Source organism: Panthera uncia, chromosome D1, assembly GCF_023721935.1.
Source record: "Panthera uncia isolate 11264 chromosome D1, Puncia_PCG_1.0, whole genome shotgun sequence".
NCBI classification, from domain to species: Eukaryota; Metazoa; Chordata; class Mammalia; order Carnivora; family Felidae; genus Panthera; species Panthera uncia.
The window spans coordinates 22,908,374-23,196,731 of NC_064808.1; positions in this window are offsets into that span (position 1 = coordinate 22,908,374).

The window sequence follows — 288,358 nt, forward strand, 5'->3', positions numbered from 1 at the left end:
GTCATTCACTGGATAACATGTTCACAGATCATACAAACATTTCTATAAAAATTAAATGGAAAACAAAATAATTCTCTATATAAATTCATTATTGACTTACTACTTTCTATTTCTGTTTCAATATTGAACAGTATAATTTATCCCCCTTAGGGAGTGTGTATATATTTTAAGACCTCTACACATACTACTACTACTGTTAAGAGAACAGGAATTTATACCTACACACAATTAATCATAGCTTCCTGGAAATGCTTTACAGACCCAATCATCCTACAGCTATTTATCTATTTCCTTGTAAATTTATCTATTTCCTTGTATTTATCTATTTCCTTGTAAATTTCCTTCTTATAAAGTTTAACTGTTTGAAACCTGACTTTTCTATCTCATATTTATTTTGTAACTACAGTAAAATCCTTCCATAAATCACAAAGTATGACCTCAAAACTCAAGTCTACAAAGTTCTATGGGAGCAAAAAAAGAAGCACCTGGTTGGTAGAGATCCTAGTCTGGGGTACAGGATTTAAATCGTGTTAAGATTCAGCTGACTTTTGGAGCCATTAAGTGAGAGTTGATAACTTAAATAACCACAGTGATAATTCTAGGTCCCATGGTTAGACGGGCTCACCTGGAAAGTTATCTTTTTAATTGGTTCCATCCCAGGAGAATTCACTGGGAAAACAGAGGGCCATTAGGACCCACACCTAACCTCTGTGCTCACCTAAGTGGGGTTACTTTCGTGTTTGTTTCCATCTGGACTTGCCATCCTCTCCCCCTCTTATCCCACTATCCTCCACAAATATTTATACACCTTGGTTAAGGAGGATGAGAAACAATCACCAAACTGTACCTTAATTTATATTAAATAGGCTTTTGCTCAAATCTGTTAGTCTCACAAATGTTTTCCAAGGTAGGATTAGAATTTGTGGAATGTAAATAAATTACATACCTGTCATTTTACCTCCCACTCCAAGTGCACTGTCACCAAATGGAGATAGACACCAATTAAAAACAAAATTAAACAAACAACAAAAAGCCCTCACAAAAATATAAAAATGCTCTTAGTAGTATCTTTGAAGGCCTCTACTTCTTTACCAGCTGCATCTGGACTGGGGGGCCCAGCAGGCTGTGTCCTCTTGGCCATCTTTTAAGAATATATCCTCATCATGCTCCTTGCCCACCACCTGGTGGAAATATTCATCTACACCCCCAACCATTTCCTTCTCCTTCTCCTCTTCCTCCCCTTGCTGCTGCTGCCAAGTCTCCTCTGCTTCCTGAGCGGGCCCCTAGGGTCCTGGGTATCACTGTCCCACTGGCCTCTCTGCCCATGCCCTCTTCATGCCCACCAGGCTCTTCCTCATGAAGGCCTCTCACCCATTCCTGCTTGCACTGGATGTTTTGGGCCTGCTGGGCCTGCCTCTGGCCTTGAGCAGCAGCTTCTCTTCCTCAACTGTGAGGGTGACCTGGTGCTCCTCCAACCTCTTGTGCAGAAGCTGACACTGGGTGTTAAATGTAGGGGATGAATCACTGGATTCTACTCCTGAAATCATTATGCACTATATGCTAACTTGGATGTAAATTTAAAAAATAAATAAAAAGAATTAAGTTAATTTAAACAAAACAAAACAACAACAACAAAAACAGAAAGAAAGAAACTGACACCCTTCTGGATCTTGATAAGCAGCAACCCCATCGGAGACCAGACCTCAGTGAGCCACACTCAGCCACTACCATGGCCGCTTGGGGCAGCTCAGTCATGATATATGCTTACCTTGGGGCTCTGCCTCACTCTCTGGAAGCCCCGCGCCTGTGGCCAGCAGATCACCCATGTCCTGCGGGTGGCTCATGCTGGGGACCCTTCATAACCATCCCACGACTTGTACCCACAGGAAGGACTTTGACGCTATGAAGGTGGAAATCCAGCTCCCGGGAGTGGAGTTGCAGGTGATGAGAAGGCGGTGCTTCATGGTGTTGTAGTTCCCCTAGTACACGCTCATGCAGGGGAACCGACTCTGGCACATGGTGGCCATGAGCTTCAGGCGCATGCCCTGGAGGCCAAAACTGTCGACCACCAGGAGGGACAGGCGGGCAAACAGCTGCTCATGCATGCGGTGCCACTGCGGCGGCGAGGAGACATCACCAACCTTGTTGTGATTCGGAAAGTCAAGGTGAGGCTTTGTGGAAGCTGCATGGGCTTAAAGTAAATATTGCTCCCAGTCTAACTCAAGATTAGTAAGTGCGTGACTCTGAGGGGCCCAACTACTACCACAAAATTATTCAGAGAGTTTTTCTTTGGAACCTATAGACAGGCCGCGGTGAGCGGCTCAGCGACTCACCGGGCAGAACAGACACACTCCCCAAACTACTGCGCGCCAAAGGAACATGAAGGACTGCGGCTGCGCGGCCCAGACCTCCAGGGGGCGGAGCTGCACGTAGGCGCGCACTGCTGGTATAGACACGCCCATTCAGGGTACAGCCCTCTAAGTCAAGAGGGCTCCTGTGCCGCTGCTGCCTGAGCTGGGCTGCTCTCTTCTGGTGCCAGTAACGAGCAGGGGGCAGCCTGCTGTTACATACACATACGACTTTAAAAATCTCAGGAAACAGACATTTGTTTCCTGAGTGGTGCACAGGATGGGGTATGTTGGGGGAGACAGGTAAAAGCGGAGTCAAGTTCTTGTTAAACAAGGCATTGTGAAGCGCCTGGGTGGCTCAGTCAGTTAAGCATCTGACTCTTAATTTAGGCTCAGGTCATGATCTCATAATTTCATGAGTTGGAGCCCCACATTGGGCTCTGTGCTGACAGTGCAGAACCTGCTTGGGATTCTTTCTCCATCTCTGCTCCTCCCCTGCTCATGCTGTCTCTCTCAAAATAAATAAATAAACTTTAAAAATTAAAAAAAAAAAAAAAAAGGCATTTCTTATGGGAGGCTTGATAATACCTTCCCCTGGCATTCGAGCGGAATGCTTTCCTTCCTGATTACCTTCGCATGTTAGTCAGAATCAACACATCTCCACCTTGCCCCATACAGCTGATGATACAGTGCTGCATGCTAGCAAGGATTTTCCTTAGATTGCCACCCCTGCAAACCCTGACCTTTAGCAGCTTATCCACTCAGGATCTGTGTCTTCCTGTCCCATCATGCATCTATGTGTTCTCTTGGTCAGTATTTTAAATGACTTCAGTTGGCTCTTTCTCCAAGTCACACACATCTGGTACTGGTGAAACATTTCCACTCCTTGTCCCTGGCCCCACTCATCACTTTAAGTATCTCTCTCTCTCTCTCTCTCTCTCTCTCTATCTCAAGCTGACAGCTACAACCTCTTGCCTTTATATTCCTTAGTAAGACTCGACTGTGTTACTCCCCTACTATTATAAGAAACGTATATCAAGCACTCCTAAGGGTCCCATAGAAGCCCTTTTCAGTAGAATTGAGGTTGGGGACAGGCACCTTCTGCTTTGCAGTGGCAGAGACTCACAGCACACACACAACTCTCCCCAAAGAAAAAGTCCCCAGGTATCCTCTCTGCATCCTCTCTCTCTCTCTCAATGTATTTATGTTCTTGGTGACTTTCTAGAACTCTGAACTTGTTTTTAATATTTCCCTTGAAAACTTCCCATTGCTCTGGCATACCACTTCAGAATTTTATGTTTGATATGATTTGGTCTTGGTTTAACACTGACCTGCTATTATATTCACATAATTGAAAAGTGGTGGATCTAGGATTTAAACCTAGATATGACTCAAAAGTCCCCTGCTCTTGTAAATGTCCCCAAACACAAGTACACTGTCTCACACCCTTTCCCACCTCCATCTCCACGTCTTGCCTTTGACATTTTTAAGTGCTCTGAGAAAGTGCTGGTCTTGCCTCACTCTCTTGGAATGGTTTAGTTTGAACTCTGAAGGAGAATTTATTCCAGCTCTTACCCATTAACTTTAAAGAACCCATTAACATTGTGTCTCCTCTTTCCTTTCATGGTCTTTATCTGGTAAATTTCTTTGTGGGGACATCTATGTGGCAACTTATCTACCCACACTCCATCTTGGAAAATGACATCAGTTGTTTTCCTTCTCAAACAGAACTGGCATAATCAGAAATTGGGTTAATATCAGAAGTGTTCACCTGATCGCTGTATATACCATTTTTTCAATAAATATATTTGGCAGCTGAGTAACATAATTTGTTCTCTTTTCCCTTTGAAGTATTTTTAATCACAAACTAGGGGGTTGAATGGGCCTATATTTACAGATCATTTGATAATTCCAATGATTCTACCACATTTGATTATATTTTTTAGAAGCAAAGGATTGATAATTTAGTGTCTGCAAGAAATTTTAACTGGGAGTCAGAAGACTAACAATACCTGCCCAGACACCCACGTAAGATGGTTGGTAAATGTATATAATAGCATTTTATAAAACATGAAGGGAATTTAATGCCTTTACCCACCTCCACACCTTGCTTCATAATGCACAGAAAAGCACTGGTTACATTCATCAAGAAAATGTATATAATCCAAAGGTATATAGCTGAAACGATATTTTATTATTAAAAGTTCTATAAGTGCTGAAGTTTCCTTTTATGAAGTTAGTGATACTATCTTAGAGAGGAACATTTCTTTTATTCTGATTCGCTCAATTATTCGTAAACTACTGAATAGTTTGAACATATTCTTCAATACATTTGTAACATATTAGAAACATGATAGGTTTTGAGAAAGCAAAAGATGCAAACATCACCTTTGTATTTGAATTATGTATGCAATTTTACTTCTTTTGCACTTCCCCATATTTCATTTGATGTGTTCTATTCAAAAAGTGATGGGGGGTGGGAGGGAGGGGAGGGTGGGTGATGGGTATGGAAGAGGGCATCTTTTGGGATGAGCACTGGGTGCTGTATGGAAACCAATTTGACAATAAATTTCATATATTAAAAAATAATAAAATAATCTGCAAAGGTCAAATTAAAAAATCACAGGAGAAAAATAAATAAATAAATAAATAAATAAATAACAGATCTTGAGGGGCGCCTGGGTGACTCAGTTGGTTAAGCATCTGACCTTGGCTCAGGTCATGATCTCACAGCTTGTGAGTTCGAGCCCCACGTCGGGCTCTGTGCTGACAGCTCAGAACCTGGAGCCTGCTTTGGATTCTGTGTCTCCCTCTCTCTCTCTGCCCCTCCCCCACTCACACTCTGTCTCTCTCTCTCTCTCAAAAAGATAAACATTAAAAAAAATTTTAATAAACAAATAACAGATCTTGAATTTTAGTATATTAAAAGGAACCTTAAATACAAAGATTGTTGCCCTTTAAAACACGTATCCTTCATAAAACTTGCATCTTTAAATCATTCCTTTGATAGTAATTGAATAAAACACGATTTCCAATCACACAAAAAAGAAATCACATAAGTGCAGGTTAAGTCAATAATAGATTCAATTAAAAGTGGGCACAGGTAGAAATAGCCATTTTTGGTTGGGGAAAGGGGCTGGAGAGAGTGGTCATTTCTTATAGCAAAGAAGTTAAATGGACAAAAGAAAGGACATTAATTAAAAAAAAAACCTAAGGGGGTGCCTGGGTGGCTCAGTAAATTAAACATCAGACTCTTGATTTTGGCTCAGGTCATGATCTCAGGGTACTTAAGTTTGAGCCCAACATCGGGCTTTGCACTGATAGCATGGACTCTGTTTAGGATTCTCTCTCTCCCTCTTTCTGCCCCTCCCCTGCTTGTGCTCTCTCTCTCTCTCTCTCTCTCTCTCTGTCTTGCTCTCTCTCAAAATGAATAAATAAATGACTTAAAAAAATTTTTTAAATAAAAATAAACTTTAAAAAAACCTAAGCAAGCTATAAATAGATAAACATCTAATTTAAGACAATTTAAAAGCTAAATCTTTTTCCTATAATCTCATATTATTCACATTTTCCAAAGATTAATTCTGCATCCTCTGAATGCATGAATTTCATAGACCTTGTCAAAAGTCAACTGGTAAAATGATAGTCAGGGGACTCAACACCAACCTAAAACCAAGCAAAGTATGTAGTTGACATGAACTATGTTAACTCCATATTTATTTTTAATTCAAACATATCATGGCAGAACCACTAGTTATATATCTATGTGCTTTTTCTGAATGCTGTTAAAGAAACTCCCTTTTGGTTGTGATTCATAGCACCTGCAGACATAAATCCATTGCTATCCTCATGTATCCTATATGTGATAAATAGACATAAAAATACAAAAAGACAAAAAGAATTATTGATTTGGTTTTTACCCTCATCTTCCCTATTGGACTATAAACTCTTTGAGGACAAAGAGAGTGAGTTATCAACCTGTGTATACCAAGTTATATATAATAAACATTGTGAACATTCTATAAATGTAGAATAAATATAAAATAGTTTAATAAACTAAGTATATTAATTTGAGAAACCTAATTGTTTAAATATTAGATCCATTTTGAGTTAACTTTCACACATGATATAAAGATTCAACTTCATTTTCTGTATATTGATATCCAGTGTTCCCAGCACTGTTTGTTGAAAAGACTGTCCTTTCCACATTGAATGGTCATGGCCCCCTTGTCAAAAATCATTTGACCTTATATATGAGGGTTTATTTCTGGGATTTCTCTTCTATTTCATTTATCTATATGTCTTTGTGCCAGTACCGCACTGTTTTGATTATCATAGCTTTGTAGTAAATTTGAAATCATGAAGTGTGAGACCTCCAATTTGTTTCTATTTTAAGGTTATTTTGCTATTTGGAGTCCCTTGAGATGCCATATGAATTTTAGGGTGGATCACAAAAATACATACATTCATACACTTACAAAAATTGGTAAGTCAAATGTGGTCACTGTAGCACTCTGTAATAAAAAAAAAATTTGGTGGCACCCTTAATGTCTATCTTAAGGACATGGGTAAATAAATATTTTAGATATATACTATGGAATACCTTATGGCAAGAAACAACCAGTTAGATAATTGGCAACATGAAGAGATCACAAAGCAATATTTTTTTTTTGAGTTAGAGAGGCATCTTACTTTTTTAACTCGAATATTATTTTAAGATCTATGTTGCCACTTACATAATTTATTACTGGTTGTCTCTTGCTACTGTAAGTTATTTTATAGTGTGGCTAACATATGCATCTATATATATTATATATAATATAAAGAGATATATATGTGTGTGTGCACATGTGTGTTCATACAGAAAGAGATTCAGGAGGATGAAAAACAGAAAAACTAGCAAGAGAAGAGGTTCTCCTACATTATTCTATTATCATGTAGTTGTAACTTTCACATTTAGGCCTTTAAATAAACTGAAGTCTATTTTTGTAAGTAGTATAGAGGGTAAGGCAATTTTTCTAACATCACTTCATAGGACCCATTTTTAAACACCATATGTGTAATACACTTTATATAGATAATGCATCATATACCATGTCTGCTTATTTATGTACTGCATGTGTGTGTATATATAACATTTAGAAAGGAAGTGCTAAAGTTATATACAATTAAATAATATAATGTTTGCCTGGCTAAATGAATTCAAGCTGAGATTCTTTCACTTGAGTCTGAAAAGTCTTGAACAGAGATTCTTTCACTTGAGTCTGAAACAGTCTTGAACAACAGAGATGTTATGAAATATTCCTGAGATGATACCATGATACAGATTTGTCTGTCATTGTTTCATCAGAATGATTTGAAAGAAGAAACTAGAAAAATAATTTAATGCCTATAGTAAAAGTCTTACATTGTGGTGAAATAAACCTCATGGAAGGACTTGGCTGTTGCCATATCTATTTCATAGAGAGGAAAACTGAGCCTATTTGTGCTAAGTAGCTTTCTCTGAAATCCCAGCTGGTGAAGAGAGTATCTAAGATTTGTATCCAGCTCCACTAGCATACTCTTACACTCAGGCTTCATCCACTAAACCAGGGGTCAGGAGACTTTTTCTAGAAAGGGCCAAATATTAAATATTTTAAGCTTTGCAGCCCACATTCTCTCTGATGCAACTGTTCAGCTCTGTCATCATAGGACCCAAGGAGCCATAGACAACATGCAAACAAATAAGCATGGCTGTATTCCAAAAAAAAAACAACAAAAAAAACAAAAAACCATTATTTGTAGACATAATTTTAATTTCATAAAATTTCACATGTCATGATATATTATTCTTCCCTCAATTTTTTTCCAGCTATTTGAAATATAACAAATATCCTTTGCTTATATGCTATACAAAAACAGGTGGCAGGCTGGGTTTGGCCCAGGGGCTGTAATTTTTCAACCTCTACACTAAACTGTGTGAAACAAGCAGTCAGAAAGGAAACTTGTATTTCAGTAGCAAGATCCTGCAATGAAATCATTTTACTTTATGAATGTACACTGAAGTTATTTTATGGCATCAAAAATAGTTGCCCAGCAGAGAGATAGAAATGCAAAACCAGAGTTCAAGATTTAATAATGGTAAATATTTTTTGAGAGTCATTTCCATGATGCTATAACTCAGACTGAGCTAGTAGTTGAAAATGTGAGTTTAGGGGCGCCTGGGTGGCTCAGTCGGTTAGGCATCCAACTTCAGCTCGGGTCACGATCTCGCGGTCCATGAGTTGGAGCCCCGTGTCAGGCTCTGGGCTGCTGGCTCGGAGCCTGGAGCCTGCTTCCGATTCTGTGTCTCCTTCTCTCTCTGCCCCTCCCCCGTTCATGCTCTGTCTCTCTCTGTCTCAAAAATAAATAAACGTCAAAAAAAAAATTAAAAAAAAAAAAAAGAAAATGTGAGTTTGGAAACAGCCAGAACTATGCAGTGGAAGGGGAGAAAGGAGCAAGACAAAGTGACTTGTGTATGGAGATAGTAGTGAAAAGGATAGAACCAAGATGAGCAAAGTGATAGGAAATAGGGAAGGAGTTAGTTTCATGAAAGAGAAGGAGCAGAGCTAATAACAAATCCAAGAGGACAAGGAAAATCCATGTCTCCCTTTAGCAACTAAGTACGTCAACAATGAGTTTTGAAAAGAAGAATCACCACAGAAAGGTTAGTATGAAAAGCAAGTTACAGGTGCTTAAGTAGGAGGCAGAATAGAAGCTCTGGCTTCCTTTTAGAAATGAACTTTTGGGGGGCACCTGGGTGGCTCAGATGGTTAAGTGTCCTACTTCCGGTCAGGTCATGATCTCACGGTTGGTGGGTTCCAGCCCCACATCAGGCTGTGTGCTGACAGCTCAGAGCCTGGAGTCTGCTTTGGTTTCTGTGTGTGTCTCTCTCTGCCCCTCCTCCACTTGGGCTCTGTCTCTCTCTGTTTCTCAAAAATAAATAAAATGTTAAAAACAAATTTAGAAATGAACTTTTTGAAAGGAGACCCCATATTTATCTAAAATTTAATGCTTAGTAAATACCTAATTCAGTGAAACCTTTATATTTCATAGGTAAGCATTGACAAGAATAAGTAACTGAGAGACAATAGTGTTTATGCTCAGATCTGCAATCTTTGCAAAGATTAAGAAACTGCTGACATTCAGCTGTCATATTCTGGAGCTTCCATGAGCTATTACCTTCTCATTAGAAATTTTCTCATGTAACTACAACTTTTATTCCAGTGTGTTTCAATATTTGAGATATATTGCTAATTTGGAAACTGTACTGAATCTACCAGTCTTCCAACTTTAAATGACTCACTGATTCAAATTCTGGCCCGTAGGTCTATCTGCATAGGAGATGAAACTGTATAAAAACTAGCTCCCATGTTGGTATTTACAAGGAAAGAGAAATTGGAAATAAAACATGGAATGTGGAAATATACCCCCTCCAGGGTGGAGAAAGTTTTCAACAAGAAATACAATCTATGAAAGTAAGGTAAAATTGGTTTCTGATTTAGGATCTCGGAAGGATATACAAGGGAAATAATTGGAAAGACATTAACTTACAGAATAATTACAAAGGTATGGAGAAGATTAAGAGAACACACAAGGCATGGTTAGCCAAAAGCAAGAAGCTGCTTTTATGCTGAGGACTGAAAGGGAGGGTGGACAAAATAGTTTCTATAATTCAATGAGGCTGAGACTATGGAGGAAGCTCAGGGTCCAGAAGTTCTACTTATGGAGGGATACAGCAACTGCTAGTGATTCAACCTTCTAGAAAAAGCGTGGCAATCTGATAAGACTTAACTATTCTTTAGGCATTTAAAAAAATGGCTATAAACAAGATCTTTGCCTGTAAAAAAAAAATAAATAAATAAGAAAGAAAAAAAAACTGATGCTACATTTTTAGTCATCTGACAATATTTTAATATTTTAACCAAATGGCCTACATCATTTGATTAGAGTACATTTGAACATATTGTGATAAATACATATTGTTTGCTATATTCTGCACCAAAATACATCGTGGATTTGTTATTTCATAAAATACTAATTTCTTCTGTAATCTTCAACCAGGACTCTCTGCCACCTGTGTCACATATTTGGAAATAATTTTAATATCTTAATATACTCAATTTAAAAATATCTACCCCAACATTTTTCACATTGTTTGGGGGGAGAAAACTATACTCTATCAAACTCATTTATATTTTTCTTCTTTTATATTGTCTTCATTTAGCTTCCTTGGATAAGATTAATTCATTGACACACTGTAGTATTTTTCCTGGGCATCAGGAAGAATAATAATTAGAAAACAATATTCCTGGTTTACAGGGAATAAGGCAATTTATAAATAAATGTATTGGAATTCGCAAGAGAGAAAGACTGGAGGAAAAGAGATAAAGTGACAACTTCATAAAGGATGTAATATCTGAGCTCAGCATTTAAGAATGAGTGACAGGATATTTTCCAATTACAGATAACAAAGAGAATGCCTCCCCTCCTACTCTGACAAGTGAAAATAAGCAGGCCCTGGGTACAAACAACACCACCATAAATGGAAATAAATCAGCAATGATGCAATCCTTGGGATGGATTGCTCTATGGGGAAATACCATTCTATCTACTAGATTCTATAATAACGGGCAAAGTGACTACATCAAACTTTTACTAATGCTGAGTAAGCACTTTGCCCTAATATGCTGTGAGTCCAGAATTTATGGCAAAACATAATACACACTATGTGATCATCTCCCTAGTAAATCCTTTCCAAACTGTTTGAACTCAACACATTTTTATCTAGTTTGGAAGAGTAATGGTATGTTTTATTCTCCTGGAAGCTTGATAAAATAGAACAAGAAAATTTACATTGAAAATGAAGATTGCACATTCTCATAAACAGCTGCAAACTTATGTGTCACTAGTCAGTTCTTAACTAACTACAAAGAGGACTGATATCTGAGAAAAGAAATAGACTTTTGGAAAAAATACATATATTACAAGGCTGGTGAAATGATGCTTAGTCCTTAACAGTTAATTATCTTTTTACAAATATGGAAGTAAAGGTTTTTTTTTTTTAATTGTAGTTACAAATATCTACTATTTATTAGCTCTAGTTCATATTATTTTATTTTGTATTTATTACTCTGACAACTTCTTCAATGTTTGTTTGGCAACAATGTGGACCTGGTATGATATCATGCCATCACAGGCAAATTCTGAGTATCTGTTCCTGTTTTAGAGCTCCCCATGCAATTGACTTGGGTCTCTGTTGAAGAAGTATCATGGGTGAATGTATTTCATTGTTCAGACCTGCTTCTCTATCCCTGAAGAACTGTTATTCTCAAGAGGACTCACTAATATCCTCATGGGTGCAAATATCAGTGTCAGGGCCCAATATCACAGAGAATCCAACCTAAGACAGATGTCCATATTCTCTAAGTTGATCTGTAGATTCAATAAAATTCTAATACAATCCAAATTGATTCTTGATGAAATTGACGAGTTGACTCTAAAAATTTGTATGAAAAGGCATATGATTTAGAATGGCCAGGGGTGCCTGGCTGGCTCAGTCGGTTGAGTGTCTGACTTAGGCTCAGGTCATTATCTCACGGTTTGTGAGTTTGAGCCCTTCGTCGGGCTCTGTGCTAACAGCTCGGAGCCTGGAGCCTGCTTCGGATTGTGTGTGTGTCTCTCTCTGCTCGTCCCCCACTCATGCTCTGTCTCTGTCTCTCAAAAATAAACAAACATTAAAATTTTTTTTTTAGAATGGCCAATTTGGGGAAGAAAAAGTTGGAGAACTTACACTACTTGATTTCAGGTTTTACTCCATAAGCCAGCAATCAAGATATGGTGGTACTGTTATAAGGATAGACACATGGGCCAGTTGAATGGATTGCAGAGATGAGAAAGAGACCACACATGACTTTTAACCAAAGCAATTCAGAGGAAAGGAAAATCTCCCCAACAGAGACAATCTAAATGCATTAAAGCTGCATTTGTGGAAGCATGAAGTACAAATTCACTAAACACTGAGAAAGATGACAAATGGGGCTACTACCACTTCATACTTTGGTAATTATACCCATGGATTATACTTATTTGGGAAACACCATATAAGACCACAGAATTAAGGTATACACTGCATCATGGCTGGATGGAGCACCATTCTGGTAGCATAAAATCTCAAAGCGGGAACCTCACCTGTGCCTACAAAAGACCATTCCATCCATCACTCTACTGCTGTGGACCTATATTTCTATAGAATATTGTAAGTGACAGACCAATGGCTCCCATGGTCATGTGGCAACTTCATCACCATATTGGCTCCTATATGAAGGCCAACTTCCAAAAGGGTGCCTATTCATTTTTATTTCCATGTGCACATCCTTTTGTGCAGTCTTCTGTCACACCAAATGTGGCTAATTTCTATAAACAATAGGATATTGCAGAAGCGATGTTGTATGACTTTCAGAGCTATTCCACATAACATACATCAGCCACCTTGTTCCCCACGAGACCATTTGCTTCAGGGGAAGCATTTGTTAAGTTCTAAGAAAGCGCCAGCAGGCTTATATAGGCTCCAAGTGACAAGGAATTGGAATCCCCTACAAAGAACCAACACTTACTTGCCAGGTCTGTGAGTGAGAGAAATTGGCAATGGATATCCAGAAGCAATCAATCCTTCAGGTGACTATAGCCCCAGCTGACATGTTGAGTATAACTGTAGCTTGTATAACTATCCAGCTAAGTCACTCCCAGATTCTTGACCCGAAGAAATTGTATAATAAATATTTATTGTCTTAAGCTTTGTATGTTCTTTCTGTAGTTCCTTTAGGTGTGAACTTAAATTGAGAGTTTTCTTGTTTCTTGAGATAGGCCTGTATTGCTATGAACTTTCCTCTTGAAACCACTTTTGCTGCATCCTATAGGTTTCGGTATGTTGTATTTCTGCTTTCATTTATCACTAGATATTTTAATTTGGGGGCATTTTTATTCAACAATAGATAATTCATAAAGCTGTAAGGCAGGTACATTAGACTAATACAATTTTATGTGTAATCTCATGTGTGAACCAACCATAAATCCTCAGAAAATGGAGCTAGGGAAAACTCCATGAGAAAAAAAGAAAAACCTAATCCTAGAATATGTGTTGATTCTAATCAAGATGAATCACTATCCTCTCCAAAGGAATCAAGTGACCATCCCTTAAAGGGTGGTATCATATTGGAAGCTAAATGCAAGTTTCTCTTAATGGCAGTTAGACATTTAGCAGCAGCAATAGCTAACTCAGGCTTGAAGCCCATGCTACTGGGCCTTCTATAGCATCCATTCCTGCCATCATGACTGTTTCTTTCATATACCCATTGTGGTAGCACTGAGGCGATCAATGAAAGAAACTAGCTGACATCAACTGGGTAGCTCATTTTGCTTACTTGTAAATTTAGCTCCAACTCTGTAGGCCAGTGAAAGGTATCCCTTTACTTTGAAGGAGACATCCTAATATGTCCCATACCACTGGGCCTCTAGAAAAATTGACTTATGTGTAAGTTATTGAATCTTCATGGTTTATTTTCTATTCCTTTTTTTTAAAAAAAAATTTTTTTGAGAGACAGAGAGTGACTGGGGGAGGGGCAGAGAAAGAGAAAGTGACTAGGGGAGGGGCAGAGAGAGAGAGAGAAAGAGAAAGAGAGAGATACAGAATATAAAGCAGGCTCCAGGCTCTGAGCTGTCAGCACAGAGCCTGAAGCAGGGCTTGAACCCATGAACCATGAGATCATGACCTGAGCTGAAGTCAGACGTTTAACAAACTGAGCCACCCAGGCACCCCTATATTCTATTCTAAAGATTATACATGTCTTATCAAGACCTAGCACACTTGCCATATTTTTCTCAGTCTGATTGACCTGATATATTTATAGCGGACTAATGTTTTGTTCACAGAAATATCTAGGCAGACTAGATAACTTTGGACTATACTTTGACTCATGTTATGGTCCACTGTGTGGTCCATCCTGCTGTTTTGCATTTATACTTGAAAAGTACATGTGTTTTATAATTATTGAGCTTAATTTTGTATAAGTAAACTGAACCAAGTTATGTAATTTCATGTTCAATTTGTCTATGTCACTATGTCTCACTATATCTTCTATATACATATCACTACTGATATTTTTATCTATGTTCTCTATTAATTACTAATTAAAGGGTGTTAAAATCGGCATTGGTTTTATTATCCATCTAGTTGTGTCCAGATATATCTTATAGTATATAATGTATATTACAGTTCTGTTATTAGATTTATAGACATTTAGGATCTACATATTTCCTGAAGAATTAACTATTTTATGATCCTGATAGGTTCCTATTTATCTCTTGCTACACTCTCCAAGTCAGCTTTGTCTGATACTAATACAACCATATCATATTCTTATGCTTAGTATGTAGCTCCGTCCTTTTATATTCAAGCTAGTTGTGTCTTTGTGTATAAAGTATATACTAACTCTTGAGACCACAAGATAGTTAGGTCTTGCTTTTTGTTATCTAGTCTAACCATCTCTGCCTTTTACTTAGAATGGTTAGTCTGTTCGTATTTAATGTTGTTATTTATATGGTTTGGTTTAATTCAACTACTTGCAATGTGTCCTATAGTGGTACTACATGTTTTTCTTGTTCCCTTTCTCCTTTCCTGAATTCTTTAGAGTTAATAAAAGAAGTTTTATTATTTAACCTTCTTGGTAGATTTTGTCGCTGTATCCCTTTATACTATTCTTTAGTAGTTTGTCTAGAGGTTATGATATGTATCTTAACTTACCAAGTTTTCCTAGATTTGGTATTGTGAAATTACGAGTAAAATGTTAGAATCATAGTGAAATCTCATTAAACTCCCATTCTTGGTGCTATGGTTTTAATATGCTTTACATCTTCTTCTAAGATAAATCTTGTAATATAAGGTTACACTTTTGATTATATAGTTTTCTACATAAAAATTAAAAAGAAAAAATGTATTTTATACCTATATGCATATTTATCATCTTGTGTCCTTCTTTCCTTCCGGAAGATCTAAGTTTCCATTTGCTATTATTTCTCTTCAGTCTCAAAAACTTCCTCATTTTCTGAAAAGCAGGTATGCTAATGACATTTTTTTCTCAGCTGTCATTGATCTGAAATGTCTTTCTCAATTTTTATGGAGTATCTTCATTGCTTGTAGAATAGTAGGTTGACTGTTGATTTACATTCAGCACTTTAAAGATGTTGGTTCATTGGCTTCTACTTCCTTTGTTTCCAAAGCGAAGTCAGTAATCCTTCAGAATATTGTTCTTTTCTATATATGTTTCTTTTTCTCTGCTTTTAAGATTTTCTATTTTCAGTTTTCAGCAGTTTAAGTATGGTGTTCTATGACATGATTTTCTTTTTATTTACCCTTCTTGGGATTAGGAATCAATAGGTCTTCATATATAACTTGATGTTTCTTATGAATTTGGGAAAATTCAGCATTAGACTTTCAAATGTTTTCACAGGCATTCTCTTTCTCATCTCTTTCTGGTACTTAAAATACACTAGCTTACATTGTTTGAGATTGACTACAAGTTAGTGAGTCAATGTTCGGTTGGTTTATTTTTTTTTCTAACATTTTCTGCAGTATTCTTCAGATTGAATAATTTGTATTGAATCTGTCTCAAGTTTAATATCCCTTTCTATTCCTGATTCTGGTTCTAATAAGTTCATCATTTAATTTTTTTTTCCAGATATATTTTCACTTCTAAAATTTCTATTTGGTTCTTTATTATCTTCTATTACTATTCAAACCCTTGCCATCTGTTCACTCTTTGTGACCAATTACTTTTTATTTCAGGTTTTTAAATATATTAATAATAACTGCTTTAAAGTCTTTGTATGCTAATTCTATAATTCATGTTTATTACCTTTTTTAAAAATTGGCAAAGGGTTACATTTCCCTACCTCTTTGGTTACACACTAATTTTTAAAATTTTTATGCTTCATATCATGTCATATATTGAAGGGAGCCTCACTTATGCCACCTTTTAAAAAGTATTTAGATTCTCTGCACAGGCAGTTAAACTTGCTAGGCTTGGTTATATTCTGTTAGGAGATATCTCCTGCCATTTAGAACTTGGCCTTAAAGAATTCCCTTACTGTAGAAAGGGATCCTCACTACTAAGCACCTTTCTAAGACCTACATTGTATGTCCAAGGTGCTCAGTGAGGTTTTTCCATTCTGGTTGGGCTGGAATTCCAATGTCTTTTAGAACTGTACATCTAGTCCCAGCCTTGCAAGATCTTTGGTGTCATAATTCAACTTTCAGTCTCATAGCAGGAGATCTCTACTGGCCTGCAGCCTGAAGGAAATCTTACCTTGTGCATGTGTAGCTTAGCTCATGGCCAAGATCCACAATGAATGACCTTACAGACTTCTGAAGTACTCACTCTTTTTAAGAGTGCTCACTCTTGAAGTGCTCTTTTTCAATGTATGCCCTGCAAATGCCAAGTACTTAAACAGTCCACGATTCCAATGTTTTATCCTCAGCTTGGGAAAACAAGGTTTCTTAGCCTTTATCTCACTGTTCTGTAGCAGGAAAATGTTACTAGTTGATCCTTCACTTTTAAGAAATCAACATATTTGTCAAGGCTTAGTTTAAATGCTACAAAACTTTTATCACCAGCACCCACCCAGATTTTTTTTCCCTAAATCTCAATACCCTTTGGTTAGTAGCTTGCCATGGCTGTGTGTTCTTGCTTAATATTCCTCATTTAAAGCAAGTTCCTCAAGGGCAGGTGTATTTGTGATTGTGAAATGGAGGGAACATGGGATTAAGTTTTGGGAGCTCATGACACTTAGTATTAGAAATAGCTGGGGCACCTGGGTGGCTCAGTCCATTAAGCATCTAACTCTTGATTTCAGCTCAGGTCATGATCTCACGATTGTGAGATAGATCAAGCCCCATGTCAGGCTCCACGATAAGCGTGGAGCCTTCTTGGGATTCTCTCCCCACCTCTCCCTTTGCCCCTCTCCTATTCTCTCTCTCTCTCTCTCTCTCTCTCTCTCTCTCTCTCTCTCAAAACAAATACACATTTTTAAAAAAAAAGAAATAGCTCTATTATTTTCGAGCTACATATAGCTTACATATTTCCTACTTACATATAGCTTACATGTTTTTTAGAAATTTATCTAACCTGGGGTGCCTGGGTGCCTCAGTCAGTTAAGCATCCAACTCTTGATTTCAGCTCAGATTATGGTCTCACAGTTATGGGATCAAGCCCCACATCAGGCTCTGTGCTGACATGGAGTCTGCTTAAGATTCTCTCTCCCTCTCTTTCTGCTCCTCTCCCCAGCTCATGCTCGCTCTCTCCCTCTCTCTCTCTCTCAAAATAAATAAGCATTAAAAAAAATAAACCTTTAGAAATTTATCTAATCTTTCATCAAATCTCAAATGTATAATAGGTACCTAAGACTAACTACTTCTATATATCAAGTTCCCATGGGGGTAAAGTGAGATAATATACATGAATGAAATTTTAATGAATAAAAGGTCCATAAAAGTATCAGTTAAAGTACTGCGGGTGAATCAACATCATCTTTGTAATTATAATCATCCTAATTCCTCATAAGATAACATTTTAAGGTTTTTTAAAAATGGCAATAAAATTTTTATCCTTGGAATATTTAAATGCACAAAAAATTCATGACACTAAAGGATAATGGTTACTACTAAAATAAATTCCACTTTGCTTTTCATGTTATAAAAAATTGAACCTTCAAATAGAAAACAGAAATGTTGAATAATCTGTTTTCCCTGAATGAATGAAGAAGCAAATATATCAACTGATAAAAGGCTACATTCTATAATGCTGCTCACATACAAGAATAATATACAGTAGTAAATATTTTTGTAACCTTTGTCATAAAATAGATTCTTCTGTTGTTGTTAATATACCCCTTCCTACACAGCTTTATATGTTTAAGACTACACTACAGTATATCTGTAATCTCTGGGGGCTCACAGCAATATAATTCCAGCAAAAATGGCAAAACTTGTACAAGTGAAGGTGAAGAAAAGAAACGAAACTTGGTGTTGTCAGAAAATTTAATCATTTCTTAATATACTATAGAAAAAGAGTTCTTCTTCACTTCCTTAATAGAGGAATTTTTAGAAGATTTGCTTCACACAGTGAATAAAACCATTTAAAATTTCACATATTTTAGTTTCAAAGGTGGCTCTTATAAGGCTATATTTATAAAATGAGTTTTTATCATAACAGCATGACAATAGAGCATAGCTCTATTGGAGAAGAAAACTGGTTGCAATTCAATGCTATATGGCAAAAACATTTTAAAAAGTAAATAAGGATGTCTAACACGTTTAATAAACATACCAAACTTGGTAGGATACAGAGAATAAACAGAGAATACTATTTTTTTCCACCAGGACCTTCAAATATGCCCTGAGGTCTTCATTATCTCTCTTGGATATCTTTGACAGATAGATTGTTTTTCTGATGACTTGTGGGTGTCAGAAGAGCATTACTTTTCAGCATTTAAAAAGTCTAGTTGAATCTGAATCAAAACTAAACCTCTCACACAATTCAAATATTTTTCCCCCACCCCCATTCAAGATTGACCAAATGTTTGGGAACCGGCAAAGAGAAAGAAAGATTTTGGCATGGTGTCTCTCCACTCGACAGATTTTGTGAAGTAGACAAGAGGAGAGAAAGGGATGAGAAGGAAATGAACAAAACCTTTCTACTTAGTTAATACCGGTTGTAGTCCTTTGGTGACTGCAGAGCCAGAGATCCCAATGTTGGCTTTTCTGTAAATGTGCATTGGAGGATTCTTGGAGACTTTTCACTGGAGCCTTCACTCTGCACCATTCTGATATGGGTGATGCACTATATGGCTGACTTCATTCAAAATCCCCAGTCTCTTCCCCCGTGTTATCCTCACCTCAACACTCAGAGTCTTTTCAATATGGCAAACCCATCACCTGAGCTTACAGGAGAAACACACACCCATCCTCCACCTTGCCAAAATCTCAAAGGGCAGACCGTTTCCAGTACAGCTTTCTCTCCTTCCCTGCCATCACCAGTTGTGTCAACTAGCTTTAATGGCTTTAGGCTTTTTCATGCAAGGAGAAAGCATTCTTTTGCATACTCTCAAGAATTTTCTGGCACTTAACTCTAGTAGAAGTCTTGGTAATTTTGCCAGTGTGGCCATGATGTGAGTCGCTAGTCTCCCCGCTTGTAGACAATCCAATATCTATGAATGTTTATCACTTGGCTCTAATCGCTTGGCCTGAAACAAAAGGAAACACAGCCGTTCACTAATAGGAATGGGAAGCAAATGTACAAAACTCCTGTCTCATGTATCCTTTTCAAGGAAATTTATTTGGAAAACTCCTCCATTTTACTCATATGTAGAAGGCAGATGTTTTCTATATGATAAATTTAGTTTCCTCTTCAATTAGCCCAACAGAGATTTTTGTAGTCTCTCTTGTTAAAATGTATAAATACTTTCAATTTATCCAATTTGGGGGACAGAACCTAAAACCCCAGGACAACTACAAGGATCTCACCTTTTATTCCATTACTCATGTGTATGCAAATAAATATTTTTGCTTCTAGTTTGCTAGAATAAGAGACAAATTTATAATAAAGTTAATGATGCTTAAGATTCATGTCTGTTTAGTTGCATGGGTGCCTTTCAAATCCTATACCTATGTGCAAATTTAAATTTTATTTTATTTTGAAAAATGGCTCCCATATTGTATAAGATTGAGAGACATATTTGTAAAGTGTTTAAAGCAAAGACTAAAATGACTTAATTTATTCAAGGGTGGATACCAATCTTTATCTTTCTCTTACCAACTCCTCCCTCCAAATTCCTACCTATTTGTGCACATCTAACTCTTCCTGGACTCTGGAACATGATATAATGTAATAATCAATTGTGAGACTTGATTTAACCATATGATAATTTGCGGTGCCTAGGTGGTTCAGTTGGTTAAGCATCTGACTTGATCTCAGCTCAGATACTTTTTTTATTGTTTTTCATGTTTATTTATTTATTTTGAGAGAGAGAGAGAGACAAAGACTGCAGAGGAGGAAGGGGCAGAGAGAAAAGGAGAGAGAATCCCAAGCAGACTCCACGCTGTCAGTAGAAATCCCTACGTGGGGCTCAATCTCACAAACTGTGAGATCATGACCTGAGCTGAAATTAAGAGTGAAGCCTACTTAAAACACACACACACACACACACACACACACACACACACACACACAGAGTAATTTACTCAGGTACAAATTTACATCGATGTGCCAGCACATCATAATCCTGGTGACTTGAGAGGTTTTGCATATTAAGATGGCTTTTTTCTGCCACAGCTACCTCTAGATTCAGTCTGAAAGCATGCTACAGTCACTCAGTGAGGCCACCATAGGTACTGCAATGAAAAGCAATATTTATTCAATGTATCCTCATTCATGTATGAGGATAAGCAGATTCTCTGCCTGGCAACTAATCTTAACATTACATTGTCCTCCATCAATACATCAAGATACACCCTACAGTCAGTAATGGCAATTTTATGAATACATTCTGTATAATAATCTGAAAGAAATACAAAATATCTACGTTTTGTGTATTCATTTTAAAATGTGTGCAATACTCAGCAGAACATCATAGCGAGCCATGATTGGAATGGAAATAAGTGAAGAGGGCCTTTTCTTTCCCCATTTCTAATTCTTCTGCCTCAGTGTATAAAATGTAATAATACCATGTATTATTTATCAACAGAAGTTCAGTACTGCCACACAAATGTCACTCAGCGAGATTACCATATATATCTGGCTGTACATCAAAACGTTTTTATGTGGTTTGCAATTATCGAACATTATGGAAATGTGACTAACACGAGTTAAAGCGAATAAGAAATTTTCAGCCCAGTGGTGAAAAGGGAGGAGAGACTTTCCCGAGAGCAACACTGTTAGAAGAACCCAGGTGAGGAGAAAAGACTTCTTCTAGCTGCCACGCCAAAGCTGACAGAGACCGTGGCAATCCAAGTTGGTTGACATGTATCTGAGCCAAGCTCCACAGACACCACCACCTCTTTTCTGGCATCAGCCATGACGACTTGTATAGCTGCCTCATGATAAAGCCAGGGACTTGACAGACTCATAAAATAAACTCCTGAGATAAGAGAGAGAGAGGTGTTTTCCCTTTTTTAGTTAACAGGAGTTTCTTTGCCTTCATTTAGTACTTCAGTATTTAAAGTCCTTGAGAGGGATGGAAGAAACTAATGTATTTAAGACCAACTATGTTTCAGGCAGTGGGATCAATACTTTATACATATTAATATATTTAACCATATATCTGTATACATTTAATTTTATGATATCAAATTATAATTTTTTTAATTTTTTTAACATTTTATTTATTTTTGAGACAGGGAGAGACAGAGCATGAACAGGGGAGGGTCAGAGAAAGGGAGACACAGAATCTGAAACAGGCCCCAGGCTCTGAGCTGTCAGCACAGAGCCCGACGCGGGGCTCGAACTCACAGACTGTGAGATCATGACCTGAGCCGAAGTCGGCCACTTAACCAACTGAGCCACCCAGGCACCCCTCAAATTATAATTTAAAGTATACACAGTGATACATGTAATCATATCTGAATATATATATATATATATATATATATATATATATATATACCTCCATATGTTATAGACAAACTACAGATCAGAAAGCTGAGGTAATTTACCTGAGGTAATTTACCCAGAATTTGAACCTACAACTATTTAGCATTAATTTGTTTTTTCTATTATATTAGTCTATCTCATGATTTAAAAATTGCACTTTCCCAATTATTTGTCTTTTTGTTTGTTTTATCTCCCTGAATCTTCTCAGCTATCTTCTTCCTACCACTTCTTAGAAGGTGAAACTGATTTCTCACCATGTTTTGGAAACTTGACATACTTACAAAGAAATATAAAGTAAGAAATTTTCTGTAATTTGGCCATATTTCACAATCAATATTTTCCAAAGGTTTTCCTCTTGTTGCTTTTAAGTTAAGCAGCTATAATGACATTTAGAAACTGGGTGATCTCCATGCTCACCTAAGGCTTTATTCCTCATGTTCTAGAAGAGCAGCAGAACGTCAGGATCATTCTCTGTAGGTATCTCAGGAGTACTAACCCTAGAAATCCCACGTCCCCTTGTAGATGTTTAACATCAATAACAGCTTTTGTTATGGTAGGAAACTCCTTCTACTCAATTTGTTGCTTTCCATTTCCAAGGGCTGACCTACTAAGATGTTATCTTAGTTGTGACCATAGTCTTAACCTTTCATATTTCCCCCGTCTTCATTTCTCCACTCCTGCACAGTGAATCACTATGTCACATAGAGGCAGTCATACCTATAGGCTCCTTTATGGCATCAGATACAGACCTAACTCCATTTGTAGTAGAGATCACAAATACACTGTTTTAATAAAAATAGCCTGTAACTATTGAGTATTTACTTGGTGCCAATCATTAAGTATTCTCCATAGATAGAATCATTTAATCCTCGAAACAGCACTGTAATACAGATATTAAGATCCTGCATTTCAGCAAGCCGTGGTTCATAGCTTGCAAAGTTATCTATGCAAGGTTACATAGCTCGCTCAAGGTCTGACCTTCTATTAAGTAGCAGAGCTACGTGTGAATCCAGTCATTCTGACTATAAGCCTTGGATGCTTAACCATTACAATGATAGCCTGCATTGCCTAGTAACCACTTCACCTGAATTATCTAATAAACTATCATACCTCCTGTGAATTAAGTACAACTACTGGCTGTATCTTCTATATTATTCACATAAAGAATCTGAGGCTCAACTTTTATCTAAAAGTTATTTAGTAGAATGAAGATTTAGACTAGATTCGTTTTCACTTCTGATCATGCTAACACCCTAGCAGCATGTGTCATGCATTATATATAAAGCTCTTTTCAAAAAACCAGCAATATGATCTCAAAGGAAAATGTTCATAACTATTACATGGTAGTAAATATTTTGAATCAACCCATAATTCCAGAGCTCCAAATAGCTGGTTTTAAAGACAGATCTTCTAAATTCAAAACAAACAAACAAACAAAATAGTGCTTTGTAATTATTTGTCATTTAAAAGAATAAAAGAAAAAGAAAAGAACTTTTAAGCTGCCTAAGTATTAAATCTTCAGGTATTCATATTCCTCACAGGAAGACAAAGTAAAACAACATGAGGGAACATGTTGGCAGGAACAACATGAGGTTCAGGAACTGTCATTGTAGGTCTCTAAATTGTCTTTATATACTTGTTAAATGGTTTTACTTTTTAGACATCTTCTTTAATTAGAAACCTCACATTACAAAATATTCTTTATTGTCTAACAAGATCCTTACTGTACCATTCCTACGTACATGAAGTTTGTCAACTCTCAGCTCCCCCAAATGACCTTGAATTATTCATTTTAGTGCATCATCATCTATATGGAATAGGATTTTTCCTGCATAGTAAGGTGGCAATGAAAATGGGATATGGTGTCATGCAGACTTATGTTTCTATCACTTATAGACATTTGGTCTTAAGCGAGTTACATAATCTCCATCCCAATTTTCTCACCACTAAAATGTGAATAATAATACCTATAATTCATGGCTGTTTGGGAGTTAAATGAAGTGCTTAACAGGTATTAGTTTCCTGCTCTTTTTCCTACCTCAGTGCCTTAGTCACGGTGATTTGATGACAAAGTACAGAAACTCACTTCAAACTAGTTTAAGCAAGAAATGGAAGTTACTGGAAAAACATTCTACAAACAACCCAAGTAAAAGATAATAAACCAGGTCTCAAGACAAGTGGGAAGAGTAAACAGTAGGCTACCCGGAACCTAAGCAGATACTTTTAAATTGTCTCTCTCTGATGGATGCCAAGTAGGTTCTCAAACTGCTTCTGTCTACCTCGTTTTTCTTTTATCTGTGTAGTTCATCTATCCGCCTTTCCATACATACCTTACTCGGAACAACAAGGATTTGCACTACATGGGTCCACTTAAACACTATAAATGTATTTTCTCTCCCTTATGATTTTCTTACTAACATTTTTCTCTGGATTACTGTATTATAAGAATAGTAAAAAATACATGTGTCATCCAAAATATGTGTTAATTGACTATTATCAGTAAGGTTTGTAGTTAACAAGTTTTTGTTTTGTTTTGTTTTGTTTTTCTTTCTTTTTTTTTTTTTTGAGGGAGAGAGAGAGCATGGGGGAGGGAAAGGGGGAGAGGGAGAGAGAGAATTCTAAGCAGGCTCCATGCTCAGCTCAGAGCCTGACGTGGGGCTCAATCTCACAACCATGAGATCATGACCTGAGCTAAAATCAGGAGTCAGATGCTGAACTGACTGAGCCACCGAGTTGCCCCAATAGTTACATTTTTGAGGAATCAAAAATTATGTGCAGATTTTCAACTGCACAGGGGTTGGTTCGTGGTGCAAGGGTCAATTGTATGTGACTGGCCCAAATTTTTACACTGATACTTTCTCAAAATCCATACAGAGTCTGATTCCAAATTCTAGGGGAGAGGATCTGACACCCGTTGTACCTGTTGCCTGGCACTGATTCAACTGTCCAACTGTGAAGTATCAGAAGCACCAGAATCCACCCCTGTGCTTAATACAAATTGATGGGTGTAAAGCAAGAACTGTATTTGATGTTATGTTTTACAAAGAAGCGCTCATCATTTTTATATTCTCTATTTCACCTAGCACAGAACCGTATACATAATGATCGCTTTTTTTTCCTAACCCTGCTGGCAGAAATAGAAGTACATCAATATGTATTGGGCACCTACTAGGAAATTCACACATTGTTATTTAATCCACAGAAAAAACTCATGGGGCAAATATTATCGTCCTAAAATTCTTGCATATTTATATACTGAGTCACAGAAATATCAAGTAACTTGCCCACAGTCACACTATTAATAGATAAGAGGGCCTCCTGTCTTACTCTAAAAGCATATACAGTCACCTCCAACTATCACCCATTGCCTGTACCTCCACCAACCCACTGAAGGTGGGTTGAAAAAGATGTGGGATAGATTTAAGAAACCCTATGATTCTCTTCAGCTGTATATTTAGAGCAGCGGCTATGGGCACAGAATCCACAGTACTGCTGATAGTGTGATTCTGGATCAGTGACATCTCTCTGTGTTTCAATTTCCTCATCTGTAAGAGAGAGATAATAGTTTCTATATTATACAGTTGTGTGCATTTAATGATATGTTCGAGTGTCTGGCACATAGTAATGACAACATCTATTACTGACCATCTGCCCTGGGACAGGTATGTTCTAATTGCTTTTCTTGGTTAACACTTTTAATACAGTGACCCTGTGATACCCATTTTATACATGAGGAAAGCAAAGCAGAGAAGTTCCTTGGTCAGTTTCACATAGCTACAAAGTTACAGGGCCAGCATGCAAACCTGGGAAATCAGGTTCCCCAACACCAGGGCTTTCAGTGATTGCATTATGCTGCCAGCCTTTAAATAGTAAGGCCTTCGTGATACTAGTTGGTATTCTGACTTGTCCTGTAGTTATTCATATCATATAATGCATCCCTATAATGATCTTTCTTTAATTATCTTATTTAACTTGGTACTAACATTGCTAATCTTAAGATTGTTAATAATTACCTCTTGTATGGCATTTGTCAGAATCTTTGCATTTTTCTTCTTTTATTTTTTAAAGTTTTATTTTATTCATTTTGAGAGAGAGACAGAGAGACAGAGAGAGAGAGAGAGAGAGCACACAAGCAGGGGGAAGGGCAGTGAGAGGAAAAGAGAGAGAGAATCCCAAGCAGGCTCCCCACCACAAGCACAGAGCTGGATACAGGGCTCGAACTCACGGACTGTGAGATCATGACTTGAGCCAAAATCAAGAGTAGGGTGCTTAATCAACTGAGCCAGCCAGGTGACCACAGTGCAGATCAGCTACTTTGGAATCTTTCAGGTTCCATGAAAGGCTGTGCAAGCACAATGCATTGTCATGCATTTGGAATGTCTTTGGGCATGGCAGCCCCTTCAGTATTTTCTCAATCAACTGACAGTGAGGAAACTTGGACTAGGGGATGTTGAAGAGTGCTTCTAAGCCAGCCACGACGTTTGCCGTTTTAATTCGATGTGATTTATAAATTGCTGTTATTGTGTTGTTGCTAGTGAACCCCGCTGCTATAGAAGGCAGCTGCCTTCTGTAGTTGAGGTATGCCTGCATCCATTAATGGATGTCTCGGTCACAGCTACAATGTTATAACAGATGTCATTTACCTAGACTGACATCCCATATGAAATCCCTGCTGTTTCCCTTTTGCACACCAGTGAGAGGAAGCTGTTTTCTTGCTGCATTCAAAGCTGTATTGCTGTCGGCTAATGATTCAGAACACAACAGCTACCTTTTACAAAAAATCCCACCAAGAGACATTTCTTAGTATGGCAAAAATAACCATCTCTGCATCACATTTCTCGTGAAGCAAAGAAACTTAGCCTAATATGAGAGGGAACAATAATCAAACACAAAGAGTTATCCAACCCAAGTCCAAATTCTGTATGGGCTGACCATTTCCTAAAAAGCATTGTGGTGAAAGCTCTTTCATTTTTGATATGACACTTCATTTATTTTTTCAACTAGCCTTTTTTTTCTTAAGAACACCAAAAATTTTAAGATACATAATTTATTAGCAGCTTTTCGGGAACAAAAAATTTTTAAATGGAAAAAAGGCATGTCATATTTACATTCAATAGGCCATAAAATACAGTACAGACTAAGAAATGTTAAAATTACAAAGAGCCTTAAATCAAGTAAATATGGTCCATTCATTCTGATATTCTTTAGACTGTCTAAACAATGTCTTCAGGTGCCAAGAATCAATTTATAATTGTGTTAATAGGCCTGGGGTTAATTCTTCCAATCAGAAATTACATTTGATCTGCCTGAGCTCCAATTTGACATGCTGTGTGTAATGTGTTCTATTTTTCCTCTTTAAGGAACAACAACAAAAAAAACTTGTAAAAAAAATTAGGGCTGCTTATTATTACCATTAATAGCCAACACTTACTAGGTGACTAGGACTTTCTAAGCACCATCTCATTAAATATACAAAATAACCCTATAGAATAGATACTATCATTATTCCCTGGAGTATTAATTAGTGCTATTCACCAAATGTTTCTTGTTAGCCACCTTCTGGGCAATTGGTATGATTCCACTCCCCAAATTCCCTGCCTCCTATGAGACAGGCGTGTTGATCAGCCTGAATCTTGAGTGACCATAATGAGCAGAGCACCCTGACAATCTACCTGGGACATGTGAAAATCTTTTATTTTGTTAAAACACCGAGATACAGGGGTTGTACCTCAATATTCCCATCTTCAAAACATGGCTTATCGAATACTAAAAGGGTTTTTGTGATGAGAGTTTATGATTACAGAGTCCCTGAAATGCCAAGTAAGTACTATATAAATGTTAGGTAATGCTATTTTTATTAGACAGACTAGTACCTTAATGAATTCTTTAATTTAGTGCTGTTTGAGGCCTGCAAGGGATCTTTAAAAACTGTCCAACTGACTCAATAAAATGAAACCAAATGTACAGTTTGGTCTGCATATGAATGTACCACAAACTGTTATACGATGCAGTCACATACAGTCTTGCAGTCAGGATGGTCAAAGGAAAACCTGTGGTCTCCTTTGAGTTTTTCTTCCAGGTGCTGATCTGCTGTGTCCCACACTAGAATAGTCCTACAGCTATACATGGTCCTAGTCCATTATTTTTTTCATAGTATCCATGCCGGGTTGTACCCTTTCTTATTTCAGAGTGATATTCTATTTGCGGAAAATCTTATTTTTACACTAGCCATGACTCAAAGGTTACTTTAAGTGCTAGTTTAATCAATTTCTTTTATCTCTCTGAGATACTCTCCTCAGTTGTCTTCACTTTGTAACTTAAGAACAACCATGTTCAATTTGTGTGGACTTAAATTTCTTGCCAATATTTATGCTTAACCTCAAAGCCCCCCTTTTCCACCTCAATCAACACTATTTTACATGCAGAAGATTATAATCCATACCATTTCTTGTGTCACATTTATCTCTCTGTGGGGGCTCACCCCCCCCTTAAAAAAGATAAGAATATTGGGGGGAAAAAAGCATGGAAGCCATTACATAATACCTGAGTATATAACTAAACCCGTTTAGCTGCTGCCACTGGGATTTTTATTTATCTCTACCATTTCTTATCTGATTACACTATGAGAACTTTCTGTCTCTAAACTTTGTTTCCTTCCATCATATAAAATGTGGCTGAACGTAGTCAAAGATTCTGATCCATGGTTTAAGTAATGGCTCATAACTTATGATGACCATGAAAGTATTCAGAAGGCAAATAATATCTTAGAGAAGAGTGTTTCTGGGGGTACATCTTCCATTGGTATCCATATAGCAGTATACACATTGAAGATAGAGTGTGGTCCTTTGTGGATGTAAGGACAAAATTTTCCTCAGTGATTGGGGAATGGGGAGAAGGAAAATAAATAAATAAATAAATAAATAAATAAATAAATAAATAAATAAAGTAAAATTAGACCTAAGGTAGGGGGAATAACTTGCTGGTCAACACAGAGAATTTCTAGAATTACAAAAGCAATCTTGTAGAATTTGGAGAAATTATACAGTAAAAAATAATCAAAAGCCCTCAATCTAGGGATGGTAAAACTACTAAGTATCCATTTTAAGCCTCTTGTTACATTTTGCTCTGGATCAGCTGCCAGGCTGATTTTTGGCATTAACTTCTATACCTTCAGCTTTTGATAGACTAATGAGATAAGCTTCTTCCCACCAAGTAGGAGAAATACTTTGTTTCTCTACATTCAGTAAGAATAAATTAGTTCATTAAGGGGAGAATAAATTACAAATTACTTCCTAAGGAAAGATCTGGAAAAATATTACTATATCTTTTCCGAATAAATGTGTTGTTTGTCTACCACCTTTTGTTGTTGTTGTTGTTGTTGTTGTTGTTGTTGTTAACTCAAGGAGACATTCCACACTATCCTTCTAAAGTTAACATATCCTTCTTAATTTTTTCAACCATATTTCTGTCATTTTCTAAGGCCCACATCCACATAGCTCTATTTTCCATTTCTGGTCTTCCTCTATTCTCTCCTTCACTCTGCCACAGACGGACTCAGTGACTGACACTTTTGATGAAGTTTTTACTGCACAAAAATGTCTTTGCACCATTGTTTTCAATGGCTTTTATAACTCAAACCATCTGCTCTTCCCCCACCCTATTCTCGTTGTGTAAAACATTTTTGAAATACAGTGCAGAAAAGAAATGCGATCTTGAACTGCCTGGTTGTGCTGCACATTAATTTTCAAGCTGCTTTGCTCTGCAGCATTCATTTCTCCAGTAAAATGGCAAAGCGTTGATGCCTTGAGGGCCTGACTTTGCTTTTTTCTTAATCATAAGTAATTAGAGAAACTGCCACATGTTGTTTTGGATAGTGTTTAAGTTCAGAAATGCTTTGAAAGGGGGATATATACACCCAGATTAAAGATATGCAAAGGAAAATTAGTATCTTCAAAAGCTCAAATGGGTTGATTTGTTACTTCACCCCACTCTACAACACCTGGCTCTGCATAAAATTGAAGACTCAGCCTAAGAGAAAAATATGTAAGGAGGCACCAAGAGGAAGTCATGGTTCAGCCTCACTCTCTCCTGTACAATTAACCTTCTAGACAGGAAGATGACTGTGTGTGGGATGAGGCATGCCGTTAAGGTCCCTCCATAAAATCTCTTTCTCCCACCTGCACAGTCCCTAAGTGCCCCTCCAGGAATTATTCCAAAACCCCACTTTTAAATTATAAGTGTCCTTAGATGATACTTCTGCAGGGTTAAATTTCATTTAATTGTCTCAACATGTCGGCTGGCTTGGACGGAAACTGTTGAAACATAGGTTTAAATAGGTTTCTAGGTTGGGGGAATAGGAGCCCAAGATAAATAAACAGAGCTGAGAGGCTAACAGTGAGTCACCAAAAACCCAAGGTAAATTCTTAGGATCTCACTGAGGGGTAGAAATTAAAGACAATCTCAAAACCACTTTTATTCCTTATCCATGCAACAGATGTCTACCTAGCTTACAGTTTTTCCTAATGCAATTAATTACAATGAATATGCTGAAAGTTGTCTTTTTTTTTCCTGCCTACCAGTAACCACTATTAAATTCAATGTGTCTAACAGGAGAAGCCCTTTAAGATTTGCATGGGCATAAGAATGTTTCCACTACCCTCCCAGTTAAGCACCAGAACACTCCCGGGGAGTTGTAGTCATAGTCCCATTTGGGCAACATGGTTAGAAGGAGGAGAATCAAAAAAATATAGAGGAGACTGATAGCTTTCAGGGCATACTACCTTCAAATATTGGCACATTGAATACTTTGAAGGAGTCTGAGAAAATGGCAAAAGCAGGGAGACAACTCTGGCCTCCTTCCCACAAGGCCGTTCTTCCCTGAAACAGGTCATAAAGTCCTCATGTGAAAGGCACCTCCCTATATGAGAAGGAGAAGCACAGGGACACCAAGACAAATTTTAACAAATAGGCCTTTCTAAGTCTCTCGCCGTTTACTATAGATTACTTCATGCTTCTCAACCTATCACATTCTTCCACAACTATCCACTCTTCATCAAACTTGCATAAACACACACAGATTCGTCTCTCTGGGTCTTCCTTTCCTTATGAAGTTTCTCACGTCACATAAAACTTACATTAAATAAATTTGCATGCTTTTCTCCTATTAAGCCATCTTTGTCAGCTTAATTGTCAGACCCAGCCAGGATCTAACAGGTCACCAAGATGGTGACATAAATTGTTCCTCACTTTGCATGTCATCACAAGAATAACGAACAACTCCTCAATACAAGACAGCCCCTGCATCACAGAGACCAAGACAGACTCATTAGAAAGGGTAAGAGAGGCACCCCCGCCTTGACCACATTGCCTCTCCCCAAGGCCAGTGCAGCACTACATTCAGAGCTCTCTCCTGAGCCTCCAGAGCCTCCAGTGAGAAAAGAGGGGATATCTAGCTCACCGCCAGTGCCATGGGTTCCTTTGGAGGAGCCCCTACGCTAATCCCGCACCAGAGATTACAAGGGAATCTGCAGGTCTCAACTACTGGGAATCTGACTGATGGAAAAGTGGGGAGGCTTGCAACAACCCACACACTGATCTTGGCAGACCTAGTTGATATCTGCAGTGCCCAAGTAGGAATCTCAACCAGCGGTTCTGCTCATTTGCAGAACCATGTCAAAAGTACACTCTGACCAGTGATCCTGGCGGGATGCACATCCGCCTGATTCAGATCCTTAAACGAGTAGTTTTGTTTTGACATCCAAAGTGTGGTAGGGTCCCCTCCCAAAGGAAAGAAAAAAAAAAACGCCTCAGGGCAACTTGGCTATACAAGTACCTGACAACATCCCTCACGACCTTGTAACATGAGACCACTTAATCAGACTACTTGTTTGTGTGTTACCATATATGGGAGACAAAGAAGTAGAAAATATATAAAAAACTACACCACATGGCATTTGGGTCTCGGTTCTTCAGGTACAAACCCAACTGAGCAGTGCAGGCATGAATAAAGTTGCTTCCTGGAAGGAAAAGCCTTGGGGTCCCGACTCTCCTGCTACTAAAGGACCTGGTTTGCTCATGTTCAGGCAAGGAGCTAAATCATAGCCCTACCTGCTGTGGAGTTTTCTACTACAAAAGAAAACTATAGACCGATATCTCTGATAAATGCAGATGTAAAAATTCTCAATAAAAAACCAGTAAACCGAATTCAGCAGCACACTAAAAAGAACATTCACATGATCAAGTGAAATTTATCCTTGGGATGCAAGATGGTTCAACATACACATTAACAGAAGAAAAGAATCATATAATCATCTCAATAGATGCAGAAAAAGCATTACACAAAATTCAATATGCGTTCATGATAAAAAAAAAAACTCTTAATAAATTAGGTATAGAAGGAACCTATCTCAACATAATAAAGGCTATATATGACAAGTCTACAGCTATCACATACCTAATGGTGAAAGACTGAAAGCTTTTCATCTAAGATCAGGAACAAGACGAGTGTCCACTCTCACCACTCTACTCAACATACTACTATAATAGCTAGAGCATTCAGGCAAGAAAAAGCAATAAAAGGTATCTGAATCAGAAAGGAAGAAGTAAAATTGTTTCTGTTTGCATATGACATGACTTTCTATACAGAAAATCCTAAAGACTCAACCAAATATCTGTTAGATCTAATCAATAAATTAGTAAAGTTGCAGGACACAAAATTAACACACAAAAATCAGTAGCATTTCTACACAGTGATGAATTTTCTGCAAAAGAGGTAAAGATTTACAATGGCATCAAAAACTATAAAATACTTAGGAATAAATTTAAGGGGGTGAAATATTTCTACTCTGAAAACTAGAAGACACTGATGAAAAAAACCAAAGACACAAATACATGAAAAGGCATCCCACATTCATAGAGCAGAAGAATATTATTAAATTGTTGTAGTACCAAAACCATTTATAAACTCAATACAATCCCTATCTAGAGTCAAATGTCATTTTAAAAAATAGAAGTAGAAAAAAACCTATATAATTGATATGGAAACACAAAGACTCTGAATTAAAAAATCCTAAGAAACAAGAATAAAGCAAGAGGCACCATACTTCCTGATTCCAAAGCATATTATAAAGCTATTGTCATTAAACAGTATGGTCCTGGCAAAACAAACAACCAAATCATCAAACAGATCAATGGAACAGAATTAAGAGCCCAGAAATAAATCCAAGCACATACCATCAACTAATATTTGACAAAGGAGTTGAGAATACTCAATGGAGAAAAGACAGTCTTTTTAATAAATGGTGCTGGGATAACTGGATATTCACATGTAAAAGAATGAAACTGGACCCATATCTTACACCACTCACAAAAATTAACTCAAAATGGATTAAAGACTTAAGGGTAAAACCTGAAGCTATGAAACCTCTGAAGTAAAAAAGGAATACAGCTCCTGGATGAGAGTCTTGGTGATGGCTTTTGGGATATGCCACCTAAAGCACAAGCTACAAAATGAAATGACCAATAAGTGGGACTACATCCAACTAAAAGCTTCTGCAAAGCCAAAAAACCCAACAAAGTATAAAGACAACCTACAGAATGGGAAAAACTACATGTTTTGCACCATGTATCTGATAAGGGATTAGTGTACAAAATATATAAGGAACTCCTACAACTAAATAGCAAAAAATAAAAAATAAAATAAAATAAAATAAAATAAAATAAAATAAAATAAAACCCAATTTTAAAATGAGCAAAAGGACCTAAATAGACATTTCTCCAAAGAAGATATACAAAAGGCCTACAGGTACATGAAAAGTACTCAACATCACTAGTCCTTAGGGGAGAGCAAATGAAAACCACAATGAGATAGATATCACTTCAAACCTCTTAGAATAGCCATCACCAAAAAGATAAGAGATAACAAATGCTGACATGGATGTGGAGGAAAAGGAACCCTTGGGCACTGTTGTTTGGACTGTAAATCAGTACAGCCACTAAGGAAAACACTATGGTGGACTCTCAAACAATTAAAAATAGAACTACCATATGATCCAGAATTTCTACTTTTGGGAATACAGCCAGAGGAAGTGAAAACACTAACACTTTTGCACCTCCATGATTTACAATAGCCAAGACATGGAAACGATCTTAAGTGTCCCCTGATTGATGAATGGATAAAGAAGTTGTGGTATATATATATATATATATATATATATATATATATATATATATATATGAATCATTCAGCCACCAAGAGGAGGAAATACTGCCATTTGCCATTTGCAACAACATGGATAGACCTTGAAGGCATTATGCTAAGTGAAGTAGGTCAGAGAAAGATAAATACTGTATGATCTCATTTATATGTAGAATCTAAAACAAACAAAAACAATAAAGTACAAAACTCACTGAAGAAGAAAAAGAGACCACACTTGGGGTTACAAGAGGATGGAGGGAGGGGAATTTAGAAGAAGGTGGTCAAAAGGTACAAAGTTCCAGCTATAAAATAAATAATATTAGGGATTCAATGTACAACATGATGACTACAGCTAACACTGTTGTGTGACATAGAGGAAAGTGGTTAAGAGAGTGAATGCTAAGAGTTCTCATAATAGGGAAAATCTACCCATTTTTTCATTTTTTATTTTTCCTTTTTAAAGAAAAATGTGATAAGATGGATGTTAGTTGAACCTATTGTGGTGATCATTTCATAATATATATAAATACATGTATGTATGTATATATATATATATATATTTCATAATATATATAAAGCAAACCATCATACTGTATGCCTTAAATTTATACAGTGACATATGTCAATTATTTCTCAATAAAACTGGGAAAAAGGTATATATTCAAGAAATAGATAGGTGTGCTATATATAAGTATATTTTGTGTGTGTGTGTGTGTGTGTGTGTGTGTGTGTGTGTAAATAAAACAGACCAGCCAAGGACACTAACAGGATCAAGAAAAAACCTTCTCCTGCAAGACTGAAGCAAAAGCCAGCAAGATCAGGGATCTTCCCATTTTTTTCAGTCTCCCATACATTCCACGTCTCTCATTCAAATCAATGTAGGATTCTGTAGCTTGCAATGCCAATGATTATAGACAATGCCAATCTATGGATCATCTGTGGGTTAGGTGTGCATGAAGAAAACCGCATGACTGTCTGATCTTTAGAGAATTTAACATGCTTATAAAGATACATCATAGTGCAATGTAGCATTTGCTTTGGATATAAATAGGATATTACTGTGTACGTCATTCTGAAAGGAGTTGTGAAAATCCAAATCTCTCCTCAACTGTACAATTCCAACCTCTAAATCTTAAAAAGAATTAAATGCCAAGACCCTTCATGACTCTGAAAACTCTGTCACAGCCACTATTCCCCCAAATAAGAACAACAACAACAATACATATAATAATGGTCGAGAATGTCTAGAGCTTGGGGCACCTGGGTTGCTCAGTCAGTTAAGCTTCCGACTTTGGCCCAGGTCATGATCTCCCAGTTTGTGAGTTTGATTCCCACGTCAGGCTCTGTGTTGACAGCTCAGAGCCTGGAGCCTGCTTCAGATTCTGTGTCTCCCTCTCTCTCTTTCTCTGCCTCTCCCCGCTTGTGTGCTCTCTCTCAAAAATAAATAAATAAAGTTTAAAAAATAAAAATAAAAAAGAATGTCCAGAGATTGCAACAGCCAGTGGTCTGCCAATGTTCTTGCCTAGGAATGCTGATTTCCCAAAAGGACTTTTAATTTAATGGAAAACTGAGAATATCTGCAGGAAAAGCAGATTGTGAAGGTGTGAAGTGAACCAGGAGAAAATATCTTGGGGCCTTTTCCAGTCACCAATCTATAGCTGAGGGCTGGGGAGCACAAAGCCCAGGAACGGATTACTATATCATCTTGCCCAAGTCATTCATGAACTTTAATCCTAAGTGTCTTCAGTTGTAAAAACTAGAAGATGGACTCAACAAAAGCCTTCAAATTCTGTTTGTGGAGCCCTCTAGTTCCTGTAAAGTCATCTTAAGGGTCACTGCAGGGCTGTGGAGAAGGAGCCATTGGGTGAGGCCCCAGTCACCGTCCTGTCCCTTGTCTCGCCCACCCCACCCCCTCCCCACCCCACTATCCTTCCCAGGGAAAGGGCCTCTTCAGATGCAGGAACAATCTCTCCAAAGCACAGCTTTCATTATCAACAGCCTTCACAAAATGGACCCACACTCTTCTTTTTTTTTTAATGTTTTTATTTTATTTTATTCACTTAGAGAGAGAGAGAGAGAGAGAGAGAGAGCACATAGGGGAGAGGCAGAGAGGGAGGGAGACAGAGAATCCCAAGCAGTGCAGAGCCCCATGCAGGGCTCAGGCTCACTAACAGTGAAATCATGACCCGAGCTAAGGTCGGACACTTAACCAACTGAGCCATATAGGCGCCCCTGGACCCACACTCTTCTTAAAATAAGGTGGGACTTGAGGCCTGTATATCATGGCCCAGACTTCTCAAGTGTTTTAAGCCTCTGCCTTAGCTCATATTATAATTGTGTCAAGAATAACTTATTTGATAATTTCTGACTTTGAACATTTTCTCCATCCCCCAAGTAAGCCCCAGGTCAAAAAATATTTGTTCCAATGAAACATTCCCCTTTCCCATTTTCCTACATGCTCCCATTCTTTCCCAGCCTTGCCCCTCTGTCCATTGTATCATGTCCTCCTATTTATAAATTTGTGGAACATTGTGGTGTGCAAGAGTGAAAGAGTAGAGAGAGATCCCTCTAGTAAACAGAAACATTTCTGAGACAAGCACTCTATCTTACTGATGTTTGTATTTATACATGCAGGTATGCTCAGTAAATGTATGTTGAATAGAAAAGCATTTTTAATGTTTATTTTTTTAGAAAGGGAGAGAGAGCAGGGCAGGGGCAGAGAGAGAGGAGGACAGAGGATCCAAAGTGGTCCCTGTGCTAATAGCAGCAAGCCCGATATGGGGCTCAAACTCATGCTTTGAGATCATGACCTGAGCCAAAGTTGGATGTTTAACCATCTGAGCCACGCAGGTGCCCCTAGAAAAGCTTTTTTGACAAAAAGTTCTATAGCCCAAATATATGTGAAAATATTTGGATTATTTTACCAAAAGTCTCTTTCTTAGTTCTCAAGCTTTGTAGTTCAGACAAAATGTTAATTCTGTATAAACCTATGCACATTTATGCACCTGTGCCTGTAATGCTACATCAGAATGCAATGTTCTTGTAGGGACTAACATGACACTTATTGGTAATGATTTTTGTGATGACCTTTGGGCAAAATAAGTAACAGAAAATTAGTTCTTGTCACTAGAGTTAACTTCTATGAGGTTATACAGCTAGACAGACATCTCAGATTGCCCTGGTTCAGCCCTGGATCTCATTTTCTCACCCAAAATGCCAGACTCTGCAGTCTCAGCTCTCTAATATTTCCCATAGGCCCCAGGGGACATTGTACATTCGGCCATGATGGATCTATGCCATCTGGGTACTATGTTGTCCTGCCACATCTCCACTGGAGATCTGCTGTCCCCATTGGGTAGTACAGTGCTCCTAGACTAGCTGCAGTTACCTGCAAAGGTTCTGCTGCATTGGTCACCCTAATTACCTAGAAAAGCAATGCTCTGCCTGGGGTGATGAGTGTTGGTGTTTTCCAGGCACCAAAGCCAGCACTCATTTTCTTTGAGTTCTCACAAAGTCCTTTATGAGACCCATTTCTTTACTTTCTGACTCTACCCTTCTTCTTGGAAGGACTGAGCAATAATTCCTGGGTCCACGAAAGAGGAACAAGTCTCTCTGTCTCATGCATAATTCCCTGTCCAATAGAAAAAATATATATCTTCCCTTTGATGAAAAAAAAAAATAAACTACACAGTAATAGTAGCCACAAACACAACAAAGCCAGAAAAGAAACAAAAAAATTCATGGTTACCTACCTATGTTAGGAGATACACAGCTGCCTCAAAAGGTCAACACTCAAAAGGAAACCCAAGTTCTGAATTCCAGCTTTGACTTAGCAGGAACTCCTATCTACAGAATCCACCTCTGTCATGAAGAACTCTTCATTTTACAAAGACACTCAAGCTTCCTCTGAGTTCGTTTTACTGCTATGAATTTAACAATTATTTTGTTTCATATGCCTTACATTTAACACTCAAAATAACCCTGTGAGCTTGATGTTAGTATCTTTACACACTTGTCATTCAAACTCTGCATAACTTTAGTTTGATTTTGCCTATTTTAGTAGCAAACAAGTAGATTCCAAAAATTCATATGCAGAAGTCAGATACTTCCATGTAAATACATTTTCACGCGAGTTTACACTGCACTGTAACATCCAAATCCACAATAAGAAGAATGAAGATGTGGGGCACCTGGGTGGCTCAGTGGATTAAGCATCTGACTCTTGATTTCAGCTCAGGTCATGATCTCACAGTTCTTGATTTTGAGCCCCATGTCAGACTCTGCACTGACAGCACGGAGCCTGCTCGGGGTTCTCTCTCTCCCTCTCTCTGTCCTTCCCCTGCGCTCTCTCTCTCTCTCTCTCTCTCTCTCTCTCTCTCTCTCAAAAACAAAAAAAATAAAACTTTAAAGAATTTTTACAAAAGAATGAAGATGTATATATTGATGTTTTCCACATTTGTTCATATTGTTCAACTTGACCTGATTTTGACTTTAGCCGGAGGAAAGGCATTAGTTGTGCACATGATGAATAATGTAAGTAATGCAAACAGAATTAGAAAAGGAGTGACTGATTAAACTATTGATTACCTCCACTGCTTAAACTAACACGTCGGATAGTCCAAACCCCAGAAGCCACATTCTGGCAATTAGGTAGAGAATGTGATCTATACCCAGAGGAACATAAGAATATAAAGAAAGTGCTAGAATCCACTGCAGCAGCCTGCACACGGAAGGTTACCCAATCTGATAAAATTGAAGCTAGCTAAAGAATAAGAGTACAGACAAGGCCAGGTATATTCGTATTACACAGGTGTCCTTTTCTGAGTTAATTCCTAAGTTGGTATGAGTATGTTTTATTGGAAGAAATTATGGGGATAGAAGAATTCTATTAAAACCCCCAGACACTGGTCCCCAATTCTAGGTCAGAGAAGAGAAGATAAAGTTGATTCCATCCCATCGGTGGTAATAAACTAGGTATCTGCTGAGGGCAAAAGTAGTAGCTGGAATGAAAAGTGAGCCGGTCTTAACTGCAGAATGGGGTAGAGCTTAAAAGGAAAAGAGGATTGGTTACAGAAGGAGAGAAGATATGAACAGACCCAATTGACTAGGGTATGTGACTGCCAACTTTGGAATTTCTGTCTAGATGCTCAGACGGAGGAAATCACAGTTCTTTACTCTCACTGTCCCCTATAGTATTTGCTGCTCAATTCTTGCTCCGGTTTCCCCTGTTTCACACTATTAATTAGATCCTTTTTAAAAACACCTTTACCCTTTTCTCCCATTCCTCTGACACTCACCATGTAACCCCAGATAACCCTTACCTTTTCTTTTCATCCCTCCTGTGATTTCTCTGCTGGTAAAATCCCTTTTCAAAGTTAAATGTCAAATCAAATAACTTTTGAGATCTCGTAGCCTTTCTTGTTTCAGATAAATATGAAAATCCCCTTCTGACAGCCCACAACCACCATTTGGGGATTTTCCCTCTCATGAATGCTTCATGTTGAAAATAAATCCATATTGGTCACCTGACTGGCTCAGTCAGTTGAGCATCCAAGTATTGATTTCGGCTAACGTCATGATCTCATGGTTTGCGGGCTCAAGCCCCACAAGGGGCTCTTTACTGACAGCACGGGAGCCTGCTTGAGGTTCCCTCCCTGTCTGTCTGTCCCTTCCCTGCTCATGTTCAGTCTCAAGTAAACAACCATGAATTTTTTAAAAAATAAATCCATATCTATTCATCAAAAAAGCAGAGCATTTCCCCTCATTGGGATGCTTTAAATTTGTCCCTCCAGTTTAAAAGTAAATATAAGTATCAGGTACTATTCTGCTCTTGGTGACACTGCCCAAAACAAAGGAACTAAAATTCTTCTAGTACCCATAATTGTGACGATTTAAAAAAATGAGGTCCAGAAAAATGGTGAGCTCCCGAAGTTTGATATTAACAAAACAACTTTGAATACTCCAGAAGCCTTAGTGCAATGTCTTTGATAACAAACGTTGGGAGGAGGAGTTTAGGGCAACAAATTTTCTTCTGATTATTTTCTGGCAGAAGTTCTTTTTTAGAGAAAGAGGTTAAATGATATATGAAAGTGTGTCATTCAAAAGTGTTGCATTTGTCTGCGTAACTCCAACAACCATGTTCTCCAGGGCAGGCTGCTGTTTCCCTAGGGCTGGCTGGCTGTCAGGAGAGCAGTGACACTCATCCTGTTTTTATTATTCCAGTCGTGCAGAGAAACTTATTTACCAGACAATGAGGTAAAATGGAAGCAAGCAACTAGTAAGAGTATTACTCATCCTGGATTGTGCTTTTAGGCACAGCCTACTGTGCATACTGGTTTTTCAGGTAAGTACTATCAGCATAAACAAGGACTTGTAGAACTCTGAAGATGATACATTTACTGACACTCAGCCAGCACATTGCTCCTGCCAGCAAACAGCTTCGCCTAAAGAAGAATCAAATCCACATTTCACTCAACCTGCCCTGTCCTCGTGCTTCCTCATTACTAGTGTGGTAGAAAGGATATTCTCTCACATTTATAAAGAGCTGTTAGAGCCCTTCAACAGACATCATCTTCCTCCTTCTGCTCCTCTATTTCTATTTCTACGATTCCTCTTGGTCCCAGTAGTTCATTATGTTCCTGCTTCTACCACCCAAATGCCACTGGAATTTATACTTTTATCTCTAGCACTGTCACCCCCATGATTCAAGTTTTCAAACTTCACTATGGAATTAATGCAATTGTTTCCCAAATAGTCTTTCACCATATACCAGCACACCACCTGTCCTGGAGCTAGAATGGTCTTTTTTAACTGACAAAACCAGTTTTGTCCAAAGACCAAAGACCAAAGTCCAAAGACCTTAATATAGAAAATTGACCCTGATATAGCCCTGGGTCAGGCTCCGTGCTCACAGCACTGAGCCTGCTTAGGATTCTCTCTCTTCCTTTCTGTCTGCCCCTCCCCCATGTTTTCTCTCTCTCTCTCTGTCTCCCTCTCTCTCTCTCTCTCTCTCTCAAAATAAATAAATAAACTTTAAAAAATGTATATTAAGTCAAATGTGGATGTGATAAAGTACCTGCAATTCCTCAAAACCACTGCTCTTTATCTTGTGTGCAGACATTTGCACATTTGCACTCTTTACCTGGAAATCCAGCTCTTCTTCTGCATACCCCAGGCCTACATAGTGAACACCCTCCACATCAAATCATGTCTAAAATGTAAGTACATCTCTAAAGTGTTTTGTAGCAGCGAGCTTATCTGTGTATTGCTGCTGTAACGAACCCAGATTAGGGTTTTATAGCAAAACTTTATTTTGTGCTCATGTTTGTGTCCATCGTAGGTTGACTGTGGGTTCACTATGGCTCAGCTTCATAGTCTAAGACCAATACCAAAGGAATACCTCTTACCTGGTTCATGACGATCTCATGAAAGTGTTAAAAGAGAGATGGCAGAACCATATAATGGCCCCTAAGGCTTTTGCTGAGAAGTGTAACATATGACTTTCACTCATATTTCCCTCTACAAAGTAAGTCATGTGGCCAAGAATGACATCAGTAGGGAAAGAAGTATAATTCCCCTTCATGGAAGGGCTGGTAGAAAAGAACTGGTGAGAAGATAAATATTTTAGGAAATATCTCCCAAACCCCACTATGGAGTGCCATCTTTTCCTTATGTTTTTCCATAACATATTTTATATCATAGCACAGTGGCTAGCTCTAGAAAACAGTGATGGTGATTACAAGTGTGTGTGTGTGTGTGTGTGTGTGTGTGTGTAAGTAATTTTCTACACCTGGAATGTTGTATACATGAAGGAACATGATGCAGGGATAAGAATCACCACTGCATAAAGCAGGTGTTCCAAAGGTTTCTTCCATCAATGTAAAGCTAAAAGATGTGAGGTTTAAAGACATTTAATGACTTGCCAAAGGGCACAGGACTTAGTAAATTCAAAGCTCTGCATGAGAATTTCAATTTCTTAATACCTAGTCCATTTTTATGTGTGTGTAGTGGAAAAATATTTTTTTTTAATTTTTTTTAACGTTTTTTATTTATTTTTGAGACAGAGAGAGACAGAGCATGAACGGGGGAGGAGCACAGAGAGAGGGAGACACAGAATTGGAAGCAGGCTCCAGGCTCTGAGCCATCAGCCAAGAGCCCGACGCGGGGCTCGAACTCACGGACCGCGAGATCGTGACCTGAGCTGAAGTCGGCCGCTTAACCGACTGAGCCACCCAGGCGCCCGGAAAAATACATTTTTTACCAAAGTTCACAATAAGTGTGATACCACACTACAGGCCGGTATTAGACTATCAGCAATTTGAAAAGTTATAGATATTCTTATTATACAATAGTAACATGATATATAATTTAAAATAGTAAAAGTACTATTATATAATAATTAAACCGCAAAACACACTCTCATATATTTGAGAAATAGCCTATATTATCTGGGCTTCTGTATCTATTGGTGTATTGTTGCACCTTCTTGGTTTTCTTAATGGGAAGTAAAATGTAATCTCCATTAGAATAAGGACTCAGTTCCTCCTATATTCTCAGTGTCTAGAATAGTAATTATAGTAGGTGTTAAATATTGTTCAATATGTTTAAGGAAACTCCATAAATAGCTTCATAACAAAAGTGTTATTTATTCAAACAAGTTTTGAAAACAGTATCTAAATTATTGCTCTTATAGAATCCAATACAAATTTGAGTTTTAAAAAAATTTAAGAAGTGGTGTAATGGAAAAACCTATTTAAATGTGCTATGGCTTTTCTTAAGCCTGTGTGTTATAGAATCCCTCTCATAGATTATACCTGGTAATAGCTCCTATAAACAGCTTCAAATGGAATATTCCTTGGGAAACACTGCTGATGGTCCAAAACTAGTTTGGTAAAAGGAATACTTTTTTTTTCTATTGATCATTTCTGTGTGGTTAAACCTATTAAAACACAGTTCCACAAAGCTGTGTTTTTGTGTGTAAATCCTCATTTCTCTTTCTAGATAACATTAGCAAGAGACAATTTCTCTACTGTCAGAGACTTTTTTCTATTCCAGTCTCCATGTGTACTGTCACTGATAGACCCAGACAGGAATTTTTAAATGACTGGTACAATTGCACTTTGTGTATTGCATTTATTTAATAAATTCTTACCAAACAACTACTATATATCAGGACTCATTTTATCTGCTGGGAATGGAACAGTTCAAACAACAACAACAACAACAACAACAGAAGGGCACCTGGGTGGCTCAATTAGTTGAGTGTCTGACTTTTGATTCCGGCTCAGGTCATGATCCAAGGGTCATGGGATCAAGTCCTGCATCAGGCTCTGTGCTGTGTGTGAAGCATGCTTAAGATTCTCTCTCTCTCTGTCTCTATCCCTCTGACCCTCTCCCCCTCTCCCCTGTTTGCACTCTCTCTCTAAGAAAATAATTAATTAATTAATTAATTAATTTTTAAAAATTTAAAACAAAGATACCTGACTTACCTATTACAAATTCCAGTAGAAGGGAGACCAACAATCTAAAATATATATGGAATATGAGATAGTGAACTGATAGAGTATAATAAAAATTAAAATATGGAAAGGAGATAGAAAATGATATGGGAAGAGGAATGCAAGTGTAAATATGCTGTTCAGGAAATGCTTCCCTAATGTGAAAATATTTGAACAAATACCTAAAGGAGACGAGGGATAAAGCCCTGAGATTATATGGAAAAAAAAAAATCATTTTAAGCCAAGGAACAGCAGGTGGAAAGGCCCTAAAGTAAAACAAAACAAAACAAAACAAAACACTTGCCCATTTGAAGAGCATCAGGGATTGTGGCTGGTGTGGACTGATCCAGGAGGAGTGTGGAATGAGGGGAGGTCAGAGAGGTAGCCTAGGGCCTGGTCATGCAGAGCTCAGTAGGCCATGGAAGGATATTATTTTATTTACTGAATGATACATGAAACCAAGAAAAAAAGTTTTAAGCATGGAAATACACTGAGCTTAAATTTTACAAATAGTATCTTGGCTGATTGGTGGACTGGGGAAGGGAAATGGCAGCATCAGGCAAGCCAGCTGGGGGCTACTACGTTAATCTAATACAGAGATAGTGGTGGCTGAGACAAGAATATTAGTGGAGGAGACATTAAGGGAGAAGGTAAAGGATACATTTTTATGGTGGATAAAGGAAGACCTACGGGTTGCTTTCAGAGTAGAGTTTTACAGATTTCAGATGCTACTTCAAAGTCTTTGGCCTGCGTTATTAGACAGTCGGCAGTGCCATTTACTGAGATGGGTGAGGGATTAGAAATCTGGTTTTAAATATGTCAAGTATGAAAGGGCAGTGAGATGGACCCACACCTGGGAATTTCATTGTTCAAATCTAGAGTTGAGTGTAGGTGCTCAAACTGCAAACATTGATTTCAGAAATAAAAGCAATCACAGTTAAAGTCGTAGGACTATAGGAAATGGAGCAACCCATCACTACTAGCATAGAATCGTGATGAGGATCTAGCAATGGAAGCCAAAGGCATGGCCAGATGGAAGCCAGAACCAAAAAAAATTAGGATATCCCCGAACCTATATGAGGAAGGCTTTTCGAGTGGGAGCAGGGAATGATTAAGTGTCAAATGCTGATAAATCTGAGAATTGGTCCTCGGATTCAGTAACTGAAAATTCACTGCTTATATTCACAAGGGGCATTTCAGTGGGACGGTAGTGGCAAAAAACCTGACTGGAGTAGGTTCAAGAGAGAAAGAGGATAGGAATTGGAAATAATAATTATATTCATCTCTATGTCATTTTGTTCTAAAAGAGAACCAAGATGTGGAGTGGTACCTGGAATGCAATGTATGGTCAAGATATTTTAGGGTTTTCATTTGATTTTGTGATGGAAATTAACAGCTTATTTAGAAAGTGTAATCCTATTTTCCAGTTGAAAGAGGAAATTGATCACACAAGGAACAGATTTACTGTTGGATCTATGGCCATGAGTAGTTGAAAAAGGAAAGAAAGAAATGTTCAAGTAAAGAGGCTTCCTTAGGAGTACAGAGTCCGTTTCTAGTAATGAGAAAGAAGACACAAATGCAGAAAGGAACATAGATGTGACAGTGGGAGCAGAAGGAAGGGCTTAAATGTTTCTTTTTCCCCTCAGTATAATAGAAAAACAAACTCTTAGAAGGATTAGAGTGTAGGAAGATTTGGAAGTTTGAGGAGAGAGGAGAAAGTATAAAACAGTTATTTAAGATAATGGAAAAGTGAATGAAGTAGGAAATTTTAACGGAATTATGGGGCTCATGAACGGACAATTTCTGGTTAGTGTCATAAATCTAAACCTGTCAGCACATTTGTGACTTCTTCCTCTCCAACAATCAGCCACTTGAAACAGGTGCATGTAAGTAGGGATTTTCATTAGGGTTGGAATTTTGCAGGTGAGTATATGATGAATGACAAGAGGGACAAGTGTGTGATGCTGGAGCATGGATCTAAACTGGTTTAAAAATTAGGATGTTGTGGAAAGAAACATGAAAGGTAGATAGCAATAATGAATTGTAAACCCTGGTTCTGATAAAGAAATGTTAGAATTAGATTTCCTGAAGGAGTAGAGAGTCAGGAAGTAGTAATTTGAAATTGAGTGAGGTGAAATTGAGATTGGAATTAAGATTGCAGAGGAATTGAAGTTTTGTCAATGGTAAGTCTAGTTTATCACCATGGAAATGAATGGTTAAAAGTAAGGTGGGGATAGCAAAGATAATCAAAGGAAAGAAAGATAAAGACGTGGTAAACCATGGTATTGGAAGGGCCATCTACATATGTATTGAAATCACCTAAATCAATATTGGAATGGTATTGGAGAGGGTGACTGTGAGCCTGGAACTAAAATCTCTAAGGAGCGAAGCTAGGTAATCCAAGGATCTAAAGGTGACTGCAGTGAGGAAGGAAGTTGCTAGAAATCTCTGAGGGCACAAGATTATGAGATTAAAAACTAGAGATCTGGGAAGGAAGGAGAAACAGCAATGAGACACTTACTTTAATTCCAGGTATAAGGAGTATGTCAGATCAATAGTCACACCTTGAGAGAGCTACAAGGGAAACCATAACCTTGGAAAAGAGTCAGAATCCCCTTAGAGCAAGAAGGTGCAGGAAACAGGAGGCTGGTGATACAAAGGATTTTGCTATGGAGTCATAACAGGAAGTGTACAGAATATGAAAATCTGGGGGTGTGCATGACATTGGTGTCTTAGATTGATGTAGAAAAGGTTGAAGGGCATGATGGGATTGGTGCCCATATGGTCAAGTCAGATGGTCTGATGATGCTCTAAAAGCCAGGGGGAAGAGGGAGGTGAGCCCACCCAGGAACACAGAGCTCTGAGCCTTCTAAATCCACACAGACCTGAGCTTTAAATCTAGTATATGTATGCAGTGAACTTAAATCTCTGGGTTATTTGTAGAGCAACAGTCAATTGCATGTTTTGTAGTGTTTCTTGTCTTCCATCTTTCAAAGACGTATATTCCAGTTTGACAATCTCTCACTAGGATTTTGACATCTGACTCTAGAATAGCTTTCTTCTCATACCCGTTTCAAGTTCTTCCACTTTCTTATAAAAAAGTATTTCATCATTTTACACCAATTTTTGGAATGCAAAGAACAGTAACTGGTCAGAGAGTGGTTATAAAAAAATGTTCCTTTGTAGAAAAGTGTTCATTTCTATTTTATTTTAAAGTAATACAGTGGGGTCACTGAAAGTGTGTGCTTAGAATAAAGACAGGTCTAGATCTGAATTCAGGCTGAGACATGCACCACCTTTGTGACCTTGGATGAGTTATGTAACTATGTGCAAATTAGCATCATGGGGGACATTGTGAAGGCCAAATGAGGCAATGATTATAAAGCACTGAAACAGTGTCAGGCACATATTAAACATAATAACTATCTGATATATATGTACAGCTAAATTTTAGCATTTATTTTTACCATGAGTATTAATCACTCTTAAAATGTATAGTACCTTGAATAGGGATGAACTACTAAAAGCATATTTTTCTTAAAAAACTGAGTTGTTAACATTGCTATTAACTTAGTGCACCTGTATGAAATGTGTATGTTCCACAACACTGAGTATAAATCACTACAAAATGGAGGATCTTGTTCTATTTCTGCAATAAGCAAGCTGCACAATTTCATGAACAAAATTAAAATTTAGTCCCTGGAACAGTGATCGTCCCTTGGTAGGCATGCAAAATATTTTAAAAAATTATTGAAATGCAGGGGCTCCTGGGCAGCTCAGTTGGTTAAACATCTGAGTCTTGGGCGCCTGGGTGGCTCAGTCGGTTGGGCGTCTGACTTCGGCTCAGGTCATGATCTCGCGGTCCGTGAGTTCCAGCCCCGCGTCGGGCTCTGTGCTGACAGCTCAGAGCCTGGAGCCTGTTTCAGATTCTGTGTCTCCCTCTCTCTCTGACCCTCCCCCATTCATGCTCTGTCTATCTCTGTCTCAAAAATGAATAAACGTTAAAAAAACTAAAAAAAAAATCTGAGTCTTGATTTCAGCTCAGATCATGATCTGGAGATTCGTGAGTTCTAGCCCAGCATTGATCAGGCTCTACTCTGACAGTAAGGAGCCTGCTTGGGATTCTCTCTCTCTCCCTCTCTCAGTTCCTCCCCTGCCTGTGCTTTCTCTCTCTCTCTCTTTCAAAGTAAATAAATAAGCTTTAAAAAAATTACTGAAATGTATTATTCTTTCAATATCAGAACCTTAAAAAATGTAGCAAGTAACATTTTTGTTGAATTTCTGAAATAACATATATAGTAAAATAGAATGTCTTGGGAAATTAATATAAAGGAAGGGGAATTGTTCTACCAACCAAATAAAAAAAACTGCTTAGTATTTACAGCCTCACTTTCTATAAAATACATTAAAAATACAAAAAAAAAAAAAAACCATTTGAGCTTGCACATTTCCCCTTGCACTTAGAGTTTTAAAGCTTTCTTATATACCTTCTTTTTTAACTTTCATCCACACTGCCAATATGGTGGCTGCCCCTACAGTTTTGTACCTTCATACATTATGCTGCTGTCATGAAATATATCTTACTAAATGACACAAAGGTTTGGTCTTCTGTGAAATGTAGCTAATTAGCTGAGATTCCATCAGGGCTCCAAAGGCAGGTAGAGACCTTCCAGGTGTAAATGACCCTTATCTCATTGAATATGCTTTTTAATTAATGTCCCATTAACTAGCTGACAATAGCTCCTAAGCTAAGTGAACAGATCTGAATGTAATTAAACATTTATTAAGTGGCCTGCATCCCTGTTACAGCTGCGGCCTCCCTTCCTTTCACACAGGTCAGGGTGGGAATGAGAGAGGGAAAAAGAACACAAAGACAGTTACTTCCATCATCCACCTCTCATTTCCCTCCAATAGCGCTTACTTGAATTAACAGAGAGTTAAAATAGTGCAAAGTCAGCCTATTGGATTTTTCAAGCACAGGGTCTTGAGACTGCTTGTTCGTTATAATGACACTTATTAAACTGTATTAACTACTTTTCACTTTTGGTAGCAAAAGACTCAGCAGAAGACTGAATCAGGTGCAGCCCCAGTGAACCAAGGGGCAAGCAGCATTTCATAGCAGAGAAGGAAAATCAGGTCAGGCAATCAACCTGATAAGATTTGGCATGCTAAGTTTTGGATTAAGATTCTTCTGATTTTTTTCATTACATTGTTTCAAAACAACAGAAACGTCTCCTTATTTTTCACTTTACTGATTGAGACTTATTTGGGAATCATCATTATACCCGGTGACATTAATGACAGAGAAGTCTGGGGTTTGAAGCACGGCCCCATTATAAAATAATCTTAAAGAGTCAGAATAAAAGAACGTTCATTCAACTACATGGTATCGCAATTTTTTGTTCTCAGCTATTACTGCTTCTATTGGTACAAGCCTTAATTTTCTGGCTCTTCTTTCTCTTCTTTTGGGGGAGAGGGCTGCTGAAAGTGACAAACATGCTTGCATGTAACTATGGAGTTCTAGATTCTTCTTCAGACCTTGAGGATATGACTGCACCAGTAGTGATAGAATTCCAAGTTGTACATTCTGAAATTTCTCTGCTCCCAGGGTTAGAGGCATATTCTACTTCTTAAATATTGTTGTGAAAAATGACCTACCGTCTGCTCAGAATCACTTTGGCAGTTCTCACTAGTGAGGGTCTGAATATAAGGAGGTACAGAATGATGTATTTTAAGTCCTCTTCAGAATCAATAGAGGAGTTTTTTGTTTTATTCATTTTAACAAATTAAGGCATTGATTTTATTTGAGAATATGGCTCTTTATGATGGAACTGATCTCCGAAAAAGCTTTAAATTATAAAAGAAGAGTTTATACAAACTTTGACTTTCCATTTAAAAGAACAAAAGGCATGAGAAATAACTCGAGCACTGTTAGAAAAATCTTAATAAATCAGACAATAGTTCCAGCCTAACATTTATCTGAGTAACTTGCCAAGTCTGTCCCATATCCATTTCTTCATAAGTCAGGGAATGTTCACTGGATATAGTTATGAGCCCTCTTGTTTCCTTTCCATTTAAATGTTAAACATAACAGAAAAATTCAGAAATCATGTGAAGAAGGTAGAGTTGCAGAACCTGAATAGAGAAGGCTGGAAACTCAATTAGTAGGGTCAAAATCAGTAAACACAGTGCACCTGGGTGGCTCAGTCAGTTGAGCGTCCGAGTCTTGATTTCAGCTCAGGTTATGATTCATGGCTCCCAAGTTCAAGCTCCATGTCCAGCTCTGTGCTGAAGCACAGAGCCTGCTTGGGAGAGAGGGAGAAAGAGTATGGAGCCTGAAGCAGGGCTCGAGCTTACCCAATGCTGGGCTCAAACTCACGAACTGTGATTTCACAACCTGAGCTGAAGTCGGAGGCTTAACCAACTGAGGCACCCAGATGCCCCAACCTAAGGCAATTTGAAAAGGTTAAAATAAACTGAGCAATATCAATGTCTACAAATTTAAAAAACTAAATGGGTAAAGGATGTCCATTTCCCAAAATTGATTAACAGAATCAAAGCAATGTCAATCAAAATATGGCCACACTTTTCATGGAAATTGCCAATCTGAACTAAACTAGCAAAGGCCTATAAATAGTCTAGGTAATACTGAAGTAGAACAATGAAGTCAGAGGACATGCATTCGCAGATATCAATCTATATTGTAAGTTAAAAGAATTAAAACTGGGATATTGATGCAAAGGTAGACAAATAGGTCAATAAAATAAATTATAGAAAGAGACCTTTTTAGCTATAAGTAAGAGGAAAAGGGTCATGTACACATATTGGAATACTCTCAATCAATGAAAATATGTGAATACATACAAAATACTGATCAAAAGAAGTAATCCATAAAAATGAAAAAAAAAAAGGATGGCACTATATTATGTACAAGTAAAAATTTTAAAAATTATGTAGGGGTACATAAAGAGATTATAAAAATATATTTTAAAGTCTGGAATATAATTACCGTAATAGCCAGTGTTACCTCTAGAAAGGACAGAGACGGCTGTAATCAAAGAGGTAAACTGCCTTGAAATAGACACAAAATTATCGAACATAAAGGCAAAGATAAACTCATTTTCTTTAAAATTAATTTTTCGATTAATAGTAACAAGTCAGTTCATACAGTGGGACAAGTATGTTAAAACACATACCTGAAAACAATTTACCTCCAAAGAATATAATGTACTCCTATGAATCAATTACGAAAATACAAAGAATCCAATCTAAAAAAGGTCAAAAGACTTAAATAGGAATTTGACTTAAAAACATTTCTAGGGGAGGATCCTGGGTGGCTCAGTCAGTTAAGCATCTGACTTCGGCTCAGGTCATGATCTCCCAGCTGGTCAGTTCGAGCCCCACGTCGAGCTCTGTGCTGACAGCTCAGAGCCTAGAGCCTGCTTTGGATTCTGTGTCTCCCTCTCTCTCTCTGCCCCTTCCCCTCTTGTACTCTCTCTCTCTCTCTCAAAAATAAATAATCATGAAAAAATTAAATAAAAACATTTCTAGGGGTGCCTGGGTGACTCAGTCGGTTAAGCATCTGACTCTTGATTTTGCCTCAGTTTATGATCTCAGGATTCATGAGATCGAACCCAACATCAGGGTCTATGCTGGGCATGGAGCCTAACTGTGATTGTCTCTCTCTCCCTCTCTCTGTTCCTCAGAGCAAGGGGATAATATAATCAAGATAGTATTTACCTTTGGTAAGGATGAAGGAGATAACGATTCTGCAGGACCATGGGGGGCTTCTAAAATATCTCATTGTTACTATTTCTTAACCTTAGTGGTGTTTGCCCAGGTATTCTTACTATTAAACCATTTATTTTATGCTCTTCTATAACTGCATACTATATTTCAAATATAAAAATATAAAAAGTTCCACACTCCTTTGGAATGATCTAACTAGACAAGATTAGTCCCATTTTTACATTCTAGTGGTCAAAATGAGGGGTGAGAATTTCCTAGCCTTTGCAGACACAATGACAATTCCTCAACATTGCAAATAGGGTCTTGAAATGCTAGGACATCAATAATGAAATGGGTCACAAACATAGAAAAATAGACAAAAACAGTCTTGGGTGAGGAGAGTACTACCAATCGAGTTTGCATTCATCTTGGCTAGTACCTTTTAATTCATTTTCTTTAAACAGAATATAAACCATTCAATTTCCTGACAGTAGGTTCTGTAACAGGTATATGATATCATTATTTTAATTGAAATTCTTTTTAGAAGTATTGTGATAAGATGTGAGAAGGGGGGAATCACTACTACTAGGAAGAACATGAAACTTGGAGACTATATGCTTGTTAATAATTATCCTTTCTATAATTCTCTAAGCTTGAAAGTTTTCAAAAGCCATATGGAAGGAAGTTGACAATTTTTTTTTCTTTTGTAACTTTAAAAAAAAATTTAACATTTATTTTTGAGAGACAGAGAAAGAGCACAAGTGGGGGAGGGGCAGAGAGAGAATGAGATACAGAATCCAAAGCAGGCTCCAGGCTCTAAGCTGACAGCTCAGAAGCTTTGAGAGCTTGACCCAGGTCAAAGTCGGATGCTTAACGTCGCGACCGAGCCACCCAGGCACCCCAGGAGTTCAGAATTTGTAACATATAAAGATAGGCAAGGATCTTGAGGATGACGTGCATATAGCATATAACAGTGTTTCTGCCAACTAATTTAAAATCAACAATGGCACAGAGTAAAACGTATAGCACCCAGAATAGTCGATGGAATTTGTAACAGTGTTGTAGGGTGACAGGTGGTAGCCACACTTGTGAACACAGTGTAACACATAATGCTTTTGAATCACTATGTTGTACTCATGAAACTAATATAATATTGCATGTCAACTATCCTTCCATTTAAAAAAAAAACACTAAATATTTCTCATAGGATATTAAGAAATATACAAAATAAAGTAAAATCAGATAAAGCGTGAAAGTTTGAAAAGTGAATTCACAAGTTATGAGAAATTACCATTCCAACATGAATTCTGGCCTAAAGGTTCAGTGAGTTTTGAAACATTCCACATGAAATTGAACTCTGGAGTTGGACTGTGAGGTAAAACAAAACAAAAACAAACAAACAAACAAAAAACCTTAAACCAAAGGCAACTCGCTTCACTGGTGATGATGATTTTTGGTGTCATAAAATTACAGAGCTTGTACAAATGATATGGTGCTTTTTGATAGCTGGAAATCATGACAGTAACTGCAAGGAAACATAAGTGGGAGCTGGAAACTTTTCCTTACCTGTAACCTACTTAAATAAAACAGGGGCTCATCTAAATAGTGAAGTGTTTTCCTTAGAAGCTAAGCTACCTTAAGTTTTAAACAAAGACAAACTCCCTAGCTCTTCTTGAGAAGAGTTATCTTATCTCCTATGCCAGGTTCATATGAAAATGTTGCCAAAAATGACACAATCATGTTCAAGAGACCATCAGGAAGCAGGAGAGAGAAGAGCCCTTCCAGAATTTCCAGGATAGCAGTCAACCACTCACTAGTGAATACCCAAAGTGATTGTGCTCGATGGCATGGACTAAAGACCACGCTTTACTATGTTAGCTCCGTGAGGTTACACAAAACACCACCCTCAGAGAGTCTCTCTCTCTGACTCTCCCCACTCTCCTCTTCTTTTCTTTTCTTCCTTCCTTTATTAATTTAACAGAAAAGCTGTTCAAGTGACCCTTCCACCTCTTCTAAAATTTTGAGTTGGCAGCAGAATGTTTATCCTCAGGCCAAAACACGAAAGCTGCTCCCTAGAGAAATGGAAAAAAGCTGTCTTAGAAGAACTAGAACTGTCAGTGTGGATCTTGTCACAGAATAATGCCCTCTTTAATTATAGTGTGAGTGTCATTTATACGCAATTCTATTTTCAAATTCCCGCCTAGATACCATCAGGGAAATGCAGCCATCACACTCAAAAGACCCAGGGAAAAAACAGGTATGAACCAGCAACAACTCTTAACAGCCATTTATATCAAGTACACTATTGTTTTTAATATGAGCCTGACTTCTGAAAAAAATGAAACAAAACAGGAGGAAGATTAAAATAAACATTGTGCATGAATTTGGAGGTTACAAAGAAACAAAAAATTAGTATTTTAAGAAAGTTGAGAAGAGAATAGATACATTTTATACAAGTAAGAAGCATACAGAGTTTTACTTCGGAAACAAGGAAATTACTGGTGGGAATTTGACCTCTCGCCATAAATAACCAGAACACTGGGTAAAATATGTGAAATAACAATTTTCAATCTTTTGGACATTAAGGAGCATGACTGTGCTCCCTACAAATAATATCAACAAAACCAAAACAAAATGAAAACAAACAAACAAACATTTGAGACTTCCGACCACCTAACCTTTCTCCCTGAAGACAATATCTTGACCAAGGTATAGGCAAAGCAAGATAGGTGCTCTCGCTGAGTTAGGGACACAGAGCTCAAAGTCCAGGATGGATAAGAATGGCTAGAATTTGAAGAGCAGGGTAGCAGAGCAAATGGAGATATATAGAGAAAAAACTACAGAGATCTGCACAAGCGTCACATTGAAACTTTACCTGAATTCTTGCCTGTGCATTAACAGGGAGTCTCTATAAAGCAAGGCCAAAAAGAATGGCCAGGAGCTGTAATCTGAACAAATGCCACACAGGTCTAGGAGATGTTTGGAAATCTGACCAAAATGGTATGGTCAACATTAAGACTGATACACATATGAAGCAGCCAGCATAATGCAACCCGTAGCACACGCCCAGGAAGAACACATCTGAGAATTTCCTGCCAAGATTCCCAAATTACAATCCCTACATATGTGTGTGTGTGTGAGAGAGAGAGAGAGAGAGAGAGAAACAGAGAGAGACAGAGACAGAGAGAAACAGAGACAGAAATATGCTGCACTACGTACACATATAATGGGTGTATTCATATATACATAGTTACATAAGCAGCCCTGCTATACATTTAGAAATTCTATTTAAGGAATTAATTTTTTAGGACTTGATTTAGTGATGCCAGCTTAATAAATGAAGAGTACAAAAAAACGTAATAGATACTATCAGACACTCATACCTGGTGTTGCAGAGAAAAAATATTCCCATCTTACTGTGGCATATTTTATTTTTCTTCCAGTTGGTTTTGGGCTATTTAACGAGAGTTTTTAACAGACTTAGTGATCACAAACTCAGATATATTCCACTGGAGCTTATTTTGTATCAGTGCTTTTACCTTTTTTCTGTTCCTATTTCATAGTTGGGCATTTTTCCCTGAGCCATTTTACCACCATTGATGGCGTCCAGGAGGCTCTTTATCTTACAGTCACATAAGATGAGAACTCAGGCAGAAGAGTGGGAAGCAGGAACACATAAGCCATTATTTCACTCTTCCATTGTTCAGTTTAAAGTGAGCATTTTTGAGTAAATAACACGTTGCGTTTTGCTTCCATTACTGCACATTTGAGAGTGACTGATGACTTCACAAGCTGGTTTGTGTTCAGCAGCCCACAGAGTGACACGCACTGTGTTTTCAGTGACTAGTCTACTGGGATAGAATTCATTTCACTGAGAATAGTTTGTGACCAGTTGTCCTGTAAGTTTTGTCCATGGCACTTCTTTTCTGACTTCTCCTCCCTAAACTGCTTTACACCTTGTTTGCCTAATTCACAGCCAGCCATCCTCTATTAGCTTCCTAAGTCTGCTCCAACAAAGAACCACTAACCAGCAAAGGTTAAAACAGCAGAAATTTAATATCTGACAGTTCTGGAGGCTCGAAGTCCAAAACCAAGGTGCTCATGGGGCCATGTTTTCTATGAAGGGTCTAGGGTCTTTGCTTTTTTTCTTAGATTCTGGATTTTCAGGCAATCCTTGACATTCATTGGCTTAGAGATTCATCACTCCAGTCTCTATCTCCAACATCACATTCTCATCTTCTGCTTTGTGTCTCTTTGTATCTATCTTCCTCTTCTAAGAGTAATGGTCATATTGGATTAAAGGCACACCATACTCCTGTATGGCATCCTATTAACTAATTATATCTGCAACAATACTATTTCCAGATAGGCTTACGTGCTGAGGTCCTGGGAGTTAGAACTTTAACATCTTTTGGGGATATTCAATTCAGCTTACAAACCTAGAAGGAACATATCTGAGCATTTCCTACCAAGATTCTTGAATTTAAATTTCTACTTCTCTATATTTGTCTTGAAGTCATCAAAATAACCTTCACTTTATATATCTGTTGACCAATAAAGACCATGCAAGTATATCCACCAGGGTTTGAAGAATTATCATTGACCCTTCTTCTTTGTACCTGTTCTACATTTGATATGATTCTCATTTTATTCTTGGCTCTGTGTTGTGTTTATACATACCAATTAAATCTAGGTCACAGCATTTTGTGGTTACGAGGTTAGAGAGATTATTGAATAGACTTTGCTTATTTCCCCCATATTTCCTACCTCATGATGCTTCCACTCCAAAGTCTCTCCACTCACATGTAGGAGGTCCTTAAGAGGACTCCAGCATGCTCAACACAATAAGTCACATGACTATCCTATGGTCATCTCAATAAATGCAGAAAAAGCATTTGACAAAATTCAACATCCTTTCATGATAAAAACTCAACAAATTGGGTATTAAAAGGACATAACATAATAAAGGCCATCTATGACAAGCCACAGCTAACATTATACTAAGTGGAAAAAAAAAAAAAGAAAGGTTTTTCTCTCACATCAAGAACATGGCAGGGATACTCTTACCACTTCTGCTTAACATAGTATGAGACATCCTAGCTAGAGCAATTAGGCAAGAAAAATAATAAAAGGCATCCAAATAGGAAAGGAAGAAGTGAAATGATTTCTGTTCACAGATGACATGATTCCATGAAGAAAACCCTGGTGATTCCATACAAAAACGTTCGTACTAAACAAATTCAACAAATCTCAGAATGCAAAATGAACATACGAAAATCGGTTGCATTTTTATGAACTAATAAGAAACAATACCTGGAAAGGCAATTAAGGAAACAATCCCACTTACATTAGCATCCAAACCAAAATAAACACAAAAACAAAAATAGAAAAAACTAAGGACTAAACTTATACAAGAAATCAGAAGATTTGTATACTAAAAACTGTAAAACATCACTGAAAGAAATTAAAGATGCCAAAAATAAATGGGAAAATATTTGGTGTTCATGGATAGGAAGGCATAATATTGTTAAAATGCCTAATATATCCAGAGCAATCTACAGATTCAGTGTAATCCCTATCAACATCCCAACGGCATTTTTTGAAGAAATAGACAAAACAATTTTAAAATTCATATGGAACCACAAAGGACCCCAAATGGCCAAAACAATCTTGAGAAAAAAGAACAAAGTCGGAGGCCTAACACATCCTGACCTCGGAATACATTACAAAGCTACGGTAATTAAATCAGTATGGAACTGGCCTAAAGACAGAGTTATAGACCAGTGGAATAGAATAGAGAGCTCCAAAATAAATGCATATAAGGTCAACTGATCTTCCACAAGGATGTCAAGGATACACAATGAGAAAAAGATAGTCTCATCAATAAAGCATGTTAGGAAAATTAGATATCCACATGTAAAAGAATGGAATTGGACCCTTATCTTACACCATACATAAAAAACAAATTCAAAATACATTAAAGACTTATGCTTAAGACTCAGTGCTATAAACCTCCTCAAAGAAAACACAGAGAAAAGCTTCATAATATTAGTCTTTAATAATTTCTTGGTTACAACACCAAAAACACAGGTAACAAAAGTCAAAACAACCAAGTGGGACTGTATCAAACTAACATGCTCCCAGCAAGGAAAATGAATAGCAGAGTGGAAAGGCAGCCTATGGAATTGCAGAGAATATTTGAAAATCATATGTCTGATAAAGAGTTAATTTATGATATATAGAAGACACTCCCACTACAACTCAATAGAAAAAAAACATATCCCAATTAAAAACTTGCCTAAAGACTTCAATAGACATTTCTCCAAAGAAGACATACAAATGGCCACAGAAAGCAAGATTTTTTAAATGAGCTCAAGATCACTGTTTAACAAGAAAATCCAAATCCAAACCACAATGAGATATCATCTCACACCTATTATGATGGCCACGATCAACAAAACAAAAAATAACAAGTTTTGGTGAAGATGTAAAGAAATTGAAATGCTTGTACACTTTTGGTGGGAATGTAAAATGGCATAGCTACTATGGAAACTAGTTTGGAAGTTCGTCAAAAAAATTAAAAACAGAACTACCATATGATCCGATAATTCCTCTGCTGGGTATTTATCCAAAAGATTTCAAAACAGTATTTTGAAGAGATATTTACACTTCCATGTTTATTACATCATTATTCACAATAGTAAAGAGGTGGAAACGACCTAAATGTTCATAGACGAGAAGATAAAGAAAATGTGGTAAATACACATAAAGGCATATCATTCAGCTTTAATATACAACGGAATATTACTTACCCATAAAAAAGAATGAAATCTAGCTATATGTGACAACATGGATAGATGTAGAGGGTATTATGCTAAGTTAATTAAGTCAGAAAGATAAATACTGTGCTATTTAACTCACATGTGGAATATAAAATGCCAACCAAATGAAAAAACCAAACTAGACACATAGATACAGAGAACATGGTGGTTGCCAGAGGAGAGGAATGGCGAGGAAATGGTAAAAATAGGGGAATAGGATTTAAAAGATACAGAATTCCAGTTTTAAAATAAGTCACAGGGATGTAATATACAGCATAGGGAATATAGTTAATATTGTAACACCTTTGTATAATGATAGATGATAACAAACTATATTGTGGTGATCATTTCATAACGTATATAACTGTTGAAGCACTATGTTGTACACCTGAAACTAATACTGTATATCAACTACATTTCAAATTTTTACAAAGGATATTCTGTTATATACTACAACATGGATGAATCTTGAAGGGACATTTACTATGGGAAATAATTAGTTACAGAAGGACTAATACTGCATGATGCCAGTTATATGAGACATCTAAATCAGTCAGTGTCCAAAACAGAAAGTGGAATGTTGGTTGCAAGTGGTTAGGGGGAGAAGAAAATGGGAAGTTGCTGTTGGGTGGGTATAGAGTTTTACTCATAGAGGATAAAAAAATTCTAGAGATCTGCTTATGATAACATGCATATAGTTAATGCCATACTGTACATTTAAACATATATTAAGAGAATAGAAAGAGAATAGATTTCCTATTATGTTTTTTTTTTTTTTTTTTTACAATGAAAACATATCCTACTTGGGTATCACCAGTACAACTCCATATAATGTTAGCCAGCATGCCCTGAAATATTATTCTGTTTGTAGTTCTTTTTACATGGGCATTTGTATCTGGTCTTTATTACTCTGGATTCTCAGCTCTACCTCAAGAATTCTAGCTCAAGTCAACCACTAGTAAAACCCCACTGAATAACTGGCTCAATGAGCCACCCAGAACCCCACACACTAGCTCCTGGCAGACTGACTTGAACCCTGCCATGTTCATCATGTCACCTCAATGTCCTTGTATTTTAATCTATATTTGCCAAATTGCTAAATTGGACCCATTAACCACCAGTCAAGTGAGATATAATAAATCAGATATGGGGGCACCTGGGTGGCTCAGTCAGTTAAGATTCCAACTCTTGATTTTGGCTCAGGTCATTATCTCATGGTTTGTGGGATTGAGCCCCGCATGGGACTCTGCACTGACAGTGAGGAGCCTGCTTGTGATTCTCTCTCTTCCTCTGTCTCTGGCCCTCTCGGGCACACTCTTGCACTCTAAACATACAAAGAAACAAACAAACAAACATTTAGAAAAAAATAAATCAGATACGGATTTTTTTAAATGTTTATTTACTTTTGAGACAGAGAGAGACAGAGCGTGAACAGGGAAGGGCCAGAGAGGGAGACACAGAATCTGAAGCAGGCTCCATGCTCCAAGCTGTCAACACAGAGCCCGAAGTGGGGCTTAAACTCATGAACCATGAGATCATGTCCTGAGCCGAGGTCGGATGCTTAACTGACTGAGTCACCCAGGTGCCCCATATGGATTTTTTTTTTTAGCAAGTCACTATTTAGTGAAACCTGACATCTATTACTCAATTTCAAGAAATTCTCATTGGATTAGAAGAGGTGCCAGAGGATTAAGCAGTGTTAATAGAAGACACAGTTGATTTCAAGTAATAAAATCTCATTCAAACCGCCTCAAGACAGAATTTTATTACAGATATCATGAAATTCAAGATGAAACTGAAGAAATGGGCTTTAGGGAAAAGCAAGTGGTAGAATGGTTCCAGAATCTTCAGCAGAACTTTCCACATCTGCACTTTATCATTTTGCCAAAAATCTGACTCAGCTCTGTGCTTCCAGGCTTACGTCTTTATCCATTTCTCTTGATGTTTTTACTTTAAAACCTAAGAGTGAAAATAGACTGGTTCAGCTTGAGTTTCGTGTGTAACTCTAGTCCAAATCATTTGTGACTTGAAAGATCACACCCTTTACAGTTCTGGTTTCTTGGGCTGTAAGTGCAGAGCGACCCCGAAAAGAGTATTGTTACCGGCTGGATAGACTTGCTTAATACATACCATAAGCCAATTCTGTGTCGTGGTTGTAAAGTCTCAATGTTGACAATCTGTATTATTTGCCATTTCTTTATGCACTCAAGCATTGGCTTGAGCACCTCCTTCATGCACATTACTGAACTGGGTACTTTGAGGGATAAATTTATGAACAATTTATAATTTAGTGGAAAACACAAGCATTTATAAAGCAAAGCTAAACATGGTGGTTGTAAAATAAAGTGTTCTGGGAAGAAACACCCCCCCCCAAAAAAAAGGCAAAATTCAGGGGGAAAGACTTCAGGGAAATAATAATATTTGAACTGATCAATGAAAGTAGATAAGGACTTCCTCAAGCATAGGAGACTGACAGGGCATTCTAAGCAGAAATAGTATGAGCATTGCTACAAAAGCATGGATACGTAAGGCAGGTCTAGGCAACTTCTAGTGTTCTGTTACCATTGCATTTTGGGCAATTTTTTAATGTTTATTTATTTTTGAGAGAGAGAGAGAGTGTGAGTGTGTGTGTGTGTGAGTTGGAGAGGGGCAAAGAGAGACGGAGACACAGAACGTGAAGCAGGCTCCAGGCTCTGAGCTGTCAGCACAGAGCCCGATGAGGGGCTCAAACTCATGGACTGCAAGATCATGACCTGAGCCGAAGTTGGATGCTTAACGGACTGAGCCATCCAGGCATCCCTGAATTTGAATTTTTGAAGGATTCTTAGAACTGGAAGAAACTTCAGATATTTACATCAGCTTCTTCATTTTGTAGAAAAATAATCTGATGTCTGGAAAGGATGAGGTCTTACCAACTTGCCCACAAATAGTTAACAGTAGGTCTAGATTGTAACCAGGTATCTAAGTTCTCTGTTCAGTTCCAGTCATCACAGAAATTAGCCCAATGTCTAAACTGCAATGCAAGGCAACTGATTCCACCCTAAGCTCTGTTTGCAGTCTTTTCTCTGGCATTCTTCTTCACGTGCTCTGTGCTCTGGCCAAACTGAACCGCTTGCATAAGTCTATATGTGTGCAATGACTTCCTGCATTAAGACCTTTGTTTGTATTACTCTCATCAGGAGTTCTGTGTCTTTTCCATGACTGCTTGCCTGTGGTATTGTCTATTCTTCAAAGCACAACCCTAGTGCTGCCTTCTCTAAGAATTCACCTCAATTTCCCCCACCGAGTCAGAAGTAATTTCTCTCTTCTGAATTCCTTCAAGAATCTAACTCCCTTGACATGTATTCTATTACATATCACATTGAAGTTACAGAAATATATTCCATCATATAGTAAACTAAGAGGCTCTCAAGTGAAGCCAACATAGTATATTTGCATTCTTTATAGCCCATAGCATCAGCCCCAAACTTGTCAAATGACTAGATGATGAGGAATATTACTATAATACATAAACACTTTGGCTGAAAGTGGAGGGGGAGACTCTTTGCTTTTGGTCATGTGAACATTTCTTCAGTTTGGACATAATTAACATGTAAATAACTCAATTTTCTCTACTCTGCTATTTTAATCAGAGTGGTGGTTTTTATATTGAACATAAATACCTCTTTTGGGATGCAACTCCTCATTTCAGAAACACATTGCAAAAGTAGATTTATCACAAAAGGTTTACTATACCAGTCCTCATCCTTTTCAAATTTTTATCACCAAGCGATTTCTTTTCTTGACATGCCTACAGAAGAAGCCATAATATGTCTCCTAGGCAACCATCCATTTACATCGCTGAGATTATTAAAATAAACCTAAAGTTTATCCTATGTAGAAAGAGTGAGTTTAAATTACCCTGAGATCGATATAATCTCCTGGATAGTAGATAGGTCTTTATTTCTACAATGATTTTCCCTACCTGCTTATTCTGACTTGGAATTCTTGGAGCTGACGATCCATTTATTTCACAGCTGGAAAGGAGGCTAAAAATGCTTCAGCTAGTCATTTCTCTGACATGATCAAAATAAATCCAGAATTTATCTTATGTATAAAAAATAGGTTTAAATTATTATTTGATAAGTATAATATCACATAAAACAGATGGGTTACTATTCCTACGATGATCTTGCCTACCTGCTTATGCTTGCTTGAAATCTGAGTGAGGACAGAAGCAGAGACTTTAATTGTATAGTCAGAAATGAGGTAACTTCATCAGCATGTCTCATGGACTCAAACTCACTTTATGGTATAAGTGATTTGTGTTAGATACTTTCTTGCAGCAGACTTTGAGAGCAGAAGGGGCTTTAGGGGACTTAAAAGAAAAATAGTTTCTATGAGTAGGGGTAAAGAAGATATCTCTAGTAACTAAACAAACTTTCTTCAAGAACCCTGGAGACCAACAACATAAGTAGCTTCTTCATGGTGTGCTTGGGTGGCTCAGCTGGTTAAGCATCCTGACTCTTGGTTTTGGCTCAGGTCATGATCTCACAACTCATGAGTTCAAGCCCCGCATGGGGCTCTGCACTGACAGCACAGAGCCTGCTTGGGATTCTCTGTCTCCCTCTCTCTTTGCACCTTTCCTACTTATGCTCTCTCTCTGTCTCTCTGTCTCCAAAATAAATTCTTCATTATAAGTATTTTTAGATTAATCTACGGATTTGAATTATTCAGAGAATTGTTCCTCAGAATACAAAGGGTCAGTCTGGATGTACATGGTTAAAATTAAACACTCAAAATTAATTCATGATTTCCCCCTTAAAATCGGCTCCTCTTCTATTCCTTTTTCTCAAGAAAATAGCACCATCATTAATTCAGTTGCACAATGTAGGAATCTAAATGGCATCCTTAACATTGAACTCTTCCTTCTCACCTACCAAATGCTATTATTATATAAATTATTATATATTATTATGTAAGTACCTATTAAAAGTATCTACTTCCCTCCCTCCATTACCATTACTACCCTAGTTCAAGCTACCATCATGCATCAATAACTTTCCAACCTGAGCTACAACAATTTTAGAATCATATCAATCCATTCTTCATACTGTATTCACTTTGTCATTTATCCATCTATCCACTCAACAGGTATGTGGTGAGCACCTACCTAGGGCCAAGCAATCTTCTAGACACTAGGAAAACATCAGGGAATAAAACGAAGTACCTGCTGCTCTCATGAAGCTAAACATTTTAGTAGCAGGAAATGGGCAATAAATACAGTTGTACAAAGTTATAGAAACAAAGAATTATACAGACAAAGGACAGGGTGGTAAGGGCTATAGAAAAAGTAAATCAGGGGAAGGAAACAGAACAATATGGAAGAAAGTATTTTTGATAATCAGGAAAAGTTTCTCTAAAATGGTATTTGAGCAGAGACAAAATTGATGGAACAAGATTTATAGATACCTAGGGGAACAGCATTCCATGGAAAGGCAAGAGTAAATGCAAAAACTCTAAATACGTTTATTATGTTGAGGAACAGAGAAAAAACTAGCGTGCTGGGATATCTCAGCATGAGTGATTAGACAGAGTGGTAAGACATTAAGTCAGAAAGGTAATGTGTAAAACTTTATAGGCCTCATTATCAATCATAGGAATCTATTTTGGTGAGATGGGAATCCTTTACAGGAAGCTGAGCAGAAAAGTTACTTAACCTCTTTAAATTTTTGGAAGGTCACTCTGGTTGTTTCATGGCACAGACTCTGTAGGGGGAATTCAGGGTGAAAGAAAACAGACCATTTGTGGATCTATTAAAATAGTCCAGAAAAGAAGATGGTAGAGACTAGAGTGCTCATGGTGGAGAGGTCAAGAACAGATTTTTTATCTATCTTGAAGATGGAGCAGGCAGCATGTGCTATGGTAAGACATGTACAGTGTTAGGGTAATAGAGGGATCAGAAGTAACCACCAGATATTTGGACTTAGCAACTGAAGGAAGACACTATCGGTCAATAACACTGTATGAGACGGGGGGAGGATCAGAGTTGTTGTTGTTGTTGTTGTTGTTGTTGTTGTGTTGTTATTGTTCCTTGTTTTTGGAGGTACTATGGGAGGAAAGGAGGGAAAACAATCAAAGGTTCTGTTGTGGTATATGCTAGTTTTAAGTAATAATTAGTCTGTCGCGAAAAATGTTCAAGGAACTGACTGGATGTAGAAGTTTGGAATTTAGAGGAAGATTTGGAACTACAGATATATAGATGGTCAGTCTACAGATGATGAGATTGGAGAGGATGCCCTCAAGCATAAGTGTTTCTAAAGAAGATAACGATCTGAGGCCTAAAATGTAGGACACTATAATAGTGGGAGGTTAGGAGTATGAGGAAAAAATTAATGAAGAGAATTAAGGAGGAATAATTAACAAGGTAGGGGAAAATTAAGAGAGTGGTGATCTCCACTTACTTGAAGTGTGATCACAATCCCTTTTTGCCCAACACTGCCCACTGATTGATACAGGGTGACATTATGTTGAACGTTATGTTGTACTTTAATTTTATATTCTCTCTTCTATATCTTTTGCATCGCCAGGGCTAAACACCTACAAGCTATATGCCAAACTCCCTAGTCATCTAGGTTTTTGTTGGATTCTTCTAATGAGATGCACTGAATGACTAGAAGGTGATAGAAAAGGAAGAGCCATTTTATTCTGATTCTGGGGGCAATTAAAACAGCAGCTGCAGTTATCAGTAAAGAAATTGTGTACAATAGCACAGAACGGTCTCCGCTGTGTCTATGGAAGTTTCAAAAAGTTCGGTAGGAGAACATACTTCTGCATTCCTCCTCAGCAGCAACATCAAGCTTCCTAGCCACATCAGTTGTGCATATTTTTCTAAAAGTACCCCTTAATGGTTTTCTTATCAAGGACAGTTGCAATTTTTTGATCTTTGGGGAATAATATTCTTCTCCAATTTATTGCTTTCTGAACACTAAGTTTCAGAAATACCTTTCTGAACACTAAGTTTACTCTCCTTCAGTTTGAAATATACAAAATGGTTTACCTCTTCCTGACAGCACTATGACCAATATAATACTTGGTACAATGAGATTTTCCTCAAAAGTGGAAATCTGGAATGAAATATCAAACTTGGCTATGCTTAAGCACAGTGGTTACCTCAGTGTGAATGAAAACAGAATGTTGGTAGTCTATGGGTAGCAGTTTATGGTATGATTGGAGGGCTAGGCATTTGAAAATGACAAGATTAGAAAACTGGAGGTCTAGGGAATAAGAATGTATTAAGAATGGGCACTATGTGAGGGTATTAACATCCAATACAAATATTCTTCTGAGGTCTCATGCTGTAAAGATGGACTTCAATAATCTGGCAGAAAAGAATGCAAATCAATTTTGTGGATATCTTCTCTTCATCACCTAAGGCTTGTTCAGTGAGCTTGTATTCAAACTATCCAGAGCATTAAGTATGAAGGTAATACATAAGCTTGACCTAACCAAGGATAAGCTAGCCAACAAGATGGCAGTGATAATATTGATTACCCTATCCAAAATTCTTTAATAGTTTTCCATTGCTCTTAGGATAAAGATAACAGTAATTAAAAAAAAAATTTTTTTACATATATTTATTTTTGAGAGACAAAGTGAGACAAAGTGAGAGTGGGGAGGGGCAGAGACAGAGAGAGACACAGGATCGGAAGCAGGCTCCAGGCTCTGAGCTGTCAGCACAGAGCCCTACACAGGGCTCGAACTCATGAACCATGAGATCATGACCTGAGCCAAAGTCGGAGGCTCAACCAACTGAGCCACCCAGGTGCCCCAAGATAACAGTAATTAATATTGATTAAAATGTTCTACATAATGTAGCCCTATATCAATCAGAGTAATCTAGTTAACACTGAAGTATCAAGCATCCCATCAATCTCCTCTTAGGCTTAAAATAAAAAATGCTTTCTTTCTCCCTCATGATACAGGTTCACTGAGGGCTGGCTCAGGTTCCACATAATCTGATTTGAAGGACCTCGGCTGATGGATCAGCAACCATCTGGTTGCTTCAAAGGAAGAGTACAGTGAATCACTCCCAATTCATTAATCAAGGTACACCACATGGTCAGACCTAATTTCACAAAGAAATATAATCACACCATGTGACCAAGAGAACTGGAAATACTTAATGGATAGCACTAACAATTACTACAGTACACTGTTTTAATCATCAGATATTCAATTCATTCTCTTTCCTGCATCTGTATAAACCCACTTCCCAGAGAATATAATCCAAGAATCCCGTACAATCACTGCCTCCAGTTCAGACTCAAATACCTTGCACTCTTGTCCAGTATTCTCTCATTATGTTTGGACATGGGTCCTTTTAGTCCAAAGACCTATGAACTGAAAAGCTATTTGACCTACACAAACCTAAAACGCAATGGCAAGACAGACAAAATAATCACAGTAAACAGTCCCATTTAGAAGGTAGAAGAATGCGAGTTATGTGGAAATCACTGGTTCGCAGCAATTCTGAAATCTGCTGCTGAGAAAATGCAAGGAATTTTATCCTGGTGATAGAAATATTCCTTGATTAAACACAAAGAGAAACTATTCAGCACACAATTATTTATTGCCTTGGCCCTGACTATTGGAACTCTCTTTTTCCATTGTTTCACACTCAAAGGAATTGGATAAACTCATGTTAGCCATGGAATTGTTTTCCTAGCACATTTCCTTCCACAAAATTTAGGACCAACAGTAACAGGCTATTTGCTTTTGTTTTGTTGTTGTTGCTCTTGGTGTTCAGATTCATGATTTCTTTGGCAGTCACACTCTCAAAATCTTTTTATTTCTTTAATTCCAATAAATTCCGTAGTTCTTTCTCCACAAACCTATTATATTTTCTAAATATTCTGTAAGTCTTCTGTTTTCTCAGCTCTGCCTATTCCTCCTCCTCTCTCACTCCCTCTTTTACACACCCTGTTTTAATTTAGTTGTAATTGCTTTTGCAACTATCAGGATTTAGCTGGAAGAACAACATCCTTGGTTCCTTTGCTCTGAGCCATTTTTAATCCAAGTGGAAGAATTTGCTAGGGCTCACACTCTCAGTTAAACTTTTAGTCAGAGAAATTGCAATCTTTTTGGAAGTTTTAACGAGAGGTATAATGGCTTGATTTGATCTTTGCCACAATGCTGACTTCTAGCCTCATTTTCTTTTAAGAATTCCTCAATCTTTTCTGGTACGATTTTTATTTATAAAGCAGTTATCACACCACACTGAAGGAAAGCAGGGGAAATTATACATGGTAAGTTGAAGAACTGGGATGTATTTGAGTATTAATGACTACCAAGAGCTTCTACCTACCATTTCTTCCTACCCGTGCCTATACACTGCTGTTGTTTTCTCTGCCCATTCTCTTGGTTCCACATGTCATCCTTTCTCCTGATATGGGACCTTCTCCCAGTCTAAAACAGCCTTCCTCTTATTCACCAAGTTAACTCTTCATCGTATTTAAGACCTCAGCTCATGATTACTTATTTGAAGAAAACCTTCCTTTATTGCATGAGTTAGTTTCATATCTCCATCACAGACTCTTAGTCCTGTGTAGTCTGTGTCCCTCTACCTAAGTTGCCATCATCATATGAGCAAGGTCTTATTTTTTCATCATTGTAACCTCAGCACTGCCCTGTGCCAGAGACTTACTGCTTAAATAAGTGAATGGATGTAGCAGAAAAAGACCAACTCTTTCCTCTTCATTGCCTCTTATATTCAATTAAGAGTAGTCAAGCCCTATCAATATGAAATGTTCTTTCTCTCCATCTGTCTTTTCCTCTTTGTTACCACTGTCATCACCTGAACTCTTATAGTCCACATCATTACAACAACCTCAACGTTCTCTGCCACATATAACACATTGTGCACCTACAGCCATCTTGTTCAAAGACCTCCAAGGGTGACTAAAAATTAGCTACAGATATTTTATTTCTTTTTTTAAATGTTTATTTCTGAGACAGAGAGACAGAGAGAGAGAGAGACAGAGAGAGAGAGAGAGAGAAAGAGAGAGAGAGAGAGCGGGACAGAGGCAGAGAGTGAGGCAGAATTCAAAGGAGGCAGGCTCCAGGCTCCAAGCTGTCAGAACAGAGCCTGAACCAGGTCTCGAACCTGTGAACTGTGAGATCATGACCTGAGCTGAAGTTGGATGCTTAACCAACTGAGCCACCCAGGTGCCCAAGATATTTTATTTCTTAAAATCACTCCATTGCAAATTTTAAATTACCAGTATTTATAAATTCCCCAAATGCTGATGTCAGGAACACGCAGAGCAGATTATCTTAAATCAATGAAGGTAGAATCCCAAACAAAATTGTCTGCAGAACCAGTCTTACTTGACATTCATAAAACACCTGCATTTTCATTCCCCTGCTCAAAATGCAATTGTCTTTCCCATGCCACGTGAATGAAGGAAGGACTGCTCAATTCTTCCCTGGGTGGATTAGCCTAAACCAACCCAGAACAGACTTTTTCTTCGTGAAGGCTTCCATTACTTCTTAATTGCTTGATTCCACTGAGAGACTGCTGATTTTTCTCTCCAAATAAATAGCTCTCTTTAGTTAGCCTCTGTGGTATATATGAAAAGGCTTGAATGCCAAACATAAAGCAGACTGAAAGAGTCAGAAACTGAGAACATGCAGATCACCTCCCCAGAATTCCCTAATGCAGTGAAATGATTCCACTGCTTTGTTATGCTACCAGAATGCATTTCTAATTCCTCTTCTCTTCATTCATGAGTGTTTAAACATTTTAATGAATATGTTATTTACTGTAATAAAGTCAGAGTCTGCTGTTAAATTAATAGAGCAGTGTAACCAAGAATCCCATAACAGCAATTTATCCCTGCTCTGTATTACTGAATTCTAAACACAAGATTCCTTTACATTTGAATTCTCTGCTAGTCTATAGATATTGCATACTCTTTAGCTGCAAATGATAATCAAATTCAAGTGTGTGCATGTGTGCATATACAAGTATGTTTGTATATATCATGCTTCAACATGGTTGTTAAAATCAGTGAGTCATGGAGAGATACACAGGTTAGATTCAAATCTTGGCTCCACTAGCTGGGTATATTTAGAAGAGTTAACATTCTTTCTAAGCCATAGTTTTCTCACTTGTAAAATGTCTCCCTCATTAGGTGGTTCAGATAAAATGAGATATTATGCACAAACTATGATGCTGGACACATGTTAAGGCTATAAATATTAGCTATCAACATTATCAAATATAAGAGCTGATCACTGTTTTATCACTAATCCATTCACAGCTTTTTGAAAATTAGCAAAAGGCACCCTTTGTTGCAGAAGAAGCAATCCTGTTACAAAATGTAGAACTCTATGAACTCTCTATATTGCATGAACTGTAATTCAGCACGCAGGCATCCTCTTAATTGACAATGCTTGTACAGGGTAAAACTTGTCTAACCAAATGCTTTAGACCTGGAGTTGATCTTGTGTTCTTCCTCTCTACCCCAGATTGCATTTTTTTTTTCTTTTTTCCTTCCTTCATCACTTTAAAAATTTTGGAATGAGCTGGGTTTCACCAGATCAATTGAAAATGATCTCTAGAAGAGAAAATTTTCTGCATCTTCTTTGAAGTAGGGGTCCCAAGGTAAGATTTTTGTCTTTTTATCTGATTCCAGAGCACCTAGCCTATAAGGTAAAGGTAAGTTCAATAAATGTTTGTTGAATAAATGAAAATAAGAATTAAGAAGAAAGACTGTGTGCCACTTTGACTTAAAATTTAAGATAGGCTTAAACTGACAAATCTTGTTAGCAAGAATTTCACTTTAAACATCTCTAATACTATGACAATATAAATATTTTAAATAGATCCATAGAATCATGCTATATCCTAAAAATCATCATAAGCACATGTAATTGGGGAGGAGGAACTGAATGATATGGAAAATTAAGTTCTTAATCAGACATAGACATCAAGCCAATAGTTGATCTTAATTAAATAATTAATTAGCTCCATCTTAAAAGTTTCTGTGGAGCAGTCTTACTATTTCTTATCCAGGCTTGAATTCTTGACTATACAGCTAATGTAGGGTAAGAAAAGATTCTGAAATGTCCAGACAACTGACTTCCTTTCTGCTGCTATTTCACTGAATTAGCCAATTTTAAAAAATAATGTTTACTTATTTATTTTAAGAGAGAGAGAGAGCAAGGAAGGGGCAGAGAGGGAGAAAGAGAGACAATCCCAAGCAGGCTCTGAGCCATCAGTGCAGAACCCCATGCAGGGCTCAATCTCATGACTATGAGATCATGACCTGAACTGAAATCAAGAGTTGGATATTTAACTGACTGAGACACCCAAGTGCCCCTGAATTAGCCAATTGTTTAAAAAATCTGGTTGTCTGCTTACTCAGGTAACCCAGTGGATATAAAAACAAAATTTTTCCCCTCTACAAAGACATGGAAAGTGTATTTTTCTAAATCATCTCACATTCAAACAATGTGACAAGAGTCAAACACAAACACAGAATCGTAACACTGGCTCAGTGAATGAAACATAGCAATACTGAATCCAACAGAACCCTGAGCATAAAGCAATGGTCACAGTTACAGTCATGCTTACATAAAAGCTTGATACACAGGCAGAGTTTGTATCATATAAGGATAACAAAATGTATTTCCATTAGTTCAGAGTCACAGCCTTAAAGAAAACCCAAGTATCTGAAGCAAAGACATCTTTTCAAATAATAATCTCATCACTGAAGACAGCCCTGACTGCTTTATTTAAAATCAAAGATAAATTCCACATTCTACCCCTGGTATTCCAGAATTTACGTGGCCCTGAATTTCATTTTATTAGTAGAATTTGTTGTTTTTTTGATACATCATAAAAATTATTTATTATGCCTACCGTTTGTTGTCTGTCTTCACCCCTCATACACAAACTAAGATATAAGCTTATTTCCAACACAAGCTAGAATATATGTTTTATCTCACTAATGTATGCCAAGGACCTAGGACCTTACCGGGCATATATTAAGAGTTTCAGTAAATATTTGTGAATCAAAATACAAAAAGAACATTTATATTATGGTAATTTTCATGCAATAAATAAAAGGATACAAGGAAAAAAATATTTGTGAATTAATTAATGTCACTCCTTTGGTTAAAATACCTTATTGGCTTCCATGACATAAATTAAAATCTAAATGCCTGGCCAAGGCTGTGTATCCTTCCTCCTTCGCACTTCATCTTGTATCTCTCTCTTGCCTACATCACTACAAACCTGTGGACTCTTGCCATGTGACAAATATGCCAAACTCTTTCCTATATCAGGGCCTTCTCACATGTTGTTCCCTCTTCCTGGAACATTCTCCTACCTACATCCTCTTCCTACCAGTTTCCTTGTCTTTTATTAGCTAAGTTCTTAATCTTTAAGTATCTTTTTAAAGGTAATTTTTCTAGAGGTGTCTTCCCTCATTACCCTAAGTAAGCATCTCCCTGCCCTCCACATACGCACACTTTTTTACTACATCATGGTACTAAACAATTTACAACTGCATGTATGTTTACTTGTTTCCCTCCCCTGCCTCTGGCCCTCCATTAAACTCTGGGTCATAAGAATAAACACTTCCTATTTCCCTAGCTGTTGGTTTCCTAGGTTTAGCACATAACAGACAGTAGATAAATGGTAGACCAGTACATGAGTAGACAACTCAGTCCTCTTGGAACAAAGCTCTTGATTCCTTTCCCAGGGAATTTCTTTATCCTGAGTCTGCTTGGCCCCCTATTACCTGGATTCAGACTTCTAATTCTAATTCAAAGTCAAAATTAATTAAGTATTCTGATCATTCTTCATTAAGCTGACTGAGCATGGCCATACAATGCTACACCTGTAGCTATTCAGATGTATGCAGATGTCTAGTGTCATGGCTAAGACTAACAAAATGTTTGAGCATTTTTTTCACTATATTCTTTGTGAATATGCATTTGAAAGAAAAGACTCATTGGAAATGATTTACACTAGCTAATTACTGATGTGTCCATACACATATATTTTACTATCATCTGAATCAATATGCAATTCAGATTGGCCCTAAATCCTCTCCACTTTTATTTCATATAAATTTATTACTCCTTACTCAGTGCTGTAAAGTTTAATTAAAGTCAGTGACTGCATCTTGATTACTCTAATTACTTGACACATAGCTTCTGAGCACTTACAATGCTAAGTACTAAGCAGGGATCAGTTCCTCCTATTTTATTAAACTTTTTTTCCTGACTACCATCTATAGAAAAGACATTTTACTCGTCACTGAAGAGAGAATGACCTACAGCCTCTGGCTTCAGTTACTATGTAATTGGACATGCCATAACTTTTCATTTAGTTGTTGTGTTTGTTATTGTTATTGTTAGCTGTTAGTTTCAGGGAATCTAGAAACTTACCATCAACAAAATATTTGTCACTAAATGTGCACAATAAAGCTGCAAATGTTTGGGGCGCCTGGGTGGCTCGGTCGGTTGAGCATCCCACTTTGGCTCAGGTCATGATCTCCCGGCTGGTCAGTTCGAGCCCCACGTCGGGCTCTGTGCTGACAGCTCAGAGCCTGGAGCCTGCTTCCAATTTTGTGTCTCCCTCTCTCTCTGCCCCTAACCCACTTGCATTCTGTCTCTGTCTCTCTCAAAAATAAATAAACATTAAAAAAAATTAAAACTGCAAATGTTTATTTAAAAATAACTATTCCACTAGCCCACCTTACTCCCATCCCTACACCTTGTTCTTATCACCTGATGATCTGAACTTTCTTCCCAGGCCTTTTCTCCATACCTCTTAAAGGTATGTCTTAAATCTTTACCTTTCCTTAAGGGTGAACATGACTACTACAAACTCCTTACATAACAACTTTTTGACTTTTACAAAACTTTCATCATTTCATTCATTTATATATTGCCTAACATTATTTTTCAGAAGTTTCATGGATTCATACATGTGATAAATTCTTGGTTGGACAGCTGTAATTGACTCTGTGATGGTCTACCCAATCTCTCCCTTCAGTGTCATGGATGTCATTCCTGGATGCATGGAATATCGGCTGCTCACAACCCAAATGAGTGCCGCCCCAGGATTTGTGTTCAGGTGAAGAAAGCTATCATACCCCAGTTTTCATTCACCCAGCTTGGGGCAGCCTACATCCATGACTGCCCAATGTGAAAGCACATCTACCAATTTCCCTTTTCTCATTGGAGGTCAACTTTGAAGGACTGTCTCAGTGCCAGACCTCCTCAGGTATTCACCTGAAGCAAGGGGCACCTGCATCTCAATGCAAATCCTCCTTCTGTCCACTCATGCAGTCCTTACTCTCTCACAGGTGTTACTGAAAGCACTCCATAGTAAACTTTCTCCATGCAAATTTCCATTTCAGGGTCTGTTTCCTCAGAAAAAATTACCTCAGCAGGTAATTTATAATAGTGATGCAAATTGTAATTATAGGGAGCATTTTTTTAGCATTCACTTATGAACCAACACCATGTTATTTATTCCTTACATCACCCTTGCGAAGTGTTATTGTAATCCCTTTTCAGATGAAAACACTAAAGGTCAGAAAGTTTAAGTACCTTGCACAAGGACCTACAGCAAGAACATGACTAGTCACAAAATGTGAATCCTTAATTAATATACAATGTAATGATTACACGAGTTTAACTCTTCTTAAAACATTTCATCACCAACCTCTTGAGTAAAGCTTTACCTCCCCTTTCTGGAAGTGCTGTGTTAGGAAGCAAGGACTCTGCAACAAGAAACCTCCTTTGAGGAGATTCATATTTTAGGGGAATAGAAATGAGAAAAGTTTGAATCCAGGTAATAGTGCAGATAACACCTATTGATATGAGCTAAAAAATGCAGTAGCACTCCTCTGGTTCAGGTTAATCAGATTTTCTTTGGAGAAAACTCATAGAACTTGGAAGACTATTGCAGAACCATGATCAACAGCCAAAGTAAAACCAATTAACACAGCTTCCAGTAACATGATGTTTCCCAGCCAGGTAAAGATTCCAGTTTACAAAGACAAAAGTCTTGTTGGCATTTCTAAAGAACTTGCATTTCTTTCCAGTGATTAGCATCTGTTTCCCAAAATGGGGATGGGAAAGAAAGGAGGGAAAAGAGAAAACAAGAGGGACAAGAGCAAGGAAGGAGAATGAAAAAGGAAGGGCAGGGGTTCTTTAGGAGTAGATGAGATATATAGCAAATTCTATTTCTACTACAGTTGTATTTACATGAATTATGAGGTCAATCATGACATTAATAACATTGATTAAGATCTGTAACAAATCCACTCTGTCACTGCTTATGGATCTTGTTTAAAGTTTTGTTTCTACTGGTCTAATGGAAGCAATTTATTGCCAGGATGACAAAAAAAAAAAAAAAAAGAAAAGAAAAAGAAAAGAAAGAAAAAAGAGAAGGTAAAGTCTTCTCTAGCTGTTTTAATTCCTCCCTCACATTTAGTATTCTGTAAAGAAATGTGTTAAAAGGATAAGAAAATCTGGCAACATATTTTCTGGAGTTCAGTTTTTAAATGTTGAGTCAGCAAGTTCTTTCCAACATATTTGAATTGCAATAGGGCTACAGCTGGAAAATAAAGAATAGGTAGAGGAGGGGTACCTGGGTGGCTCAGTCAGTTACGCATCTGACTCTTAATTTCAGCTCAGGTCATGATCTCTCAGTTCCTGAGACTGACCCTGTGTCAGGATTGTCTTGAGGGTTCTCTCTATTCGTCTCTTTCTCCTTCTTTCTCTCCCTCTCTCTCCCTCATATGCCTTTTCTCTCTCTTTCAAAATATATAAATAAACTTAAAATAAAAGAATAGGCAGAGGGGACATCTCCCTTATATATTAATTCAGAGAACTACACAGTTTGTAGACTTAAACTGCTTATTTGTGTGACTTACAAAAACTTGAAAATCTCTCTGCACCTTTGATTGTGAAAATAGACCCAAAAGAAAAAGAAAGGGAATAATTTTTGAGGATCTTTGACTCTGGTTTTGGAGCTCAAAGAGAATAATTCTTTGTAATTATAGAAGGTGACAAGAGACTGAAGGAAAGTTGATTAGTCCCCATGCAAATGAAATTATAACATTTTAGAGCTGGAAATACTTTTATGAACTCTCTTGAAGAACACAGTCAAACTTCTGGCCATGTTGAAAGGTAAGCATAAAATATTTTATCTATTACAACTGGAAGCCCTTTATTCAGTCATTGTCAAATATCTAACGGAAAGAAGGTTCATGCTGAGATACAAAACATAAGTCAGGATATTAATAATGCAACAAACCCTGGCTTCCCATTCAATAAACAAACTGATCACATCAGGAATTTACAAGAAGAAATTTACCTCCTAATGGCCCCCTGCCTGTCTAATTACTGCTTGGTTATAGAGTCTGGAAATTAGCATGGATATGGGTCATACCTCAAGGTGGAAATATTGTACCCGATCAAATATTCTTCATATAGATATAAATATCAAAGTAGATTTACCATGCTGGGCTGTCTTTTAGTTCTAGAAATTATATTAAAAAAATCTAACTTAGACTTTATGTAAGCCAGAAAGCATGGTTTATTTGATTAATTGATTATTTTGATTTCTTTGACCTGGGTCAAAGACACTTGTCTCAGTTCATGAATGAAACATTTACTGAACACTAGATGCAAAGCACTGTATTAAGTATTATGAAGAATGCAAAGATGAATAATATTTCATTCTGCAGTTAATAAGCTTACAGTACAGTTCAGTGATTTATGAAAATATATTCAGCTGAACTCTTAAGTTTTCATAAATGGGGGACCATCTTCTGAGTTGTCACACTAGGAATAGAGGGGGGGAGGGGAGAGGAGCCAGTTAAAGAAGCTCATGTTTTCTCAAAATTATTTTCCTCTCATCCATATTTACATATTCCTTTTTTAAATGTTTTAAAGTTTCTGAGGAAGTTTTCAGTCTGATCAAAAGTTTCTTTGTTTTTGTTTTGCTTTAAAAAAAAGTTTAAAAAACAGTGGACAAGTTGGAAAAAAGTTGGCTAAATTTCTACGGTTTACTCATTTATTCAACTTTCAATGAATATTTACTTCTACGGATTCTATAACCATTAAAAGAATATAAAAGAATATTGTGAACTTCATACCAATACATTTTACAACTTTCATGGAAATGTACAAATTCTTTGAAAAAGACATTACCAAAACTGACACAAGAAGAAGTAGAAAATCCAAAGAATTTGAATTTTTAATTAAAAATTTTCAGGGGCGCCTGGGTGGCGCAGTCGGTTAAGCGTCCGACTTCAGCCAAGTCACGATCTCACGGTCCGTGAGTTCGAGCCCCGCGTCAGGCTCTGGGCTGATGGCTCAGAGCCTGGAGCCTGTTTCCGATTCTGTGTCTCCCTCTCTCTCTGTCCCTCCCCCGTTCATGCTCTGTCTCTCTCTGTCCCAAAAATAAATAAACGTTGAAAAAAAAAAATTTTAAAAATTTTCATGCAAAAAATCTCCAGGCCTAGATATCTTTAGCAGTGAATTTCACCCTATGTTTAAGGAGGAAATAACATCTATCTTATAAAAACTCTCAGAAAAGAGAGGATAGCTTATCCCTAAATCTCTGATATCAAAACTTGGCAATTTCATAAATATATTATAAGAAAGTTACATTCCAATATACCTCATGAACATATGCACAAAACCCTTAATGAAATGTAGCAAATGAATCTGGCAATTTGTACAAAGACATAACCATTTGGAAGCTTATTCCAGCAATACAAGATTTGTCTATAAGTTGAAAATCACTCAATGTCATTTCCATATTAATAGAGTAAGGCAGAAAAGCCATATGATCTTTTCAATAGCTATAGTAAAGTATTTGAAATAATTCAACATTTATTCATAAAAACAATTCTCAACACACTAGCAATAGAAGAAAATGTCCTTCACTGATCATGGACATCTATGAAAAACCTAATATTAATATTAGGTTGAAGGATTGAAAGCTTTTGCCCAAAGGCAAGTAATTCTACTCTTTTGACTATTCAACATTGTACTAGGTATTGGGAAAGCAGCAGTAAATAGCATTGAACAAGACCTGTCTCTCAAAAAATTTAGATGCTTTGATATAATGAGTAATAAAATAGGACTTTCATTAGAAGTACTAGAACTTAACTAATCACTGTAGTTAAGGTGATGCCTGGATAGATTACTTCTTATCATTTGACATAAATGCAAATATGTCACCAACTAAAACAACATGTTGATTTCCTGGCCACATCATTACAAGTGGGAACTGAAAAATATTCAATAGTTATGATCTATGCCATGATCACAAGCCTTCTACATCACCAATTTGTCCTACATATGCAATTGAATTTCTGAAAAATCTTTTTCTAAACTTACTTCTCTTCGAAACAACATATTTCACATCTAAAAATAAAGTACATGTATATACCAACTCTAAAGGAAAAGTTCCATTCAAACTAAGTTTTTAGAAAATATGCACACCACAGCGAGGCTGTGTGAGGTGCAAAGCTCCAATTACTGTATAGTACAATCAAGCCTGTACTTTGTTTATACCTCTCTCAGGCTGCACACGAAGCATTTTTGGAGTCTAATAGGCATGGAAGGCAGGATGAACTATGCACAACAAATTGGGTGTGAAACAATGTTCATTTAGATCATCCCCACTCCACAAAAGTGCTATTTGGGAAGTTTTTTGAAAACACCTAGGGGTTTGAAGGTTTTCTTAAATTGACACTGTGCAGTCTCTTGACTGACTTCTGTTAAGAGTTGTTTGGTTGTGATTTGATCCTTTTACTTAGAATGCTTTCATATCCCGAGAGGATGGCATTATAGTCAAGGCTGCACAGGAAGATGATGAATTAGTCTTTTGCAAGCTGAGGTCATTCAAATCAGATTATTTCATTAAACTTGGATACAAATTACAATGGGAGATCAGCAGATGCGTTGAAGCAAAACCTATATTAGCTACGTTCCATTTATACAGACACACTACAGAAAGAAATCTGGTTTGATAGATGATCAATAGCAATTCTCATCTAGTGTTAAATATTATTGTTTAAAAAGTAATAGCCTCCAGGAACAAATTCTGTAGTCTTTAGACTTGTTTTTCCTCCTCTGGCTTTCAGACCACAAATTACTTATTTCAATTGTTTGTTTCATTCTTGTTCTTGAATGTCAAAAGCTCTTTAAGGAAATGGTATAGCTATCCTTTTATGCACTAGTCCTTAGTAAATGTCCTGCCTCATGGTATGTACTCGATACATTATTACAGAAGGAAGGAGGGATAGAAGAAAGGAAGATAGGATGGAAAAGGAGAAAATTGGAAAATCAAGGTTTAACCCGCCTAATTTGATAATACAAATGTTTAGTTCAAGAAAGAATCTAATACAGGGGCGCCTAGGTGGCTCAGTCAGTTAAGCATGCGACTTTGGCTCAGGTCATGATCTCGCAGTTCGTGGGTTTGAGACCTGCGTCCGGCTCTGTGCTGATAGCTTAGAGCCTGGACCCTGTTTCTGATTCTGTGTCTCCCTCTCTCTCTGCCCCTTCCCCACTTGTGCTCTGTCTGTCTGTCTGTCTCTCTCTCTCTCTCAAAAATAAACATTAAAACTTAAAAAAAAAAAAGAAAGAATCTAATACAATTTTTCTAAACTTGCCCCCTCAGGGTAACCACTTTGGGGTGATAATTTAAAACAAGTGTCATATTTATGAGATCATTTCCATCACCATATAAGCATGTTGTTATAGCTCTCATATTAAAGAGAAAACTCTCTTCCTCCCTCTCCTCTGTCTTAAAAGATTAAAGAAGTTACAAGACTTCCCAAGGCCACACAAAGATTAAGGTGAAGTCTAAACACCAGAACTGGGTCTCTTTGTCCTGGAGTTCTTTTTTTAACTCTAAAAATAAAACAACACAACAGGACAGGACTACCTGATAAAATCACCTCTTCTACTCATCCTCACTCCTTCTTGCAAAGCCTATTCTCTTTCTTGACCAGATTATAAATGCCAAAGTACTCCATTTTTTAATTCTATTTGTGCATTCCTGGCTTCCATGTGATGAGATTTTCTGATTCAACTATTAGATTCCTCTAAAAACAGAGGCCAGCCTCTCACTCAGCCAGGATGTGTCCAGTATGCAGATTTGGGAGTAAGGGGCTTTGTTCTCTATGAGTAGAGAACTGGGCATCTGTTTCTGAGCTTGACACTGGAAACTCCTCTTAGCCAGGTACAAAGCTACGGCTCTCCCAAACCAAAACTGTGTGTCTTCCTTTTCTTTGAGAAACAACTCCTTCATTGACTTATCCACTTAAACACACTCCCATCTCCAGGCCTCAGTCCTCATTGTCTTGACACTGGCATGTATCCATAAAGGTCACCCCAAACCTCCATAGGAACCTAAGCTGTGCTTATGCCTACATTCCCATTCCTTTCTACCACTCATCTCCTCTAATCCCTGAGAGACTGCACATTCAACTACCCCTCAATGATACACCTCTATCTTGAGCTTCACTGTGCAAAAGGGAGGAGGTGTCTCAGGAGGAATAAATGTGTCCATATTGTCTCTGTATTCTTGAAAGCATCTAGCAAAGAGGTCATCACTTAACTCACCATTTATTACTCCATATATTCACCAAACACTAGCTAGTGTAGCCAGATACTACAACTGCCTTCTTATAATACCACCAACTACAGCCTCATTTCCTTTTTTTGTAATCAACATCCTCAAATAAGTTGGCAAGACTCTCTCCCTTCTTGCTTACATTCTTTTTTAAGACCAATTTGTTCTGGCTTCCCCTACTACTTGACATTGCTTTTTCAAGGTCCCTAATGACTTTCATGTTAATTCCCAGTCTTTTTCCATTTTCCTTTATCTATCCAGTTCAAGTGATCCAGCTGATAACTCCATCTCTCTCAATATATTTTATTTATTTTGTTTCCTGGACAGGGTACCCTCTTCTTGGTTTCCTTCCTACCTCATTGATCATTCCTTCCAGGATTCCTCTGAAGTTCTACCTATCTGCCTGATTCCTTAAGGTTGAAATACTTCCTACGCCAGTCCTTGTCTCCATTCTTATTCCCTATTTCATGGATGTAATCCAGTCTTATGACATGAAATGCTGATTGCTAGCAGCCCCCAGACTTTTCTCCCTCCCTGAAGATGATGTCTGCACTGTAACCATACCAACTCAGGTATTACTATTTTAGGACATTCAACTGCCTAAGAACTTCAATGGCCAAAATCTGCATTTGTTCACCAAAGGAAGTTCTCTGGCCTCTGATCCTATTCTGCCGGCACATATAGCAGGCCAGAGTTGCCTAAGAATAAATGTTTCCTGAAAGCCAGTCTCAACAAATTACTCCCAGGAATTAATATAGGAATATCTGTCTCATTCTTCTGGTTGGGTATTTGATTTACAGAGGTTCCCATTGTTCCCTAGTCGCATTTAGTCCTAATTCCCCACCATCATTAATTTCCTTGATGACTTATACTTTATTGGCAATCTTTCCTTTTCAGTCTCACTTCCCCACTTCTTTTCCAATGCTTCCTGGATTCACTTCCGAAAATAAATCAAATACACTTGGGGTTTATTTCTGGGATAAAAACAAAGACACTCATCTACAATCTCATATGCCCAATTGGTGACCTTCTCTCCATTTTGATTTCTGATGGACATGTAAAATATAAAATGCCTAATGCTGAACTTTAACCTTCTCTCTCCTATTGCTGTAGCCTTCCTCCTCTCTGCTGATGCAAACTATCTGTGTAGTTGTGCCACCTCTAGTCCCTAAATCATTGTTGACTCATCTCCATTTCTCACAGTTCAAAGCTTCCTACCTCATCTTGTTCTACATTTTATATTGTTCTATATTACCTCTGTGTAATACATATGCAAATTATATTATAATTTTGTTATTTTCTGTTCCACCTTGCTAGAACATCAGCTCCATGAAAAAACTGGAGCTTTGTCATATTTGTTGGACATGATCTTATCTTCTATATGCTCTTAATCTGACTTGTATCCAATTGTTTTGAGAAGGCTCATATTTTTGGGAAGTGTGTGTTTATGTAATTATTTCTACATAAATAGTTGTGAATTTAAATTGAAAGTAGATACAAAACAAATAATCTTTTGTGACTAGGATCTATAAGGATCACACAAATAACTTTATGGTAGTTAAGTCCAGACATATGGAAAGCCTATATATATATATAATACACAGAAGATACTCAAAATATATCTCTTCCCTTTATTAAGTTACAATGATGAATAGTTGGGTACTCTTTGTAAAAAGCTTAAGGTCCAGTTTGAAATAGCCCATAATCAACAAAGTCATTTATTTAAATTTTCAAGAGAAAAATTCTCAACAATCACAATTAGTTCAAAGAAAGAGTAACAGATTTCACTTGTAATTTTTATTAAGATTAGCCAAAGAACATCTTTGGCATACATGACTAAAATTGTGTCTATTTTTTATATGCACTTAGGTCCATTTCCCTATTTAATGGAAATATTTGAAATGCTAAATTGGTATCTAGTGTTTACTTTTCTTTGCTTGTTTTGCTTATTGGTGATGTTTTGTTTTTAGGGAAAAGTATTGCTTAATTTATAGTAGAAAAACAGATTTTACAATGAATTGGCATGTTGGCTTAGTAAGAAACTTAAAATATACAGATCAAGTAAAGTATTACCATTGTGTATCATAGAAGCAACAATGGTACAATTCAAATAAGATCCAATTATAAGATAGGCTGACAAATTAGGTACCTTCTTGGTGTTTTAAGTGACATCCAATAACCCATTTACCCTCATAGATCTCTCTAGTTGCCTTTTACTTCCCTTTACTTGCTACCCTCATCTGTACAAGATGGAATCATCTTTCCAACTTCACAATCTGATTCTTCTCTGCACACAACAGCTGCCTCCCCAGCCCTATGAGAGCTTATCTAGTGACTCAAGGATGCACTTTTCTTGAAACAAGTGCAAGTGGTATGATAAAAAGAATTTGTTTGTTTCATTTTGTTTTCCACCATACTGGGTCTCTAAACACAGAGATCATTGTGAACTTTGGAAGACAGTGGGAGGACACACACACACATATACACACACACACACACACATACAAAACAAAACAAAAAAAAAACCTCACTAGCTGAAAAGTCAACCTCTGTGAACCTTGCTTTCTGCAACCATAAAGGCAAAATTGTTCCATGTAGGGTGTCAGTAAGAATGTAATATGTGTTACATATGCCTGACCCAGAGAAGATATCCAATAAGTGGTAAATACAATTAATGCTCATTTCTACATCTCTATCTCTACTTGTTGTATAACTAACAGCATGTTCCTTTTTATTACTTACTAAGCCCTAGACAACAGTGCTGCTTGTTAGAAGCCTATTTCATACTTCAGAAAAGCATTTATCTTTATTATACAACCATTGTGTTTTTGCTTACAATTTATTCTACAACTCATCACAGTTTATGAATCTCCTTGAACTACCAAAGTCAATAAAGGTGTTAAGGTCAATCAGTAGCAGTTATATACTCCTGTGGTCACAGCATCTGGTTTTTTGTATTTAAACTACAATGCTAGCAAAACTCTTTGTTGCCAGCGTTTTCTTCTTTTCTTTTCTTTTTTCTTTTCTCTTTTCTTTTCTTTTCTTTCCTTCTTTTCTTTTCTTTTTTTCTTTTCTTCTTTTCCTTTCCTTTTTTGTCAACCATCTCAAACACTATTTAGGAATGTTAGGTTATAATAGATGACAGTAAAATTTTACATAGTCTCCCAAAAAGTGAAGAATAATCACTTTGGATTCAAAAAAATAATTAAGTCCTGTTTTATATGAGGTTTACCTTTGCATTCTCCTTAACAAAGGCTTTTAGCGAGCAAAATAAAAGGGTAAAAGTGATCAGGAGATAGGTTATTTATCTCTAACTTTCTTGTCTTTCATAAGTATTTCATATGTTAGCTACAAATGTTTCATTTGATTAAAGCAGGATCTCTAGAAGACACATACTTGATATTTTGTTAGTCTATTTTGAGTTATTGTATACTACTAGAATACTACAAGATTGTTTTCTTAGTTTCATACCAGTCGGTTTTATTTTCACAAATTTATTGCCTGCTTGGTGCAAATTAATGAGATATTTAGTCAGATGCAATGACTGAATTAAGAGAATTTTTTTCTATAGGCCTCCAGGAAAACGCTGGCTCTTACGCAAATTACCAAATGTTATTTTCACAGTTCTATTTAACTGCACTTTAGTTTGTATAGCACTTATTAACAGCCTGAAGACTTGCTTCCCTGTCAGGTGAAAACTAAATTCCCTTCATCCATCATTAAAGATTGTTTATCAAGATGCTGCAGGTGAATTAGTGTGAGCCTTATCATCCAATGTAGCCCAGCTGGATACCTTAGCTGGAATGAGTTCTTGAAATTAAGAAGCTTAGTGATAAGAAATGTACATTATTTTTCCCTTAGATATAAAAAAATCCACCAAAAAAGAAAGGAAGAAAGAAAGAAAAAGTCCTGAGGAACAAACATGCAGGATGGAAATTCTTAAACTGCATTTAGTGCCGTGATTAACAACCACAGGAACAGTAACTATCATACCTGACCCTAAATGATACACCTCACTTTTTTCATGGCTTGGTGCATGCTAGGATGAAATACATTTCTTCAATTCTTTTGGAATGTTTAACATTTGGCAGTATCACTTTGAGTATTGGCAGTCCTTCTGAAAACACCATCACGAAGAAATCTCTTTAGGTAGGCATTTCTTCCTTATTAATTATCAAATCATGTTCAAAGCAACTATAAAATACAAAGCTTAATTTCCCAGCAGTCTCAAGCTGGAACTTATTTTGTTTACAAAGAGGGGAATAAATATCCATGATACTAATATGACTTCAAAAGGGTTAATAGACTTGTGAGGAGATCAACTTCCCACCTATGTGTGCACTAGGAGTTATGCCCAACTTGGTCAAAACTAGAATGCAAGATTCAGAATAAGAGAGAAAGAATTTCAGGACAGAAAAAGTTGTCTGTGAAGCATTTCTTTTTGAGCAGAGAACAAGGGGTTCATAATCATAATATTTTTCAGCTTAATTCATTGGAGAAAAAAGCAAAACACATCTGTGTTTGCTTTGTTATTCTCTTTACCTGAAATATTAATTACATTTGATGTTCTGATTTTATTGTTCTGATACTAACCTACATTTGCTACCTGCAGTGACTCACAGGTTACTCATGCATGGTAATACTAATCAATTCTCTCATTCCTATTTTCAGAAGAAGCATTTTCAGAACACAACAAGATGTGGAATTCTGGCATGTTTTATTATAATTATACTCTATACTGAATTTAAGAAGGAAGATCCAAATTAATATTTTTATACACTTCCTTTAGGATGTTCCTAAAAATATATCTAGTAGTTACTACTTCATACCGTATCATGTTTAGTTCAGAAGGTCTTGGCAAATGAGAGGAAATAGGTAGCTAGATGCTCCAGTTCTCAGTGTCCAATAAAATAACTTCTATATATTCTTCTGGCACTGAAATATAAACTTATTCTTTATATCAGACTTTGAGTACCACGGTGAATGATTTATTAAGTCCAAACATTTGTATTAAAGAGTATAAGTCCTGTTTTCTTTTCCTACTTCATTTGTGCACTTTATTTCTTTCTTATTTCCAGCTTTATGATGTATCAGTGACAAATAAAAGTAGTATATATTTAAAGGTGTATAGCATGATAATTATAGGTGTATGTTGTCAGGTGATTACCATAATCAAGCTAATTAACATATCTATCACCTCTCATAGTTACCTTTTCTGTGTGTGGTAAGAACATTTACCGTCTCGGGGTGCCTGGGTGGCTCAGTCCGTTAAGCAGCCGACTTCAGCTCAGGTCATGATCTGGTGGTCCCTGAGTTCGAGCCCCGCATTGGGCTCTGTGCTGACAGCTCAGAGCCTGGAGCCTGTTTCAGATTCTGTGTCTCCCTCTTTCTGACCCTCCCCCGTTCATGCTCTGTCTCTCTCTGTCTCAAAAATAAATAAACGTTAACAAAAATTTAAAAAAAAAAACATTTACCGTCTCCCTTTCCAAATTGCAAGCATGCAATACAGTATTAACTATTGTCACCATGCTAAACATTACATCTCCCGGAACTTACTCAGCTTATAACTGAAAGTTTGCAAATCTGACCAACATCTCTCCATTTTCCATATTCCTCAGCCCCTGGCTGTTTCACTCTCTGGTTCTATGAGTTCTGCTTTTTTAGTTCCCACGTATGAGATCATACAGTATTTGTTCTTCTGTGTCTGACTTATTTCACTTAGCACAAGGCCCTCTAAATTCATCTATGTATAATTTCTGTTCTGGTCATTAAAGTACAAATTACATTGTTCCCATGGAACTAGGAATCTAAGGGGGAAGGCAAACACCATGTTACAACAAGAAAAGCATGAGAAAGATATGCACAGGGCATCATGCGGGCAGAAGACAGGGGAGTAAGAAGCTTCATGAAGTGGTGTCTGAAAGAAATCAAAAAGATGTAGTTAAGGATAGTACGAATTGGTTGCAGGTGTCAGAGCAAGGACAGGGGACAAGCTGGGACATGGACATTGAGGCCAAGGGAAGAGACTACACAAGTCAGGACTATAAAGAAAGCACATTGTTTTAACCACTTGTATTTCCCCCTCTCTGAATATTTTTGCCCTCATGTCTTCCAATTGTCTTAATTTGTATTGAATCGTTGGCAGTCTTTTCCTGGAAAACAGCATACTCCATATGAAACTTACAAAATTTCTTTCATACTGAAATTTTAATTTTGATACGAATTTATCAATCTTTTTATTTATGACTTTCTTCTTATTCAAAAGAAAATTCATTTTCCCCAAACAATAACCATAATGTCATCATGCTTTATATTTATTTTTATTTTTAGTCATTTAAAGAATTCATAACAAAGTATGAGAAAAAATTTTGAAGGAGACTATCATGGATTGAATTGTGTCCCCCAAGAAAAGGTATGTTGAAATCCTAAATTTAAATATCTCTGAATATAAACTTATTTAGGAATAAAACCTTTACACATATAATTACTTAAGAAGAGATCACACTGGATAGGGTAGGCCCTTAATCCAACAGAATTGGTGTTGTTATGAAAAGAATACTATGTAAAGAGATGAGCACATAGGAAGCATAGAAGCGATGCATCTATAAGCCAAGGAGTGCCAAACAGTGCCAGAAAATGACCAGAAAGCATCAAGAGGCAAGAGAGGTTTCGCCCATCGGTTTTAGAGGAAGCATGGTCCTAGTGACACCTTGATTTTGTACTGCAAGCCTCCAAACACGGGAGACAAAAAGATTTTATTGTTTTAAGTCAGCCTTTTTTTTTTTTTTTTTTTTTTTTTTGGTATAGCAGCCCTGGGAAACAAAAATGTGTAGCAAATTGATAATAGTAGTTAGAGCTGCAAGGGGCAGGGTGGGGAGACTAGAACTACGGGAGGGGATCAGAGGAGGCAGTTAGAGAGGTCATCCTGCACTGTGGCATGTGGTGGAGAGTGGGAATCCCATATAGCCCAGGACTGCTAAGCCATAAAGTATAAGTCATACACTATTAAACATTGAGCCATAAAAGAAAAAAGAGTACACAGAATGGGTAGTAGTGTACATGGTGCATTAAAGAACGTAATAGGGAAGGCAATGTTTCTTGAAAGTGTCAGCCTCTGTATCACAACAGCAGGGAAGTGTTAAAACATAAGGGTGGGCTTCTTTTTTAAATTTATGGGTATCAGGGCATCTGGGTGGCTCGGCTGAGTGTCCAGCTTTGGCTTAGGTTATGATCTTGTGGTTCGTGAATTGGAGCCCCATGTCAGACTCTGTGCTGACAGCTCAGAGCCTGGAGCCTGCCTGCTTGGGATTCTGTGTCTCCTCTCTCTGTCCCTCCCAGGCTTATGCTCTGTTTCTCTCTGTCTCTCAAAAATAAAATAAATGCTAAAAAATTTTTTTTTAATTTATGGGTATCACCAACAGGACAGGTTTAAAATGCAGGCATCTAGGTCTCATCCACAAAGATTCTGACAGGTTCTACAGTCCTGACAATGAGGACAATGTCCATAGCATATATATTTACAGCTTAACATGTGTCTCAGATAATTCTGATGCAGATGGTCTTTGTACCTCACTTTGAGAAACATCACATTACAGGGTCTGGCAGAAAAATCCAAATATATTCATGGTGAATATATTTCTTGAAGTTTGATGTATCCTGCTTTGTATTAATTTTTATTATTATCATCTTAAAATATAATGCTAATTTCATTGTCAATTCAAAAATATCTGCATTTCCTATTTTAAAGTGTTTAATTTATCAAAATGTTCCATGTATGTATATACACATGCTATTTACAGACACAGCAATTTTTCAATTCTATGGCAAAGATGTCCTGTTCAATACTGTATCAGACAGATAACTATGGCCAAAAGTAATGGCTCATGATCCCTGTTATTCAAAACAAATAATTCATGATGAATTATATGCCAAAATACCTAAGGTTAATTAGAAAAACTTGTTGAAAATTTGTGGAAAACAGGACTATACGTATCTTTGTGACTTTGGGGTAGGCAAAGATTTTATAATTGGAATATAATAAAGGAAAAGATTGAAAAATTTTACTTCATTATAATTAAGAACCTATGTTTATTAAAAGGCAATTAGAGAATGGGCAGTACACAAACTGGATGAATACATTTGCAATACAGCAGAATTATGCATGTGTATGTAGGTAGGTATCATACAAATCAAAAAATTAAAAGCATGACAAATGGTCAACAGATATATAAAAGGGTCTCAACATTAGTTTCTCAACTCAGAAAAAAGGTAAATGAAAACCACAGTGAAATATCATTAAACTGCCGCTGCAATGACTGAAATTAAAAGATAAATAATATAGAGTGCTGGAAAAAATGGGGAATAACAGCATGTCAGCAATGTATGAGAGTATGGAGAGTCCCAAGTCCCTAACAGGGACTAGGGTAGAGTACAAAAATGTCCACAAAGTCTTCCCACCCAGTAGAGGTGCCCTTTTGCAATGTTACCTTGAAGCTCTTCCCATCAAAAGTTGGAGTCTCTCCACTCCTTGACTTGCTTTGTCAAATTTGACATTTAAGAAAAAGGGTCTAAGGCACAGGCTTGAAAACAATTACACATGAGGGCTATTATTGTTTTGCTCCTCTAAAGGAACTTTGTAACATCTACTGTGTAATGAAGCCTGGATTAGGCAAAAACAGGATGTTGAACCACTGATAGCACTATGGCCAACAACTAGCATTAACTAGCAGCCAGCATCCACCCCAGGCATGTGAGTGAGGCCATCCAAGATTAACCTACCTCCTCCCAGACTGCCAGCAGACTGAAGCCACAGGAGTAGGCAAGGCAAAAAAGACCAGCAAAAGAATGGTCCTGATCAAATTGCTGACTCAATGAATCAAGAGCAGATAGTCGTTATTTAAAGTCCTATGTTCTTGATACAGTTTATGTAGAAAAGGTTAATTTATACAGGATATTTGAATCAGTCTCTTCTTTTATCAAGAATTGTGCAATTACCATACCACCCTCTACAGCAAGACTATTAAATAATGTACCTAAGCATCTGTCTTGATTTCAGTCCTCAAAGCTCATTTGTACTGCAAGGGTCTTGTCATATGCTATAAAATGTTCAGTTTGAGCTTGCAGTTACTGATTAAAGGAAACTACTATTAAAAAAGAACACACTGAATAGGTTAATTTATGAGTTATACTTTTCATTAGGAAGAGAAGAAGAAGTGCATTCAACTCATCCAAATTTCACTTTCTGTCATGAAACAATGAAAATTCTACCTTAAATTTTAAAACCAGCTAGAACCTACCCAACCAGCCAGGTCAGGCTTTAAAGTTATATGGCATTTAATTTTAATATATCTATCAACACAAGTATTTAAATCTGTTTCTTTACAAAATGTACTTTAACCACCCAAACAGAACTCGTTCCTGATAACGAGATCAGGAAGATCAAAAGACAAGTTATTTGAGATGATGTATTTTCAGTGAATGAGACAGCAGCTGCTAGAGCATTCTGGAACCCCCAAGCCTGGATTCTGCTGGCCTTTCCTTCCTGTATTTTTCCATGTCAGAGACTTGGACCCATCGTTGCACATGTACTTATTTTTCCTTACCAAATCAACTATAGCCATCTTTATTTTTTTTTATTTTTTTAGAACATTTATTTATTTTTGAGACAGAGAGAGACAGAGCATGAACAGGGGAGGGTCAGAGAGAGAGGGAGACACAGAATCTGAAACAGGCTCCAGGCTCTGAGCTGTCAGCACAGAGCCCAACGCGGGGCTGAACTCATGGACCATGAGATCATGACCTGAGCTGAAGTCGGACGCTTAACCGACTGAACCACCCAGGTGCCCCAACTATAGCCATCTTTAAAAAGATTCTCATATTGGGGTGCCTGGGTGGCTCAGTCGGTTAAGCGTCCGACCTCATCTTAGGTCATGATCTCACAGCTTCTGTGTTCAAGCCCCACATTTGGCTCTGACGCTGATAGTGTGGAGCCTGGAGCCCACTTTGAGTTCTGTGTCTCCCTCTCTCTCTGCCTCTCCCCCCCTCACACTCTGTCTCTCTCTCTCTCAAAAATAAATAAACATTAAAAACATGTTTTTAAAAGATTCTCATACCTTGTTGAAAACCTTCATAAATTAACATGAAGAGACATTTTTTTTCAAATAAAATAAACAGAGACCAATGGGAAAGATAATAATTCCTCTAAATGTAAGTTACATAACTGAATAAACCTCTCTATCAAACCAGTTGCTCAAATATATCTTTTGAGCATATTTAAAAGCCCTGTTAGATTGGATCACTAGGTAATGACCCCTTTTGTCTTTCTCTGGTTACATCTTTTTGACGGAAAATGTATCTGGTCTTGTCTATAGTTCAGAACTCTGCCATATAGGAAATCCAGATTTTATTCTGACAAGGACAATTAAGCTTAAAGAAGTTTTATTTTTTCATTTTAGTGTATTTATTATGACATTATTCCTAGATTTCTTTCAGAAGATATTGTGATTCCTACAAAATTTCTATGATTGACATTTACGATTAACAGTCAATTGTAATACTTTGTTCAGAATTTTTATATTGGAGACATCAAGGATTAGGTCCATTGGAATAACTAAAATAAAAATTTTAAATTAGCAAAGAGTAATAACCTCTGGCTCTTTGACAGATTTGGTAGAAAGTAACAATCAGTTGTACTAGGGTTATGTTATTATCACCTTTTTAAAGTTCATTTTAGGAGTCCAAATGACAATGTTGCCCTAAGAAAAATACTTACCAGTTTAAGGTTTTTCTGAATACCACTCAGAAACACCTTAGTAAGTTATGAATAGCTCATGTGTTTTTACTGGCTGCAGATTTATTGTGATGGTTAATCTGGTTTTCTAAACAGAGATACCACTTTTACATTTAATGTTATTAAAATATAAAATGGTAATTGAAAATGGCACTAAAATTGTAAAACAACCAGGAATGGAAACTTATTTTAAGTGGGAATTTATGTTAGGTAGACTTTAGAACCATTCTGAAGATTACCAAATCTTAGCAGTCACAGAGAAGAGTGAGAGACAAACCAACACATAGGAGAGCACTTAGGAAAAAATAATCCCTATAGCAATTGGCTTAGAAAGGGAGAAGGCCTGAATCTCATGACTTCTAGTGACCAGTGGGGCTTTAAAGCCCAGAGTTCTAAAGGTCAGCTGGCTTGGCCTGGAGAAAGCCTGGAGGGCACTTGGGCTGCTCTTGGAGAGAAGCCAGGGCCAACAGCCTACAGACATATAGCATGGAAACAGTGATCTGAAGAACACCTGAGGCACACAGTGGGGAAGTTATTTGCTCATCTCAGAGCATATCCCAGAGATGCAGTGTTCACGGAGAAACCCCTCCAGGAATAAAGGAATCCGCATGCACCATTTCCTTCCCCTCACCCCTCAGCATAACCACAGGGCCATCTGTGGGAACCAGTGTAGGGCCTACATTCACTATCTAATTTGCTTACACCAACCCCCCCCCCCCCTCCCCCCCAGCTCCTGCCATCTAGTGGATCCACCCTACCCAGTCATGTTTGCCTCAGTCCCAGTGCAATGGGCTCCCTTCTCCAGAAGAACCTGCCCACATTGCATCTCCCAACCAGAGAGTTTTGCAGGGCCTCAGTTGCTGTGGCAGTGATGACAGGTCCCATCTCATAAGCAGACTAGAGCTCACTTAGTTAAAATTCACAACATTCAGGCCAGGGACCAAGCACCTCCCACAACAGGCAAAGAGAGCTTCTGCAGATGACTGGCCTGAAGGATGAAGTGGCCAGGACACAACAGGAGAACATACACAGCACACATTGGAGACATTCCCTAAAGTGCCAGGCCTTGGGGAATAAGGGGCACTACATACTACAAGGCACTACAGGACATCTTTTTCATAAGGCATTATCCTCAAAAACAATCTAACTTTCTGAACACAGAGAAGCAGGCAGTGACTAGACAAAATGAGAAGACAGAGGAATTGGTCCCAAATAAAAGGACAAGCTCTCAGCCAGAAATCTAAGTGAAACAGAAATAAGTAACATGCTTGATACACAATTTAAAGTAATTGTCATAAAGATACTCACTGAACTTGAAAAGAGTAGAAGACAGGGGTGAGGACCATAAGAGAGATGATAGAAATAACATAGCAGAGATAAAGGACTTAATAAACAAAATGAGAAACACACTTGATAAAATGAATAGACTGAAAGAAACAGAGGAACAAATTAATGACCTAGAGACAAAGTAAAGGAAAGTAATCAAGCTAAACAAAAGAGAGAAAAAAGAATTACACAAAATGAGAAATGATTTAGGGAACTAAGTGACTCCAGCAAATTTAATAAAAATTCACATTTTAGGAGTCCCAGAAGAAGAGACAAAAGGGGCAGAAAATTTATTAGAAGAGATTGTAGCTAAAAACTTTCCAAAGTGGGGAAGGAAACAAATATCCAGATCTAGGATTCACAGAGAACCCCTGACAAAAATCACCAAAGACAGACCCATACCAAGACATATTATAATTAAAATGGCAAACTACAGTGATAAAGAAAAAAATTTTAAAGCAGCAAGACAAAAAAGAAAAGATAGGTACATACAAAGGAAACCCCATAAAACTATCAGGGGATTTTTTTTAGCAGAAACTTTCCAAGTCAGAAGGGACTGCATGATATATTCAAAGTACTGAATGGGAAAAATCTGCAGCCAAGAATACTCTATCTCTCATTCTATTATGAATGATAGCCTTCCTGGATAAATAGCTTCCCAGACAAACAAAAACAGAATGAGTTCATGACCACTAAACCAGCCCTGCAAGAAATATCAAACAGCACTCTGAGTGGAAAGGAAAGACCAAAAGTGACAGTATAAAGGTAGAAAACACAAAAGCAGTGAAAATGAATATTTTTATAAAATATCAATCAAGGAACTCACACAATAAAAGTATGTAAAATATGATACCATATACCTAAAACATGAGGGGAAGAGGAGTAAAGAATGGGTTCAAACCTAAAACAACCATCAATTTAATATAGACTGCTATAAGCAGAAGAAACCTAATGGTAACCACAAATCAAAAACCACTAATAAATATGCAAAGAAGAAAGAGAAAGAAATCTAAATATACCATTAAAGAAAACCAGCAAACCATGAAAGGGAGAAAGACAAGAAAGGATCAGAGAAATCTTCAGAAACAACCACAAAACAAGTAATACAACAGCAATAAATACATATCTATAAATAATTAGTTTAAATGTAGGTGGAGTAAACACTCCAATTAAAAAACATAGGGTGGCAGTATGGAGGGAAAAAAACAAGATCCATCTTATGCTGCCTATAAGAGACTATTTTTAGACCTAAGACACCTGCAGATTGAAAATGAAAGATAGAGAAACATTTATCATGCAAATGGATGTTAAAAGAAAGGTGGAGTAGCAATATTTATATCATACAAACCAGACTTTAAAACAAAGACTGTGGGGTGCGTGGGTGGCTCAGTCAGTTGAGCAGCCGGCTTCAGCTCAGGTCATGATCTTACAGTTTGTGAGTTCGAGCCCCAAGTCAGGCTCTGTGCTGACAGCTCAGAGCCTGGAGCCTGTTTTGGATTCTGTGTATCTCTCTCTCTCTGCTCCTTCCCCACTCGTGCTCTGTCTCTCTCTGTCTCTCTCAAAACTAAATAAACATTAAAAAAAATTTCTAAAACAAAGACTATAACAAGAGACAAAGACACTATATAATAAAGGGACAATCCAACAAGAACTAACAATTGTAAATATTTATGCAGTCAACATGAGAGCACCCAAATACATAAAACAGTTAATAACAAAGGAACTATTTGATAATAATAAAACAATAATAAGGGGACTTTAACACCCCACTTATATTGATAGATCATATAAACAGAAAGTCAAGAAGGAAACAATGGCTTTGAATGACACACTGGACCAGATGGACTTAACAGTTATATTCAGAACAGTCCATCCTAAAACAGCAGAATACACATTATTTCAAGTGTACATGGATCATTCTTCAGAATATATCACATATTAGGCCACAAAACAAGCCTCAAAAAAGATTGAAATCATACTATGCATTTTTTTCTGATCACAGTGCTATGTATGAGACTAGAAGTCAATCACAAGAAAAAGTCTGGAAAGACCACAAATACATGGAGGTTAAATAACATGCTACTAAAAAATGAATAAATGGGTCAACCAGGAAATAAAAGAATAAAAAAAGTACATAAAACAAAGGAAAATGAAAACACAAGAGTTCCAAACCTTTGGGATGCAGCAAAAGTGGTTCTAAGAGAGAAGTTTATAGCAATATAGGCCTATCTCAAGAAGCAAGAAAAATCTCAAACAACTTAACCTTAAACCTAAAGGAGCTATAAAAAACAATCTCCAAACCTAAAACCAGCAGAAGGAAGGAAATAATAAAGATTAGAACAAAAATAAATGATGTAGAAACTAAAAAAAAAATCAATGAAACCAGGAGCTGTTTCTTAAAAATAAAAAGAATCAGTAAAATTTATAAACTTCTAGCCAGACATATCAAGAAAAAAAGATAAAGGACTCAAATAAATAAAATTACAAATGAGAGAGGAAAAATAACAACCAACATCACAGAAATACAAACAATTATAAAAAAAAATGGAGAGAATACATAACAGACATTTATTCAAAGAAGATGTACAGATGGCCAAGAGACACATGTAGATGCTCATCATCACTCTTCAGGGAAATGCACATCAAAACCACAGTGAGATGTCACCTCATACCTATCAGATGGCTAAAATCAACAACACAAGAAACAACAGGTATTAGCAAGGATATGAAGAAAAGGTAACATTCACGTACTCTTGGTGGGAATGTAAACTGGTATAGCCACAGTATGAAGGTTCCTCTAGAAGTTAAAAATAGAACTACCCTACAATCCAGCAACTGCACTACTGGGTATTTACCCAAAGACTACACAAACACTAATTCAAAGGGATACATGCAGCCCTATGTTTATAGCAGCATTATTTACAGTAGCCTTACTTTACAGTAAGGCTTATTTTACTTTATTCTACTTATTATTTATAGTAGCATTATTTACAGTAGATGGAAACAGCTCAAGTGTCCATCGATTGGTGAGTGGACGAAAAAGAGCTGATATATATACATAATGGAACATTACCCAGCCGTGAAAAAGAATGAAATCTTTCCATTTGCAACCACATGGATGGGCCCAGAAAGTATAATGCTAAGTGAAATAAGTCAAAGACAAATACCATATTATTTCATTTATATGTGCAATTGAAGAAAGAAAACAAATGAACAAAGGGGAAAAAAGAGGCAAAGAAACAGATTGTTAACTATAGAGGTTACCAGACTAGAGCTGGGGGATGTGAAATACCTGATAGGGATTAAGGAGTACACTTGTGAACATTGGGTGAGGGAATTAAAAACAAAACTTAAAAATAAACAAAGCTTATATCTACCCACCCTTTCTCATACCCCCATATACTTCTATCATCCCCACATGGGTAAATCACATTACCATTACCCAGTTGCTGGTATTAGGAATCTGGGAGCCTTCTTTAACTCTACCTTTCTTCCCTCTTACCCCTGCATGAAATCAGTCACTAAGTGCTCCCCATTCTGTCTCCCGAAGGACTCTTTGATTCATTCACTCTCTCTGTCTGCAGCATCTATTCTCCTCCAGGGTAATCATTCTCTTCTTGGATAAATGTGCATCAACTGATTTCCTTTTCTTAACTTGCTGTCCTCCAATCTGCCATACCCAGAACATGGTTTCCAAAACCCAGTTGATTGTGTAACCCTCCTCCTCCAGCACTTTCAGGTAATCGTCAGGGCCACTGCTTTTTGGATTTAACTACAAATGACTTAAAACCTTTGGGATTTTTGCCTCTGTCTCTCCCCATGTTCTCATTTTGTAGTCCTCCCCATTCACTTTTTATAGTTTTTGCTGAATTTCTCTTCGTTTCTGACCATATCATACTCCATCATGTATCAAGGTCTTCTCGTGAGTTTCTTTTTATGGACACTTTCTTCCTGTCTCATTAATTTGCCTGACTTCTATAAATTCCATGACTATCCCTTACACAAAATACATACACATACACCCACACTTCCACTTCCTGTTCTGAGCTCCTGTAGCAGCTTCTATTAGCTCTAGCATAGAATTTACCACGCTGTGTTTTATTTCTTCCAACAGACCAAAAGTTCCCCAAAGTTAGAAATTGTGTTTTATTTTCCGTTATCTACTGAATTCCTGTCAGAGTGCCTGCTCCATGGTAGGTATTCAAAAGATACAAAATGAAAGAACAGAGAGGAGGTACATTATTAACCCCTATAGCCACTTTCAAATTATTGATGGTGTGTGTATGGTTTCAAAAACTGTGGATAATGCATAGATAGCTTTACATCCAAAACCCTATACATTTTATGTTCCATAATTCTAGTTTCCTAAAGAGATCAGGTTCTATATTGCTAATCAAAAAGCACCTCATACTTTAGATACCACATTTAGTATTGGTAGAATTCTATCTAGTTGTGAAACTTTGCCCTTCTATATAGCAATCCTACTTGCTCATGGCTGCAGGTTACCAGGGTACCTATGAATAATGCTAATATCTTATTTTCACATTCAAGAGCTCTGAATTTCCTCTAATATCTTGGCAAATATTCATCTTGAGATGATGTATTCATATGCCATAATGTGAAGAAAATATAATTTGTTCCTAATTTAAGACCTGCTATCAAAAAGCCAATTTGTATATGGGTGAAAGAGAATTTGATTCCTCTAGGATGTGTGAATTTGAGAACCATGTTTATTTATGGGCCTAACTGATGTTCAAAGATTATTGTAAACTCTTTGAAGAAAGAGATAATGCTTTAATTATGGTCTCTTGGAAACAGCAGGAAATCAATCAACATTTAGCTAACAAAATAAGAAATAACAGCAATATAGAAACAAACACATATATGACAACTAAATCAGACATCATGATCTTTCAAGTCAAAGCTAACATATTAAGAGTTGGTAGCACTGATTTCTATTTTTGGTCATCTACACTACTAGAATTCACCTATGTTAATATACTTTGAACTTATAAGAAAACCAAAAGTTTCAGACAGACTCTTTGATAAGCAGCGTTTTATTGTATGGAAATGCGATCAAGACTCCATAGAGTTCACCTCTTCTGAGCACATAGAAGATTATACTTCCCTGAACCCATGCATTTAGATGGGGCCGTATATCTATTTCTAGGCAATGGCTTGTAAACAATGTGTGTCGCTCTCAGGTCAGAAATTTTTAGTGATCCTCAAATGTTTTCCCCACCGTCCCTGCTATACCAAGGATTTCCCTTGTTCTAGATGGTACAGCTACTTGATAGGAGAGATTGTGTTCATCTGTACTGCTAAGCAATGTCATGGAGGCCGCTAAAAAGAAATAAACCTTTTGTTGTTTTAAGTCGGAGATTTAGGCATCCTTTTTATTTTTTTTATCCCGACATAGCCTTAACTGTCCAGGTCTTCTGTATCAAGACAAATTTTCCATTATCGAAGGTATTTAAGTTTAATAATGCATTTGGATAATTTTATAAGGCAGAAAGTTTTCAGAAATCTGAATGTATTGTAGTTTCACCTTTCTGAGACTATGCTGTTTGATGTTTCTTGGTCTAAAAAAAAGTCTCTTGAGAATAAAGTGACTCAGTGTCTATACAAGTCTTTAATTACTTTGATATTTAGCAGATGCAGTAGAGAAGTTAATATAGACAATGAATGTAGTCTTAAGCATCTACCCCAGGGAGGTACAAAAATTGGTTCCTAGTAGAGGTGACTAACAGAAGAGTGGAATAGCACTGGTCACCTTAGGGATTTAATATGGTTGTTTAAGAAAAGAGATTGCCTGTTGAAGGTGGTCTTTAGCAGCTATTGCTGTTATGCTGTCAGCAATTCAGCCAACACTGTGACTTTATGTTCCAAAAAAGCAGACTGAGATAAAATGTATTGTATTTTTTACTAAAGAAAATTAGGAAGTATTATTATTGGTAGTTTAAAACCATCAAACTAAAAGGCATCTTAACTATATTTTTCCCAGACTAGAAAGCTTCCATCCAAGAGCACCTTTGTAATGGTAGATCCAAGATTACAAACTCCAAGGCCTGTATACTCCTATAAGTAGTTAAGAAAGAATGACTGAGATTTACAAATTTTGATTTTTAAAACTTGTGAGTCATAAAAATTGGGACTTTTTTTTTCTTTTTGATTCAGATGGAGATGAAACTGACCTGGCAATACACATCTGTATCCCTCTTTCACCAACACCCTAACCAAGACTGAAAAAGCTGCATTATCTCTTGGTATTAACACAGAAGGCTGATAAATCTTAAGGAATTAACAGTATTAGGCCCAAAGGGGAATAGCAAATGAAAATGCAAGTCTGAAGTTGCTTACCTAACACACCCCCATCCTTCAGATCTCCAGTAAAATTACACTCCTTAACAAATCCTTCCCTTGTCCTCCATAGTATGCAAAACTGTTTTCAAGGGCATGTGGCCTCTGCAGAGTCCTGTGCTTGCTCTGCTGTCATAACCTTCAAAGTCTTAATTTGAAGTTGCCCTGCATTTTCATTTTGTAAGGGACCCTGCAAATTATACAGCTGGTCCTGATACTATGCTAATTCTCTCTGGTGCATCTACTCCTTATATCCTGTATTTCTTCTTTGTAGCATGGCTGCATATAATTATTGACTATCTCTTTTCAGTCTTAACAGTGTAAGCTGCACAGAAATAAAAAAGCAGGTTTTATCTTTTTTACCTTTTTTATCCAGAGTGCTTAGTAGAGTTGGATTAAATCAGATGCTTTGATGAATAAGTCCATACATTTTGAATAAGCAAACAAATACAAGAAACCTGGGGAAAACATTGGGTTTGAACAGAATGGTGGGTAGCCTAGTCTTTTTTTTGGGGGGGGGGTGGTGTACAGGAAAAAATTAAGGTCAATACATAGAGGAATAGGAGTAAAGTACAATGAGCTTTGAAACCCAAGCCAATAATTTGACACTTGGCACATGAGAAAATACAGAAGTTGACATTAGATTTTTGGGGGCACAAATTATAACATGTTTATAACACCCTGTGTTTCCAGGGTGAATTTTACATCCTTAGACACTGTATTCCCTCTGCTTCCTTAGTGGGAACACAATGTCATAGCATATTTTAATATATGGTAACAAATTCTTCACCATCAACTACATCACATATAGTGCTGCTATAAACATGGGGTGAATTCGTCCCTTTGAAACAGTACACCTGTACCCCGTGGATAAATGCCTAGTAGTGCAATTGCTGGGTCATAGGGTAGTTCTATTTTTAGTTTTTCCAGGTACCTCCATACTGTTTCCAGAGTGGTTGCACCAGCTTGCCTTGCCACCAACAATGCGAAAGAGATCCTCTTTCACCGCATCCTTGCCAACATCTGTTGTTGCCTGAGTTGTTAATGTTAGCCATTCTGACAGGTGGAAGGTGGTATTTCATTGTGGTTTTGATTTGTATTTCCCTGATGAAGAGTGATGTTGAGCATTTTTTCATGTGTTGGTTGGCCATCTGAAAGTCTTCTTTGGAGAAGTGTCTATTCATATCTTTCACCCATTTCTTCACTGGATTATTTGTTTTTTGGGTGTTGAGTTTGATAAGTTCTTTATAGATTTTGGATACTAACCCTTTATCTGATATGTCATTTACAAATATCTTCTCCCTTTCTGTCAGTTGCCTTTTAGTTTTGCTGATTGTTTCCTTTGCTGTGCAGAAGCTTTTTATTTTGATGAGGTCCCAGTAGTTCATTTTTGCTTTTGTTTCCCTTGCTTCTGGAGATGTGTTGAGTAAGAAGTTGCTGCGGGCAAGATCAAAGAGGTTTTTGCCTGCTTTTCCTCGAGGACTTTGATGGCTTTCTGTCCTACATTGAGGTCTTTCATCCATTTTGAGTTTATTTTTGTGTATGGTGTAAGAAAGTGGTCCAAGTTCATTCTTCTGCATGTTGCTGTCCAGTTTTCCCAGCACCACTTGCTGAAGAGACTGTCTTTATTCCATTGGATATTCTTTCCTGCTTTGTCAAAGATTAGTTGGCCATATATTTGTGGGTCCATTTCTGGGTTCTCTATTCTGTTCCATTGATCTGAGTGTCTGTTCTTATGCCACTACCATACTGTCTTGATGATTACAGATTTGTAGTATAGCTTGAAGTCTGGGATTGTGATGCCTCCTGCTTTGGTTTTCTTTTTCTAGATTGCTTTGGCTATTCGGGGTCTTTTCTGGTTCCATACAAATTTTAGGATTATTTGTTCTAGCTGTGTGAAGAATGCTGGTGTTGCTTTGATAGGGATTGTGTTGAATATGCAGATTGCTTTGGGTAATATTGACATTTTAACAATATTTGTTCTTCCTATCCAGAAGCACAGAATCTTTTTCCATTTTTTCTGTGTCTTATTCAATTTCTTTCATAAGTTTTCTATAGTTTTCACTATAGATTTTTCACTTCTTTGGTTAGATTTATTCCTAGGTATTTTATGGTTTTTTGTGCAACTGTAAATGGGATCGATTCCTTGATTTCTCTTTCTGTCGCTTCATTGTTGGTGTATAGGAATGCAAACGATTTCTGTGCATTGATTTTATATCCTGCAACTTTGCTGAATTCATCAATGAATTCTAGCATTTTTTTGGTGGAATCTTTTGGGTTTTCCATATAGAGTATCATGTCATGTGTGAAGAGTGAAAGTTTGACCTCCTCCTGGCCGATTTAGATGCCTTTTATTTCTTTGTGTTGTCTGATTGCAGAGGCTAAGACCTCCAATACTATGCTGAATAACAGTGGCAAGAGTGGACATCCCTGTCTTGTTCCTGACCTTAGGGGGAAAGCTCTCAGTTTTTCCCCATTGAGGATGATATGAGCATTGGGTCGTTCATATATGGCTTTTATGATCTCGAGGTATGCTCCTTCTATTCCTACTTTCTTGAGGGTTTTTTATCAAGAAAGGATGCTGTATTTTGTGAAATGCTTTCTTTGCATCTGTTGAGAGGATCATATGGTTCTTGTCCTTTCTTTTATTGATATGATGAATCATCTTAATTGTTTTGCGGATGTTGAACCAGCCTTGCATCCCAGGTATAAATCCCGCTTGGTCGTGGTGAATAATTTTTTCAATGTATTGTTGGAGCCAGTTGGCTAATATCTTGTTGAGGATTTTTGCATCCATATTCATCAGGGAAATTGGTCTATAGTTCTCCTTTTTAGTGTAGTCTCTGTCTGGTTTTGGAATCAAGGTAATGCTGGCTTCATAGAAAGAGTTTGGAAGTTTTTCTTCCATTTCTATTTTTTGGAACAGCTTCAAGAGAATAGGTGTTAACTCTTCCTTAAATGTTTGGTAGAATTCCCCTGGAAAGCCATCTGGCCCTGGACTCTTGGTTTTTTGGCAGATTTTTTATTACTAATTCGGTTTCGTTACTGGTTATGGGTCTGTTCAAATTTTCTATTTCTTCCTGTTTCAGTTTTGGTAGTGTATATGTTTCTAGGAATTTTTCCATTTCTTCCAGATTGTCCATTTTATTGGCATATAATTGCTCATAATATTCTCTTATTATTGTTTTTATTTCTGCTGTGTTGGTTGTGATCTCTCCTCTTTCATTCTTGACTTTACTTACCTGGGTCCTTTCCTTTTTCTTCTTGATCAAACTGGCTAGTGGCTTATCAATTTTGTTAATTCTTTCAAAGAACCAGCTTCTGGTTTCATTGATCTGTTCTACTGTTTTTTTTTTTTTGTTTTTGTTTTTGTTTTTGTTTTTTTTGGTTTCGATAGCATTAATTTCTGCTCTAATCTTTATTATTTCCTGTCTTCTGTTGGTTTTGGGTTTTATTTCACCAGCTACATGTTCTTAAAACATTTTCTAGATAAACTAAATCTCAAAGAGCTTGAAGACTGTCGTTAGAAATGTTTACTTTCCATCAGATCTTGGAAGAAAATGAGATTCGTTTTTTACACAAAGATATTCCAATTTATAAGTATAATAACTTTTTTTCAGAGAAAATGGAGGGGAAATGTCAGAGCAGTAGTGCAGACCTTATCTTTTCTAAATATTGCAATATTGAAAGAAAATTGACCCCCAATTAATTTAAAAATAACAATTTGACTATAATTTAATCTGGTTGAATCGATTAATAAGATGTACAGATCTTATTACCTTGCGATAGCTCTTAGCAACAGAAACATAGCCACTGAGTAAATGTATATGCTTACTTTCCTCTAAAAGCCTACTGCTATTATGGATATTGTTTTATATCACTATTATCACTACAATCAATCTTTAACTGAATTTTTATTATGCTATTTTCTCTCAGTTTAGATACTAGTTTTAGTCCTGCTACATAGATGTCAAAGAAGAAAGTCACCTGGAGTCCTCAGCAGGTATGAAATTAATGTGATATAAAATTTGGATGATGAATCTAGTTCCCTTATCTGAAGAATATAAAGTCTCCTTATTTCACTCCATACATCAAAATAAATCTAGCCTTAGTAGAGGGCTAAATATAACTCTCTATAAAGTGTGAAATTATTAGGTTAGGGGTATAAATTTGAAGATCAGAAAATTTGGGATTTCACTTTGGCTCCACTGCTTATCACTATGTGAGGTTGAGCAACATAATTTACCTCTACCTCAATCTCTGAATCTGTAAACTGAGAGTTTTATAAAGTTGTCATGAGGGATTAAATGAGATAACTCATTTAACATTACTAGTACTTTCCATAGTAAGGCCAGAGTAATGTTATAATTACTATTATGCCAACCAATATGAATCTCCCTACATAGCTCACTTTGTCAGTTATAACATAGTGCTTGACTGGAATTATTAAACAAGGAAAATACCATTGCGTTTGAATGTGAAGGTTGAAAACATCTTAATAAACCAAGCCAATTCTCTACCTGACAACGTATGCATGCATGCGCTTTTGTTTTACCCCACTGTGATAAAATGTGTATACATATGACAATCAGATATTACGTTCACAATTTGATTGAGTGTTGACAAACACATAACCATAATACTGCAGTGAAGATATAGAATATTTTTCCATCATCCCAGAAAGTTTCTTCATAGCCCTCTCCCATCAATCTCCACCCTACAAAGATAATCATTATTTTGATACCTATCACAATGGCTTAGTTTCCCTGTCCGTGAATTTAATATAAATGAGTTCATACATTATGTACTCCTTTTTAAATGATTTATTCCTGTCAACATGGTCTTGAGACTTACTAATGGTGTCATGCCTATCAATAGTTTATCCTTTTTGTTACAGGTAGTAGTATTTCATTATATTAATATACCACAACTTGTTTATTCATTCCCCTATTGATGGACACTTTTTCTAGTTTCTTCTCCCTGAATTCCTTAAACATACTTACAATGTTTTAAATTCCTAGTCTTCTAATTTCACCAGCTGGTCTATTTATATTGATGATGATTTTTCTTGTCTCATATTTTGTGTTCTGTTTTCCTGCTTCACATTCTTAATTTTTAGAGTATACTTAAATAATACGAATAATACATTGGGGGCATCTGGATTATACCGTCTTCATTTAAAGGATATTGTATTTTAGTCTGATACAGTTATAGTATCAACAAATCTTTCCTATTCTTTCAACATTGTTTTCGGTTTTCCTCAGCATTTTATGATGGGAATTTTCAAACATAAAGCTTGAAAGAACTGTACAATGAAAATCCATAAGCCACCGCCTATGTTCATAATTGTCAGCACTCTGCTATATTCATTTGATTATATATTATGTATATATATTATATTCATCTGTCCATCCATCTTACATGTTGATGCTGTTCAAAATGAGTGGCAAATACCACTACCCTTCACACCTACAAAGTTTTAGCATGTCAGGCATTTTTATTCTTTATTAAATGGATCCATATTGATTTTGTCCCTTTATCATGAAAGCATAGACCCTACTCTAGGCAGTCATCCTTATTCTCAAAGTGGGGAATTTTTACAGCCTGAATTGAATGCCTGAGGTTCTCAGCAAGATCACTCTGGCTGAGACATAGCTCTAAGGTCACCCAGCATTGTAGGAATCTGTAGTCTCTGTTCAGATCACAGACTGATCACTCTGGCTGAGACATAGCAAGATCACTCTGGCTGAGACATAGCTCTAAGGTCACCCAGCATTGTAGGAATCTGTAGTCTCTGTTCAGATCACAGACACACACCACTCTTTATGGCATCTTGCACAATCTACATTCCCCACAGCTCATTACTCAAGCAGTTCTCTCCCCTGCAGAGGTCTTAGGATCCTTCTCTACACAGTTCTCTTCTCTCTGTACAAGGCCCCACAAATGCCAGCTGCTTCTCTACTCTAGAACTCTTCACCTTTGACCTTTCCTCCAAGTGCACCCTGTGCTCTGCTTAGACTCCAACTCCCTGTACCAGTGGCTAGAAAAGCACTGCCAGAAAGAACTTTGTGATGTTATTCAATATGGAAGCCACTAGCCATATGTGACTATTGAGCACTAGGACTGTGTGTGACTTGTTTGACTGCAGAACTGGATTCATGTTTTTAATTTTCTTTAATCATCACAGGTGGCTGGTGGGTACCACATTGGACAGCACAGGTCTAGTGCTGCCCCCAAGCAGAGCACAAGCAAATGTTATGTTATTTAACATTTGCCTTCCCTCAAAGATCACATTTCCTTGTGTCCTACTGACCAATGCTTAATATGAATTACCTTACAGCTTCTTAGATATGCGTCTTTATTCCCATGATGCTTGCAGTATGTCTTAGTTGTTTGATTATAATATAGCTAGACATTTCAAAATCACCCACCATGTTGTAGCTACTTGTAACTGCACATTCCAATGGTTACTTTAACTTTGGGATAAAGTCTACTCTTGTATGTTAAACTTCAAGAAAAAAAAAAAAACAACCATCCTTCTTAAAAAAAAGAATTACCTTATATTCTCTCTCATTTGCAGTTTCTTTTTTACTGGAAAAACAAGGCAAATCTAATACGGTTATTCAATTATGCTTAGGATTAAACTAGCTTCTATTTAACTGAAAAAATATGAACTCAGTTAAATATGCCATTCTGATTGCTTGTAAAATAAGTAGAAAAAAGAATGGAACATCTGCATCAGCACTGAGCCAGGGCAGGTATCTTCACACGCATTGCTGACTTATAATATTGGACTTCTCATATTGTGCATTTTATCTGTCTAGAGTATGCAGTCTTACACTCCCTGGTGACTTCAATTTAGCCTTGAAGAGGCTATTCCACAAAAATGGGGTTAAACTAAGTTTTATTCAAGAAACAAGAGTAGAAAAATAAAGTCAAATTACTGCATAATCATTTGGCCTCGACTAAGCAGACCAGAGCAGCAGTCCAGGTTGAAGCTGGTTCCATGAGGTTCCTTTGCACTCTTGTAGGCCTTAAGTTTGCCTCTGTCACACAATTTGCAATCCAGAATTTAGGTATCCTTACAGACTGTGAGCAACTGGAGAGCAAATCTTCATGTGTGTGCCCCTAGTCCCCAGCACAGTACTTAGTACATAGTAGATGTCAATAAGCATATGTGAAATAAACAAGTCAAAGAAATACTCATTCCATTTGTGCCTTTAAGAAAATAGACTGGTTAAAAAGCCTCATTTTGGGGGCACCTGGGTGGCTCAGTTGGTTAAGTGTCCGACTTCGGCTCAGATCATGATCTCGTGGTCTGTGGGTTTGAGCCCCATGTCGGGCTCAGTGCTGACAGCACAGAACCTAGAGCCTGCTTTGGATTCTGTGTCTCCCTCTCTCTTTGCCCCTCCCCTGCTCACATTCTGTGTTTCTCTCTCTCCAAAATAAATAAACATTTTTAAAAATAATAAAAAATAAACAAATAAAAACTGCACTTCATTTTTAGGTTTGTAAGAATTAAAGAAAGTTGCACAACACCTTACCACTGAAGGCAGATCACAGCAATCACAAGAAAGGGACTGTTCAAGACTGACTGCTCAAACTTAGGCTATAGAGTCCAGTCTTGACCCCCAACAGACTCCTAGAATTCCATGCACAGAATGTGATATCTTATGCGCTAAATGATCCAGATGTTGCTTTCACTTGAAGATCCAGCCTTCCCTAGAAAATTTTACTTTTTAGCCCAAAGGCATGGATGTGTACCAAAGAAAGCTGTGTTCAAGCAATCAATTATTCTGTTTTCCCATACTTATGATGTCTTGCTCCATAAGTGTGTCATTTATAAAGTGACCTCAACCCAGAGTGTATGCACAGCATTAATAAAATATTCTATCCATTTTCGGTTTAATTCTTCTCATTTTCTTGCCACTGCATATTTTGCTTAATTTAATTAGATGAATGGTTTCTTCTTCAGCTCTCCATAAAATGACTGAGAGCCCCTCTGCAATTATAAGTAATCCTACTAAGTAATGAAGAAAGATTCAGTTTTGGAGTGTGTTAAATGGAAGATGCACTGTGGCTGGGAATACACTCTACCAGTTCAGTGCAGTACGAGGGATGATCAGTACTCAGTATGAATTAGATTTCAACAGGCTCTCATAGAGTGAATGTGGAGAAGTTTCCCCTATTTCCAAATGCAACAAGAGATCTTAAAATGTGTTTTTATTAAAAAAAATTTCTGATGATAAAATTGCTTCTTTTCCAAAAAAAAAATCTGCTGCTCTATTTGACAAGCTGCTTTAGTGCACGTAATCTCTTTTTAGATTTATTGTCATTTATTAATTTCACTAATAAAGCAGTGAACATGAACATAATTGTGCCATTTTCCTTTCTACCAAAAATTTTTGGGATTACTTCCATGATAGCTCTGTGTGTCGAAAGGCCATTTTAAAATTCCAAGCACAAGAGCGCTTCCTCTAGGAATGAGAAAAGAGATTCCACAAATATCACACATTATTTAATTTTTAGATTTAGTTTTCTTTTCCAACCTTCACACTCAGATTTTTCTTTACTGTTACTTAACTTCCTCTTTTACATTAAGGTCTACTGAGTTTTCTCCTTAAATCTGACTATAGCTAGAATAGACTTTTTTCAAGCACATCTGATAAATAGTTTGCTGATGTACGCATTTTACTGTTAAGAGACTATCTCTGTAAATACAGTAAATTCTGTAATGCCTAAATATTTGGCAAAAGGTATTTCTGTGATGATTTAGAAAAGTAACAGAAAATAGATCATTGTGACAACTAATCATTTAGCTCTTTGGGAGGGGAAAGGCAAAGCAATAGCATCAAATCAGCAGCACTGATTGTGCCAGAACTAATAGCCTAGCGAAGCAAACTGACTTTTGAGTCTACAAAATGGAAGGGATTATATTTGACATCTAAATACGTAGTTAACTTTATGAAGAAGGGGTCAAGCGGCTTGTAAATGGTTATTACTAATTCAAATACACTCTCTTGACATCCCTGCTCCCTGAGGAATACAAGTGCATAATTAATGTGATAGCAACACATTTTGTTTAGATGTGTGTAAGAAAGCATGGTTTTTACATCTCATCTTATTATCTACCAGCCACACTAAGTTGATTAACTCCTTGACAAAAATTGTTCATACTTTTCTAGCTTGATTGCCCTTAAGACTGTTCCTGGTTTTGCCTTGAACTTATCTTCAGCTTGGAGAGAAACACACACAATATTTGAGGAAAGTAGGTCAACTGCCAAATAGCAAAAGTAGTGTTAGCTATGTGGAATCCAATAAGGGTTTTCTTCACCTCTTTTGTGTGAAAAGGAGACAGGAACAGACGCAGCGCTCAAAGGGCCAAAGACAAATTGATCCTTAAAAAAGTTTTAAAAAAAGCATTTAAGGAAAATTTAGTCAGACTGTCAGGTAAAACTGAGGATCTGGAGATGTTCTTGGTAAAGTTTGATAAGATATAATATGACAACCACACAAGATCTAATCGTAGAGATGAAAAATAAGGTTTGGTTGGGGTTGGTGAGGGAGGGAGGGAGGGAGGAAAATAGGAGAAATATAAGAAAATAAGAATGAGGAGAAGTAGAGAAAAGGGAGATAAGGAAAGGGAGAAGGAAGAGAAATATTAAGTGCAAAAAATACAGATGGAAAGCTCAATTTGGAGGAAAGATATAGCCCAAGAAAAAGAAACATATTTCAGTAAGGGTTTAAAATTCTAGAACTTTAAAAAAAATAAGATTTCAAAAACAGGTTTATGAAATTTAAGAAGACAAAGGTGACTTATGACGGAATTACACTAAACAGATAGCAAAGCTAAGGAAATGTTCAGAGTAACTCCATTACGGAATAAATCAGAAAAAAATGTTTTTAAGATCAGCAAGTATGAAAACATAATCATTGTTATGGATAAAAGGCTGCGATGAACATAGTATATGAAGAGAAAAAAGACAAAGTTGAAAGCAATTAAAGAGAATGTAAATGGGGAGAAAAGACCTAGGTTTGTACATTTTACAGGAAAATATCCCTAAAATGAAGACTGTAGTAAACACATCAAAAGAGTATGTGATACAACAGAAAATATACATATGTATATAAATATATGTATGTATGTATATGTATATGTATATGTATATGTATATGATACGCACACACAGGTAATGAGCAACACAGGTATGTACAGGTAAGTTTTCCAACTTCATGAATAAAGGACAAGATTCTTTCACTGTACAAGCAAGGAAAGCAAATCACTAGCAAGAAGGGAAATCAGTCTCAGATTTTTCTACAACCACATTCAAGAACAGAACATAAGGAAGTTATGGACATAAACTTCTCCAAGGAGAAAACAGTCTCACCCAGGAATATTCTACCCATTCAACTTGACAAATACAGTGATAGCAGAAAGACGCATCAAACACTCTAGAATTCCAAAATACAGTATCCATGAATTCTAGGGGAAAAAGCTTGATAAAATGCAGCAAACCAGGCGATCTATAATGAAGACAAAGGGGTCAGTATAGGACTAGCAGTGGACATTAAATCTACTAACTGCTTGGCTATGACTGAACATCTGGGGAATGTTGTTTGCAGAAGAGATGGTACATTTTATAGTAACAGTTTAAAATATTCTAAGTAACAAATACTGAAAGATACAGGGTGGGGAAGTAAGGAAAGGTTAAGAATGCTAATCACTTTTCCTTCAGGCTCAGGAATATACTGATGCTAGCTAAAACTGAAAGATGTATTTTAAAAAATCACAGTGATAGTAACCACTTCATATTCTTTTCTTATTCATTTAGGAAACTTACAGTAATCTTTTTTTTTAATGTTCATTTATTTTTGAGAGAGACAGAGACAGAGTGTGAGCGGGGGAGGGGCAAAGAGAGAGGGAGACACAGAATCTGAAGCAGGTTCAAGGCTCTGAGTTGTTAGCACTGAGACCGACGAGGGGCTTGAATCCAAGAACTGGGAGATCATGACCTGAGCCAAAATCTGAGGCTTAACCAGTTGAGCCACCCAGGCACCCCTAAAGTAACCTTTTCTTGAAGGAAAACATATGTAAGTTTTATTAATTTTTCCATTTCAAATGCTACTTTTTCCTTTGCAAAATTCAAGTAAACAAATACAATTAAAGTTTATTTATCTATCTCTATACATTTCTATGTTTTTATACAAATACATACAAAGATATGTCTGGAAGGATATGGAACAAATATTAATACCTGTGGGATTTTGGATAATTTGTTAATTTATAATTTTGTATAGGGCCTGAATTTTCTTTATGATAACCCTATGTCACTTTGATAGGTAAAATTTATAGTGACCTATGAAGTTAGTTTGTTACATTGATAAAAATATTTCTCATGGTTTCCTTTACCCAGGTACTATGGAAAGATTCTGGTAGAAAATGATAACATTTGTTTCACTAAAGGAAATATTTTGTTCTTATTATAGCATCCTCACTAGAGCAAATGAAAGGTAGTGTGGAATGGTGACAAACAGTACTGAAGTGACAGCTTTGAAAGAGAGAGATCCTTAATCTAAACTGACCAGTAAACTACCTGGCCACTCTTAACCTTCCTATTCATACTTTGGAGCCCGGAGATCATGGTTTTGGACACATAGTTGTTGCTGAATACCCATTGAGTTGTTCTGCACAATTCTAAGGCTTTTCCTTACAGACAGGTTATTGGGCAACAGTCCACTAAATTCAATAGAAATTAGGAGTTGAACTCCATTCTAGGTGTTTTTTCATGAAAATGCACAAATCAAAAGTACAAATGTCTAAAAAAACTGCATGGTTAGAGGTAGGTAGGAAGGACTCTGTGCCACAGAGATCTATCATTTTGGGCACAGTCTCTCATGATAGATAGCCAACATTTCAAATACCTTCTTCAGTTTTATGTGTCTTCATAACAGAATAAGGTTGAGGCTAAAATCCACCACGTTCATCATTCCACAGGTCTTCCTTCTGTATTTCAATCGTACTTCATCAATATTACCTACTAGATTATCATTTCCATTTTCCTCTCACTTTCATAAAACAAAGTCAAGATGCAATAATCAATAAAATCTAACCAACACCACCAAAACTAAAAAATTGATACCATAGTTATTGCCATCTTGCATGAGACAGTATGAAGTCAAACTGGAACCAAAAGAAGTTTCAGTTAAGAGTAGCAAGTGTGCAAAAGTCAAATGTACAACATTCAAGGAAACCGATAACTTGAAGAACATCAGTAAACATCCTTTAAATCTGTTGAAATAGGAACTTGGGGAATGTTATCAGAGGGAAAAGTGAAATTGGCTATGAATCATTACATTTGTGGAGATGGAGACTATTGCCCAGACACACAAACACAATCAACAAGCTACAAGGTAGTGAATCATTTGAGAAAACACGCACTCTAAACTCAATCTGTAAGAAAGGAAACATAGGGTTCTTCCTGTGTCTGAAACCTAGAAAAATTTCAATACCTTACATACTGGAAAACATGCCTATAACAATTACAATAGCACTTTAGCTAAAAAAAAAAAAAAAAAAAAAAAAAAAAAAGATAAAGCCTTCCTCCCACTGTCCACACAACTATCCCTTCTTTAAATATTAGGATAAAAGATTACAGAGAAACTTTATCTTGCAATAAATAATATAAAAATATAAATGTTTATTGCATGGTTATCTACTTGAAGAAATAGGCCTCGGTTTGAAATCTCAGAGCTGTAGAAATCATGTCCTCAGAAGAGAAAGTAAGAAACATGCAGCTCAAATGAAATCTTACTTTCATGTAAATATCCCAAATATAACACTTATCCTTTAAATTATTTGGGGACGCATCTACTATAAATATAGTTTAATAAAAACAGAATGTGAACATAATAAAAACTCAACTTCTTATTCACCAAGAAAATATGAAAGGACTGCTAATTCATGCCTCCATATATAATATGGCTTTTTCAAACTTTTAAAAATGATAGAACCAACCCATTTATCTTAGGAACCAAAAAATTGGTACAAGTCCAAATAAAAGTAATAAATCTATACATCATTTCCATACTAATTTCACTATTTATGGTAACATTACCAATTATAATAACCACCTTTAACATGTACAAAAGTGATCTATATCCACACTGTGTAAAAAATATTCTCTCCTATGCCTTCATCCCCAGTCTAATCCCAACAATATTAATTTATTCAGACCAAGAGAATTGTTTTAAACTGATACTTAATTACCACTCAAATCTTAAAACTTTCCCTTAGCTTTAGATTTGACTATTTCTCAATAATATTTTTACCAGTAGCACATTTCATTACATGGTCAATTACTGAATTCTCAGTATGATATATATACTTAGATCCCAACAGTAACCAATTTTTCAAATATTTATATTCCTTATTACTATGCTAATTTTAGTTATCACCAACAACCTTCTTCAACTTGGATGAGAGGGAATGGGAATTACATCATTCCTACCTTTTGGGTGAAGACACAGACAAGCAGATTTAACATTGCCACCCTCCAAGTAATTCTACAAACCACACAGGAGGGAGTAGAGTCACTGTATTAATAGCAAGCTTCCTATTTACCATAAACTCTTGAGATTCTCAAATTTTTATACTCAACCTCAATCATAATCCTTTTTTTTTTTAACGTTTATTTATTTTTGAGACAGAGAGAGACAGAGCACGAACGGGGGAGGGGCAGAGAGAGAGGGAGACACAGAATCGGAAACAGGCTCCAGGCTCCGAGCCATCAGCCCAGAGCCCGACGCGGGGCTCGAACTCACGGACCGCGAGATCGTGACCTGGCTGAAGCCGGACGCTCAACCGACTGCGCCACCCAGGCGCCCCAATCATAATCCTTCTTTAATCAGACTTCTTTTAGACTCATTTGGCAAATTTGCCCATATGACCTTCACCCGTGACTTCCCTAGGCATAGAAAGCCCGACCCCAGTCTCAGCCCTACTTCATTCAAGTACCATAGTTGTAGCAGGTGTCTTCCTACTAACACATTTTCACTCACTGATAGAAAATAAAACCAAACATTAACAACTTTTGCCAGGAGTTATCACTACATTATACACGACAATCTTTGCTCTTACCCAAAATGATATTTTAAAAATTATTCCTTTCTCCACTTCAGAGCAATTAGACATAATAGTAACTATTGGTATTAGTCAACCACATTTAATATTTCTCCACATCTGCATTCTTCAAAGCCAAACTGTCTAGATTATAAATAATGGATCTGGAACATATAAACAATGAACAAGACATCTGAAAATAGAAGGACAATTTAAAACACCAACTTTCACCACGACCTCACTCATCATTGAAAGCTAAGCATTAACAGGACTACCCTTCCTCACGGGATTTTATTCCCAAGACTTAATTATCAAACCGTCGACACACTGTATACCAATGCGCCTGAGCCCTACTAATTACTCATTGCCACTTCCCTAATAGCTGTCTATAGCACCCAAATTATTTTCTTCACACTCCTAGGACAGTCCCATTATTCTACTTTAATTGTAATTAGTGAAAACAACCCCTTCCTAATCAATTCTATTAAATATCTTTTAATCAGGAGTATCTTGGCAAGATTCTTAATTTCCAAGAATACTCCAACTATCCCACAAATAATCCTGCCTTACTTACTATCTAAAATTAACAGTCCTTGCCATGACTATCTTAAGTTTTATTCTGACACTTTAACTGAACTTTACAACATAAATTCTAAACTTTGATCATCCTTCATACATACCCCAATTCCCAAATCTTCTCAACTATTTTCCAACTGGTATATGCTGCTTCTCACCATTCACGAAATTTATTGGCAAGTCAAAAAATCCAATATCATTACTACTAGACTTGACTACAAAATGTATTACCAAAATCCATTTCCCATTTGCAAACAAAGATTTCCACACCAATTAGACCTTTTTGGTCAGAAACTAAATTATATGTTTCTCATCACATTAGTCTTAAACCTATCCCTACTTAAATTTCCATGAGTAACTTCTAGAACAGCCAGAACACCAATCACCAATTAGCAACAATCAACCAATCACAACTACTAGTCAAGTACCACAACTGTATAATGCAATGATCTCTATAGCCTCTTCACTAAAAATAAATAAAAATAAACACACCCAGAATCCCCAGTGACACAGATCACTCAGTCCCCTAACCAATAAACTAAAACAAAACATACACCTCATTTTTTAAGACCTGAAACTACCATAACTTTTCCCAACAACCCTGAAAGAAACATCCCCAAGACAATTATAATACAAACCCAAACCTCAGGGCATTGCTCAGTGGCCATAGCCTTCTATAATAAAAAACCCACCAATATCTCCCCCAATTAAATGAAAACACAAACAAAAATTAAGTCTAAAAAAGATCCACCAAAATGTGTTACAATACCACAACCAATCTACCATTTAAACAATTAACCCTAACCCACCATACATAGGTGAAGGTTTTAAAGAAAAACCTATAAAACTAATCACAAAAGTAGTTCTTAAAATACAATATAGGTCATTATTATTCTCACATGGATTTTTAACCATGACCACTGAATTAAAAATCACCACTGTATTTCAACTCTAAGAACATTAAATGACCAACATCCAACAATCCTACCCACTAATCCAGATTATTAAATTATCTCATTTACCATCCCTAAGCATCTCATCATGATGATATTTTGGCACCCTTTTAGGAACCTGCTTAATTTTATGAATGCCAACAGACTATTCCTAACTACACATTTATATATCAGGCATAATAACTGCCTTTTATCTAAAACTTATATCTGCAAAGATGTAAATTATGGATGAATTATCTAGTATCTCCACACCAATAGAGCTACTATATTTTTTTTATCTGTTTATTCATTCGTGTAGAATGTGGCCTATACTTTGGAGCTTATATCTTCCTAGAAACATGAATTATGAGAATCATTCTATTATTCATGGCAATAGCCACAGCTTTCATAGGATTTGTCCTATCATGAGGCCAAATATCCTTCTGAGGCTCAACAGTCCTTTTAAATCTTTCAGCTATGGCTCTCATCAGCACTAGCCTGGTGGAATGAATGTGAAGGGGACTTTCAGTTCACAATGGCTATTTGTCAGATTCTTTACCTTTTAGGACTTTATCCTCCCATTCATTATCTCAGCCCTAGTGATTATTCATCTATTATTTCTTCATGAAACAGGATCCAATAATCCATCAGGACTCTCATCTGACATGGATAAATTTCTAATCCTCCTGTACCACACAGTGAAAGATATCCTAGGACCCTCATTCCTAATTTTAGTGCCATCAATTTTAGTCCTATTTGCATCCAACCTTCTGGAAGATCCAGACAATGTACCTCAGCCAACCCCCTCAATGCTCCCTAATCCCCACATTAAGCCAGAATGGTAGTTCTTTTTTATTTTTCTAATTTTTTTCAATATATGAAGTTTATTGTCAAATTGATTTCCATACAACACCCAGTGCTCATCCCAAAAGGTGCCCTCCTCAATACCCATCACCCACCCTCCCCTCCCTCCCACCCCCCATCAACCCTCAGTTTGTTCTCAGTTTTTAAGAGTCTCCTATGCTTTGGCTCTCTTCCACTCTAACCTCTTTTTTTTTTCCTTCCCCTCCCCCATGGGTCTCTGTTAAGTTTCTCAGTATCCACATAAGCGTGAAACCATATGGTATCTGTCTTTCTCTGTATGGCTTATTTCACTTAGCATAACACTCTCCAGTTCCATCCATGTTGCTACAAAGGGCCATATTTCATTCTTTCTCATTGCCACGTAGTACTCCATTCTGTATATAAACCACAATTTTTTTATCCATTCATCAGTTGATGGACATCTAGGATCCTTCCATAATTTGGCTATTGTTGAGAGTGCTGCTATAAACATTGGGGTACAAGTGCCCCTATGCATCAGTACTCCTGTATCCCTTGGGTAAATTCCTAGCAGTGCTACTGCTGGGCCATAGGGTAGGTCTATTTCTAATTTTTTGTGGAACCTCCACACTGTCTCCAAGAGTGGCGGCACCAATTTGCATTCCCACCAACAGTGCAAGAGGGTTCCTGTTTCTCCACATCCTCTACAGCATCTATAGTCTCCTGATTTGTTCATTTTGGCCACTCTGACTGGCATGAGGTGAAATCTGAGTGTGGTTTTGATTTGTATTTCCCTGATGAGGAGCAACGTTGAGCATCTTTTCATGTGCCTATTGGCCATCCGGATGTCTTCTTTAGAGAAGTGTCTATTCATGTTTTCTGCCCATTTCTTCACTGGGCTATTTGTTTTTCGGGTGTGGAGTTTGGTGAGCTCTTTATAGATTTTGGATACTAGCTCTTTGTCCAATACGTCATTTGCAAATATCTTTTCCCATTCCGTTGGTTGCCTTTTAGACATGATGTCTGCCTCCAGCCCACTGCTGGGGCCACACTCAGACTGGTGTGTACCTTCTCTTGCCCTCTCCTAGGTGCGGGATTCACTGTGGGGTGGCGTGGCCCGTCTGGGCTACTTGCACACTGCCAGGCTTGTGGTGCTGGGGATCTGGCGTATTAGCTGGGGTGGATTGGCAAGGTGCACGGGGGCAGGAGGGGCAGGCTCAGCTTGCTTTTCTTTGGGAGATCTGCTTCGGGAGGGGCCCTGCAGCACCAGGAGGGAGTCAGACCTGCCGGAGTGATGGATCTGCAGAAGCACAGCTTTGGGTGTTTATGGGGAGCAAGCAAGTTTTCTGGCAGGAACTGGTTCCCTTTGGGATTCTGGCTGGGGGATGGGCGAGGGAGAGGGCGCTGGCGAGCGCCTTTGTTCCCTGCCAAGCTGAGCTCTGTCGTCCAGGGCTCAACAAATCTCCCTCCCGTTGTCCTCCAGCTCTCCCGTTCTCTGAGCAGAGCTGTTAGCTTATAACCTCCCAGATGTCATATCCCGCTTGCTGTCGGAACACACTCCATCCAGCCCCTCCGCTTTTGCAAGCCAGACTCGGGGGCTCTGCTTGACCGGTGGTCCGCCCCTCTGCCCCGGCTCCCTCCCGCCAGTCCGTGGAGCGCGCACTGCCTCTCCGCCCTTCCTACCCTCTTCTGTGGGCCTCTCGTGTACGCTTGGCTCTGGAGAATCCATTCTGCTAGTCTTCTGTCAGTTTTCTGGGTTATTTAGGCAGGTGTAGGTGAAATCTAAGTGATTAGCAGGACGAGCGGTGAGCCCAGCATCCTCCTATGCCGCCATCTTCCCAGGATCTGGTAGTTCTTTTTCATCCACACAATTCTAGGTCCATTCATAAAAAATTAAGCAGTGTATTATCTCTAATTTTCCATTCTAATTCTGGCAATCATTTCAATTCCTCACACAACAACAATAATAAAAGATAATATTCCAACCCTTAGTCAATGCTTCTTCTGATTACTAATAGCAGATCTAATACTAACATGCATTGTAGGACAACCGTTGAACATCCATTCACCTTTGTTGGTCAGCTACCATCAATTTTACATTTTTTCCTCATTCTTGTACTGAACCACTCACAAGAATTACTGAAAATAGTCTTCTAAAATAAAGAATGTTTGTAATATATTACTCTGTTCTTTTATTTATTTTTTTTATTATGAAATTTATTGTCAAATTGGTTTCCATACAACACCCAGTGCTCATCCCAACAGGTGCCCTCCTCAATACCCATCATCCACCCACCCCTCCCCCACCCCCCATAAACCTTCAGTTTGTTCTCAGTTTTTAGGAGTCTCTTATGTTTTGGCTCCCTCCCTAACCATACTCTGTTCTTATAAACCAGAAAAATAATACTTCTCCCTAGTATTCAAAGAAGCTCCAGCTCCACCACCGGCACCCAAAGCTGAAACTCTACATAAACTACCCTTTGAAAATTCATACACAGTGAAACATTGTCATGTACTGTTAGTATGAAAAATTTCTAAGTTACCCCATTGCTATGTATTTTGTGCATTCAGCCTACTACATATTTTGGTAAATATGCTATCATAATGCACACTATGTATAATCATCCATTAATGATTTATCCCATATATAACCATGTATATTAAACTGATATTTCATAATATATGATGTGATTTTTTTGTACATATGAATACTATACCCCATAAATATCTATGATAGAATATACATGATTAATATTACTTAGGACATATTGATCAGACATACCCCATTAAATCAAATCATTTCTGGTCAACATGTTTATTATAACCAAAAAGAGTACTGATCATCAAGCTTTGAGAAATCAGTGACCCATCCATAAATGTGCCCCTCTTCTCTCTGTGGTCATACTGTGTGCGTTTCTAAAAATGCTGTGGTATCTGGTTCTTACTTCAGGGCCATTTCACCTAAACCTGCCCACTCCTCCCTCTTAAAGAATTATCTCAGTGGTCTAATGACTAATCAGCTCATACTCACAGCTCATATATTTGGTTTTTAATTTCAGTGGGGGTAGTTGGGGGGAAGGATATGGTGACTCAGCTATGGCTTTAACATAGTCAAGCACTTGTACCTGAAGTTACATTGAACATTATTTACATCATCAACCATAAGGTATTACTCAGTCAGTGGTTATAGGACAAGGAAATATTATACATGTGCATAAGTATCCACCGATTAGCTTGGCAAACTCCTTACTCCCAATTAAATCTTACACTGTATGCAATTTTGCCAAACTCCCAAAACAATATTAAACATATCAACCCTAATTTCTTATCTCATAAGTACTTTGATTATGACTAAACACTCACCTGACCAAAACTACAGGTAAACATTCCTATTCTCAGCCCTCATAGATTAGAAAAAAAGAAAAAAAAACTATTCAATTTTCATTTTATTTTCCCCATGGATACTAGTATGCTACTTAAATTCACAAAATTTCCATAGAGAAGACTCTCCCTAGATTGGGAATTTCTTTGATTATAATTAAAGCATATTTAACTAAGCCCTAAATTAAAAATACCCATGACTCTTAACCTTAAGAAACTAGACAAAAATCACCCAATTTTAAAAATCATTCAACTAATACCATCATATCATTTAAATCCATAAATTCCTCATGGCCATATCCAATTTGTTGATGTAGCTTAATTAGAATAAGGCACTGAAAATGCCTAGGAGTTTACTAACTAAACACATAGGTTTGGTCCCAGCCTTTCTGCTAATTTTTAATAAAATTGCACATGGAAGTATCTCCATCCCAGTGAGAAAACCCTCTAAATCACCAATAATCAAAAGGAGCAGGCATCAAGCCAACTAAAAAGTAGTTCATGATGCCTTGCTTTACCACACCCCCACAGAAAACAGCAATGATAAGAATTAAGCCATAAAGAAAAGTTTGACGAAGTTATTAGGGTCAGTAGATTTTGTGCTAGCCACTGCAGTCATAGGACTAATCCAAATTAATATAGCATTGGTATAAAGCATGTTAAAGATCCCCTTACAATAAGGTTACATTTGAATTAGGCTATAAGAAGCTACAGCTAAAAGAACAAACAAACCATGAAACTGACTAATATTCTTGACTACAGGATAGCTAAGACCCAAACTGGGATTAGATACTTTACTATGCTTAGCCTCAAACCCAAATAATTATAAATAAAAGTATTCACCAGAGTACTACTATTAGTACATTAGGCTACTACTATTAGCCTAAAACTCAAAAGACTTGGTAGGGCTGTACATCCTGCTAGAGAAGCTTGTTCTATAATCAATAAACCTTACCAACTCTTGCTAATAACAACCTATGTACTGCCATCTTCAGCAAACCCTAAAAAAGAGTTATAGTAAGAACAAATATAAAACATAAAAACGTTAGGTCAAAGTGTAGCTTATAGGATGGAAAGAAATGGGCTACATTTTCTACTCTAAGAACATTAAGTCTATAGCAAAGTTTTAATGAAACTAAAATCTAAAGGACGATTTAGTAGTAAGTTAGCAGAGAGCTTAATTGAATTAGATCAAGAAGCATCCACTCTGCCCATCACCTTTCTAAAATATCAAAAGATATCTAGTAATTATTAATAAGTTATATGTAAGAGGAAACAAGTCATAACAAGATAAGAATACTGGAAAGTATGCTTGGATAAATCAATCAAAGTGTAGCTTAAATAAAATACCTGGTTTACACCCAGTAGATTTCATATTAAATGACCACTTTGAAGCAAAGCTAGCTCAAACTTACCAAACTCAATTATAAGTAAGTTAAACAAAAACATTTACTTCAAATTAAAAGCACATGCGGTAGAAATTTTAATTGGTGTTACAGAGAAAGTACTGTGAGGGCATGATGAAAGAAATATTAAAGTACTAAATAGCAGTTTACCCTTTTTGCCTTTTACATAGTGATTTTAGTAGAACATTTTAACAGAGAACTTAAATAAATCCGCTGAAACCAGATGAGCTATCTATGAACAGTTTTAAAGAACAAACTCATCTATGTGGCAAGATAGTGAGAAGATTTACAGGGAGAGGTGAAAAGCCTATTGTGCCCAGTGATAGCTGGCTATCCAGAACAAAATTTTAGTTTAAAATTAAAAAATAATTTAACCTAAACTTAAATTCTAGTCTAAAATGGCACAGCCTTTTACATACAGCATACAGTCTTCAAGAGTAAGTATGAAGACCACCACAGCTGGCCTGAAAGCAGCCACCAATTAAGGTTTCAAGCTCAACAATATACTGTATTTATCTTAGTTCCACCAAAAACCAACTCTTAACCTAATGCTGGATTAATCTGTTCATTAATAGAAACAACACTACTAATATGAGCAGGAAGAATTATTTCTCCTTGCATAAGCTTATATCAGAATGGAACCACTGATAGTTAACAAAATAAATCCAAGCCAATAATTATTAAATCCACTGTTAACCCAACACCGGTATACATTTAAGATTAAGAAAAAAGTTAAAGGAAGCTGGCAAACAAAGCCTCCCGTTTACCAAAAACATCACCTCTCGTAAATTCTAGTATTGGAGGCACTGTCTGTCCAGTGACATCCTGTTTAAAAGCCTTGATATCCTAACTATGCAAAATCAGCATAATAATCATTTCTCCATAAATAAGAACTTGTATGAATGGCTGCATGAAGATTTCAGTGCCTCTTAATCAGGGAAATTGATCTGCCCATGAAGAGGTGGGAATGACATAAAATGAGCAGACCCTGTGGAGTTAATTAACTAGTTAACAAAGCAAATAATTTTAACCAAATTTAAGGAATAACAAAACCGTAGATGGACTTACAATTTTGGTTGGGATATAATTTATAATTAGATGGGCTTATAACTTTGGTTGAGAAAAAAAAAACCCAGAAACCTCTGAGTGATTAAAATTTACACCAACTAATCAAAATATTTTATCACTTATTGACCCAAAATATTGATCAACAGAACACATTACCCTAGAGATAACAGTGCAATCCATATTGATGATAGGGCTCAAGACCTATTGGTTGGGTCAGGACACCCCAATGGTATAAGTGCTGTTAATAATTTGCTTGTTCAACAGTTAAGTCCTACATGATCTCAGTTCAGACCAGAGAAATCCAGGTCTGTTTTTATTCTACATTTCTTCCAGTGTGAAAGGACAACAGAAATAAGGCCTACTTTACAAAAGTGCCTTCAAACTAATAGATGATGTAATCTGATTCTAATTAATTTATACCTAGCCCTGCCCAAGAAAAGGGTTCGTTAGGGTGGCAAAGCCCAGTAATCGTATAAAACTTAAACCTTAAGAGGCTGAATTCCTCTTCCTAACAGTATGTTCATAAACAATATCCTTTTATTAGTTATCCCTATTCCATTTGTCATAGCATTCGTCTGAGAGTAGAGTGAGAAGTATTAGGTTATATGCAACTTCATAGAGGACTATGGGCCTATTACAACCTATCAAACTACTCATGAAAGAACCACTCATTAAATGACTCATTAAATGAGTCAAACTACTCATTAAAGAACCACTACAACAACTATCATCAGTATCCACCTTTATTATTGCACCAATCCTAGTCCTCACCCTGGCCCTAACAATATGAATTCCACTACCCATCCATATCCATTAATATAAATGCAGGCATCCTGTTCATACCAGTCATATCGAGCTTAGTTGTCAACTTCATTCTCTGATCAGGCCGAGCTTCAAACTCAAAATATTCATTTACCAGAGGCCTGCAAGCAGTAGCACAATTCTATATGCGGTCACATCAGCAATCATCCTACTATCAGTCCTGTTAATAAATGGGACCATTTACACTTTGAACATTACCCAAGAAAACCTAGGACTAATTTTTCCACCTTGACCACTACCATAATATGATTCATCTCAACCCTAGCAGAAACCAGCGAAGCTCCATTTGACCTAACAGAAAGAGAATCAGAACTCTTTTCTGGTTTCAACAATGAATATGCAGCAGGTCCATTCACCCTATTCTTTTTAGCAACTTATGCTATTATACTTTTACAAAAATTATATTTTTAGGAGCATTTCACAATCCCCACATACCAGAATTGTATACAATCGACTTTACTTTCAAAACCTTTCTATCTTTTTTATGAATCTGAGCATTTTATCCATGATTCTGATTATCTTCAACTCACTAACACTAGTCCTTTGCATATGACATGTATCATTCACTACCTATTATGTTAAGCATTCCACCACAAATATCTGATAAAAGAATTACTTTGATAGAGTAATAGAGGTTTAAATCCTCTCATTTCTAGGATTATAGAAATTGAACCTACTCCTAAGCATTCAGAGATCTCCATGCTACCATGTTACATGATATGACATAGAAAGATCAGCTAAATAATCTATTAGGCTCATACCCCAAAAATGTTGGTTTGTAAGTCAAGTCCTTATACACAGATTTGCTAATTACTTGGAACAATTGAGAGCTGTTTTCATATTAAATCTTTTATTGTATTTGAAATTTTAACTAACACTTATCTGAACACCTTGCAATTTGCAATTTGACTTATGGCTTTTTTTTTTTTAATGTGCTTGAATTCAGACTACCTGAGGTCTAATGTTTGTGAAATCCTTGGGAAATTTAGACCTTTGGAAAAGTACCTAAACCTCTGTGCTTCTGTTTCCTCATTTATAAAGTGAAAATAACAGTATTTCCTTAATATGATGGTGAAGTTTAAATTAAACATTTAGAATTATGCTCAGCACATATGCTTAATAAAGATTCACTATGATTACTATTGATCCCTTATCTGCCAAATAGTTGGGACCAAGAGTTATGTAGCACTTATGAGCTAGACAAAGGTCTAAGTGCTTTACATACACAAGTGGTTCCCGACTTCTGATGGTTTGACATACAATTTTTTGACTTTATATTGGTGTGAAAATGATATGCATTCAGTAGAAACTGTACTTTGAATCTTGATCTTTTCCTGGGCTGGAAACATGCTGATAGGATCCTTTCTCATGATGTTTGGGCAGCAGCAGGCAGCCACAACTCCCATTCAGCCACATGATCGTAAGGCCATTCTGTTTTTCACTCTGAGTACAGTATTCAATAAATTACATGAGACAACCAACACTTTATTATAAAACAGACTTTATGTTAGGAGGATTTTGCCCAAATGTAGGCTAATGTAAGTGTTCTGAGCACATTCAAAGTGAACCAGGCTAAACTATGATGTTGGGTAGGTTATGTATGTTAAATGCACTTTCAGCTTAATATTTTCAACTTAGATGGATTTATCGGGACATGACCCCATTTTAAGTTGAGGAAGATCTGTATTAACTCATTCAATCTGCTCATAGCCTATGAGATGGACTCATGATCATTTTTCTGGAAGAAGAAGTTGGGGAATAGAAGGGTTAAGTGGGTTTCCAAGAACCTGTGTTCTAAGTCATCTAGAGATTCTCAATGTTAGCTGTGATTAGAATCACCTGAGGAGCTGATAGTACCCTAACCCAATCAGAATCTCTAGAAATGGGCCTCAGTAGTTTGTAAAACCCCCAAATCATAACATTAGGCTGCCCTGCATAACACATGCATTGCAGAGTGAAAATAAAGACAAAAACTGAGACAGGAAATCCTGCAGGCTCAGTGCACAGCCGTGCCCCATTCTTGTTATGACTGTAGCCCCAAAAGTCCAATGTGTCTCATTATACATGAAGAAAATAAGGCCAGGCAGCAATTGTTTGCTAAAGTAATGGAAGACAGTACACTTACCTTTGTTATGACTAATGGCTTCAATAGAAAAGAACAATTAGCAATTCCATAAGACACTGTTCTTTTCATTCTTGCTCTAGAGAGAACCATAAGGTAGCTAAGGAAATAATAAAGTATTCTTGTCAGCTGTAATCTTGATTTCTTGTTATGTGAGAAAAGATCATTTGGTATGAGAAGTTATATTTATTCACAGCCACATGTAATTAATCAAGGCAGAACACATTTAAATGAACAGCACTATAAAAGGAAAACAGTCTGATCCCTGGTTAATAAAACTACTAATTTTCTCTCTGCTTATATTCCCATTCATTTATTCAGCATTTATTGAGCATCTATTTTGTATCAGACGCTCAGCTAGCAACTCACATTGATAAATTTAAACATGTTCAACACCTCTAGATCATGCAATCTATTATTAACCAAGAAAGCAGAATTTTATAAAGCTAATGACTAGTAACTAGTCTTGATTTTTTAAAATTCCCATTCAATACAGCACCTGTTTATCAGAGGTTCAAATATCAAGTGATAAACTGTAGTTAAACATGGAAGCCAAGTAGACAGAGGTGGTTCTAATGCCTTAGCAGTTAAGCTAAGCAAACTAAAACCTAGTCTGTAAAATGCCTCACTGTGAAGAAATCAAAACCTAAGGACAATCACCAACAGCCAGCCAGGCTTTAAGCTATAGCCAATCAAATAATTTCCTTTCTTTGCTTCCGTATTTTCTCTATGCAAGTGTCTTTCCTACCTGCAGTCTACAGAGTACTCCTAGCTACTTCTGGCATGGTGCAGCCCACTTAGAATAGTTTCTGTTCAAATAAACTCTTCATTTCTAATATGCCTCGGTTTATCTTTCAATAAAATTTTCTAAACCTTCTTTCTAGCTTGAAGACACAGTTAAAATCTAAGTAAGTATCTATCATACCCTAAAAATGGTATAAATATGGAAGGTTAAAAAAAAACTTTGCCTCATTAAAATACTAAGAATATCTGATGAAATTTGGGATGTGGGTTTGTGAGAACAAATAAGTTCCTCGAATTAAAAAACAAAACAAAACAGGGGAGACTGGGTGGCTCAGTCAGTTAAGCATCTAACTCTTGATCTTAGTTCAGGTCATGATCTCACGGTTTGTGAATTCAAGCCCCACATCAGGCTCTGCACTGACAGGGTGGAGCCTGCTTGGGATTCTCTCTCTCTCTCTCTCTCTCTCTCTCTCTCTCTCTTTCTGTCCTTCCCCACCACCCTGCTCTCTCTGTCTCTCTCAAAATAAACAACTAAAACAAAAACAAATAAAACAAGGGCACCTGGGTGTCTCAGTCTGTTAAGCATCTGACTCTTGATTTCTGCTCAGGTCATGATCCCAGGGTTGTGGGATTGAGTGCCACATTGAGCTCTGTTCTGAGCATGGAGCCTACTTGGGATTCTCTCACTTCCTCTCCCCCTCCCCAGCTCATATGGGCTAGCTCACACGTTCTCTCTCTCTCTCTCCCCATCTCTCTCTCTCTCTCTCTCCCAAAAAAACAAAACCAAAAAACACATATCCTACTTGCAGGATTATATTACTCATGAAAGATCAGACCCAAAGCAGATACTAAATGATATATATAAATTATTCTCAGGGATAGGAACAATACTCTACCTTCTCAAGAGAAAACTTCTTACTTAAAACATGACCCACAATACTGTCAGTAATTTGATGGTTTTTACAATGATTTACAATTCAAATTTTAACCTTTTAATAATTTTTCAACAAAATATTTCTCAACAAGTCCATTTATCTCATTTAACTTTGACTTTTATAAAATGAAGATAAACACGGCCTTCAAAACAGCCTGTGATAATTCAGTCAGGTAACAGGAAAAATGGAAGCTCTTTTCCCTTTTCCCTTGACTCTTACCAAGGTAGGTAAGGTTAAAGTCAACTACTATAATTCCAACAACTTGTCCTTGCCTTTCACATCTGTGTACTTCCACAAATATGCTACAGCATTATGGATATGCTGCTAGGAAGAGGGAGCATTCTGTGAAAAAATATTAGTTTTCATTGTAAACAAAAAATCTTTTCTATAATGAGGATGTGAGGGTAAGAATATGTATTGTTTGGTAATTATTGCCAAAGCTCCTCCTAAGTTAAGGGAAAAGCAATGATGAATAAGCCACATTCAAAAAGGAAAAATATTTCTTTCAAATTAAAGTTTATATCCAAATGTCTCTTCCTACTCCTTCTTGCCTCAGACCTTCCTTAATACCCAAGAACCCCAGCAGTTAGGAGGAATCTTCATACAAACTTAAATTGTAGATGCAATAATCCTGGGTTAGATCTACTTAATTTCATAAATTCCAACACTGAAAGACATGGATAGCTGGAGATAGAAAAGATATAAGGTACAGCTGCAAGTGTCTATTTAGTACCACCTGGTTTTCATTCCAAATTTGTCAATTATCTAGTCCCTGACACCTGCTACCCTTCCTTCAAATCTCATGAATCTACCCTTAAAGTTAACAGAGAAAATGGCATTTTCTGCAATCCTTCCCCTGGTGCCTTCTCTCCCTAAAGTTACTTCCCACACAGTGTCTTTGACACTTCATAATGCCTAACTTTTGGAATTCTTTTTTCTTTTTACTAAGTTCCATTCCCTGAAATATTTTATAGTCCTCCTAGGAGGGTATGCCTTTATGAGCTGCTCATAACTGAAGGTCACTGAAGGGATCAGCAGAAAGAAATCTTTTCTGATCTTCCCTTATCTGACTAAATCGGAACATCCTAAAAATAAAGCCAAAAATACAGCTGCCATTAACCCCTCTCTGAGGGAGTTTCCTATTTGGAAGATTGATCCTTAGCAGAGAGGGGATAGATTCAGCTACCATAAACCCCCTCCATTCTAGGAGATCTCCAATCCAGAAAGGAAACTGTTCATTGTCAGAATGAAAAGGCCCAATAGAACCTTCCATACTTTCCTATTGAAGTTCTAACCATCACTACCCCCTTTTGTTAAGCTGAGGTTAGCCCTTCCTGCTGTGTATTCTGAGTTACTCACTACTGAGTATTTCCACATGAGTAATAACTTTTCTCCTGTTAATATATTGCCAGTCAATTCAGACTCCCAAACACTGCACCTAAATTGGGAAAGGTTTTCCTGCCAACATAAAAACCCCACATGTTATTTTTGATACCAGGGCTATTTTTCTCCTGGAAGAAAAGAAAGAAGTCAAGAACTGGTAAATTAACTTTTTCAGATTTTTCTAAACACTGTACGGAGCTTATGAGCTCTCCCAAATATGTGAATTCTCTGTATTGTGGAAATAAAGGCCATAACACAGATCGTGATATTTAGATGTGGCAAATCCTAGTAGGAGATTTTTCCACTGCCTCAATGACAGTTTTAACCACAAATCAAGTTGCAAAGAACTAGAGGAGAGGGAGAAGAGGAAATTGTTTTCAAACCCATTTGCTGCCTTGAGAGAGTAGAAACATGTTCCTTAAAATTGCATGTTTCACACATGACTGCCAACTGGTAACATACTTAAAAGAGCCCAAATTCTAGCTTTGGCTGAATAAACATACCTGAGTCACACAAAATGACTCATTTTGTCTAACAAAATCATTCATTTCAACTAATTGTTATACAAATATGATCCTTAATCCAAATTATATAATTTGTCCCAATTATTGCCTAGGATCTAATACTGAAAAAAAAATATTTATCTGAAATTCAAATTTATCATTTAATTTTTCTATCAGCTCTATTTTTTGAGTTCTCTGGAGGATTATAAACGTGGAGATAGGATGAAAAGTCACTACAACACAGTAAGTATCTACACTCATTTATAACATCCTTTTTCCCCTTGTTGTGTTTCTCAGATTATTCCTTTGGGGAACAAGAGTAAATAACAGAGCACGAGCAAATTTTAAGTAACAACCCTTTGTGGAGCAAAAATAGAAGTCTCTGTATCTATAACTATATCCTAAGTCATTAACACATATAATAAAGGAAATTTCTAGGACTCAAAGCATTATTTGAGCTGAAGCACAGTCCCATCCCTAATGCCTAAATAACAACTACTCATTTAGCAAGACTCTGATGGAGTGGGTGATGGAGCTTGGGGGACTAACTGAAAAAGGCGGGGTAAGGAAATGCTGGACCTTGCTAGCCAAAGTGTGGTGCATGGAACAGCATAACCAGCATCACCTGGTAGCTTGTCAGAAATGCAGACTCTCAGGACACTCTCAGACCACTGAATCAGAATTGTCGCTTTAATAAGATCTCGAAGAGATTCATATACCCAGTAAAGTTTGGGAGGAACCTCTCTAAATAATGAGATTCTAAGAAGGGCAAATATGGGCACCCAAGGTCACTAAAAAGAGGGAAGAAGACACTAAATACAGTAGTAAACCTGTCAAATGCAGACGTTCCCACCCTGGCCAGTTTCTATAAGCAACAAGTAGCTCCTAGTTCCTGTGAACGAAGAAAAAGTTACTCAAGAGAAAGATGTAGTCTGTTCAAGCCTCTATAACAAAAATACAACAAATACTTAGTTCTCACAGTTTTGGAGGCTGGGCATTCCAACGTGACAGCCGACTAGGTATCTTCTGAGGTCTGTGTCCTGAGTTCAAAGATGCTGTCGTCTCACTGTTTCATCATAGGGTGGAAGACGTGAGGGAATGCACCAGCACCCCTTTTATAAGGGCACACTGATCCCTATCACGACGCGTCCGCCCGCTTGACCTACTCACCTCCTACTGTCCCCACCTGCAAATACCATGACTTCAGGGATTCAGTTTCATCATATGAACTTTGGGGGGACAAAAGCATTTAGTCCCTTGACCCTCCAGAATCAACAAGCCTAAGTAGATGGGTTAACTGGAGCCAGCTCACTGCCATTTATACACTACTCCTCTGAAAGAACCTGGGATATAACCCAGCACATATGAAAAAGGAACGTCAGGCACTTTCTAATCAAATTTAAACCTTGTATAAATAAGCAGATGTAATTATTCCAGATACATCAGCAAAGTCTGCAGTCAGGATGCCAAGTCAATCTTGTTTCAAGTATATAGGTATTGATGAAAATCTGATCTTAACTACATTTATTTGAAAAATATATCTATTGTAATATATGATAGCCATAAGAATAAGGGCAGGTACATATTTAATAAGGTTTGTAATCTCATCCACTTAAAATTACCTTGAGGAACATTGCCATTTTTCCCACCAAGGACAAGAAATATCAATATGTATAATAGAATCGACTCATATTTTATTTAGATATATTCTTGTCCAGTATTTTGAAAGTGTTAGCACAGTCTTTCCTAAGCAATTCGGACAACTTTTAAGATGCATCTGTTATGAACCCTGCCTAGCAAAGAAGGTAAACTGATGGGGGGGAGCAAATTTAATTAAGTCAATATATTTCAATAACTGTCCCATTTATTAGAGGTGGGTGGAGCATATGGGGAAATTGTTTAGGTTGGAAGCAAAATAGCATCTGATAATTAATTGATTTATGATCATTAATCTGGCTAAACCTCTTCCCTCATTACTGTCAATCCAGGCAAGAGGGGCAAGTTAGAATGTGATTGGATTAAAGCAATATATGCTCTGGAAGGATTGTACTCCCATGCTCTGGGACAATACAAGTGTGTAACAAAACTGTCACGAAAAGCATGCTTCCCCTCTTCAATTTCAGCAGCAAGTGATAGGCATTTATCAAAGGAAATTGAACAGGCTGTTGCAGCAGAATCAGAGAGAAATTAGATTCAGATGATCTCTACCAAGTAGGCCAAAACCCTCTGATAAAAAAAATCTATTATCTGTACCTTCCCTTGTTCTTTGCAGGTAGAACTAGTTCTTTAAGAGCAAGCAGTTCCTTTCTATATGGCCCCTGATCAGAGAAGCTTCTCCTCAGCTTAGGAAGTCAATGTCCATATGTCTATGCCAATCAAGATAATTTATTTTCCTTTGCCACTGATTGGTTTAGAAATAGGTACATGATAGCATTCTGAATAATGAATATGGTTCTGCAGGGAAGCTATAGGTTTCTTTGCTTTTATTTTATTTTATTTTATTTTATTTTTTATTTTTTTTTACATTTATTTATTTTTGAGAGATAGAGAGAGACAGCATGAGCAGGGGAGGGGCAGAGAGAGAGGGAGAGACAGAATCAGAAGCAGAGTCCAGGCTCCAAGCTGTCAGCACAGAGCCCGATGTGGGGCTCAAACCCACGAACCGTGAGATCGTGACCTGAGCCGAAGTCGGACGCTTAACTGACTGAGCCACCCAGGCACCCCATCTTTGCTTTTAAATGGAGATAGATAAAGAGAGACTTCGATTCCTATCTCTGGATGAAATTATCTGCACAAGATATTTGGAATCGCCATAAGCCCTCTTAGGGCCTGAAAGAAGCTAACCTAAGAAAACAAATCAACATTGTTAAAGTTGGCAGAAAGAAAAAAATGAGAAGAACAGGGTCCCTGATCATATAATCAAGCAATCAATAAATCAAATCTGGAATCACCTAATTTGTTATATAACATAATAAATCTATTTTGAGTTTGGTTTCTTTTACTTGTATCCAAACTTACTAATGCACTAAAAAGACATTAGCCAGAAATTCTAATATTCATATTCCATCTATTCCAAAGAGACCATCAGGTGAAAACTCACACCAGCCATTACACAAAAGTGTGACTACTCACAAAACGTGTCTATACTCCAAGGGAAGAATGTTCTGCAAACTAAGGCAATACGTTCTTACGTACAATGTCAGAGTAGACCACTAGTGTTTCCTTCTATAATGTGAAGGCATCTACACACCATGCTACTTCACCTTATATACTTGTGAGTTAATCAATCAAAATTTAAAATATCGAGATGGTTTTCACCTAGTATATGATCTTCACTTAGGTGGCCTCTCCCTATTAAGTGGTTTCCCGCACATGGTTTATGGTATTCCTTCAGATTGCCTAAAACTATCACAAAGACCTCGGTTGCAAGTAAGTTTCAACTCAAATTAGCTAGAAAAATAAAGAGAATTTACAGGCTCCTGGGTGGCTCAGTTGATTAAGCGTCCAACTTTGGCTTAAGTTATGATCTCATGGTTTGTGAGTTCGAGACCGGCATCGAGCTCTGTGCTGACAGTACAGAGCCTGCTTGGGATTCTCTCTCTCTCCCCCTCTCTCCCTGCCCCTCCCACAGTTGTGCTCCCTGGCTCTCAAAATAAATAAATAAACTGGAATAGAAAAATAAAGATAATTTATTGGCTCACAAAATCCAGTTGCTCTAATTACATCAGTTAGGAGCTGGGTTTCTCTCTGATTCTCTATTCTGCCTTCTGAGGGCTTTGGCTTCATCCTCAGGCTCTACTAAACTTCTCTTTGAACCAATCCAGCATCAACACAGCCATACGCAATCTTGCTTCATGGTAGAAAAATGACCCTAGCAGTTCTCAATCTCAAATCCTAACCTCACAGTCTCTAAAGGAAGAGAAAAAGCTCCTCTTTCTTGGAAGACTCAACAAACATCCCACACTCATTGACTCTAATTTATATATAACTATTGGCTAAGTTAAAGGATGGAATACATCAAATGGTGTAGGTTAATCAGTGTCAACACCTGGAATTGGGGTGGGGTTAATTCTACCTAAACAAATTGGTTGATGAAGAAAGGGGGATATCCAAAAGGAAAACTGTTGTCCTCTTGGTGAGATAAATAGGGAGGAATGGATGCTTGGGAGACAAAACAAATATCCATTACAGCATGGAGAAATTAGTATGCATTATTTAAAGAGACCATGCAGGCAAAGGAGTGAAACTTTATTTTATTTTATTATTCTTAAATCCTAATTAAAAAAAAAAAGTCTGACTTCTCCCTAATGAGTTTAGGTAGAAGGGTTTGATCCACATGATCAAACCCTTTGAATGGGTGTGATCCACGTGAAATAGACAAACAACACTATAGAAAAATTACACACACTACTGTACAAATCTTGAGTTCCAAGGCTTGTATTTGGCAGTTTGATTATTCATTGCATATTTTTTATTTTCCCTCTAACATTAAATTCCAACTGTCTCCACAACCCCCACAAATCTGTCACTTGTTTTACTTTGAAAGCTCCAAGAACATAAGCCACAAAGGAAATTAAAAAGAAAGTTTAAATGTACTTTTGTCTATCATTAAACCTGGTGCACATACCTGCCCCACCCCTTTTTGTTCCTCTCAATACCTCTACTTGGCTGACTTCTAGTTGGCTGGGGGTAGAAAAAGAGAAGGAATTTAAAATAAAAATATTAGTTTTTAATGCCCACAATTTCCACATAATAAATTTTCTTTTCACGTTAAATACTTGCAGAGTGTATTCAGCTATGCTCCATTAGCACCATGTTATACAATTTTTAGCTAATTGTACATTGTTTCCTATATAAGATTACCACTGTGTTATGTCATTCATCTTATTGTAAGCTTTCTGCTCTTTTGAACAATGCAGAGTACAAAACAGCATAGAAATGCAGGATATGACTCTCATTATCATTACCATACTTTAGTAGTTTTAATGAGGTAGGGCTTAGTAATTCATAATAAAGATTATGCAATTTTCAATATTGCAATTTTAAAAGTGGTTTAGTATCTGCTCAATTTACCGTTATTTCAAATATGCATCACATTATCACCTGCAGGTAAAAATTCTAGCTATTTATACTAATATCATGATGAAATCATCATCTGACACATTTATTCAAAATCATTAAGACCCAGTCAGCATATTGCAATGGAGTTATATTTCATTTATTTATCCATCCGTTCATTGACACATAAAAGCATTCAGCATTTAGCATTTATTTTCTAAGTCAGGTATTGTATATACAAACGTAATGACACGCAACTTGCTTCTTAAGAGTTCAGTATCTAACTTGTCCATGTGCTCAAGCAATTTATTAGCATAGGTGAGTTTCTCAACTTCTCTGTGCCTCAGTTTCCTCATCTTTCTAATGAAGATAATAATAGTACCTACTTTGTGGGCCTGCTGTGACAATGGAATAAGAAAATATGCATGAAGTGCTAAAAACAGTCTAGCAATCTAATTTGTACTCATTAAATATTAGCTATTATTGTTAGTATTACAAAAGAGAATAAAAATCACAAAAATAATAACTAGTTCTATTAATCTGTTCAATATATTCTGAGTGCTCACCATGTTCTGGTCTATGCAAGTCCCTAAGAAGATAGCAAAGAAGGACACAGATACATTATCTGCCCTCATGGGCATCTGATCTAACTCAGGAATGAGAAAATCATAATAATATTCTGGGGCGCCTGGGTGGCTCAGTCGGTTAAGCGTCTGACTTCGGCTCAGGTCATGATCTCACGGTCCGTGAGTTCGAGCCCCAAGTCGGGCTCTGTGCTGACAGCTCAGAGCCTGGAGCCTGCTTCAGATTCTGTGTCTTCCTCTCTCTCTGACCCTCCCCCGTTCATGCTCTGTCTCTCTCTGTCTCAAAAATAAATAAGCATTAGAAAAAAATTTTTTTAAAAAAAGAAAATCATAATATTCAAAGGGAGCATACGATATGAAGGAGACAATATAAAATATGTTGAATATCTAGTATGTTCCACATCTTATGCCAGAAACTTTAGAGAAATTATCTCATTTTATCATCCTATGAGGTAAAGCTCACACAGTGGCCCAAGGTCACACATTTCCTAGAATAGCTCTATACTATAGCTCAATACTATTAAGACCTCCTAAATCACAGAGCAATTAGGGTAGCTGAGGAAGTCTTCACCAAGAAAATGAAGAGCTTTGAAAGATACCACTTTGAGAAATAAATTGGAAGTAACTAGCAAATTAATATTTCCTAATGTGTGTTCTATGGAGCCCTATTTGCACAAGACATGGACAAAATCACTTAACGTGGAGAAGATAGCAGTGTTGGTATATTTTTTAATCTTCTTGAGTCTCATCACAAAGTCAGAGCAACTAGGAAAAAAAACCAAAAACCCACAAAAAAGAAGTTATAACAAAATCAAGGGGCAAAATAGCCCCGTGGCTCAATATTAGGGGGTGAAAACCACCACCAACTCTATACCTGCATGGTATCAGAATCCGTTATGGGAGGAAACAGAGTGAAGCAACTGATGAACCAGAGAACAGAGAAACCTGAAAACTGTCAAGAGGTTCTTAGCAGCAGCCAAGCTTCTCAACTAGGGAGGGGTTTTACACATTCATAGGTGATTGGAAGGAGTCAGTGGTAAAGTCTGAAGGACCGATGCAATCTGGGACTTATGTTATGCCCTTTCTAATCCATCTACCAAAGTCCCCCAGGACAAACAGCAGCCAAGGAGAAACTTCTGGAAATTGATTTGAAATTGTAAAAAATGGAGCTATTAAAGAAGAAAAATAGAATACCCAGATAAAAATTTGAGTGGGGAAAAGCAAGTCTGAGAACATGGTTGAGGAGTTCACAAAATAACAAAAAAGGTATTTATAGACCCAGGATGTTAAAAACAGCTATTATGACCAATTTTCCTTTCTTCGTTTCTTTTTATTTAAAAAGATGATCAACAGAAAAATTTCCGGTAAAATCCTATAAAAATAAATCATAACAAAGGAGAATAAGGATTAAAATAACATCCTTACAATTAAGTCATGTCCGCAAGATCTACCTAGAAACTGATGAAAAGTACAACTCAATATTTCCGATGACAGAAAAATGATATAAAATATAAAAGTACAATACAAATGAAAAATAGGAAACTCATAAATGGGTTTTAAAACTCAATAGAAAAACATGTCTTAAAACATTCTGGGCACAAATGAAGGCTAAACCAAACATAACATAAGAGCAAATGAACACACACACATACAACCATACTCACACAGCCTCAAAGAGAAATAGTAGCTGAAAAGAAATTAAAAAAAAGTAAAACTATAAAATAAATTTAAAATATTAAATACTTTGAGGAAAATATAAAATATAACAGGTTAAAAGAGAAAACTCAACATAACTATAATTGGTGCTCCCAAAGAAGAAAACCCAGGCAATGCATCTAAAACAATATTAAAAAACTATAAGTCCAGAAAACTTACCTGAAATATATAATAAAATCGCATATTGCAAAATATATATGTATAAAATACATATTGAAACATATGTATAATATATATTTATATTCAAATTTGTATACATAAATTTGTTTATATAAATACAATTATATTTCTATTTTGTGTGAATAAAAATATATCCATATATATGTGAAAATACATATATTTTCATATATATATGTGAAAATACATATTGAAAATGGTGAATTATGGCACCTGTCATAGTTTCAAATACTTACATTCAAAACATAAATTTCTGGGGTGCCTGGGTAGCTCAATCTGTTAAGCACCTGACTTCGGGTCAGGTCACAATCTCATGGTTTGTGGGTTCGGCCCTGTGTCACACCCTGTGCTGACAGCTCATAGCCTGGAGCCTGCTTCCGTTTCTGTGTTTCCCTCTCTCTGCCCCTCTTCCACTCCCGCTCTGTCTCTCAAAAATGAATAAACGTTAACAAAATTTTTAAAAAACGAACATAAATGTCTGATTCTACAACTATCCAGCAACCCTACAGCTAAAAAGCAACTCTCAAGGAATTTCAAAACAAACGTTCCTTTTACTTAATTATTTTAGAATACTATTACTCTTAAACGTGTAATTGTTCTTATAACTCTTTTAACATATGAACAAAAATGCTATTTTTTATTTCTTTAAAAGTCAAATGGATTCATTAATTTGTCTCTGAATCAGAGAACCTATAACAAATTCAGTATGTCTCTGGACTATATGCTGATAAAAAACATGTAACTAAGTTCTGATGGCCTTTAAAGTTATAAGTACAAATTAAAGTAGGATTAGGTTTCCATGTGTCTGATCTGACATTGCACAAATAACCCCCAAAACTGCCAACTTTCACAACACTGACACCTGAAACACTTAGGGTACAAAACTCTTCAATCCCTTCAAATCATTCTATGCAATGTTACCTAGCCATTCTGACCATTATTATTTCCCTCCCTCTTAACTTCCATGGAAATTATTTTCTCTTATTTGGCCCAATCCTTCCTACTGGATAAGATTTCTTTGAGCTGTTCCTACTAACTTTTTTCCTCATACATAAACTTACATTTGTAATCTGGTTCACTCCATTTCTGGCAACCCTACATAACACCGTTGTTTGTCCTATTCCTGAAGCACATGGGACCTTCATCATCATTAGTTCTCTGGGCTTATTCTTTCTTGAGCAGGATCTTCCATCAGGCCCAAGCAGTTCACCCAAGTGGGCAGACTGAATAGGAGTCAGCAATGCTCCATACTGCCACATCTTTCCAAAAGACCTAGGAGTACTAGAATTAAGAATCTGTCCTGTATGCAAAATAGATTAGTTTGGGATTGACATGCCATTTGCTGTCACTATTCATTATCCATGTCCTAAATTTTCTTTTTATTCCATTTAAGGCATAAATTTAATCTCAGAATCGTTCACTCATACTGAACACCATTATCTACATATGAAATCCATCATCTACAGAATTTATACCATTCAGCCATGTTTTTTTCCCCTTTCATGTCAAGTATATACATCAACAAAGCTTTTATTTGCACAAAGGTGTTCTGATAATTTTCTTTTAAATAATGTGATTTAGATCTTGCCATGCTGAAAGTACCATAAAAATGTTAAATTTTATTTGCCCTAAGGTTGTGCTGAGACTGATGAGAAGGCCTTGGGATAGTATAGACTGTGTGTTGACATCATACTTTTTGGAAAAAAAAAACTTTTTCACCTTTTTTATGGAATAGCTAATAATATAGAACACTGAATATTGATGAGGAGAGCCCAGGATTAAGCCTTTCAGTCACTAATTTCCTATTTTCAGCAGCTGCCTTAGAAATAGATGCCCACTTAAGTGATTTGATTAGTTGGACAAGTTACTTAATATTGCTTTTAAGAAGCCCAAATTACCAGATTAACAATTTTCAATAGTTTTTGCTGTTGTTGTTCTGATTCAATTTAAGTGAGATATATGGGAAAATAATTAGCTACAAATGATCAAGGTAATTTTCAAGAATGTTAAGACTTAATCATTACTTTAATTACCTTACTCTGATGTTTTTGAATGAGTATAATCTTTTTTTTTTTTTTTAAGAGTCTTTTAACCTGTTTGGGGAATGTCTAAATCCAAGACTGTGAGCAATGTGTCAAGTGAAAGAGAGAACTAACATCATATTACATCTAAAAACCTTTAGAGAGAGCAATTAGTACCAGAAGGGCAGAAAGGGAACCCCAAAATCCAACTTATCCTGGTCAGTCTGCTAAAACTCTGCAGGACCATTACACACAAGTCTGAATGACCTCTAATCCATGAGTTCAAGAAATTTAACAATTTTAATTAAGGTTACATCATTTGGTTCTGATTCTTTTAGTAACCCTATAGCAACAGTATGAGACAAAATTACTATTGAGTAAAGCTCTTTTTTTGACTACCTAAAATAATAATGGATAATACTTCATGAGTATTTATTATGTGTCAGGCACATTGCTAAGTAGTTTTGTACATGTGTGTGGCTAATTGATGTGCCAACTTTACTGGGCGTCAGTGCCCAGAACATTTGGTCAAAAAGTATTCTAGATGTATCTGTGAAGGTATTTTTTAAATGAAATTTAACATTTAAACCAGTAGACTTCAGGTAAAGTGGATTATTCTCTACAATGTGAGTGAGACTCATCTAATTAGTTGAAGATCTTAATAGAACCATGACTGACCTCCTTTGAGCAAGAATGAATTCTGCCAGCAAACTGCCATCTCTTTCCTGGATTTCCAAGCCTGTCAGCCTAGCCTACAGATTTTGTTCTTGCCAAGCCTCCACAGTCACAAGAGCCAATTCCTTAAAATGTCTCTCTTTCTCTCTCTCCACACACACACATCCTGTTGGTTCTGCTTCTGCTTCTCTGGAGAACCCTGACTAATACAATGTGTTATCTTAGTACTCTGACAACTCTATAAGGCAAATAGTATTGATATTCTGGAATTAGCAAGAGACTAACCAAATCAAGATCATAAGGTTTCAATTTAAGTCTGTCTACCTCCAAAGCCTAAGCTCTGGCTGCTATACGATAATGCAAATTAAGCAAGAAAATAAAGCTGCTATACTGGAATGCAAATTAATTAAAAGTAAGCAAGTATGTGAACATATGTGCACATGGGCATGCGTGTGCATGTGTGTTCACATGTGTTTAAAGGTGTGTGGGTGTGAGAGGAGTATGTATGTTGGGAGGGTGGTAGCCATAGAGCAATTTAGATGAAGGCAATTTTCCTCTGCATATTTGGAAACTCCTCCATTTAAAACAATCAGACATTTCTTAAGTGGTTGCATTATGTTTTTTAAATTAAATAAGCATTATTAGAAGCTTCATCTCCATATGAGTAAGTCCTGTCTTCTTGGATCTGGAGAGAAATTCTAGGTCACTCTCAAGCTAATGAAAAGAAAATTATTTTTAGAGGAATGCAGAGGATAAGTGTCAAGTTATTTGGATTTATATCCCACAGAGTAGGACTTAGTATCTAATTCCTTTAGCATATTGCTGACATGGAGGTGTTCTAATATCTACTACATCGTCTAATTGTGTACTTAAAATACTTCATATACATATAAATATATACATGATATGTTTATGTTTGATCTTGATATTCCCCCATGTTTATGTGTCAGACGGTGATTCATATACTTGTTAAGAAAGGAAGAATATATTTCTCTCCCATGTCCATTTATTCCCACAAAGTAAACCTGGGCTTGATCCAGGGGTATCAATGAGCTAATATACCTCCCAAAGTGTCCAACTCATGATTAACACAGTCAGGTCACAAAGGTACCACTTAGCAGTTCTGGAAGAAGGCCTAACTTACTGCCAGGCAGTAGTTCAGATGCCCCAGGAATTTGGCTCAACATCACATGCAGTAGCTCTGGGAAGCACGCTAAATCATACTCATCAAGATTTCTGCCAACAGTGGTGCTGAATGGGATCCACAATTATTCTAAAGCCATGCCAGAGACACCGCCTGTGGTAACAAACGCATTCTTCTGCTTTAGAATAGAATCAAGAAATGTCAGAGCAGCAAGATAATTTAGAGATCATAAATCAGCACCCTATTTTCCAGATATAAAAACTCAGTCTCAAAGAAGGGAGGGGACTTGTTCAAGTATACCAAGTTGCTGCTAGCATGGTCTATTGTCCCTTACATGGTTGATTTTGTGCTATTTCCACGGTCTCAGGCTCCTCCTAATAAGGTGTGCTTGCCAGAAAATTCAGACTATCATAATTCAATCAAAACTAGAGACTTTTGTCTTTTGTCTATTCCTTCATCACTTTTCCCGGTAACTTTCCACAGGAAATCATAATTGTTGTTTAGATCTTCAATGATGCTGCAAGCAGCCTTCCTTGAGTGATCCTGAGTTTATCAGTTTTATTCACAAGAGTGGAAACACTTTTCTCTGATGTGGAAGGCAGAAAGGCTACAGTCCCCATAGCAGAGCCCTGAGCCTGGCACCTCCACCTGGACAGGCAATTGTTTTCACCTCCCCATGCCCTTGCTACAAACTCTGCTGCTCATATTTTCCAAACATCAGGGGGCTCTGCAGTGTTTCTGCCACCAACAGCAAAACCCCAAATAGGCCACAAGAGTGAAACTCAGAAGCCTGGAGCAAAGCCAGACAGGCCAAGAGGATGCAGAAGAATCCCAGAGAGACATAGTTCTTGGTGAGGTCAGAATGGACATCTTTTCCTCAGGTTCAATATATTTTATACCATTTATAGGATGAAAATGGGAAAGGTAGCCAGAATTTACTGTTTCCTCTCTACTAGATATGGTTCTCAGTGTTTTACATATTATGTCCCCCATGGCGCTATGTATGAGTGCATATTACTTGTTGTTTACTGATGAAGAAGCTGAGACTGGACACCCAGGCAGCAATCGACAGAATTAGGAGCCTGACTCCAGAGTCCTTGTTCAACAGCCTGTGCTTAAACAGCAGGCACATTTCATGGGGATAGAAGAATGCTAATCACAGAAAGCAGTGAGGTCCTAAATGGTAAATAAAACCCACCTTGTTCCTCATAAGGACTGCAACCTAGGCTTTTCTAACTATTATTGATAAAATAGGAAACCAGACTTTTTAAATCCTAAACCTAAAATAGAACATCCAATCAATCCAGTCAACCAGTTAATTCAATTAATTCACTTTAAAAAAAAAATAAGCAAAATCTATTCATTTCACTAAAAAGGATTGGAAGTTTGCCTTGAATGATTAATCAGTTCCATCAAAACAGACAATTTGGTGGCTCAGTGTGGGCACTAGCACCCTCTTGGGAAAGATGGCAGAATAGTCTGATACAAACAGCGTGGGTTTTCATAGCTTCCATGGTAAAAAGAAGGGAGGCCAAAAGGATGCTAAAACATCTGAGCAAAAATCGTTACATGAATAAAATAGTAAATTAAAAGCTGGGATGATAAAAGCAAAAAACTCAGCAGAAACTGGCATGGACAAGAGTCTTGAGAGCATTTCTCTGAATAGGCAGGAACCTTGCAGTTTGAACTTGAAGGACCTACAGATGAAATTAACAGAAGTGAAATTTGAAAGGTCACCAGTGTGTAAATGAGATCTCTAGTCATAGCACAAACTGAAATGACACCAAGCAGGATTGCCATTAGTTATGTAAATGTGGGTGTCTATACTGACAGCCTGATTGATGTAGGTTCAAAAGGGTAAACAAGAACCAATTCAAACATTGCCAGCTCAGAAACAATACCAGGTCTCAGTGCAGGTAGCAAGGAGCATGGGACAAAGATGAATTATCTTGTGAGAAATTGAACTCAAGAAATCCTGGCTTTGCATGTGAGGCAACTCATCAGGAAATTAAGTTTCAGCAAGCAATAGTCAAAACATGGTGTCATGGTAGTCATTGTGAGAGCGAGTCAATATAACCTATAACCTGAAAAAAGGAATAACAATCTAGTATCAAGCTAAGTCTTCCAGTGTCAAGGGGCTACCAATCCCTGATGTAGGCTTTCTCAACTTCCTAGCAAAATATCAGTAAAAACATAAGATAAAAATTTCACAGAACAAGAAAACTGAGCTTCTCAAGGGAAGAATACTATGAAGAAATTTAGGTCCTGCTAGGCTGTGAGCAGGAAGAAGGGCAACTTAAACATCCTTTTATGATATGTCCAACAGCTCTGCCTAGTTCTTTCCTGGTTTCACAATCATAGAGAAATAAACAACATGGAACCTGTTCAAAACACTTATCAATACCCAAGAAATAGAATGTTGCCTGCAACAGAATGCAAAAAAGTGGCCACAATCCATGACTCATCTCTGTATCCACGTCCTTTGCAATGCGACTTTGCCTTTCTGCCATGAAAAGGTGGAATCTCCTTTCCTTCTCCTTGAATCTCAGCTGGACTTGTGACTTGCTCTGATCTTTGGTATACAGCAGAAGCAATGCTGTGCCAGTTCCAAGACTAAGACTCAAGAGTCCTTGCCCACTTCTGCTGTCTCCTGGAAACGCACTGCTGCCATGCGAACAAGCCCAAGCAAGCCTGAGGGTGGTAAGAGACCGTGTGCGCAGAGATGAGTCGTCTTCCATAAGACTGCGAGAGCAGCCAGCCCCTAGCTGACCTGGCACTGACTGAAATCCAATGAGCGAGCTCAGCCAGGCAAGAAGATTATTCAACTTGAACCCAACTCAAATTTCTGACCTGCAAAATAGCAAGCTTAATAAATGTTGTTTTAAGCCACTAAATTTTGGGGTGGTTTGTTTTACAGCCTATTTGATATATCACCCCAAAGATTCCTTACTGGGAGTACAGAACCCTAATAAGGATTTATTACCGGAATCAGAACCTAACATTAGCAGGTGTTTGGCAGGGCATTCTAAATCCAATACATCTACTTGTTTGTTTATTTGGGAGGAATGATGTCTTTATATTCTTTGCATTAAAACCACTATTTTTCTTAGTAGGTATTTGTTTCATATGCTATAGAAGCCATTTCTTCTTATAAAGCAAGTATGGGAGAAAATGGCAAGATGAGACTCAAAAAATTGCAATAAAACTAAAATTTTAATTAAAGTATATATTGGATGCTAAATAAAGCAGAACTGACCTTTGGAAAATGGATTCAATAAAATGAAAGGCAAAATTGAGATGTTCTACCAGGATGCAGAGGAAAATAACCAAAAAGAAAATAAAAAAATATTAAAGTATCAAGAATTTGTATAAAAATTCCAAGGCTATGATAATTAAAACTGTGAAAATAGTATAGGAATTTAGCCTAAGTGACAAAGTCGAGGTTTGGAGGAAGGAATTCAGTTATCAAAATAAATACAACCACCATAACTCCTATTATTTATGGAACACTTTTTTATAGATTTGATATGGTGGCCAGTGTGAATTGCTCAGCTAAGCAACACTTTTATCAACTGATACTTGGGCAAAGCTTATGCCTTCTTGAGTGGGACATCAACATCCCTGATAATTCTGAACAGCAAAATAAAGTTATCTATTTATTTATCAGCCAGTCGTGTGGTGGTATCAGGTGCTTTGGAAAGAAGGGGAAGTCGTTAGAGAACGTATGATAGAATCTCTCCAAAACACAATTGCCTTGTATGATGACAGTTGCCATTGAAGTTTCTCAAATCAGAAAGTAGGCATGTAATGAACAAGGTACAGGCAAGATCCCCACAACCTGGTAACCAGTCATAGGATCATCCAATACTAGAAAGGGTTTTTGCCTTCCTCCTCCTAAAGTTTTATATTCTACCAATACTAAACGCTTACCATTCTAAAAATTTTTTAATGTTTTATTTATTTTTAAGACAGAGAGAGACAGAGCATGAGTGGGGATAGGGCAGAGAGAGAGGGAGACACAGAATCTGAAGCAGGCTCCAGGCTCTTAGCTGTCAGCACAGGGCATGACGCAGGGCTCGAACTCACGCACTGTGAGATCATGACCTGAGCCGAAGTCGCACGCTCAACCGACTAAGCCACCCAGGCGCCCCAGAACGCTTATCATTCTAATTCCACACCCCATGGTGTTTCCTACCTTTGTGCCTTTGTCCATGCTTGCTTCCTCCTCATGTTTGCACATCTTTCTCTCACCCTCCCACCTGCCATTCCACCAGTGATACACCCTCCTTCTTTGTTCTTCCATGAGTAAACCTACTTATTATTCAAGGCTCAGCCTAAATGCCCTCTTCTCCAAAAGGCCTCAACATCCCTCCCACTGTTCTGGTACTCGCAAAGCATTCTCAGAGTTCTCTGGGCTGTTCTATTTCCAGGCAACGACCACGTGTATTGAAAAGATCTATTCACTCATCTGTTCCTCTCTTAAAGGAGAAATGCTAATGAATAAAATAATATTGAAGTAAATCAACTAAAAACAGGAAAGTTTATCACTTTCTATTTCAATAATTACACTCATAAAATAACGTGTAACAACATTAAAATTCTCTCAAAGTGTAATGTAAATAAAGTAATAATAATTGTGCAGTGGAGAGGTACTGTTTGTAATATCCTTGACATGGAAACCATAACATCAGTCAGTGCGTGTGTTACCTCCTGGCATCATCTGATTCATTAGGTCATTTAGAAATAAAAATAATAAAACATTCTTATGAGAATACTTGAATGAAATAAATATTATACTTCCCCAAACAAAGAAGCTTATTAAAGTAAAAAAATGAAGATCTAAATAATCTTTTGAGGGGCTCCTGTCTGGCTCTTGATCTCAGGGTTGTGGGTTTAAGCCTCATGTTGAGTATAGGGATTACTTAAAATAAAATCTTTAATATAAAACAATAGGGGTGCCTGGATAGCTCAGTCAGTTGAGCGTCTGACTTCAGCTCAGGTGATGATCTCACCATTCGTGAATTCAGTCCCAATCAGTCTTGCTGCTGTCAGCGCAGAGCCAGTTTTGGATCCTCTGTCCCCCTCTCACTCTCTCTCCAAACATTAAAAATAACAATAATAATCTTTTGAGTTAAAAAGCAACTATTCTTTTTGAAACGTGATTGTTGGGCTAATTATTTTTACTTTACTATTTATTTTTCCAATAGACATTTTTTCACACAAATCACTCACACTTGTTAGCTATCTATTCCTTAGGAAAGAGTAGACCTTCTTTATCAATGCATAGACTAGTTCTGTTTGTCAATTCAAAAAGTGCACCCAGCTAGTATCCTAGAAACAGCTTTAGTCTGATGACACATAGATGGTGAATCCTCAGCATGTACTTATTTCGTATACACCATGATACCTTACAGTGCTTTATGATTTACAATTACCTACATATATATTATCTCGTTCAAGCCTCACATCAATTCTAGGTGGTACGTATTAAGATTTTCTCCATTTCGCAGATGACAAAATTAAAGCAAGTAGCAGGTGTGGCCTCCAACTCAAGGCTTCTTACTCTGATTCCAATAATATTTCTATTATACTACAGCTATACCCAGCCCAACCTTGATAATCTATGTAATAAATTCATTTACAGTACACAACATAGTACAGTATTTTAAGTACACACACAGAATTCATGGTTTGTGGGTTGTTGTTCATTCATATAAAACAGTAACATTCACACATTCAATAAACATGTACAAAATCATTGTAGACATTGTAGAAACAAATTCATGTCTGGGGAAGGTTGAAGGAAATCGACAAAGACAATAATAATACACAGAATTTAAACTAATAATTTATTTTTTATCTATTTGATTATTTTCAATAATCTGGAAGCTATGCTAGTATTTACCTTATTAAATTTCACTTTTAAAAAAGCATTTGAGTAATTTAGCTTGTTTGATTTGAGTTTATTTACTAATAAATTCATTTACTAGGCTAAGCCATATGGAATTTCCAGCATTCAAATATTTTTGACCTAGAAAAACAGTAATTTCAGGTGATTCAATTTAATGTTTGTATAAAGTGGTATAGAACAACAATATTTTCTGTCTCCCCAGTCAGCAAACAGATTACATCAAATTTGATGAGATGCCATCCAGTCTAAGACAGACTGACAACTTCCTAAAATAGTCAGCATTTTCATGAGTAATAAATCTCATATTTAGCATTATTTAATGCACTTTTAAGGAAAATTTCTAAGGCTTTTTTGGCATGGCTTTATCTGTATTTACCACCATAGGAACATAGATATCATGACAGAGATAGAACCATGAGGGTGTCAAATCTGTTACAAAAGTAGCAATATTGGGGGGTATTTCAAATTATATCGGTCAATGGCAGTTGACTCGGTAAATCAATTGTTTTCAACTTTTTGTGTATTTTATAATGCCTGTGACAAATATAAAAATGAACACCTAAGGAAATTCTGTTTGGGTACATCGGGTTGAGATCCAGGCATGCACTTTGACAAACTTCTGAAATTATTGTGATACATGCCATAGGTTAGAAGCCACTGTAATAAATGCCATTTCAATAAGATAAATGTCGAAAGTAATTCATTCACATGGGCAACCCAGTCTGCTATCGTCTGTAACTATAATTTATTGAGGAAAGCTGAAGAGCAACCTGTCAGCATATACCACAGGATCCAAGTAAGAGGGCAATATTCAGATAGAAGCAGAAAATACCAGTGTCTTACAAAGCTGTTTTTTTTAAATATTCAGATTTGTAGTATTCCAAGCCAGAAACTGCAGGTAGGACACAATAAAGCCCTCACCATCACTCCCTTCTATTCTGAATGGACCATCTATTTATCCCTGCTGAGGTCAATGAGATTTCATCATCCTTCTTGAATTATTTACTTATTCTGCTGTAGCCAACTACCACAAACTCAATAACTTAAAGCAATACAAATGTATTTTTTTATAGTTCTGGTCAGATGTCAAAAATCAAACTGTTGGCAGGGCTGCATCCCTTCTAAAGCTTCAGAAAAGAATCTGTTTCCTTGCTTTTTTGAGCTTCTAGAACTGCTTTCCCTAAAATCTTTGGCTTATGGCCCCTTTCTCCACCTTGGAAGCCAGAAGTGTGGTCACATACCCATCTCTTCTGTAGTCAAATCTTGCTGTCTCTTAGAAGAATTACTCCCCACCCAGATAATTCAGGACAATCTCCCCATCTGAAGATCTTTAAATTAACCACATATGCAAAGTCCCTTTTGTCATATAAAATAATATTCACAGGTTTCCAATACTAGGTCATGGATATCTTTGATATCTACGGATAGACAGATTATCATGGATATCTGTTCAGCCTACTGCACTTGTTAACACAACTTTCCAGCTGAGTATTATCACTGAGTATTATCAGTGATAATAGATGGAGGCTGGCCTGTGCTATGAAACATCATTTCCTGAGATGAAATATCTTTGGATTCTGAGTATGCAATTTTAGAACTCTAAATTCTCTCATCCAAAATCCTCATTTTACAGATTGTAAAACTGAAATCTCCTAGGGGTTTGCATAAGGTGTCTTGGATGGCAGACCTTGCTGGTGACAAAGATATGGCTAAAGCCTACGCCTCCTAATAGCGACACCAATGCTCACTCTGTCACCATTCAATGACCTGATAAACAGATACTCAGAAAGCAGCGGGGTGCGGAGAGCTCTATTCACTGTGATGAGCTTACTCTTTGCCAAGCACTGAGAGACAGAAAGGGCCCTTGTTGCTTCCTCCAGGACTCAATGAAAATCCTGATGTCCTGGAATGGGTAAGGGTTTGTATGTGTTTTTAGAAAAGCCAATCAATTAACTAATTTCTTGGTTGCAGTAAAATTTGCTACTGTAAATTTAGTCAGAAAATGAGGCTAATGTCACAAAATATAGATATCTGTAGTTTTCTCACAAACTTATGTTGACTGTTTTCCATGCCCATCCTTGAAAAACGATTTGCTATAGCAAATAGAAAGAGGTGGGATAGAGAGAAAAAGGGAAGAAAGAGGTTTCCTTAGGTGGGCAATAGGAGGCCTGTCTAGACAACTCTCTCTTCTTCAAAAATATGGGGGCAGCATTTGTGATGCTATGGGATTGGTTATGGAAGCTGTCTGTACAACGTGCCCATCCAGTAGGGTATGACTATGACATGGACACTGACAGCCTGGTGTTGAATTTATGCCTCTTGTATTACTTGGTTACATACAAATGAAAATAACAGAATACCTCCCTGATAATAGCTTAACCCATAAGAATACTATTTGCTTATCTAACAAGACATCTGGAGGCAGAAATCCCAGGGTTGGTTCCAAACTTAGTAAGGTCATTAAGGAGCCAAGAACTTCCCATGTATCTGCACCACCACCTGCAGCATACAGGTTCCTATCCACAGTCTAACTGCCTCATAGACACCACATTGCTGCCAGAGGTTCAGTCACTGAGTCTTAACACAATAGCGCTAAGAACAAGAATGTTGTTGGATAAGGGATCCAAAGATAAAACAACATATCTTCTTGTGCCTCTCTCATTTAAGGAAAGAAAAACGTTGTTAGAAGTCACCAACAGACTTCTGACATCCTAGTGGCCATAAGTAGGGGAAAAGCTTTCTAAAGATCATTCACTAATATGGGTGAACTAAATTTCTATGATTGCCTAAAGCAATTATATTTCATCCCATGTGTCTAGTCCCACTGCTACATAAAGAGGCAAGGATGTTCTGTAATGAGAAAAAAACAAGGAAATATTGTTGGTCAGGCCAAAATAAAGTGGTTGCCACCACATCCACATGTATGTCACACAGGACCACTCACCTGTCTCTCCTTTACTCTAGGCCCCCTACATGGACAGGTAGCTTTCATTTACTATTCCAATTAATTTATTTATAAACAAGCGTCTTCCCCAACCAATATGTCTTTTAAATATTAAAAACAAGTTTTGGGGCACCTAAGCAGCTCAGTAGATTAAGCATCCAACTCTTGGTTTCGGCTCAGGTCATGATCTCATGGTTCATAGGATTAAGCCCTGCACATGGAGCCTGCTTAGGATTCTCTCTCTCCCTCTCTCTCTCTCTGCCTGTCCCCTGCTCTCTCTCTCTCTCTCTCTGTCTCAAAATAAATAAACTTAAAAATAATTTTAAAAAGATTTTTTAAAAAAGCCACACACACACACACACACACACACACACACACACACACACAGTGAGCAGAGGGCTCAAGCCTAAGCACACAGTCTTCAGTGACAGTAATTTTTACAAGCTGTTTTCTCACACATTAAGTACATATTACAAAAATCTATGGGCATGGAGGAAGCTACTATAAGGTTTAGAACACACACAATATGATATGGTAAAACCTAATTAGTGCAGTTAACACATATCATGCTTGGCCTGGGACAATTCTAGTGTAACCTGTTGCCCTGTGTAAGTATAAATAGTATCCAGTTTCACTTTCAAAAGTGTCCTGATTTGGAAAATAAATCATTTCATCTCTTTATCTAGTACATCTTTCATGGCACAGTATATTTACAACTTTTGACCACAAGTAATGAAATGCAACTCAAGCTAGCATAGTAAGAAAAGGGGAATTCATTGACTTATGTTAACTAAAACTTCCAAAAGTAACTGGCTTCAGGAATTATATCTTAGAGCATTGTGTCTTTTTCTATTGCTTAATGAATCTATCTTCAGGTAGCAAGGACAATCACCTTTGCAAGTGACAGTCCCTTTGTCACACCTTACCAACCTGGCAACAACCTGGTGAAAGACACCATTATGTTAAAGGTTCCCGCAAAAGATTCCGAGGGAGGAGTCTGGATAGCCTGAATTGAGCCACGTGCCCATTTCTAAATCCACCATTAGGTTCAGGAGAATAATGTACTTTTATAGCTCAAGCCTGGACCCTGTGTCCACCCCTGTGTTTGGGGCTGATTTTATGAAGTTAAAGGACTTATCTTTGCTAAAACATATGGAATAGCTTCCTCAGAGGAAAATCAGTTCTGTTATCAAAGAATTGGAAAGGGGGAAGCTAAATAAAACAGATGTTCATTACCCATAGGGACAATTTTTTGACTAAATCTTTCAGAAGATGCATGAGATGTTCTGCTTTTACTATTGCAACATAGCATTTGTCTTCCAGCTCAGCAATAGGCCTTCTATGTGTTAAACATTCATTATTTTCATAACAACAGAACAGAGAAGGAAGAAACAGGACTTGAACTGTTTAAATAGTTCTTTCCCACAGTAAAGCTTACTTGGTTCACAATTAGCCCACATGACTACAGCTTATAATAGTAAGAATCAAAAGTACATGGAAAGAATGAACCAGAATTCTAACACACACAATCGGTACAAATTATGTTTTAACAGGTTCTATTTCAAATGAACCTTTTCCCCCATTTTTTTCTGCCTGAGTATTATTAATGGCATGGCAGGGGTATGTGGCTAAGGAGCCTGTAGAATCTTGGCCACTTTGCATTGCCTCTGTTCTGTAGTTGCCCTGCCTACAGAAGGAGAAATTACTCCTACACCCAAAATCAATTCAAATATCAAGTCTAATGACATTACACATCACCAAGAGATTATAGAAAGGTTTATGACTCATATAATGGGATTTATTTTTCATAGAGCAGGATAGGCACCCAAGCTGGTTGGGAGCAGCTTGAAGAGAGGGAGAGACAAGTGGTTTGGGTATTTATTGTGGCTAAGAGGTAGGAACAGGGATGCTCTGCTCATGTCCTGAAGTTTTGTGATTTGAGTCTCCATTTATAATGCTCAGATGTAGGGCAAAAGGGAAAGGTGGAGGGTGGTGCCTCAAAGTTGTCAGTGGTCAAACATCAAAAATGGAGGCAGCTGACTTATTAAAGCCTTGTGTTAGAATCCCAGCTCCACCATTTACTAGCTACATGGCCTTAAGTGACATCAGGTTTCTGGATTTGTTTATATTATAAATGAAGACCATCATATGTACCTTATAGGGTTGTTGTAAGGATTGAATAAGTAATAGTAAACGGCTTAAAACTGTGCCTATTTCATAGTAAAAATGTAACAAATATGATTTCCCCCTCCTCCTGTGCACCTGTAATCTTCTTTATGCTCTAGGTGGTATAGTCTAGGAGGCCATTCTTGATCTTCTTTCACACAGGAAAAAAATGAATACATTTATTCATAAATATATATGATATATACACACAAATACACAAACACACATGCATACATGTAATCAAATGTATGTTTGTTTATAAGAGAATGCCAAAGTAAAAGTAAGGATTAACTCAAGACAATGAATGGTTAAAGAAGGGAATATAAGCCATCCAAAAGGCCACAGTGGACAAGTTAGTGGCTATAGCCTCAATTCAACCTCCATAGATATCAGCCTACTTCATATATGTTAAGTGTACCATATCACATCCAGAATGATGGCAAGGTAGATATTACTTTCTGTGAAGCAGCCTAAAGATGGACATAGGAAGCACCATCCAAGAATGTAACCAAGACAGTTTTAATCTTTCCTCCAGCCTAACCAAACTTTAAACAGGTTTCTTCCTATCTCTAAGCTCGTGACCTCCCTTTCCTTAGAGCACTTATTTGAGAAAACTTGTGAATTCCTTTTCCACTCCTTTGAAATGTATATAAATTTTCTCCAAGCTCTTGCCAGCTTTATTACCTGGGAAATGTCTTTCTTAAGAATGTGTACACCATCTCTTTAAAATATAATCATCAGTGAAGAGAGCATTCCTATCTCCCAATTTCCATAGGAGAATGAGACCCTTGCTCCAACTGGTAAAACTACTTCTTGTCATGAAGATATAAGAAAGCTTAGTTTTCCTATGGGTAAAGACAGTTAGCAAACATAGATGCCTTATGATCCCCTCCATCTCAGCTCCTACAAACTCTCCAGCACTCTGTTTCAGTGGACTTGAGCTCCTATGGGTTCTATCCTCTCTCTTACATTGCAACAGTCTTGAATAAAGTCTTCTTTACCTGTTTATCTTTGTCAGGAATCCATTTTCTTTTAACAGATACTTTCTTTGTATATCCAATCTTAACATTGTTTTACTTTGCAGAAAATGCTTTCATGCATGAGCTAGTAGGTTTTCTTTTCCTTCCTCTGTGTGTGTGTGTGTGTGTGTGTGTGTGTGTCCGGGGGCATATTTCGTGCTGTGCATTTACCCAGTAAAAGGGAGACTCCATTCAGGCAATAAGTACATGCTGAATGATACATGAGTCTCAATTGCTCGTGCTTCCTCAGTGACTTCCTGCATGAGATTTTCACACACTGTGGACAATGAGTTATCCCTCTTATATATCAAAAGTTGCAATGTCATTTACTTCAGCGTGAAGAGAAGAGTACTGTGTTCTAAGTGTGCTAACTTCAGGGAGGGTGGATGGCAGTATTCTTCAGACACAGGAAAGGACCTTCCCAGTGTCTCACTGAATTTCAATGCATTTTTAACAGCTGAAATTCCAGTCAGGGACAATAGCCCCCTTGGAGAAGCACCCTATTCCTTGTTTATTTTGACTTGCTGCTATCACAGTGGTGTGGAGATGACAACTGATAAGCTTAACCAAAAGGAACCAGAGTCTGGGAAATGAGTGAGAGAGTAAGAAAAAAATAGAGAAAAATGATAATGAGAATAGCAGATGGCTCACTTAAAAGAAAAAACAGTTGGGGCGCCTGGGTGGCGCAGTCGGTTAAGCGTCCGACTTCAGCCAGGTCACGATCTCGCGGTCCGTGAGTTCGAGCCCCGCGTCAGGCTCTGGGCTGATGGCTCGGAGCCTGGAGCCTGTTTCCGATTCTGTGTCTCCCTCTCTCTCTGCCCCTCCCCCCGTTCATGCTCTGTCTCTCTCTGTCCCAAAAATAAATAAAAAACGTTGAAAAAAAAAATTAAAAAAAAAAAAAGAAAAAGAAAAAACAGTCAAAATATAAGATGCAAGTTATTCCCAATAAAGTTATCTCTATTTACACTGTGGTTTTGTATATTTTACACAATACACTTCTATTCTCTGAAAATTTATGCTGTAATTCACTATGGAGTATTTTATATCTACTCATCACTGAATCTTATTCTCAGCGTTTCAAAATGTAGCATACCTACAAATAGATTAATAAGAGTATCAAAAATAGTTGTAGCCCTAAATTATCAGACTGTAAAATCTAGGTTAGGTAAAACAGGTTACCAGTTATGTCATATACTATTATGTGGGGCAGAAGGAAATAATAGGAATGAGGAGAGCTAGGCTTATGACTCCACTCCAAAGAGCGGAGGAATGCCAGAAAGAAAAACCGAAGGAGTATATTCTCAATAATACCAAGGAATAGAACTCTAGGGTAAAAGCTGCTTCAGAAAGATAACAGCAATAAGTAGAGAGAGGCCTCTCCCAAAACAAGGGGAAACATCCAAGTGATTTCAAAACATGTCTCCTTAATAATAAAGAATATATGAATTTCAATCCTAAGTTCAATATTAAAACCATCTGCATTTAAATTGTTGAGCAAATAGAAATCGAAAAAAAAATTTATTCAAGCTTTTAAAAGACATTTTCCCTTATAAGTTTTTCTTTTAATTCTTTGTCATCTTATTTTATGTGTTATTTTTAATATATAAGCAAACTTATTTATTATCATCTTAAATGATTTTTAAATTATTTTTATATAATTATACTAGGTCATCGCTTTTTTAATGCCAAAAGATTTTGGGGAATGAAACCATCTATTCCCACATACGACTTGGAAACTAAGGAGCAAAACTACCTCCTCTCACAGAGCTGTCTACATTAACATGACTTTATTATTCCCATGTCTTCATTAGCATAAATTTATTATTCTATAAGTCTCTTGCCCAGGCAAATAACTTGGCTGCTAATTACAGAAACTTCCTGAAATATCCATCTACTCTTCCATAGAATACATTAATAGACAGTTATGCCCTAAGAATCTTCTGAACCTCTTGCCTTTAAATCGTTCCCTTCAAGTTTCTACCAATTCCAAATTGTTATATCATGGTACTTACTCAGTTCTAATTAAGCCTTCCTCATCCCCCCCAATGCTAACATCGAAAGACACACCTTAGCCTCCAATTATCAATATATTCAACCCTTCATTCTCCCCTGAGACACTACCAAAGCTTTGGAAGTTTTGTTTCCTCTTACCAAGAACAGCAAAACTCAGTTTTGCCTTATCAACAGGCTGTGATTAATTATAAGATGACATTCAATGATACTTCGGCTTAAATGACTAGAATTCCCATGCTATGAATGAAAACTTGAGCTCCAGAGCAGAGATAGGCTGCATCTCAAGGGGTCAGGTTCCATCTGGCCACCAGATTGCTTCCAAAGGAGACATAAGTAGTGTTCCTGTCTAGCCACTGTTTTTGTCTCCCCAACAAATTCTTTCTTCCTCCCTTCTTCTCATAACAGAACACATTTTCTTATGAGAAACCCATCCCATAGAGTTTGGCTGAGACTCTCCCCTCTCTCATTACTGCATGTGTGGCCCATGATGCCAACCTAGATAATCAGAGCACTGCAAGCCACAACAGTCCCCAAAGGACTGAATCAGAGGCCTTCCCATGATCATCTATTTTGGAAAAGGGATGTTGTCTTCTCTGGAATGTCAAATTATGTGACTGATTTACATTTAGAGTTTTCAGGGGCCATCTTTCCTACCATATGGTGAGAACTTGTTTGAGAAGGAAACCAGCACAGGGATAAGAAGACCCAGGGGTTAGGGGTGGGGAACAGACATGATCTCTGATGACTTGAAAATTCCTGAATCTAGTCGTTACTGAAATATTGCCTTTGAATGTCTGTGTGAATAACTTCAGTTGTTAAAAAGTCAATAAATCCTTTTAGTTCAACTTAAGGAGGATGGGTTTCTGACATTTGTAACCAAAGTTCCTTCTGTAATGGAGAGAAGAACAATGCTAATGGACTGATCCCACTGAAACAAAAAGTATAATCCTAGATGAGGGCTATCCATGTTGCCATGAGTTATTATAAAGTTCACACGAGTTGCTCTGTGAGCACACCCACATGCTTCTACTAATGTTGGCCGAGCTTCAGTCATACCTGAAGCTCCTTGGACTTGACTATCAGTTAAGAGTCAAATGAAAATGTTTCTGTTTTTATGAACAGGAAAACCTCTTCTCACATCCTGCCACTGAAAGTTTTATTCACAGCTTACAGATATATATGCTCAGTGATCACCTCCTTTGTATAACTAGTAAGTAGCTTTTGATACTCATTCTTGGTATTTGTTCCCCTCACTTTGTCTAAGAACACTAGACCCACTATGCTGAAGAAATACATTTTGCTTTTCCTTCTTCCACCATACTTAAATAACTGTAACTTCTCTAAACCAGGATGTTCATAACATAAAATAAAATAAAAAGGAGTAACTGGAAAATTGTAAGGCAAAAAGTATCATTTAGTTTCAGGGAAAGAAAAGCTAATTTTGACTAAATTTTCAGATCTGAAAAAAGGAAAATATTTATTCTGGATTCCAAAAACATTTCACCCAATTTTGATTATGCATATTACTTTACGTACTCCCCCTAAAGATAACTTATTTAATTGGTATATAATAGTTACTGTCAGGTATCGTAGATTCTGGGTCTAGAGTTCTTTCTTGTCCAGCAAGAAAGCAGGATGCGGGATTAAAATGTCCAGGAGAAGACAAGAGCCCCGATTAAGGGTCCTTGCTCTGTTTTATTAGGATCAGAAGGCTTACAAAAATGGTGATGGACGTGCACAAAGAGACAATGAAGCTGTGAACATTAACTCATGGGCCTGAGGGAAAGGGGGTTTTGAAAATATGTGGTGTTAGGGGTTTGGATTAATACAAAACAAAATCTTGGTGCTGGCTGGAAGGTTGTTTACAGCAGGCATGAGGCCCCACCTCTGTTTACCTAAACTGGTCTAGGGGACAAGAAAGACAGAGCAACCCACCTCAGGGTCAACAAGGCACCTTTCTTTTGCTAATTAGCTCAGCTCTGGGCAAATTGGCCCCACAGGGGTCTACAGCCCTATATACTTGTTTACCTAATTTGGCCCTTCCTTCCTGTGAAAGTAGCCTTTTGCTGCAGTACTAAATTGGGGGGCGTTTCCACCCTAAAAACCTAATCTTGTTTACCTCATATACCTTTGTTCTATACGGGGGACTTTGCCCAGCCCTCTCTATACCTATTTACCTACTCTTGTTTACCCAAATTTGGGAGTGAACATTCTATGGCTTTCTAATTCTTTACGTCTTGTTAACCCATCAGTGCAGGGTCAGGGAATTCCTAAGCTTATTCCCCACAGTAGGGCACCTGGCTGGCTCAGTGGGTTAAGTGTCCAACTCTTGGTTTCAGCTCAGGTCATAATACCACCACTTGTGAGTTCAAGCCCTACATCAGGCTCTGCACTGACAGTGTGGAGCCTGCTTGGTGTTCTCTCTCTCCCTTTCCCTTTACCCCTCCCCAGCTCGCTCTCTCTCTCTCTCTCTCTCTCTGAAAATAAATAAACTTAAAAAAATAGTTTTTGTCAAATAAGTTTGCCTTTACTTCCCCTCAAATCTCCCTAAGTACAGTAAACAGCATAAGCTAGGTTATGCTGTGATAATAAATATCCCCAATTTCAGTAGCATACAACAAAGGCTTACTCTTTACTGAAACCTTCTTGGGGCATCTTAACTCTGGGACTGATACTGACAAACCAGCCTCTAGGTGGAACATTAAGGGTTATTGTGGCAGAACTTGGTAACACACACGCTGGGAATAAAAGCTGCCACTCCCATGTTGTTAACCAAGCCTAATATCAGTGTGGTAAGGACAGCATAATCCTTCCCCCACCCCCCAAAAGCAGCAAATATTCCATTACAGTAATCTTGTCTACTCTACACATACTGATAAATGGGAAACTGAATTTTTAAAAAATCAGAGATGTTGTTGGAAGTCCATCACCTAATCTGAAATGACTTTTAAAACTCAAGAAAAACATGCTTTAAGACATTGATTACAGATTTGATAAAAATTCATTAGGAATCTGTGACAAGCATTTTCATACCTATACTAGCTAAGGAGATATTTGCCCCCTGTTCTAGTAACTGAAAGATAGCAGAATATGCCACCACAAAATACACCTCTTTGGCATAAGAATTATTTTAAGCTGATAGTGACTGAGAAGAAGCAGATACAAGAAAAGCTCTCTGCTCTCCTCTTATTTGCCTAAAAGCAGAAGATAAATTTTCAGAAGTATCCCCACCCCCTCTCCACCAGGAGGAACAAAAGGTAGAAGACAAATTTTCAAAACTTTCCCTACTCCCCTCTCTACCAGGAGGAACAAAAGTTAATGACTAGACACAACTTTAGACCCTATCAGCTTGAAGAAGGCACTAAAGGAATCTATTTAACAAACTTTACTTAGAAGCCTAACCTGCTTTTCTTTGTTTTGTCATTTCTCTACAAATTTTATTGTTCTTAATCAAAGATACTCTATAATCTGGAGTTCTAAGCCACTGCTTTGAGTTATTCATTTACCCTGGATATCTCCCAAGTATACAAGAAGCTAATAAACTTCTATTTGTTTTTCTCATGTTAATCTGTCTATTACAGGATGTTCAGCCAAGTACTCAGAAGGGTAGAGCGAAAATTACTATTCCTCTCCCAAAAAATCAATAGGAAGCTAAGGGAAAAATAAACCCAACATTATCAGTTCAAGGAAGATCTAGCCTGGTAGCCAAGAAATTTTAATGAGCAATAAATTCTTCTATGTCCACCCTTACTTTGTTAAAGCACACAGCAACAAAGATTTATTGGTTAAAAAGACACCATCAGTAACGCATACAGAAAACTTCTGAATTACAAACAGCTCCACTGACATCCATGTAGCACTCCTCCTAGGACTTTTCTAATGCTGAGGAGTTGATGCTTGCAGATGATAAAAAGTTATTATTGTTTTGTGCATTATCAATATATGATAGAAAAGATGATTATCTTGTTCCTTAATATAATACTTTGTCTGAGGGAAATGGAGAAGAGAGAAAAATACCTCCTCTGTTGGTCAGTAGATTTTTTTTACAAGAAAAAATATCTAATAAAAACGAAATAATTGCATTCACCTTGTTTTGACATTTTTTTAAAAAGGTTAGTACAAATTTCTCAGTTTCCATTGTTTTGTTAATATGGAGAAAGCTTATAAAATAACAATGATCTTCCTTAGGAAAAATCAAATTACTTCAGTAATAAAGAGTTTCATTTATAAAACCCAAAGGAGGTAATAAAATATTAGAAAAGCACTTGATCCAGGGTTTTCGGTACTCTTAGTAGTTAGATTGATAACACGGTCAAACTAACCCCCTGGACAGAACCAGTCATTAAGATGCCAAAAACCACTGATTCAGGGACCATGAAAAAGTGACAGTACTGATAGGGAGTGTTATTAGGTTTCTTGGTATATTTTGCAGCCAATCTGTTCACACACAGATTTCTATATAGACTTATTCCATAAAACTCACATCAGAATTCTACTTGGCATATAGTCTATTCCTACTCTCAAACATGCCAGGTTTGTCTTTGGAAAATTCAAATAAAATGTCTTAGTGGGGGAAAAAAATAAAAGAATTTGCACTAAAGATCCTAATGCATTACTGGAGGAAAAAGAGGATCCCTGAGACACATTAGGGGCCATTAGTTTTACTTAGTGCAGAAGTACATTTTAGTTGTTCCCTTTGAAATGACTATAAATACAAGAATTTATTTGGAAAGGGTCAAATAAACTGAGATTGGACAAATAAAATTGATATGGTAATTACTCTTACACACGGCTCATCATACCGACAAACGTCATAAACACGGGTAGTGTGATGAATTACAAGTATTCAATCATAGGGAAGCTGGCTATATTAGCTTCATGGACTTATTTAGAATGTGTTGCACTAATAAAATGGAAAGGAATAAGTGAATAAAAATCCTCCCCAGAAGCCATCATAAATAATTCATGTAAAATATTTCTTAAATTGGTACAAATTTCAATGTAAACTGGGTACAAATTTTTCCCACTATACCTCCAATTATTTAGCCTCTATTGTGAGACCAGGACAGGTATCCTGAGGTCTAGAAGTCAGTAATACATTGCTATTTCTATTAACAAAAGGCATTCATTCATTCATTTATTCATTCATTCATCATGGAGAGTATTTCTTTTAGTTTCCAAAATTTAATATCAATATGGGTAGGAAGTCTTATTCTACTCCTTCATTGTTAAAATGGAAATAGTGCTCTACTGAGAAAGTCTCCTGATCCCAGCACATCCCACCATCGCACACCCCTAGTCCATTTCTGGATTGAAACCCTAGTTATGCCTGTCTAAAATTTAGAAGAACTCAGTGCACTTCTAATCCAGTCATGCACACTGAGTCAGTCACTTAAAACTGTCAGGGTCTCGCTTCCTTCACACAATAAGAGGAATGGTATCCTCAGTGCTGGCAAGCTACAATTAATATTGTAAATAAAATTCAGATATCTTTGCAGACATAGTGAAGATAATTTGTTGTAGACAGAATTATAATCCATTGAAGTTTCCCATTCCCATTCACCAAAGTGTCTAGACAACTCTGTTGGGAGGAAAAGCTTTTTCCTCTTTCAACCTAGGTCTAGAACTTGGGGGTCTACAGATTAACTGAAAATAGACACATAAACAAAAGGAAAAAATAGTTTTATGTACACACGCACAAGAGAGTTGCTCTGAAATAAATAATTTGTGAAATAGCTCTAAGTAAAAGTTTATATATATCGCCTTAACAAAAGAAGGGTTTTTAGGACTTCAAAAGGAGGTTATGGAAGATTCTATTGGGTTTTCTGGGTATTCATGGTAATGAGCAGTCTGAATTTTCAGGAAATTCCCTGGGATGGGGGATTAAGGGTAGTTGTATTTATGGAGGCTCTACTTCAGTCAGATAAGTGTTCTTCCTGAATATTCTGTAGTTCAAATGTTTCCACTTTAAAATAATCTTTATATATCAACTGCAGATTCCTAGGATTCAATCCTAGCTTCAGATTCCTAGGATCCAATCCTGTCTTTACTTTCTTTTCTAGAAAAATACTGACCATAAACAGGGTCTACTGATGGAAGAAAGATTTTAAAAATAAAAGGCCTTTTGCTTGGACTTTCATTTGCATTTGAAAGAGAGACCAACTAGGCTGTGCATGTGATTTGAAGATAATTACACAGCATGTGGCCACATTAAATTTTGAGGACTTGTTTTAAGTTACTTTTAGAAAAAGAAACAGTCTTGAGGCTTTCTTCTTTTTGTTTGTTTCTTATTAAAAGTTTTGTAGTCTTTATGTAATTATTTGTCTAGGAAAAAATTTAAATATATTTATAAATTGATTTTGCCTTTTTCATCATATTTAATTTTTCTCAGTAATATTTTAGGTTTTATCCCTATGTCTGAAAGCTTAGGGATCTTGCCAATTAGGGCTTATTCTTAGGTCACTCTATAACTTAAAGAGCATCAAAGCTTTTATGTTTTTCTTTTTCCCATTACATTTTTCATTCCTGTAGCCCATAGATGAAGTTTCTACAACTTTTAATACATAAGGCATTTGTTTTCATACGAATCAAAGCTACTACTATCTTTTTAATCAAATAGTTGATATATGAAGCCACTACAGTCTTGTGCAATGATGCAGGAATCTGAGTAACTGAAAGACAAAAATACAAAAAGCAGGATGCAAAACAAAAGGCAAATTAAAATAATGAGATTCTTAACTTTCAGGAATTTAGACCTTAAACGGATGCTAGTACTTAACTTTTTCTTGAAATCATGGAAAAGAGCTGATTTAAGCCTGAAGAGTAGCAGAATAGCTACCCTAAAATATGCCTCTTCGGTATAAGGATTATTTTGAGCTGTTTATTCTTAAGAAACTGCAGACACAGGAGGAGCTCTGAAAACATATTACTCTTTTGTAAGGGAAATATACATTTACAAAGGAAATCTCCATTTGTAAGGGTGTCTCCCAGCCTGTACCAGGAAGAGAAGGATGACTCTAAATCACAAGAAACTCTCATCAAAGGAGAAGGCACAGACTTGAATCTGCATAACAAACCTTACCATTATTTACAGCACTTTTGCTGATAATCTCCCATAACTACACTCCCACCCCCAATCCCCAACATTTATTTTCTCTTTAGCTAAAGCTGGTATTTAAGGCAGTGGTTTGGGCCAATCTTATAGGGAGTATTACTGTTCTCCTGGGTATCTCACCTGCATCCCAAGGTATATATATTATTGAGTTTCTGTTTTGTTGTTGTGGTTGTTTCTCATATTAATCTGTCTTTTATTACAGGGGGTTTCAACTACAGAAACTAGAATGGTGGAGCAAAAATTATTTTCTTCCTTTATAGTCTTCTGCTCAGATGGCTTCTTATTCAGAATTACTGCTAAGTTTTGGCCCTAAAGATTAAAAGAAATGTTTAATACAATATTCCAAACAATGGAACATTTTTTTATGAGGTCAATTCTCAAACAGGGGCAATTCTGGTCCCTGAACACAATTAACATCTGGAGAATTTTTGGTATTCTACTGAGATTTACCAACTGGTGAAGTTTTAGGTGATGATGAGGTGGTCCAGAGTCTATGGCCAAGAAAGAATTCTTGAAGACATCTTTGGTTCAAAAAGTTGATTTTATTAAAGCATGGGGACAGGACCTTTGGGTAGGAACAACTGTACTGGGGTCATAATAGGTAACTGATTATATGTCCTCAGGTTGGGAGGGGGTTAGGGATAGAGTAAGTCTCTAAGGAATTTTGGAAGCAAGGTATCCAGGACCTTGAGAGTTTAGGTGTTGTTAGGAAAATGCCATTTATTCCCGTTTACTAAAATCTCAGTTATGAAACCCTTCAGATGTATATCAGAGGGCAATAAGCCTAGAGTATAATTGCCAGCATGTATCTTGGGGCAGTGGAGATAAAGAAAGTTTCCAAAGTATTTTTATATGTTAGTGTAGACTTAGAGGATCCTCAAGGTTGCAATAATGTTAAGGTAAGATTCTGTTTTGCACCTAGCAAAGTGTCATCATCATGGAAGCAGCTGAGTTCCTAGAAGGGGTCACTCTGCTGTTTTCAAAGACTTGTCAATGGGCTGTAGGCAGTAAGAGAATTTAATTTTTCATTTGTCTTTGTTTCCCACATCATCATGGCAAACACTTAAACCCCTTTCCTTTGTTCTTGGGTAGCCAGGAGTGTCTGAGGAATATCACACATACTCCATTGGGGAAGGGGGTACTATTAGCCTGTGTTTTGCCCTCATCAGGGACCAGGGATGCTGTTCAACATCCTACAACACAGGACCTTCCCTACAACAAAGAACTAACTGGCTCAAGATGGTCTACCACAGGTTGAGAAACCCAGTGATACCTTGAGAATATAAGGCTTGCTCTACAGACCCACACAAAATGGATGCTATTTTGAACTCTAGGGGAAAAATGTGTTTTAGTAGATTCAAGTTATGAGGAATTTGGGATGTATAATTTTTGTTTTGTTTTTTATTGCTTTTTTCTTGGAAAGTATAAACAAAATCTTTTGAGATTAACCACATGGTTTCAGATCTGAATTCATCTACGTATTGGGCCAAATGCTTACTGCTCCCCAGCTGGTAATTTAAATCCTGGACCTCCCATCAGTGATAAAAAAAAAAGAAAACAATTAAAGCTGGCATCTTATCTTAATCTTGAAAAGTGAATTTTGAAAAATGTATTATGATTTCTATCCGTATGAAGCAAAATGATTCTTCAAGAGAAAAACACAGCTAACAGTGCCAAACTTACATCAAAGGGCACATGAGAAATTATGAACTTGATTATGCATCTGAAGATTCTAAAATCATAACTATAAATAAATAAATAATTGAGGGCATTAATTGAAGAACACCTCCGCCTAAACAAAATTTTATAGGTATAGTCACCTTCATAAGGAAAAGTATGAGGTACTATCTTCTTTTTTTTGTCTTAATTTTTTAAACTACTTTTTTTTTTTGAGAGAGAGAGCGCGCTCACTTTCATGGGGGAGTGGGAGAGAGAGAGGGAGAGAGAGAATCCCAAGCAGGCTCTGTGCTGTCAGCACAGAGCAGGATGCGAGGCTCTATCATGAACTAAGCCGAAATCAAGAGTCATACACCCCTAGATTTGTATTTTAGAAAGACAGTTCCTTAAAAAATAAATATAAATGTAAAAAAGAAAGGGATTCTCTCCTGGGGTTCTCCCTCTCCCTCTCTCTCTTTTTCCCTCCCCAACTTACACAGGAGTGCACGCTCTCCCTCAAAATAAAAAATAAATGTTAAAAAATTAAAAAATACAAATATAAAAAGGGTCATAGTGCCCTTTCTTAAGTGCCCTTAGCTCAACGTAACTTTTATGTCCAAGTGGCATATTTTGGGTGACATATTTTGTCATCGATTGTCTTATGCCTTGTCAATATTTCCTGCCTTTCCACATTTTGAACTAAATTTCTTCCTGTCCTGAGACAATTTTGGACTCTTTTTCTGCTCACACATCCTCAGCTTCAGCAAGTCTTCCAAAGCTAACTCTGCCATTTCCCTTCCCAATTGTACTGGGTCACGTTTTCTTTGAGTGTTTAAACCTGGTTCAGTTGGCTGTCATCACAAATTAGTATTGTAAGTATTTATAACTGTTTATGCACATATTCTTGACAGATCTATATGTAACTACTACATATAGTAGACACCAAATATGCTATATTTGCAAATACATGTATGTATGAAGAAACTAATTTTGTGACAAAAATTTCAATGACCTTCCTTAATCTGATCTTCCTTAAGGCATTTTATAAACATTTTATAAACACATGAAGGGGCTTATTACTTTGGGAGTGGGGGAATCATGAATATTTTAATTAATAAACATCTATTACATAAATATGAATATATGATCACTAATTACCACAGTGATATGCAATTAAGAATCTAAACATATTCAACACTTGGTAATTCTGAAGGTATAAAATATGACCTCTGGCTTTAAGAAGCATAGAGTCAAATTCAAAGACAAGGTAGATACAGGATGGAAAATACAATTAAATGAGACAACCCAAAGTGTTTTATCAGTTTTGGGCATGTATTAGTGCTCAATGAATATTATCTTGATAATAAAGATGATGGTGGCAATGATGCTAAGCATCAAATGAGTTGTAAAGACATTAAGACACTTATTGGCATTAAGATAAAAACATCCTGTGAGCAGAAACAATTTGGCAAGTCTTAATAATAAGAAAGATAGGAATTTGATCATTGGAAAATAAAAGAAATTATGTGCAGGTAGTTGGTACATGATCAGTGGCACATAAATAAGAAGATGCATTTGTATTAATTGAGCAAGAAAAAAAGAACATTGTCTAGAAAAGCAGCAGTTAAAAAAGGATATAGAGAGATAGATAAGGTCAAATTTGTAGGATATTTGGAATGTCTGGCTTCAAAATTGATGTTTACTCTGAACGTTACAGGGAATCATCAGAAGTTTATGAATGGGAAGGATGACATTTACAAAAGTAGCACTTAGAATGAGTTTCTTATTCAAAATTACTGCTAAGTTTCTCACGTTGCCAGAGAGGCAACATTGGTGTAGTGAGAGCATAGGGTCTTTTGAGTGGCAACTCATGCTCTTTCCCTCTCTCTCTCAAAAATATATAAACATTAAAAAAATTTTAAAGGGTATGCATAATAAGTGAAACAGTTCAGAGAAAAAGAACAAGGAAGTCATTAGGGAAGGCTTCAAGAAGGAAGTGACTTGAATTTGCTCTGGAATGATGAGTAAGATTTAAGTGGCCAAAAAGGATGGGAAAAAAAAAAAGACATTTTGATGGAGACATATCATAAGCAAAAATGTGGAGATGCGAACGTGTTTAGCATGTGCTTGAGACAAAAAGTGTAAAGAATGAGTAGTTAATGAATCTGTGCAGGGTTTGAGAAGGGTGGATAAATTAATAAGGTCTAATAGAAGCCTAAATGGAATCATAGATCAATATGTGTTTACTATCAAATTAACTACTTAATGCTAGGGATTACTCCAAAATTACAAATGTGTTTGTTTAACACTCATAACAACCCTGTGGAGTAGGTATAATCCCCAACCCAGAGATACAGAAACTGAGGCCTGAAAAGCTTAAGTAAGAAAACGGGACTTTGGTTAACATTTTTGAGCTCCCACTGTGTGTCCAAAGTGCCAAATCATCATATATATATATGATATGATTTTTAATATGATTTGATTTTGATATGATATGATATAATATATATATTGTATTATTATAGAGTCAATATTTGAATTTAAATCCATTTCACTCAAAAGACCCCATGCTCTCACTACCCCAATGTGGCCTCTGTCTATCTGGCAACATGAGTTCCAGCAGAGAATCTTGTATACGTGAGTGACAGGAAGACACTATGGTTGAAATTTTAAGTTCAGAGGAGTATCACATCAAGTTGCCTAACACGTGTTTTTCATCTTTTAGATAACATAGTCATCCCTTTTATTGCATCCTTTAAAAAAAGTATTTTTTAGCCATAAAAAGCAGTTTCTGAAACTAGAATTATAAATGGGGCCATAAGCCAGTACTTTGCAATTCAGATGAAATCATTAGAAGGCAGCACTGACATTCTGTCTTAGACTCCTCATGTGGAGGGCAGCTCTGACTCAACAGGATTCAAACCTGGGCTGAGACACATCAGAATGAGTGAGCTAGGGGGATACACTGTAGCGGTTTTAGGGAAAAAAACCACATAGCATCATGTCAGAGCTATCGGTAGAAAACCATAATGGGCTGAAATGAGATTTAAATTAAATGGATACATGCTTCCAGTGACCATTATAAAGACTTTCAAGCTAGCAAGAAAATCAGGCCAAAGAATAGCTATGTCTAAAACTTCCTACCAAAAAAACCGAAAAACAAAAAACAAAACAAAACAACTTGGCAAGAGAGAGAGGCTGAAGGGTGGCAAGAGTATACCACCCCAAAATATGCCACTTTGGTGTATTGATTATTTTGAACTGTAGGTACTGGAAAAACAGCAAATGCTGGAAGATGTTCTCTCTGAACTCTTATCTGCCTAAAGACAGGTCCTTCAAAAAACACTCAATTATCATAAATCCCTTCCCCAGGAGTTTCATCAATTGGGGTCGGGGGCGGGGGGAATCTGATTTTTATCACAGAAGGGTAGAGTTCCATAATCTGTCAAGAAAAATTTTGTCACGAACTATCTATCATACCTCCCATCTATTCTTCTAAAGCCTCATTCATCATTCCTAAAAATCATTTACTCTCCCCTAAGGGGCCTACATCCCCCTTCCTCTTTCCCTATTAAGATGGTATTTATGTCACCTTGGAGAATCACTCATTTTTCCCTGGTCATCTCCCACATTATATGAAGTACACATGTTAATCAACTCCTGTTTGTTTTTCTCTTGTTAATCTGTCTTTTATTACAGGGTCTCAGCTAAGAACTAAGAAAGTTAGACAGAAAATTAATTTTCCTCCCCTACAATATCTATGTCTATATCTAAACACACACGCGCACACACACACACACACACACACACTCTACACACAGTCACTTGCTGCTGGTTGGCTACAAAAATGATGCCTTCCAAAATGATTATTTTAAAATGCACATACTAATTTCAGCCAAGCCAAATATAGCCCAAAAAAGCTACTGATGCTAATATACAATATTATTATTGACTTATTAAATTGACTCTTAATGGGATGTTTGCCTTCAAAGTTCAAAGTTAAGCAACTTAATATAGTGGAAAGAGCATGGAAGCTGGAGTCTAAATGGTATTCAACAACCACTTACTACTTATGAATAATAGTAACTTTAACAAGTTACTTATTATCTCACTCTCACTATTATAATTTACAAAACGAGGTATGATTACTAGGTTGCATGGTTTTTGTGAGTAATAATTGAAATCAAGTGAAGTGATAGTCTGGAGTATGTCACATAGGATATTGAAGAAATACTAAGTCCATGTGTCCGGTTGCCTTGTTTGGGATGCCTGAGAAGCAGCTCTGAGACATGAATTGGAGTGTAAGTAATAATCTGGGAGGCGATGCCTGGAAATGTAGTCAGGAAAGGGGAGAAGAGAGGTGGGGAAAGAGGCCAATAAAGGAAGTGTTAGCAAACCATCAGGCTTTGGGTAAATGGAGCAAGATGCCACTGTAGAAATCTGGGAGGCAAAGTAGAATACACCTTAAAGTTACCAAAGTGAGGGGCAAGGAAGCTGGGATATTTATCCACTACTCTCCATCTGTCATGGTCTAAAGCATGCCTACATGGTCTAAAGTAATAACTGTCTGGCATTCCTGGCTTATCATATATACTGGACTATGGTTCTTCCCTTGACCAGAAAAGAGTTCTCAGGCACAGAGAATCACAGGTGTTTACAGAGTCGAACTCCTTTAGAGTAGAGAGAGGTGAGTGCCAAAAGCTTGTGCATCAACAACATCTACTAGATGGATATATAGAAAAGTATTTTAGGGGTGCCCTGGCTGACTCAGTCAGTAGAGCATGCAACTCTTGATCCTGGGGCTGTGAGTTCAAGACCCATGTTGGGTGTGGAGATTACTTAAAAATAAAATCTTAAATAAATACCACTCTTTCCAAGAATTTACCAAGATTCAGTCCTTATCACTTCAATTTGACTCCTCCAAATTCTATATGTACAGCAGCCATAATGGTCTTGTTTACTGATGTATCCCAAGCTCCCAGGAAACACTAGGCACTAAATAGGTATTTTTATTCATTTTATAATATGTAACATTTATTCTTCACTTATTAAGAACCAGGCATTCTGATAAGAGACATAGTTACATTATTGATATATTATTTCATTCAGTCTTCAGTATTTTCCTATTATCCTCATTAATAGAAGAGAAAAAAAGGAGAGGTTAGAAAATAAGCTTAAAGCCATACAATAGATCTGACTAAAAAACCTATATGCTTGATTTACATAACACTGCCTTCCTCCTGACACTCAGACCCTTGCAGACACATGTCCATTTTCATACATTGAGCAATCACCATCAGTGGGTGAGACCAAGACCTAATCTCTAGCCCTCCTTCTTTGGATATCACACCCATCCCTTAAATTAAATCTCTTTAAAGTGAAGCCCTGTTTTCCACCACAAATTTATTTTGCAGACAAACTGTGTGGAAGTTATCAGGCTCAAATCCCTGATGCTGCTCACTAAACCTAGCATAGCATCTGCAAGCATATTAGTTTATACCGATCCTAATACCAATCCTTTCATGGATCCTCTACTAGGTATTAACGGCTTAAGTGACTTGGGTCTTATGAAGAATCCTCTTATGAAGATTTGTGTAAGTCCAGATGCTAATTTGGGCATACACATCATGAAGGAGATAATAGTTAAGAACCATACACAAGGTAAAAAAGTAATGATGTGTGAAAAGGTGAGATGACAAGATTATAAAATTCTCTGCAGTCTTTTTCTGACACTTGCCTGCAAAAGGCCCACTATTTCAGGATAGGATTCCATCTTAAAGAAAATAGTCTTTTCTTTGCTCATCGTGGCTATTAACCATCCTTGTGGAATCACTGCAAGAATAAACTCTGTTTTGCAGTGAGTAGCAAGGGTAAATGGAGGTGAGGTTATTTCACTACTGCTTTAGGCCTGGCTAGAACTGCCCTGGTTCTCAGGAAAGTTTGAGACAAAGTCATTATTTTTTTGCCAGTCTCTTTTCAGGCTCAGGTGTTGGAGGAACATATTGATTCAAGCTTTGTGATAATTCAGTAATTGATAATTTTAGGTCCCAAAAGGCCTTTAAATCCTAAACATACTGAAATTTACAAAATAATTATTTATCTCTCAACTGGGGACAATGCCATCAAGGTGAGACACATGGCAGTAATACAATGTTGTGTTGGTTGAGGACTTATTTCCCCAAACAATAGTTATTTATTGTCTACTATGAGATGAGAATAGTCTAAGTGTGGTGGGTACAGAAGTAAACAAGATGTTGAGGCATGTCCCTGGAGGGGTGTGTGGGGGTAGTGGTTGCAGAGTGACTTAGTTTCCTTGCTGGAGGTTGAAGCCTAAATTAAAATTGTTCAAGGCCACTCTTGTCTTTCTTACCATTCAGAAGTCATAGAATTATCCAAGAGATCACTTAGAATCTGCTAAACAAAAGGAGGCCAGGAATCTACTGACCATTATAAAAGGCTCTGTCTAGAAATATATCAAAGATTCCAGTCTTAACATGCCTTGATATTAGGGGGAAAATGAAAGACAGCATAACCCAGGCATTCACTGAAGACAGATGCAAGACACGCCTCTAGGTTCCATGTGGTACTAGTCATTTCCATGCACTGCAAGTGAAATCATAAGGTGCTCATGTCTGTAAAGTAGTAAGCCTTACTGCAAAGCACTACAAGACAGCTTCATTCATATTCCTCGCCTTGGAATTCATTCCACACTTTACCTTCACTTTCAAACAGAAATCATTCCACGCCAACTGAACATTATAGAGACAAATAGAATATTTGCCTTGTACCCTCCAGCCAAAATTAGCAAAGGTTGACATTCTATTATGTTGGCTTCACATATTTTTAGGGAAATAAAATTATAAATTCAGCCAGAGTCTCTCTCATAGCTCTTCCAAATACAATTCCTTTGTTCCCTCTCTGGAAGTCCATGTGCATCCCTTCTATCTTTTTCTATGTATTTTTGTATCTATAGATAACTGTAATAATTTTGTTTACTTTTATGTCTTACTTAAAATGAACATCTGGAAAAAAACTCCAAACATATGAAAGTATCATTATACAGCTTGCTTTTTTCACTTAACTCCTTATTTTGAGATCTGTTCGTGTTGATACATTTGGATCTGATTTTCATTTTATCTGCTGTATGGTATTCCATCCAGTGGGTTTGTAGAATAAAAACAAAGCAAAAAAATCTATTACCATAGTGATATACATTACAATGTAGCCCCATATAATTTTCTGGCAAGATGCGGTGGCTCTTTTTTATTCTTATTGTTTTAACTAAGGTGGAAATTCTGTCTCCCATGCCATTTAGCATAGAAAATATTGTATGCTCACAGATAGCTACTAACTAGGAACTAGAAGTTGGACAGTCAAGTCCCAGATTTACCTGTAACCAATTATGTTACCATGAGCTTGTCACAGTCAGCTCTGGTTCACAGTTTTCTCACCTGTGTACTACTTGAAATGACTGAGTGTTGGAGGGGAAAACTACTGCATCCAGAACAATCACATTTCCCTTCCATTTCATACATCATTCTTCTGAGTTGGTAGATATGAAACTTCAGAACCAAAAAAACCCAAAACAAAACAGAGGAGAATAAAAATGAATGGCACTTTCAGATAGGATTTCCTTGCTCCATTTAGGGCTGGAAAACAAAGACCATGGTGGCTGTTATTTACACTTAATTACTAATATAGACAGTCAAACTGTATCATGCACGGATGGAAAGGCATGTGATTTGAAGGATGACAGGAAGCACCACACCCCCCACCTCATACAAACACAACACAATACCACCGCCTTACCTCCCCATCAGCTCACAAGAGATCTGAGTTTATCTTTCCCTAGAAATGTTCAGATAAGTCTTGGTGGCAAAATGGAGTGCAATGTGAAATTGATTAGATTGTAAAGACTTCACTATCTCAATAAAATATTCTTTGCTTTGATACCTCCCCTGCACATCTGTATGATTGGCCTCTTCTCTTCTGCAGCCTCATTGGTACCATATCCACTGCCACCCATTTTATGTCTTTTAGCACTTAAAACTTTGTTTTTCAATACACCAAGTTCCTTTTCAAGTCAAAGGCTTTGCTTATGGTATTCCTCTCAGCCTGGAACACATTTCCCCTGCTTTTCACTTGGCCAGTTACTACTAATCTTTCAAATTTTAACTTAAAAACTCAAACCAGGTTAGGCAACTAAGCTATATACTTTCAAAACATCCCATACTCTACAGTAGTACTAACTGCATTTGTAAGTAAATAGCTTTAGTGGAATACTTCAGTTGACACCTTTCTTTCCTAAGCAATTCTGAGCTCTGTCTCAAACCCAGAGTTTGTGATTCAGCATATTTGAAATGGTACCTGAGAATTTATATCTGATAAGTTCTTAGGATATGGTGATGGGGGTGGTCCATTTATGCACCTTGAAAACAGCTGCAGTAGATAGTTCACAGGTAAAGATGCTGTGAGAACAAATAAACTGTGTACAAGGGATTTATGATCTCAAAGAAAGTGTCTTTGCAAAATGACAGAGATGAGTGTTCTTGATGAAATGCTCAGTAGGATGGACAATTCTGGCAATGCTCCACTGAGGACTCAGGAAAATGTTTGTCTTCCTGTGCATCCCAGTAGATTGTACTTACTAGACCTTGCTTAAGAAAGCGTTTCTGCCATTGTTTCTCTATATTCCAGAATCCTTGGTATAGAAAGCAACTCTTCAGAAAACGTTTACATAATTTATTGAACTTACACTAGCCACAAGAAAATCCACATGAAAATTAAAGATGACAAAACAACAACATTTATGCATTACAAAGTTATAACAGGGTAGGATCTGGACCAATTGCACTTTTAATTTATTTAAATAATTATTATAAAATCTAAATTTACAATTTATTTCATATGATCTTATAAAAGCTTTTCTTTTGGAATGGTTTATCTACTTCTGAACTGGCGTGTCCCATTATAATGAAGCTAAGATCTTACAGTAATGTCATACAAAATCTACCTTTTGCTGAGAAGTATTCTCAATTATACTGGAAAGAAATTAAAATCTCAACTCAACACCCAAAAAAACAAACAATCCAGTGAAGAAATGGGCGAAAGACATCAGTAGACACTTCTCCAAGGAAGACATTCAGATGGCCAACCAACACATGAAAAAATGCTCAACATCACTCTTCATCGGGGAAATACAAATCAAAACCACAATGAAATACCACCTTCCACCTGTCAGAATGGCTAACATTAACAACTCAGGCAACAACAGATGTTGGCGAGGATGCGGTGAAAGAGGATCTCTTTCGCATTGTTGGTGGCAATGCAAGCTGGTGCAGCCACTCTGGAAAACAGTATGGAGGTTCCTGGAAAAACTAAAAATAGAACTACCCTATGACTCAGCAATTGCACTACTAGGCATTTATCCATGGGATACAGGTGTGCTGTTTTGAAGGGATGCATTCACCCCCATGTTTATAGCAGCACTATCAACAATAGCCAAAGTATGGAAAGAGCCCAAATGTCCATCGATGGGTGAATGGCTAAAGAAAATGTGGTACACACACACACACACACACACACACACACACACACGATGGAGTATTACTCGGCAATCAAAAAGAATGAAATCTTGCCATTTGCAACTACGTGGATGGAACTGGAGGGTATTATGCTAAGTGAAGTTGGTCAGTCAGAGAAAGAAAAACCATATGACTTCACTCATATGAAGACTTTAAGAGACAAAACAGATGAACATAAGGGAAGGGAAACAAAAATAATATAAAAATAGGGAGGGGGACAAAACAGAAGAGACTCATAAATATGGAGAACAAACTGAGGGTTGCTGGAGGGGTTGTGGGAGGGGGGATGGGCTAAATGGGTAAGGGGCATTAAGGAATCTACTGAAATCATTGTTTCACTATATGCTAACTAATTTGGATGTAAATTTAAAAACATAAAAAATAAAGAAAAGAAAGAAGCAATCATAATGTGGTAATCATTTCACAATACACATGTATTAAATCATCACGCTGTACGCCTTAAACTTACATGTTATAAGTCAATTGCATCTCCATAAAGCTGGGAAGGGGCAGACAAAAACTGCTGCTTTTTTTGGTAAAACTGTATTTTTACTGTATAAACTATGCAATATATTTTAATTATTTAAAACAAAAAAGAAACTAAAATCTGTAAGTTGACCAAAATTAAAAGAGGTAATAAAAGATGAAAGATGTTTTAATAAGGATTCGAGGCTTATGTTATGGGGGGGAGGGGGGTGGGGAACATGTCCTGTAACTCTACAGACTTGAGTTCAAACTCCAGTTCCCAGTTTATTAACTGTGTAACTGGAGCATGTGCTCGGCTCTCTGAATCAACTTACTTGTCATCACAGTGATTTATAGGAAACTTCTGATAAAATGACTTGCACACAGTATATGATCTATACTTTCCCCCTTATCCTCATGTTCTCACAACTCTGGTAAGCTAACTTGTGAGATGGAATGATGGGGGGAAATGCCCAGGGGTTCACCACATACTCTCTACAACGGAGTTCAGACCAAATTTTGTCTATTTCCACTAAAGATAATTTTTCAAACTCTAGCTATGATGAACATAAAATTGCATTCTTTCTGTTTCTTTAGCAGTAGGTGACTTTCCAATATCACTACTTTTTCTGAAAATAACTATTCTTGAGGAAGAATTTAAAAAATTTACAGCATTTAAAAGTAATTAGGGACAGAAGAAGTAAAAAAAATAAATAAAATGAAAAAGTCACTAATAACATTATATCAGATAGTGATTTGAAATTTCTTTGACTCTAATGGAGAAAAGTTCAGAGTAAATGAGAAGTTAAAATCTTATCTTTGTATCCTCCAGAGCGCTGAGAACTTGCACATAAATTCTCAATCAATATTCAATAGGAAAGAATAAAAGTAAATTATATTTTTCTTCCATCTAGAGATTTACACTGTTCATTTCTAAACTTCTAATCATGGTCCCAAAACAAGAATATTTTTTATTTTTTTGGAAGCTCAACTCATCAGCCACTCTAATAATCTTTTTCTTTTTAATATTTGATAGTGGAGATTTTAGAAAATAGAAGAAAAAAATGAGACTGTCTTATCGTTTCTTACTGTCCAAATCAGTCATCTTACTTATGACCTAGATGACTTCCAACAGTAATATCTCAGGATGCAATTCTACAAGCCTACCCAATCACTTTAATGAACTTCCACCATGTCTGAAAAGTAAAATGCCATTTATGACTAATTTAATGGTCAGAGATAAAGTTGTCTTGATTTCTCTCCTAAACTGCCTGGCCTAGCAGCCACAATCAGCTTCAACCCCCTTCATATAATGAGGAAAAAATTGAATTAAACTGGAGAGCCTTGAGCCATTATAATGGTTAAATCATATTTCTCTACATTTTATGCCATGTATCTATATTTCCGCTATATAATAGCAAAGGAACTTAGAAAAGGGACAGCTAATAAATGAAGGAATATTGTAAGATAATAACTACAATTCTCTTTAAAGGTCATCTATAGATGAGAAAGTATAATGCTCTATTAATACTGCTTGTCATTTTATGACTGGGCATCATTTCCTTATAGAAATGTACCCCAGATGTTACTTTTTCTCTCTCCCACACACACAAAAAACAGATTAACATCTGATAAAGTATTCATATTGAGAAATGCTTTGCCTTATAATGAACTTTAAAAATGAAAAAAAATGTATTCTGAATGAGGAAAAATGTTCTCTTGCAAGTTGCCAAGAATTATCTCATTTCTTTCTCTTTGGTTTTCTCTGGTCGTCCAATCTCTGAAAAATATTTGTCAGAGCTTTTCATCATAAAACAGTATCCAACAATATCTTGCCCTTGCTATTAGTATAAATGAGAGTCAAATTGATATATTAATTGAATAATATATAGAGAATATTATTAAACATTCTAAAAATATATATTTGTTGTCTGAGTATAAATGCATTGTTATTTGTACATTAACACAGCAATTAATGCATTTACATCTATGTACTAATTAATAAGTATTACAATTTATAGCTAATGTTTTATTACCATTAAACATTATATTATTTATTATTTTCTCTAGTATTGGATAGTTAATTATTTCTATGATGTAAAATAATGCTCTATGAACATTCTGGTAGGTAGAGTTTTATGGATATCAGTAGTTATGTCTTCTTGCAATCATACTTTGAATACTGCAATCTGGCTCAGAGTAGTTACCCAATAAACACATATACAGTCTTACTAAATTCAGGAAATAATGCATATTCTTGAGATAATAGGCAAAGAACTACCTTTGTCATATTTGATACAAAGACCACATATGACACAGACACTTCAAAGAACTATAAATCCTCACTGAGAACGCTTAGGTCGATCTGAAACTTAATAACGAGTGTGTTTCTTTCATGTGTTTAATCTTCCATGTTCTGGTTATTTCTTGGTATATTCAGATTGCTTCTTGGTTCCCATCGTCATGTGCCTCAGGCATATGTGCCTTCTAAAGAATCACACCGCTCTTAAGAAACTTCTTTTCTCCCTTTACTTATTTTTACCTTTCTAACACAATTATCTATTTTCATCAGGGACTGACTCTGCTTTATCAGCCAGAATACTTAAAATAAGTATTTAATTAAGATGTTACTATGTGACCAGCACTGTGATGTACACTATGGGAAAATACTGAATTAGCATAGTCCTGTTTCATTTTTGATATGGTGATTTCTGTCATTAAGTAACTGACACTGTGTTCCTCAAACAGGAAGAGCCCTAAAAACAGCTCAGAGTTCAGATTAAGAAACAGGATAACACAGTATAGGCTAAAGTAATTGGGAAACTTTCATGGAAGGATTGGGACTTGAAAAAACTGTGAAAAATTAGTGAAATTTGAAGGAAGAAAGGGAAGGTCATGTCTGGTCAAAGGAAGAACATAAGGAAAGGTATCACAAAACACCATCCATATAGATTTAAGGCATTCTGTTAGGGAGTAGTAAGGAAGTGTTAGTCAAAGTTTGAAAAGCCAAAAGTAAAAAATGGCACAGGACGAAGGGGTTATATGATGGAATATATTCCAATGACTCTAATATGCCAAGGTAGTGTTTCTCCAAAGTTTGCTTTTCATGGAACACACAGAAAATACCATTTATACAACAGAGTGGGAAATGTGATGAAGTTATAAATGGTTGAATCTGATTATCCTGGGGGTTGCAGCTACCCAGGTGCAGCCCTGCCTGCCTCAAAGACAGAAGGAATGAATCATCTCAGCAATCTAATCCTCAGATCAGGGGAAGTGTGTGTAAAAGGTCTGGATATGCTAAACAGCCTTAAGTCATGACTAACTTGTGTTCCTGTTCTCAAGGAACAAACTTTAATAAAACAGAGAACTGGTGAATATAATTGTAGTACCAAAGGATATCTCTGATAGCCAACCAATTTTTTGGTTGATTGAGATTTTAGCAACATTCAAATCAAACACTGGTCTTGTTCATTTAGCATAGCATTTAAAGACCTAACACCTTGTCCAAATAATTTGTTATAATCAAGTGGCTTTGTGTGTAAGTAGGCAATGATATAGGCATGGACAAATTGAATGACTGGATAAAGTGATCTAAAAAATTTGGAAGTAAAGTATGTGTTCATGTCAGGGTCATGACAAGGTCACCAGTAGCTCAATCAATAGAATAAAGTGTATTCTTCCATTATATAAAATCTAGCAAATTTTTTAGTTGTCTGTGTCAACACTATGTGAAGTTCCATAATAAAGTTAAATGGGAATATGCATAATCTTACATCTTAACCCCTCATTTAAATATGTATAAAGGAAAACCAGTGAAGGGAGGCAATCTATTTAAAGTACCTTAGGGAACTGAATATCCAAGACAGGGCTAGAACCCAAGTTTCGTTACACCTAGCCCAAGACTCTTGATAGGATACCACACTGACTCATTGGCAATTTTATGTGAATATTAGAATACAATCTAGTCAGTTCCCAAGAGTGCCAAGTCATTACATTTGGAAGATTCGGTTGGAGCCAGTGTCCCTACACTCCTCTATCAGATGCTATAAAAATGAAAGCAAAATGTATCAGCTATCACTGTGTAATAAACCAACCCAACATCAATAGTTAAAAGAACTATATACTTAGCTTATGATTTTGTGTATTGGCAACTTGGATAGAGCTCAGATGAGTGGTTCTGATCCTACTCACTCATGTGTCTATGATCTGGTACTGGAGGCTGGTTGGTCTAAGAGGACTTCAGCTGGGATGGCTCATGTCTGTTCCATATGGTCTTTCATCCTTTACTAGGCTAGACCGAATTTGATAACATAGTGACTAGACAGAATTCAAAGAGAGACAGCACAGAAGCATTTAAGGCCTCTTGTGGCCTATGCACATAATTAGGATAGTATCACTTCTACTACATTTTATTGACTATAGCAAGTCATAAACCTAGCCCACATTCAAAAGGCAGATAATAAAATCCACATCTTGATGAGAGGAGCTGCAAGTCAGCTTGAGGAAAAAACTAGGGCCTATTTGCAATCTACTGCAGACAGGAGGGACTTTCATCAGTATTCTTGCTGCATTTACAATATAAGAAATAACTGAATTGAATGGGGCACCTGGCTCCCTCAGTCAGAAGAGCACATGACTCTTGATCTCAGGGTTGTGAGTTGGAGCCCCATGTTGGATGTAGAGATGACTTAAAAAATAACTAAATAAATGAACTTTAAAAAAATAATTGAATTTTAAGTTAACTGAAGCTAAGTCAGTTCTCTGAGTTTATAGTAACCAAAGTCTTTTAGCAATAGAGTCCATATCCTTAAATGTGTACTTTTGGGAGGAAAAACAAACTGCAGAAAATCATTCTTGAAAAAAATGATTTAAAGAAATTAACAATATTAAGGATTGTGAATGAAAATCTAAACTAACAAATTGAGAATGTATTACTGCAAATAAAAACATGTGAGATCTTTCCTTCCTCCACCAGGCCTGCAAATAAATGTTGGGCTGCTACAGAATTCTGTCCTTGGAATTTTTCTTTTTTTTCTCCATATTTTCACATTAGACATCATCAGTCCTATCATCTTAAATATCACAAATATGTCAATGGCTGTCAAATTCTTTGGCCAACTCACAGCTTTTCTCTAAAACCAGATTTACAAGCAATAGCTTACTGTCCATAACAACTCAAACTGACCTTGCACTAAACTAATCTACAGAATTGATTCTGTAACAAACAAACAAACAAACAAATATAATCTTTCCCAAGCTTTTTTTTTTTCCATCAATATTAATTACCCAATGTGCAGGTAAAAACTATTTCTTTCCTAAATTCTTCATATTCATCCATTAATTGTTTTTGTTTCTATTTACTTCTAAAATGCACCTTAAATCCAAGCACAGTTTACTAACCTACTGATTAGTTTAATGAACATTATTTTGTTACTTCCAACAAGTCTCTCACCATTCTCCCTGGTTCCTAAATCCCATCTTCCAAGAGTAGCCAGAATAACCTTTTAAAAATGTATAATAGACCATGTCATTTTCCTACCTAAACCCTACCAGTGGTACCCCATTTTATTTAGGCTAAATCTGAACTCCTTGTTTACCACAACCTAAATGGTCACATCTAACCTGGACCTTGCCTCCAGCTCCAACGTCATATTTATTGTCCCTTATGATGCTGCATCTAGGCCTTTATACATGCTGTTTCTTCCACTTACAAACCTCTCTTTCCAAATTTCTGCATGACTGCCTTCTCATTGTTTGGGTCCCAGCTCAAGTAGAATCTCTGAGAGGTCAACCCTAGCCACACTAGGCAGAACCAACCTTCATCCCAAATACTCTACCATATTATGTTCTTTTATTTTTTAGCAGTGAAAATAACTGAAATCTCTACTTACTTTCTTAACTTTTTATTGTCTATCTCCCTAGAATGTAATTTTATTATTACAAAGATTCTATTTTGTTTACCACTGTTCTCATAGGACATGCTTGATAAATATCCATTAGCCTTTAATATTTTACAAAACTCTACTTACTCAAATATCTAGGGCAAACCTCTTGTCAATCCCTACTGACCCCCCCTTTCAGCACTGACTCAGTGAGAATTCAATATATCTATTATCAAATCTGTTAGTGAAAGAAGTAAATCTAGATGTAGAGAAAATATTGAATTTACAAGTACTATGTAAAATTGTAAAATTTATCTATTCTAAAGTATGCTGCTGCTGTTGTTTTTTCAAACCAAGGTAGAAATTAAATCTTTCATATCTCTTGGAATCATCATTCCTACCTCTTTTCTCACATTTCTTTTAAAGTGACCATAAATGTTATAAATACAAGGATTAATTTACATGAATAAATATGCATATATTTGGCAGAACAACTAGACAAATTTATATGTCTAACTGAGCTAAATGTTATTCTAAATTCAGGTTATGTTGGTATTATGAAAATTTTGTCTAAATAACATTAATGTTAATTTTTCTAGGACCATGGAAGTAAACCTGACTACCCAGGAAACCAAAGAAAGGGAAGGAATGAAAGTAAATTATCCAACGTGATGTCTTTTTTAAACTCAAAATTGCCAAAAACATACAGCAGCCTCATTTTGAACTGAATTTCATAGATTATAAATTTTTCAGATGGCAATTAACTTTAGTAAAATATTTTTATCTACTTTAAATGTCTTAAGTGTCTAAATATAAAATAAAACATGACAGGTATTAGCTAATTGTTTCTTTATTCAGCATGGCATGAAAAATTTAACACCTAAAGTATTTTCTCCTCTATAAACTACTGAATGGAATAGTTCAGATAGTGCTGTTATATTTGTTCATTTGAAAATTGATAGTGTACAGATGGGGACTGGGACTGTTTTTTCCCTGTAAACAACTAAAGAAAATAGTGGGTTTATATTTGACAGTGCCTGAATCTGAATAAGTTTAAATACTTGTCAAGATAAGACATGGCAATGCTTTGTGTCTTGTGACTATTTTAACCTGTGAGATCTACTGCAAAATCTATAAAGTAGTTTGTATTTCCTCAAACTTTGCTTTCATTATCTGTGTGATATCATTATACTTTTTTTCCTGTTCAGATACAAAACCATGCTACAATTCTTTGATATAAAGAAAGAAGAAGTCTAGTAATACTGAACTTAGTGTCTCAGCTCTCAAGATTAGCACATTTCAGACTTAACCAAATCTATTTTGTCAAAAAGATGCCAAGGTGTGTACCTTAGTGAGCATATTAAAGAGGGCAGTTCTGCAGCAAATGCAACTGTAAAAATGTGGCATGACCTTAAAAAATAATACCAAAACAATTCTGAAACAGAAAACAGGGAAGAGGCAACCTGTCAAAAAAAAGATACTTCTTCTATAAAAGGAAATTAGGGAATTCCATTAATAATCATGGTGTAAATACAAGAAATGAATTTAGCCTACAGCCTTAAACAACTAGAAAACTGGAGAGAATATATTAATCAAGTATTCCCACACACTGGACAATGGATATAAATGACTATGATACCTGAGAGAAGGGAAGTAAGATGAATTCTGTAATTGTTTCAGGTTATTAAGTGGCCTGAAGGCAGTTTCCAGACTGTAGGGGAGAGATGGGACTCAAAAAGAACCCAGCAGTCTCACTATGTTCAGGAGACAGAAATGAATGTTCATGGAAGTGAAGCAACCAGAATTAACAGGGCCCAACACTAGAGAAAAGAGAACTTCCCAGCAAACTCTGTAGATACACAGAGGGGTCCCCCCATGTCTTTAAGTGAGTACTGATCTGTGGACACGTGAGAGGAAACTAGCTGAAAAAGAACCACTGGAAAGAAGTAGGCAGAGCAGTTTCCAGAGCTCACTGTGTGAATAATCTGTGCTTCTCCCAAACTTCCTATTTTAGGATGCATCAAGTAGAGTCCTCAGAATGTAGTACCTTATATTTGGAGCTCAATTAGTCCTAGACTAAAACCTAGTCTGGACTCACTCCAAAAGAACTAAAAACCAAGTCTCAAAAGGATCAAACTGAACCCAAATAATTTAACTGTATGCCAGGACAAAAGTCAAATGCTAATGAAAAAATAAAACACAATCTAAAATTCAGCAATTTAAAATTCATAACCTCCAGCATCCATTGAAAAAATTGGGAGGCATTTGTAAAAGTAGGATATTATAACCCAACCAGGAAAATAGGAGTCAATAGACACAGAGACGGAAACAGTGGGAAAAAATGGAATTATTAGATACGGATATTAAAGCCACTGTTATAAATGTGCTCCATTGTTTTAGAAAGTAGAAGAAAACAAGTATGATGAGAAAAATATAAAATATTCTTTAAAGACTGCCTATGACATCTAAAGATTAAAAAAATACAATATATGAAATGAAAAATATACTAGATATGATCAACAACAGCTCAGTTTCTTCAAAAGAGAAAAATCAGTGAATTTGAAGACATAGCAATAGAAACCATCCAAAATGAAGCATGGAGAGAAAATAAACTGGAAGAGCATCAGTGACCTAAGAGATAATATCAAGCATTCCAACATACATGCAATTGGAATGTCTGAAAGAGAAGAGAGGACCAAAAATACGTGAGTAAGTAATAACCAAATACTTCCAAGAGTATCAAAAAAACCTAAACAAAAAATAATAAAGAATACCATGCCAAGGAACAGCAAAATCAAATTGTTGAAAACCGTGATAAAGAGAAAAACTTAAAAGTAAAAAAGTCAGGGAAAATATAACAATTTTTCTAAAAACCATAAATCTTGACTGTTTATGAGAAGACGTAGCATAATAATCACACATGTCTTCTGATTTCCAAATAAATAAAAATTCTTGAAGCAAATGAAGGGTAGCAGATTATGTCACTACAAAATATGCTACTTTGGCAGAAGGATTATTTTGAGCTGAGACAGATGAGGAAGCAGAAGCAAGAAAAGGTTCTTTCCCTCTTCTATTTGCCTAAAAGCTGAATATAAATTTGCAAGGTATTCCTCCTCCTCTCTCTAGCAGGAAGGACAAAGGTTAATCCCTGCAGATAACTTTAGATTTTATCAGCCTGGAGAAGTCACCAAAGAAATCTACATAACAAACTTCACCAATTAGCCTTTCTCTCAGCCCTTAGAAGCCCTAAAATCTGCTTTCCTTTGTTTTGTCATTTCTCCACAAATGAACTGTGTTTTCTTAAAGATGCTCTAGGAGCCAGAATTCTAAGCCACCACTTTGAGTTACATATTTTTCCTTGGGTATCCCCCATTTATACATGAAGTATACATATTCATAAATTTATATCTGTTTTCTCTTCTTCCCTCCTCTTAGTCTGCCTTTTATTACAGAGATCTCAGCCAAAAACTCAGAAGGGTAGTGGGAAAATTATTTTTCCTTCCTTACGCATATTTGGCAAGGTGAAGGTGCTTATAAAGAGAGTGAAAACCTGTTCAGGGAGTAATAGTGAGATTAGGAGAAGATAAAAACTGTAGTGCCTGGTTTTATTTTCTAGTTCCCAATATTGTAGCATTTCTACAGGATTTTTGAAACTACCTTGACTTTTAATTTTTTAATTTTAATTCTTGTAAAATGTTTATTCTTGAGAGAAATAGAGAAAGAGAGACGGAGAGACAGAGACAGAGCCAGTGGGGGAGGGACAGAGATATAGGGGGACAGAGGACCTGAAGTGAGCTCTGTGCTGACAACAGAGACCTCAATGGGAGGCTTCAGTTAAGAAATTGTGAGGTCATGGGGCATCTGGGTGGCTCAGTCTGTTGATCATCTGACTTTGGCTTACATCATGATCTCATGGTCTGTGAGTTCAAGCCCCACGTCAGGCTCTGTGCTGACATCTCAGAGCCTGGAGCCTGCTTCAGTTTCTGTGTCTCCCTCTCTCTCTGCCCCTTCCCCACTCACAGTCTCTCTCTCTCTCTCTCTCAAAAAATAAACATTAAACAAAAGTTGTGAGATCATTACCTGAACTGAAGTCAAACTCTTAACTGACTGAGCCACCCAGGCACTCCTAATTTTTTTTTAAAGTAATCTCTATACCCAATGTGGGCTCAAACTCACGACCCCAAGATCAAGAGTCATATGACCAATCGCATAACTGTAGGATTTTACAGGTAAAAAATTCCATAGAGATTATCTAGTCCTATGCTCTTGACTTATAGAAGACATGTGATAACAAAGCAGGTAATTAAAATCAGACAGCTAGACAATGACAGAGATAAAGCCAAAGCTTAGTTCCTTTTCAAAGAAAACAACTTTCCTTTTTATGGTTTCCTACTTTACAAGAATTGCCTGAATGTTGTTAATTGAATATATATACAAACAAACAAAAAACCTTGACCTCATCTCACACATAATAAAAAATGAGTTAGGATGAATCAGACACCAAAATATAAAACATAAAACAATACCACTTATGGGGGCGGGGGGAAGAATATCATTATGGCTTTGGAATAGGCAAGGAAGTTTTGAATAGAATGTAGGAAGCACTAACGATTAAAAAAGAATTGCTTAACTGGCTTTAGTGAAAATAGAGATTTTGCTTATCAAAAGATACTACTAACATCAGGAAAAACGCAAGCCACACACTTAAAGATAAATTTGGAATGCATATTTCTGATAAAGGACCTATATTCAGAACATATTCTACAAATTAAAAAACAAAACAACCCTGAGAAAAAGACAGGCAGGCACTTCACAAAAAGAGTGTATCCAAGTCACTAATAAATATATGAAAAAGATACTTGGTATCATTACCCATTAAGGAAAGACAAATTAAGGCTACTATGAGATACATCTACATACCTACCATGATGTCTGAAATTAAAGAACTCACAAGGATCTGGAATAGCTGGATTCTCCTACCTTTCTTATGGGAGAGTCCATTGGTACAAAATTTTGGAAAACTGTTTGCAGTGTCTCCTAAAGCTAATTGTACCTACACCTTAGGATCTAGTAATTCTACTTGTGGTTACATAATCAAAAGAAATTAAAATATATTTATAAGAACCCTTACGCATTTTTAATCATAATATCCCATCTGGCAACAATACAAATGTGTCAGTTCTAGAACAGGTAAATGAAGTGTGGTATTTTCTATTTAAAAAAAATTTTTTTGATGTTTGTTTATTTTTGAGAGAGAGTGCAAGTGGGGGAGGGGCAGAGAGAGAGAGGGAGATACAGAATCTGGAAGCAGGTCCCAGGCTCTGAGCTGTCAGCATAGAGTCCGACGCGGGTTCACACTCAGGAACTGTGAGAGATCACGACCTGAGCTGAAGTCGGACACTCAACCAGCTGAGCCCCAGGTGCCCCCGAAGTGTGGTATTTTCAAATATCAGAATAGGATACATCATTGAAAAGGAACGTAATTCCTGGTACACACAACAATGGATAAACCTCACAGGCATAAGGTGGAACAACAAAAATCCACAGTGCACTCTTCTGCACAGCCATGGTGGAGAACAACCCAGAATGACTTTGGCAAATTATGTTTATACATATCACAGGATGCAGCCATTCCCCTGATGCTCTGTCCCACAAACATTCTCACAGGTTCATAAGGGATCAAGTCTGAGGATATTCACTGTGATACCACATATTGTGGATGGGAGTAGGAGGCTACCCAGGTTTCCTGTAGGAGAGTGGTAGGTAAAATATTGTAGATAGACCGTGCAATCACAAAGTACACTAGATTACGGTACAAAGAGCAAAATGAAAAAAAAAAAAAAAATATATATATATATATATATATATATATATATATAGCGCTGAATTAAAAAAATGAGGAATAGAATGAGGTCAGTAGTACAGTTCCTCTTCTGTAAATGATGTGCAGTAAAACAATAATGCATTTTGCTAGGGCACCTGCAAATAGAATATGCATTAAAAAAATAAAGGGGCCCGTGGGTGGCTCAGTCAGTTAAGCATCTGACTCTTGATATCGGCTCAAGTCATGATCTCAAGGTGCTTGAGGGGATTCTCTCTCCCTAGCTCTCTGCCCCTCCTCCCTCAGGAATGGGCACACACTCTCTCTCTTAAGATAAATAAGTAAACATTAAAAGAACATATAAGAATGTTTGGGGGGGAACCGGTTAAATATGAATAGTTGGGAAAAGAAATTAAGAAACAGGCTTTGCATGGACAAATGAGGACAGTGTACCTTGAACTGAGGTGTGTGATTAATTCAATGCTCTTCACCCAATGTCCAAAAAAGTTAGAAAAAGAAAAAAACTAAAGCCGAGGGTAAGATGACAAAGGTGAGAAGTGTAACAGCTCTATGAGCATCAAATGCACATGGCAGTGCATTTCGTTTCATTTTTTAACATCCCTTTGCAAACAGGCTCTGGGATCCAGCGGCGAAAACTGAGTCAGACACTGTGAAGAAAATGTTGTGTTATAAAAATACACCTCTGTTTTACTTCTACTTTGATTTCTGAGGCAGGGTCACAAAGTGAAGAGAAACAGGATTCTGCCAATTGTCTGGAGCAAGCCAATATAAAAGTTCCCAATTTAAAATAGGAAGGGAGCCCAGGGTTCATTTAGCTCAATTATCTCAATTTAAAAACTCCAGAAATAGTGGGCCACAGTGAAGTGACTTGCCTGAGATACACAGCAGGTAAGCAGCATAATTGCAGCTAGAACCTCACTGTCGGCCCCCAATCCATGAGGTTCCTTTGGTTTGCTTCACTGAGCTCACTGCTCTCCTGAGGAACATACCCGACATAGGGAGGCTACAAACCATGGTGAAAAAATACTCAGAGGTCCATATAAAATTACATCTCAGCCAGTCTGAAACTATTTAGAATACGTTTGTTAGGGTGATTGATTTTGAATTGCCTTGATGAAAAACACAATTTCAGTGTTGGTACTTACGAAGTGGACTGTTTCTCCAAAATATCATTACCCGCTTTTTGGCCTGGGTAGACAATTTGAAGAAAAATTTAATTTATTTTCACTTAAATGAAATATTTCATGGTCCTCATTTGGAACTCAAGTCACTGTTTGTAACCACAGATGAAGGAGGTACAGAAGATTCTGCCAGATCAGTTCTTATCCCAAAGCTATTAGCTGGAAATTGTGCATTTTGATAATTTTCTTGCCATATGCCACTTTCTCTGAAAGTTTCAGTATTAATAATGATTTCAGTCACCGACTGTTCTGTTAATTAAATTGGTGTATCTAATGGAGATTTCATAGTTACCATTTTGGGTAAGTTGTTTATTATAATTAATAGAAGGTAATTTATAGAAAATGTATATATGGAAAGAGATGCCACATTGCCTCTACCAGCATTGGTTTCATCTCTTCTTTATCACGTGGCAACCGCAGATTTTGCCTGGGATTGACCTCATTCCTCCTCCAGAATTGTCTCTGAAGTAAACGGGTCAGTTTGATGCTTCTCATGCCGTAGTGACTGAGGCACAGATGGGCAACAACATCCAATCAACCCAACTCATTCAGTCTGGGTGTTCCTCTTACCTCGGTGTCTGCTTCTACCTGGTCAAATCACATCAAGAACAAAACTCCTTTGTTATGGTCAAGGCTAAGCTAAACTGCCATGTTTGGCCAAGAGCCACAGCTGACATTGTGCTTCATGAAGCAAGCAGGCCACACTGAGGATCAGGCCTTCACACAGAAGAGGAGGCAGAGCTAGAAACATCTGAGAGGATGAGCATGGACCCCCTGATGCAACTATGCCAGGAAGCCACTCTACTCTGAGGCTTCCTATTCCAGTATGCAAGTCCTATTTTTTAAGCCAATCTGAATCGGTTTTGTGGTTACGTACAACCCAAAACACCTGAAATGAGACAACCTGTAATTTTACTATTTAGAGATAATCACTGAGAACAATTTAGTTTAGAGACTTTAATGCTTATGTTGTGTTTGCCTATTTGAGTTAAAATATCTTAAGACGGGCATCGGAGTGGCTCAATCAGTTAAGCGTCTGACTCTCAATTTCAGCTCAGGTCATGGTCTCACAGGTCATGAGTTTGAGCCCCACATCAGGCTCCATGCTGATAACATGCTTGGGATTTCTCTCTCTGACCCTCCACTGCTTGCGTGTGCTCTCTCTTTCTCTCTCAAAATAAATAAATAAATAAACTTAAAAAAGATTTTAAAACAAAGTTGGGAATCAATAGTACATACAGTTTTGTAGGCTGTTATTTTATTTTAATGAAGATGTTATGAATATATGTGCATGTCATTAAATTTAAAGCACATTATTTTTAATGACTTCACACTATTACATTATATATTTGTGTCATAATTTATTAAATAGAGACTTTATATTTGGACACTTAGGTTGCTTCCAATTAAACAACAACATAAATGAACTTTGCAGCTATATTCTCTGTCATATCCATGCTTATTACTTTCGAATAAATACTAAGAAATGTGACAATTATAGGGTCAAATACTGTGCATAAGTCTAAGGATTTTGATTTACATTCCTAACTTGTCCTCTAAAATCACAATTTCAACCTCAAAAAATTGCATAACAGTGTTCATTTCAACATTACCTCCATGATACAGTTCTTGGTAGGAAAATGATAAAAACTTCTTCAAAGGTATGAAAATTATAATTTACACATTATTATATATTATAAGCAATATCTATGATATTAATATCATAGTTAATAAAAAATATCTATCATTACTTGAGCAATTTATTTTGTGCCAGGCTCTTTAAGGTTTTCCTAATTTAATCCTTCACAATATTCCAGAGAGTTAGGTGTTATTAACTTTATTTTAAATAGGAAAAAATACGTTTAGAGTGCAAATAAGTATCTTGAGATGGCATAGCTAATAAACTGCAAAACAACTCAATTTTACTATTATTCGACACAACAATCTCTGGAGAGGAAAATAATTCAAAAGATGCCCTGGAGAAGTCCAAACTGGATAAGGAATGTGATGACCATAAATTTTGCCACAATTGATTATTGATGTATTCATTTTGTCACATCATACCACCAAGATTAGTATTTGTGTAAGATTTTTCAACTTTAATAAATTATTAATATTAACTATATTAAAATTAGCTAGGATGATCACTGTGAACTTTATTTATTTATTTATTTATTTATTTATTTCCAGTATAATTAGTGTACAGTGTATTAGTTTGAGGTATACAATATAGTGATTCAACAATTCTATACATTACTCAGTGCTCATCACAATAAATACATTCTTAATCTCTTTCACTTATTTAACCCATCCCCCCACTACTTCCCCTGTGGTGAATACCAGCTTGTTCTCTATAGCTATAAGCCTGATTTTTGGTTTGTCTCTGCTTTTCCTTGTTTTTTTTTTTTTTTTTTTTTTTTAATTCCACCTATGAGTGAAATCCTATGGTATTTGTCTTTTCTCTGGCTGAATTATTTCACTTAGTATTATACCTTCCATATCCATCCATGTTGTTGCAAATGGCAAGATTTCACTCTTTCTTATGGCTGAGTATTTTCCCATTATATATATATATATGTATATATATATATATACATAACAGAAACACACACACGCACACACCACTTCTTCTTCATCCATTCGTCTATCAATAGACACTTGGGTTGCTATCATATTCTGATTATTGTAAATAACGCTGCTGCAAACACAGGGATGCAGGTATCTCTTCAAATTAGTGTTTTCGTATTATTTGGGTAAATACCCAGTAGTGGAATTAGTGGATCATATGGAAATTCTATTTTTAATTTTTTGGAAAACCTCCATACTGTTTTCCAAAGTAGCTGCACCAGTTTGTATTCCCATGAACTGTGCATGAGAGTTCCTTTTTCTCCACACCATTGCCAATGTTTCTTGTGTTGTTGATTTTAGATATTCTGACAGATGCAAAGTGGTATTCCATTGCAGATTTGATTTGTATTTTCCTGACTATTAGTGATGTTGAGCATCTTTTCATGTGCCTGTTGGTCATTTGTATGTCTCTTTGGAGAAATGTCTGTTCATGTCTTTGGCTCATTTTTAAAAAATGTTTATCGTTTTTATTGTGAGGGAGAGAGCATGTGTGTGAGCAGGGGGAAGGAAAGAGAGAGAGGAGAGAGCATACCATGCAGGCTCCAAGCTGACAGCACAGAGCCCCATGTGGGTCTTGATCTCACGAACCGTAAAATCATGACCTGAGCCTAAATCAGAGGTCAGACGCTTAACTGACTGAGCCATTTTTAAATTGGACTGTTTCTTTTTATGTTGAGTTCTATAAATTCTTTATATATTTTGGTTTATTAACCCTTACCAGATATGTCATTTGCAAATATCTTCTCCCATTCAGTACACTGTCTTTTTCAGTAAACCTTAATTTTTACTTGCAACCATCTACTGGTGTGTAAACTGCACATACAGTGAACATAGTTCTCACTTTAACACATGGTTAAATATGAAAGGAGACCACAGTTAACACAACTTTCTTTACCAAGACCCATTGCTGACAGAATCTGATACCCTTTTTGAGGCAAACACTGAGCACTCACTGATTAAACAAAGTGTGCTCAGATATGAGCAGTTAGGGTCAGCTTACAGTTTCTGATCTCAGCTGAAAGTAGAAAATTTATTTGACGTCCTTGCTAGGAATTTGGTGGACAAATAGTTGTTCTGTGGGACTGGCTGTGGACAGGCCAGTGGGGAACGTGGGCAACATGAGGGATTAGGTTAGGTGTACATGAAGTAAATGCAACAAATAAAGGCTAACCAGTCCTACCTCTAAAGAGTGATCCGAAAACCCTTGCTACACTTGTTCTGTCATATATTAAATAATACAAATAAAAGACTACTTTATTGTTAGATGATACTTTCTAAGTTTATAGTAAGTTGCTTCAGAGGCAATGAGCTAAAAATAAAGAAAATATTTTTAAATAAAAAATTAATGACTAAATTTTGTCATGTAAAAAAGATGATGAGGTGCTCAGCTTGCAACAAATATGTCAACAATTATTCTCGATCATAAGACTAGTGATATCATTCACCTCATCTAAGCACGAAGACATGAATTTATAGAAGATATATCAGCACCTACCTCAAAGGTTAATATAATTTCAAGAAAATGTGCCCCAAGACAATTTAAAATATGCAGCTACAGAAGATGTTAGGTATCATGGCTTTTCATTTAGATCAAATAACTATTTCTGAATTCCTTTTGCTAATTTTCAATTCCAAAATTTCGTACACACAAATGAAAAGTGAATCAGTTGCTGTAAATGGCTAGCTCCATTAGTAGCATGTATGCCTCGTAAATAGTTTAATTATTTGAATTTGATTTCAGTGTCTCATATATTTGAATAGAAATCAATTAATTCCGTTAATGGAGTTTTAATTCAATTTATGAATCCAACATAAAAACGTTTCAAAATTCATTCTGTTGAAGGTGAAAGATCTAATATTGTCATTGATAATATTAAAAATTTACTTAAAAAGTTCAACATTTGTAATATAAACAAAAATTTTGCGGGAAGAGTGTTATGACAAAATCAGCATTTTTACTGATTTGTTTCCAGTTATAATTTCTATAGGAAAATATCCGCAAAAATATCTTCCATCCCATATGCTCTTCTTATGTGACCTTGACACTCCTCTAATAAAGTGGTTGGAATATATTTCCCCTGCCAAACATTTGCTAATGCTCTATTAGAGTATGGCAAATGCCATTAAGTGACTTCTAAATTCTGATGAGAAACACCATGTATTTCTGCTTTGCTCCATTGAGACACCTGCTCTTGTCGTCTAGCTGCCACGTGGTAAGAAAATCCATATAAGTTTATTCAAGGAGACTACTTGATGAGGTGACATGCAGATGTTCCAGGCAACAGCTCAACTAAGGTCCCAGTGGACAGTCAGCTTCATTCACTAGATGTGTGAATGAAGATTCCTCCAAATGACTCCAGCCCCCAGCTGTTGAGTTTCTCCAAACATTCAAGTCTTCCTGGCTGTGATCCTAGACATTGTGGAGCAGAAACAAGCCATCCCTGCTGTGCCCTGTCCAAATTATGGACATTAGGGAATCTATAAGCATAATAATGTTGTTGCTTTATGCTATTATGCATTTGGATAATTTGCAGCTAATCAATGCCTTAAGAAACCCATGGAAAAATGTATTTGCAATTGATTATGATACATACATAATTCAAAGAAGTTTTGAAAAAATTATGATATTCTAAAAATTTAAATAGAAGCTATAGTCGTCCAAAATTTATGAATATTTTATATGTATCTTTTAGAGTAAATGAAATATAAGATTTCATGAGGGAGTTGAAATTAATATAAAAACTGTTAAGTATAGTGGTATGAGGGCAGGTTCTACAGGAAGATGGTGGCGTAGGAAGATGCTGGGCTCACCGCATCCTGCTGATCACTTAGATTCCACCCACACCTCCCTAGATAACCCAGAAAACCACCAGAAGACTAGCAGAACGGATTCTCCGGAGCCAAGTATAGACTAGAGGCCCACAGAAGAGGGTAGGAAGGGCGGAGAGGCAGTGCCAGCTACAAGGACTGGCGGGGGGGAGCCAGGGTGGAGGGGCAGCCCGCCGGCAAAGCAGAGCCCCCGAGTCTGGCTTGCAAAAGTGGAGGGGCCGGACGGAGTGTGTTGGGACAGCAAGCAGGACTTAACATCTGGAAGGTTATAAGCTAACAGCTCTGCTTGGAGAGCGGGAGGGCTGGAGGACAACGGGAGGGAGGGTGTTGAGCCCCGGATGACAGAGCTCAGCTTGGCAGGGAACAAAGGCGCTCGCCAGCGCCATCTCCCTCGCCCATCCCCCAGCCAGAATCCCAAAGGGAACCAGTTCCTGCCAGGGAACTTGCTTGCACCAGGCAAACACCCAAAGCTGTGCTTCTGCAGATCCATCCCTCTGGCGGGACTGACTCCCTCCCGGTGCCGCAGGGCCCCACCTGAAGTGGATCTCCCAAGGAAAAGCGAGCTGAGCCTGCCCCTCCCACCCCTGTCCACCTTGCAGATCCACCCCAGCTAATACACCAGATCCCCAGCACCACAAGCCTGGCAGTATGCAAGTAGCCCAGACAGGCCACGCCACCCCACAATGAATCCCGCCCCTAGGAGAGGGGAAGAGAAGGTACACACCAGTCTGACTGTGGCCCCAGCGGTGGGCAGGGGGCAGACATCAGGTCTGACTGCGGTCCCGCCCACCAACCCAAGTTATTCAAGACAGCACAAGAGAAGTGCACCGCAGTTCCGCACCACTCTAGGGACTATCCAAAATGACGAAACGGGGGGTGGGGGGAGGGCGCCTGGGTGGCTCAGTCAGTTAAGCGTCCAACTTCAACTCAGGTCACAATCTCACGGTCCATGAGTTCGAGCCCCGCATCGGGCTCTGGGCTGATGGCTCAGACCCTGGAACCTGCTTCGGATTCTATGTCTCCCTCTCTCTCTGCCCCTCCCCCGTTCATGCTCTGTCTCTCTCTGTCTCAAAAATAAATAAACGTTAAAAAAAAATTTTCAAAATGACGAAACGGAAGAATTTCCCTCAAAAGAATCTCCAGGAAATAACGATAGCTAATGAACTGATCAAAAAGGATTTAAACAATGTAACAGAAAGTGAATTTAGAATAATAGTCATAAAATTAATCGCTGGGCTTGAAAAAAGTATACAGGACAGCAGAGAATCTATTGCTACAGTGATTAAGGGACTAAGGAACAGTCAGGAGGAGCTAAAAGATGCTATCAATGAGATGCAAAATAAAATGGAGACAACCACAGCTCGGATTGAAGAGGAGAGATTAGGTGAACTAGAAGATAAAATTATGGAAAAAGAAGAAGCTGAGAAAAAGAGAGATAACAAAATCCAGGAGTATGAGGGGAAAATTAGAGAACTCAGTGATGCAGTAAACAGAAATAATCTACGCATAATTGGTATTCCAGAGGAGGAAGAGAGAAGGAAAGGTGCTGAGGTGTACTTGAAGAAATCATAGCTGAGAACTTCCCTGATCTGGGGAAGGAAAAAGGCATTGAAATCCAAGAGGCACAGAGAACTCCCTTCAGACGTAACTTGAATCGATCTTCTGCACGACATATCATAGTGAAACTGGCAAAATACAAGGATAAAGGGAAAATTCTGAAAGCAGCTAGGGATAAAGGTGCTCTAACATATAAAGGGAGACCGATAAGACTCGTGACGGATCTCTCTACTGAAACTTGGCAGGCCAGAAAGGAATGGCAGGAAATCTTCAATGTGACGAACAGAAAAAAATATGCAGCCGAGAATTCTCTATCCAGCAAATCTGTCATTTAGAATAGAAGGAGATAAAGGTGTTCCCAAACAAACAAAAACTGAAGGAAATCATCACCACTAAACCAGCCCTGCAAGAGATCCTAAGGGGGATCCTGTGAGACAAAGTACCAGAGACATCACTACAAGCATGAAACCTACAGACATCACAATGACTCTAAACTCATATCTTTCTATAATAACACTGAATGTAAATGGACTAAGTGCGCCAACCAAAAGACATAGGGTATCAGAATGGATAAAAAAACAAGACCCATCTATTTGCTGTCTACAAGAGACTCATTTTAGACCTGAAGACACCTTCAGATTGAGAGTGAGGGGATGGAGAACTATTTATTATGCTACTGGAAGTCAAAAGAGAGCTGGAGTAGCCATACTTATATCAGACAAACTAGACTTTAAATTAAAGGCTGTAACAAGAGATGAAGAAGGGCATTATATAATAATCACAGGGTCTATCCATCAGGAAGAGCTAACAATTATAAATGTCTATGCGCCGAATACAGGAGCCCCCAAATATATAAAACAATCACAAACATAAGCAACCTTATTGATAAGAATGTGGTAATTGCAGGGGACTTTAACACTCCACTTACAGAAATGGATAGATCATCTAGACACACGGTCAATAAAGAAACAAGGGCCCTGAATGATACATTGGATCAGATGGATTTGACAGATATATTTAGAACTCTGTATCCCAAAGCAACAGAATATATGTTCTTCTCGAGTGCACATAAAACACTCTCCAAGATAGATCACATACTGGGTCACAAAACAGCCCTTCATAATACAAGAATTGAGATCATACAATGCATACTTTCGGACCACAATGCTATGAAGCTTGAAATCAACCACAGGAAAAAGTCTGGAAAATCTCCAAAAGCAGGAGGGTTAAAGAACACCCTACTAGGGGTGTCTGGGTGGCTCAGTCGGTTAAGCGGCCGAGTGAGTTTGAGCCCCGTGTTGGGCTCTGTGCTGACAGCTCAGAGCCTGAAGCCTGTTTCAGATTCTGTGTCTCCCTCTCTCTGGCCCTCCCCTATTCATGCTCTGTCTCTCCCTGTCTCAAAAAATAAATAAAACGTTAAAAAAAAAAAAAAAACACCCTACTAAAGAATGAATGGGCCAACCAGGCAATTAGAGAAGAAATCAAAAAAACATATGGAAACAAACGAAAATGAAAATACAACAATCCAAACACTTTGGGATGCAGCGAAGGCAGTCCTGAGAGGAAAATACATTGCAATCCAGGCCTATCTCAAGAAACAAGAAAAATCCCAAATACAAAATCTAACAGCACACCTAAAGGAAATAGAAGCAGAACAGCAAAGACACCCCAAACCCAGCAGAAGAAGAGAAATAATAAAGATCAGAGCAGAAATAAACAATATAGAATCTAAAAAAAACATAGAGCAGATCAACGAAACCAAGAGTTGGTTTTTTGAAAAAATAAACAAAATTGACAAACCTCTAGCCAGGCTTCTCAAAAAGAAAAGGGAGATGACCCAAATAGATAAAATCATGAATGAAAATGGAATTATTACAACCAATCCCTCAGAGATACAAACAATTATCAGGGAATACTATGAAAAATTATATGCCAACAAACTGGACAGCCTGGAAGAAATGGACAAATTCCTAAACACCCACACACTTCCAAAACTCAATCAGGAGGAAATAGAAAGCTTGAACAGACCCATAACCAGCGAAGAAATTGAATCAGTCATCAAAAATCTCCCAACAAATAAGAGTCCACGACCAGATGGCTTCCCAGGGGAGTTCTACCAGATGTTTAAAGCAGAGATAATACCTATCCTTCTCAAGCTATTCCAAGAAATAGAAAGGGAAGGAAAACTTCCAGACTCATTCTATGAAGCCAGTATTACTTTGATTCCTAAACCAGACAGAGACCCAGTAAAAGAAGAGAATTACAGGCCAATATCCCTGATGAATATGGATGCAAAAATTCTCAATAAGATACTAGCAAATTGAATTCAACAGCTTATAAAAAGAATTATTCACCATGATCAAGTGGGATTCATTCCTGGGATGCAGGGCTGGTTCAACATTCGCAAATCAATCAATGTGATACATCACATTAATAAAAGAAAAGATAAGAACCATATGATCCTGTCAATTGATGCAGAAAAAGCATTTGACAAAATTCAGCATCCTTTCTTAATAAAAACCCTCGAGAAAGTCGGGATAGAAGGAACATACTTAAAGATCATAAAAGCCATTTATGAAAAGCCCACAGCTAACATCATCCTCAATGGGGAAAAACTGAGAGCTTTTTCCCTGAGATCAGGAACATGACAGGGATATCCACTCTCACCGCTGTTGTTTAACATAGTGTTGGAAGTTCTAGCATCAGCAATCAGACAACGAAAGGAAATCAAAGGCATCAAAATTGGCAAAGATGAAGTTAAGCTTTCACTTTTTGCAGATGACATGATATTATGCATGGAAAATCCAATAGACTCCACCAAAAGTCTGCTAGAACTGATACATGAATTCAGCAAAGTTGCAGGATACAAAATCAATGTACAGAAATCAGTTGCATTCTTATACAGTAATAATGAAGCAACAGAAAAGACAAATAAAGAAACTGATCCCATTCACAGTTGCACCAAGAGGCATAAAATATCTAGGAATAACTCTAACCAAAGAGGTAAAAGATCTGTATGCTGAAAACTATAGAAAGCTTATGAAGGAAATTGAAGAAGATATAAAGAAATGGAAAGACATTCCCTGCTCATGGGTTGGAAGAATAAATATTGTCAAAATGTCAATACTACCCAAAGCTATCTACACATTCAATACAATCCCAATCAAAATTGCACCAGCATTCTTCTCGAAACTAGAACAAGCAACCCTAAAATTCATATGGAACCACAAAAGGCCCCGAATAGCCAAAGTAATTTTGAAGAAGAAGACCAAAGCAGGAGGCATCACAATCCCAGACTTTAGCCTCTACTACAAAGCTGTAATCATCAAGACAGTATGGTATTGGCACAAAAACAGACATATAGACCAATGGAATAGAATAGAAACCCCAGAACTAGACCCACAAACGTATGGCCAACTCATCTTTGACAAAGCAGGAAAGAATATCCAATGGAAAAAAGACAGTCTCTTTAACAAATGGTGCTGGGAGAACTGGACAGCCACATGCAGAAGGTTGAAACTAGACCACTTTCTCACACCATTCACAAAAATAAACTCAAAATGGATAAAGGACCTGAATGTGAGACAGGAAACCAACAAAACCCTAGAGGAGAAAGCAGGAAAAGACCTCTGTGACCTCAGCCGTAGCAATTTCTTACTTGACACATCCCCAAAGGCAAGGGAATTAAAAGCAAAAATGAACTATTGGGACCTCATGAAGATAAAAAGCTTCTGCACAGCAAAGGAAACAATCAACAAAACTAAAAGGCAACCAACGGAATGGGAAAAGATATTTGCAAATGACATATCGGACAAAGGGCTAGTATCCAAAATCTATAAAGAGCTCACGAAACTCCACACCCAAAAAACAAATAATCCAGTGAAGAAATGGGCAGAAAACATGAATAGACACTTCTAAAGAGGACATCCGGATGGCCAACAGGCACATGAAAAGATGCACAATGTTGCTCCTCATCAGGGAAATACAAATCAAAACCACACTCAGATTTCACCTCATGCCAGTCAGAGTGGCCAAAATGAACAAATCAGGAGACTATAGATGCTGGAGAGGATGTGGAGAAACGGGAACCCTCTTGCACTGTTGGTGGGAATGCAAACTGGTGCAGCCGCTCTGGAAAACAGTGTGGAGATTCCTCAAAAAAATAAAAATAGGGGGCGCCTGGGTGGCTCAGTCAGTTAAGCAGCCGACTTCAGCCCAGGTCATGATCTCGCAGTCCGTGAGTTTGAGCCCCGCGTCGGGCTCTGTGCTGACAGCTCAGAGCCTGGAGCCTGTTTCAGATTCTGTGTCTCCCTCTCTTTGATCCTCCCCCGTTCATGCTTTGTCTCTCTCTGTCTCAAAAATAAATAAACTTTAAAAAAAATTAAAAAAAAATTAAAAATAGACCTACCCTATGACCCAGCAGTAGCACTGCTAGGAATTTACCCAAGGATACAGGAGTACTGATGCATAGGGGCACTTGTACCCCAATGTTTATAGCAGCACTTTCAACAATAGCCAAATTATGGAAAGAGCCTAAATATCCATCAACTGATGAATGGATAAAGAAATTGTGGTTTATATACATAATGGTGTACTATGTGTCAATGAGAAAGAATGAAATATGGCCCTTTGTAGCAACGTGGATGGAACTGGAGAGTGTTGTGCTAAGTGAAATAAGCCATACATAGAAAGGCAGATACCATATGTGTTCACTTTTATGTGGATCCTGAGAAACTTAACAGGAACTCATGGGGGAGGGGAAGGAAAAAAAAAAGAGGTTAGAGTGGGAAAGAGGCAAAGCATAAGAGACTCTTAAAAACTGAGAACAAACTGAGGGCTGATGGGGGTGGGTGATGGGTATTGAGGAGGGCACCTCTTGGGATGAGTACTGGGTGTTGTATGGAAACAAGTTGACAATAAATTGCATATATTAAAAAAAAAGTATAGTGGTATGAACTTTCTCTCTTTACTGCTCAACACCAATTTTTTTAATTGCTCTTTTTATTTTTTGGTATGAGCACTTAACATGGGCTCTATTAACAACTTTTAAGTGCACTCATACAGTATTCCTAACTATATACAATGTTGTGCAATAGATCTCTAAAACTTATAAATTTTGTATAACTGAAACTTTATAGCTGGTATGATAGCAACTCTCCATTTCTCCTTCATCCTAGTCCTGGTCACCCATCATTCTATTCTGTTTCTATGAGTTTGCCTACTTTAGGTACCTAATATAAAGAGAATTGTAGTATTTGCTCTTTCGTGACTGTCTAATTTCACCAAGAATAATGTCCTCCAGGTTCATCCACACTGTCATATAAGGCATGATTTCCTTCTTTTTTAAGGCTGAATAATATTCTATTGTATGTATGTACTGCATTTTCTTTATCCATTCATCCACTGATGGGCAATCAGGTTGTTTCCAAATCTTGGCTATTGTGAATATATGCTCAATGAACATGGAGGTGTTAATATCTCCTCAACGTAGTGACTTCAGTTCTTTTGGATATATACTCAAAGGTGGGAATGCTGAATCAGATGGTAGTTCTTTTTTTAATTTTTTGAGGATTCTCATATTGCTAGAGTGGCTGCACCATTGTACATTTCCACCAGCAGTGTATAAGAGTTCAAATTTCTCCTAAAGAGCACTTGTTATCTTTGGTTTTGGTTTTTGGTTTTATAATAGGCATTCTAACAGATATGATGAGGTGATATGTTGTTGTGATTTCTATTTGTATTTTTCTAATAATTAGTGATATTGACCATCTTTTCATGGATTAATCGTTCATGTGCACATTTCTTTGAAGAAACATGTTTAGGTCTTTTGCCCCTTTTAAATTAAAATATTATTACTATTTTTAGTATTAAGTTGTAGGAGTTACTTATATTGTTTGGATTATCAGCCACCTATCAGATATAAGGCTTACGGATATTTTCTCCCATTATGCAGGTTGCTTTTTCACTCTATTGCTTATTTTCTTTGCTGTGCACAAGCTTTTTAATTTGATGTAGTTCCTCTTGTCTAGTTTTACTTTTGCTATGCTTTTAATGTCATATCCAAGAAATACTTGCTTAGATCAATGCCATAAAGGCTTTTTTCTTGATTTCTGCTAGGCATTTTATAGTTTCAAGTCTTACTTTTAAATCTTTAATACATTTTGAAATAATTTTTGTGCCTGGTATATGTTAAGGGTCTAATTTTATTATTTTGCATGTCTATATCTGGTTTTCCCAAAACCATTTGTTGAAGAGGCTATCTTTCCTTACCAAATATCAGTTGATCTTTTGTGCATGGATTTATTTTTGCTCTGTAATCTGTTCCTTTAGTCTATATGTCTGTTTTTATGTGAGCTTCATACTATTTTAATTACTGTACCTTTGTAATATACTTTGCAATTGGGAAGTGTAATGTTTCCAACTTTGTTCTTTCTTAAGGTCACTTTGGCTATTCAGAGTCCATAGTGGTTCCATATGAATTTTAGGATTTTCTTTTCAATTTCTGTAAAAAAATGTCATTGTGATTCTTATAGAAATTACAATGAATTATAGATCACTTTGGTAGTATCGACATTTTTGCCATATTAAGTCTTCCTAACAATGAACACAATATGTCTTTCAAATTACTTATATATATATATTTTTTTTTCATCACTATTATGTAGTTTTCAAGTACAAGTATTTCACTTTCTTGATTAAATTCTCTCGTATGTATTTTATTCTTTTTGATGCAGGTGTAAGATTGTTTTCTTAATTTCTTTTTTGGATAGTTCAATCTTAGTGTATAGAAACAAACTGATTTTTCTATGTTGATTTTGTATCCTGCAACTTCACTGAATTTAGTTATTAATTCTAACAGGTTTCCCCCCCCATTTTTTGGTAGTCTTAAGGTTTCCTATGTATAAGATTATATCATCTGCAAACAGAGATGATTTTACTTTCTCCTTTCTGATTTGGATCCCTGTTATTTCCTTTTATTGCCTAGTCCCTCTGGCAATAAAAGGAAGTAATCCTAGAATCCTTAGGATTTCTAGTACTATGTTGAATGGAAGTGATGAGAGTGAGCTTCTTTACCTTGTTCTGATCTTAGTGGAAAAGCTTTCAGTTTCTCACTGTTAATGTTAGCTATGAGTTTGTCATGCATAACCTATTATGCTGAGTTTAAATGCCTTCCAACCTTTTTTTTTAAGAGTTTTTAACATGAAAGGGTGTTGAATTTTGTTAGATGCTTTTTCTGCATCTATTGAGATGATCATGTAATTTTATCCTTTATTCTATTAATATGGTCTATTATATTAATTGATTTGTATATGCATCTCAGGAATATATCCCACTGAGTCATGGTGAATATTGTTTAAAGAACTACTTTCGAAACTGGACTAAATATCATATATAGGATGAAAGTTTTATAAAAGAACTCTTAAATTTAGGTTGCTTTTTGTGAAAATCATTTGTACATTTTTAATATTCAAAGTATTTAGAAGTGTAACACACAAACACGGGACAGCTTTTAAAACTTCTAACAAAATGTAAATATTAAAAATCAGTATTTGCTTCTAAACAGAAAGATAATGAAGTTTGTATCAAAGCAAAGTATGAATCTTAAGATCGATAAAGTTGGTAATAATATACAAATATAATTCTTAAATTCTATAATTAAACTTTGGAATATCTTAAATTTGAGCAAAAATATTTCTGGAGATTCTATTTTTGTTAAAAGCATTTATAGTCTAAATCAGCATGAGGTTGAAATCCACAATTTTATATTTTACCTTAAAAATGTTGTCTTTAAAAATAATTTTTCAAGCAAGAACTTGGAATGGAGTAGAGAAAGACAGCATATATTAAAATTTTGTGTAGCTATATTTCCACATTTCAAAACAAAGTAAAACTTAGTGAGAATATTCTCTATTTAGTAGAATTTGATCTTATTTAACAAGGTATATTAGCACCTATAGTGAAAACATTTCCTCAACTAAAAAAACATTATGGCACATCAATCGAAGATGTCAATATCAAACATATTAATGATAAAATACAACTGTGAAAGTGATTGAAGTCAAGTTAATTTTACAAATAAAAGCATGTTGTAAGAAATCCATTCTTTAGAAAAATACTAAATTATATCAGAAATAGATAAGCCTAAAAATGTGGTTAAAGCATACAAGCACATACCATTATTATTCTGTTTGTTATTTTAATGTTCAACTCATTAAGAAGAAAGTTTTTTATTTTTCTCCAATGTACACTGATGTTACTTTAAATTTTTATAAAAATTTTTCGTTCATAAAATAATTCTACATGTCTTTTTATATCTACTGATATAATAAAACCGATGTTAGTCAATAAATACCCTAATATATAAACAGAGGAGACAATACATTTTTATATATGTGTCACAAATATATATATATATTCAAATGTACATAGATGTGTGTGTATAAAATTGTAATTATTAAAATATTGTAACCAGTTTTAGTATCCCTTTTATTTTCAGAAGTGTGCTAGTGTGGGCAAGAAGTTATATGGCTACCCTAATAAAAAGAGTCCAGGGACACCTGGGTGGCTCAGTTAGTTAAGTGTTCAACTTGATTTTAGCTGAGGTCATGATCCCAGGGTCATGGGATTGGGCCCCACATCAATCCTGAGCATGGAGCCCACTTGGGATTCTCTCTCTCGCTCAAAATAAACAAACATTTTAAAAAAGAGTGCATTTTAAATATTATTCAAAACTGAGCAGTGTGCTTTCATTGCAGGTCAATAAAGTAGGTTTAATTCTCATAAGGTGGGAAGCTTTGGGGATCGAGTCTATTTTTGAGTTGGTAAACACAGTTGAGAAAGTGAATGGCTCTATGGCAGTTCCTAGGCTTACAGATGGTGGGTCTGATCAGAAAGCTGACAGAGGAAGTTGGTTTCTAAGTAGCAACACCAAGCAGGGTAGAGGGGTGCGTGCTCCAGCACTCAGTGGCAGATACAGGCAATAGTCAAGTTGTGATTTGGTGACTGTTTTTCACTTCTCTTCTCCTCTTACCCTACTGACTTACCCATCTGCTTCTTACCCATGGGCTTCCAAACAGCACTGCAAGTGTTCTAGAAACTCAATTAATGTAGCAGAATCAGATGGCAGAAACTGGGTATTCTCTAAAGTAGGCCAAATGTTTTCAGCTGTGGTCAGCCCTACGAAATTTAGAAAGGACCTTCATTTTTCTTCTACATACAGTACCAAAGTAGGGACCTTGTAATTTAAATTATGTTCATTACAAACTTACTCATTTAAAACTTCACAAAGTCAGATCGCCTGTGGAGCAGGGAAACTGTAATGAGCTAGCGCCTGCCAAAGTTAGGGCAATAATGATTTTAAGGTCATGGACTGACAGAATGCTGAAGGAGAAATGGCTGGCAAATACAAAGATGCAGAAGAAGGAAGTGTATTCCAGGGATTTGTTGAAAGGGTGCCACAGCTAGAAGTTGCTTAAGTAGGTTTGAGAGAGTAACATTAGCAGGGTTGGGAATAAATGCTGCTTTGTGAATGAGTCTTGTGCATAAGTAAACCAGAATGATTCTACAGCTAATCTGAAATGGGAAAAGAGAGCAAGAGGTTGCGGGGTGGGGTGCAGGTGGAGAAAAGAGAAAAGAGGAAATGATTGTCTTTCCTTGTTACTTCCTCGGTCAGAGTCATGAAAGAAATAATAGCCATATCTCACTGAGTAAAGAACTCTTCCCTTTAATCCACAGCCCAGAGGAGAACCAGCTAATAAAAATATGTAACAATTTTTCATGTTTTCACATATATCTGAGTGCCCAGTATGAGACAAATGCAGTTCGTGGTGTAGGTGATTCAGCAGAGAACAAAGCAAAAAAACCTACTCCCATAGGGGTTCATATTATGGTAGACACCAGGTTAGTATCTGAAAGAAAGGGATCATCAGAAAAGATAGCTGAGCAAGAGATCATAATAAAGTAAAGCAGCTAGCTGTCAGAATATCTGGGGAACGAGTGTTTCAGGGCAAAGAGAAAAGTCATTGCAAAGGCACCATGTCAGCAGCATGCTGGGGAACACTGAGGGACAGGAAGGAGTGCAGCCAGCCCTGGAATGGACTGAAGGAAAGCAACAGGGATAGGAAATAAAGGAGGGATTTACCATGTAACAGACCATCCCAAGACACAAAAATCTAGTTATCTGTTGGGCTAGTATTTTAGAGTTTGGGAAGTCATATGTGAAAGTATCGCTAAAGCCTTCATTGTGGTTGAATGCTGAAATCAGCATTTCAGACATTTCACGTGCTTTCAATGTCCTCACATGGGCCATAAGCCTTTCTTGACTGTCTGCTCTGCCACTGCCCTTTAAACAGAGCTGCCTTCTCAGGATCCCCAGGAGTTTGCCAGGGCTTTCTTCCACCTAGCAATTTAGTATCTGCTTTCCTAGCTCATGGCAGGCCACCAACTATGGGTTCTTCTTTGAAGAACACCCCTGGACCCTGCTTTGTAACTTTACAAACACACGCCTGACTCTTTTGGCTTCATCCCACCCATTTTTCTCTCACCTCAGTCCTGAAAACTGCTACACCTGCTGTTGCCTGTCTCTAATGTGTCCGCCCATCTCTCCCCCAAAATCCATTTACCCCTCACACACCAGGTTGCTCCAACAGAATGATGGCTATGACTGGGTATTTGAAAGATTGAAATAATTAATCTTGATGGCAACGTCGTGGAAAGAACCCTAAGGACATAAATTATTTGGTCTTTCTTGATGTCTCATAGTAACATTTGACAAGCTCAGTGAAATCTATGCATCACGTGGACAAAGTTATCCCATGTTAGGTTCCATATGGATGTTCACAGTTGAAGTTCTTCTGTGATGTTCTTATTTTCATTTTAGTTACAACAAACTATTTCCCATGACAACAAAAGCATATTAAAGGATTATGTGTGTGCCTGTGTGTATGTTAGACTAACGAAAAAGAATCTTATACTTCATCCCTGCTCACCAGTGCCCACCACCCCTTCAAAATGTTATCTGTTTACAGAGCTCTTGCAAAACTCTGTAATAGGAAAGTGTCCACTTTAAAGGTCCTACACCTGATAACAGATAAAACATTTTCATCTGATCTTTAAGTCCCCACTCGGTCAAAAAGGAGTGGATAGCAATTCTCTAGAAAAAATAAACAATGTTGTAGCAATTAAAATTGAGGCAACCAGATAGCACTTAGGAACCTTTCTTTCCTTCTTTTCTTTTCTTTTTCTTTTCTTTTGTTTTTTCTTTTCTCTTTTTTCTTCTTCTTTCTTTCTTTCTTTCTTTCTTTCTTTCTTTCTTTTTTTCTCTTTCCCTTTCTCTTTTTCAGATAGAGAGGACACAAGTGATAGAGGTGTAACCGATCTCCTTGAGAGAGGGAGAATCCCACAAGGGGCAGAGAGAGAAAGAGAGAAAGGCAGGGCTCACCCAAAGCAGGGCTTGTGCTCACCTGAATTGGGGCTTGAACTCATGAACTGTGAAATCATGACCTAAGCTGCAGTCAAATGCTTAACTGACTGAACCACCCAGATGCCCCAGGAACCTTTCTTTCCAAGCAGAGGAAAATATGAATGAGCTGGCATGTTTACCCAGGAAACCATGGATTAAATTCCCAAAAGCCCAGGTCTCAATTCTTTGCAGAGGCTACTGGAATCTAGCATCGTCATCTTTAGTTATTAATAAGCACATGAAGCGCACTGCTTCCTATGTCAACCCCAGGGCATCTTCCCATTAACCTTACTCCATTCGAACAGAGCACCCTCCTTTCTGAGGGCTTAGCCAGTTTTAATCTATGTCGAGATGCTGCTTCTTCACTCATTATTTATTTCCAAAATAACTCATTTATGGGAGACCTCATCAAGAGCCAAATAAAACAATAAGAAAGGAAAAAGAAAACTATGTTCAAAAATTATTATCCGGTTTTATTAAGCTTTTTTTCCTCTTGGAAATTCCCAATAGGTTAAAAAAAACCACAAGCTTCAGGAACAATCATGTGGTTTAACCTTATTAGATAATGCTTACTCTGAGGATTATAGTGTTAGATTTTCAAATGATCACATCACTGTTTCTTAATTAAACCTTCTCATTATTTTTAAACAGCTTAAATGAAGAGCCTTGGTCTGCAATGCCTGAAATTAGGTTTTTAAAAAAGTGTTTTTACATAGACAAGGCAATAAGAAATGAATAACTCTCAAGCGTTCCTCTATCAACCCAATCTGTAATTTTGTCACCCGAAAAAAATACCACTGAGTTATATCAAGTTGATAGGACCATCTTAAATTTTTCTCGGGCTTCTTGTAAATTGTATCTCTCTTATGAAGCATCACCTGATTCATTACCATTCAAGATTCTTTTATTAAGATAAACATCCCTATATGGAAAGAATTTAGATTATCAATGTCTGTTAAAAACAAACCAAAGCAGACAAAACAAAGAAACCTACTGGTGTTGGCTCAGCAGTCATCTACTTACCTACTCCTTCAAACAATAATCCTTTTTATAAAAATATGTTAATACCCTTTGTTTTATTCTTTTCTTTTCTTGCTTTATTGTTAAGTAATTTTCTTCACATTCAGCAACTGACTTTGGTTTGCTTCTGACAGTGGGGACATATGTAGTAGTTTGAGATTTTGCATTACGGAGAACAATATTAGTAAGAAAATTAACTTAAATCTCAGGACAAGATGTAATATATAATCATTTCAACTATCCCTTGGAATGTGACTCTTTGAAAAATTGGTCTAGGTTGTAAACCTTGATATAAAAAAAAAAGTGATCTTCTCTAAGTGCTTAATCATTCCCAAATGGACTTCTGAACACATTTCACCTGGAAGGTTAGATAAAAATGGGATCAATTAAGTGTCCACTAAAATTCAGCAAATGTTTCCGAACATGAACTGTCATTTGACAGGTTGCCCCTTTACACGGACCAACCAAGAGAAACTAAGCAAGCAATGCATCTACCAGATTCTCTCCTCTGGGTAGGCATTTCCTCTAAAATGAAAGTATCCCTGAAGGGAGACGGAATTATTCTCAGGCCCAGATTTGGACAGAATGACTATGTTTGAGATGCACTAGCTACCCCCAAATTCACTATACACATAGGAAATGGAAATATGTAGAAGTTGGAAAAACACTAAACTTAATGTAAAGTTGCTGACATTACCATATAGCTGTGAGGAAAAGCAAAATTACAGAGAATATTAGTAATGTAGTGGAATCTCAAAAATCTAAAACACAACCAGCACTCTCAATTTGCCAGTATTTTCCAAAAGTTAATTATTCAGAGGACCCAACTAAACTACCTGGAGAAGTTTGCATCAGAAATTTAGGTGGTAGTAATAGTTTGAGTTTAGAATTAAGATCAATTCATATTCAGTCACTGGTTCCATATGAAACTATGAAACTAGACAACAAAATTTAATGGCTCTTAATTTTAATTGCATCAGTCCCCTCCCCTCTTTCCCTCTCATTCTCCCTCTCCCCGTCTTTCTCATATGATCACACCCCTCTTGAAAATCTCTCCTCTCCAAACATCCATTAGATGTCACACTTTTGGTGCTCAACGTTACACTTTGATCACTCCTCCTTGGGTGTTTGCAAATGACTACATGACATCTTGATCTGAATGTTTCATTAGTACCTTATAACTCAGTATTCCTCAAATGAACTCTTCTTTTGCCCACAGCCTGCTCCTATTTCCATGTTCTTAATCTCCAGTGGTGTAGATGTTATGTTCTTGAATCACCAGGATGCAAATGTTGGCTGTATTTGTAACTGATTCCATTCACGCTTTACCCCATCTGAAATCAACTGTCAAGCCCCTTTTAGTGCTATCTCTACAGTAACTTACACGTTCATTTTCTTCTATTTCATCCCATTCCCTCCACCATTGCTTAGACCTTTTTCAGCATTCCCTAAAATAGCAGAATAGCTTTCTACTAAGCATCTTCCTGTCTGTCTTCATCTTTTGTTCATTTCACACACTGGAGAATTGTTAATTATCCTATACCTTTTAATAGACTTCGAGCTTTCTTAAGGACAAAGTCTTAGCTTTATTCAATGTCTTCCCTACTCTGTGAAACAGGCTGATGGAGACCTCATTGTTGCAAATGTTGCTGTAACATGGGAAAGGAAAGAAAACAAGACCCAAATGAAGTGTGCAAATCTCATGGCCACACCTAACTTCAAGGCAGTGGGAAGGCACAATCCAGCCATGTGCCTAACAGAATCAGACTGTTTGGTGGACAGTACTGATGATGACCACAGAGCTGCTCTCACATGCTTTAATAACCAGAAATTCTCTATGAGCCCCTACAGGAAAATTATAGTTTAACTTGCTGTAGCTCTTCACCACGATGGACAAGGATTTTGGTCCTACTACAAACAGAAGCATCTTTTGTTATTCTGCTGACATGGATTTATTATAACAAATTGGAAATAGCCTTATAAACAAGGGGATTTATAATAGATCTGTAATCTGAAAGAATAACACCATCAACTAGCTAGGTTTTTAATATTTCATAATGTTAGAAGATAGGAGACAGTATTTACATATATTAACTTATTTAATCCCCCCAATATACCCTAAAACAAGCATGATTATTATCAACATTTTACAGAGAAGAAAAAAACACCAGAAAAGTCGAATAATTCATTCAGGCTCATAGAGCAAGTGGGTGAAACAGAGTAGAAATCAAACCGAAGCAGTCTGACCCCACAGCTAGCCCTTTTAACCATGGCAATGTACTACTTTAGTTGAGTATCTTTAATGATTTATTAAATTAATTATATGGTCTGCTTCCAAGAAAGAAAAAAAGTACATGTAATTATCAAATGCTGAAATAAGAAGAGTTCATTAATCCTCTTTAAATGCAGAAATACTGAGTTCAAAGTACCTTTATCTGAGAAGTTTAATCATTAATTCTTTGAGGTTATGATTTACAGCTATCATATCTTGGCACAAGTCTGAAGTCTTCATCAAAAGCAGATCACATGTAGAGTATAAATGAGGTCCTAGCAGAGTCTTGGAAGCCAATTGGTTAATGACTATCCTTAATAGTTTATTCAGGTCAAAACCTCTTCTCCCAAGCAAATGAGATAGATGCATAGGATCTCAGATTCCTTAGCCAAATTCTTGAACAAATTCAAAATTATTTTTTGGAAAAAAAACTACCTATTTATACCTGGCAGCTTTTCTTCCAAATGGGAGTTGAATGACCCTCTGTCAAGATCAGAGTGTGAGCCAAGTTTCTCAATATTCAGTTGAGAATGCCAGGCTTTCTGCCTGCATGCCACACACATAAAGCATATGGATGGTCCCTTAATTGACAACACAGAATATCTGCCCTGCAGCATTCCTGAGAGGGTACAGCTGAGAATTTATTATAGTCCAGCATTTGAAAAGAGCCCATTTGACATATTCTAAAGGGCATAATAGCTGTTCATCCCTACAGGTGCTTCAAGTTCCATCCCTATATTAGATTGGCTCATGAGATAATAACTTTTGTTGCCTTTACTATCTTGAATTTTTACCCCCCAAAATTCTTAAAGACTTTGTTGGTTTATGAACTTAGTATTTATAGAGGGCTCATAGAAAAATTCACTAAATCACATTTCTCTAGCTCCTATTAATTTCTTGGCAAAGACTTCATGTTGTATGATAATCCTTGTCTAGAGATCTCTAGAAAATGCTACTTTCATAAAAAAACAATTTAACTTGTCTATTCATTGTCTAGTGCCATATAACAAATTATCAAATAACATACATGTATCATCTCTCAGTGTCTGTATTTCATGAATGTGGCTGCAATGTAGTGGGGTCCTCTGCTTTTGCTTCTCCTGAAACTGTAATGCTTTCAAGATTAAGGTCTTATCTGAAGGCTCAACTGGGGAAGGATTCCCTTTAAGCTTTGCTTACATGATAGTTTGGTTGTATTTGTTTCCTAAGAATTGTTGGACTGTGGCTTTCACTTCCTTGCTAGATATTGTCTGGAAGCTGCCCTATAGTTCCTATAAATGGATCTCTCCAGCATGACTATTTATTTCATTAACACCAAAAGAGAGAGCCTACCACTCAGAAAGACAGTAGTCACAAATTTATGTGTCTAATTATGGAAGTGACATCCTCTCCCCTCTGTTGTATCTTATTGTTTAGAAGCAAGGTACTCGTCCAGGCCATACTTAAGAAGAGCCAATCTTAGAGTCTGCCTGTCACATCTTGCTAGATGAATTTTGATACATTACATCATTATAGTGTTCTTTGAATGTTGATAAATAAACTTTTAGGGCTAAGTTTCAGTAATTAACTCTTCCAAGTTTTCTAATGTATTTTTCTCTTACCACTAAATGTTTCCTAATCTTCCTTTAAACTTGTAATTTTCATTTGCTTTACTTGATTTTATTACCTCACTATTGTTAGGAAACTCAAATATAGTTTGGAACAACATGTGATACAGACTAAGTAATAATAAATGGTGACCTGGTGTCTTAATCTGCTTGATTGCTATAACAAAATACCACAGACCAGGTGACTTTATAGAGTTTTATTTCTCACAATTCTGGAGGCTGGAAGTCCAAGGGTGCCAGCATGGTTGGGTGGGGGCCCTTTTCTAGAAAGCAGACTTCTCACTGTGCCCTTACATGGAAGAAGGGGCTAGGGAGATCTGTGAGCTTTTGAAAAGCACTCGTGCCATTCATGAGGGCTCTACCCTCATGACCTAATCACCTCCCAAAGGCCCCACCTTCTAACACCATAACACTTGGCATTAAGATTCCAATGTAAATTTGGGGAAATATACAAACATTTAGACCATAGCACGTGGGCTACTTAGATCAAGGTCCTAATACATAAAGTTGCTAATACCTCAACTCAGCAACATAGGTAAATGTAAGTAAGCAAGATTTTTGAATATAAGTAAGCAAGATTTTTGAAGAGTGCATCCCCTTCTTACCCCCTCTAATTGGTTATTGGCAACCAAATAATTTCTCAAGTCTGAATGTGGAAAACAAAAAAAGACTTTGAGTGCTGAATATCATGTTAAAGAAAATTATCGCAATGACATTTAGGAAAAAGGACAACCTAGTCAATAATATGTAATCACAGCTACAGTAGAAATCTTTTCCTAATGTTATAACACAGGTTTTGAAATCATACGTGAATTTGACTTAATGATTCTGCCATTTCGCTGTGCCTTTATTTACCTTTTAATTGGAGTTGTAAAATAATTCATCATTTACATCTTAATGTGTTGTATTCTATGCCAAATTTTATGCATTAGTTAAAGAACCCCATTTAGTAATCAAGACACTAATTTAAAGCTTACCTCACTTCCCATGCAGGGTAACAATCATAAATAATTTTAAATTTTTTTTTTCAACGTTTTTTATTTATTTTTGGGACAGAGAGAGACAGAGCATGAACGGGGGAGGGGCAGAGAGAGAGGGAGACACAGAATCGGAAACAGGCTCCAGGCTCTGAGCCATCAGCCCAGAGCCTGACGCGGGGCTCGAACTCACGGACCGCGAGATCGTGACCTGGCTGAAGTCGGACGCTTAACCGACTGCGCCACCCAGGCGCCCCTATAATTTTAATGACAACATCAGGAATGCTTGAAATATCTGAAAGGGTCATTTGTCTTGCCTGAGAAATATTCAGAATCGGAAAAAAGAAATGATTTACATTATAGTAATTAGGCCCTTTTTTAATTCGTTTCATTCTTTAATCAAGCTATAACCTGATGAATTAAAATTATGATATGTCAGTGCCTTTCAATACAATAACAAATATTTTCTGGCATTTCTCTGGCTTGAACAAAACTTTGGTTTCCATGGATGCCAGTTATACAGCTTCCAGTTGTTCAGCCTCACAACAAGGAAAGAAAAAAATTGTTTTTAGTGCTGGTCTTTTAACTTGAAGCATAAAGGGAAACCATGGAATGGAGCATTGGTAAATGATTGTTCTCCCCAGGAGGAACAGCCTTTCAAGACGATGCTACTAGCAGATTCATGCAGGAAGGACAAGGAGGTTCAAATGGAACTAATGCTCTCACGTCTTCTATTTAAATGGTTACAGCTTCACTGGAGAGGAACTGGGTTCTGAGCTCATCCTCTAGTTAACTGCTGGATAATTGCATGAAATACTCAGTAAGTTCACCATGGTCATTTCAACAGAAATTTAAAGACTTCTAGGCTGACCTGGAGTTGGCTATAAGCTTGGGGAAAAAAATCATTACATTGTTTTAACAGATCCCACAAAATAGATCCCCACAAAATAACAGATCCCACTGTTCCTGCTGCAACAGTGTAGTATGCATGGAATTAATGAGCTCCTTGAGGGCAGAAATCAAGACTTTTTTTTTTTTATTTTTGTATCTACAATATTTAACATAATGGCTGGCCCATTGTAGGTGATTTTTAGAAAAGATTTTAGAAGTCAACCAAAATGCTTTGCTTCTACAAATTATGTAGTCACTTCCATTTATTGTCATAAGTATTTTCTTCTTGATATTTAAGTGATTGGTCATGAACAATCTACAAAATGGCCAGAGAAACTTAATGAAAGCAGAGGTAATTTGTGGAATGTAGAGTGCTTCAGCGAATGAGTGGAAGTCAATAAGTACTCCACATGAGCCTATTGTATGCTGGAAACATTGTAGAATTCTATACAGGAGACTACAGAAGGAGTTTGCAATCTCAAACACTAAAGTTTATAATCCTATCAGATTAACTTTATATTCAATGGTAAAAGTCTCTTTATAGAGATATCATAATACAAATTACATTAATTTGAATGTACCTATAATTATGTCCATTTGTGTGTGCGTGTGTGTATGTGTGTGAGATGCCTTAAGGTAAGTTTTAAACCAAGGCTGTACCTAATTTAAACAAAAAATACACATCAGATCCATTTCTTCCCAAAGTGATTTTACTTTCAAAACTAAAGAATGGTGCTACACAGACATCTATGAGTGTCTAATAATCTCTTTAGGAATGTAAGCAGCTTAGAATCCAAATGCTTGAGTTATTTTGGGGTTACATGAATTTTATTATCTGATATGATAGACAATAATAGGTAGCTCAGCCTAGGTTTCAGCAACTCGAAAATGACTACCTAATTAATTTAAAAAATAGGTGAACTATCTAGTGAACTGAATTAACATCAACAAATTGCTACTGATGCATAGAACCAACATTTGGAAACTCAGCAGATGAGGCTCTTTCTACAACAGGAAATATAAAAATGTCTGGTTCTCAGTTATTAAATCAGTAGCATTTGGTTAAAAATCATCAATGCAAAGTATGTTCCCAAGTAAATGTGTAAATTTTCCCTGAATTATAAGCGTATATTTTTTAGGAAAGTGGCAGTCATTCCTTCTTTTTAAAAACTTGGTCTGTTTTTAAATTAAGAGAGGTAGAGAGAGGCAATTAGAGGCCACATTAAAAAAATACAAAATTTTATAATGGAAAAATTTGAATGTTCCTATCTCAGGCTTAGTGGAAAGGTCGCTATGATAAATTTAGAACAACATAACCAGAATTTAGACTAACATAACCAAAATAATTATTTTAGGTAAACCTCCTTGTCTTTAAGGAGGACTAAATCTAAACTGTTCTACAAAGAAAATTATCTGTCATGGTCTTAACATTTTCCAGAGAATATTATCAATGTTCATTGGCAATATAACCTATAATTGTACAACTTTCTGCAAAATATCAAGTGAAGAAAAGTAGTTAAGAAAAAACATTGTTAAGCAAAATTATCCAGAGGAGTAGTTTGCAGTATTCTAGTTTAATTGAATTACGATTGTGATGTATTTGTCATGAGAAGCAGAATTGTTTTCTTAATGTGTCCCTTAAAACTGAAGGGTAGACGAGTATGGAATTTCAAAATATACACCACTTTGGCATAAGAATTATGTTGAGCTAAAGAGAAACTTGTAGTTTACATGTAGCAGATACAAAAAAAAAAAAAAAAAAAGTTCCCTGTCCTCTCCTATTTGTCTAAACCTGAACATAAATTTACAAATGCTCCCACCTCTCCCTTCTATGAGGAAGAACAGAAGTTAAATTACCAGAGAAACTTTAAACCCCAGCAACCAGGAGATGGCATTTGAGGAATCCACATAACAAACTTGAATGAGCATTTATCTCCACCTTTGGAAACCCAAAACTGCTTTCATTTGTTTTCTCATTTCTCCACAAATATACTGTTCTTTGTTAAAAATGCTCTGGAAGCTGGAGTTCTAAGCTACTACTTTGAATTACTCATTTTACTTGGATATCTCCCACATATATATGATATGTACATGCTAATAAACTTCTGTTTTTCTCTTGTTAATGTGTCTTTTATTACAAAGTTCTCAGGCAAGAACTCTGAAGGGCTGAGGGAAAATTATTTTTCCTCCCCTACAAAAGAGTAAATCACTAAACAAGACCTTGGGGATCTGAAAAAATATTTATAAGCTAAGCAAACTTTCCTTTGGTAGAAGGTCACTAAACACATTGGATGAATAATGGATTTCCATTTTGAAATAGCAGCAAACCTGGGATAATCCCATCAAAATGTGAACGTAATAAGGTATTGGATATTGGAATGTAACTAAAATGTAGTAAAAACAGTTCAAAAATACCATTTGTTCAGCACTCACTATTGATGTCACCATTGTCAGGTATTACCCTAAACTCTTACTTGATCAAACTATGACAACCTTGAGAGGTGTCCCACATTTTAAATAAATGCAGAACATGTACAAATTCATATCCAGCTTCATCTGACCTGAAAGCCTATATTCTTAACCAGTGGTCACCATGGAACATAGTCATTGAGTTGAAGCAGTAATTTAACATCCAGAACTGAGTCAACTGACATCTACATGTCGATCAGCAAGAGAACGAGGGCTCTTAGATTTTCATCAGTAGAGGAAAATATGCTCACCCCTATGGTTTGTTGTGGAAATCAATTTTCTAACCTAAAAAGTATATATAATTGAGGATTTTAGAATTTCAATTTCTAAAAGGTGAATATGCCTAGAAATAGGCAGAATAAAAGCAAGCAGAAACGAAAAAAAGAATCAATAAGACTAAATAAGATAGTAATAGTCATTAGCATTGATTTGACCTTTCTTTATATTCTGGCAGGCATTCTATACCTACTATCTCTAATCCACATCAGGAACTTTCAAAGTAGATATCTGTTGAGGTGAAGGCCAAGCAGTATCTGTTATGGCATCCTCCCTTATTTCATAGAGGAGAGAGAAAACAGAAACCTTGGTCAGTAACTTTGACCAAGGCCTGGAACCCTAAGTCAGGTATGTTTGACACCAAAACCCCAGCGTTTTCAAACATTATATTCTCATTCAGTTACAGGTGATCCTTGAACAACAAAGGTTTGAACTGCATGGGTTCACTAAGATGTGGATTTTTTTAAATACAGTATAGTACTGATGATACACTTTCTCTTTTGATGGTTTTCCTAATAATATTTTCTCTAATTTATTGTAACAATACATATAATACATATAACATACAAAGTATGTGTTAAATAACTGTTTAGGTTATTTGTAAGGCTTTGTTCAGGTCCACAGTAGGCTATTAGTAGTTAAGGTCTGGAGGAATCCAAAGGTTTATGGAGATTTTTGACTGCACACGTGGAAGGTATCCCAACCCTTGTATTGTTCAAGGGTCAACTGTGCTCTTTGGCTTTAGTTGTTTGCCATTCCTATTTTCTGTTACTCAAGCATTCTCCACTACTAAATAGTAGCAAAAGGTAGCATACCACTTGCTGAGGGACTGATGGATTCCACAAATCCCCCTCGATTAATCTTCTAGCTTTGCCTGTGCCAACCTTTGCTGAGATCAGCAGTTCCTGCCACTCAGTGCTTCGGGAACACAATGTTACATTAACCAGAAGAGCCCAGAGACTCTGCTTGGTCCCACAGAGTGTTATATAATAGAACATTCCATTATAGACAGTCTCGGGTTTAAACAGCTTCGAAAGATTGTATAGAAGAGTGGCATGGGGAGAAAAGAGCAGTCTTAGACATTGGGTGTGCAAACTGCAGAGCTGAATTTTGCAAATTACAAACAAAATATCTAGATTTAAACAGATTTTCGTCCCACTTTTAAGATTGCATTTTGGCTCCATTCGGACCAAGCCCAAAGCTGACCTTGATCAAAGCTGCTTTTGTTCTTTTATCCCCAGTGCTGACTGGGAGTGGGCAGGCTACTTTGTTTCTACATTTCCTATGGCTATGTCTCCATTTGCATCCTTTCTCTCTAGGCAGTTTGGGCACATCTCTGCTCATTTATTAATATCTTCATAAATGTAAAACCTAGGGCCCTATTTATCTAGTCATTGTAAGTCTATAAAACAGTAATGTGGAATGTAAAATATTCAGTGATTCTAAAGGGAAGAAAATTCTATATTTGACCTTATTTCCATTGGTCCATTCATCAATGACTCAAAAATATTATCAACTTGATCATCATACATAAATAAGAACTGAATCTCTAATGAGGGATTAAACTAAAATTACTTTAAAAGCAAGCATATCCAAGTCAATGTTTTATAAAACCTTGACTTGGATCATAATTTTGCTTGTCATCTTTTTCATAAAAGAAGATTTACACATCCTATGATAGCACTAACCTTTTCAAGAATGGCAAGTACACTTCATATATTTAAGTAATTATGAATTATGACCACTAAATTATGGTATCTAAAAAAATCAGAGAAAATGTGGGAAAATATGAGAACTCAAATGAAAAGAGAGGGTGAATTTATTCTATTTTCAACCTTTTTGTGTTTAACTCCGTAATATTACCATATCTGGTGCTTTTAGTTAAGTGATTCCTATTTCCTTTTATTTTCCAGATCACAAATAGGCATATAAACAAATTAATTAGACAATTCAAAATTATTTATTGAGTACCTACTTTTGGCCAAGTGTAAAAGTGTTTCAGTACACTAATGTTGGTCCGTTTATGAGGGAGAGCATAGTGTATCCATAATAACATCCATCCATTAAATCATGCAACAAACATCTATCAAGTACCATCTCTGAACCTGGAATAGAGAGGTGAATATTATACTACTGCCCTTCTTCAGGGAGCACAGGAAGGGGAGGGAGAGAGGTGAACACACAGAGCTGTATACAGCTGTAATATAGTGTAGGAAGCACTTTGTTGGAAGTGTATATGAGGTACATTTGTGGCACAGAGGAAGAATGAATGCCACCCAGGGATCTAACAGTTGGGTCTTGAAGGACAGTATGTGGCAAAGTGAAGGGTAGAGGTAGAACAGATACTTGCATTCAAGACAGAGGAGAAAAACATGTGCAAAGATCTGGAAGCACAAAATGTAACTGCAAGTGGTATAGCAAGAGCCTGGTGTTGGACAAGAGGTCCAAGGGGGCACAAGCTGTCATGTTATAGCCTGTGAATGCCATCCTGCAAGAAACTGGGAACCATTACAGGATTTTAAACAGCAAACTTATTATATAGTTTGATCTGCAATTTAAATAATATCTTTCTTGGGCCGCCTGGGTGGCTCAGTTAATTAAGTGTCCAGCTTCAGCTCAGGTCATGATCTCATGGTTCACAAGTTTGAGCCCCATATTGGGCTCTGTGCTAACAGCTCAGAGCCTGGAGCCTGCTTCGCATTCTGTGTCTTCCTCTCTCTCTGCCCCTCCCCTGTGCACGCTCTGTCACTCTCAAAAATAAACATTAAAATTTTTAAAAATTTTTTTAAAAAATGTATCTTTCTGGACGTACTATGGAGGATGGGTTTAGAAAAGGGAAGAAGAGATTTTGAGTCAGAGAGATCAATTAAGAGCCAAAATTTGATGAAAACCTAAACTAACCATAAAAATAATAAACAGCAAATATCTGCTAAGCACTCTCTATGTACTAACCTCCACACTAAGCATTTGAATGGATTCTCTCACTGAATTTTTTTCATCAATCCCAATTCACTTCCCCTAACATTCACATCTTCCACATGTGCATTTTACAGATGAGGAAATGTGACCTAAGGAGGTGAAGAAATCCGATCAAAGTCACATGGCCAATAAATGATAGACCAAGAATCAGCCCAGGGAAACATTTAAGAGATTGTTAGGAGGCATAATCGACAGAGGTGAATAACCAATTAGATGCAGGAGATAAGAAGAAGCTACAGAAAGTACTCCACAACCAATCATTCCCTTTTCCCTATTATACCTAGAATATTGGCATGGCTGGAGAGGGCGGCCATTATAATACTTGCAAAGGCGACCTACAACCTGACCATAGTTAGGACTTCCCTCAGATGACCTATACGATTGGGAAGGAGTAACTGTTATACCCAACAGCCACAGAATCTGTGGGAAACCTGCACCTATTTTCGCAGTTACTGCTCCTATATCGCTCGTGTAAATATCCTCATTCTAGAAGATGCAGTAAGAGACTACATAAAAATTCTTCCACAGATTTTTGATTGTAGGCCCAGTGTCTTACATTGATAAACTGACAGATAGAATTTATTCCAGCAAATCGAGGATGCCATATAGCCATGATTAGAATGGCTTATATTTCACATCCTCCATAAAATTGATATCCCCACACTCTTTACAGAATTAAAAGCTAAATAAAGAAAAAAACATGTGGTATAAATTAGAGAAAAGCAATGGTGCCATCACAGTGAATAAATTTAAGCCCTCTAGCTGTAGCATGTACGTTCCATATGTTTTATGTACATATATACTACGTTTCTGTGGGGGATTTTAGGTCTACATGGCTTTTAACAAATAATTTCTATAAGAGTTGAGAATGTGAACTCAATTGGCAAATGTTATTGAGGCACATTTAATTCACAGACTGATAGAAAATTAAAAGACTACTGGACAGTTCGAATACGTTTCTCTGTAAACCTATCTCATCTATATAAAGGCCTTTATAATTTCACTCATACACCTAGCCTTAATTCATTAACCTGTTCCTCTAATGATCCAGTAAGAGATTATTTTTTCCATATGAAATGAATTTTTAGCACCTCCTGGGTGGCTCAGTCGGTTAAGCCTCAGACTTCAGCTCAGGTCATGATCTCACGGTTTGTGAGTTCAAGCCCCGCATTGGGCTTTGTGCTGACAGCTCAGGACCTGGAGCCTGCTTCGTATTCTGTGTCTCTCTCTCTCTCTCTCCCCCTCCCCTGCTTGCTCTCTCTCTCTCTCTCTCTCTCAAAAATAAACATTAAAAAAATTTTTTGATGATTTTTAACAAGTCATACTCTGTATAAACCATCATCTAACATGTTCCTTGAGGGCAATTACTTAGTTACAGGGTAACCAACTATTAGAATTATAAGGAGACCATAGGAAACATTCTGTATAGCATTTCCTTTTTTTTTAATGTTTACTTATTTATTTTTGAGAGAGAGAGAGAAAGACAGAAAGGCACAAGTGGGGGAGGGGTAGAGAGAGGGAGACACAGAATCTGAAGCAGGCTTCAGGTTCTGAGATGTCAGCTCAGATTCCAACGCAGGGCTTGAACCTATGAACCATGAGATCATGACCTGAACTGAAGTTAGACACTTAACCGACTGAGCCACCCAGGCACCCCATCTGTATAGCATTTCTAAGTTGACTTAGATGAAAAAGTTTAGCAAAATGGGGTTTTTCATGAATACTGGATACTTCTGACAAATGCTTGGGAAATTGGATTATATCAAGTTCAACACATTACTGAAACCACATTAAAACATATTTTAATGTGCTAATAAGGAAGATAAATTCCCAAGAGATATGTTCAGAGATTTTTTAAAAATTTATTTTAACACAGAAATCTTTTATTTTAGGAATAATTATCAACACCAATGTTTTTGAGAGCCTGGTTCATATAGCTAACCTAATTTCATGTTCTCATTTTATATATAACACTGAGGTATACAAAGGATAAGTCAAGTTTCTCAAGGTCATAAAATTTCATACTGACAGAACCAGGTCTCAAAACCTGTTTTTTAAATATTTCATTCAACTCTGATTTTTTCTTTGTTTGTTTGTTTGTTTGTTTGTTTTTACTTTCCTCTCACCTTTCATGTGTTTAACATGTGCCGTATTTTTTTCCTCTGGCACATTACATACATACAAATGACAAGCGTGAGTTGGTAATCAGTATATACTATAATGAAAAATACTAACAATGGCTACTATTATTGAGTGCCTATCATATGCCAGGTAAAATCCAAGGATTTTAGAGCCTGGCTTTTTTCTCACAATAATCCTGCAACATATTGAGATCCATATTATTCTCCCCATTTTACAGTTGAGGAAAGTGCCTCAGAGGCATTTGTAACCGGTCAGGTCACGTAGCTTAAAGGGATGGAGCAGGTCTGGCTGACTCAAAGCCTCTGCTTTTGCACCTGACCACCCATCTTGCATGTTAGAAAAAGTAATGCTCTTCACAGGACTCACCCAGACTATTTCCCAGCATAAATTTTGCAGAAGTAAAAAAGTGAATGTGCTTTCTGAAACAGCCCTTCTCTCTTCCACTATATCACCTTGGAATCCATCAAATACTGACTTTTACACATTATGGAAAACCTCTACTCTGGACCACTTTTGTCCTCTCTTAGATTTCTGGTTTTGAAACCTAATGGTCCAAGATATTTTGCAATTGAAAATGTTAAAAGTGATCACTGAAGCATATTCTAATGGTTAAATTATATTAAAAAATGGCCAAGATATTCTAGGTAAAATTTCATCTAAATCTACTGATAGGTGACTTCAGCTAAAGTAACTAAAATAATGAAATATAGTCTAATCAACACAATAAAAGTATATTAGAGTTTAACAGAAAAAGCCAATATAATCTGGTTCTGCCTTATATGAAGAATCCATTGATCCAAGATTTCCTAAAAAAGTTAAATTAATTTACCACTATTCCTCTACATACCATATATACCTATTATGAAACACAACATTAGGATTAAATCCATTATAATCCAAGTCAAAACCCAATTCTCACTTATTTAGTTACCTTATAAGAAAGGGAAAAAAAAAACAAATAGATCAGACACTACAATCAACAAAATAATATTAATAATAATGACCTTCAAAATTAGGCAGTTAAGGCACCAAAATATAAAATAGGTATTCATCAGTCTGCTTTGAAATTGACAAAAATAACCAAAGAGAATAAAATGGCTCCTCTCTTACTCTCTTTACTGATGACGATTAAAGAGGAATACTAAAGTCTTGAAATATCCATTAGACATTAAGTAGATAATTTGATGGCTCTTGCTATTTTGTTGCCAAGTTGTAGCTTTATTAACAATAAGACTGATCCCACCAGCAAGGGCATGGATGTGACTGATACCAATAGTAATAAAAATATTATCCATTGAGGCTTGTCAACTCTTCTTGCTTGCGGCAGCATGAGGAGATCCCTTGACAATGATTCATGGCTTGAAACTCAGAACCATCTGCTCTGTTGGAGAGTTCCTCAGCCAAGGTGAAGAGGGGAGTTTTCACAGCTGTATTCTTTTTCCTTCTAAAGTCTATGGAAAAGCATCCAACATACCACAAAAATCTGGCACTAATTTGAACATGGCAGACATTATCCTCCATATGTTCTTGTTTCAATGGACTCTTTTTACAGTAACTATCTCATTTGATGCCATTTCTTTTCTCTCTTCACCATGTGAAGTGTCAATTTTGCTCACTCTATAAACTTCCTAATATCTTTTCCTTCCCAGGCAGTTCAATTATTTGTCCATCTATATTTTAATGGACAGTATTTTTTGTTGTTGATAAAATTTTAGGATTTAACTGAATTTCATCAAGTTACATCACTTATTTTATATTTAAGGAAACCAAGGCAAGGAAAGGTTAGATTGTCACCCTAACATCCCATAATTTGACAGTAAAAGAATGAGGACTCAATCATTTGTCACCCAAAATACTTTGCCCAGCATTTACTATTTTGTTGAAGGGAAGCTTTAGCGTCTCTGCTATTCTCACTTAGATATCTTAATAAGAAATTGTTTTTGGTTCATTTATTACCTAACAAACCACAGGGAATTTGTCAGGTGAACCAAATAATTCTTATCAAACCAATATGAACAGAAATACATGCAATTCTAAAAGTCTGCTTTTCTTTCTTATATAGAAAAGATAAAACTTTTAAAGTTAAAAGCAAAAATTGGTTTTAAATATCTTCACCTCATATTCCAAAATGGGATTCCAAATAAGTTCTAAGAAATTCTAGCATATGTAAATTAGATGATTACATGATAGAGACAAGTCTGTTGCTATCTACAGATACCAAGTGAGCTATCACAGGATTCAAATCCCTGAGACTAGACAGTGGGTATGGTTAAGCCTCAGTGTTTTAGGTATGAATAGGTATGAGATACTCCACTTTTGAGAAAATGAATATGGAGCTACTGTAGCAGATACGGAAAAGATTAAAAAATTCAAAAAATCATTCTTATAAGCCATTTATTTATGCTACAGCCACCAAGGGTATTCCTTTCACACGATACAAATAAACTCAAAAAGGTGGATAGAAACTTGCCTTGGCTCAAAAGTGGTAACTCTCTTCTTCCACATTCCACTGGCCAAAGTAAACCACCTAGCCAAGACCAATATCAATGTGGTGTATTAAACCATGAAAAGAGAAGGGAAAGAAGAAAGAATCATGAGCAAATAATTCACTGTTACAGGGAGAACAGCTGTTTTAGTGGAATAGTGTAGGTAGAACCCAAATGTGAGTGTGTTTTAGAAAAAATGGAAGGAGCAGAAATTGGAGAGAGTGAAAACAAAATTTCTTTCAAGAAATTTGTTTCAAAAGACAGCAAGGAATGAGAGTGGGAGCAGGAAGGGGTGAGAGTTTTATTTAAAGGAATGTCCTATTGTTTTATATAGTGGGGAAAATATCAGTTACTTCTGTCCTGATGGAAATGATCCAAAAGATAGTGAAAATTAATGGTTCAAGAAAGATGATGTGGGCGTTTCTTGTGTGATAGTCTTGACTAAGCAGGAAGGCAAAAGTGCTGCCATGAAAGAGGATGGGTTACCCATAGAAGAATGGTTGAGAATTTTATCTGTGATAAACAGGAGAACAAAAAGTGTTCTAATACAGGCAGTTGGTTCAATGTGGTGATGAAAACTGGTGAAAGTTCTCTTCCAATTGTTTCAATTTGCTCAGTGAATTAGAGCAAATGTCATCAGAGAATAAGGATGTCATATGAAATGTTGAAGATTTGAGCAGGCAAGAAAAGATACAAAGTTTTCATCCTAGAGAACTGGTGAGTGAAAGAATAGAGAAGGAATAGAGAGTAGAGAAAGAGTGAAATAGAGTGAAAGAATAGAGAAAGAAAGATAGGATTATCAATGTCTACTGACACTGAAGAATTATAGATAACCTAGGTACACAACCAGAAGTTATGGCTGAAATAAAAAATATGAGAGATTTCAGCTCTAATAGGTAAAGAATTTGGCAGTCATCACTCCCATCCTTAAGGTAAGAAATTAGTGGGAAAAAAATGAAATTCAACCACCTTTCTTGGACTCATCAGAGAGTTAAATTCATAGGGCAAACTGCCACCCCAATGTCTGATAGGAACAAATACAGACAATCACAGCATTCTATAAACTGAAGTGTTTGTAAACTTTAAATCAGAGCTACAGACTGTCAGTTTATGGTAATTTTGACAAATTACTGGAGGTTGAGTGTGCACCACCTTGAGAGTGAGAACTCTCAAGGGCCTCGTCTTACAGGATTCCCACAAATTCAGGGACCCTACAGTTTCTCACAGAAAAGACTAAAGAAAAAATCCTTTGTGTTTATAGCATGGGAAAGAGAAAAATAACCATTTCAAAATATGCCCAGAGTATTCATCATAATGAAGGCCTACTCTCTAAGGGAAAAGATTTTACAAAATCCTTCTATGATCTGGAGAGGGGCAATTGTCCAACTTCAGTCCCCTCTAGCCTTCCTGTTTTACCTTAGGGGAGAAAAAAGAAACACTTGTGAAGGTCACAGCCCAGGGACACAAGCCCATAAAAAGACTAAGGCTTAATCATAAGTTTCCTTCCTCCACATCTTACTACAACACCAACACATCTCCAGTATAATACTGGACTACAGCTGAATGAGCTATAATATACAAATTTCTACTTGAGAAGGAACTTTGAGGGAAGCCCAAACACAATAAGTGAAACAAAATAATGACACTAGAGGAAACAGAAGCCTTTGGCACATACAGCTGAAGCAAACATTAAACACATTCCAACTCCCAGAAATATTAACACCGAAGGCCTATTTACCTGTTGTCTAATACATCTCCAACAGCTTTCAACATAAAAATGACAAGGCATGCTAAAAGATAAATACAAACAAACAAACAAAACACAGTCTGAGGAAACAAAGTATTCATCAGAAATGGTCTCAAATATGGTACAGATGTTAGAATCATCAGATAGGGTATTTTAAGTCACAGTGATTAATACGTCAAGGGTTGTCATGGAAAAAGTGGAAAACATGCAACACAGATAGCTAATATATACAAAGATATGGAAAATCCAAGAAAGAATCAAAAGACATGCTCAAAATAAAAAACACTGAAACATATTGAAGAATGCCCTTAATGGGCTCATTAGTAGACTATACGTGGTGAAAGAAATAGTGAGCTTAAAGATATATTAATAGAACTCCCAAACAAAAACAGAACATCAAAGAATCATAAAATATTTTTAATGGAGTAACATATATTATTTGGAATACCAGAAGGGGAAGAATTGATCTAATATATAACTGTTTATATCAAATAATAATAGTAACAATGCATCAGGTGATTATATAATATGGGTAAGTTAAATGAATGGCATTAAATGAATGTATCTGTATTTCATTCCTTTTTATGGCTGAACAATATTCCATTAAATGTACATACCACAATTTGCCTATCCATTGATTAATTGTTGGGCATTTGAGTCGTTTCTATCTTTTGGCTATTGTGAATAATGCTGCTTTGAATGTACATGCATGTGTATTTGAGCACCGGTTTTCAGTTCTTTGGAATACATACCTATGTCATGAGGAAAAAACTGTAAATGCTCTGTTATAAGGAACCTGTACTATACTTAAAGTAGTTTAGTGTTACTTATAGTGAACTTAGGTTTATTGTGAATACATGTTAAAGACTACCACAATCACTAAAACAATTTTTAAAAGAAGTGTAATTGACATGATGAGGAAGGAAAGAAAACAGAACCTTGTAAAATACTCAGTCCAAGGTAGAGATGGCAGAAAAAGAAGCAAAGATCGTATAAACAAAAAAGAAGGGATGCATGGAGGAGAAAAAAAGGAGCAAAGAACCTGTGCGAAACAGAGAAAACAATTACAAACATGGTACATGTTAATGCAACTCTATCAATAATCATTTTAAATGTGAATTGTCTCAATACACCTACTAAGATATAGGGATTGTCAGAATAGGTTTAAAAAAAAAAAAGGACTCAACTTTATGTTGTCTTTCAATGTCCAGTCACAGATTAATAGTAAAGGTATGGGTTGAGAGTTAGTCAATGTTAAACACAGAATCATGATTTGACCCAGCAATTCTACTCTGTCTTGGTCCATTAGGGTAGCTATTACAGAATACCATAAACTGAGTGGCCTATAAACAACCGAAATTTATTTCACACTTTTCTGGAGACTAAGAAGTCTTAGATCAAGGTACCAGCAGATGCAGTGTCTGGAGAGGGCCCAATTCCTGGTTTATAGATGGCCATCTTTTTGCTGTGTCCTCACATGGTGTCAGCAACAGGGACCTCTTGAGAACCTATTTTGTCAGTGCACCAATCCCATTCCCAATCTCCCAAGATAATTTGGAGGTCTCACCTCCAAATAACATCAGAGCTTGGATCCCCACATGTGAATTTTGGGAGGACATAAACATTCGATCTACAGCACATTCCTGAATATACACCTCAAAGAGTTGAAAACAGGTAGTCAAACACATGTGCATGCGTGTGCATGCACGTACACAGCAGCACTATTCACAATAGTCAAAACGTAGAAACAACCCAAATGTTCATCAATGGATGAACAGATAAACTGTGGTATATACAATACAATGAAATATTGTTCAGCCATAGAAAGGAATGAGGTACTGAGACATGTATGCCACAGTGTGGCAGAACTTCAAAAACATTATGCAACATGAAAGAAGCCAAAACCAAAATGTCATAGATTGTATAATTTCATTCATCCAGAATAGGTAAATCTGTAAAGAAAGAAAACAGATTAAAAAATTGCCAGGGGGTAGGGGGAAAAGATAGTGGTGGAGCAATTGCTTAATAAATACAGTGTTTCCTTTGAGGTGGTGAAAACATCTTGGAACGAGATGGTAGTGCTTGCATGACATTGCAGATGGACTAAATGCTGTTGAATTGTTCACTTTAAAATGGTTAAGTGTATGTTATATGAATGTCACCTAAACATTTAAAAAGACACGTTGAAAAAAAGAAGAGATGGGGAAAGGTGTACCTTGCTAATGCAAATCAAAAGAAAGTTTGAGTAGCCATATCAATTTCAAAGTAGACATTAGACAAAAGAAATTTCAGGTTAACGAGGGGCATTATATAATAATAAAGCTGTCAATTCTCACAGAAGACTTAACAATCTTTTTTTAAATTTTTTTTTAAAGTTTATTTATTTTTGAGACAGAGAGAGACAGAGCATGAACGGGGGAGGGTCAGAGAGAGGGAGACACAGAATCTGAAGCAGGCTCCAGGCTCTGAGCTGTCAGCACAGAGCCCGACGCAGGGCTCGAACTCACGAACCGCGAGATCGTGACCTGAGCCGAAGTCGACCGCTCAACCGACTGAGCCACCCAGGCGCCCCTGACTTAACAATCTTTAACGCATATGCTCCTGACAATAAAGCATCAAAATGTATGAAGCAAAAACTAATAGAACTATGAGAAACAGACCAACTCACTATCACAGTTGGACACTTCAACACCACTATTTTTTCAATTAATATATCCAGCAAGCATAAATATTTCATATTTGAAAATATGAACAAAAATTTTATAATATTAATCTAATAGTGGAAGGAAGGAAAAAGAAAGGGATTGATTCAAGGCTCATAATGTCATTGCTGGCATTTTGGGATTAACATTTAAAGTGTCAAATATACCATGATGTGGAACAGAGATAATAATGCCTAAATTTTTCCCTGTCTTGTTTTCAGAGAAAGCTTACACTGCCAGAGAGAAATTATTAATATAACACTTCCAGGTTTCCTTTCCACTCCTATTCTCCTCATCAAAGAGGAGTGACTCATTGATTTCTAAGCTTGGGAAAGACTTGAGCCAAGACCCTTTATATTCCCAGCAGTCTCCTCCATCCCTATTTGGTCAGTACTCCTCCTTGGATGTAAGACTACTGAGCTGCTCTTTCTATGCCTGGTTTGGTAGATGTAAGTATTTAATAAAATATTAGGAAACTCATGAGACTGCGAGTCAATGTCATGAGGCCTGATTCAGCTCTACTGACACTAACACTCATTTCAAGGTCCTTCAATCTGACAGCTGTGTAGGTATCAACAGGTTCAAAAACTCAGACTAAGAAATGGTTTGATTTACTAGCCCCTCAAACCTCCAACAGCTATCCAATAGGGCTGTAAGGAGAATAAAATCAGATGGCATTTATAAAACACCTGTCAAGTACTTGAACTGAAAATTGAAAGAATGATGTGTTGAAGTAAATTTCTGTAGCTAACAAACAAGCCTAGCCTCTTGGTCTGGCAATGATATCTCAGTTGCTGGTATTTTCAGCTACCTGGAATCATCTTTCCAGAATGCTGAAAATGTACTCTTTCACAAACTTTAAGTCATAGATAGAGACTACCTAAACCTGAAGTAAATGCCTAGGGGGAAAAAAAGGTTTTGTTTTGTTTTGTTTTACTTATTGGTAAAAGGGAAGTGTAAAAAAATTCCCCATGCTCAGGCACCTGGCTGGCTCAGTCGGTTGAGCATGTGACTCTTGATCTCAGGGTCATGAGTTCAAGCTCCACATTGGGCGTGGAGCCTACTTAAAAACATAAAACTATAAAAATGTAGACAAAAAATATTTTTAACAAATGTCCCCATGCTTCTGCCATCTTCTAAATCATGGTCTCCTCTAAGTTGCTACTTTTTGGATGAGACACCTTTTATGTAAAAAAATTTTAAAAGTTTATAGCAAAAAATCCTACTGTGTTTATAGGCCTCAGAGTAAAAGGTACATTTGAGGAGTAAGACAGCCCTATGGAAATTGTTCACAGTAATAAATGAAAGGTATCTATGAAGTTTCAAGAATCCAATGTTGGCAGTAATCAAAAGGCTACCAGAGAAATCTATTCATAAGCAAAGTTTATTAGTCTTACCTTAAGAGAGAACTCTTAAAATACATAGAACAAATTGAGGGTTGATAGGGGGGTGGGGGAGAGGGGAAAATGGGTGATGGGCATTGAGGAGGGTGCTTGTTGGGATGAGCACTGGGTGTTGTATGTAAGCAATGAATCATGGGACTCTACCCACAAAACCAAGAGAGAACACTGTATACACTCTATGTTAGACAATTTGACAATAAATTATATTAAAAATAATACATTTATATTTTACTAGAGTGTTAACTGTTTTTAAGGATTAAATAGACACAGTAAGTTAAAAAAAAGAGAGAACACTGGACAGTCTTAAAAATGTCTCAAAATGAAGAAATTGGGAAATGGTATACATAGGGTTTTAGGTCATGGGCCAAATGATTTTAGGTGAGCTATTCAAATAGGAAAACTCTGGGATTAAGTAGATTTGATGACATAATAGCTTAGTATCAATGAGCACATCCAGGTGAATTTTTTGAATGTGTCTTGTTAAGTAAATAATCCCCCTTTATTAAAATTCTTATCTTTCAGGGGCAAGTAATTCCTGCAGGAAGCAACTAAAAATTTTTTTTTCTTGACTGATCCCAGTGTTGTTTCACACAGGGAAGACAAACTATGCCTGGACTCACTGTGGTTTAGTGCATAGCTTAATACAGACATTTTCTTTCTCCTCTTCTCTGCAGGTAGGATAGGTAAGTAGGCAGAAGAGGTGGAAAGAAACCAATGACAAAACTTTTAGGCAGGCTAGCTTTCCCCAAATGGGAAACTTCATTGGTAATTGCTACTCATTCCAAAGTACCCCATGGGGGCATCAACCTCTCTGCCGATCCTTTGATAGGCCCGTGGTAGGCTGACTGTTGATCCCCCAAATCATCTAGAGCCTAACCCCTGCAAATGTTATATGTGAAAAGAGGTTTTACAGGTGCAATTAAATAAGGAATCTTGAGGTGGGAAGATCATCCTGTATTCTCTAGATGGGTTCTTCATGTAATCACAAATGTCCTTATAAGAGGGAGGCAGAGGGAGATTGACAAAGTCATGACTGAAATAAAGTGTTATGCTGATGGCTTTGAAGATAGGGGAAAGTCCCATGAGCCAAGGAATGCAGCTCTAGAAGCTTGAGAAGACAAGGAAATGGATTCTCTCTTAGAGCCTCTTAAGGGAGCAAAGTCCTGCAGACACCTTTATTTCGGCCCAGTGAAACTCATTTTGAACTCTGACCTCTAGAATTTTAGAAGAATAAATGTTTGTTGCTTTAAACTACCAAGTTTGTGGTAATTTCTCACTGCAGCAACTGGAAACTAATACAGAGCCCACTGCTGATAATAGGTGAGCTTCAAATATGAAAGACTCACCAATTCAAGTCAATCACTAGCTTTGTCTACCAGCCCACCTCACCTCCCACCTCCTTCTATTCTCTTGGTTCAAAATAAGTAAAAACTTCAGAAGATAAATATCAAAAAAATACTTATAGTAAACCAGCAAGTTTAGAGGTTTTTTAAACCAAATAGTTTGTTAAAACAAAAGAACTCAGGGGTGCTTGGGTAGCTCAGTAGGTTGAGTATCCAACTCTTGATTTTGGCAGAGGTCATGATCCCAGGGTCATGGGATTGAGCCCATGTCGTGCTCCGCACTGAGCCAGCTTAAGATTCTCTCTCCTTCTGCTCCTCTCCCCTACTAGGGTGTTCTCTAAAAAAAGAACTCAGATAATTGATTGACTGGACTTTCTTAAACATACTTTCTCTCATTTTTATCAATAGGAATAGCTAATGCCAGAGAATTTCTGGCCTGTTACCTTTGGGAGAATGCAAGCTAATCAATCCTATAAGGCAAATTCCCTCTGGCTACCTTTTTCTTTTTTTTTTAATTGAAGTATAGTTGACATACAACGTTACATTAGTTTCAGGTGAGCAACATAAGGATTCAACACCTCTATAAGTTATGTTATGCTCATCGTGTGTAGCTACTGTCACCGTACAACATTGACTATATTCCCTATGCTGTACCTTTCATCCCCATGACTTATTCCTTGCATAACTGGAAGTCTGTACCTCCTACTCCTCTTCACCCATTTTTCCCTTTAATTCCTCAGCAACCACCAGTTTGTTCTCTGTATTTGTGGATCTGTTTCTGCTATTCCCTCTGGCTAATTTTAAACTTCAGTACCTGACTGGCACATCTGCTTATACAATAAACATCATGTAGGAATTCATTTTTAGGGAGAAACAAAACATAAGATTTTTTTTCAGAACCTATCCCCTATTATGTCCTATTTTTGCTGTATTTTCATAGTCCTGGAAGTAACTTCTTTCCTCTCAGAGATTCGTTTCAAAAACCATGGAAAAATTAAAAACAAACAAGCATCTCTCCCTTGCATTAAGTAAATTGAGATATTCCTGTTACCTACTTTTGAAAATCAATCTACTTTAATTTACAGTAAAATAAGCTTTATACCACATTTATGATGCCAACAACCAAATTTGGTGATGTGTTGGTAAGCCAGCTCTCTGGAAGAAAAGAGGAGGAAGAAAGCCTCTGATTTACAGCAATTTCTAATTCCTATTGGAATACTCTTCTCATGGCTAATTTCAAGTTATTAATAGTTTAACACCCAGCTCATGAAATTTCTGAATATTTAACAGTCAGTCCTTATTTGCCAGTTGGTTTTAGCACACCACTGCAAAATGTTAAACTAATGTAATTATGAATGGTACCAAGACTGGTCTTTCTCATTTGCTTTTTGGATATCACAAGACAAAGAATAAAATGAGAAAAAAATAGTGAACTATAAATACATATTTATTTTACTTTTGGTTCAGTGTTTCCCAATACAAAGACAGAAGGAGAGGGCACAGACAAGATATCAGATTAAGTCCCTGAATAAAACTCGAGAATGAAAGAACAACTTTAATTATCCTAATTAGACTAATCTCTCTCTATGATCCAAGGACCTAATGCATCACCTATACTAACGAGAAATTAAAGAACTAGAAGAGAGAATGAAACATAAATAATTGAGAACAGCTGATGAAGCTGAGTGCTAATTCATCACAGAGAGTAGAAAGAGTCTTCTTAGGGTACATCGAGAAGGAACTCAGATGGAACGAACTGGTGTTTAATCTACTTTACTTTTTGAACTAAGAGTTTCTAGCTCTCCCTGAAGTTATTATAAGAAACCTATAGCTGTCTGGGACAGAATCAAATCTCTGTCCTCCAAGGATGGCAATTAAGAGAAAATTTTCAGAGTGCAAGGGGCAGCTAGATCTTATAGTCTTTAATCTCATATAGGGACAAGGTTGTTATCTCTAGTACTCACATTCTATGCATGGACTGACCTGACCCTTCCCTTAAATATCAATAGCATAGTTGGACAAGCTTTTGCATTTATTTAAACCAGACTTAATGATTCAAGCTAAAGGAAACAATTCCAGGAAGGCAAATATAATATTAACTGATCTAACAACAGGATGGTGCATCTCCCAGGGGACCACTTAGCCAGCCCACTGTCATGAGGTTCAGCTCACAACAACCTCCACTTGGTAGAGACCATCTTTCTATTACCACCAGAGGTTATTCTTGAACATATCATAAATCCTTAGAATCCAAATCCAGGAAAGGATTGCTCTCTGAAAAGAAAGTACTCCTTCTCTCTCTGTTTGGGACTTACCTTCCAAAACCCCGTTTTCTATCTTAGGATTTACCTCTTTATAAGATGACGAACATCAGAAATACTGATGTCTAGTCTGGCTAGACTTTCTTTGATCCACAGGGATACGGCTTAGACTTGCTTTCCACCGGAACAACTACACACACATCCAAAACCTGTAAGATATCATTTTACTGTGCATTCAACGAGTGTATGAATGATTTTGAGATCTTCTTTGTTCCTTACTTCTTTCTGGAGATTTCTGCCCTAGTTCTGGATCATCTTGAAATGTTTCAAAACACATTTGTTTTGTGAGTTCTCTAGGAAGCCTTTCTCACCTGGCCAACAATTTGGGAAAAATAGAATACCTTGATCACGTTACTATGGGAATGGGACCTTGCCAGTTGCACTTGGTGCCTTTGGTTTAATTCAGAAAATTAAAACTCTAATAGTAGTATTGAATGCCAGAAACAGAGTGGGCAGAGGGCTCCTGTAAAGATTAATAGAAGGCTCTCCATTGTGAACTTAGTTTTTAAAAGAAAATGACTTGGAAATTGGCATAGGGTAGAGTAAGGGATTATAGATTCCATTTGGCTTAAAAAAAATTACAAGCTTTTGGGGACTGTCTTCTCCTAAAGTGATACTAAGTAAATGACTTTGATCCTCTGTTTCTCTGATTCCTTATAAAAAGTAAAATATCAATTCTGACTTCAACTGAAGGAACAACAACAGAATCATACCACAGAGAAATTTACATAAGGACCATAAGAAGGAATTAAATCTCTTCAAAGCTAAGGGTGAAAAGTAGTGCCTGGGCCAAAGAAGATAACTAATATGTAAGCTCAGGAACTCCACTAGTAAATTACGGGGTAGAATATGACTATCCCTGTACAGACACCAGTTCTTAGGTTTGCCTTCTGGCCAGACTGGATAAATAGCTCACCTTACCAACATGAAACTGCTCAGAATCTCAGGAGCCACAGCCATAGGTACTATGTGTATGTATATTTACATCCTCAGTGCCTACAGTATAAAAGCTACAAGAGCGCTTGGCTTCGATCACTGCCAATTCGCATGGAATTCTACTCCTCTGCTGTTGCAAAAGAAGCTGTTCATTCTCTCTGTGTATCTGGGCTAGAAGTCAGTCAAATAAAATAAGGCCATAATCCAAAAGAGAATACACTGTGTGTTTTAAATGTTGTTGCAATATGGTGGCATGCAATACTCAGCAAGTTCTTAGTGACAGCATTGTTAGAAGATCTGGATGATCTCACTAGTATTTAAAACCAATGCCCACTTTTCTTCAGATACCTAAAACCTGCTTTTTAATCATTAAAACCTCCTTCAGACATTAAATGCATTAACTTAATTAATGCATCTAGTACTATACTGATCCCATAGTATGTGTTGACTAAAAGGCATCACTTCTTATGCAAACTTTGAAGGCAGATGCTGGGATGTCTTGGGATAAATGATGTGCTGAGGAAGGAATCCTAAACTTTTCAAATAAAGTTCATTTTACTCTAAGTTTCCTACAGGGAAGTTACAAGGGAAAATATCTCACCAGAATTGAGCAGTGACACACTTGCATTTCCTAATGGCAGTTCTAGAACATTAGTTACGTAGTTTCACCCTCATTATTAGTAACCTCCTATAATCTTTCATCTGCCTAAGAAACCCACATTAGCATGATGGCTGAATAATGTAATAGTAAATCCTTTTGGCCAGTGAAACTCATTCTCACTGCTTTTAAATACTCATTTCACACTCCATAGTTTAAAACCAAAAGTGAGGTTTGATTTGAATGTTTTTTCAACAGAAACCTCTGTTGAGTGCATGTACATGTGTTTTAGATGGATATACATAGACAGATAGTTAGATGTGAGAGAGAGAGAGAGAGAGGCAGAATATTTATCAGAGCAACTGCACAAGGCTATCTGGTCTACAATCATGCCTTTGCCTTTGAATAGGTTAGATATTCAGATATTATTATCATCTGTTTTTCTAGTTGAAACAGCTAAAATTTACAGATTTTAACTGCTCACAATAAAAATGATAGTAGAAAGTAGAATAGGAATAGAAACCCATATCTTCTGCTTCTTGACATAATTTGTTTACATTATTAATATATTTCATTTCCTGCATTTTAAAACATTTTTAATCTCAAATATTTTCTATATACAAAAAAAGGTGAAAAATAGTAGAGATTTCCCATATACCTTTACTCAGCTTCCCCAATGGTAACATCTTGCATAGTCATCATACAAAGATCAACACCAACAAATTAACATTAGAATAATACTATGAAATAAATTACAGATATCACCAGCTTTATATTAATGTCTTTTTCTTTTCCAAGATCCAACCCAAGTCACATTTGATTGCATTTGATTTTCATGTTTCCTGGGTCTTTCCAATCTAAGTGAAAAAGGCAAAACTACTTAGTAAAGGAAATTTGATATTTTGAAAGAAATAATTATTCAACATAGAGCCACAAAATGAGCTAAGTATTAATTAGTGACAATATCTTAGAGCCTTCATATTCATTTTCACTTTATACTTCATAATGGCCATTACACATTTTTCTGTCTATATTCTAAAGTGGAAATAACCTGAAATTTATGTATCCCTTTTCCTTCCATCATTTTCCCATTTTTACATGGCAAATGTATGATTCAGTAGTTCTGTCTTTTTTTTTAATATTTATTTGTTTTGAGAGAGAGCATGGGGGAGGGGCGGAGAGAGAGGGAAAGAAAATCCCAAGCAGGCTCCACGCTTAGCACAGAGCCCAGTGTGGGGCTAAATCTCAAGATGGTGTGATCATGACCTGAGCTGAGATCAAGAGTCGGACACTTAACTGGCTTTCTGTCTTTATGTCAAAGAAGTATCAGAATGGACAAATTAGCAAAGAAGAAAAAGCTGATCATTTGCTATCTGTGTAACCATAGGGAAATTACTTAAGCTCTCTGGATTTCCATTTCTTTGTAAAACTGAAAGCAATAATGTCTATTTCTCAGGGTTATTGCAAAAACTGAATGTAAAGCTCCCAGCCCAGTGTTTAGAATATGATCATGTCCCCCAGTGGGACATTTGGCAATGTTTGGAGACCCTTTTGACCATTACAGTTGTAAAGAGGTGCTACCAGCCTCTAGTGGATAAAGAGGAAAGATGATGCTAAGTATGTCCCAATGCACAGGCCAGTCCCCCAGAACAAAGAATTACCTAGCCCCAAATTTCAATAGTGCTAAGGTTGAAAACCTGTGTTTTAAATGATGACATCAGTTATTCTGCATCCTGCCCTGGGATGTGGTTAAACTGAAGATAATGGAGAAGCAAAAAATACTTCACAAATTCAGCCCTTTCAAACATAAACCAACCAAAGGTTATCTTTAAATTGAAAAGTGAAATAAAGAAAGAAAACCCAAACTACAACATGGACACTCTTTGAAATCTAGGATCTTAATCAATCTTGCTCTGCTTTATTGCCTTCCTTCTCTGGTTTGCCTGATCTTAGACCACTACCAAAAGAGGTAGTGTATAAAAACTAGGCATGCCAACCTTTCCTTAAATTAAGGGAAGGGTAAGTAAAATGTTTGCTTACCACCTCCACTAATTGTTTCAGCGAGTTGAGGGTAGAGGTTGGCCAATACTCTCCTACTCCTATCATACATTTCATTTAAGGTATCTCAGAGCCTGGAGCCTGCTTCGGATTCTGTGTCTCCTCCTCTCTCTGCCCCTCCCCAACTTGTTCTCTCTCTGTGTGTCTCTCTTTCTCTCAAAAATAAATAAACATTAAAAAAAAAAAGAAATATCAGTACTATTATTACTTTTCTCAGCTACCTTTCTCCAGGAATATGACATGTTTGGAGCACAACTCATTTTTGTGCTTGTTAGAAAGCCACATCCTTTTCAACTCTCTGGAAAAGAAATGAACAAATAGGAGATTCAGTAATCAGAAATAAAAGGCAGGTTCCTTGGATTTAACAAAAGTGAAAGATGAAACATTTTCTATTATTTTTCAATATAAAAGAACATCACAGGAAGTATGATCATGAAAAAAGGAATTTACCTTATTCGTACTGTGGAATCATGTGACAGCCCAAACACTGCAGTGAATATTAAATCTGAAAAGTTGGGCTGTAGCCAGGATGCTGGGTACCCTAAAATAGCTTAAATATATAAGTATATAGAGATGGCAGTGTAGGCAGATCCTGAACTCACCTCCTCCCATGGACACTCTGAATCTGCAGCTACAGAGGAAACACTTTCCTCTGAAAAGACCTGAAAACTAGCTGAACAGCTCCTTCTAAACAAACAAAAAGGTCACATTGAGAGGGATAGGAAAGGCAGAGACAGGGTCTTGCCAAAAACCCTACCCCCAGTGTAGCAACCCACAATCAGGAGGGATCTCACAAACCTGGAGCCTCTCCCTGAGGACCAAAGGATTCACACCCCACATGAGACTTGTGGAGAGATAAGCCCCCAAATGGCCTCGAAAACCAATGGGGCTTACATCAAGGAGACCAAAGGGCAGCAGAGAATTGAGATTCTATTCTTAAAGGGTCCATGTACAGACTCATGCCCTGGGGGCCCAGCACAAAAGCAGCAGTTAGAGAAGGGCCTAGACCATATTTGAAAGTGACTCATTTGTTAATCTTCAAACATCTGCCAGAAGGGCAGGGACCCATTGGGAATGAGGTGCTGGCAGGAGTCATTTTTGCGCCCTCCCTCTCCCTTGCTAATGCTGATGGCTCTGCACATTCCCTGGACTCTTTGGCTGCCCCACTAACACTGGAATCCATGTCCCACCCATGCACCCTTCTGCTGCCCCCTCAAGCAAATGGTCATGTGCAGTCCCCAAAGGGATGCTCCTGGATTGCATGGCTCTGGTGTCCAATAGGGCTTTTGTTCCTGGGCACCATGGGACGGTAACAATTAAAAAGATAGTTCTACTACCCTCAGGGCACTGAACACACAGCAGACTGAAACAACATAACCCCAGTCTTCCAATGAAAAAGGTCTATTTACTTGTCCTGGAGCATCAGCCCAAGGGGCATGACTCAGGTTTGCCACATATCTAGAGGCTATGGAGGTTATCTCAGAGAACAGAAGCCAGGGGATGCCATCTTTGTGCCTCCCCTCAACCTCACTACAGCTCAAAAGTACTTTCCAGAAAGGAGCTTATACACTCATTTGGCATGCTGGTCTTTGCAACTGTTGCCCAGGGACAACTCCAGATCTCCTCATCTGGAGACTCGCAGAGTTTATGATTAAGGTCCTACCAAACAGTATATATCTGCATACTTTAAAAGCTGCTGCCTGAGGGTCTGGCTTAAAGATAAAGAGACAACCAAGAGCTCTGGCAAGGTTGAATAAGTTTCATCTCCTACACAAGGTCACTCCTTCAAACAAGCACATAAAAACAAACACATAGAGTCAAGGGAAATGAAGAAGCAGAGGAATATGTTCTAAATGAAAGAACAAGATAAAACCTCAGGGAAAAAAACACCATAATAAAATGGAGATAATTTACCTTATAAAGACTCCAAAGTAAGGGTCATAAAGATGTTTACCAAATTTGAGAGAAAAATGGAAGAACTATCACAAAGAGAAATTTTAAAAAATCCTACTTGTAATTACATCAAAAATAATAAAATAGCTAAGGAATGAATTTAACCAAGGAGGTGAAAAACCTGTAAATTGTAAACTGTAAGACATTGATGAAAGAATCTGAAGAAGACACAAGTAGAAAGATATTCTGTGCTCATGGATTAGAAAAATTAATATTATTTAAATTTCCATATTACTCAAAGAATTCTACATATTCAATGCAATCCCTATCAAAATTCCAATAGCATTTTTCACAGATACAGAACAAACAATCCTAAAATTTTTGTAGAGTCACAGAAGACCCCAGATGGCCAAAGCAATCTTGAGAGAGAAAAACAAAACTGGAGATGTCATACTTCCTGTTTCCAAACTACATTACAAAGCTATAGTTATCAAAAGAGTATGTCAGCATAAAAGCACATATAGTTCAGTGGAATGGAACAGAGAACTCAGAAATAAATCCACACATGTATGGTCAATTAATTTATGACAAGGAGGCAAGAATATACAATGAGGCAAGGACAGTCTCTTCAATAAATGATATTGAGAAAACTGGACAACCACATGCAAAGGAATGAAACTAGGCTACTATCTTACATTATATGCAAAAATTAACTCAAAATAAAGACTTGAATATAAGACCTGAAACCATAAAACTCCAGAAGAAAACATAAGTGGTAAGCTCCTTGACATCTATCTTGCTGATGATTTTTTGAATCTGACTCCAAAAACAAACTCAGCAAAAACAAAAATAAATAAATGGGACTATATCAAACTGAAAAGCTTCTGCACAGCACAGGCAATCATCAAGAAAAAGAAAAGACAACCTACTGAATGTAAGAAAATATTTGCAAATCATGTATTGAGGAGTTAATATCCACATTTTATAAAGAACTTATATGACTCAGTAGCAAAAAAAAAAAAATCTATTTTAAAAAATGAGCAGAGGATCTGAAAAGACTTTTCCAAAGAGGACATACAAATGTCTAACAGTCACATGGAAGGATGCTCAACATCACTCATCATCAAGGAAATGCAAATCAAAACCACAGTGAAATACCACCTCATATCTGTTAGAATGGCTGTTATTAAAAAAGATAAGAAACAAGTGCTGGTGAGGCTTGGACAAAATGGAAATGTCACACGTTATTGGTGGGAATGTAAAATGGTACAAACAGTATGGAGGTTCCTCAAATAAATTAAAAATAGAACTACCATAGGATCCAGTGATTCTACTTCTGGGAATTTTTCCAAAGAAAATTAAAACACTAATTTGAAAAGATATATGTACCCCTACATTCATTGCAGCATTATTTACAACAGCCAAGATATGGAAACAACCTATGTGTTCATTGAAGGACGAATGGATAAAGAAGATGTGGTACACACACACAAACACACACACACACACACACACACACACACACACACAGCTATAAAAAGAAAGAACTCTTGTCATTTGCAACAACATGGATAGACCTCCTTGAGGGTATTATGCTAAGTGAAAGACAAATACTGTATGATTTCACTTATATATGGAATCTAAAAAATAAAATCAATTACTAAACAAAACAAAACAAAACTCATAGATACAGAGAAAAGAACAGTAGTTGCTGGGGGTGGAGGGGGCCACAAAATGGGTGAAGGTAATTAAGAGATACATACTTTCACTTATAAAACAAATAAGTCATGGGGATATAATGTGGTAACTATAGTTAATTATATTGTGCGGGCGCCTGGGTGGCTCAGTTGGTTAAGTGTCTAACTTCAGCTCAGGTAATGATCTCATAGTTCATGAGTTTGAGCCTCACATTGGGCACAGAGCTCACTTTGGAACCTCTGTCTCCCTCTCTCTCTGCCCCTCCACCCCCACTCCATCTTTCTCCCTCAAAATAAATATGTAAACATTTAAAACATAATAATATTTTGGGGCATATTTGAAAGTTGCCAAGAGAGTAAATCTTAAAAATGCTCATTAAAAGAAAAAAAATTCTTTTTGCAACGTTTCATAGTGATGTATATCAACTAGAGTCATTGTGGTGATCATCTCACAATGTATACAACTATTGAATCATTATATTGCACACCTGAAATGAATATAATGTTATATGTCAATTTTACCTCAATCTAAATATATATATGTACTTATAATATTTATCATACATATATGATATGACATATATATATGATAGTTATGGCAAGGAAATCTTGTGCCATTGCAGCTTCCAAAAACAGATAATCTTGCTTCATGGGAGTTAGCAAGAGAGGGGCTTGAATATAAGACAAAACCTCTTATATTAATACTAATAACAATAGGAACAGCAAATAATAAAAAATAATACTAGCTAAGAAATTCTGAGAATTCAATATATATATCAGGCAGTAGGTTCATTTAGGCCCATTACCAAATTTCATTCAAATAGTAAACTGATGGGGCGCCTGGGTGGCTCAGTCGGTTAAGCGGCCGACTTCGGCTCAGGTCATGATCTCGCGGTCTGTGAGTTCGAGCCCCACGTCGGGCTCTGTGCTGACAGCTCAGAGCCTGGAGCCTGTTTCAGATTCTGTGTCTCACTCTCTCTCTCTGACCCTCCCCCATTCATGCTCTGTCTCTCTCTGTCTCAAAAATAAATAAACATTAAAAAAATTTTTTTTCAAATAGTAAACTGAGTTGTGAACTTATGAACTATTTACTTATGAACTATCATTATCTGCAGTTTAACAATGGGGAAACTGAGGCACACTGTCACAGAACTAATAAATGGTGGTTTCAGGACTTGAATCCATACCTATTAGTCAGCACACCAGATGGTACACTTTTGATGAAAGCTTGGATGCAATCAAACCACATTTATCTTTATTAATTTGAGCAAAGTAAGGAAAAGATTTGAGCTAAGATGATTTGTGTTTAGCAAACCCCATACAGAGTGCAAAATAATTTACTCTTTCAACAAACATTTGTGAGTGTTTAGTATGTGCAAGGTGCTCTCTTGGAAATTCTTGGAAAGATAAATCAAATAACAGATTAAAGTCTCAAGGAACTTATAGTGTAGTATGAGATATTAAAAAAAGAGAGAATCAGATATTTCCAGGAAGCTGAAGGAAAGGATGTTCCCCCCCGCTATAGAGCTGTATCCAGGCTGTATATGGATCATAACAAGCAATGAATGAATGAGCACATACATAAATGAATGTGTGAGTAATAAAAGGGAGCACAGAACTGGGCCTCAACATACAGCTAGAATTTACACGCAAAAAAAAAAAAAAAAAAAAAAAGAGAGATGAAAACATTCAGACAGGGTTACTGGAGAGAATTAATAGCATAAACAATACTTAGCTTATTTATCTACTGTGTAAAAATGAAAGAAAACAATTTTCCTTTATACAAAGATAATAGGCATGTTTCTGTAGAAAATTCAAACATAGAGAAAAATATACAGAAGAAATAGAAAAAAAGGGCACCTGGGGGGCTCAGTTGGTTGGGCGTCCAACTTCGGCTCAGGTCATGATTTCAGGGTTCATGAGTTCGGGCCCTGCATTGGGCTCTTTGCTGACATCTTGGAGCCTGGAGCCTGCTTCAGATTCTGTGTCTCCCTCTCTCTCTCTGCCCCTCCCTGCCTGCCCTCTGTCTCTCTCTCTCTCTCAAAAATAAATAAACATTAAAAAAATTAAAAAAAAAAGAAATAGAAAGAGCCAAGGGGCCATCTGTAAGTAATTAGTGGAGCAATAAATCTGAACTAATCAATTTTCCTCATCCTATGTCCATTTATTAAAAAATTAGGACCATTTTACTGCTCTATCATCACTATGTTTTTTTTTTTTTTCCCATGGAGACACTCATGTTTATTATATGGGTGAGAACAAAGATATTTGTTGGACCTCAGACCATGCAAGAAACTACTAAAACAAACAAAAAATGAAAAAGCAAATGTTTGGAAAAATGTCATGTGAAACCTTGGATGAAAAAATGTAGTTAACTGTAACTTTTCATTATTTGCTTAGGAATAAAGACATCCTCAATAGCTAGATCTCTGGCAGTGGTTGACCCGGGATCTGTTGTTTCCATTTTAAACAAAGGTCAATCAGGGAAAAAAATCTATCTCCCTCAAATAGTAATAAGAATGCTGAAAAAAGTCATTCTTTTTTTTTTTATTTTTTTTAACTTTTTTTATTATTTTTGAGACAGAGAGAGACAGAGCATGAACGGGTGAGGGTCACAGAGAGAGGGAGACACAGAATCTGAAACAGGCTCCAGGCTCCGAGCTGTCAGCACAGAGCCCGACGCGGGGCTCGAACCCACGGACCGTGAGATCATGACCTGAGCCGAAGTCGGACGCCCAACCGACTGAGCCACCCAGGCGCCCCTGAAAAAAGTCATTCTTAAGCTTTTCCTAATGTATTACCCATTCCAAAATATGTTTCTCATCCTGCTCCCCCACACTCAATTTCAACTTTGGCAAGCTTTGATAAAGATACAAAGACTTGTGGTACTTTAATAATTGTGTTGTGCTTTTTAAGGCTTCCTCACCTCAAGATTAAGCTCTCAATTCTGTGTGCATTTTTAAAATAAAAAGTTATGACTAAGTATCTTTAAGCAAAAGTGAAAGGGAAATAATACAGACAGAGACTGCAGTCATGGCTGCCCAACACCCCAGCTGGTCAACCCATTTGCAAGTAGCAAATTTAATAATTTTTTTAAAAGATTTATTTTGAAAGAGAGAGAGAGTGTGTGTGTGAATCCCAAGCAGGCTCATGCTGTCAGCACGGAGCCCCACATGGGGGTCAGTACCACAAACCTCAAGATCATGACCTGAGCCAAAATCAAGAGTCAGATGCTGAACCAACTGAACCACCCAAGCGCCCTACAAATTTAATATCTTGACAACTGTTGGATTCATTTGAGGGACTGGTTGCAGGATAAGTACCCACTATGTGTTGATGGGGTTCTCAATAAATACATGAAAGGTAATACCTTTTATTGTCCTCCTGGTGGGTTCAAAAGGATTGACCGTCATGTTTAAGTGTTTATAATGTCACCAGAGTGAAGAAACCAGGGTGACCCATGACATTTAAATAAGGCAAGATTCCATCAGACCTCCACTGCCTCCAATTCCCACATGCTGTTTGATGAAACACACAGACAATCAGGTGGAGAATAGAGCCATATACACACCTTATAGCCAATGCATCTAAACCTGAATCTATAAGGACATTGACTTGGAGCATTACTTGAACTTCACATCCCCTCACTGCCCCAATTTCCTAATGTCCTGAAGGCCTAAGAACAAATGCTGAAGCTACATATAAGCCAACTGATAGCTGTAGTATAAATTGTTATTAAAATAAATAGAATTCATGGCTAAAATGAAATGGCCCATGGCAAGGCTCTTGTGTAAATAAAACCATTGTTCCTTTGTATATTAAAATTGTATTTATCAAACACAGAAGAGGAATGAACACAAATTGCATGAAAAAGGCAACTCATTTAGGACAAGATGATGGTGTGTAATAAAAAGATTTATTATGTGACTAAAATGAAAATTAAATTCCTGTTAAAATATTTATGTGGATGTGGCTGAAACACTCTGCTGAGAGATAAATCAGAGAGGCCTTTGGCATTTCACAGATATAATTCCTCTATTCTTCTGCTGCAAATTTAGAGCTTACAAGATGCTAATGGCATCGTGGTTTCCAGGACAGTCTCTGCAGACTACTTTTGCTCAGCAGGTGGTAAGAATTTGCATCCATATTTCAAATATACTTCTATCTCATTACTGGCGTCTTATTTCTTTGTGATTTATATCTCTATAAAATTCCAGCTAGTGCAATGGGGAATGGGATTTCAAAAAGGCAAATTCTGCATAATATGAACATTTATCACGTTCTTCTTTCTTTATTTTTTTTCCTTCATCTCCAGGGAGATGGGGGGAATGACATGTGGCACTTAAAGGGGGGGGTGTACTTTTCTTAAAATAATGCCATATGAAAGCCTTCCAAATTAGGAATATTGTTCTAAATGACCCTTTCTAGTAAGTGGCAATATTATTTGCATCGTTGCCTACATTTAACTGAATTGTGATCTTTAAATAATATATGCACATTAGAAAGTAAACTCACTCGGTAGCTATTAATTTGTAAGAGTCTTAATCACTTAAAATTCAGAAAGTGCTTTTTGTAATAAGTCTGAACATAACGAATCTATTTGGTATTCATGCAGGTGTCACAAGCAATTTCAGAGTTGTTACACTATAATTCTGTGCTACTTAATAGACATTAGGGTGGTAGCAGTTGTGTCACTGTAGATAAGACTCTTTCACAGTTCCTGTGTCAAATTCACCTCTTACTGGTGTTTAGAATTTAGCTAAAGCAAAATTACATGCTTGTGAAACCTGACAGGTTCAGGGATTTAGAGGCATTTTCTGGGGGCGAGAAAGAGCGGGTTGTAGTGAAATAAAAGGCAGCAGGGAGGTATGCAGGCAAGGTTGTTGAATATTACTAAGATTAAACTTAGATATGTAAATTTTTAATTTGTATGGTAAATTAAAGAATGTAAATCCATGTATTTCTTTCTAGGTCTTCTCCTTTTAGTATTCCATTCCAGAAGAGAAATTAAAACAGTCAGTGAAATTTTATAGGCCATATGCTAGAATAGCAGGTACCAGGCTGTCTATCATATTTAAAAATTTCATTGATATTTTGAGCAATTTTCTCAGTGAAGTTCAAAACATTTTGCCATCTGACTCAAAATGTAATTGTTACATTTAATGAACAGTTATTATGTGTTGAGGTACTCAACATTTTTTATTAGATCAACAGGCCTGAACAATAAAGAAATGTATTGGTTCACATAATTAACGTATTCAGACAAGAGGTTTGTTCCCATAACTTAATAATGTCTCCAAAGATTGAACTGTACTCTTTCGCTCGCTCTGCTTCTCAGGACACCAGGTTCTTTGCACGATGGCAGCCAGCAATAACGATGCTTCCACGTTTGCACCCAGCAGGGATAAGGGGAATCTCTTTGGGGAGTTCATGCAAAAGAGTAAGAAATCTTCATTCTCCAAGCCCACAGAAAATGTCCCCTTAGGTCTCATTGCCCCAAACTGAGTTATGTGCCATCTTTCAATCATTTGTGTGTGTGTGTGTGTGTGTGTGTGTGTGTCCAGAAAATGGGATGCATAAAGTAGATTAACCAATGCCAAACTCTGACCCTGGACATGGGTGTCAAATCTGTCAGAACAGAGTGGCTGAGAAATCCATGGGGGGTTATGAAAAGGCATGAAGGAAATGGGTGGTGGTGAGGCTACACGCATGTGTGCTCTGGGCACCATGCATTTAAGCTACAGTTTTAGTTACTCCTCAGAGCAATCCTATGTCCTGGATATTGGAGATTCCAAGTTTCTAAGGCATAAAGAAACTGAGAAACATTATGAAACTCACTCTGATGTAAAGAGTAGAGAAAGGTTTGAAACACAGGTTATTTGAAATCTGGATACTATGATTTAACCATCTTGTTAATCGTGACATTTCCTGGCCTGATCATCTTCTTTTCTGCCAGAAGCTTTATTATTGAAGTGAATAATATAAAAGACATGAGAATCACTTATTTTTTTCCATTTAGGAACTAATTATCTAGTGTTAGGTTTGGAGACAGAAGCATCTCCCTCCCCCCTTTATTTCTTTGTTTCTGAACAAGAGAGACTTTTTCATAGACTTAGAAGGTAAGTATTAATGCTGCCTTCCATACTCATAAGATGTAGTGGAGAATAACATGAAGAGTGCCTTAATGCATTAAAAGATCCACCGAGGCAGGATCTTTTGTGTAATTTTTTTCTCTCATCTACATACCCCTAAGTTCTAGGAACAATGCCTGAGACAAAGTAGGAACTTGACATGATACATGTTGAGTGAATACATGAATAAGAATGAATGAATGTAAAGAGAACAGTTACAAGTCAGTCTCCCATGATTCTAGGCAAGCTTTGATGGTTGTTGATGGTGGGAAAAGGAGGTTATGGGACTACAATGTTTCAGTAGCCTGCAAAGTCTTTCTTTGTCCAACCTGATAGGAACACGACTTCGGTCAGTGGGTCTCAGCAGGTGCAAACAAAGAAGCTCAGACCAGCTGTGTGCTCTGTAGCCTAGAGCTGTTCAAGGGTGTCAGCCATCTGTCCCCCTACTACACGCCAGCATGAGCAGAGTCCTATCTCCTATCAGGGAGAGCCACATTTATAAGCTGGACTTCCTGGGGGCATTTAAGGACAGTCACACACTATGGGGCAGGGTCTCCCAGGCAGAAGTAGGTCCATACATTCTTTAAAATATTCTTAGTTAAAAGCCAATCATAAATCAATGTTTTTGACAAAACACTTCCACTTAGATTTGATTGTATGAACCAGCTTTCTATTTAAGGCTTGAGGCTTTATACCCTTTTTTAAATGTTGTTAATGTAATTTTGTTTGTTATTCTTGAGAGAGAGAGAGAGAGAGAGAGCGTGTGCGCACATGGGCGGGGGAGGGGCAGAGAGAGAGAAAGGGAGACACAGAATCTGAGGCAGGTTTCAGGCTCTGAGCTGTCAGCACAGAGCCGGACATGGGGCTCAAACTCACAAACCATGAGATCATGACCTGAAGTGAAGTTGGACACTTAACTGACTGAGCCACCCAGGTGCCCTCAAGGCTTTATTTCTTTAAGAGACAGTACATAAGTAAAGAAAAATTAGTTTCAGGATGGTCTACGCTTGGGTAGGTCTCAAGATCTGTTGATATTCCTAAGGATATACTTACCAAAAACAAAAAAACAAAAAACAGAACAAAACCAAATGAGTTCCAGAAAATCTTTTAAGGGTATGCAACCCAATTAAATCTGGGTGGTCCCATAGTCCTTCATGAGATAGGGACACATTTTAAAGTACAGTCTGATAGTCAAAGGTAGTCAAAAGTAAACAACTATGTTAATATCACCTCAGCATAGAAATAGAAATATTAGTTTCCAGAAGTCCCCTGTGTGTTCTTATATCAATTATAACCCCTCTCCTCTAAACCACTATCCTGAAATTTTTGCTAATCAGTTACTTTTCTTTATAGTTTTAAATCTATGTACATATCTCTAAAACAGGATAATTTATTCTTTGTCTAAGGTGAATTGCATAGATAGATACATACATACACACACACACACACACACACACACACACACACACACATGTATACACACATATCCTCTTCAGTGTCTTGCTATTTTTCACTCAGATAGAGATACAGGTATATTGATATATAGATACACAAATTTATACATGATTCATCCATGGTATGGTATGTACAACTATAGTTCATTCATTTTAATTTTCATTAGTGTATATATTTACTTGTTTGATTTTGCCATGATTTGTTCATCCACTCTACTACTGATGGATATTTAAATTTATTTAGATTTTTCCAGTATGGGGCTCTTACAAATAGCACGGCTATGAACATTCTCCTATATGCACCTGGATACAAATATATATATGTTTTTCTAAGGAATATAGTTAGTGTTAGAATTGCTGCACCATAAATGTACCTCTCTCCAACTTTATTTATTTGTCTCCATGTTGCAACTGACACTTCTATACCAGAAGCTGACTGGGAGAGCTTGCAAACTGAGCACCTGTGAGAGATGCCAAAGAAGCAAGCTTGAGCAAAATGAAGCTATGGTCAATTCCACAGAGATCCCTGAGGCTATGACTGTCTCAGAATCACTGTAAGTTGAGGCAGCGGGACCAGGTCATTGCATACACCTACTGACCTATTATTAGGTTCAGGCTTCCCCTAAGACAGAGGAGACTTTGTCTGAAGTCTCTGTGCCTGATGGCAATTCCTGCGCACTAGCCCCCCTCCAAAGCAGCTTGAGAAAATAGGTCCTTTAGTCTAGAATAAGGATCTGAGCCTGTAGTAAAGTGTCCACTGTGGTAGGTAATACCAACCAGGTTTCCAAAGTGGATATCAAAGGGAGGGAAACACTTTCTGAAAGGCAAACATCCTAAATTTCCTCTTTGCCTTGCCAGAATCACCCTTGCCCCAAAACTCTCTCTCTCCTCCACTTTTCAATCCCAGTGAGGCTTTTAGTGAAAGAACAAGAGGGACACAGAGTTTGAGAAGAACTTCTGATGCATGGAGAGATGGGGAGGCATTTTCTCCACTAACAGAGAGGTTTGGAGAATAAGTAAGGGAGTTTACCAGGAGAAGGACCCAAAATGTAAAAAACCCACTTAAAGGACCCAGTGAAACACCACTGTGAGTAGCATTATTTTAGTACTTCTTATCTCTCTATGCTCAGTCATTGCCTACATCAAGCCCCTGCCCCCACCTCCACTCAAGGGCAAATCTAACCACATGGGTCTAGAGCTCTGTTATAGTTGGTTCTCCATCAGCTTTCAGCACTTTGCCTGTTGATAGCCCAGCAGGAGTGAGGTCTGTTTGCACCACATTTCGTTTTTACTTCCCCTTCACACTTGTCATCCCAAGAAAATGATTTGGGACGTGCATACTTTGTAGAGTATGAGGAGGGAAGCCCTGGCATTTGGGAAGAGAGAACTGATCTTAAGTAAAAAAAAAAAAAATCCTTGACCTCTGAAAGGAGTGAATGACACTTCCCTTTAAGTCATTATTTTATATTTCAGTGCCTTCTGAATTTTGGATTCATGCTCTACCCTGAACATTACTTTGATGTCAAATGTAAACCTTGACATTTATTTACCCCTTACAAGGACAAAGAAAGAGACTCATACAATTACATTGATGTTGCTATGCTGAAAAGGCAGATAGCTCTCACTTTCAAGCTTGATTTTTATTTTTTTAAATGAATGTATCAAAGGGCCTCTTCCCAAATAATCTTTTAAGGGATTGTCGTACCTCTGACATTCCCATAATTTGTCCGTGAAGCATGGAGGAAACTGATACTCATTTCCTCATTTTCTTTCCCAATTAAGAAAGAGCAAGAGAGTTCAGATGACTTGTCTAGGGTCACAGAGCAAGTTGGTGGCAACAACCTGAGTCCATTAATTCCAGTCAGACAAGACGCACTGAGCATTGCTAGTAAATTCAGTTCACTCAGTGACCACAGAGAAGACAGAAGTCAGATATTTGTTACTGAGATGTCCTCAGGGTGAGACCCACTGACCTGCAGAGGATTGATTGAGCCTTCAACACTGCCAAACCCGATGAGGGGTAGCTCACTAGTAAATTAAACCTTGGCTATGGTTTGTCCCTCAGTTCTTAGTAACATCTTGGGATGAATCAGGAAAGCATCATATGTTCAAATATGTGACTAACACAAATATTTTATTAGCCTATATTGTGTTCAATTTCCACAGCCAAGAAGTGGGCTGAAATTTGTGTTCATAATGTATTTCATTAATCAAAAAAAAAAAAAATGCCTGTGATCTACATTCGTATAACTCTGTAAGCTTCATAGATTCTGGTTGAAATGGATTGATCCAAGAACTCCAGATGTAGGTGGAATTCTTTTATCAATTCCAAAGCAATGGATAAATACAAGTGTATTGTAAACAATTCTATCATCATGGAAGGATACAGAATAAAATAAGGCAGGCCCATCCTCACATCTCCATGGTTATAATCACTGGAGGTAACTACTTCCAAGTTGTGTGTATCATTTCAGACCTTGGGCTATGAATTTTCATATGTGTACATGTATATAAATGCTCTATAAAAATAAGACTATAGTATACTTATTTTCCAGCCCCTTCTTCCTGCAGACATCCTCTTTCTCATACAATAGAACTGTATTCTTCCTGTGCTCAGATCAAGCATCATTTAAGTCATCTAAACTCTTCTCACACCCATACTGGTTTATCATCAAATCTTACTGCTGCTACCTCAACATATGCCCAGAAATCATCCTCATGCCAGCACTCTGGCACAAGCCACCACTACATCTTGTCGAGGTCATTGTGGGAACCTCCCCAATGCTATTCAGCTTCCCTTCTTACCTCCTTTAGTCAGTTCTCAGAGTAAGAAATGCTATTATAATATAAGCAGAACATCTTCCTCCTTTCACCCCAAACCCCCAAGTGGCTTCCTATCTCATTCCGCATGAAAACTAAAGAATCCCCATCAGGAGCTGCCAACACCCTCTGTGACATGGCCCCCTCCCCACTAATGCTATGCCCTCATCCCCTGCTGTTCCCTTACTCACTCCACTCCAGTCTCAAAGTCTCCTTTATGACCCTCAAACACACTAGACACAACCCCACCCAGGAACCATGTCTTGCCAGTCCCTCCACCCAGACTCCAGGTCTGTATCCACAAGTTATTGTCACAAGGAAGCCTTTTCTGGCTACTGAATCCAAAATGTCAATGTCTGCTGTGTTAACAGCCCATCCCACACTTCATTTTATTTCTTCTTAGCATGTTTCACTGTGACAGCTTTGTTTTAATTTATTTGGTTTTTTATATTTCCTTCAAATGAATGTAAGCTATGACAGCAGGATTATTTTCACCATTTGAGCTGTAGTGCCCAGCAGCTGCATTCAATTTTTGAAGGAATAAAGAAATGAAATTAATAAATCAGATATTTTTCACTTCATTATATCATGTCTGTCTTTTCACGGTATTCTCTACAGAAATTTCTATGGCCACATTATGTGGGCATTCAATGTAACTAAATCCATATTTGTGAATTTTCATTTTCAAATTTTATAGAAGGAAATAAAAAGCATTTTTGGGGGTGCCTGGGTGGCTCATAGCTGGTTGGTTCAGTGTCCGACATCAGCTCAGGTCATGATCTCACGGTTCCTGTGTTTGAGCCCCGCATCAGGCTCTGTGCTGATAGCTCAGAGCCTGGAGTCTGCTTTGGATTCTGTGTCTCCCTCTCTCTCTATGCTCTTCCTTTGATAGTTTTCTCTCTCTCTCTCTCTCTCTCTCTCTCTCTCTCTCTCTCTCTGTGTCACTCAAAAATAAACATTAAAAAAATTAAAATAAAAAAAATTTTAAAAAGCATTTTTTACATATATCTTTCTGTCATGTACAATTGCATGCCTTTTCTGCCTATTTTACAGAGAAGAACTGAAGCCCAAAGATACCACAAGGGTTGCTTACAATCAGGAAGTAAGAAAATGGCAGGGTTGGTACCATGTTGTCAGACTCTGGCCCGACACTTATTTCCTTCTTTGGAGTTGCCTTTCATCAATTGTGTGTGTTATGAGGGTTTCTAATCCCAGATTCCCACCAATTTTATTTTAAAAGTGGATCACTGCAGTCTTCACTGATGGCCAGTGGCAAAGAATGTTACTATAAGACTGGTCAGAAGCAAAGAGAAAAGAGAAGGGAAGATCAACATTGAAGCCAGTAATGACAAGCAAGAAGGAGTAGGGACTAAGAAGAAATAGGCTTCATAACTTAGGAAAGAATGAGAAGTGTGGGTCAATAATTTATATGAATATGGAAGTATAATGAATGTGTGAGGGGGCACTGTGAGGTGGCTATAAAAAATATTTAAGTAAGCATGAGATAGTAAGTTATTCTGAGGAGGAGAAAGTAGTTGGACACTATGGTAATTTGAATTACGAGCCTGTGCATGCCTAACAAGAATATCTTTGTGAAATTATACCCTCAGCTAATTAGGCATTGCAAGGAAAACCTAATGATTATGCTACATTTGTCTACAAAGATACATTATGGTTAATAGAGTAACAAAATGTTTCAATGTCCTGAGCTGTCACTCTCATTCACCCTGAGTATGGAAGGGTAAAGAATATGAGTCAGCCCTCACGTGGTCTGTAATTGAGAAAGTCTATCTGTGGTAGTAATATTATTGTTCTCAATTATTCATGCCCTTCCTGATCCTGTTTTAGAATTACCAACCCACATCCTGTAGCATTTGTCTTTGTGGTTCCTTCTACTAGAGCAAGCACCCTCTTCCCATTCCCCATAAAGTTTAGCTATCTGACTTGTTTTTGTCAATGTAAAGTGCGAGGCAGTGAGAGTGTGCTAGTTCTGGGTCTTAAGACACATCATGTGTATCTGCTCAGATGCTTACATTTCTGTGATCACCATTAAGAAAAGCAGGTCCCAAAGAGCCTCTGACCTTTCAACACAGGCCTCAGAATGAGACACATGGAGACACGAGAAACTAACTGAAGATGAATTAGCAAAAATAAAAATAAAAAAGGCGGGATGGTTGTTATACAGCATTATTGCTGCGATAGCTAACTTACACACTATCCAAAGGACTGCTCTGCCTCTCACTCCCTGTACCTACACAATAGTATAGTCTAATGCTATCCAATCAGCTGCCTTCGTCTCTCACTTCCATCACTTTCTGTCTATTTGACTGTGGGCAAGTTATTCAACCTTGCTGGGTTTCAGCCCTATTATGTGTAAACTAGGAATAGTAATGCCATACGGAGGACTAAAGGAGATGATGCATGAAATGCACATAGTAAATATTTAATGAGTAATAACTGCTTTTGTTGTTAGTATTGCTATACTATTATTATTCCCACCATGATTCAGAAATTCATCAGCCAAAAAATATTCCCTCCTTGGCTATCTGTTAGTAATTGTGTACTTTCTGGAAAGCACCCCTCATACCAGCTCCCTTTTCCTGATATGCCCCCATCTTGACAGTCCACCCAGATTCTAAGCTTGGAAGCAACATCCAAAGGTATCTATCAAGTTCATATCACCTTCAGTAGGTAGGAAAGAAAGGGAAAACAGGAGAGAAAAAATAGCTACATCCTAGTTTCTGACTCTAAATGGTATTTATTCCCAGAATATTAACTCCACCTGCTCTCAGGTCTTGGTTTCCATTTACCCCTGAGACCCTGGAATATAGAGACACTCTTTGGGAAATGTCTATGGCTTTTATGGCATCTACTGTCAATTGATCTAACTCAGTTTACTTACATAGTAGATGATGCTGTGTCCAAAATGAAGGGTTCTCAGCAGGTAGAAGTAAATTCTGAAGATGTTTCTTTATCCATAACAGCAAAAACTTAAATGAGGATGTGACTATTAACATTAAAGAAAGCAAACCCCACAGAGCACAGAGTAAAATCCAGAATCTTGGGAGATCAAACTGCTAGATGAGGCTGTAAGTCTTACCAACTCTGGTAAGAGATGGTTTTACTCCCACAGTGACCTCCATATAGGAAGTTATTAGTAGTATCTTTTTACTCCTCATACTGGAGGTCAAGGTCAGGCCTCCCAGGGAAACTGGGAAAGCAACTGTAAGATATGTAGGGGACCTTTGAGCCTCAAGGTCATACAACCCTACTAAATTCTTAAATATACATTTAGGGAAAAGACTTCTTTACCTGCTTGACATCCCCAACTGTAAAGAAAATTCCACAGAAAAATAATTCAAATAAACGTTTTAAGGGTCACAAATTGCTTTTGTAGAAACATCAACTCCATAGACAATTCTTAGAGAACAGTGAGGAGGAAGAAAGCCTTTGGCTTTCAATGCACTATTTTGCATTGTACAATTTGACATCTATCTCAATGCTAAGCTCTAAAATAGTGTTTCTCAACCTTTTTTTGCCTTATCATGCCCTTAAGAAATATTTTTCTACTTTTTATTCCCTGAATTCTTCCCCTCCTCTGAAATGTTAACATGACCGATATACTGCATAAATAATGGATCTATGTCTGTGCTTTAAAAAATTAGTAATTTTTTTCTTCCTCTCCCCCAATAACAAATTTTTGTCCTCTTAGAAGAGATAGCATCCCCATTGCAAATGCATGTTCTTAACAGAGCTCAATATGTGACTTACATATTTAAACCAAATCAAGTAATAATGGTGAACCAATCTGGAAGATACACTTTACATCATTCTAGAATTCGTTAAGAGCAATTTCGGGATCTTTATGTCCATTTACTTATAGAATAATAATCTATAACGCTTCCATAACTTACTAATGACATTTTTGGTGGACTCTAAGCACTAGAACTAAAATTTCTTCATCTCTAAAATGAGGTCAATGCCCTTGGAATCATAATTAGTGACATTTATTAATTTAGCATAATTTAGTAATTTCTCAGAATGATGAAAGGTGGGATAGTATTGAATGGCTTCATCAATTAGATACTTCTGTTGATGAAACTGTCTTATTAACCCTCAGGTTGTAGAGACATTTGTGAATCTGAGAGGTACAAAAAATTCATTCATTTTCCTAATAACACCAGAATTTCCCTATGAGAAACTCTCTCTACCCCACTGTGCGGAGTACGTAGAACAGTAAATGCAGGTTCCTAATAAAGGTGCTTGCTTTTCTTGCAGAAGTGAGAAAAATCCAATCTTTGACCCCACCTCAAAGGAAAGCTACATGCATGCGGCCAATGAAGCATGTTCTTGCAGCTTTAACCCTCAAACAAATAAAACAGTAAGAAGAGAAACATCATAAAAAGGGAAACCCTATAGGTGATCCAAAGCAGATTGTTGCAGCTCTGAAGCACTGCTGAGGGAACTACTCTCTAGCTTTCTGAAATTATTCTGATCTTTCACCATTTTACAAGCCCAGGTACTACCTATTTTTAATTTCATTTGCCCACTGTTTTTTTCCAGCACATTATTTTGTTGTTTAAATTTACTGTTGGTTTCTACTTCCCCTCAAATTCTAAAAACACCAGAAATTTGATAAAATATGAACAGATCAGTTACTTTGGTAAGTCTCTGGGGAATATTCTACCACCATGTGTCCAATACAGTAGTCATTAACCACATGTAGTTCTTTAAATTGAAACTTAAATTTAAATGTATTGCTTTGGGCAATAGGGCACTTCCCAATATTAATTCTTACAATCCATGAATATGGGATTTTATTTGTATCTTCTTCAATTTCTTTCATCAATATTTTATAGTTTTGAAAAGGTCTTTCACTTCCTTGGCTGCTAAATTGATTCATAATTTTTTTATTATTGCTGCTATTATAAATGGGATTGTTTTCTTAACTTTTCTTTCAGATACCTCATAGTTAGCACATAGAAATGCTACTGATTTGGGTATGTTAATTTTGTATCCTTCAACTTTACTGAACTTGTTTATTAATGACTCTGGCTGGAATTTCCAGTATTATGTTGAATAGAAGGGGTATCCTTGTCTTGTTCCTGATATCAGAGGGAAGTTTCATACATAGTTAATGTAATCTCTATAAAAATCCCAATGGAATTTTTCACAGAAATAGAAAAACAATCTTAAGTTCATATAGAACCACCCGAGACACCTAAGAGCAAAAAAAAAACAAACAAACAAACAAAAAAAACCAAAAAACCTTGGGGGAAAAAAAACAAAACTGTAGGCAGCGCACTTCCCTATTTCAAAATATACTACAGAATGACAGTAATCAAAATAGTATGAGATCAGCATAAAAACAGACATATAGACCAATGAAGCAGAATAGAGAGTCCAGAAATAAATCCAGGCATACAAGGTGAACTGATTTTCAACAAAGATGCCAAGAACATACAATAGTGTGGGGAAGATGATCAAAAGGTACAGACTTCCAAGTATAAGGTAAATAAACCTTGGGGATATAGTGTATAGGATGGTGACAATCCCTAACAAAACTATGTTGTAGATTTGAAAGTTGCTAAAAGGGTACATCTTAAAGGTATTCATCCCATGAGAAGAAAACTTGTAACTATTTCTGGTGGTAGATGGTAACTAAGATTATTCTAGTAATCATATATATATATATATATATATATATATATATATATATGTATATACACACACACACACACACACATATAATCAACTCAAAAATTATTAAAGAGTTTAATATATGACCTAAACTGTAACTTACTAGAGAAAAACAAAGGGAAAAAGCTTCTGGACACTTACCTGGGCAATAATTTTTTTTGGATATGTCCCCAAAAGTACAAGCAACAAAAGGAAACATAGACAATGGAAATGCATCAAACAAACAAATAAAACTTTTGCACAGCAAAGGAAACAATTAATAAAGAGACAACCTATGGAATGGGAGAAAATAACTGCAAAACATATATCTGAAAAGGGGTTAATATCCCAAATATATAAAAAACTCAAACAATTCAATAGTAAGAAAACAATCTGATTTTAAAATGGGCAAAGGATCTAAAGACATTTCTCCCCCCGCCAAAAAAAAAAACAACATAGAAATGGCCAATAGGTATATGAAAGGTTGTTCTGTTCCACATTACTAACCATCAAGAAAATACAAATCAAACCTCAAGAAGACATCACATCACAGCAATCCCTATCAAAGTAACACTAGCATTCTTCACAGAGCTAGAAAAAACAATCCTAAAATTTGTATGGAGCCAGAAAAGGCCTCAAATATTCAAAGCAATCTTGAAAAAGAAAACCGAAGCTGGAGGTATCATAATCCCGGACTTAAAGCTGTATTACAAAGCTGTAATCTTCAAGACAGTATGGTATTGGCACAAAAACACACATTCAGATCAATGGAACAGAATAGAGAACCCAGAAATGGACCCACAACGTGTGGCCAACTGACCTTTGACAAAGCAGGAAAGAATATCCAATGGAATAAAGACAGTCTCTTCAACAAATGGTGCTGGGAAAACTGAACAGCGACATGCAGAAGAATGAACCTGGACCACTTTCTTACACCATCCACAAAAACAAACTCAAAATGGATAAAAGACCTAAACATAAGACAGGAAGCCATCAAAATCCTCGAGAAGAAAGCAGACAAAAACCTCTTTGACCTTGGCTGCATCAATTTCTTACTCAACATGTCTCTGGAGGCAAGGGAAACAACAGCAAAAATGAACTACTGGGACCTCATCAAAATAAAAAAACTTCTGTACAGCAAAGGAAACAAGCAGCAAAACTAAAAGGCAACCGAAGGAATGGGAGAAGGTATTTGCAAATGACATATCAGATAAAGGGTTAGTATCCAAAATCTATAAAGAAGTTATCAAACTCAACACCCAAGAAACAACCCTGTGAAGAAATGAGCAGAAGACATGAATAGACACTTTTCCAAAGAAGACATCCAGATGGCCAACCAACACATGAAAAAATGCTCAACATCACTCATCATAAGGGAAATACAAATCAAAACCCATGAGATACCACCTCATACCTGTCAGAATGGCTAACATTAAAAACTCAGGCAACAACAGATGTTGGCAAGGGTGTGGAGAAAGAGGATCTCTTTTGCACTGCTGGTGGGAATGCAAACTGGTGCAGCCACTCTAGAAAATGGTATGGAGGTTCTTCAAAAAATTAAAAATAGAACTACCCTATGACCCAGCAATCGCACTACTAGGTATTTATCCAAGGGATACAGGTGTGCTGTTTTGAAAGGGAACATGCACCCTAATGTTTATAACAGCACTATCAACAACAGCCAAAGTATGGAAAGAGCTTCAATGTCCATTGATGGAGGAGCAGATGAAGAAGATGTGGTATATACATACAATGGAGTATTACTTGGCAATCAAAAAGAATGAAATCTTGTCATTTGCAACTACATGGATGGAACTAGAGATTATTATGCTAAGCAAAATTAGTCAGAGAAAGACAAATATATGATTTCACTCATAGCAGGAATTTAAGGCACAAAACAGATGAACATAAGGAAAGGGAAGCAAAAATAATATAAAAACAGGGAGGAGGACAAAATATAAAAGACTCTTAAATGTAGAGAAGAAACAGAGGGTTGCTGGAGGGGTTGTGGGAGGGGGGATGGGCTAAATGAGTAACCGGCATTAGGGAATCTACTCCTGCAATCATCATTGCACTATATGTTAACTAACCTGGATGTAAATTAAAAATTAACTAATTAATTAATTTAAAAAAGATACCACCTCACATCTGTTAGGATGGATATTATTAAAACAAATAAGAGATGAGAAGTGTTAGTGAGGATGTGGAGAAAAAAAACCCTTGTATACACTTAGTGGGAATGTAAATTGGTACTGCCATTAATGGGAAACAGAATGGAAGTACCTCAAAAAATTGAAAATAGAATCACCGTATGATCTTGCAATTCCACTTCTGGGCATATAATCAAAGGAAGTGATATCAGTATCTTCAACTGATATTTGCACTCCCATGTTTATTTCAGCCTTACTCACAATAGCAAAGATATGCAAACAACCTAAATGTCGATCAGAGGATGAATGGATGAAGACAATACGGTATAAAACACATTTATATAAAATATGGCATTCCATTCCACATAATGGAATATTACTGAAAATGAAAAAAAAGATCTTGTCATATTGATGAACTTGGAGGACCTTATGCTATGTGAAATAAGCCAGTCACAGAAAGACAAATAACTACATGATGTCACTTACATGTGGAATCTAAAAACGTGAAATTCATAGAAGACAGGGTGATGGTTCCCAGGCATGTGGGTATGGGATACAGAGAAATATTGATCAAAGAGTGCCAAGTTTCAGTTATGCAGGATGAATAAACTCTGGAGGCCAAATATACAGCCTGGTGTACAGTTAATAACACTGTATTGAGGGGCACATAGGTGGCTCAGTCGGTTAAGCACTCGGCTTCAGCTTAGATCATGATCTCATAGTTCATGATTTTGAGCCCCGTGTCAGGCTCTGTGCTGACAGCTAGAGCCTGGAGGCTGCTTCAGATTCTGTGTCTCCCTCTTTCTCTGCCCCTTCCCTGCTTGCTCTCTCTCTCTCTCTCAAAAATAAATAAACATTTAAAAAATAATACTGTATTAAAATTTGTTAAAAGAGTAGATCTTAAATTCTGGAATTGTGATACCTCCAGCTTTGTTATTCTTTTTTAGGATTGCTTTGGCTATTTGGAGTCTTTTCTGGTTACATACAAATTTTAGAATTGTTTGTTCTAGCTCAGTGAAGAATGCTGGTGTTATTTTGATAGGGAGTGCATTCAATGTATAGATTTCTTTAGGTAGTATTGGCATTTTAACAATATTTGTTCTTCTGATCCATGAGCATGGAATGTTTTTTTTTCCATTTCTTTGTGTCTTCAATTTCTCTCATAAGCTTTCTATAATTTTTGGTGTACAGATCTTTTACCTCTTTGGTTAGGTTTATTTCTAGATATTTTATGGTTTTCAGTGCAAATATAATTGAGATTGATCCCTTGATTTCTCTTTCTGCTGCTTCACTATTGGTGTATAGAAATGCAGCCGATTTCTGTACATTGATTTTATACCCCACGACTTTGCTGAATTCTGTATTAGTTCTAGCAGTTTTTTGGTAGAGTCTTTCAGGTTTCCACATAGAGTATCATGTCTTCTGTGGAGCATGAAAGTTTGATTTCTTTCTTGCCAATCAGGATGATTTTATTTCTTTTTGTTTTTTGACTGCTGAGGCTAGGACTTCCAACACTATGTTGAACAACAGTGGTGAGAGTGGACATCTCTGTCCTTTTCCTGACCTTAAGCTCTCAGTTTTTCCCCACTGAGGATGATATTAGCTGTGGGTCTTTCATATATGGCCTTTATGATCTTGAGGTATGTTCCATTTACCCCCACTTTCTTGAGGGTTTTTATCAAGAAAAGGTGCTGTATTTTGTGAAATACTTTTTCTGCATCTATTGAGAGGATCATGTAGTTCTTATCCTTTCTTTTATTAATGTGTCATGTTGATTGATTTGTGGATGTTGAACTACCCCTGAAGCCCAGGAATACATCCCATTTGATTGTAGTGAAAATTCTTTTAATTTATTGTTGGATTAGTTTGCTTGTATCTTGTTGAGAATTTTTGCATCCATGTTCCAAAGCGGGAGGCACCACAATTCCATACTTAAAGCTGTATTACAAAGTTGTAATCATCAAGACAGTATGGTACTGGCACAGAAACAGACACATAGACCAATGGAACAGAATAGAGGATGCAGAAATGGACCCACAAATATATGGCCAACTAATCTTTGACAAAGCAGTAAAAAATATACAATAGGAAAAAGAAAGTCTTTTCAACTAATGGTATTGGGAAAACTGGACAGCAAAATGCAAAAGAATGAAACTGGACCACTTTCTTATACCATACACAAAAACAAACCCAAAATGGATGAAAAACCTAAATGTAAGACACGACACTATCAAAATCCTAGAAGAGAAAACAGGCAAAAACCTCTTTGACCTCAGCCGCAACAACTTCTTACTCAACATGTCTACGGAGGCAAGGGAAACAAAAGTAAAAATGAACTATTGGGACCTCATCAAGATAAAAATCTTCTGTACAGCAAAGGAAACAATCAACAAAACTAAAAGACAACTGATAGAATGGGAGAAGATATTTTCAAATGACATTTGTATAAAGGGTTAGTATCCAAAATCTATAAAGAACTTACCAAACTCAACACGCAAAAGCCAAATATCCTCATGAAGAAATGGGCAAAAGACATGAATAGACACTTCTTCAAAGAAGACATCCAAATGGCTAACACACGTGAAAAGATGCTCAACATCACTCATCATCAGGGAAATACACACTGGAACCACAATGAGGTACCACCTCACACCTGTCAGAATGGCTAAAATTAACAACTCAGATAACAACAGATGTTGGTGAGGATGTGGAGAAAGAGGATCTCTTTTGCACTGCTGGTGGGAATGCAAACTGGTGCAGCCACTTTGGAAAACAGTATGGAGGTTCCTCTAAAAATTAAAATTACAGCTACCCTATGATCCAGCAATTGTACTAATAAGTTTTTATCCAAAGGATACAAAAATGTTGATTTGAAGGGGCACATGAACCCACTGTTTATACCAGTACTATCAACAATAAGTAGCCAAATTATGGACAGAGCCCAAATGTCCACTGACTGATGAATGGGTAAAGAAGATGTGGTGCGTGCGTGCGTGCACACACACACACACACACACACGCACACTGGAATTTCACTGGCCAATCAAAAAGAATGAAATCTTGCCATTTGTAACAATGTGGATAGAAGTAGAATGTATTATTTCAAGTCAAATAAGTCAGTCAGAGAAAGATAAATATACGATTCCACTCATGTGGATTTTAAGAAACAAAACAGATGAACATAGGGGAAGGGAATGAAAAGTAAGATAAAAACAGAGAGGGAGGCAAACCATAAGAGTCTCTTAAATACAGAGAACAAACTGAGGGTTGCTGGAGGGTGGGTTACATGGGTGATGGGCATTTAGGGGGCACTTATTGGGATGAGCACTGGTTGTTATATGTAAGTGATGAATCACTAAACGCTACTCCTAAAACCATTATTATACTAGGTGTTAACTAACTTGGATTTAAATAAAATTAAAAACATAAAAGAGTAGATCTTAAGTGATACATGCACACACACAAATAAGTATGTGAGGTGATGGATATGTTATTTAGCTTGATTGTGGTAATCATTTCTCAATGTACATGTATATGAAACAACATGTACACTTTATTTTTTTTAATGGTTTTTTTAATTTATTTTTGAGACAGAGAGAGACAGAGCATGAGCAGGGGAGGGGCAGAGAGAGATAGGGAGACACAGAATCTGAAGCAGGCTCCAGGCTCCGAGCTGTCAGCCTAGAGCCTGACGCAGGGCTCGAACTCACAGACCGTGAGATCATGACCTGAGCTGAAGTCGGACACTTAACCGACTGAGCCACTCAGAAGCCCCAACAACATGTACACTTTAAATAGGTACAATTTTTACTTTTCAATTATACCTCAATAAAGGTAGAAAAAATAAACTTAATTCAATTTAAATTAAATAAAAACAAAAATTCAGTCCCTTAGTTGTACTGGATACACTTCAAGTGTTCAATAGCCAAATGTAATCAGTGGCTAACATTTTGGATAGCACAAGCTTGGAACATTTCCATCATCACAGAAAGTTATATTAGTGCTATTCTAAAATGCTTATGATCTGTGATGGAATATTAAAAGTAGTATCAAGAAATCCTCAGAGAAAAATAAAAATTGGCTTGTGAGTACAGGATCTATCATATCCAGGATTTGCTAAGTGTGATGAAATCTGGTATATATGAGTATATGTCTACTATAGTACCTGATACATGGTAATAGTCAATATGCACTGAATTAATTAATGGCTATGATGATTAATAAACCTCCAATCTTTGCTATTTCTGCACTTTTTATTATTTGCCTTTCCCATGTCACTTGGAAGAAATTAAGGAAATAGGTAACCCCTCTTAAGTTTCTGTTACAGAAAAAAAACCTGAAATGAGATTATAAATATGAATGCCTTGAAAGGTACAAGGCTTGAAAGTACCCTGTGTATATATAATGTGTTCTGCAGACATTTAAAGGCATTTTTTTTTAATAGGTGAAGGATCCTGGTAATAAGTTAGAGAAACAAAGTCTATGTTAACCAAATGTAGGAGGATAATTTTTTGAGATAGGAACCAGTATCTTTTCCTCCAGACAGTTGGCTTTCTTCTTCCCACTGCTGCACTGCTCCAATTAAAGCTGCTGTTCTTGGGGCGCCTGGGTGGCGCAGTCGGTTAAGCGTCCGACTTCAGCCAGGTCACGATCTCGCGGTCCGTGAGTTCGAGCCCCGCGTCAGGCTCTGGGCTGATGGCTCGGAGCCTGGAGCCTGTTTCCAATTCTGTGTCTGCCTCTCTCTCTGCCCCTCCCCCGTTCATGCTCTGTCTCTCTCTGTCCCAAAAATAAATAAAAACGTTGAAAAAAAAAATTAAAAAAAAAAAAAAAAGCTGCTGTTCTTTTCCATGTGCAGTGCCTTAGGGAGGAATGTGGAAAGCAGAGAAAATAGTTGCAATCTTACAGCTGGCTTCTAAAAGTCTAACTCCTTAGGGGAAAAGCAGGTTTGGAGGCAGAGACAAACGATGTGGGAGAAATATTAGCAGTGAAAGCAGTGCCTATGGTCTTTCCTCCACCCAATCCAAAAAGACGGTTTTCTGGACTAGGGGAAGAAAGGGAGAGAAAAAAAAGAAAACTGGTGAGAGTACAGACATTGGTGGTTTCTGGAAAGAGAGACTCTCAGCCTCAGCCTGGAAAGAGTGATCCCTGTAGATGAAATGTCTGTGCCATTTGCATAGTGTGTCTCTGCAGAGGACCAGTTACATGACAGAGAGCTCTCTGTCCCAGCACAGCAAAACTGCAATCAGTCACACTCAGCTTAGAGGGGGAAGAGGGAGCATGGGACCCCAAAGGGCCCAGCTGACTGGAATAAACATTGGTCTGCCATGACTGAATATGTGGCTCCAGGCAGGATGAGGGACATGTCAGAAGACTGTCTGGACAGATTTCTGAAAGAGCTGATAGCCTTGCCTTTGGGGCAAAAAAAACTCAAGCAAAGCAGAGCCCCATGCTGGCTGTTGCTGTCCAGCAAAGGGCTTGGGAAAACATCACTTGCTGCAAATGGGAACTAACAGATATTTTGCAGCTGCAAGAGCCAGGCGGTTTCCCCCACTTTCTCAGCATGGCATGGAGAATTGTGTTTGGGAAGGCACCACTGGACACATCTTGGATCACGATCTGGGACAGGGATCTGCTCTTGCTGGGGAGACTTGTAGGACTTTCATGGGAGCAGCCTTGCAGTTTGGGTGCTGGCTGCTCAGGGAAGAATCATGATAGTTCAGAGAGCCCTGTTTCCTGGGAACATCTTGGAAAACACTCCAAGAAAATGCTTGTTTGATCCAACGGCTTTCTCGTATCCACTAGCTTACATCAAGTTATCAGTGAAACACATTTTTAAGTGGATTTTTTTTTCCCAGAGGGGGGAAAAAAAAGAAAGGAGTGATTTGGGAACATGAGTCACTGCAACACGGGGTGTGTGCCATATAGGGCAGGATATCAGTGTAGAACTAAGCAACCAGAGCAGGGCCTGGTGCTTCCTGGATCCTGTGGGGGGGGGGGGGGGGGAGTCAACCAGCCCAGAATGAGGATGCAACACAAGAATAGGACCAAAAAGGTGAAAATAGGAGACTTTAGGGAAAGAGATTCTGAGGCAATTTAGAACCATAAAGACTGTGAAATATATCTGTGCTTTAATTAACAAGCTGGAAAATAGGGCTGAATTGTAATTTTTTAAATAATTACATACTTAATATAAAAAAGGGAGGCAATTGGTGCCCGAAGAAGTCGTTTCATAATAAAATGCTATTAAAAGAAAAGCTATCGTTTAAAGTGATGTTTAAGAAAACTCTTATAACAACAGGAAATTGTTCATGCTATATTAAAAAACTTAAATTAGATGTATTATATGCATAGTATAGGTTATATAAAATTACCAAATACATTGAAAATTAATAATAGTTGTCTCCAAATAGAGCTAGTGTTTGGTTCTTCTACTCTTCTAAATGTTCCTAATGTTCTATAATAACTAGGCATTATTTTTTTATAATGCAAAAATAAACTTTGCTTGAAATAATATCTGCACCCTTAACGGTTTTTGAATTAAGACATTAATTAAACAAAACTAGGTCTGTGGTTATTAAAGTTTAACTTTTGAATAATGAACCATTTACCATCCAGGTTATATAATACTAATTACATTTAATTCATTTACATTTTTTTTAATTTATCCATCCATTTCTCACTCATTATTTCACCCAGCTATTTATCTTTAAAAAAATGTTTTATGACAGAGGTCAGAAAATTATCGTCCATTGACCAAACTCAACACACCCTCTGGTTGCATATAGCTTATGAGCTAAGAATGGTTTTTGTTTATTTATTTTTTTCTTAATGTTTATTTATTTTTGAGAGAGAGAGAGAGAAAGAGACAGAGCACAAACGGGAAAGGGGCAGAGAGAGAAGAAGACACAGAATCCGAAGCAAGATCCAGGCTCTGAGTTGTCAGCACAGAGCCCAATGCAGAGCTCGAACCCACTAACTGTGAGATCATGACCTGAGCTGAAGTCAGACGCTTAACTGACTGAGCCACCCAGGCGCCCCATCAAGAATGTTTTCTAAATGCGTATAGTTAAAAAAAAGTCAAAAGAAAAATAACATTTGGTGATGCATGAAAGTTATATGAAATTCAAATTGCTTCTCCAGGTCAGGGTTTCCATATCTCTAAAAGGAAGTGATCGGTCCAAAATATTGTTTGAGTTTCTCTTGATCTCAGGGTTAGAGAGCAAGAAGGCAGCACAAACAGACAGAAGAATGTAGTTCAAGAGTGCTGTACTGTCTAAGATAGCAACAGCTACTATAGCCATCTCAAGGGAAATAAAATATCATTAATTATAAACTCCACCCCTGAAATCACTTACCTAGTGATGTGATACGACTGAAACATCCCTGGTTTGCTGCACCAAATGAATCAAATCAAAAGAATAACGGCAAGTACATTTATAGTTTTCAAACATGGTACCCCAAACCTTAATGAACCCACCTGGAACTGCTTTCTACCATAACTACATGTGCATCCATTTCAGAGCTTTAAATTTCTAGAACAGACCAAGCCAATGATCGTTCAGACAAACCCTCGACTCCAGTCATTTACGAAGACGAATGAGAATTTCCTAATGCCCAACTGCCTACTATATTCAGAAGTGGTTTTTTTTTTGTTGTTTTGTTTTTGTTTTGTTTTTGTGTGTTATAATAACTCACATAGAAGCTTAAGCACAAGAGTCCATGATAGTTCTCACAATTTCTTTCTAATTGTAATGTCTGTAATAGTATGTTGGGGTAATGATAAAAGGAAATCTTAGATGACAGAATTAAATGCTAAAAGAATTTGGTGGGCTGGGGGTGGACTCAAGTTAACACAATTTACATTTATCAGAGATACATGTGACAATATGCACTTAGGTCTAAATCTACCATGCAGGTCACTTACTTTAACAGTGGTCTGTAGTGAAAAAAAGACATAGGTTTCGTGGACAGCATGCCAAATATGTGTTAAACTTTAAAGTCCTTGCATCATACCAAAGGGAGAATATAGTATAGTCCCCAGTAGAAAAGTCCCCACACTTTTTTTTTAAGTTTACTTATTTTGATGGGAGGGGGAAGAAAGACAGGGAGAGAGAGAATCCAGATGTGGGGCTCAATCTCACAAACCCATGAGGAGCCGGACACTTCACCCGCTTAACCAACGGAGCCACCCGGGCTCCCCTAGGTTTCATTCTCTTTGAAATATCTACTCATGTAATTTAATCTACCTTTCTATGAGGACATTAGCATTCTCTTTTGTTTTGCACAAGTTTTTACCTATCCTATTTGTTTCGGGGTATCACTTTTAGGTAACACGAGGTGGCATGTAATCCAAAATATAGTGACTTATTTACAGTGGAAATGGAATTCTCTGAATAAGCAGAATAGGATGGATTTGTTTTTCAACCATTCCTTTTCAAACTTTCTCCCTTGCGCAATATCCTATTGACATTCTGGGGCATAAAGCAGCATAAATAAAACATTAAATATTATGAACATGGCCCAGGAAGCAAGGAATACTCATTTAAATAAAATGTGCTGTTTAAGAAACATGTAGGTGAAGTTCTCACTCTGTTCCTGAAGGGCCACTTCACTGCTGGCACACCCATGGTCCACAGCAGAACAGATTGGTCTCTGTACTGCCTTTCCTTAACCTTGCATTTTGCCTTCCATTAATGTTCAAAAATTGTTAAATAAATTCAAAATACGTAACTCTGCTTAAATACCAAGGTCACAGAAACTGTATTTAAATATGTACAATTTCCTACACCCTCTCTAACCCAAACTGCCAATCTTTTTAAAGTGAGAGTTTCATGGGATTGGGGGAGGGAATAGGGGTGGTGCTAAGTCAGTGAAAGAAAGACTCACCAGGTTGCTATCTGCCTATCACCCAGCATCTTTTAAAAAAAAATTTAATGTTTATTTATTTTTGAGAGAGAGACAGAGCATGAGTGGGGGGGTGGGGAGGCAGAGAGAGAGGGAGACACAGAATCTGAAGCAGGCTCCAGGTTCTGAGCTGTAAGCACAGAGCCCCCTGATGTGGTGTTCAAACCTCCAAACCACAAGATCGTGACCTGAACTGAAGTCGAGGCTTAAGCGACTGAGCCACCCAGGTGGCCCAAACCCAGCATCTTATTTAATGTACAGACTCATGGGAAATATTCACATAAAATTAAGAAAAAAAATTAGTCTCACAGGACAGTTCATCTAATTAATGGCATGGCCTACTGATCCACTCTGAACAATAGGAAGAGCATATGAGCAATGAGAAAACCATACTGAGAAAAGCAACTTCCTTTTTTTGGACACTTAAAGAGAAATGATGATTTAATACAGTACAATTGACTACAAATATGACTTCTAGTTGACACAGACTCTTTAATCAGAAATAAAACCTAGTCCTTGAGGTGGAGGGCCAAGGGGGCAGGGCTACATGGACAGAGATGGCAGGGTTTTACTTTTCCTAAATACAAACCCCTTTGTTTGCCAAATAGGATCAGTCAAGAGTTTAGCAATGTATTTAACATTTGGCAGAAAATAGTGAGGTCTAAATCACTTCGAATACATCTATATCTCACCCATCTTTTTAGGGATAATTTGTATGTGTTATCAGTTGCACATTTCACTAAAAGCAAGAAGAAAATTATTAAACTAATAAGAAACTCTTTAATGGTAAGAATTAAGATTCTTTAAGTTAAATAGATAAGCTGATATTCTTCAATTAATGTAAAATTTCCTCTTTTGTTTTATTTTTTCTTCCTGTTTCTGGAAAACAAGAGTATTCCAGGGAATGTAAGAGTTCATAAGCAATGGTGCCTTTCTTCTAATTCATATTGATGGATAATTGATTATGAGTTATCATATAAGATGGAACCATAGTATTATGTAAAAAGTGTATAGAAATCTAATAACCTCCTAATACAAGGTCATTCAGACACCCCTGTAGTCTGATATAATAGGAAGAAATCACAGAATAATAATATTTAGTGGCTGGTTATGACCTCAGCAATCATCTGGGGTAATTACCTCAAGGAACAAATGAGAAAAAACTCTGACCCAAATATGTTAAGTGACCAGGTCATGGTCATGAATCTAATTAACACCAAAGATTGAAATTGAACTTGGTTATCCTAATAATACATCCAGTTTCCTCTCCACTTCACCTGCTGGCAATCCTCTAGAGACCAGAATATGTCATTATTTATGCATTCAACAACTATTTTGATGGAATAAGAAAGCCATTCTAATGTAAGTACAAAATGAATGGAACAAAATTATTAATACGTAGTATAATTTCAACAAAAAAAGAGAAATATGTAAAATGATAATAGTCATCATCTATGGATTAGGGTATTAGAGATGTTTTATTATCTTCCTTACAATTTTCTAAATCTTCTATATTATAATTATAACATAACAACATTAATGATACACATAAACAATGTCTAATTATTACATATCAGAGAAGATTATATAATTATATATCATAGATAGGATACCATATAATATATTATTGTATACCACAAAATATATTATAAGATATATATTACATATAATTTACTAAAATATGCTTTTATACTCTTATAGGAAATTGATATCAGTGTTTCCCAAAACATTATTTGTTTAACACAAGTCTGTTAGGATAACCCTCACAACAAGAGCTTGATGGAGAAGGAATTAGCTTTGAAATACTACAACTTTGGAACTGGAAATCCTCTACCTCTAATGAATGATTCACAATTTACAGTGACATCTGAATAGTTCTGAGACCTATAGTTTTGAGCAAAGAAAGCAACTTACATCTGTTTTGGCCAGCACTTCCCTAACTTGTTTGAACACAGAACTGTTAGGAGGTACATGCTGAATAAGATTGTATAGAACACACGTGGGGAAATCTCAAATCTCTTTAAAATTCTAGATCACTCACCCACAGAAAGGTCAATCACTTAAGGCTCTTAACTGAGCATTGCTTACAAATATCTCTATGGTACATTTATAAAATGAACTGTAGGTTTGAAATGTATACATAATTGGACCCATATCTGAAAGGCTCCTTTTTTAAACTGTGAGTCTGATGAAATAGGCAATGAGAAGGTGATTTCTGTGAGTTATTAATGCAGGTTTTCACATGTTTTGCTCATTGATTTTAATGTTCAAGGTGATAAATTTTAATTTTGCTTCTGCCCCAAGGCTTTCTTGCAGAAGATCAATAGTATTACAATTAAGAACATCAATTGAAGTAAGGCCAGAGCCATGTCACTTTCTTTATCTTGGTCCAGACTCTTGGGCTTAAAATGGAGTTAGTTCCATGACTTTATCTTCATTCCCAGGGCATCAAACCAGCATACCGACTTAAGAAATCCATATAAATAACCTGAAACATACTTGAATATGTATATCCTTTCCATTCCTCTTCCTTCTTAAAACTCACCCAATATTTAAACTACTTACACTTGAATATTTCCATTTGCCTCCACTGCATGTGTTTCTTAACTTGTTTGTGCCTCACCTTTTTTCATTTTTTAATCTATAAAACAGGAAGGAGACGGAGTGCCTGTGTGGCTCAGGTGGTTAAGCATCCGACATTGGCTCAGGTCATGATCTCGCGGTTTGTGAGTTGGAGCCCCTGTCAGGCTCTGTGCTGACAGCACAGAGCCTGGAGCCTGCTTTGGATTCTGTCTCCCTCTCTCTCTGCTCCTCTCCCACTCCTGTTCTTCTCTCTCTCTCAGAAATAAATAAACATTAAAAAAAATTTTAATGGGAAGGAGAATGGCACTGACCATCAGATTTATGCACAAAATAAATAAGACACTACACGATATGTGCTTAGAACAGAGCCTGACACACAACACCTTCTCACTGTTTGGTATTAATCTGAAACGGGATATAATTTTTTCTCTCCCTCTGTTCCTGTTACTGGAAATACTGTCTTCTCTCAGTTACACAACAAGAAAACTATAGCATCATCTTTGTTTTCTCTTTTACTTTTATCTTCTCAATTCTACAAACTGTACACACACATCGTACAAAATTTACTTTCATCATTCACACACACACACACACACACACACACACACACCACATAACACACACATTATGCAAACCATTTAGAAGTCCTTTTGGTTCTTTGAAATCACTGTTAAATCTATCTCGTTTAGTCCATCTTGTATTCTCACTATGACATCAGGATTCATTCTCTTACATCTGAACTAGTATAATAGCAGAGCACTTAATCTCTCTACTTGAAAACGATTTCTTCCCCAACCTGTCCTGTAAACAATATGCTCTAAAATTTCATTTTGCTTAAGTCAGTTCTCAATTCACAAGCTATCACTAACTTCCTATTTCTTACAGGATTAAAATCTAAACTCTAAAGACAATTCCAGGCATTCTATAGATAAACCACACATTCTATCCCACACTCCCCAAATGAAGTCTCTATTCCAAATTCCATTTATGTGGTGCCACTGGTGTGAAATAATCAGATCTCTCTTCTCTGTATTTCCAAACGAGACTAATTGATCTTGAAGACCCAGCCCAAATCACATATCTTTATAAATACTCCCTGAATACTTGGATGTAAACTTTTTACCGCCTTCTGAATCTCTTGCAATTCCTTAAAATGACTTAAGATATGTTACATGTTTGGGGGGAAAGGTACATCCTATTTTGAACGTATATAATGAATCTCCTCATGTTTTGGCAGAAGTGTTTGGGGAAGACAGATGCATACCTAGAGTGAGCATCTGTTCCAGTAAGAACAAAGCACTGTCCCTTCCATGATGGAAGAGGTAAACAATCTGCCACCAGTTAGCTGGTTCTACTTAGGGAATGGTGCCATACTGGGGACTTGGGGTTGGATTGGTATCTCTTGCTGGAAAATAGAGTACTGGAAAATAGCAATGGCTGTAGCCACTCATCTGGGTAGGTGGAAGTCTATGTTGCTGAGCCCATGCATACATAACCTCTAACCCAGCCACAATGGCCACTTTATGCATGAGCCCATTAAATAATGTCAGGAGTCAGGGAAGAGGGGTATTCATAGAATAAGCCATCCTACCCACTTGCTTCATAACATTATCCTTTACTGAGGTCACTCACTGGTAAGTGTATACACATAGGATACAAATACTTCAAATATCCTCACATTTTTTGCCTAATCAGAAAGGTCTCTTCACATACCACATTCCATTCCCTTGCAAGAAATTGGCTTACATGATTGTGCGGACTAGATAAGCAAGTCTGAAATCCAGAGGGCAGGCTATCAGGAAGGTGAGGCTGGAACTGTCAGGCAGGGGCAGAAGCTGTTATGCACAAGTGGACTTTCTTCTTTTTCAAGGAAGTCTCACTGATATTTCTAAGGTGGACCAACTAATTAAATCAGTCCCATCTAGTTATCTAGGATAGCTTCCCTTACTTAACTTCAACTGATCATGGACTTTACTCACTTTAGCAAAACACTTTCACAGCCACACCTAAATTGGTATTTATATTTTATTGAATAATGGGGAACTATAGCCTAGCCAAGTCAATGCATCAAAAGACCATCATAATGAAGTTGACATATACTGTGGTAGTAAGACTGAGGGAGAAACTGAAGAAAAAGGTTCAGAGATTTGTTTCTAGACATGCTAAGTTTGGCATGCCTATTAGAAACCTAAGTGAATATATCAAGAAGGTTGTTAGATGTACAAGTCTTGATTTGAGGAGCTAAGAAATACATTTGAGAACCATCAACTATTTAAAACCATGAGACTGAATGAATCACTGAGGGAGTAAGCCCTGAGGTACATTCGTACTAAAAGGTTTGAGACATGAATGATAAACCAGCAAACAATAGTAAAAAAGAAAACCCATTTCAATCAAATGCAGAAAAATGCAGCATCCTGGAATCCAAGCGGAGAAAGAAGTTCAAGAAGGAAGGAACACCTAGCTGTATCAAAAACTGCATATTGTTCAGACAAAATGAAGAATAAGATTTGAACACTGAATTTAAAAATGCAAGCGCTATGTGGCGATCTTGCAAAAGCTAAGATATAGGACATGAAGGGATTAGTCCTAATGGACTCATGATAGATGGTCCCATCAAGGCTATGGATTTTAGGTCATTGGCAGTAGATTGGGAAGGAGGAGGCTGAGATCTGGGACTCCTTCACTTCTGCTAATCCTCAAGTAGAGAGTGTATAATCTTATCAGAAACACATGGGGGTTGGCGACGCCTTTTGGATTCCAATGGAAGCATGGAGGCCAAGAAAAAACAAGGTGATTTATACTTGATACCCTTTAAGTGCTAAATGACCTACATGTATTTCTTTTTTTTTTAATTTTTTTAATGTTTATTTTTTCTTGAGACAGAGACAGAGCGTGAACAGGGGAGGGGCACAGAGAGAGGGAGACACAGAATCCGAAACAGGCTCCAGGCTCTGAGCCGTCAGCACAGAGCCCGACGCGGGGCTCGAACCCACGAACTGTGAGATCATGACCTGAGCCAAAGTCGGACGCTTAACCAACTGAGCCACCCAGGCGCCCCCCTACATATATTTCTAATAGGAAAACAATATTCACTTGAAATTATTTAATAATTATTCAATGTAACTATTTGTTTTAATAATTCCATTATCTATCTTAAAACAATTGCAGAAATTCTTGGGTACTACCACATCAGACATCAGTAACAAAGTATGTTGTAGAATGCCTCTGAAATAATTTTCTTTTTTATTAAAAAAATAACCACTAACTCTGTAAGAAAAATTCTGTATTCACAAATGAAAACAGTTCTTTGAACTTTGTTATCATCTAGCTTAATACAATGTTTCAAGATAACAAACTCATCCAAGGCCTGGAGCACAGAATTGAATAGAAATACAAGATAGAGGCAAGTGTGTGTGTGTGTGTGTGTATGTGTGTGTGTGTGTGTGTGTGTGTGTGTGTGTGTATGTGTAGTTGTAAGTACTGTGTCTCTACTCTTGTTTCTTCTTCTTTAGAATCAGGTGTGTTAATTCAAGCACACATGATTTAAATTATTAAAGGCCGTGAAATAATTTGGAGAGAAGATAAGATGTCCTGAATTTTCTCTAAGGCATTAGGCCTTAATGTCCTATAGGAATTTATATTATTTTTTTTATTTTTTTTTAAATAAATTTCTGCAAATGAAACTGCCTACTTAACACAATTAAGAAGAGCAATTAGGGGCGCCTGGGTGGCGCAGTCGGTTAAGCGTCCGACTTCAGCCAGGTCACAATCTCGCGGTCTGTGAGTTCGAGCCCCGCGTCAGGCTCTGGGCTGATGGCTCGGAGCCTGGAGCCTGTTTCCGATTCTGTGTCTCCCTCTCTCTCTGCCCCTCCCCCGTTCATGCTCTGTCTCTCTCTGTCCCAAAAATAAATAAAAAACGTTGAAAAAAAATAAAAAAAAAAAAAAAAAGAAGAGCAATTAGACAGTCTCAGAAAACTTTTTTATTGAGCTGAAGGATGACTTATCCCCTACTTTGACCAGTCTGTGGTTATCAGCTGAGCCAGCTCCCCTAACAGAGACCTGGATCTGCTTTCTCCCCACCTAAAATGATCCAGAAGGACATATCTGAAGCACCAGCAATGCCATCACAATATCCAAATACTAGTTCTCAACAAATGAGACCCAGTGTAAATATTAGTAAGGTTAGTGACCGTAGAGTAAGAAATCTGTCACTTTCTTGCTTTCTTGCTCATGTGCACATGAGGACCTCAGTGCCTGGGAAGGAGCATGAACTGTCAAGCTGATGTCCTCTCACTCCTTCTCTAGGTTAAATCCCATGATTAATCATTGTCTTCACCCCCTTGCATGCACCTTCAACTCCTTTGCTCATCTCATATCAACATTAATTCTTGGCAAAGCCACAACCTAGGTTAATCCCTGCCTGCCGCCCAGCTGCAATCACAGAGCTGACAGAGGTTTTAGAACAGACTGGTGAAGCATTCCACCACACAGACTTGTTTCACTTCCATTTAATGGCAGTGAAACTCAGAAGGGCACTTGGTGCTGTCGATTACTAATTGCACTATTTTCCCCTAGTCCAATCATTCCCTCTCATATTTAATAGATTCATCTCTCTCCTCAAACTCTCAACATCTTTTCCAATCTCGTTTCCAGCTGATCACTTAGCCTCCTATTTGACTGGAAAAAATGGTAGCAGTCAGAACATATCCACATACTCCAAACACTGCATTTACCTACCTACCACCATGGGGACTCCCAGTCTATCCTCCCACACAACTGCACAGATGAACCACCCATTCTCTTATCTGAAATGGATGCTTCCACTTAGGTACAGGCCCTGTCACTCACTCAAGCACATCTCTCCAGAGATTCTCCTGTTCTCTCCTTAGCATCAAATTTTCACAGCCTATTGGATTGTTCCCATCCACATCCAAACAAACTGTAATTTTTCCTGTCTTGAGTTTTTCTGTTCCTCACAAGATATTGCACAGTGTCATAGCAACACTTCAGGGAGTGTTGAAGGAAATACGTCCTTGACACTTGAAGAGAAATATCTATACTTGCTTTTCCAATCATCGTTCTCCCGTCCACTCTTAAAACTATTTTAGTGCAGCTTTCACCCCCACCGCTGTACTGAAACGGCTGTCAAGATGCCCAGGGGTTTCCACTTGGATCAGCAGCATTTGACACAATCAATCACTCCTTCTTCCTTGATGTACATTCTTCAGCTGCTTCCAGAATATCAGAATATACTCTTCTAGGTATCTCCTCTTTTTTGGTTCTCAGTCTCTTTTTCTTGCTCTTCCTCTTGTCCTCACACTCTTGATGTTGGAGTGCCTCAGTGCTTAGTTTTTGGTCTTCTTCCCTTCTCTATTTCCCTTCCTTGGTGATCTTGGCTTGAAATCCTTGGCATCATTCTTGGTGCCTCAGTTTATCTTAGTGGACCAATCAGAAGTCTCTTGGCCTTAATTTATTATTTTTTTAAATTTTTATTTATTTTGAGAGAGACAGAGAGAGAGCACAAGCAGGGGAGGGACACAGAGAAAGGAGAACAGAGGATCTGAAGTGGGCTCCATGCTGACAGCTGACAGCCCAATGTGGGGCTCAAACCCATGAACCATGAGATCATGACCTGAGCCAAAGTCAGACACTTAACCAACTGAGCCACTCAGGCACCCCTTTGGGCTCTACTTTAAAAATATCTACAGAATTTGACTGCCTCCAGGTCCTCCACTTGCTATTTTCATTGATTTTGTCATTATTATTTCTTACCTGGATCACTGTCCCAGAGTTCTCACTTATACTGTACTTCATACCTTTGTCCCTAGAGTCTATTCTCAACACAGCGGCCCAAAGACTCCCATTAAAACAGTGATCCAACAAGGTCTTTTCCTGGATTAAAAACCTTCAATGGCCCATTATCTCACTCACAGTAAAAGTCCATACAGTGTCCCAGAGTCTACTTGTGTCTTTAACTCTGCACTTACCCTCTAGTACTTTTTGCCATCACTCATCCCACTCTAGCCTGGCATTTTCTCAGTCGCACCAAGAATGGTCTTGCCTGCCCCTTGGCACTAGCTGTCCCTGTGCCTGACCCATTTTACTCCAGATATCATACTGCTAACTTTCTCACCACCTTCCTGACCTCCCCTTCACTTCCAGGAGATCACCCCTTTTTCTGGACAGTCTGTACCTGCATATGTTTCATTATATATGTTTCTGCCTTCTCTTTGAGACTGAGAGTCCCCCCAGGATCTGTATCCCATTCCTCTCTGTACCTCAGCACAGCACCTGGCCAGTACCTATGCACATTCAGTTAAAATTTGTCACATCAAATTTCTTAAGAAGGAATTTTTTTAAAGAAACTTTACAGGTATGTGATAGAAGGTTGGCAAAAGTTCATAAGACCAGAGGAAAGGATAACAATCCTGTATCCCTATTATAAAAAAGGTCAGCATTTTGGCATCTATCCTTCCAATTGTTTTTCCATGCAAATTTTGTATGTTTGTTTGAAAGACTTTTTATGTAGTTAAATGCATACTTAGTAGCACACTTCCAAACCCTGACCCTCAGCCTTACTGTAATGAGCCAGAATGTGGAGGTTTAAGATTGTTTTAAGTGGATATATTGTATTTTCCCAAGTGAAAGAGAATGCTTCTCCACTATGGTTGAACGTTTGGATAATTTCCATCTTTTTCAACCAACTTTAAAGGGCTCTACTCAAGCTATTCCATAGAGATAGGCAAACTTCTTGACCATGTGGGCAAAACTAAGGAGTTGCCAAATTTTCCAGTTAATTTAATAAATGGCACTACCCCAGTCTCACAGCATGAAAATATGGATTTAATTTAACACAAAATGAACCACGGGAGAAGGTGCCCCCTTCTCCCAAACAAATGGAAGTTTTAGTTTAAGACTACAGAGGCTGTTTTCAATACAAATTTCCACATTTCTTTTAGTAAATTTCCATCTGCCATCCAAAAATATCTCAGATGTTTGCAAAGGCACAGGATGCTTTGCATGTTAAGAAAATATGCTTCCAGGTGCCTTTTTTCCCCTTCTACCAGGTCTTTCTATGCCAGGAGGAGTAAGTGACTTGTGACCTTTACTTTTTGACACAAGGGTCATATTCATAACTGATTCAGACTCTTGGGGGTAGCTGCTAACTGAAGTTCCTGCAGAAATATTGCTGACACCCCTCAGCGCCTGAGGCTGTTGTATCTACAGGCCTGGAAGAGGAGTGAGCTCAGTGTGATTTTTTTTTCTTTGTTCCCCTTGGGTTCTATCCTATTGCTTCTGTAACAGGAAGTTCAATTTGAAGTGCAAATTCAATCTTGCATTGTGGTACTTTTGCTTAATTTAACATGTCTACAGAAATATGCAGTAAAATCTGAATGTGAGGTTTTTCTTAACCCTTCCAAAAATAATTGATCAAATTAGCTAATAACAATTAAGATATGAATTACTAAATTGAAAGCGTACAGATTGGTTTTTCTACTAAACTGTCAGGTTGTACCCATGAGGGAAACATGAGGAAGTTGTTCTGTTTCCTATAAATGAGACATAAGTGATTTTTTATCCTCACATTCAGGGCAACTAGGAAGTCCATGTGGCATATATATACAATGGAACACTACTTAGCCATTTAAAAAAGGAAATCTTGCCATTTGCAACAACACAGATGAAACTTGAAGGCATTATGCCTGGACTTGCAAGAAAGGTAATTTAACTTTAAAGACTTGTGATACAATGTCCAAAACAACTACAAAACTGAGGTCATTAGGCAATGATGGTTTTGCTCTATTTCCAAGTGACTTATCTTTATTTTCCTTGTTATATGACTATATATAATAGTAATCGCTATCACTTATTTAAAACTTTCTATATGCCTAGTACCATGATAAGCACTTTAAACATTAGATAATTTATGTAACTCAATAGCAAAAGAACACACAAAAAAATCTGATTAAAAAATGCCCAGAAGATCTGAATAGACATTTTTCCAAAAAAAAAAAGATACACAAATAGCCAACAGGTACATGAAAAAGTGTGCAAAGTCAGGGAAAAAGTGCTCACTAACCATCAGGAAGGTCGAAATCAAAATCACAGTCAGGTATCTCCTCAAACCTGCCAGGATGACTTATATCAAAAAGACAAGAAATAACAAGTGTTGGTGGGAACGTGGAGAAAAGGGTGCCCCGCACACTGTTAGTGGGAATGTAAACTGGTACAGCCACTTTGGAAAACAGTATGAGCTTCCTCAAAAAATGCAACGTAGCACTACTGTATGACCCAACAAGTCTTCTGGATATTTATCTGATGGAAATAAAAACACCAACTTGAAGAGACATATGCATCCCCAGGTTCACTGCAGAATTCTTTACAATAATCAAGACACAGAAAGAACCTAGGTGTCTGTGAATAGATGAATGGACAAAGACCATGTGGCATATACATACAATGGAACACTAGTTAGCCATTAAAGGAAATCTTGCCATTTGCAACAACACACATGAAACTTGAGGGCATTATGCTAAGTGAAATAAGTCAGAAAGAGAAAGACAAATACCATATGTTCTATGTGGAATCTAAAAAACAAACAAATAAAAACAAACTCATGGATACAGAGAACACATTGATGGTTGCCAGAGGTGGGAGGTGGGGGAGTGAGTAAAGTGGGTGAAGGAGATTAAAAGGTACAAATTTCCAGTTATAAGAGACAATATATATGATTATGTTTTAGTTATGAGGACTATAGCTAATAATACTGCATTGTATGTATGAAAGTTGCTATGAGAGTAGATCCCAAAAGTTCTTACCACAAGAAAAATTGTAACTGTGTGTTGCAATGGGTATCACGTAGATTTACTGTGGTGATCATTTTGATGTAGATACAAATACTGAATCATTGTGTTGTATACCTGAAACTAATATGTCAATTATCTCAATAAAAATTAGACAATTTAATTTTCTTAATGACACTAAATGAAACTAATATGTCAATTATCTCAATAAAAATTAGACAATTTAATTTTCTTAATCTCCTTAATGTGAGGTAGATAGTATTTTACCCATTCTACAGATCAAAAAATTAAGACCAAGAATTTAACCTACTCCAAATCACACTGATAAAAATGCACATGGAACTATTATTCAAATGTAGGCCAGGTAAGTAACCACAGTGCTCTTCCCTTCACTTCGATCTCCATGTCACTCTGTCTCTTGTTTGATCCTTTTGCACTTTTAATAGATCTCTTAATGACACCTCATAACTCTTCCTTCCCTTGTATACTTACTTCTCTTTCTAGTTCCTTAAACTGACCATGACAGAGACGAAAAATATATTTTAGCTATACTTTTTGTTACTGGGTTTTACATTTTATATTCTAAATTTTAAGTCTGTGATTAGCATATTTTTAGAACTTGAAACAATGTGGTTTCCCCAACACTTGGTCTGACCAGAAAGCTAGAGAGGACAAGGAAGAGGAGCAATGCCCTTATCAGAGGTGGGATAATGCTCTATTAACTAGTTCTTTGTTGTAGAATACACTCTGGGTTTATTTTAAAATGAGTCATCTAGGGGCGCCTGGGTGGCTCAGTCGGTTGGGCGGCTGACTTCGGCTGAGGTCATGATCTCGCGGTCCATGAGTTCGAGCCCCACATCGGGCTCTGTGCTGACAGCTCAGAGCCTGGAGCCTGTTTCGGATTCTGTGTCTCCCTCTCTCTGACCCTCCCCCGTTCATGCTCTGTCTCTCTCTGTCTCAAAAAAATAAATAAACGTTAAAAAAAAATTAAAAAAATAAAATAAAATGAGTCATCTTCCCTTTTCTTGGCCAGGGCTGTGAAGGGCTCTTTCTCAAATTCACCATGAGATGCCAGTAGGGTTCCTTGTAAGGTTCATGAAAGTGTGCTCTTCACCAACCACTGTGGCCCTCAGGAGCTTCTCATAACCATGCTAGTCCACACTCAGTAATTTATCAAAACTATCATACACATATTTCTGTTTATGGCTCCAGCAACTTCTGCTCCAGGGAATCGGATCACAGCTATGACTCTCTGGATTCAGTGGTTTCCTTAGATATTTTCGGGTGGTGGTATGCTCTCCAACCTCAGTCCTCTACTGGGTCTGCAAGAGTTATTGATTTTTAGTTTGTACCGCTTTTTTCTTGTAGGAGGGATGACAGCAATTACTTCTAAAACCAAAGTCCTTCACTTCAATTTTGAAAAAAGGATCTTAAAAATTTTACTCAACTGACTCATAAATATGGAGAACAAACTGAGGGTTGCTGGAGGGGTTGTGTGTGGGGGGGGATGGGCTAAATGGGTAAGGGGCATTAAGGAATCTACTCCTGAAATCATTATTTCACTATATGCTAACTAATTTGGATGTAAACTTAAAAAAAAAAGTAAATTTAAAAAAAATTAAAAAAATTTTAGTCAACTGAACTTTTTCCAATTGAGGTAACAATTTTTTAAAAAACGTTTACTCATTTATTTTGAGACAGAGACACAGAGAGAGAGTGTGCATGAGCAGGACAGGGGCAGAGGGAGAGAGAGAATCTCAAGCAGGCTCTGTGCTATCAGTGTTGAGCCTGACATGGGGCTCGATCTCGGGAACTGTGAGATCACGACCTGAACTGAAATCAAGAGTCAGATACTCAACCGACTGAATGACCCAGGTGCCCCAAATCTTTCATATTCTTGTGGTCTTATGTTCTTCTGATGATAGAGGCATTTAGATTTATTTCATTGGAAACCATAGCACTCGTCTCTCTTAGTTATCCTCTAAGTGACATATCCAAAATATGCCATTCTATCAACAATCCATTTAGGTGTATTTATTCTTTTCAGTGCTGCTGAACAATAGCTGATTATTATAATCAAATGGGGCTATGTGTTAATTTCCTGATTTTCCTTATAGATAACTTCTGTTCAAGAATGTAAGTTATAAGTTAGTAGGAAAACTCTAGTCTGTACTAAATTCTGATCAACAATGAGGGGTTAACTGGGAAATAGAAGTTACGGGAATTTTGCAGGCAAGTTCTTATATTAAGGTCAGGATGGAGAAGGCTCTAAAGAAATAGATGTGTACATGGAATTAGAAAAAAATTTTTTAAAGGTTTAGTGCTGGAAGCCGAGCTATCCAACCAGCCTGATGGCAGGGCCTGGGCGGTGGATGGATCGGGACTGCCGGGTGGCCCACAAACAGAGAAGCTTCTTGTACTCCCGCTTGTATGTAATTTGGCCTTAATAAAAGTACCTGGGGAATTGTCTGTTGGGGAATTGCCCTTGACAGGTCCCCTGGGAAAAGAACCATTGGGAAAGAAATAAGGTCCCGCAAGGAAATTGTGTGGCCCTACATTTAGCCCTTGCCACCCCCTATAAAGACTCCTCTACCTAAAGGAAGGATAGCCTCATACATTTGCCAGCAAAGGAGAGATAAATGGATTTAAAAGCCTCACTCCGGCAACAAAGGAGTGTTTCTATGGGCACCAGTTACTCCAACCCCTAGGCCCACTGGGCCCCCAGGAGGCATTCCAGATGATGATTGAACCTAGTAGGTTAAGGTACAGAATAGTTCATTAGTTCCTAGGTGCACTGTCTCTCTGGGAATGCGTAAGGCGTGGGTTCCTAAGGCCCTCTTGGCCCCCTCCTGACACCTCAGACTGAGGCAAACACTTTTGTTCCTCAAACCACAAATGGTTCAGGGAAACAACTAAGAAGTCATGTCCCTGTAACTGTTCCACTTGAGGTGTTGAGAGATAAATGACCTTTCATGAAAACAGCAAAGCAAATGCTTTATAGATTACAGATAAACATAGATACATAATGAAAATAATGTAAGAAATTAATCAATAAGCAAAGGGCAGGAGGGAATGTTATGAGAAAATAACCATGTTATTCCTTAAAAGGTGATTACACATAGGAACATTTTTAGAATTAGGTAATGCTAGAAAACATAGATGATGTATGCTACAAGGAAATTGCTAACAAATATAATGCCACATTTGCCACAATAAAGCGGCCAGTTCAACACACTGCTGTTGTCTGTGTCCGTTTTTATTTTTGTTTTATTTTATTTTTTTCACTTTTTCGTTGACACCGTTCATCCTTCGGGAACCCCTGGACCTGCTGGAGCTGGACTCCGGCAGTTTAGAGAAGGAGTGAGCCAAATTGCACAGCATGATATCCAGAATGTGGTTGATGGCTAAACAGAACTGAGATGCTCTAAAAGGCAAATGACCAATTTAGAATATGGCCATCATGATTGTGAAAGATGCTGACATAATTTTCTGGAAAACATTTAAAGAACAGAGATATATTGCCTAGAGAAGAGAAACCCAGGCAACAGAAGAGGTATCTTTAAGTATCAAAGGGTGGCAGTGTAAGAGAGTGCATTTAGTATGAGTCCAAGTGCTAGCAACAGGACCAATAATTAGAAGTTAAGGGAAAGGTGAGGAACATCTCAATAGTCACAAAAGTTCAAAGACAGAATAGGCTATCTCTGGATTTAGTGAATGCTTCATCATAAGTGACTTCAAAGTCAAGGTAAGTAATAATGTCTTATTTGTTTTGGAGTCACTTTAAATCCTTCCTGAAAAAAGTAAGACAAAGTACTGTACCAATAAATTAAATATAGTTTTGTCTTGATGTCCTGCAATGGCTAGCACATTGCTTTGAACATGGTGGTTCAATATCCATTGTACCAATTCAGTTAATAGACAAATAACCACTTGGGGAAGGGGAGCAAAGTTGCAGAGGAGATTCAAGCTTTGGAAGGAGGGCTAGATTGAAGAGCCCCAAGTCCCTCTAACTAAAAGATTCCATGATTGTGTCTATTTATGTGAATATTATTTAGTAATAAAATAACAGTGGCCACTCTGCATTTTTGTATAACAGTTTTTGACTTAACAAAGCTCTTTTACATACCTGTCCTACGTTACCCCCACACTAGCTCTCTAAGGCACAGAAGAAGGTGAGGGAGCTGAGATCAGACCATATGGATGTTTTGTCAGTGTTACATCTGATAAACAACAGATGCTGGGTGTGGACCAGGATATTCAACTTCTTGTTTATCAATAGAATAATTCCAGCTTCATTAGCCCTTTGTCAATGGTCCTGGTTTTAAATCTTTCCCACAGCTACTTAAAGAGCACAATTAGTCAACTATGGAGAGTGGAAATAATACTTTTGAGACTTTTCATATCAATTATACTGATTATTGATTTTGATGGACTATAATGTTATCACGTGGTTACATAATTTGCATGGACATGGCATTCTGAATAATTAAAATAGTTGCTAAAACTAATATATGTAGTCATTATAGTGAGGGAGGTTCAGCAGCAATGAAAATTCTGAATAGATTTTTAACACAGCATCTAGATGGCAGCATATATTATATGTGTGTGTGTGTCTATCTATCTGTATATATAAACAATATCATCTATATATAAATTAATATATAGTATGTAGATGTATCTATATCTATATGTCGAGAGAGATACAGATAGTTTTAGATCCCTGAAGGTAGAGAGACAAAAAGTATCAGGGTAAAGTCCAACATAGGCTACATTAATCTGTCATTTTGCTGATGTGGGAAGTACAGACAGGGCTCAGACATGGTTATTTCCAAGAGATTATATTTATAATCTACCACTTACCCACATATATATTCCTTGCATAAATATTTTGGCCAAGGGTCTGGCATGGGACCTTGAAGGCTCTGTGAGGAGCCATGAAAAGCAAAATGCTTCCATTCCTCTCACCATACTTCTTCCTGCAGTTTGTTCAGAGATACACTAAAGATACTACTTGAGCAAAATTACTTGACTCTAAAATTGTTTCCAGATAAACTTGGTTGTAAACACGTGAGAATAGAAAAATAATACCAATCCTTTGTATAGAAGAGGTCTTTGCAGTCCAAGACCATCCCCTGATTTGAAATGTCTATGAATCAACAACCCCAAATCCAAATTTAGCTTTCCCTTCCCGTACTTAATGTAGTCTTCGGCAAGGAAGAAATTTTAAGTTTGCATCTTATCTGTGTTTGCTAACCAGGCTAAGGTGACCTAAGTATCGGCCAATGTATGCAGTGTCCTTTCTAGCCCTTGGTTTTCACCTCTGTAAACGATTCTGCTCTTTGCAGTTCCTACGGATGGTTGGAAGTGGGGACTTAGACACACAGGCCACAGAGGTTCTAAGTGAGCAAACTACGATTGCTTAATAAAATGTAGGCTCAGTAGCAGGAAACACAAATCTAGCTTTGTGGCAACATAACACTGATGTTGCTGAACTTTTGAATGTGTGGCATAATTTAATTTAATACAGTAATGAAAAATGTCAGAATTTTTTTAAGCCAATTATGCATGGGAAAGAAAAAAAAACTTTTAAGTTGAGAAAGTTGTTTGTTATATACTCCTTTTGGTTAAATCCAAAGTACAGATTGGCCTAAAGAACACAGAATATGGCTTTGGGGCCATAATATTCTATTTGGTAGATTTGATTAATAACTGCTACTTAAAGGCAGACTCAGAATATCCTACCTTCGAGAAGTGTTCCATCAGATGAACAACAACAACAACAACAACAACAAAAAGGCCTTCAAAGATTTAAACTCACTGGTGAAGATTTTGTATAGACTCAACTCACCCAAAGCACTGCTTTAATCCTGATTGGTTTTTTTGTTTTTTGTTTTTTTGGGTTTTTTTTTTTTTTTTGGCTAATAAAATAAAAATCCTTTCTGTGCTCAAAGGCGCAGAGCAAATCCCAAGGATTAAGATTTAAATGAGTTAGCAATCAAAGCAGGTGTTCTGACAGAGGTTTAAGATGGTAAAGGAGAGGGACACATTAGCACTGAAATAGATGAATATGAGCTTTTAAAAATATTCATACTTGATTTTTCTCTAATATAATAATGGTTCTGACTTATAAAGTTATAAAAAATCTCTGTGAATAAAGTGATCACCGGGACAACTGAGGCACATATTCAGATTGCAGTGTGTAAACAGAATGTCAACTTCACTCTTGGTTTACTTTCACATATTTTACTGCAAGTACGATTTGCAGAATACAGTAAAACTTCTATAACCTGACATGTACCACAGCATCGGTATTAGATCATTGAATTCCATGGCTAATGTAAAACTCATTGACTAAGATGTTTGAGTTTGGGTGTTTTGTTTTTTTCTATAAATACTAAACACTGCATTAAAAAATTAGCAGCAAAATGGGGCATCTTGGTGGCTCAGTAGGTTAAGCATCTGACTCTTGATTTCAGTTCAGGTCATGATCTCATGGATCATGAGTTCAAATCCCACATCAGGCTCTATGCTGAGAGCACAGAGCCTGCTTAGGATTCTGTCCCCCAATCTCTCCTGCCACGCCAACTTGTTCTTTATCTCTCTCTCTCAAAATAAATAAAATAAAGAAATAAACTTAAAAAATTAGCTTATTTCCCAACCTTAGTAGAAGAGTGTAATATTGATGATGATGATAATGATGGTGACAAGCCTAATTATTTTTAGATAGACATCATCTCACCTTTACTTTCATGATCCAGAAATGTAATTTGGATGTATAAAACATAGAATATTGGCTTTTTGTTTTATCTAAGGTATTCTCCTAGGTGTCCTTTGTAAACCAAATTTCTTATATCAGTTTGTTTCCTTGCTATTTTCCAAGATACAAATTAATAATTTAAAAGTTCTGGTTAGTTGGCTTCCAATTAGTCAAAGGTCTACTATAGGATCCCCTAAAACATATAAAGATATAGTAAATCAGTAACATAAACAAAGTAATTAGGAAATTTATCAGAGATAGTTTTATTTCAAATGACCTAAAGCTAACCTTGAGTTGAATCCTTCTGTAGCTATCAGGTATGAATTTAGATTAGGTACAAAGTAAACCCTGAAAGTTTCATTCCACTGTTGCTAGGTTTTAAAAAATGAGGAGGGAGTATGGAATAAAAATCAAATATTTGGTATCTTCTATGAAAGGTGGTATGCATAAAAGTCAAACAAATCTCTGTAAAAGGGGAGACTTTACGTTTCTAGTATCACAATCCTAGAATATATAAGACAATAGAGATCTACAATATTACAATATTTGCCAGTGATGTCAGACTGAAGACAGGACAGATGAGAAGGCTGAGGTTGGATGCTCTGTACGGTTTTCTGACAAAAGTAACACGGCCACCCTAACACAAGTGTGTGTCAGGAAACAGGCAAGGGGATCTGGAAGCATACACAGTACCTGATGTGGACCTCTTCCTAGCCACCTGTTTACCTTTGTTCAGCTCCCTGAACAGCTCCCTGGGGTTTTTGGGAGGGAAATCACATCTCTCCCCATTTCAATCCATAAGGAGGTAACTTTCAACTAGGTTGTGCTAATTACAGCATCACAGTTTGCGCTGAAAGCAATGAACGGCCAAGAAGGGTACCTGCGTATACCATGAGCTTGTGATTACCGAAGAATTTTCAGGCACTTCTTTTCCACCAGTGTTTGTGGAGTTAGATTTAATAATGTATCATTTGGGCAACTCTCGGTCTGATTTTTTCTAGTTTTCCTTAGCATACTGCTAGAAAAGAAATTCTGAAATCAGGAATCTTGGACTGGAAAAAGTAGGTTCTTTCTTAATGCTCCAAGTAGAGGTTCAGAGCAAGCTAGGAGGCTTGGTGTTTAATTTGCCCCTCTCTTCACCCTGGGTGATCGGGTCCACCAAGAGGGAATAAGAAAACAGGTAGTCAACAAGTACAGCAAAGAAATCTAGCAAAGAACTAATGACATCTTTAGAAGTCTTCACTAGAGGAGCCACAGAAAGATGTTCACTGCGTTAGCACTAAAACAAATATGTTTTAGGGGATCCTATAGTAGACCTTTGACTAATTGGAAGCCAACTAACCAGAACTTTTAAATTATTAATTTCTATTTTGGAAAATAGCAAGAAAACAAACTGATATAAGAAATTTGGTTTACAAAGGACACCTAGGAGAATACCTTAGATAAAACAAAAAGCCAATATTCTATGTTTTATACATCCAAATTACATTTCTGGATCATGAAAGTAAAGGTGAGATGATGTCTATCTAAAAATAATTAGGCACGTTTGAGGTGTTGACCAATAAAGCATCACATGAAAAAATAAAGAAAATGATACGTTTGGAAAGGAAGCAACAAAACTGACATTTATCCTGAACCCCAACTGTCTACATAGAAAATCCAAACACATGAGTTATTAAACTAGTAAGAAAAACCAGTAAGATTGCTGAATATAAATTCAGTACACAAAATTCAATAGCAATATGATACATCAACAATTAGAAATGTGTAACTTTATTTTTTTATTTTTTTAATGTCTATTTTTTGAGGGGGAAGGGAGAGAAAGAGAGAGAGACAGAGCATGAGTGGGGGAAAGGCAAAGAGAGAGAGAGAGGGAAACAGAATCTGAGCTGTCAGCTCAGAGTCTGATGTGGGGCTCAAACTCACAGACTGTGAGATCATAACCTGAACTGAAGTCTGATGCTTAACCAACTGAGCCACCCAGGCACCCCAGAAATGTGGAATTTTAAAATGTCATTGACTGTAACAATGAAAAGTATAAAGCACACAGCATCTAGCAAAAGAAAAACATATATATATATATAGATACACACACACACACACACATACATATATATAAACTTTGTTAAAAGATATAAAATAAGATCTAAATAACTAGAGAGACATCTCATATATACAGAGACTGGAAAATGCAAAACCATGAAGATATATTGATTCTTGAGAAATTAATCTATAAATTCGAAAGAATTATGACCACAGTGCCTACATAGCTCCTCATGACAATGGCAAAGGGATTCTAAAATTTTCATGGCAAACTAGGCGATCAATTACAGCCAAAACACTCCTAAAGAAGATCAATGTGAATATGCTCCTAAAGAAGATCAATGTGGGTAGCTAGCCTTCTCAGCTATCAGGAGTTATTATGGAGCTATAATAATGATGTCACTATTCTGTGGGACCAGACACAGACTAACAGAACAATGGAACAGAAGAGGGAACACATAAGAGATGGTGCAGGAACAAATGATTATTCATTATGTACAAAAAGAATGTTGTGTTCCCTATCTTTTATCATATACAAAAATAAAGTCCGCATCAGTTAAGAACCTACAATTGAAATGCAACTTATTTCAACCTTTAGAAGAAAATTAAGATCTAGAGTAGAAATGGATCTCTTTAATTAAGATACAAAAAATTATAATTCTTAGGAAAAAAACTGGATAAATTTGCCTACTTCAGAATTCAAAAATATCTCTGTAAAACATCATAAAACCATTAAAAATCAAGTAGGTAGGGAGAAAGAAGACATTTACGACGCTAATAATCATAAGCAAATCATAACTATATATGCTCAAAATTCTTAATATCTGTGTGAAAGTAATAGATGAGTAAGTTAATAAAAATGAAAGCTAAAATCTCCCAAGTATGAAAAGATGTTCAGGGTGCCTGGGTGGCTCAGTGAAACGTCTGACACGGTTTTGGTTCAGGTCATGATCTCGCAGTTTGTGAGTTTGAGCCCCACATCAGGCTCTGCACTTAAAGTGCAGAGCCTGCTTGGGATTCTCTCTCTCCCTCTCTTTCTGCCCTTGTCCTGCATGCTCTTTCTCTCTCTCAAAATAAGTAAATAAACTAAATAATAATAATAATTTTTTTAATATGGCAATCAGCACAGGAGTTTTGACCTGTTGCATTTCAACCTGGGCCAGTTCATCTCTCCTAAGGCAACCTAACCTCCTTAGGCAACACTCCCGAGAGGTCACAATAATGATGTGGAACTTAGTGCAGATTTCTGATCAGTGTTAGTGCTCTCCAGCCCAGAACCCCTGGGCTCAAGCAATCCCCCTGCTTCAGCCTCTCGAGTAGCTGGGACTATGGGCAGGTAGCACCTGGAAAAAGGCAAAATTATGGAGATGGTTAAAAGATCAGTGGTTCCCAAGGGTGGAGGTGAAGAGAGGGAACAAAGGGGATTTTAAGGGCAGTGAAAATACTCTGCATGATACTATAATGATGGATATATGCCATTATACATTTGTCCAAACCCACAGAATGTACAACAAAAGAGAATCCTAATGTAAATCATGAAGTTAGGTGACACTGATGTATCACTGTAGGTTCACTGATTGTAACACATGTACCATTCTGGTGGGAGAGGTTGATAACGGAGGAGGCTATGCAGGACGTAGTGGGGGAAGGGATATATGAGAAATAGCGACCATTCTCTCAATTTTACCATGAACCTAAAACTCCTCTAAAAAAATCATCTGAAAAAAATCGAGGATAAAGAACATAGTGCCAAACTAATAAGATATTAAATTTCATTAGAGAATACCAGAAACATGTCCTAAATGCCTAAATATATGTTATTATCAGATACATGAGCCCTTCAAAATTGTAATAACTTGTGCTTAATATTTTTAAAGAAAACTTTAAACATTTTTAAAAAAGATGATACTAGTTCACACCAATTACACCGACAAAAGTTAATGTCTGTTGACAACAATGGTGAGAAAGGTGATGGGAAGCAAGAATTCACCCATCGCAGATGGGAGTGCCCTTGGAAAAGTCATTAGGAAACATCCAATAAGCTTGAAGAATGCAGTGTGCGGCCTAGCACTCCCACTGCTAGAAATTTACCCTAAAGAAACATTCACCCATTTTCAGAAGGAGACACTTACAGAAAAAAATACAGAGCTGTTTGTGGAAAAAGTGAAGAAATGGCCACACCACAACTGAGCACCATTGAACACCTGAGTAACCAACCAGCGAGGAGAAAATAAACATTGGGTGGGCCAGTAACAATGCATAACACAAAATATGTTCACAAGAGTTCTTTTATATATTTGTGTGTTTTTTAATTTTATTGAACTGATCTCATTCTGAATGGCCTTGCTGCTCATTACATTTTTAAGATTTGTCTGTTTACACGTGAGAATGTAACTCATTTCCTTTCATTGTCGGTGTTATTCCACAAAGTGACTGCAATGGATGTTGACTTCTATTGGTGATTCATTATTTTATAACTTAAAAACCATGGAATTAGAAAACACTTGAAAGGCAATAATAATCACAACACCACCACCACCAGTGACTGCCATTTATCTTTACTACATGCCCGCCATTGTGCTAAGCACTCTAATTAGGTCATTTCATTTAATCCTCACCACCCTACTACACAGTATTTATCAATCTGGCCTCACAGATGACAATGTGAGTCCTCTAGCAATAAGACACCTGACAAAGGTTCAACAGTTAGCACATTAAAGAGCCCAAGCTTGAACAATTCCAAGATCATAGAACCTGCACTGCTAACTACCATCTGAGGAGTGCACTTCCCTGCTTAATTAAGAACGGGATATTTTCTATAAGCTTTTAGGTTATTTTTAAACGCCTCCAGGAAACAGCAATCTCAAAGATAAACAAAATCTATATTTTAGAACCAACATGATTTTTAGACAGCGACGATTCATTAACTCCCCTTTCCTACTATTCTTCTCAGCATATTTGAGATAATCTGTTATGCTGAACAGGCAACTTTTGCACTTCCCCATTTTATCTAACCCCTGGAAGGCACTATTAATATAAGTTTGTAAAGAGAAGTTTGATTTAAAACGCATCCTAACTGCTGATCATGAATTTTATAGATTGCATGTTAAGAATCTCTGCTGGCAAACCAAAAACTTTAAAGGACTTCCCATCATCAGGTATGAAAGAGGTGCAGCTCGCTTCTTGGAGCTTCTGTCATAAACTCTGGTTCCCGCTTTCTATTAGAGAGGGTATCTTTGGGACTGCATGGATTTTCCAGCGACTCCCTCAGTTGAGGTGGTTGGCTTCTAGGAGGCATGCTAAACCCTACCACAGTGGCATTCACTTTCAAGCTTAACTAATCAGACTCTGGTTCCCCTGAATTTAGAATTTAGAAGAGAGTCACAGAGGCTGGGAGGTCTTAGCAGTTGAGCCACTGTAATTGAAGCAACCTAGGAAGAAGGCCCACAGATTCACACTACCAAGGTCAGAGACCCCACCTGGTTGCAGTGCTTTCTCAGGCTTTGAGTCAGTTTTCCCCCATACTTATTTAATCAAAGTGAAACAATTGCTACTCCTTCTTTTCTATCCCTCACCTGTCTTCAAAAATAGCAGACAATTAGGGGCGCCTGGGTGGCTCAGTCGGTTGAGCGCTGACTTCGGCTCAGGTCACGATCTCGCGGTCCGTGAGTTCGAGCCCCGCATCGGGCCCCTGTGCTGACAGCCCGGAGCCTGTTTCAATTCTGTGTCTCCCTCTCTCTGACCCTCCCCCATTCATGCTCTGTCTCTTTCTGTCTCAAAAATAAATAAACGTTAAAAAAAAAACCAGACAATTATTAAAAACATTTTCATATACATTATATTTTTGTTAAGTCTATTTGTTTACTTTGAGAGAAAGAGAGAGAGAGAGAGAGAGAGAGGGAGAGAGAGAGCGCACAGGAAGGGAAGGGGCAGAGAGAGGGAGGGAGAGAGAGAATCCCAAGCAGGCTCTATGCTGTCAGTGCAGAGCCCAACTCAGGACTCGATGTCATGAACCATGAGACCATGATCTGAACCAAAATCAAGAGTCAGATGCTTAACCTAACCGACTGAGCCACCCAGGCACCCCTCATATACATTATCTTAATTGATCTTTACAAGTTAAGAAGGTTGGAATGATGGGTGGGATGTGCCCCACTATACAGAAGAGATCACTGAGATTGGAGAGGTACTCTCTTCACAGAGCAAAAGCAGTAACCAGGTTAAACATTCACTATGGACAATCTGCAACCAGAATGTCAGCTATTCTTACAGACAATCAAGCTCAACTCTCTCTGGAATGATTGGTGATCTGCCAGCAAT